Here is a 288,358-nt window from a genome sequence, read left to right on the forward strand (position 1 = left end):
GGAGTCTGGGGATATTTGAGACCTCTGAATTCGCTACACTGGTGTCAGAAGTGGGATGATGAATAAATGAGTAGCCTATGAATATATATGGACCGAGACATGAATGCATATGGGCCGAGAGAGAGAGTGGGGAAGAGAGAAATCACTTTAAGGTAGTTGTAACTAATTGGACATAATTCTGGCCCACAGTAAATGGGGAATGTTGACCCAGAGTAGGCCTAGTTTCTTTAAAAAGACGTTTAAAAAGAGTATCACAGTTATAACCTGACTGTCCCTATGTATGTTAGCCTTATTAATTGAATCCGTCTAAAAGACAGAGAGCATTGTGTGCTGCAATGTCATGTCTGTCATGGTTTGAGCACAATCAAAAGGCAAGCAAACTGTTCAACCTATTTTTCTTGTGGCAAAACTATTTTTATGGACAGCACAATATGTCGGGACTACTTTTTTCTCCACTCCACTAGGGCAAGAGGGGAAAAAAGGAAAGAAAGTGGTGTGAAAAAACAGTAGAACGTGTATCAACATTATATATAATTATTCAAAAACAGCTTGATCGGTTAGTTAATTGGTCAAATGTTAATAGCGGTAATATCCTAGCATTTCGGCTGCATCCTTTTTCAGCCATTGGTGTCGAATGAGCTCAGAAAACAATAGAGTTGGGCCAGGGCCAAAACTCTAATGCAGGGGTTCTCAAAGTGCGGTCCGAGGTACTGTTGAGGGTCTGAGGCCAGATAAATCATGTCTAAAAAATTAATACATAATATATTCATTTTTTTACATACGTTTTTTAACATACATTTTTACAAACAACAACAGATTCAACTAATTTTGGCCAAGGGATCCATGGAATAAGATTAGTCTGTAATACAATAAAATGTAATATTGTTCATCTACAATTTATGTACTTAACCCTGGGCAACATGGGCATAGGAGGCTCACAGGAATATTGGTATCCACAGTACTTCACCAATTATAAATGTTTCAACTCAATACTTCTTGCATTTTTTATATAAATGGCCTGTAATTTAAAATTTAAAACTGCAACTTTTTCTCTCTGACTCATAGAACAATGTGTTAGAATTGCAGGAAATTAGCTTGAAAACGGCTAAATATTCTCTCCGATGCCAAGAGGCAGGCCTTTAAAATATTACTTCCCAGGGCCCAAGACTTGGTTCACCCAGCAATGCATGCACAAATCATAGTAAAACTCCTTTTATGCTATTTTCTTCTCATTTGAGTTGTGAAATGATTATGAGGGGTCACTGCTGAATTTTCTATCACAAAAGGGGTCCTCGGCCACAAACATTTTGAGAACACCACTTCTAATGAACAAAAGTTTGGTGTGCGATGAAAATGATCAATTGAAGATCATCCCGTTGAACAAATAATCTGTCCCTACCAGGCTATTATGTTTTGTTTCCAACAGTAAGAAAAGTCAAGAGAAGAGACATATGACACTTATGGATAATAGAAAATATAGATGAATATTGAAAATATAAAATCTCTGTAGCCAGTGATCATCAATAGCATATGCATACTGGATGTAGATACTTAGAGGAATTAAAATGCTTTGGTATTATACGGTTGAACATATTTATCAAATTTAGTACATTTTGTAAATCTTTCTAAACTTACATTGTTTCCTGGTAGTATTTGCCTGGCTGCAGTCCGATAGACCTACATCACCAGGTATATCTATATAGTTATATATCTTATCTATATAATCACAGTGAAATCACGTTGGGAAAATTCATTTAAAAAAAGTATGGTTTGATAAGACACTGCATCTAGGTTTAAAAATACCCCAAAACAAGGCTAACACTGCTTGTTTGGATGTGGCTCACCTTGAGTAGAATACTGTAGGCCAAGCTTTAGCCTTGGTATTATGCTGTCCATTGTCCTCTACTGTATGTCCACGTATGACTTTTCTGAAATCCAGACTGCCACCTGTTGGACAAACTAACCATAGTCGACTATGTTACTCATCACCAATGAATGTATTGAATGCAGCTCTCATTAATGACATTTGTAGACCTATTTAATGGGCCTACGTGGCAACTGGCAATATGTGTGAAGATTTGATAAAAAATTACAGGAAACCCAAAGTTTATAACAGGCTAAAATGGATCATGTCAGAGTGTCGATGTTGCTAATCCATACCTTGTCATAGATCATATTCAGACGTTGAGATTTTTCACTTAGCAGTGTGTCAATGCAAACTTGCATGGAGTGCATCAATTCTTGTTTTATGTTAATTCAATTACAAATATGGGACCCAATCATGCTTGCCTCAGAACCAGAGAAACCTGGATTGGAGCCCCAGCTGGGTTACCACTGGATGTGCTACACTAGTGTGTGGCGGGCCTAATGAAAACATCCATGCATCACATTACCAGAAATTATTTGGTATTATGTAGAGAACACCCATTAACCCATTAAATGAGTGCTCTGATATTTGATTAGACATTAGTTTGGAAATATTTTGCAACTGTTCATACAATATACCACTTCGACACCCCCAACTGTTATGATATTTGAACATGCAGATTAATGTAGCCTAGCCCATTCAAACCACAGGTGGCCCATTTATATGGAAACAGTCAGTCACAAACTGTGAAATAAGTCAAGGGGTATGAATACTTTCTGAAGGCACTGTAAAGCATTCATACCCCTTGACTTATTCTACATTTTGTTGTGTTACAGCCTGAATTCAAAACAGATTAAATATATGTTTTTCTCTCACCCATATACACACAATACCCCATCATGACAAAATGAAAACATATTTTTAGAAATGTTTGCAAATTTTAGGAAAATTAAATACAGAAATATCTCATTTCCGTAAGTATTCACACCCCTTTGCTATGCCGCTCCAAATTGAGCTCATGAGCATCCAATTTCCTTTGATCGTCCTTGAGATGTCGTTACAACTTGATTGGAGTCCATCTGTGTCCAATTCACTTGTTTGGACATGATTTCAGAAAGAAACACATCTGTCTATATACTATGTATTTCATTTTCAATAAATGTTCTAACATTTCTAAAATTGTTTTCACTTTGTCATTGTGGGGTATTGTGTATAGATGGGTGAGAAAATATATTTTTGAATATAGGCTTTAACACAACAAAATGTGTTATAAGTCCAGGGGTATGAGTACTTTCTGAAGGCCCTGTGTATATAAAAATATAAACACAACATGCAACAATTTCAAAGATTTTACTGAGTTACAGTTAGTTATAGAAGGAAGAAGGTAATATAGAAGGAAATCAGTCAATTGAAATAAATTCATTAGGCCCTCATTTATGGATTTCACAAGACTGGGCATTGGAGCAGCCATGGGTGGGCCCCACTGGGGAGCCAGGCCCAGCCAATCAAAATGTGTTTTTCCTACAAAATGGCATTATTATATACAGAAATGCCTGTGATGCCAGAAGAACGCTATCTGCCCCAATACATAATACCAACTGTAAGGTTTGGTGGAGGAGGAATAATGATCTGGGGCTGTTTTTCATGGTTCAGTCTAGGCCCCTTAGTTCCAGTGAAGGGAAATCTTAACGCTACAGCATACAATGACATTCTAGACGATTCTGGGTTTCCAACTTTGTGGCAACAGTTTGGGATAGAGACTTTCCTGTTTCAATATGACAATCCCCCTGTGCACAAAGCGAGGTCCATACAGGAATGGTTTGTCGAGATCGTGTGTGGAAGAACTTGACTGGCCTGCACAGAGCCCTAACCTCAACCCCATCGAACACCTTTGGGATGAATTGGAACGCCAACTGCGAGCCAGGCCTGGTCGCCCAACATCAGTGACCGTCCTCACTAATCCTCTTGTGGCTGAATGGAAGCAAGTCCCGGCAGCAATGTTACAACATCTAGTGGAAAGAAGAAGAGTGGAGTTTGTTATAGCAGCAAGAGGGGACCAACTCCATAACAATGCCCATGATTTTGGAATGAGATGTTCGACGAGCAGGTGTCCACGTACTTTTGGTCATGTAGTATACTGTATATATACATCATATACAGTACCAGTCAAAAGTTTGGACACACCTACTCATTTATTTATTTATTATTTGACCTTTATTTAACCAGGTAGGCCAGTTAAGAACATGTTCTCATTTACAACTGGCCAACACAGAGTTACACATGGAATAAACAAACAAACAGTCAATAACACAATAGAAAAGTCTATATACAGTTTGTGCAAATGAAGGAAGATTAGGGAGGTAAGGCAATAAATAGGCCATAGTGGTGAAATAATTACAATTTAGCAATTAAACACTGGAGTGATCGATGTGCAGAAGATGAATGTGCAAGTAGAGATAATGGGGTGCAAAGAAAAAAAAAAAAAGATAATAAAGGTTGTTTGGTAGGCTATTTACAGATTGGCTATGTACAGGTGCAATGATCTGTAAGCTGCTCTGACAGCTAATGCTTAAAGTTAGTGTGGGAGATATGAGTCTCCAGCTTCAGTGATTTTTGCAGTTCGTTCCAGTCATTGGCAGCAGAGAGCTGGAAGGAAAGGTGACAAACGGATGGCACTGTGATAGACTGCATCTAATTTGCTGAGTATTGTGTTGGAGGCTATTTTGTTAATGACATCGCCGAAGTCAAGGATCAGTAGGATAGTCAGTTTTACGAGGGTCTGTTTGGCAGCATGAGTGAAGGATGCTTTGTTGCGAAATAGAAAGCCGATTCTAGATTTAATTTTGGATTGGAGATGCTTAATGTGAGTCTGGAAGGAGGGTTTTCAGTCTAACCAGACACCTAGGTATTTGTAGTTGTCCACATATTCTAAGTCAGAACCATCCAGAGTAGTGATGCTAGATGGCTAGGCAGGTGCATGCAGCGATCGGTTGAAGAGCATGCATTTAGTTTTCCTTGCATTTAAGAGCAGTTGGAGGCCACGGAAGGAGAGTTGTATGGCATTGAAGCTCATCTGGAGGTTAGTTAACACAGTGTCCAAAGAAGGGCCAGAAGTATACAAAATGTTGTCATCTGCGTTGAGGTGGATCAGAGAATCACCAGCAGCAAGAGCGACATCATTGATGTTTACAGAGAAAAGAGTTGGCCCGAGAATTGAACCCTGTGGCTCCCCTATAGAGACTACCAGAGGTCCGGACAACAGGAACCAAGGCTGTTGAGTCTGCCAATAAGAATGCGATGATTGACAGAGTCGAAAGCCTTGGCCAGGTCGATGAATACGGCGGCAATGTCTTTTATCGATGGTGGTTATGATGTTGTTTAGGACCTTGAGTGTGGCTGAGGTGCACCAATGACCAGCTTGGAAACCAGATTGTATAGCAGAGAAGGTACGGTGGGATTCTAAATGGTTGGTGATCTGTTTGTTAATTTGGCTTTCAAAGACCTTAGAAGGGCAGGGTAGGATAGATATAAGTCTGTAACAGTTTGGGTCTAGGGTGTCTCCCCCTTTGAAGAGGGGGATGACAGCTTTCCTATCTTTGGGGATCTCAGATGATACGAAAGAGAGGTTGAACAGTCTAATAATAGGGGTTGCAACAATTGCGGTGGATCATTTTAGAAAGGGAGGATCCAGATTGTCGAGCCCAGCTGATTTGTAGGGGTTCAGATTTTGCAGCTCTTTCAGAACATCAGTTATCTGGATTTGGGTGAAGGAGAAATGGGGGAGGCTTGGGCAAGTTGCTGTGGGGGGTTCAGAGCCAGGTGGAAAGCATGGCCAGCCATAGAAAAAGGCTTATTGAAATTCTCAATTATCGTGGATTTATCGGTGGTGACAGTGTTTCCTAGCCTCAGTGCAGTGGGCAGCGGAGACGGGGTGCTCTTATTCTCTATGGACTTTACAGTGTCCCAGAACTTTTTGGAGTTTGTACTACAGAATGCAAATTTCTGTTTGAAAAATCTAGCCTTTGCTTTCCTAACTGCCTGTGTATATTGGTTCCTAACTTCCCTGAAAAGTTGCATATCGCGGGGGCTGTTCGATGTTAATGCAGAACGCCACAGGATGTTTTTGTGCTGGTCAAGGGCAGTCAGGTCTGGAATGAACCAAGGGCTATATCTGTTCCTGGTTCTACATTTTTTGAATGGGGCCTGCTTATTTAAGATGGTGAGGAAAGCACTTTTAAAGAATAACCAGGCATCCTCTACTGACAGAATGAGGTCAATATCCTCCAGGATACCCGGGCCAGATCTATTAGAAAGGCCTGCTCGCTGAAGTGTTTTAGGGAGCGTTTGACAGTGATGAGGGGACCATTACGGACGCAGGCAATGAGGCAGTGGTCGCTGAGATCCTGGTTGAAGACAGCAGAGGTGTATTTAGAGGGCAGGTTGGTCATAATGATATCTATGAGGGTGCCCATGTTAACGGATTTGGTGTTTTACCTGGTAGGGTCCATGATAGTTTTGGTGAGATTGACGGCATCTACATTATATTGTAGGACTGGCCGGGGTGTTAAGCATATCCCAGGGTTTTTCTTTATTTTTACTATTTTCTACATTGTAGAATAATAGTGAATACATCAAAACTATGAAATAACACATATGGGAATCATGTAGTAATCAAAAAAGTGTTAACAAATCAAAATATATTTTAGATTCTTCAAAGTAGTCATCTTTTGCCTTGATGACAGCTTGCCTTGATGATAGCTTTGCTCAGCTTTGCATTTCAATTAACAGGTGTCACTTGTTAAAGTTAATTTGAGGAATTTCTTTCTTCTGAATGTGTTTAAGTCAATCACCTGTGTTGTGACAAGGTAGGGTGGTATACAGAAGATAGCTCTATTTGAGAAAAGATAAACCATTTCTAATACGATTTCATTTAAACTTCCTCTATCGGTTGTCTATGCGGTTGGTCCTTTTGTGTGTTGTAATTTGAGTAAAAACATCCACAGAAAAGTATCATTAAACAAACTTTTCCAAACTCTGGTACTACCATTGACATTTCTATTCCCTGGCACATGCGCAAAACTATATATGTAAACACTTGCAAGACTTTGGTTACTACGCATGCATTGTGTGCACGTTCTTCTGTCTTGTGCGCGTGCTTTAGGTGATGAGAAAGCAAACCATGATAGCTAACACAGAGACACAAGTTTTGAAGCTGGTTTAATAATACTTTCCTGAGAATATTTTGTCTTAAATTTCTACCCACAAAAGGACAAAATCAGTGGACAACAGGTAGAGTAAGTTCAAATGGAATTTAATTCAATATTTGTGACAGACAGGGGACCTATAGTTTGTATGTGACTGTTGTCAAAGGGACAGCATAGGAACGTCGGGACTAAGTGCTACAGTGCTTTCACAGGCTTTGTTAGGGAGTTGACGACCAAGTTCACAACTGACCAAAAACAAGTAGTGGAATAGTGGTGAGGTTTTAATGGGTGTAGAGTTAGTTGGTAGGCGGAAACACAGGGCTAGATAAGAGAAATAGATGGCCTCACACTCCAGTACAGTAGGTGGAGGTGTATGCACATTTCAGTTGGTTGTGATCCGCCAATACACATTTCAAGAAGAAGAATTAAGCTGATCTGCTTAAAACGTGGACAGACTTTGGGCGGTGTCTGTTTGCACACCGCCATTATACCATAGAAGAAGATTTTGGGCGGAGTAAACACTAATGCTTCGCCTCTTCCTATGTTTGTCAACAGTTGCCACTTCCACAAAGTCATAAACCCTGCCTATTTCTATAATTTATCTTCTTAAAATGTGATGTTAAACCAAACCACACTGTTAACTCTAACTAATTGTTGTTTTCATAGATGTTAACGATACAGCTAATTTTGAAGCAGTGGTAACCTTCCTTTCAGCAAACCCCACATTTCCCATCAGCCACCACAATATTCACAGGCGCTCCATTGAAGGTATTTCTCATTTTGTACTAAGGACTAACCACTCAGTTAAACGTTAGATTAAAAGGTAAGTGGACTCTGTACTTGGCCACTGGTATACGTACAATGTTGGTATTGTTGAATAGCATTTCTTAGTACTACTGCATCAGATAAAATGAAGTTGGAACAAAGAGATCGATGTTGTGTTGTCGCGCCAGACGCCATGATTGGTTGCCCACACTAGCTAATAATGGCTGGCTAGCAGAGTTAGCTAGCCACTGTAGTGAACTAAAATAGATGGCAACTGGACGTTTTGGTAGATAACGTTAGTTTATCTAGTTAACTATGTGGTGTTCTGCATTGTATTTCCAGCCTTTTGTGTAGCTAGCTATGGTTTTTCGACGGGAAATAAGCAAAATATCCATTAACTAACTAGTCTCGCGGGCGCACGGCTATGGGGAATAAACGTTTCCAATTTCCTAGCTTTTCCTACTAACGTTAGCTAGTTAGCCAGGTACGCAAAACATGTTAGCTAACGTTAGCCCACAGCTAGCTGAAGAAACCATGGCTAACTTCGTTTGACTAGCTAGCTAGTTAACTGTTTGTTTCTAGCGAACATTAACGTAACTCTCATCCATTTTTCAGCTTCGCAATGTCCGAGCTTTTTATGGAATGTGAGGAAGAGGAGCTGGAGCCATGGCAGAGACAGACACCCGAAGTTAATTTGTTGGGCGACGGTAAACATGATGACGACGACGATGAACCTATATTTGTTGGGGAGCTTAGTACTTCAAAGGGCACCATTATTAACACCAGACCAAGTATGTGTTCTTCTCTTGGTATGGCTCAGTTAATGTTAGGTCTCTCACACTGTCTGTTTTCTCTAGTTTGGATAGTTTGCATACACAATATCCTTCCATTGGATCCTTTCCCCTTAGTTGCTCTACAAAGTTGGTCAATATGATTATCAATATAGATTTTATTGCATTGATACATAAACAAGAGTGGTTAATTATCTGACCTGTCTTTGAAGCAAACAACCAAAGAAATGTGAAGACCACCCCAGTTCAAAGTGGTGGAGTTGGAAGACCAAGAGCCCCTAGGATGATAATGACACACAACTCCCCCCAAGCTCATCTCACTCGGGGTCCAGTTCCCCACAACATCATAATTCCTGGGAAAGGGTTGAACAATGCACCTCGACCCTTAACAGCAGTACCTCCACAGCCCATCATTATCAACAACCAGGTATATTGTGTTTTGCTTTAGATATCCCTTATTCCACTTTGCTATACATTACAAAGAACACACATTAAATTTGAGTCATTTAGCAGAGACTCTTACCCAGAGAAACGTACAATTACTGTATTAATCCTAAGATAGCTAGGTGAGACAAACACATCACAGTTGTAAGTACATGTTCCCTCAATAACGTAGTTATCAGCAAAGTCAGTGTCAGTAGGAAAATCCAAATGCAGGTTTTTTCACGATTGTGGTGCTGGGACAGAGAAGAGCTTTGACTGGGCACCTGTTTAGTTATAGAGATGTAACTTTTGGCTGTAGTGGTGTTGGTGCAATGTTTTAATAAAAACTGTTTGCCTTTTTTCTTAGGGTTACATTATGACCACACCACAGTTATCAGCCAACTCAGCTTTCCTTGCTTCCCTTGGGAAACAGTATCCCCCTGGGACATCTTTCACTGTGGTTCCAGGTAAAAATATAAATATTACATCTTAACTTGATTGCAGGCAGGCAAGCAACAAACCAAAACATAACACACATTTTTGTATTTCAGAGCAGACTAATAATTGGAAATTAATTTAGTGAATCTATGCTCAAGTAAACTTATATATTCCTTATACAGCCACAGCACACACATACTGCTTTTTGCAGTGTTTCATATTTGTAATGTGTGTGTTTTTTTCCAGCAGGCCAGCAGCACATTCTGCAGCAGATGACTCCAGCAGCAGGCCAGCAGCACATTCTGCAGCAGATGACTCCAGGGAAGCTTTTACCTGGGGTTATCCACAGGCCTCAAGTGCACATGATCCACAACAACGTAGTGACCTTGTCCAATGTGCAGGGCCCCGCTGCATTGTCTTCCCAGCCCAACCGCTCAAATTCTACCAACCTCCAGATTGTGTCCCCAGTTATTCAAGCCAAAGGCAACAGCTGGGGTAAGCCAAAATATCTTACTTGTTTGACCCAGAGATATTCCTGGCCAGGTCAAGTGGTCAGGAAAACTGTGTGTGACCTCATGATCTGAAGATTGCATGTGACTTGTGATAATAAGTATGAATCTATTTTCTTCCCTTAAACAGACTATGGCAAACGAGGTTTACCTCAAGACCAAAACAGCACAGCTAAAAAAGCAAAGCAGGGCATAGGTAGGGGTTTCCTTACATCAGTTGCATGCTCTGTTATTAGCTAGATTCACTAGCACTGTTACTTTTTTTTATTTTTACAACTGAAATTTTGTTTTTTGTTTTTGCAGGGTCTCCCCACGCCCAGGAGATATTAGAAAATGGAGCACGTTTTTGTAAAAAATGTCCAAAGTGTAAATTTGATTTCTACCAACAAGCTGCCATGAAAGACCACATGGTGGTGAGTTTACTTCAGTCATTCTAAAATGCATGCCTTTAGCTGTGTCAATTGTTTTACATAAATATTCTATAATGTTGCTATTCAGGGCTTGACATTAACTTTTTCAGCCACTTTTACTTCGGACAAGGACAGATCTTTTGTTTACTTGTTCCAAAAAAAAGGCTAACACCATTTTTACATCATATGATTCAAGGAACCACTTTTCAAAGTAAAATGAATAACTTTTTTTTTTTACCATTAAAAAAAATCTGATAAATGTTGCTGGGCTACAGTCTGCCTATTGGCATCTTTGCATATTCATTTGTGTCTCAAAATACAACCCTGCCCCTTTTAAAGCTCTCCTTGAGAATAGTTTGCCACCCTTGGTAGCCTATAAAATATTACAACATTACAATTACAACCAAATACTTTTTATGTCTTTATATATTAAAGGGCGCCCCTGGGACGATAAAACATGTATGCGGTTCAAAACGGACTCTGGGACAGTTCTGGGATGACATACTTTTTATTTTTTATAAAAGCAATGAGGCTGATGCATCAGACCAGACCGTTTTGCTTAAAATGTTGATTGTTGACTTTATAATAAGAAATGAAACTATGTGCACAAGCCCTTAGGCTACGCATAAATGTTCCAACATGCAATTAGTGGGAAAGCACCTTTCTCAAAAGCGCTCCACACATGTGCAAGCGGTTTCATATGACAGAGTTTAAAATATCTGTTAGCAATGAAGAGGGGAGATCTAAAGATGTATAAGCTGGCATGGTTTACTCATGACTAGTATTATGCCTTTGGCTGTTGGAAAATTAAATATTGTTGATTTGAAAACCAATAGAACATGAGAAATTCTGGTTTCAATATTTCTGTGGTCATATTTTGCCTAGTCTCGAGTACTTTGAAAAAAGTTAAGACCTGCTTAATTGTTTAAAACCTCGACATGAAACTTCCAGGTTTTAAACCATTTAAGTTTATTATGAAATTGTTTCAAAATGTTGGCTGCCTCTGCTCAGATTCAAGGTGGGTGATGTGCAGTGCGCATCATGTACTGTCTTTCACTCTCCGGTCTTGTGACCATTTGATCTGAACGATGTGCTTTGAGTATGTCGACAGAATCAAGCCTTCAGACGTTAATGTTAATTATCCTTCATTATTTGTCAAACATGGCTGCCGTTTAGCCTATATTTATGTAATTAAAATTCTCATTAAAGTGTGCCTACATTTTCTGCCGTCTCCCGCATGTCAGCATCGGTCTGGACATGAGGCTGGCTGTAGCTAATATGCATATCAATTACAATTTGATGTGCAGGCTTTTTTATTTATGTACATGAAAAATAGATTTGAATATTATTTCAGTGTTTGCTTCTCACATCCAATTCTGATCGTAGTAATTGCTTGATTTTTGTAAAAAAAAATGTACTTGTCCATTTGGAACAAATCTATGTTCTTGTCGAAATAATATTTATTTTTTACTTGTCCCGAACAAGAGGACAAGCGGTAATGTCGAGCCTTGCTATTAGTGCATGAACCAGAGACTTAGAGGCACTTTAAAAACTACAATATCAACTCTGCAGATTGTAATTTGTTCACCTATTTTACATTTACTTTTAATTTCAGAAATGTTGTCCTCACCTGTTGGAGTGTGTCTTCCCCTCAACCCCAAAGTCTACTTACCTTTTTGCAAGCAAGCGCATCATGCTTGTCACAGACTTCTACTATGGTAGATTTGAGGGAGACAAACCAAAATTGCAGCAGCAGAAGACCCCATTTACCTATAAGTGCCAGAGCTGTTTGAAAGTACTCAAGAACAACGTCAGGTAACTACTGCAGGCGTTGCTTGCTGTGCAGCTCTGCTTTTGTTTTCAATAAGCCACTGTATTCCTGAATAATATGATTAATTGTGACGAAAAAAGGGTGTCGTGTCTACTGCACAAAATGTGTTTGTGTAGACAGGTCATGTTCTAATCTAAAGAACTCCTCCATATCCTATTTGTCCAGTGGCATAATGAAAACAATACATTTGGCATTTCACATGTTTACATAATGCAAACACATTACACAATTACTGCCACCAATAAGCAGATCTGTGGATCTTCAGTGGATATCTTCTATATTTACATGAATGGCTCACTGTTATTGGTAATGAATGGATACATCAACTGGCCTTTCGTCAATACGTCACCCCAAGTGTCTACTGTGCTGTTTTGGTGCATGGAAATGGTGTTCATGAACAAGTGTTAAATGAGCCCTCTGCCCATGGAGAGTGATTAACTTCAATGTGAAGAGAGGAGATTCAATGTGTTTCAGCCCTCATCACAGTTTTCTCCCCCAGATGGATGACATATCAACTCATATTCCCACTTGGGGCCAGAGATGAATAATGGCTGCTAGTTTGGATGGTGTAAGAACTGCTCCTTTGATTAAATAACTTTGCTTCAGGAAGTTGCAAGAAAAGCCTCTGTAAGCTCCTTTTAATGGGCAGACGCATTTGTACTGAACCCAGTCTGGCAGCAGAGGTCATAGTTTGTCTGCATAAAAATCCCTATTAGGGGAGCTGAGGTAAGACTGCTGGCTGAAAAATGGGCCTTGCCTGCCTTGTCAGTGCAGCGGTTACATGTAGAGGTCGTGCGGCTCTGGGGCAGCCGTGGAACACCACATCATTAAGCAAAACAAAAAGCTGTGTGTAATTGGCAGTATTATAATGGCAATTATGCATCCTTAGGAAGTGAGGTGCACAGTGGTTGCTAATTTATTTTTTTAATCTGACGTGCAGGTTTGGTGTTGCACATAGGCCGCGATCTGTTGAAGTGTTATTGAATACGGCTTCGCTGTAATTTGGCTCAATACATTAAGTTAGTTTTTCGTTTTCTAAATGTGGGTTAAAGTTGAAATAGGGTAGTTAGTTATTTATGCATGTATGCATATATTTCATTAATTATTTAAAGAAACGTTCCACTAAAAAGCGAATTAGCTTTTTACCATATTTTCACAACATTTTTTAAATTTGCTCTGGTGGGTTGGATAGTTAAACATTTTTCTAGTTTTTAATAGCTTGTTTAAAAATGACCTTTTACAATGCAATTTTTAAAAGATAAACGGCAAAGCTGACACTTCGTTGCTTTGGCATTTGTGGTTTCTGACGCTACATTGCTACTGATGTCTTACCTTGAACTTTGGTGACTCTTGTAGGTTCATGAACCACATGAAGCACCATCTGGAGCTGGAGAAGCAGAACAGTGAGAGCTGGGAAAGCCACACTACCTGCCAACACTGCTACCGGCAGTACTCAACCCCATTCCAGCTGCAGTGCCACGTTGAGAGTGCCCACAGCATGGTCGAATCTTCAAGTAGGCATACCAGTCAATAGCAACCAACATGAAACGTCAATGAAACCATACATTTCACCTTAACGTATTGAACACTGTCTCAAGCAATCATACATTATTGTACATAGCTTTATTTATATAACTATAATCAACCTGTCTTTAACAAGTTGGGCCCATTTTAGTAATTCATTCTTGTTGTTTTTGTAGCCAATTGCAAGATATGTGAATTAGCCTTCGAGTCTGAGCAAGTGCTCCTGGAACACATGAAGGACAACCACAAGCCTGGCGAGATGCCCTATGTCTGCCAGGTACATTTTATCAATCATGTTTTTATAGTAGTTTGTTCACAAAGAAAAGTTATTAATAGTTGATAGTAGAGATGCCCTGGCACTACAATCAGGAATTGAAACATTTAATTAAAATTATTGAAGGGATTTGACTTGCAATCCTCCAGAACCATTTATTATTCACACTAATGCTTCAATTGTCTCCTTCCAGGTGTGCAACTACCGGTCTTCATTCTTTACCGATGTGGACACACACTTCCGTACGGTGCATGAAAACACAAAGGATCTCCTTTGTCCATTCTGCCTTAAAGTTCTTAAAAGTGGTCATGTCTACATGCAGCACTATATGAAGCATCAGGTAAGAGGCTTATATTGGGTACTTTTCTATTGATAAATATGTGCAACAATTCATGATCAATAAATATGTTGATTGGGTCATTTTTGATTGATGGGGCTCATGTTCTGACTGACCTGGCACACATCATTTCCTGTCAGTTTCCTGATGTTTCAGCCTCTTAATAAAGCAGTAAATGCTACAAGCAGTTTTCTCTCAGAGTTTGAGTTTTAAAGCTGGCTGGTTTAAAAAAAAGTTTTTTATTGAACACGCTTGTGAGTTGCCTTATTGGCTTTCATTCTGAGGTTGGATTGATTTGTTTGTCTGCTGAACACATTGATGTAATACATAACTGTCTTAGAGCAATGTCTGCTTCCTTTCACCTGCCTAATGGGCTCTCTCTGACCAAAAAAAACCCCAGATCAACTCCACAAATCACTGTCATAGAACAATAGAACAAAGCCATAGAACAAAGCCAACAGAAACATAGTCTAATACCAAGCCAGCCAATGCTGTAAGAATTAAAAAGGATTCAATGACCCTGTTAGCTGTGCCAACCAACAAAACACAGAAATGACACATTGTCCTGAAATCTTACCCTTTACAATAGATAGCTGAACCTATTATCTACAGTTGAAGTCGGATGTTTACACACACCTTAGCCAAATACATTTAAACTCAGGTTGTCAAGATTCCTGATATTTTAATCCTAGTAAAAATGTCCTGTCTTAGGTCAGTTAGGCTCACCACTTTTATTTTAAGAATGTGAAATGTCAGAATAATAGTAAAGAATTATTTATTTCGGCTTTTATTTCTTTCATCATATTCCCAGTGGGTCAGAAGTTTACATACACTCAATTCGTATTTGGTAGCATTGACTTTAATTTGTTTAATTTGGGTCAAACATTTCGGGTAGCTTTCCACAAGCTTCCCACAATAAGTTGGGTGAATTTTGGCCCTTTCCTCGTGACAGAGCTGGTGTAACTGAGTCAGGTTTGTAGGCCTCCTTGCTCGCACATTATTTTTCATTTCCGCCCACAAATTTTCTATGGGATTGAGGTCAGGGCTTTGTGATGGCCACTCCAATACCGTGCCTTTGTTGTCCTTACGCCATTTTGCCACAACTTTGGAAGTATGCTTGGGGTCATTGTCCATTGGGAAGATTTTTAATCTCATTTTTAATTTTAGCTTTATTTAATTAAGTCAGTTAAGAATAAATTCTTATTTTCAATGACTGCCTAGGAACAGTGGGTTAACTGCCTTGTTCAGGGGCAGAATTACAGATTTTTACCGTGTCAGCTCGGAGATTCGATCTTGCAACCTTTCGGTTACTAGTCCAACGCTCTAACCACTAGGCTACCTGCCGCCCATTTGCGACCAAGCTTTAACCTGACTGATGTCTTGAGATGTTGCTTCAATATATCCACATAATTTTCCTCCCTCATGAAGCCATCTATTTTGTGAAGTGCACCAGTCCCTCCTGCAGCAAACCACCCCCACAACATGATGCTGCCACCCCTGTGCTTTACGGTTGGGATGGTGTTCTTCGGCTTGCAAGCCTCTCCTTTTTTCCTCCAAACATAGAGATGGTCATTATGGCCAAACAGTTCAATTTTTCTTCCATCAGACCAGAGGACATTTCTCCAAAAAGTACCATCTTTGTCCCCATGTGCAGTTGCTAACTGTAGTCTGGCTTTATTATGGTGGTTTTGGAGCAGTGGCTTCTTCCTTGCTGAGCGGCCTTTCAGGTTATGTCGATATAGGACTCATTTTACTGTGGATAGAGATACTTTTGTACCAGTTTTCTCCAGCATCTTCACAAGGTCCTTTGCTGTTGTTCTGGGATTGATTTGAACTTTTCACACCAAGGTACGTTCATCTCTAGGAGACAGAACGTGTCTCCTTCCTGAGCGGTATGACGGCTGCTTGGTCCCATGGTGTTTATACTTGCGTAATATTGTTTGTACAGATGAACGTGGTTCCTTCAGGCGTTTGGAAATTGCTCCCAATGATGAACCAGACTTGTGGAGTTTTACAATTTTATTTCTGAGGTCTTGGCTGATTTCTTTTGATTTTCCCATGATGTCATGCAAAGAGGCACTGCGTTTGAAGGTAGACCTTGAAATACATCCACAGGTACACCTCCAATAGGCTAATTGACATCATTTGAGTCAATCAGAAGCTTCTAAAGCCATGACATTTTCTGGAATTTTCCAAGCTGTTTAAAGGCACAGTCAACTTAGTGTATGTAAACTTCTGACCCACTGGAATTGTGATACAGTGAAAAAATCTGTCTGTAAACAATTGTTGGAAAAATGACTTGTGTCATGCACAAAGTAGATGTCCTAACTGACTTGCCAAAATTCTAGTTTGTTAAGAAGAAATTTGTGGAGTGGTTGAAAAATGAGTTTTAATGACTCCTTAAGTGTATGTAAACTTCTGACTTCAACTGTACCTATATGCAGTCTCATGTTTTTCTATTGTACTTGTTTTGTCAATTTGCCAGAAAAAAGGAATTAATCGTTGCGGGAAATGCAGGCTGAATTTCCTCACCTACAAGGAGAGAGTGGATCACAAGACTCAGCACCATAAGACTTTCCAAAAACCCAAAGCTCTGGAGGGCCTTCCTCCTGGAACCAAGGTTTTGACTGTTCTTATTTAGCCTAGCAAAACATCTCAATACCTCTGTACCAATTATCTACAATATAGATAAAATCAATGGCAACCGCAATAAGCCCTCATTTAAAAGTAATTTCTATTACAAGCATTTAAGTCATGGCATGAATTCAGAGAATCTTAATTTGATCTGTTTTTTTTATACATATTTCAGGTGACTATCCGGGCCTCTCTGACCGGGCCATCTCCCAGTTCCACCCATGCTGCTGAAAAATCCAGTGTCAGTGTCATACCAGAGGTCTCAGGCATGAAGGTAGCCAAAGTAAAAGCTCAGAGTAGTACATCTACCACACAGGGCAGCAGTGGGGGTAAAGGCAAGGCCACAGTGAGCAAGAAGCTCCTTAAGCAGCAGAAGAACAACCATGTGTTGCAGAGTCTCAGGTCGGTCCATCACTCAGTCAACTTGTTTTTTTCCTCACAAACTACATATTTTCTGTTACAGGATCTAAACTATGGTCAGGGCTGATTCTTTTTATGGTTGGTTATGAACAGGGCTCTAAATTCAAATGTTTCATAGGTAGAACTGGTGCTCTCAAAAAAGTTAGGAGCTAATGAGGTTACATGACTGAACAACAGGTAAACAAATGCCTGCGAGTGGTTTTGGAGCAGCTTGTGTAGTGGTTTATAAATGTATAACCACTTCACAATAGAACATTGCTCAGGTAATATGGTTTATCTTTTTACCAATTTGTGCTAGAAACAATATGTTTTCACAGTAGTGGTGCTGCATTAGCTCCTAACCATGACAGTAACATCTGTGCTCGCTTTTATGTCTTGGTCACTCAAACAACGGTACAGCGACGCCTAATCATTACAACAATTCTACTCTGGGAGATTGTTTACATAGTCGCACGGTGCTCCCAAAATATTTCAGGTTGCACAGCAAAATATTTAAGAGCATTTGCGACCAAAATGGTCACTTCAGAGCCCTGGTTATCAATATATTACACCAATCAAGTAACTTGTATGTTTAATAATGCATCTCAGAATGTGTTACTGAAGGTAATAGTACTTTAAATATAAATGAATTAATGATGCCCAAATTAGTTTTCTTTCCTTTTTTAGTATTGGCGAAAGAAGACACACCTGCATTGAGTGCTACTCGGAGATTTATGATTTCTATAGTCACTATCCCATGGTTGCAATTTGTGGTGCATGCAAGTATCGGACAAGTTGCAAAACTTCATTTGGAAACCATATGATAAGGTAAAAGCTCCTTGAGTATCAGATTCATAACACATTTATACACTGAGTGTACAAAACTTTAGGAACACCCCTACAAGGTGTCAAACGTTCCACAGGGATGCTGGCCCATGTTGACTCCAATGCTTCCCACAGTTGTGTCAAGTTGGCTGGATGTCCTTTGGGTGGTGGACCATTCTTGATACACGGGAAACTGAGCGTGAAAAACCCGGCAGCGTGCAGTTCTTGACAAACTGGTGCGCCTGGCACATACTACCATACCCTGTTCAAAGGCACTTAAAATATTTTGTCTTGCCCATTCACCCTCTGAATGACACACATACACAATCCATGTCTCAGTTGTCTCAAAGCTTTAAAATCCCTTTTAAACCTATCTCCTCACTTTAATCTACAATGATTTGAAGTGGATTTAACAAGTGACATCAATAAGGGATCATAGCTTTTATCTAGTCAGTCTGTCATGGAAAGAGTAGGTGTTCTTAATGTTTTGTGAACAGTGTAATGCCCATTTTTACATTTGAGTCATTTAGCAGACGCTCTTATCCAGAGCGACTTACATGAGGAAGTAGGGTTAAGTGCAGATTTTTCACCTAGTCGGCTCAGGGAGGATGTTTTATTGTTCATATTAAATATATACAAATATATATTTGTCAGGTTCCATAGTGCAATCTCAAAAGAGAGATTCCGGAAAATGAGGAAAATCCCAGTTGTCCTAAGGTACGTGTCCCTAACTAAACAAATCTGGTCTCAAATCAATTCCCTAATGTTGCCATTGTTCTGCACTCTAGTTTTTGATAATGATGTATTTAATAAGTAATGTTGCATTTTCACCATACATTACCATAATTAAGCACCATGCAAGTTTATTCTATTCGGTTCATTATGAATCACATTTTACCTACTGTCTTGCAGGAATTTAACCCTTGTCTGTCTGAACTGTGACTTCCTGGCGGATGCGCATGGAACTGACCTCATGAGCAAGCATTTGATTGACAGACCACACCACGTCTGTAAGGTCATTCTAGAGAAAGGTATAACGTTTATCACATTCTTCACAACCAGATGCTTAGGCGTCACATTTTGTTCATATAATAATAATAACCTGTCTGCATGTCACGTTTTTCTTGTCTTGCAGGAGAAGGTGGTGCTGTAGATGACGGCATTAGAGGGTGAGTAGCTACTCTCCCAATGCAGCAGATAACGAGAACATCCTAAAATAAAAGTAACACCCCTCATAGTGTTGTAATGGGAATCTCAAAATTTGATCAAGTACTTGTGAGACTTCCAACTCCCTGACCTACGAGTTTGTTTGGAAGCATCCATTATTTTGAGAAATCTTTACCATATACTTTTTACGTTAAGCTAATTGGGATGCATATTAAGCAGATTTTTTTTTTTGACCTTCACAAATGCAAATGGGAGCTTTGGCCTTAATTAATACCAGAGAACATTGCTTAATTAATTGGTACCTAAAGTAAGGTAATTTTGTCATTGGGAAGTTGCTGAAATGAAAGGTCATTGTAAAATCTCTTTTGCAAGAATATCCTCGTCTTAATTTGTTGTATTCCTTTGAGGAGCCAAATGCACTAACAATACACATGAGATCAAGTTTAAATGTAATCATTTCATAAATATGTTGTTCCTCCTGAGAATTTAATATGCACAATTCAATGCTAATTGATATTTATGCTAAATTCCCGTTCTGTTTGAAGAATGATTGTCTGGACAAGGATGTTGGTCCTTTTGCTTCATGATTAAAATAGCTTTATTTGACAAAATAGCAACTATTTGGATACTAATTCTGTGCTGATAAGCCTGCCTTAATTATGCTCTGAAAATGAATTTTAAGTTTTCATTACCCTAGCATATGGAAAATGCTATCTCCAAAGTAGTTTTATAAATTGTTTTATTAAAAGGGCTCTACGTTTCATGGATATGTGTCGTGATTTTCTCTTTTGTTCTGTTTCAGAAATAAGCAAGGGATGTCTACTCTGATGTTCCCTGATATCCAGGTACTACTCTAGCTGGATTGTACCTGAGAAACACATATGTTTGATTTTGAACGGTTTCCTCAACCCAGCACCTGTTTGTTTTTTTGTTATATAGAATGCTGAAACTGCCACAGTGAGTGGCGCTTTTGAACAATTGCACAGGTAATTAAGGGATGGTCCACACAAAATAGAACCTACAAATATTTTTACCATCTTGGATGGAGTCAATTAGATTGATTTGGTACGTGTCGCCCCCCCCCCCCCTTTTTTCATTCACAGTATTCCTAGATTTGAGACCTCCAATGTCTTGATGATCACCCCAGCTGCTGAAAGAGGGGATGGGCCAGAGGTAATGCATGTTCAGACCCAAGAGTCAGGAAGAGGTGATGTTATTCTACTAGACAACGATGATGCAGCAGTTAACCAGCTAGTAGTGGCAGAAGTGCAAGGGCTTCCACAGATCTCTACAGTAGATCAGATCCAGGGAGTCACACAGGCTACAGAGCTAGAAACACCCATGGAAAGTTCAGTCGAGGAAGACCAGTCTTTGCAGTCAGGGCCCATAGTAAGTGAAACACTCATGGAAAGCTCAGTTGAGGAGGAGCTGAGGGAGGAGTGGGCTTTGCAGTCAGCTACCAGGTCCCCCTCTAGTTCTTTGGCCTGTGAGTTAGAGGGGGACGTGGCGTGTTTGCATGAGTCATTAAGCAAACCGGAATCTGTGAGCTTTGACGACAGTAAGACGGTCAGCGCTTCCCTGGAGACCATCCCCCTAAATGTAGACCAAGAGGTGAACAATATTGTGGAAGCAAAGGACAACTCCTCGTCCTCTCAAAGTCCAGCTGAAGTCAGGGCAGAGAACAAAGACATTCTCTCCAGTCCTGAAACACTGAAGGAATCAGCAGCCTCGGAGTAGAGAAAAGTGGACCGGATGTATTTTTAAGACTGCATACTATTGAAATGTATTTCTCTTCCCCATTTTCTTAGTTTACTGTCCTTAACCAGATGGAGATAAGCTGAGATGTGCTATGTGTTTATTAGATTTGACATTTGGAAAAACATGTATCATTTTTTTCTAACAGCAGTGCAAGATTTTACTTCTGTCAAACTTTAAATTTGGTTGTAAGCTTTCAATGAAAGTGAAAATGGTACACAATGTGAATAATTTGACTTTCTGTAGTGTGTCGAAAAATACAAAATCTGAATGTTTATGCTTTCCTTGATCTATGAACTTGTACTCAAGTGTGAAAAATCATGGAAATATCTTCTTGACTATCCTTCCACTAGTAGTTATAGGCCTTTTGTGTTTATTTTGGATACCTCTACTTCCATTGACTTTTCATTTAATGTATTTTTAATATACTAAACCCAGCAAATCACTGTCAACTGCGTTTATTTTCAGCAAACTTAACGTGTAAATATTTGTATGAGCATAAGATTCAACAAGTGAGACATAAACTGAACAAGTTCCACAGACATGTGACTAGCAGAAATTGAATGTGTCCCTGAACAAAGGGAGGGGGGTCAAAATCAAAAGTAAGTCAGTATCTGGTGTGGCCACCAGCTGCATTAAGTACTGCAGTGCATCTCCTCCTCATGGACTGCACCAGATTTGCCAGTTCTTGCTGTGAGCTGTTACTCCATTCTTCCACTGAGGCACCTGCAAGTTCCCAGACATTTCTTGGGGTAATGGCCCTAGCCAATTCCCCCAATGCAGAACACTGACATTCCTGACTTGCAGGAAATCAAACAGGGAACGAGCAGTATGGCTGGTGGCATTGTCATGCTGGAGGGTCATGTCAGGATGAGCCTGCAGGAAGGGTACCACATGTAACACACAGCATTGAGATTGCCTGCAATGACAAGCTCAGTCCGATATGCTGTGACACACCATGACAGACCCTCCACATCCAAATTGATCCCGCTCAAGAGTACAGGCCTCAGTGTAACGCTCATTCCTTCAACGATAAACGCGAATCCGACTATCACCCCTGGTGAGACAACTGCGACTCGTCAGTGAAGTGCACTTTTTGCCAGTCCTGTCTGGTCCGTCGGCGGTGGGTGTGTGCCCATAGGCGACGTTGTTGCCGGTGATGTCTGGTGAGGACCTGCCTTACAACAGGCCTATAAGCCCTCAGTCCAGCCTCTCTCAGCCTATTGCGGCCTGTCTGAGCACTGAGGGAGGGATTGTGCGCTCCTGGTGTAGCTCGGGCAGTTTCCATCCTGTACCTGTCCCGCAGGTGTGATGTTCGGTTGTACTGATCCAGGTGTTGTTACACGTGGTCTGCCACTGTGAGGACGGTCAGCTGTCCGTCCTGTCTCCCTGTCTTCGGCGTCTCACAGTACGGACATTGCAATTTATTTCCCTGGCCACAGCTGCAGTCTTCATGCCTCCTTGCAGCATGCCTAAGTCACGTTCACGCAGATGAGCAGGGACCCATGGCATCTTTTTTTGTGTGTTTTTCAGAGTCAGTAGAAGGGCCTCTTTAGTATCCTAAATTTTCATAACTGTGACCTTAATTGCCTACCTGTAAGCTGTTTCTTAACAACCGTTCCAAAGGTGCATGTTCATTAATTGTTTATGGTTCATTGAACAAGCATGGGAAACAGTGTTTAAACCCTTTACAATGAAGATCTGTGAAGTTATTTGGATTTTTACAAATTATCTTTGAAAGACAGGGTCCTGAAAAGGGGATGTTTCTTTTTTATGCTGAGTTTTATAATCCATCACTTTCCCTTTGTCTGTAGTTTGAGAGCAATCCAATGGATTTGAATCATTTGAGGGAGTTTGATTCAAATGAACTGTGGTACACCGGTCTATGGCCTGTCACAGGCAAAAGCAGTGAGGGGGGAGGAGCGCACTTCTCAAATCGAGCAGTAGTCCACGCCGCTCGGTCATGTTGTCAACTGGCAGCATGGTGCATCATCCAGAAACACTTCCATAAAAATGTTTGAATTTTCAAACTACTTTGCATTGGGAAGGCAGATAGTGTTTTGATCAAAAGCAGTCACCTTTTTCACTTGAAACCAGTATCCTATGCCATACTCCACGTGCTTAACCTACGTCATTTTTGTTTTGAGACAATTTTGCCATCAGCCAGAGCGGGGCACCTGGCTTGAAAAAGAATGCAATCACTTTTCACCAGTGCAAATTCCTCCCACTGTGGGCAACTGGGCCAGGTAATCTAATCCCCTCAGTGTTTCCATTGCAGTCGTGCTAACATGTAAATAAACTTTGGTAATACATTATGGAATCTACTACTGAGACTTGATTAAGAACTGACTGTCTATGTTCATTATGGTTGAGAGGTGATCAACTGTGTGTAGGCTCATCACTGCCCAGTTTACATGAAAAGTAATGAAATGCATTGATTCCCCAGTTACCTCACAATAGTTGTTATAAATTTCAAGCATCTTGATAGGTTTAACACTGACATAAGTGTTGACTTTGCACTGAAAAGTCTTTACCTATGCTATGAATGATCATTGTGCCAGCTAGTTAGTTTGGTGCATTTTCAGCTGATGGGGAGGTTGTGGATGCAAAAAGCTTGAGGGAGAAGGGTGACATAAATTGATGCGTAAACAAGCTAGAGATGGATTGAATTTATTTGACAGGTGACAGCAAAGGTGTCGCTTTTGGCCAGCATGTGCTGATAATACATACGGAATTTGCCCAAGCAGTGACGCTAGACTGTTTTTTTGCATACTTTTAAATAGACAAGAACAGGGAAGTAATAATGTCTATTATGTTTATATCCTGTGTGGAACATCAATTCAGAAGAATTGCCTGATTGTCTTGTAATCAATGGTTTGTACTGTACCAGTATTAAGAGGACATGACAGTGCAGAAAGGGTACACCACTACAGTAGTAGTAAACCAAAACCTAGATTTATCCTTTGTGGGATCTTTATCGCTTTCTTGAGAGAAATTTAAACAAATAAGAAATAAAACAATGAGATCAGAGACTAAATTCTGTCATATTATTTCAGCATCTCCTTTACTGGCGGGGCACAGTAGGCCTAAATACAATACTCAGTTGTCACCTCAAGCTAAGTCGTTTTGAAGATTTACAGATGAGGTCTCAGAGGGAGGCACACTTCTGTCAAATGTCAGGGACTTTGAGGAGCATTGCCATATTGTGAAGTGAGAACACCTCACGTATGCACAGCCCCCACCCCCCAGTCATTTCTATCTGTATTTGTTTGCAAGTGTTCCAAATGTCAGCTAATGATGCTCAATGGGAACACGCTTCATAGAATGGCTGTCAATGTCAACTATGGCTGACAGTGTTTGACAGTTTCAATGAGACTTTGAAAAGTGAAACTCAAAGATTGTTGCCCTTTTGACTACAATGCATATGCAAATCCTGTAAAACCTTCAAAGTCAAATCTGGATGTCGAAGCCAGTTCCACTGCATTTTTTTCATTGTTCTCCTCTAATCAGGGACTGATGCAATTCATTATCAGGTAGAACAGAAAATCAGCAGGCTCCGGACAGAGTAAGAGTTGAATAACCCTGCTGTAAAGGCAAGATAAAAAGAAAATGACATGCTTCTGAGAGTTTGTTTATTATGGTCCCTGCATCATTGTGAAAAAAAATTGCTTTTGGATCACCTGAAATTAAGTGATATCACGGCCCCATCATTTTTCAGGCTTCAAGGAGATATACCTTCAGAAAGTATACCCCTTGACGTATTCCTCATTTGTTTATTTTACACTCTGAATTCAAAATGGATTAAATAAAATAAAAATCTCACACAATACCCCATAATGACAAAGTGAAAACATGTTTTTAGATTTTTTTGTAATGTGTTAAATGAAATACAGAAATATCTATTCCACCCCCCTGAGTCAATACTTTGTAGAAGCACATTTGGCAGCCATTACAGCTGAGTCTCTAAGCTTTACCACACCTGGATTGTGCAACAGTTGCCCATTTTCATTTTCTAAATTCTTCCAGCTCTGTCAAATTGGTTGTTGATCAATGCTAGACAACCAATTTCAGGTCTTGCCATAGATTTTCAAGTAGATTTAAGTCAGAACTGTTAACTCAGCCACTCAGGAACATTCACTGTCTTGGTAAGCAACCCCAGTGTAAATTTGGCTTTGTGTTTAATATTATTGTCCTGCTGAAAGGTGAATTCATCTCCTAGTGTCTGGTGGAAAGCAGACTGAAGCAGGGTTTCCTCTAGGATTTTGCCTGTGCTTAGCTCCATTGTGTTTATTTTTTTTATCCTGAAAAGGACAAGGGAGTTTAACGATTACAAGCATACCCATAACATGGTGCAGCCACCACAATTCTTGAAAATATGGAGAGTGGTACTCAGTAATGTGTTATATTGGATTTGCCCCAAACATAACTTTCGTCCTGAATACAGTGTTAATTACTTTACCACATTTTTTGCAGTATTACTTTAGTGTCTTGTTGCAAACAGGATGCATGTTTATTTTCACACGGTCAGTTAGGTTAGTATTGTAGAGTAACTACAATGTTGCTGATCTATCCTCAGTTTTCTCAGGGACCTTACAGATAATTGTATGTGTGCGGGGTACAGAGATAAGGTAGTAATTAAAAAAGCATGTTTAAACATTATTATTGCACACAGAGTGAGTCCATGCAATTTATTATGTGACTTGTGAAGCATATTTTTACTCCTGAACTTAAGTCTTGCCATAACAAAGGGATTGAATACTTATTGACTTGAGACATTTCAGCTTTACATTTTTTATTAATTTGTAGAAATTTCGAAAAACATCATTCCACTTTGATATGTGTGTAGGCCAGTGACGACAAAATCGAAATGTAATCTATTTTACATTTAGGCTGCAACAACAATATTTGGAAAAATTAAAGGAATGTGAATACTTTAAGACATTGTAATATAATACTTTCAGACGGCTTTACTGACAATACATCTGTCCACAGCATCGATCAGAAGGGTAAATTATGTATTATATACTGAAGGGTAAATTCTAACTTTTTATATACCAGTAATCTGAAATCAAGCCATATCAGGCCCATCCTTAAGGACCTGCCAATTGAATACTTTTCTAAAATAATTTGTCCAGTTTTTAACAGGACCGGCGTAATCCTATTATGAATGTCCATCTTTTTTAAATTAAACTACAAAATACATAGATATCCATTTGACAAACTATATTGTATTTATTTTGGAGGGGACGTCAGCATGGGTGAGAATTGGGACTTGTGTGTGGGTGATATGTTGTCTGACGTTTGTGAACAATTGTGTCAATAATTTAACTGATTCTGCGCAGTACCTGTAACGTTACCTTAGGGAAGACGGGAGGACCAAACGGACTTTTTAACCAATTACATTCGAGTTTATTGCTAGGCACAAAAGGCGCGATGTTACCAAGACGACTGGAAGCAAAACAAATGGAGCAAAGTGGTAGATGAAGATTATTACATTTCTGCCTGGTAAAACATACAAATCAACGAGAGGCTTGCAACAGCTCCACGCAATGATGGTAAATTACTTGGCTGTAGATGGTTTTATTGTGTTTTCCATGAAAATGATCTAGCTATTCGATGGTTAACGTCGTTAGCTAACGTCAGCTAGCTGAGAACGAACCAACTTTAGTTCATTTACCTAGCTAGCTTAGACTCCTGAACTTCAAACTTGTTTGCGTCGGGGACCAATTTTGTGACATACCCATCAGAATACCAGAACACAACTTCTACTTACAGTGCGATTAAAAAAAGATAGGATGCAAGCAGTTGTACTATTACTGCAGTGCACGGCCGGACTAACCAAGTCTCGGTCACCGGGAAATAACATTTAAGGCTCTCTTGGCATCAGATAAACTGTTGCCGTTTGAGTACATTTCCTGCAATTCTACACATTTGCCTTGGGGCAGAGATAATATTTCACCGTTTTAAAGCTTAAATTACAGTGCATTATGTTCAAACAACATTTGAAGAATACAAAAAGAATCCAGTTGAACAAATTGATCATTGATGGAGCACTGTGGATACTATATCCCTGTGCCTCCCAGGTACATGTGCATCTGGAACCTCTTAAGGATTTGACCCTTTTTCCCCTTCAATTTTCGCCAAAAATGACATACCCAAATCTAACTGGATGTAGCTCAGGACCTGAAGCAAGGAGATGTATATTATTAATACCATTTGAAAGGAAATACTTTGAAGTTTGTGGAAATTTGAAATTAATGTAGAAGAATACAACACATTAGATCTGGTAAAAGATAATGCATGTTTTTTTTCTCTTTTTTTTCCCCATCATCTTTGATGGAATTTAGATTTTGGCCACCAGGTGGCAGCAGTTTCCGATTGATCCAGTGGAGCATTGCAATACTACACAGTATTTTGTATCAAGTCTGCCGAATTGGTCAATTGATACATTTTCAAGTACATAACTATAGAGAACATACATTTTGTATTACCATATAATCTTTGTAAGTTTACACACTCCCAGGAATGTCATACATGATGGATCATTAGCTTATACACTAACTTTCACACATCTAGATTGCAGGGTGGGTGTTGAGACCGCAAGGGTTTAAACTTCAAATTGTCAAACCAGTTCCTACATTTGAATATTAACATTGATTTTATCAAACAAAACTATGCTACATTTTATCTCTGGGACCCTTAGGATGACAAATCAGAGCAAGATTACTGAATGTAACTACATTATTTACCTTCAGAGGTGAATGTATCAAACCAGTTGCCGTGATAAAAGCTGTTGTTGTGCACTCCTCAAACAATAGCATGGTATTTTTTCACTGTAATATAGCTACTGTAAATTGGACAGTGCAGTTAAATTAACAAGAATTTAAGTGTTCTGCACATATAAGACATGTCTATGTCCTGGGAAGTTTGCTGTAACTTACACCGTCATGCTAAACACATTAGCACACGTTCGCTCAACAGTCCCGGTATAGGGACACCGATCCCGTAGAGGTTATTAAGAGCATCAATAGCGATTCATGATATTACATTGTATTGCACCCTCTAAACTTACACAGATTCCCTGTATAAAATTGGTTTGATTATGTTGGCGCTAGGATAAATTGTAATAATAATATTTTGATCTGGTCCACAGACCCCACTTTGAAACCCCCTGACCTAGCTGTTAGTGCTAAGTAAGCCAGGCTGGCTAGCTAGCTAGCTTGAGTGGTACTCAAGTTTAATGATCTTTTATTATAACCACTGGCGGCAGCACAGCCTAGTGGTTAGAGCGTTGGACTAGTAACCGAAAGGTTGCAAGTTTGAATCTCCAAACTGACAAAGTACAAATTTGTCGTTCTGCCCCTGAACAAGGCAGTTAACCCATTGTTCCTAGGCTGTCATTGAAAATAAGAATTTGTTCTTAACTGACTTGCCTAGTTAAATAAAGGTTTTAAAAAAATGTATTTGCTTGATACATTGACCAAAATGAACTAATGCTGTCTTTCCTCAAGGCTTCAATGAGCCAGTGGCGCAACATGAAGCACAGTCAGCAGCAGAGGGTGATCTCGGAATTTCGACGGCAGGAGGAGCAACGAGAAGACCAGACAAAACGCATCACTAAGGACAGACAAATGCAAGCCAATCTAATGAGTGAGGAGAGACTTGAAAAGAAGCGATACCTACGCAAGGTGCAAGACGAGCTGCACGAAAGCCAAATTGAGGATGCTCTCATCAAGGTATCGCTTTCACACAGCATTCATGAAAAGCACCTGCTTAAACGACAACGAGGCCTCATCTGTGTCAGGGAAACTGGTCCTAAAAGTAATTTCTTGCTTCATCTGACTCTTACAGGCAGAGGAGGAGAGAATATACAAGGAAAAGCAACTGCAACAAGAGGAGAGAATGGCACATGAACTGGCCCGCATCAGCTATGAAAAGCTTAGAGATGAAAAAATGAGGCAATATATAAAAGAGAACAGGTAAGTCCCAACATGAGGGGCTTGGCAGAGATTGACATTAAGGGTTGCCCTCCTATTGCCTGAGTCAAGTGAACTGAGGTTGCCCCATTGGGCAACTGCAACAAATTCCAGTAGCCTAAAGCTGAAAGACAATCAATTTATGGCAGTTGAGCAAGTTTAGCCTGCTCTGAGATTTATTTTTTTACTGATAACCGAAATACCACAAATGTCAGTATTGATCTTTCTGATTCCTCCTCTATGGGTAGAGGAAAGGCAGGCAATATATGGAACTGCTGCATGTAAAATAGCTAATTTACATTTTCAGGCAAGTGATCATAATCTTCGGTCAACCCAAAAATACTCTTGACTTGCCCGATGGGAAAGTGCCTTTCAGGCTTTAATAAAAATCCTAGGGTTAGTGTATCAACATTAATCTGTCCATAGTTGTTGCAGGATGGATGTTTTATGTTGCTGTTAATGTTTCCTTTTTAATTTTAGTGTTGAACTCCGTGAGTTGGAGGGGCAGCTCAAGTCTGCATACCTAAACCGGGAGAGGGCCGCACAGATTGCTGAAAAGGAGTCTATGAGATATGAGACAGTGGTAAGTTCATAAATGTCCTTTCCCAGGGTAGAAGAGATATTTGAGACTTGAACCAAAACACTTGTTGGTTGTGCTTTTTGTGAATCCATATTTTTCTCTTGACATTAGCGTCAGGAGGCTGATATTGCTCGTAAGATGAAGAGCGAGCATGAGCGGGCCTCTATGGAGCAGGAGAAGCAAGAACATAAGCGCTACGAGGAGGTGGTGCAGTACCAGCAGGAGCTGGAACAGCAGCTGGAGGAGAAAGAGCACAAGAGACAGGAGGCTTATGAGGAGTTCCTCAAGGAGAAACTCATGGTTGACGAAATCGTCAGGAAGATCTATGAGGAGGATCAAATGTGAGTGGGCAGTGGCAGTCTGTTTTCACAATTTGGTTAAGTTTCCTGCTTGATCAAGTAATCAGTATATAATGAAATCAAATGACCTTTCTTATTTGCAGGGAGAGGCAGTTAAGATTGGAAAAGATAACAGCCACTCAAAGGTACATAGAGGAGTTCAAGAGCCAGCAGACTGAGTGGAGACTGATGGAGCGGGAGAAGATGGAAGCTGAAAACAGACGCATCCTGGAATTTGCCAGTTACCAGCAGCATAAGGAGAAGAGCAGAATGGAGAAAGCCAGAGAACGAGAGCAGGCAAAAGAATATCTTCACCAGATGGTAAGAGGGAGAAAAGTCACATAATTTGCGAAACTTTTGGCTATATTCATAGTTAAGAATATGTTCTAGTCTTTTTTCTGTGGACAAAGTGAGAAATTATTAATACATTATTGATGGCTATTGAGGAATGTCTTTCTTCTAGCTCACTGAGAAGATTGAAATGGAGAGGCAGCAGCGTGACGAGATGGAGCGTGTTCGTGAAGAGCTTTGTCTGGAGGAGCAAGCCGAAGCTGCAAGGCAGAAACAAATGGTAAGCGAGCATTTCCACATTTTATAATTTCCTAAATTTCCAAACTGCCTTTAGAGGGTTCAACCCTTTTTAAATGGGTTAACAGGAAGATATGGAGAAGAGAATCAGACAGAGGCTGGAGTTGCAGCAGACCTGCCAAGAGCAAATAGCCTTCAAGGAAATGCGGAGGCAGGCTGAGAAGGTGGAGGAGGAGGCCTTCAGGCAGATGATGATGGCCAAGTTTGCTGAGGACGACCGCATAGAGCAGATGAATGCCCAGAAACGTCGCATGAAGCAGCTTGAACACAAGAGGGCTGTGGAGAAACTGCTGGAGGACAGGAGACAGCAGTACCTGGCTGACAAGGTACAGTATATTGCTCTTATCATGAACACTTATGCACTCTTTACCAACATCAAAGTGGTGTTATTGTAACTGAAGCTTTTCTGTTTAACACTGTTTTGTCTGCCTCAGAGGTAGTCTGTAGGTACCTTAAGGAACATTTGCTGAATGTAAGTTTGATCTCTCTTCCCAAGGAACGTGAGGCTGAAGAAAGAGCAATGGAACAGGAGAGGGAGACACTGCGTCGACAGATCATTGAGGAGGAAAGGCAAAGCCTTCTCAAACTCCATGCCACAAAACTTCTGGGCTATCTACCTAAGGTAAGGGAGAGGAGGTTGTCTTAGTTTTTAGTTCAACTGCAAGTGTTGCTCCAGGAAGATCCCACTTTTGAAACTGACTGTTATTTTCAAATGTTAAGGGCATATTCCGGGAAGATGACCTTGAACACTTTGATGAGGACTTCAGAAGCAATTTCCAAAAGCGACAGGCTGACATCTTTGATGAAGAGGGCTGGGGAGATGATGAATAACCACTTTCTATACTACACCACTAGATGGCATTATTGGGTAGATGCTGTCTAGTGTGTTTTTTGTGTGTATCAATGGTGGATTTCTTATGGCGATGGTGTACTCAAAAATGTATTAAGTTGCAAAGACTAATTTGTATCCCACTAGCTACATATCACCACACCTTAAATCCTATCATGGAGGTGCAGCAATTTTCAGTTGAAGTCATTTGGTAATAAACAAAAACTACACCATTTCCTTTATTAGGTGATAATGCAACTACAGTTTAAATTGATTTAACCCATTATTGTAATAAAATGCTAAACTTTTAAAATACAACTGCATTAAAAATATATTCTGTATAAAAGGACACATAATCAATGTTGTTGCTAACCATAAGAATACATTCAAGGCAAGCAGAATTGTATTACATACATTTTTCAGTATTGCTTTATGATTTCCCCCAGTCAAGAGCTTTCATGAATCCCTCTTCTGTAAATGACAACATCTTGGCAGCTTCTAAATGCATCTGCTCAAGCAAGAGGAAAAATATATCAGTTGTATGAGGAGAAATATCAATAATGATACTGCCTTGTAACAATTACTTGCAGTTAATATGAGGACTTACTTTTTGCCTTTTCAGTGTATCAATCAGTTCAGCTTCTTGTTTTTGGCTTTTAATGTTTCAAAAAATTTTATGCTCCTGGTCAGCTGTGTCCTTTTGGAAAGGATAGGCATATAACAAGTTTATTTAACCTGGGTTATACAACAAGTGACAGAAGCCAAACTTGAATACCAAAATCTAAACTATACTAATAGCATAGCACTATCTATCAATACAATTTAGTGTAAATGATTGATGTAATCACTAAATGCACTGATAGGTGGTTTAATTGATCTTGCTCATCTGCTTGAGCTTGGTCAGTTGTGTCTTGGACCTCTCAACTTCCTCCAAGCCTCTGTTCAGTCTTACCTCTATGGCACTGTGATTGGTTGCTGCCTGTTTTTGTGCTCTCTTCAAACCCCCAATTTCCTTTGTTAAACACGCACGGGGCAAGCTAAATCAGTAAAAGTATTTTGTGTAATGTTTTTATAGCGCACCAACACACATTTTCAAAAGCACTGTAATGATAATGGTAATATTTGGTTAGATAGCTACAAAAACTGACTCATCACATGTACTTATTAATGTTATATTTCAGAAATTAAATGTGAATAGTTATAAATTAAAACTATAATTGTTGTGACTAAGCAATAGGAAGCCATCAACCATTCATTCTTCTTTTCTTTGGGAGTGGACATACACTAAGTGTACAAAACATTAGGAACACCTGCTCTTTCCATGTCAAACTGACCAGGTTCCATGCTTTTGTTCAATCTTTACTAACGACATGTCACTGGCTTTGAGTAAGGCTCAACACAATACTCGTCAGCTACTAAAGTGATTGAAATGACTGCGACACTTAAAGAGCTGCAGTTAGTTTCAGAATGGGTAGCAAGGAATAAGATAGACCTAAATATTTGCTAAACTAAAAGCATTGTATTTGGGACAAATCATTCACTAAACCTCAACTACGTCTCGTAATGAGTAATGTGGAAATTGAGCAGATTGAGGTGACTAAACTGCTTGGAGTAACCCTGGATTGTAAACTGTCATGGTCAACATATTGATACAACAGTAGCTAAGATGGGGAGAAGTCTGTCCATAATAAAGCGTTGCTCTGCCTTCTTAACAACACTATCAACAAGGAAGGTCCAACAGGTCCTAGTTTCGTTGCACCTAGACTACTGTTCAGTAGTGTGGTGTCATGACATTGGCCTGTTGGGGGAGGTTTATGACCCCCATAAAACCTTTTCTCTCTACTGTATAGAGGTGACACTTGTAAAGAATTTGTAACATAGAGTCTGGTAACATTGAAAGGTGGGAAACGGAACCTAATTTCAGTAATCCAACCAGTTGAAAACATGCGTTGGTACTTTATGAATATGATCTCAGATCAGTTGTTGTCTGAGATATTACTACTAATGACAGTTTATGTCATCCTATCTTGGAAAGTCGATACATTCTAGTTATCAGATTCACATGGAATTGTTGTGCAATTTAAATGTTTAAATATGAAACTATTTGTGAAAAGATTAAATGTAATTTTAGCTTCTTAAATGAGAGAACGGTTTGTCATAGAGAAACTCTGCTCACTCACCCAAGTGAACAGACTTTGGTTGTAAACTATGAAACACGCCCTTCTTTCACCACTATATAAACCTGTTGACAAAAATTCAACTTGCTGTTCCGAGGACGTGAGGATGACGGTCTTATGTTAAAAGGGCTCAGATAATAACCTAACAAAATTAGCATTGTGTTCAATGTGAAGGTGACGATTGACACACCGAAAGGATGAATTTCAACTATACCAGCCAGAATATAGCACAAGCTTAAAAGTATGGCTTGGTATGAACTTTGAACTCTTATTCACTCCAGAAGTGATACCTCCTAGCCGTTGTGTTAGCAGCAGCCGCTGTAAACGTGGGCTAGGAAAGGACAAACGACGTATTCAATCTAACACACACAACGATACTACAACGTATCCAGCTTACCACCAGAGACATTCTTCAGAGGACAAGAGATCCCTGCTGGGCAACCCGGCCTTCCATCTACGACCAACCTATTGAAGCACAGCGCAGAGTAAATATTTATTACATTTTCCTTTTTCCAAATGGGCGGTTATTTAGAATGCATAAGATTCTGTATTTACGATAGCATAGCTTCTCCCTTTTGTTACTCAGTCTTCCCGCTCTTTCATTCAAAACCCAAACCCCTTTCTTTGTGTAACCAGCCGTCATATCTGTTCCGTCCACTAGGGACATTTTCTTTTATGACATAATTTGTAATCAATGTATGATCCATTCTGGGTAGATGTAATTCTGTGTGATTATTTAGGTATTTAGTAAATAAATAATTAAACCAAATGTTGTATTGCTGATTCAACTTGTTAGCCAGGGTTTGTGAAGATAACCAAGAATTTACAACTTTCAGATGAGACTGAATAAGGCGACAATTAAATATTGACTGCTATTGAGGTAAAAGATTACCAGGTCTTTAAGAGTTTATTCAGAAGATAACAGCTCTATAAACATTATTTTGTGGTGCCCCGACTTTCTATTTAATTACATTTACATGGTTATCTTAATCAGGTAATATTAATTACAGAGAAAAGATTTTATAAAATAGCATGTCATTTCACTTAATCCGGCATAGCCATAGACACGACAGTGGTCAGGTGCCACAAAGAGGGAGTTGGGGAAAATTGCAATTGGCTCAGAACAGGGCAACACAACTGTCCCTTAAAAGTACATGGAGAGCTAACATTAATGACATGCATCTCAATCTCATGGCTCAAAGTGGAATAGAGATTAACTTCATCATTACTTGTTTTTGTAAGAGGTATTGACAAGCTCAATATACAGAGCTGTCTGTTTAAAATACTAGCACACAGCTCGGACACTCATGCCATCAGAGGTCTCTTCACAGTCCCCAAGTCTAGAACAGACTATGGGAGGTGCACAGAATTACATAGAGCTATGACTACATGGAACTCTATTCCACATCAGGTAACTGATGCAAGCAGTAGAATATGATTTAAAAAGCAGGTAAAAATACACCTTATGGAACAACAGGGACTGTGAAGAGACACACAAAGGTACAGACACATTGTGATATTGAAAATTTTCTGTATATGTGGTGGTGTAGGGATTTTTTATTTACCTTTATTTTAACTAGGCAAGTCAGTTAAGAACAAATTCTTATTTTCAATGACGGACAAGGAACAGTGGGTTAACTGCCTTGTTCAGGGGCAGAACGACATTTTTACTTTGTCAGCTCGGGGATTCAATCGTGCAACCTTTCGGTGACTAGTCCAATACTCTAACCACTAGGCTACCTGCAGCCCCAATTTATATTTATATGTTGTACTGTTTCATCTTTAGCTCATTCAGTACAAACAAAGTTCACTGTTTAATATGTAATGTGTGGATTTCTCTGAATTCAAAAGATATCTTTCATATGAGCGCCGTACTATCGCCAGCTGCAGGAGAGGTTCACCTTACAGGCTGACCATGTTAATGAGGCCATGCCAGGCATTCCCCTGCTGAGAGGTTGATTTCATCCTTTATTAACAACCTTGTCTAAGCTGTATAATGTCCCCCTCCCCATTCAGCAATAAGACATTAACAGCTATCTCAACTGCTGTCTACACACGTCTAGGTTTCTCTCAGTCACTGTTCATGGACTTTCATGGTTACAATATGTGCTGTTTAATATTATCAAATGACTAACTAGAAAGATAATCAATGTAATAACTGTTTTATCCTCGACACCCACCTTCTGTAGAGCAGTTACTTGTTGCTGGAGCCCATCACCTTTTCTGTTTGACTCCTCCGCTAAAGCTCTGTGTTTCTCTATCTGGGTTTGCTGAAAGTTGTGGCCTTCTGTAGTCCTGCTCGAGCCTCCTCGACCTCCTTTATGTTGGTGCTTAAACTACTGTTTGCATAATCCTAGAATAAATACATGTTTTATTCTTGTTTCAATGTTACATTTTACTCAAAAATATAACTCATTTCCATCTCTCATATTTCTATCATTACCTTTATGTTGTACTCATATGATAGCCGGTTAAATTCTTCTTGCTTTACACAAAGTTTTGCTTTGAGAAAACGGATCTGTGCATCTGAAACACAGCACACCAAAAAAAGTATACTATAGTTACATAAAGAATTATATAATTTTTAGGATATGCGAGAAGCTCGATGAACTAAGGCTGAAACAATTGATATTCTGGAACTCTGATAAATAACTTATTTTTTTGTAATGAATGCTTTTGAAAAGATCCATTCTTGTGCTCCAGATGTGATATTGTAAATTTGTGAAAAAGCCACAGGAAGTGTAATAAATTAAATCAGAATTCACCTGATCCCATCTCATCACCAACACAGCGCATGATGTCTTCCATAAGATTGACATGAGTATCTCCATCTTCCAGCTTCCCCTCAATGTCTACATATTGTTTTAGCCAAGGAAAAATCCACACAATCTTTAAGAACCGCAACATCATCAACTGCAGATGTCTTTGTTGTTCTGAAATAAAGTAACAAATAAACAAAATACAACAAACAAAAAGTTGAAAAAGTCATAACAAACATAAGGAACTGAATATCAACAACGCTGGACACTCATTAAGCCATTACCTTTCACAACCTTCCAATATTTCCAATAGATATTTGTGCAAACATTTGTGACAAGGATAACATTCTTACTGTATTTTTCGCTGGTATCCAGGTCTGTTTTATGAATTGGATTTTGATGTGACCCTTTTCTTTGTCATTACCTGAGCAATGGAAATATGACTTAGGGAGAATTTCAATTGGTTTCCTTAATTCCTCGCCTCCTCAAAACCCATTGAATGAGAAAGTCAGAAGTCCCGCCCCTCTGACCTTCCCACCCAATGGGGTTTGAAATGGGGTTTGAAGAGGACGTGCGGAATCAAGGAAATACAATTGAAATTCTCCCCCAGTTTTACTAACTGATTACATTACCTTTGTGTCTCTGAGATGTTCCATTTTACGTATCAAACTGAATTGAATACTGCACCTTAGAAGTGGGCTTCATAACTGAAGATTCCAGCATGTTCACATTCCTAAAGACAAATACATTTGTATTATAGGCAGTTCTCATATATTCTTATCCAGTCTACTACACTGAAATGCTATACGTTTTGAGCAATGCAATATTTTATTACCTGAAATCCTCCTCCTCAATGTCAACATCAAGGTGGAAAGAGATTGACTTTGACAAGACTTCATTTTGGTCACTCTGAAAAAAATAAAGAAAAAACAATCAGGACAATAAGTTTAAATAAAACAAATATGTCTAAAAATGAATGTTTTATGTTGTTCTGAAGTGTGTCAATTGGCCAGGTAGCTATCTTAAACCACTTACCATAACCTGTTCTGCTTGCCTTACTAGTTCGGCTGTTTTTGCCTCCAGCTCTGCATTTATACATCTGGAATGGAAGAAATATGCATTTTTTTGTATTACTATCGCCATCTGGTTACAGCAACTCATATGATACAGTTTACATTGACTCAACAGATGTTTGGGCAAGGAACCTCACTTGTATTCCTCCTCTTTAGCAAGTAGGTCTATGGTGGATGGTTTCTTTGAGGGGACAGAGGCTGGACGTCTCACAGATCTTCCTCCTTGAGACATTTCTGCCTTGGATGACATGAGTCTTTTGGGCTAAATAAACAAATGTAGTAAGTTAGGTAGCTCATTAAAAATATAGTAGTTGTTGGTTCTTTTAGCCAACAGGCATATAACATTTCAAAGGAACAACGCTTTAATTGAAAGTCAGACAGCGTATAATAAATATAACGTTACAGTTTTAACTAGCATGCTAACTATCTAGCTAGCAGTTAACGTTAGCTAACTTAGATCTTAAACAGCGGTATAGCTAGGACACATAAAGGTGGCTATAGCTAGTTATTTCTTCTTGTATTTAACTTGTGAATGGGTATGTTAATGTTCTTTTTAGCAGTATAATACTGTAATTAGCTAGTTGTTTGAAACAATACATTGACTCACCGCATGCATTCTTCTTACAGACATTTTGTGGTGCTGAATCTGGCGGGTGGCGATGCGGTTGCATAGCAACAAGTCGTGGCCAAATGTTTTTCTCGGCTGTGCGACAAGGCGAAGGAACACGCACATTTGCTGTGCTCGCTGTTTTCCATAATGTTGAATTTGATACGTTTATGAAAAAAATGATGTTAGGGCCCATTGTGGACCAATGAACACATTCATTTGAGTTGTTTGCTAAACATGAAATGTGCAAATGTGTAGGGGGACAGCCCTTACTTAGGCTAACAGATTCGCTGCATGTCTACACATGGAGCATAATGCCATTATAGATATATTAATTTGTTCACCACTGATTGCAAATAATTGCATTTAAATTAAATAGACATTTCAAAATGTTATTTTACAAACTCATTGGATTATTGAAGACCACGTCCATAGTACTGATCATTCATGCATTTTTACTGTAGGCACACAGTACTTGGCTGGTCACTTTTTGGCTGCTCACCACCGTCATGTAAAAACAAAAAAGCACGTTATTCTTCATTCGTGCAGTCTGCGCCTGCGCCACCGATACCTGACAGCAGCAGCAGGAGCAGCATCACATTACCGTTCTCCCAGCAGTAGGATATTATGCTGGCAGAACGATCGTGCATTTCTTTCTTCAAAATAAGAGTTACCATACAGAGACATGCTGAACTGTGAATATAGATTTTTTTTAATGCATTTTGTATTTATACCATCATTTCTTTTGAACATTTACAAAATGTTATGTTGAAAGCTATTATGTAGGCTATATTTAAATGAATTGCACTTTTAATCAAATACAAATATTTGTTATTGGAATTATTCAATAGATAGTCTGCTAAACTTAAATGGGTCTCTTGTTTCAGAGTAATGGTGACTCCTTACTCCACCCAGTAATTTCACTGCAACTCAATACACGGGGATACTTATTGGCTTGTAGAGATAACTTTTATACCTGTCTCAGCTAAAGTGGGGTGGGAAATACTGAGAAGGGTGTAGTTTTGGAGGTGGACTGTGTCACATGGCCTGCTGCAGGCTTTTCACTCCTCCCCTACATAGGCCCCAATGCAATATACTGTAATGGACTGTACATGGGATACATATTGGCTTGTAGAGAACGAGAACAGGAAAAAAAACGTTTGTGGAAAAAATTTATAATAATCAAGGCTACGTTGTCCACTAATAAAGGACTAGTAATTAAATATTATTCAGATTTTTCAGTGCTGCAGCACCCCTACTTCCTGTGTATGTACAACACAGTCCCACTCCAAAACTAACCATATTTGGTTAGCAGAGACCCTACTGAGTATTTCCCACCCCACTTTAGCTGAGACAGTTAGAAAAGTTATCTCTCTACAAGCCAATATGTATACCATGTACAGCATATTACAGTATATTGCATTGGGAGCTATGGAAGGGACAGAGTGAAAAGCAAGCATTAGGCCGTGCTACACCGTCCACATCCAAACCTACACATATGTGGTTAGTAGAGACAAAAAAATGTTAAAAGTAAATATCTTTTGATTTAGTTATCCACATTGCAATATTTTGAAATGCGGGCTTTTATTTAGAAGGGTTCAATGTGACGTCATCGTTCGTCCTGCTGGCAGAATACTAGTCAGCATCACAAACACTTCCACCACTAGTGTTTGCAAACGCACGGGTCGCCACAAGGCTGCGACGGAATCCTGGGGAAATCCTGCATTTTGTATTCCTCTGTACTTGTGATTATTTCTTTGTTTTTTTAAACATGTCTGTGCATGGTGTTCGAAATTAACCGTCTAACAATGTTTTCCCGGCACCGTTTCTACCCTGGAACTGAGGCCACGTATATCGCAAATGAGAACGGGTGGGTCTGTAATGTACAGTAGGAAAATAACTGCTATCTCGAGGTCCAAGCTGAGGCCTGCATGTTAAAGATCCCTTTCCTCCCATCCTGAATCTCATCGTGATGACTGAGGATCAACAACAACATGATCAGCTCCCGAAGCTGGGCTCTGGAATAAGCACCTTACCATCCCTAGTTCCTGGACTGCAAGGGACTGAGGCCAATGCGTTGCAGCTCAAAATAAAGAATTCCATCTGGTAAGGACGACCATTAGCTAGCATTGTGCTACTTCGATTGCTAGCCAGATAGTTAGCTTAGTTAACTTACATTAGTTCAGCCAGCTCCACATGTTTTGCCATTACAGTGTGGCTACCTCTAGCTAGCTAGCCCAGATATTTAATTAGCCAGCTCATTACTAAACTAGCAGCAACTGAGTGTTGTCTCCTTCGCCCTCATTTTCATCAACGTAAACATACATGTCAACATTTGTGATTGGCGTTGACAATAATACTTTTTATACAGTTTTTCGTGAATTTCTTGGTACCAAGAGTTAATATTGTCTATAAGTTATTTTATATAAATTGTTTTTGTTATGGAATAGCGCGTGCGGCATGTCGGACACATTCATGCCATTAGCAGCAAGCTATCGCTGCCTTTTCGTGGTGGTGGACAGGTCTCGACTAAAGGGTCAAAATGGGTGAATATTAACAACCCGAGTGTTGCAAGAAACCTCGCGGTTAGTTAGCTGGACCCACTGAGGTGTGTATATATGGCCTGGACGTGTGCTTTGTGCATGGTTTCGGTATCCTCATTAGTGCACGCACTCTAGTCAATTTGCGTATTTTCGGGAAAACAGAATAGTATGTAGCTAGTACGCTTACGCGCGTTATAACGAGGTTAGTTTACGGGAGAAAGCCAGTGGTGCACGCCTGCACTAACTGGGTTGAAAACCACCATTTTTTTTTTTGCATGTCTCGACATGTATTTCAAATCCATGGCGGTATAAATGGCTATGGTAATAATAGCACAGCCTGCCCTGCACCTTACCATATCTTGATACATAATCAATGACCTGCATGTTGTGTCAGTACAAACCTGAAAAATATTATTTGGCTACGTTCAACATTAATCTCTTCACAGATCTGTAGATAAATATGGTTGCACTCATACCCCAGCCAATTTACATAATTACATGTTCAATTTGCACACTGAATAATATGTTGATTTTACTTTTATGCACGTTTCACCTGTTGCCTTATCCTTTGGTTTCATATAGATACTCCCTACATGAATTATGAAGTATCATAAGGATCCATAATATGCTAATAGAAGTGGTTTGGCATTTTGCGTTTGAACAGTTGTTGACAGATGTTTATCATAATCAGACTTAATGTTCATGGTATAACTTATACCACCGCATTATGTGGTGCACAATCATTCAGAACCGACTTGTGATTTGTCTTGGTTTCAATATTGTGTAAATAGTTTTAGATTATATACAGTGACATATCAGGAACTGAAGCACATGGACGGTTCTCTGTGGAATTGCAACATTGGGAAAGTCATGACTGGCACTTTTTTTATAAACTTTTTTTAATCTAATGGGCCCATATGAAAAATATAGAACCACTTAGGTAATATGTAACCTTAGCCTAGTCATAAATTGCAAAATGCCACCACCTAGGCGTATGTTAATAATATCAGAAAATACGCTACAGTATATTTGTTGATTCTCAGCACAGTAATCTGCTGTAAGGCCAGTGTCCCCCAGTGCTACCCCCAAACCAGTGTGAAGGAATGCGGCTCTGGATGACATGGATCCATATGTGGGATATCACTTCCCTGTTTTGATGGGCATAAGTTCCATCATCAATACATGACTTGGATGTTTTATGGTCAACATCAGACATTGTTATGGAATAGTGCAAATACATTTAAAACATGTAAATAATTGTTTTGCTTCGTACTTTTTTATTACAGGGGAACTGTTGGAACTCCCTTTACATGTGAAGTTTATAGGAGCACATCAAATGTGATGTCAAATGAAAATTCAGTCTATATATGTTTTTTAAAATTATTATTATTATTATTATTAATTATTTTCTATCTTAAATTTTGGAAAAAGCAAAGGCTTTGATTTCTGGTCAAACAAAGGGGTCTTAGAAGACATGTTTTATTTTTATTTAACCTTTTATTTAACTAGGCAAGTCAGTTAAGAACAAATTCTTATTCACATTGATGGCCTACCCCGGCCAAACCCTCTAACCTGGACATCTGCCAAAAAAAGTCTTAAAAGCTATTAGAATAACATTAAAACACAATATTGTTCAAGTTAACACCCTTGCCAACTAATAGCAACATTTTTATATTTAATATTGCTGAAGGAAAAAGAAAACCGCACACTGCTCTTGATAGTATCACTGATATTTAATAAGCTTACGTATCGGCCTCACGGCCTTCATCAAGGCTTTTGTGAAATTTTAAAATTTTTGACCCTTATGTAGACCTAGGCCCTCCCACATCCTTTCTAGACATCGAATGGGGTTGAAGGCAAAGGGAAAAACATAAGTGCTACCAAATATATCAATATGCATTTCATAAATATTACAAAAGTGTATAAATAAGACTTATGAAACACGTCTGTAAAATCACAATGAGAACATAGCAAGTTTACATTAGTCATTGGGTACATCATACGAAAAACAGAAATCTTAAATAGGCACATAATTCATGTTCAAATTCTCAACATAACATACATAGGCATTTCATCATTATGTCCTTTAGGAAATAATGTCTGGAGGGTGAAAATCCCAAAATATTCCCTTCTACTCAGAGTATTATTGATATCACCCGCCCTGTCTGATATCTTAGCTTTCTCTATGCCACAAAATCTAGAGGTAGGAATAGCATGCTTCAGGTCATTGAAATATTTAATATATAATATTATATATAATATTTAATATTGCTGAAATTATTTGCCTTCTGTAGGTTTAAGAAATATTGCCTAGTGACTTGTCTTTCTGTTTCAAAAACCCATACATGTTTAAAATGTGTCATTCTGTAACAAAATCTATAACATAATGACTGAAAAAGCATAACATAATGACTGAAAAAGCATAACGGAAGGACTGCAATTGCATTGGATAAAATGGGAAATGATACCACAGTTGGTTCACCTGCTACTATCCTTCCTTCCACTGGCATACTGTCATGTTCAGCTCATAATTGTGAAAAGTCTGGATGACCTCTCTCTCTCCAGTTAATGTCATCTCTCCCGGCTCTTACTGACACCTACCTATGAGCCCCCTCTGTTTCCATTTACTGTAACCAGCGTCCTCAACCACTGAGCACCAGACATGCATGGACGTTGAAAAGTAGTTGAATTTTAGACATCTGTTTCACAAGTTTAGACAGCACATTGCAGTACAGTAAAGAGAAGTTGAGTCTATATCAGCACTGTACAGTAGAGTAAAGCACACTAGAGTACAGTATAATGCACTGAACGCCACTCTGCTGTACTTTACTGGGCTCTACTATGATGTCCAAACTTGATTAGTTCAGATCGGGTCTTGTCCGTACTAGAGGTCGACCGATTCATCGGAATGGCCGATTTTAATTTGGGCCGATTTCAAGTTTTCATAACAATCGGTAATCTGTATTTTTGGACACGGATATATATATATATATTTTTTTTAATTATTACTATTTTTTAAACACCTTCATTTAACTAGATAAGTCAGTTAAGAACACATTCTTATTTTCAATGACGTCCTAGGAATGGTGGGTTAACTGCCTTGTTCAGGGGCAGAACGAAAGATTTTTACCTTGTCAGCTCGGGGATTTGTTTTTGCAACCTTCCGGTTACTAGTCCAATGCTCTAACCACCTGCCTTACATTGCACTCCACGAGGAGCCTGCGTGGCAGGCTGACTACCTGTTACGCCAGGGCAGCAAGAAGCCAAGGTAAGTTGCTTGCTAGCATTAAACTTATCTTATAAAAAACAATCAATCTTAACATAATCACTAGTTAACTACACATGGTTGATGATATTACTAGTTTATGTAGCGTGTCCTGCGTTGCATATAATCGATGTGGTGCCTGTTAATTTCTCATTGAATCACAGCCTACTTCGACAAACGGGTGATGATTTAACAAGCACTGTCGTTGCACCAATGTACCTAACCATAAACATCAATGCCTTTCTTTAAAATCAATACACAAGTATATATTTTTAAAATGCATATTTATTTCATATTGCCTGCTAACATGAATTTCTTATATCTAGGGAAATTGTTTCATTTCTCTTGCGTTCCGTGCAAGCAGCAGCAGCAGTTTGGGCCGCCTGGCTCATTGCGAACTGTGTGAAGTCCATTTATTCCTAACAAAGGCTGTAATTAATTTGCCAGACTTGTACATAATTATGACATAATATTGAAGGTTGTACAATGTAACAGCAATATTTAGACTTAGGGATGCCATCCGTTAGATAAAATACCAAACGGTTCCGTATTTCACTGAAAGAACAAACTTTTGTTTCCGAATTCGACCATTTTAATGACCAAAGGCTCGTATTTCTGTGTGTTATTATGTTATAATTAAGTCTTATGATTTGATAGAGCAGTCTGACAGAGCGATGGTAGGCACCAGCAGGCTCGTAAGCATTCATTCAAACAGCACTTTCTTGCGTTTTTCAAGCAGCTCTTCGCAATACTTCAAGCATTGAGCTGTTTATGACTTCAAGCCTATCAACTCTCGAGCTTAGGCTGGTGTAACCGATGTGAAATGGTTAGCGGGGTGCATGCTAATAGCGTTTCAAGTGTCACTCGCTCTGAGACTTGGAGTAGTTGTTCCCCTTGCTCTGCATAGGTAACGCTGCTTCGAGGGTGGCTGTTGTCGATGTGTTCCTGGTTCGAGCCCGGGTAGGGGCGAGGAAAGGGACGGAAGCTATACTGTTGCACTGGCAATACTAAAGTGCCTATAAGAACATCCAATAGTCAAAGGTATATGAAATACAAATCGTATAGAGAGAAATAGTCCAATAATAACTATAACCTAAAACTTCTTACCTGGGAATATTGAAGACTCATGTTAAAAGGAACCACTAGCTTTCATATTTTCTCATGTTCTGAGCGAGGAAATCGTTAGCTTTTTTACATGGCACATATTGCAATTTTACTTTCTTCTCCAACACTTTGTTTTTGCATTATTTAAACCAAATTGAACATGTTTTATTATTTATTTGAGGCTAAATTGATTTTATTGATGTATTATATTAAGTGTTCATTCAGTATTGTTTTAATTGTCATTATTACAACAAACAAAACAAAAAACAGGCCAATTTTAATCGGTATCGGCTTTTTTTTGGTCCTCCAATAATCGGTATCAGCGTTGAAAAATCATAATCGATCGACCTCTAGTCCGTACCAACCAAGTGTGGTCTTGTTTGAGGGGAGCATATTAGAATAATAGCCCATGTGTAAAATAATAACCAAACATGCAAAGGAGGATATTGCATTTTTATACCTTTTTTGTGTACCTATTCAGGATACATCACAATGAATACATCACATATCTATAATTATTAGGGATGTGCATCTTTCCCTTTCAAGACGAGTCGATACACTATGTATACAAAAGTATCTAGATACGTATGTGGACACCCCTTCAAATGAGTGGTTTCGGCTATTTCAGCTACACCCGTTGCTGACAGTTGTATAAAATCAAGCACACCGCCATGTAATCTCCATAGACAAACATTGGCAGTAGAATGGCCTTACCGAAGAGTTCAGTGACTTTCAATGTGGCACTGTCATAGGATGCCACCTTTCCATCAAGTCAAGTGTGTAAAATTTCTGCCCTGCTAAAGCTGCCCCAGTCAACTGTGAACTGCTGTTATTGTGAAGTGTAAATGTCTAGAAGCAACAACGGCTCAGCCGCCAAGTGGTAGGCCACACTGCTCACAGAACAGGTTCGGAAAAGCCCCCTTAGTTCCAGTGAAAGGAAATCTTAACGCTACTGCATACAATTACATTCTAGACGATTCTTTGCGTCCAAATTTGGGGCAGCAGTTTGGGGAAGGCCCTTTCCTGTTTCAGCATGACAATTTCCCTGTGCACAAGGCGAAGTCCATACAGAAATTATTTGTCAATCGCTGTGGAAGAATTTGACTGGCCTGCACAGAGCTCTGACCTCAACCCCATCAAACACCGTTGTGCTGAATTGGGCTTGCTCGCAGTTGCCATTCCTAATTGCCCAACATCAGTGCCCGACCTCACTAATGCTCTTGTGGCTGAATGGAAGCAAGTCCCCACAGCAATATTCCAACATCAAGTGGAAAGCCTTCCCAGAAGAGTGGAGGCTGGTAAGGCAGCATAGGGGGGACCAACTCCATATTCATGCCCATGATATTGGAATGAGATGTTTGACAAGCAGGTGTCCACATACTTTTGGTCTTGTAGTGTACATGGTCTCCAATATGATAAACGCATTAATTTTCCATTCTAAATTCAAATCTGCTCCTGATGGACCTCATGAGCTACATCTGTCTGAGCTGACTTCTTTCTCTCTCTTATTTGTGTGTGTCAATTATGCATGTCTATGGTGTATGTGTTATGTAGGCACCAGAGCTAAGCCATAAGGGAGACTAGGCATCTAACACTATCAGATTAGGTGGGGGGGGGGGCAATGTAGCTTATGTTTTTTTGTCTCCCCACTTTAAAATCACCATCGGCCACTACTTAACTTGTCATTCTTGCAGATTAAGTGTGAGCTAGTAATATAGCAATATTTATTAACAAATTTGCTATGACATACCCAATGAATATATAGCACACCTTGGGTGGAATCTAAATCTCAAAATTGAATGGTGTTTACTGCAGCTGCGGCCGCTAATTGGCTAAATACCCGGGGTGTGAGATGGTTCAAATACAAATGTTATTTGTCACATGTGCCGAATACAACAGGTGTAGTAGACCTTACAGTGAAATGCTTACTTACATGCCCTTAACCAACAATGCAGGTTTGAGAAAATACCTACAGTTGAATTCGGGAGTTTAAATACACATTAGCCTGACATATAATCCGAGTAACAATTCCCTGTCTTAGATCGGTTAGGATCATCAATTTATTTTAAGAATGTGAAATGTCAGAATAATAGTAGAGGGAATTACTTATTTCAGCTTTTATTTCTTTCATCACATTCCGAGTGGGTCAGAAGTTTACATTAGAGGTCGACCGATTCATCGGAATGGCCGATTAATTAGGGCCGATTTCAAGTTTTCATAACAATCGGAAATCGTTACTTTTGGGTGCTGATTTGCCGATATTAAAAAATATATTTATATTTTATACCTTTATTTAACTAGGCAAGTCAGTTAAGAACACATTCTTATTTTCAATGACGGCCTAGGAACGTTGGGTTTAACTGCCTTGTTCAGGGACAGAACGACTTTCACCTTGTCAGCTCGGGGGAACCAATCTTGCAACCTTAGTTAATGAGTCCAACGCAATAACGACCTGCCTCTCTCTCGTTGCACTCCACAAGGAGCGCCTGTTACGCGAATGCAGTAAGCCAAGGTAAGTTGATAGCTAGCATTAAACTTAACTTATAAAAAACAATCAATCATAATCACTAGTTAACTACACATGATTTGTGATATTACTAGATATTATCTAGCGTGACCTGCGTTGCATATAATCTTGACTGAGCATACAAGTATCTAAGTATCTGACTGAGCGGTGGTAGGCAGAAGCAGGCGCGTAAACATTAATTCAAACAGCACTTGCGTGCGTTTTACCAGCAGCTCTTCGTTGTGCGTCAAGCATTGCACTTTTTATGACTTCAAGCCTATCAACTCCCGAGATGAGGCTGGTGTAACCGAAGTGAAATGGCTAGCTAGTTAGCGCGCGCTAATAGCGTTTCAAATGTCACTCGCTCTGAGCCTTCTAGTAGTTGTTCTCCTTGCTCTGCATGGGTAACGCTGCTTCGATGGTGGCTGTTGTCGTTGTGTTGCTGGTTCGAGCCCAGGGAGGAGTGAGGAGAGGGACGGAAGCTATACTGTTACACTGGCAATACTGAAGTGCCTATAAGAACATCCAATAGTCAAAGGTTAATGAAATACAAATGGTATAGAGGGAAATAGTCCTATTCCTATAATAACTAAAACCTAAATCTTCTTACCTGGGAATATTGAAGACTCATGTTAAAAGGAACCACCAGCTTTCATATGTTCTGAGCAAGGAACTGAAACGTTAGCTTTCTTACATAGCACATATTGCACTTTTACTTTCTTCTCCAACACTTTGTTTTTGCATTATTTTAACCAAATTGAACATGTTTCATTATTTACTTGAGGCTAAATTGATTTTATTGATGTATTATATTAAGTTAAAATAAGTGTTCACTCAGTATTGTTGTAATTGTCATTATTACAAATAAAATGTAAAAAATCGTCCGATTTTAATCGGCATTGGCTTTTTTGGTCCTCCAATAATCGGTATCGGCGTTGAAACATCATAATCGGTCGACCTCTAGTTTACATACACTCAATTCGTATTTGGTAGCATTGCCTTTAAATTGTTTAACGTGGGTCAAATGTTTCGGGTAGCTTCCCACAATAAGTTGGGTGAATTTTGGCCCATTCCTCCTGACAGAGCTGGTGTTTGTAGGCCTCCTTGCTCGCACACTCTTCAGTTTTTCCCTCAATTTTGATATGGGATTGAGGTCAGGGCTTTGTGATGACCACTCCAATACCTAGACTTTGTTCTCCTTAAGCCATTTTGCCACAACTTTAGAAGTATGCTTGGGGTCATTGAAGCCATCTATCATGAAGCCATCTATTTTGTGAAGGTCACCAGTCCCTCCTGCAGCAAAGCACCCCACACAACATGATGCTGCCATCCCGTGCAAAATGGCTTAAGGACAACAAAGTCAAGATGTTGGAGTGGCCATCACAAAGCCCTGACCTCAATCCTATAGAAAATGTTTGGGCAGAACTGCGAAAGCGTGTGCGAGCAAGGAGGCCTACAATCCTGACTCAGTTACACCAGCTCTGTCAGGAGGAAAGTGCCAAAATTCACCCAACTTATTGTGGGAAGCTTGTGGAAGGCTACCTGAAACGTTTGACCCAAGTTAAACAATTAAGGCAATGCTACCAAATACTAACTGAGTGTATGTAAACTTCTGACCTACTGGGAATGTGATGAAAGAAATAAAAGCTGAATTATGTCATTCTCTCTACTATTATTCTGACATTTCACATTCTTAAAATAAATTGATGATCCTAACTGACCTAAGACAGGGAATGTTTACTAGGATTAAATGTCAGGAATAGTGAAGAACTGAGTTTAAATGTATTTGGCTAAGGTGTATGTAAACTTCCGACTTCAACTGTACGTATCTATACATGTCGGTGAATCGTTACATTCCTGATAATTATGCATTTCTCTATAGTACAAATCAGGGACCCAGATGTCATTCTGTTATTAGGTGTTAATCCACTTCACATCAAAGTTGAAACTTCATTATTTCTGCTGTCTTTTGAATTGTAAATCAGAGTAGATTAAGAGTTTTTGGAGAACTTGGTCACGAAAACTGAGAGATTTTTACTGTCATTCTGTTGTAAAGTTTTCTATCTGTACTGTTCTTCAAGTAAATGTGTTTTTGTAACATTGTCAGTGGACATTGTGGAACATAATAGTTCTTGTGCATAGATTTGTATGGTTTGTTTGTTTATTATTTGTTTATCAATGTTTGTTCTTTGGCATGCATATTAAGGTGAAAAATCTGTCTTGGCATCATTCGGTTACCATGGAATTGTCCTGATGTTACCTACAGGTTACTGTCCTGAATGGTGCATATTACACTTGACTGGGTGAGTACAGCTAAATGTTAGTACAGCCTGAGTGATAGATGATACCTATGATCTACATTTGGAGATCTGGCACAAAAGTAGGTGCTGCCTCCCATGGAAAAGATCTGTCCTTGGCTTGGTTCTGGTGGTGCTGGACTGCCCTTTGGAAAGTTACGATGAGAGCTTTGCATGTCTCTCAAGTCAGTGGGAGACTGAGGATTGATTTGGCAGTTGATGTCAACGTTGTAAACAGAATTTCCCATGGTGTTGGTGGGGTTATGATATGGGCAGGCGGTGCACAATTGGCCCAGCTTCGTCCGGGTTAGCGGAGGGTTTGGCCGCCAGGGATGTCCTTGTCTCATCGCGCACTAGCGATTCCTGTGGCGGGCCGGGCGTAATGCACGCTGACACTGTCACCAGGTGTACTGTGTTTCCTCCGACACATTAGTGATCTGGCTTCCGTGTTAAGTGGGCATTGTGTCAAGAAGCAGTGCGGCTTGGTTGGGTTGTGTTTCGGAGTACGCACTGCTCTCGAACTTCTCCTCCCCAGAGTCCATACGGGAGTGGAAGTGACGAGACAAGACTGTATCTACCAATTGGATACCATGAAATTGGAGAGAATAAGGGGTTAAAAAAGTGTTGTTCCTATGAAACAAAAGATCCCAGAAATGTTCAAGACTCACAAAAAGCTTGTTTCTCTGAAATGTTATTCACAAATGTATATCCCAGTTAGTGAGCATTTCTCCTTTGCCAAGATAATCCATCCACCTGACATTTGTGGCATATCAAGAAGTTGATTTAACAGCATGATCTCTACACTGGTGCACCTTGTGCTGGGGACAATAAAAGGCCACCTAAATGTGCAGTTTTGTCACACAACACAATGCCACAGATGTCTCAAGTTTTGAGGGAGTGTGCAATTGGCACGGTGACTTCAGGAATGTCCACCAGAGCTGTTTCCAGATCATTTAATTATAATTTCTCTACCATAAGCAGCCTCCAACATCGTTTTAGAGAATTTTGCACTACATCCAACTGGCCTCACAACCCAATGTGTGGGCAAGCGGTTTTCTGATGTCAACGTTGTAAACAGAAGACCCCATGGTGGAGTTATGGTATGGGCAGGCATAAGCTACGGACAACGAACACAATTGCATTTTATCGATGGCAATTTAAATGCATTGAGATACAGTGACGAGAGCTAGAGCTTCTTGCTTTTACATGACTCTTCTTCTTTTTGGCTAGAAATACAAAATCTTAGGAGAGAGTGAGATTTGAATATGCAAATGTTTCCTTATGAACCAGCAGAGTCTGAGTAACACGGAATCCAAATGCTCGTGCGCAAATGTATTTTTCCCCCCCACCCCAAACACGATCACGGGCACGCAGGTTAAAATATGAAAACAAACTCTGAACCAATTACATTAATTTGGGGACAGGTCAAAAGCATTAAACCTTTATGGCAATTTAGCTAGCTAGCTTGCACTTGCTAACTAATTTGTTCTATTTAGCTAGCTTGCTGTTGCGAGCTAATTTGTCCTGGGATATAAACATTGAGTTGTTGGAAGGAGGGGATGAAATCCAAACAATGAGGATAGTCTTCAAAGAGAATTAAAAATTAGGTTCACCACCGGCAAACATGAGGCGGTTTTCAGGAGTGCAGAATTTTATAGAAATTTTCACCGCTACTGTCGAAGGTAGAATTTCTTTGTCGTCTTGGAGGTCCTTAATTGCGTTTTGGTGCGGTTCTATATCTTGAGTGAAATTTCCTGTCTATTTTTGTAGGGGATGCAATCATAAGACGTTTTTCCATTTTTACACTAGTCAGCATTTTATTATCAGGTTTGTTTTTGCCAGATTACTGAATGACTGTCTTTGGATGGGCCCACAAACAATCCCCTGCATTTTGGTTAGCCCTTAATTTCAATTAAACTAACAAATAAAGGAGGAAATTTAGATATGTGGTGAGGACCCCTTAATGGATGAATTCCCACCAAGCATGATAAGATACTGTTTCTTTTCCCCCTCGTTCTCACCTTCCTCTCAAGGTACTTTTGGAATTCAGTTCAGAATTGGTTTGTGCTTGGAGCGAATCTGATACTAACCTGCGACGCGACAGAACAAGCATTTTTGCTTGATTTCTGTGAACACATCACATTATTTGAAGATAGGCCTGTAAATTCAAAGGCAACAGAAGAACATTTAACAAATGTCAGGAATGTCAATTGAAAATGTGTTATGGGTAATTTTTTGTTTCTGGCTCTGTGCTTGAAGGACATTTTATTCGTTTATTTTAAGTGCATGCACATTGAAGGGAGGTAGGCCTACTATCTAGAGAAGTTGTTTTTTCTTTCGTTTTATGTGTGTATGCCTTGTCCTGAGACACACATTCTACCCTTTCCTTGTTGTTGAACCTGTTAAAAAAATGAATGCAATCTTGTTAGGGCTGTCCCCGACTAAAAAAAATCTTCATCGGCCGAGAGTCGTCTGTTTTTTCGACCAGTCATTTCTGACTGAAAAGTTCTGTTACTGAAATCCCTCATTTGTTTAGGGAAACATTCCCTTTTCCCGTAACCCTTGCTATCTTTACATGATACGTGTATGCATCGCAATACATAGACCAATAAGGCCTGACATATAGCATATCATCACATCAATAAATTGGTTGTAGCAAACTCCGATCACCATAACACATATGGCAGCAAAATGGATGCAGAGGACATGACAAACTCTAAATGGGGGAATGTTTATTTACTGGTTGCTCAGGAGGTAAAGGGGAAATCAGATGTGTGGAATACATTTTGACTAGTTGTGGAAAATACTGGAGATCAAGAGACGCCACTAAATAAATTATAAGCGTATCTGAGAGTATGTTGTACATTTTTATTTTTTTGTAAAGCCTTTTATTACAGCAAAGACTAAAAACAGTCACATGCGTTTGTGAATGCAATTGCCGAAATTGAACGGCTTATTTTCAAGGGTTGCTTTGTTTTATAACTAAAATGCTTGATTGCATTTCAAATCATGAATGACTCGTATGCTGTGTGATGACATGAATGATTGATACAGTAGCCTATACACAGTGCATTCGGAATGTATTCAGACCCCTTGACTTCCACATTTATGTTACGTGACAGCCTTATTCTAAAATGGATTCAATTGAGGGGGGAAAAAAACAATCTATACACAATACCCCATAATGACAAAGTGAAAATACATTTTGCAAATGTATTAACACAAAACTGATCACAAGTATTCAGACCCTTTACTTTGTTGAAGCACCTTTGGCGGTGATAACAGCCTTGAGTCTTCTTAGGTATGCCGCTACAAGCTTGGCACACCTGTATTTGGGGAGTTTCTCCCATTCTTCTTGCAGATCCTCTCACGCTCTGTCAAGTTGGATGGGGAGCATCACTGCACAGCTATTTTCAGGTCTCTGCAGAGCTGTTCGATTTGATTCATTTCCGGGCTCTGAGTGGGCCACTCAAGGACATTCATAGATCTGTCCCAAATCCACCGCTGCGTTGTCTTGGCTGTGTGCTTAGGGCCGTTGTCCTGTTGGAAGGTGAACCTTTGCCCCAGTCTGAAGTCTTGAGTGCTCTGGAGCAGGTTATCATCAAGGATCTCTCTCTACTTTGCTCCGTTAATCTTTCCCTCAATCCTGACTAGTCTCCCAGTCCTTGCCGCTGAAAAAAGTAATAAGTATTATTATTTGTATTTATTTTTTATAAATATAACCTTTTATTTAACTGGGAAGAGTCTTGGTGGTTACAAACATCTTCCATTTAAGAATTGATGGAGTCAATGCTGCAGAAATGTTTTGGTACCCTTCCCAGATCTGTGCCTCGACACAATCCTGTCTTGGAGCTCTACGGACAATTCCTTCGACCTCATGGCTTGGTTTTTGCTCTGACATGCACTGTCAACTGTGTGACCTTTTCTATAGACAGGTGTGTGCCTTCTTCAAATCATGTCCAATCAATTGAATTTTCCAATCAAGTTGTAGAAACATCTCAAGGATGATCAATGGAAACAGGATTCACTTGAACTCAATTTAGTCTCGTATAGCAAAAGGTCTGAATACTTATGTAAATAAGGTAATACTTTTTTTTTAAATATAAATTAGCAACATTTTCTAAACCTGTTTGCTTTGTCATAATGGGGTGTTGTGTGTAGATTGATGAGGAAAACAATTGAATCCATTGCAGAATAAGGCTGTAACGTAGCAATTTTAACAGTTAGGCTATTGATTATAGACTTAATTAGGTTGGGGTTTATTAATGTTGCACCATTGTCTTTAACCATATACAATTTCAGTAGCACATGTTTTAGAGTGATGGACTGTTACGGCCTGCACAATGGATTAGTCCACTCAGACGCGCAAATCGGACAGTTGTCTTGTACACCATGGTTTTAGTGTTTGCTACTGCTCGACTAAAGACATTTTGGTCGACCAACAGCATGTCGACTAAATGAGGTCACCCCTAATTCTTCCTAATTAATGCAGTTGGGAGACTCACAACATTCCTATGCTTGGGGGTATTTGCACACTCAACCAAGGTGCCAGTTAAAAGCGAGGAAGGTGTGTAGAAGATTATGCTTTCAGCACCTGATGGCTTGTACTTTTTATATATATATATATATTTTAAAATAGAGCTGTACACTGACAATCAGTTAAGCCCGTACTCACTGAGTTTTCACCAGCCATGAGACTGTCTGTGTCCTGAAAAAAACCTCTGTGTGGGTAAATGGTGACTTTCAACATTTGACTGACTGGAGTGGAGCGAGGTCTCATGTCTTTGGTGGTAGCTATATTTAACAGTTGACCTACTGTCTTTAAATCTTTGAAAGTTATGTTACATCTGATTTATAGGCCAGTTGTTATGAACTTTAACTCCCAGTTGTGCTATTCAGTTGAAACTGAACTGTAGTGGGCTGTATCTGCTCCACACTCAATTTGGTGGCTGTTCTGATGGTATGTCAGGCTTCAGTTTAAAAGATTCACCATCACCACTCTAGTGGAAGAATATGAGATCCGAGAGGTTCAACAGGGTTGGATGTCTGCTCGCCTTTGGAGGGTTTACCCACGTTGATAATTCAGAATAGCACAGCTTTCGTACTCCAGCCTTCCCCAGTGTCAGGCCACTGTCTGCGGTTGCTGAGGTTTAGAGGTGAATGTCAGGCAATCCTCTTTCCCCCTGAAGCAGCCATATTGAGGCAGGGTGGTGGACAGTGAGCAGCCAGGGCTGCCCCTTCCTGGCGGCTCTGACTGTTGTTTACGTTCAGTAGGGGGAGTGCAAGAGGGGCCAGCTGGGGGGGGGGGGCGACAAACAGTCTGCTCTGCTGCCTTTGGTAATCAGGCTGCTTTTCAGGAAAAAAACGATACACACAGTCCCTATTAATGTAACATTTTAGGTTTAGTGTTTATTATTTCATATCATATTACCAGTTATCGTTTTTGAATGTTGATTTGTGTTTTGACTTAGACTCTTATCTCTCTCAATGTTTCAGAATGATTTATTAAAAGGCTGAAATAAGACCTGTTGTGTGGTAGATGTAGGCACATTAGTTGATGATCATTCAAGGGTTTCTGAACTGGGTAGCTAAGGGTAATTCAATACACGCAGCAGTTAGCTGCTTAGTGCAGAAAGGTTGTTGTGAGAGACAAAATCCTGCAAATATATACAATCAATCATGTAAATCTCAACCTGTGGTGGTTGGTGCATGCCACTAAAAGAATTAGATCAGACATGTTGAAGTTTACCTAGTGCAGCTTGGATATAGATTAATTAGGCCAACATGGGCAGGGTGAGTGGGTTCATTACTCAGAGCTGCGCTAGTCTACTGCCAGCCCAGGGTTCAACAGGATGTGTTTAGAAACCAGACTTCCTCAGTCTCAATGTACGTTTATTGCATAGCAATGGGTCCATGTTTCACATGAAAATCACCAAATTCAGAATTTAGGGACAGGAAGGGATGGCTGTTCTATAGGAACACAAACTCAGACTCCACTCTGACCCACAGGAATTTTTATTTTATTTATAATAATGTCAGAGGATCTGTGCCATTTTTATACTGCAGGTTGATTTACCCCTAAACCCCCTTTAATGCCAGTCATCAACATTATTGTGTACCCTGCCAAGTGAGGTTCTACTCCAGACTAAGTGACTCTAGGCAGAGCTTGTTAAGTCATGCTCAGTCAGGGGCTCTGTATGACCAGAATTTGGGGTATAATTGCTGCAGAACATTTAAAACTGGAGTAATGTGCAGTAAGGGGAGAATAGCAGGGATAATCTAAATCCTGTCTTCCCCTTTCCCAATCCCCTCCCAGCTCCCCACAGCAACAATGACTTAACGAGGCGCTCTCTCGGTACCTGCCTGGCCTTACCTAGAAACAGCTTAATGAGAGGAACCTGGCAGACCTGCTTATTATCAACACTGAGAAATCCTGGCATCACCTAGTAACAGTCCATTAAAGCTTACTTTCTCTGTCACCGCTAATAACAGTCTCCTGATTCTGCCCTGCCCTGAGTAACCTAGTAACAGCCCCTCAGTCTGACCTGGCCCCATATCACACAGCAACAACCTGACACCTTTACTTTTACTTCACAAGTAAGTAAGTCCTAGGTTCTGCCCCTTCATTGTAGTAGATGATCAAATAGGACCAGCCTCCCTCATTATGACCAGTTATTGCATTGATTCTTAGTAGTATGAGAGGCCATTGCATGAGAGCCAAGTTACCATCTCCTACTATGTTGTCCAGGTAAACTGACTTGAATGTGGGCTGAGCCACACAGAGAGCGATTTACCATGTGGTTCAATTTGAGCTCTTGAGCTGCAGAATGTGTAGTCATACACACACACACACACACACACACACACACACACACACACACACACACTGAGTGATAATTTTTACAATTCGGCATCTCTCAACCTTTTGAGTTGTGTTGTGGTTCACACCAATATCTTGGCCTTGCCTCAAAATGATATTTCTGAAGGCTATGGAGAGGAAATTGGGTCAATTCAGGCTATGGGAGTAGATGTGTGTTGTTTTTGAGTGGGCGGACTCAGCAAGGGGCCACGATAATCTCTGACTGTAAAGCATTAGCAGCCTCTCCGCTCACTTCACTGTGAGGAACTGTAGCAGGCTGTCTGAACGATTGTAACCAACAGTCAGTGAGTCCGTTTTCTCTTTGATTTTAACTGTCTGTCTGAGAGCTTGTCTGTCTCTTTATAGGTCCTTTGACTAATATGCTGTGGGATGAGTTAATGATAGGTTGACTTTCTTGTCTGTGTTTCTAGCAGTATGACATTGCCTTGAGGTCAAGTCAGATCTTACGGTACTTATTTATATGGATTAGGCCCGGGTACTGGATTGAAGTCCCCTCAATGACTGTCAAGGACTTTCTGAGGGAGGTGTTATTAATAGGCATTGAGTGCTATAGGACATTTATGTAGTGTCTGTATCCATTTTTACATAAGACAACATGTTCCTGGGATATATTGGTTATGACCAGGGAGAAGCGGGTGGGAGGGTTGTCTCATGCCTTAGGTTACAATGATTTATTAATAAATCCGGTTTATGCATGGCGCTCACGTTATACTTGTCATACTAATTTGTCCTATGTTTCTCTTTTTTTTCAGTAAATCTGTACAGTCAAAGGTGGACAATATTTTGGTGAGTTTTCCTTGTCATAAAGCCTTTAACCACAATGTATGCGCTGTTCACAATTCTTATACATTCCCCCCAATGTTTAAGGTTGGTTTTTGACTTAAGGTGAGCATAAGGGAAGGTCAATTTTAGGTGTCTGAAATGTAATCTCTGCTTATCTCACCTCCTCGCCAGTGTTGTAAGACTGTTAGAGGATGAAGAGAAGCAGCATTGCCATCTACTCTGAATGTAGTATTTAAACAGGTGGTCCTATGTTTGACTTATTTATACCACACTTGATGTCAGAGCTGAAAGTAGCCCTGTTATGAAACAGCTATTGCTGACAAAATACTGCTCAGTCCTGTTGAATGATCTCACTGAAACTCCACTAACCCATTTAATCTTGCTTCATGAGTCCTATAGTTATACTACACAGTATTTGGCTCGTAATGGTCTCCAGAAGATGGGATGAAATGATTTACATCTGTGTTTGGTGTTTTAACCAAACCAGTAGTCATGTCCCTTTGTCATCACCTCATCTTTTTAGCCCTTTGTGCTCATCGGTTCTGGCCTTCAACTGAAATTCTGTCAACCACGGTGTGATTGAACATACATTATCATCTAAAACCCACCTTGACATACCTGAACATAACTCAGTCAAACTTTCACACAAATCTCCTATTGACATCTGCAGCACATGGCTTACCGGAAAGTTCAATATGTTTACGTGTGTTCACGTGAGGATTTAGCCTATGTACTGTAATGGACCAAGTATAGAAATATTTTGCCTGTCAATAGAGATGGGTGCTATACAACACTAAGGTAAGATCCAGTGCATTGCCGGCAGGAGTCTGAGCAGAGGTCAAGGCTACACTCTAGTTACTCTGGGAAACCTGTCAATACTGCAGGATGGGCTTCAGCTTGTCAGAGGTGTATCTTACCAACAGGTATGTTGAGGATAGACAGCTAAACCTGTCAAAGCAATCAAATCACCCACCACCACTGCCACATTGTAGCCTGCGTTTTGCACTCAGGCTACACATACAGTGGGGCAACAAAGTATTTAGTCAGCCACCAAAAGTTCTCCCACTTAAAAAGATGAGAGGCCTGTAATTTTCATCATAGGTACACTTCAACTATGACAGACAAAATGAGAGAGAAAAAAATACAGAAAATCACATTGTAGGAATTTTAATGAATTTATTTGCAAATTATGGTGATTGCAAATTATGGTTATTTTTTTAAAATTTACAATTGGGTAACTTGGTGATCCAAGCTGATTGTTATTAAAGCATCACTTAATGCTTCAATACACTTCCTGAGCTAAGTCTGATGTGCTAAGTGTGTGAGTGTGCGTTTCTGCGCACTTGTGTGTGTGTGTGTGGCATTTGAATGAAGGGAGATCTCAGCTGAACTGGGCCCAAGGGTGTTGGAAGTAGTATTATGTTTCAGAGCCATGCAAATGCCACCTTGGTCTGTATATTCTGAATGTGACAGGATTAGCAATAAGACCCATGACATGCCTCCCTGTGGATGCCTTGTTCGCCTCTATCTGAATGTCTGTTAAGATGGGGAATCACTGAGGACATTTATCCCCAAGCCACCTCACCCTATCCTATGATTTCACTGAGCTGTGTAAAGACAAAATAGTTTAAGTGTACCTATGATGAAAATTACAGTCCTCTCATCTTTTTAAGTGGGAGAACTTGCACAATTGGTGGCTGACTAAATACTTTTTTGCCCCACTGTATAAGGAGGTCAACGGGTGTTTGTCCTCATTGACCTGCCTTGCCTCTCTCTCCTCAGTGAAAGGGGACCCCAATCCCAGTGGTTGAAGTCCTGTCTTGTGTAATGTTAAGTGCAGAATCCCTGGAGCCCTAAAGTGTCACAAGTCTCCATGTTCATGGCAGGTGCCAGAGTCGGCAATACACGCATGAGCTCCAGTCAGCTCCAGTCAGCTCCAGTCAGCTCCAGTCTGCTCCCGTTCTCCCGTGCTCCAGTCTGCTCCAGTCTGCTCCAGTCTGCTCCAGTCTGCTCCAGTCTGCTCCAGTCAGCTCCAGTCAGCTCCAGTCTGCTCCCGTTCTCCCGTGCTCCAGTCTGCTCCAGTCTGCTCCAGTCTGCTCCAGTCTGCTCCAGTCTGCTCCAGTCAGCTCCCGTGCTCCAGTCAGCTCCAGTCTGCACCCATGCACCAGTCAGCTCCAGTCAGCTCCAGTCAGCTCCAGTCTGCTCCCGTGCACCAGTCAGCTCCAGTCTGCTCCCGTGCTCCAGTCAGCTCCAGTCTGCTCCCGTGCTCCAGTCAGCTTTACGGCACTAAATGTTGCGATCTCACATGCCACCTTGCATCAGTTGCGCTCATTAAAGGTTAATGCCTTCAGTTGTATTCCACATGGGTCTTGTGTTTTTCAATTCCGACAGACTTTGTTTTCTTTGCCTCTTAAGGATTTCTAGAGGACATGGGAAAGCACTAGCGTCTAATATTAACCGCTCTCTCTCCCTCTGTTTTCGTTTACAGACTTTGAATGTGTCAGCGGTGGTGATAGGTAGAACACACATCAATAATGAAACTTGTGTTGATACACTGTGGTTGTTTCCTGCCTCAGACTGTGTCTTATGGAGATGTGAGAGTGGTCTCTCGGGAGAGGTGGCCGTTTTTAGTCTTTCAGTGGAGTAACCCATCTCTGTGTGTGTTGAATCACTAATGCCCAGCCCACGCTCCACTATTAAGGTCTTAGTAATATATATAGTCTTCTACCATCAGGGTCTGCATGATGCATCTCTTTCTGGTGTCTGGCCTCATATCGAACTGGTTCTGTTCAGATGTCCTCAGTTATAGCTGCCCTTTGTGTGAATATTCATTCGCTGTAGAGCTTTGTGTTTAGTTGGAAAACTCTGAGGTTAATGGTTCTTGTGATGTGAGAGAGAGGTCATCTGCCAGGTGGTTGAGACAAAGTAGATCATGTACAGTAGCAAGCCAATGTAACCAGAGGCTTAACCCGTTAATTACCATTTTATCTCCCTGTGTGTTATCGTTTCCTCTAATAGCTTTCTGTTTCTCTGAGCCTCAACACAACCAATCAGGGTTCCTCTCACGTCTAGCTCATTCTCCTAGATGGTATCAGACTCGGTAGTAAAGTTGTCGGGTTGACGCCATAGCTCAGTTTTGCCGACACATAGCATAGCTAGTTGTGTAACTGCCATTTATGAACTTGTCTTTCACCCAACAAAAAGCTATACTGTTGTTGTTGGCGTGAGAATACAACCAGGCTATAATTGTTCTGTTGATGTTGTTGGTACCGAGGGGACTGATATATGATTACGGATGGTGGTGGATGGGTATTTAACCTTGGCCTTGTGAAGGTGCAGGGGAGTGTAGACTGTCTGCTGACACTGACTCATTTAGGATTGTCATCCAGGTGTGGACCCTTGCCCTGCGAAGGGTGCTGTTTACTGTAGTTTGTTGGGTCTTCCCACCCAGGCCAATTTAGAAAAGAGCAGACCCTACTAAAACGAGAGTCTCAATGAACATGATTGTGGAAAATGTATGCTCAGTTTCTGTCGTGCGAGACATTGCGGTACCACCTACTGCTAGCAGCATTTTAGTCACATACTGTTATGTGCTAGCTGTCTAGTCTGGGTTTAAAAAATGTTCAATGAGCATGAAAATACACATTTCTATAAGGAACTGGCAACTCGTTCTCATTCTGAGTGATAAGCATCTTATCCAGGTAGGCCACTTGATTTTAACATCTAAACAAAGTGAACAGGCTATGTCGTTCAAACAGTTGGAGACGGACCGGAGGGTGTATTCATAACAGTTCAACTGTTTTACCTTGTTAGCAAGCAAATAGATCCAAGTACTCTAGACTTTAAATATAAAGATTAGCTGGCTATAATCTCAAGCACGTAGGCTTGTGCTTGAGATTGTTTATGAGACGTGTTAATTTTCTATAATGCCTGCTATCAGAATTTGGTCATTTTGAGTGGATCTGCATGGTTCTGGTTACATTTGTAACAAAATTGGCATTTTCATAGACTTGAAATCCAGATCAGTGATTGTTGCAAAACAAGGTACAACTATTTTAATCAAATAATTCAATTATTAGTGGATCTTATGGTTGCGGAAGGCTTAGATTTAGCCTAGATGTAATTTTACAAGCCCAGAATTCATTAGATTATTCCTGACTGTTTGAAATGCAAGGTATTTTATCTTTTTAATTGTACATCAAAGGTTTAGATTTAACAAATAAATAGAGACATATATATTGTGAATCGCCCATAATCCAGAAGATTTTTAGGCCATATCGGCCAGCCCAATACAGAAGACACAGGTCCTCTTCCCAAAGCCTGCCTAGCTACGATGTAATTATTTCAATCACTATCACTTGCGTGATTGGATAAAACTTGATACTGAACTAATTACCAGCGGTAATGAAAGTAAACCATTGCCAACAGTGAGGGATCTTGTACTTCCAAGCAGTGATGACTACTGGTATCCATATTTCATTTTTTAAATGTACCTTTATTTAACTAGGCAAGTCAACCTGACAAATATGTTGGTTCCCAATTGGCGGACCAGCCCCCCCACCGTCAGCTGGAACGGTGGCGCACGGAATGCAAAAATATTCTTAGAAATATTTAACCTCCACACATTAACAAGTCCAATAGCTCAAATGAAAGATAAACAACTTGTTTATCTAGCCAGCAAGTCAGATTTCTAAAATGTTTTACGGCGAAAACATAGCACATATTTATGTCAAACCACCACCGAATACACACCGAAGACACAGCTAATTTCCATAGCCAAATTGAACAAAATATGCAATCACCAAACGCAGGATTACAAGAAAAATAATTTCACTAACCTTTTGAAATCTTCATCAGATGACAGTAATATAACATGTTACACAGTACATTTATGTTTTTTTCAGTAATATGCTATAAATATCCATAAATCTCTGTTTACAATGACGCATTGTTAAAAAAATGCTACTCAAATGTCCGGAGAAATGACGATGGCTTCTGCACACGCCGTCAGCTAACATGGAATACACAACATAAACTTTGACTAAATATGCATGTTCTACATATATATAGAAAGATACACTTCTTCTAAATGCAATCGCTGTGTTACATTTATTTTTAACTTTACAGATTTCGTTCACTAGGCTATAATGTGAGTCGGCGCTCAGGAATTAGCATTTTGGCTCCTCTCTCGGAGTCCACAGAAACCCAAATTTAACACATAAATGTTCCCTTACCTTTGCTGTTCTTCCATCAGAAGACCTGGAAGGGTTTATACTTAGCAAAAACAGCTTTAGTTTTGAAGTCTGTGTCTTTCGGTTATCAAACACGACATATTTCGGTTGAAATGCAGCCAAAAAGTAAAGTTGGTGCGCACCAAAACGTCGAAATTACATATTATATGTCGACTAAACTTGTCAAACTTGGTTCAGAACACAGCGTTAGCATGCTATATAGCTTCACAGCAATTCTCAGGACGAAGAGAAACACAGGCATCGTTTAATCAATCTTGGAAGAAAGACACCACAGGAGCAGAACGCACATGAGAGTAACCTGTTTTCTCGCGCGACCGAAAGGTTTCGGCCCGTCATTACTCTCGTGAGCGCGCGATGCACACAATGAGAAGCCCCATTGAAAGCGGACACCGCGCTGAAGGCATAGGAACTGTTCCCAGGACTGTAGGTGCTTGGGAAGGGTGGGGGCGATGACGTCAAAGTTGGGCCAACTTTTTGGATGACGAGAGAGTTTGGGAGAATGAGTGCCCTTAGAGTTCTGCTTTACTTACAGACATAATTTAAACGGTTTTAGAAGCTTTAGAGTGTTTTCTATTCAATAATAATTTTTTATTGCATATATTAGCAATTTTTGACAGATTTTTTTTTCTGTTTACCATGGGCACGCAATCACCCCAAAGGGGGCAGCAATCAGCCCTATCCCCAACAGGTTTAAGATCAAATTCTTATTTCCAATGACAGCCTAGGAACAGTGGGTTAACTGCCTTGCAACCTGCCTTGCAACTGATCTTGCAACCTTTCGGTTACTAGTCCAACGCTCTAACCACTCTAACCAGGCTACCTGCCGCCCCAAAGAGTTGGGTAAGTTACTTTCTAAATGTAATCTGTTAGTTACTAGTTACCTGTCCAAAATTGTAATTAGTAACGTAACTTTTGGATTACCCAAACTCAGTAATATAATCTGATTCCATTCCGTTTAAGATTACTTTCCCCTTAAGAGGCATTAGAAGAAGACAAAATGTATGTTACCAATTGAACGAAATCTATTGCAGGATAAATCAATGTTAAAATGTACATAGCTGGCCACATACGGATGTAAAGTTTTTTACTTTATGGATTGGTTATGAAGGCTTCTTCAAACCCATCGCTTTCTACTACATATAATATGATCAAATTATATCTTTACATTAAAAACCAAAGTCTATCAGAATTCCAGTCATTCCAATAAATGTTATACCCCTTGATCTTCAGAAAGGACTTGGAAGTATAAATTAGCCAAATTGTTTTACCTGAGCATGACCCCAAAACTAAGGAGTTATTAGCCAGCCCTACTCTGTCATGGAGGACTGATGGAGGAAGAAGTGCTGCGTCATGGAATGGCATGCTTTTGAGCACTACCGAAGAGAAAAAAAGCCGGCTTGTATTCCACAGGCTTGGATCCGCACTGTGCAGCTATTTTTACTCTGTCCACTGGTTTCAAAAACAATGATTGATAATCAGCTTAAACTTCTTGAATTCAACCATTATTGGGTTCAAATACATATTTTTATATTTGAGCAGCCATCCACAACAACCACAATCCATAAGGCACAAATGGCTAAATGCGAGAGTAGCAGTGTAATTCACATCAATACGCTATGTAGATATCAATATCCGTATCACCGTAGACTAAACCACTGCTGTCATCCTTACCTCCAAGCGTTTATTCAAGTTGGATAATCTTTGGATGCCGACAGCAGTCGCACCATTGGAAGACATGGCTTGGACTGTAGCCCGCAAAAGCCTGTTCCTGCTACTTTTCCGCGAATCATCACACATTTGTTGTGTCACCAGGTGGTCCTAGGCTTGTCAGACTCGCTCAGGTGGAACGAACATAAACTTGCACCTTTTTCAATACTGATTTGAATGTCATTGAGAAAACAAGTGGGGTTTTTTCCGGTTTTTTTTTCTCACAAACATCCTTTCTGAATTTAAAAGTAATCCTCTAAGTAATCATCTAGTTTTTTAAAAAGTATCTGTAATCTGATTACAATATTTTTACTGGCAATTTAACGGACTACAGTTAGATGTAAGGGATTACAAAAAACTAACTGATTACATGTAATCCGTTACTCCCCAACCCTGTCCATATAAACATAGTTGAGTTTGTATTGGTCTTCCATTGTAGTCTGGTTTGAGTATTTGAAAAACATGGACTTGCCCTTACTTCCACTTTGGAAGTGTGCTGTGTGAAGTAGTGGGGCTTGTCTGGCAGCAGCAGGGTGTGATGTCCTGTGCTCCGCCAGTGAAGGACCAATAGTAGTCATGGCTCCTTTGTCTGACAGAGGGTGTGTAACGTAGAGCAGCGTGTCTGTTTACACTCTTCCACTCCATGAGACTCTCTTTCTAAAAAGGAGAGTCCAGTTGGCTCCACGACGTCTGTCTGTGAGCCATTTTTATTTCTCCCCCCCCCCATTGCTTACGCTGCTCAGTGGCTGATAACTTTAGCCATTGGTGAGCTCCCGTTCCCCTAGCAACAAAGAGGCGAATAGAAAAGACAGAGGGGCGAATGTGTCTATTCTTAGAAACCAATTGAACAGGGTGGGGAGCAGTGTGTGTATGTACGCTATGTTTGATGGGGGCTGCTGACCACTCCGCTAGCAGAGGCCAGTCCTGGGGAAAGGGTTAACGACAAGGGGATTTCAGTTTATCTCAGTCTGCCGGCGCTGTGCACAACCCCCCCCCCCCCCAGATCCGAGTATGGCTGTCTGGCTCTGTGCACTCATGCCGTCAAGACATGTTTGTCAACATCTCTGTGTTGTGTGTGAATGTTTGTCCCCTCCTTGCTATGGCACCCAGATCTTCTCTTTGTGGTCATGTGTTTAACTCTTTTCCATAATGTTGGTGTCAGAGATGCTGCTCTGGACATTCAGGCTGTTTTGGCTGTCCACTGCAGTCCGCACCACAATGTAAAGCACTGGTCTGGTGGTCTGATGTTCCCTAGCATTGGTGTCCTACAGCAGACACCATTTAAACAAAAGCTTGTTTACGTGAGCTTAACTGCCCGCTTTGCTTTGCTAGCCCCCGGATTAGGTATTCCTCGGATTATTGCTACCTCCGATTACTTCCTCTATGGGGGGTTGGTTGGGTCATTGAAATGCCATGGGACTGTCTGTATCCCTTCTGCTTTTAGATGCTGTCGTCGTGGTCCATCAATCGGTCTTGAATTAATAGTGCATTGCACTCACAGCTTCATGTTAAATAAACGTTATTCATTTCAGCGTTTGCCTCTGAATTGTTTTTGTAAAAAAAGAGAATAATTAGGTGCTAGAAAAAACAATCGTACCACATGTTGGTTACTGTTTTAAAACAGTGAATAAATATTGTGTAGTAGACAGAGGCACCATGGCCCCTTCAGATGAGGATGTTTTTTATTTTGGTGCAAAATAGCTCTACTACGGTGCAGCTCATCAAGAATCCAGAACATGATGTGTGAGCCTGCTCCTCCCCCTGCAGGGCCCTCCCGCTCTGTGTTGGAGAGTTGTGCCTGGAGCCAAAGTCTCTCGTCTGCCGCCTTCTACTCCAGCAGAATTTAAATCACCCCTGCCCCGCCCTATCATCTTCCCTATTCCCTTTGAAGCAGCGTGTTGGAGAGGGCTGTTTCCTGTTTGTAGCTCTGGGCCCAGCCATCCTCCAAACACTGAACTGGGTTGGGTTCAACTGGCATTATCCATCGTAGTACTGGGGTAGAGAGAGGGTGAGATACAGATTGTGCTTTGTTTATTTTTTGCGTCTGTGTATTGTGTTTCACAGCTGAGCTTAGGTGTGTGTGTTTTATATTTATTATGGATCCAAAGCTTTTTACTATCTTTCTTTGTCATTGTTTTATAGTGTAGTTTCTTGTTCTTTTTATTCAGTTTAGTCACATGATTTCTCAATTTGCAATACATTTGCCAATCGGTTGTGCAGACTTATTTGCCATTCCTTTTGCCTCCTCCCTCAACCATAAAATGTTTAAATTCCCCATCAATCCACGGGGACTTAAGTGTGTGTGTGCGCCAGCACGTTTCAAAGCTTGTGTCTGTGTGATTGAGAGGGAGGTTTAAGCGAGAAACCGACAGTGAGTAAGAGTGCAAGCGTGATCCAGTGCTTGCTTGTTTGTTTACTGTTGTAAGTTGTACTTATGTGTGGCCACTTGCTGTTGTAGTGCTGCTAGTGCAATGCCCGGCGGGGAGTGGAGGTGGTCACTGAGCAGTGGAGATCAGATCATGGCGTGACACAGCCCCAAAGCCCCCCTGTCACGACATCTGTGTGACCCAGTGCTGCACGTGCCAGACCCTCTGCCCCACCCCAAAACCCTGAAAATACAAATACCAGATTTAGGCTACCTCCTCTGTTTTGGTGGGGAATTTTTGGCATGCCTTCCAAAGTCACTCAGTGAAATAGCTTCCAAATACTGAAACGATTTTCTCAGTTAATGTATGTTGATGTGTTGTAAAACATGTCATAGGGCTGTAGCCCAGCTACCCAAGTCGAAGGCGTCTGTGTGACACCCAAATCATCTGAATTCACATGGAAAAGTCTGCCTCGAGCATTGTTTGACTAACCGCAAATAACTGTCTAAAAATAAATAGAAAGTAATGAACTTTAAAATGCATTTTTTCCACCCCCAAAGACTGTCTGTTTGTTAGGTTAGCAGGTATCAGTGTTTGTTAGTTATAACACTGTCCCATGGTAGCTGCAACAACCCCCTCTGGATATTGCAGGGCTCCATCACCTCATATTTATCCTTATGTTCCTTCAAGGTCTTCTGTTAAGGGGTTTTCACATATAGTCCTCTTTAAAATAACGGATATCATATGTCTCATGATGTCTTCTCACACTATTCAAACCACACAATCGAGTTATGAAGCTCTCTTAGCTTATAGATCACATTTCAAACAAATCTGAACTAAAAACTCCACACACATTTTGGTATTTCTGTGCATCCTTGACAAGCGCTAAAATCAATATCAAAACGGTGTCCAATATCCAAAAATGGCACACATATATTTTCTGCGAACCTGCACATCACCATCTTCTCTTTGTGGCACCAATGTGAGGATTTATGGCTGGGGAAACAGTGTTGCAGTAGTCAAGTGTGTGGTGCGGGAATAATGACAAGGGAACCTGGGAAGTTTAGTGTTCACATTGCCCTAAAAAAGGGAACTGGACAGTCAGAATTCTAGCGAACCGAACTCAGACCACACACTAACCCTGTCCCCTCGTTGGAAACATTTGTTTGATCTCATTAAGAGATTTCCTCATGGCTTTTGTCATTGTGGCAGGGATGAGGACCCCCTGTGTTGATCTCTAACACCCTGTGGTATTTACTGCACACACACGTTTTTAGAAACATTCAGAATCCAAGAGGCTGAAGGTTTTTGTGTAATTTTGTTTATCCTGACACTCGTCCACATTGATCTTAGCTCGAGCACTGTTTATCAGGATGCATCCAGGATCCTTCTGAACGAGACCTCATCAAGATCAGTGGTTCTCTCTGTGGCTTTCCCTCTCTTCCTGTATTTTGTAATCTCTCCTTTACATCCCTAATCTCATTTGCAGGATCATCCATGTTTTTGTTTTCTTCTGTGTGGGGGGGTATTTGTTCCTGAACATTGTGTGTTGTGTTTTTCATACACAGTTTTGAACTATAGTTCGAATAAGTTTGATTATTTGTTAATGTATTTGGTCCAGTTGGTTTCACATTGCCAAATGTCAAATTAACGAAAACCCGTGTCCATGCAAGTAATTTGTTTATTTGTTTTGTACGCTCCCGGGTGCTGATAATGTTCAAACTAGTCCAACCGAACTAAAGGGGCTGTTTGAAATGGTTGTTTTAGGTTTCACTGGAACTGAAGTCTTTGTCTTACATTTCATAACTGTTTAATTAACATTTTTACACTGATGGTGCTTCAAAATGTCCTACATTGTACAACGAAACTCTTAGCTTTCTTTGTTACTACATCAGAAACAATGAAAGCACCTGACTTCACTCAATGGAGAATAGACTAAGAATGGATCATTTCAACAGGAAACGTTTCTGTATTATTCATGCTCTTCAAGCTGGAGTGGAAGGCAACCTGTCAGCCTTTGTGGAATGTATCTTGGTGGATTATTGTAGTAGTGAGAATGAAAAGAAGCATTTCTTTTCTCATGTTTGGTCTGAGGGAGATATCAGTAGAGCACGTTAAGTCAGTGGAGTCGAGTGATAAAGACACTACCATGAACACTACTACTCACAGGGATGACAGAACATAATATTTTTTTTCAAGTGCAAAAAACAAAGTTAACACGTTTTGTTATTAAATCCCTCTTCTTCCCTGTGCGCCGCTTTTACAGAAAGATGTGGAGACGTTTACAGACATCGAGAAACTCTACCTCTACCTTAAGTTGCCTTCTGGTCCCAGCAACAGTGAAAAAAGGTCATTGATCATTTTTTTATTTCATTGAACAACATTTTGTGTGTCTGCATGTAGTTTCACGCCATTTGCACATGACTTAGACTGTTGTTCATCTTCCCCATTATCCATCTTCCCCATTTATCCATTAGCCTAGTAGCATAATATAGATGTTCTGCACCCTACCCCATCCCCACATCTACTACAATGCTTGTCAGCATTAGATTGAACTGTTATGTTAAACTCTGCTCGTTATGCTAAACTCTCTCTCTTAGAGCCTCGTTATGCTAAACTCTCTCCCTTAGAGCGCAAATAAGCTTTGGCTGTTTTTTTTATTTTTATCATTGCATTGATTGATTTGATATTGAATTCCCACTTAGGACTACCAGTTAGATGTGTGTTCAAATATTATCTTTTTAATAGAAAATTATCTTTGGCATTTAAAAAAAAAAACCACATTGATTTGATATTGACTTCCCACTTGACTACCACCTGTGTGTGTGTGTTCTCATTGAAAGTCCTTACTTAATAACTTATTAATAACATCTTTCCTCAACCATTCATGTTTTACATTTTAGCAAAATATGTAGATTTGTCTTCTCTCTCTGATGTATATTTGATCTGTTGTGTTTGTGTGTGTATATAAATTCCAAATCGACCCTACCCCTACTCCCTAGGAATGTGTGTCGATCTGAGATGATTGGATATGTATTAGGCCTAAGGAATACTATAATAGCTTTATTTCTAATGGGCTAAGAGGAATTTCCCCATATTGTTTGAACTTATCCAATCCTCTCACATCTCCCCAAGTGTCCAGGGGCAGTGGCTTGAAGTTAGTTTAGGATCAGGTGACACAAACACACACACGCTGCTCATTGATGTTGTCAATATCATACAATGATCAATTCCTACTTGTTCTCCACATCTAATCCTCATCACCTCCACCCCAACACTCCACACGATGCCCATCAGGACTGAGAGAGGGTCTGCCAGTCCTGGAGAACTGTCATGGTACATAAAACCTCTCTCACTTACAACACAGAGACATGGGGGTGATGTGTGTTGGTTGGGTTTGAAAAATGGGGCGGGAAAGGTACATCCGACAGTCAGGTTATTTACAATACAATCACAAAAAAAAACCATTTTCTCCTGCTTTCTCTAGCAGTGATCAGAGCTCCATGTCATCAAGCCGCACTCAGCAGATGCACGCGTTCAACTGGATCCGCAATCACCTAGAGGAACACCCAGAAACCTCTCTGCCCAAACAGGAGGTCTATGACGAGTACAAGTGGGTATCTGACTGAGAAAGGGGACATAGGGAAGTGTGAATCTAAGAGGACTTTGCCCAGCTCGGGACATTTTCAAAACAATAACACTGTTCAATACAAACAAAAATCTGTCCTGTTTTGATGTTCTGGAAAGGGACACCACACCAATTTAGAAACATATTGATAGCACTGTGTACAAGTATTTTAGGGAGGTTGGAATACCTGATAGGTTCAATTCCATTCCAGGTGGAAATAAATGGATTTACTTTTGATTTCCATGAGTACTTTACTTCTAAGAGGTTTCACAGGAACAAGATACACATTTGTATGGCCGTTTTATTTTATGACATGAGATACATGTTATGAAAGTACATAACATTTGGCTGTTACTAAATAAATAAACCTTTACCATACACTGCCAGCTATAAAGGATCTACATACTGCCAGCCAAGCACCAATATAAATAGATGCAGAACGCATGGGAAAAGATGTGCACCATGTGTTGGTAACACTAGAACGGAAAGTCTGAAATGGTATGTGACTGTTACGTAACACACAGTTTGACTTACTCATTCACTGCAATTGAAAGTACTAATAATGGTTCAGATTTCTTTGGGAACGTCTTCACCCAGATGTCACTGTTTTGATATGATTGTCTTTATTTGATATTTAACAGTTTATTTGGTTTTTACTGAGATTTCCAATGCCTTGTCTGTCTGTCTCTCTCCGTCTGTCTCTCTCCGTCTGTCTCTGTCTGTCTGCCTCTGTCTGGTTTTTTTGTTTGTTTGTTTGTTTCAGGAGCTATTGTGACAATCTCTGCTACCACCCATTGAGTGCGGCGGACTTTGGAAAGATCATGAAAAATGTATTTCCAAACATGAAGGCACGTCGACTTGGCATGAGAGGCAAATCAAAATATCCTTCACTGGAATCGTTTGTAGCGAACAATCTGGCCTCTCTGGACTCTGGTCGCAGAACATCTGTTGTGTCAGTTCATGGAGCCTCTAAATATAGAACTGAAATTAAATTAAATAAAGCGGCCTCTGCCTGGAGAGTAGTATAGTAGGACAGAGACACTTAGGGGAATCACTGTGTTCTTGACCTTCAGGAAACAATTTGTGAAATGTCTTTTCCATGAGATCACGACTCTAGACTTGGCAAAGATACAGTCTCCAATGAGATTAGCGTCCGTTAAATTAGTAAAGTGACAAGTGACTTCGTCCTTATTTTGTTGAGGTGGAAAATAGAATAGTATAAAATACGTGCATATGCATGCAGTTTTTATTTTCAATGCAGAGTCTTTCTGAAATAGACCTTGTTTTTATATGGTGGTTGCAATAGCAACTGAAACTCAAAAGTAAAATCAGATCATCTTGAGCTGTGGCTTGCTTAGTAATCTATATCTCCCTTTTTTAAATGAACTATTTTCTTTTTCCAAATGTAATACACACTCTACAAAGGTACAAGTTAATTCAAGGTCACAGTCTTGGACCTGTTTGTCTATTTTATTATTTGTCATTCATAACTGTGCTATAACTCTGAGTAGCTCTTTGCCTGGTTGTGTGAGACACCTAAGTGTATGCAAGTGTTCAGCAGGGAGCACCTGCTGTCACACTCTCACACACCAGAATCTGATAAAAGTCTAGCTCTCACCACAAATCCACAGTGCCTTATTTTGGCAGTGGAGTTGGTCACAGCTCCGAAGGTTGGAGGGGGAAGAGAAGGTTCAGTGGGAGTGTGAGGGGGCTGAGGGATTAGTAGTGGAGTGACTAGTGACTGATGCTGACTGGGAGATAGCTGTCTCAGCTTCGGGTGACAAGGCTCTTCCTCAGATCTGTCTGAGTGACCGCTGCCCTTCTGCCCTGAGGTATGTTTCTTACCCTATCCTGTGGGGAAATCCCAGTCTCTTATGTCTAAAATGGCCCCTGAAACCCTGCTCTTTACAGACAAACAAGCAACACATTTTAGCAAATCCATAAATTAACTCTTAAATGTTTGACAGTTCAGTGTTTTTGACCTTAACCTCTGCTCACATACTGCTATAGTGGACTGAGGAAGAAAGCCTTTGTCCACATGCCATCTCTACCCAACCTGGAGTTACATAAAACAGGGGACGGGGTAAGTTCCTCTCAAGGTCTTTACCGTACTTATTTATTTTCTCAAATCTATTTAAATAAGAAATGTTTGCCTAACTGTAGTCTAACCATAACATAACTTTATTTAATGTAGCGTGTTAAAAAAGGACCACATTTTGAGGCTTCATATTGAACTAAAAGTAATACAGGGATATATACGACTTTAATTCTTAACACCTGTACATGTGCCCATGTTCTGCTTCAGTGTGAGGTGCTGGAGGCCTCAGGTCAGCTGTGCAGTGCGGAGGAAGAGGTGCGCTCTGCGGCCTGTGGCCTGGTGTGTGAGTGGGCCCAGAAGGTGCTGAGCCGCCAGTTTGATGCTGTGGAGGACCTGGCTCGCTTCCTCCTCAACAGCCACTACATCGGCACCAAATCTGTGGCAGCCCTCACGGTCATGACTGGTACACCAACAGGTGACAATACAGTGCATTCGTAAAGTATTCAGAACCCTTGACTTTTTATATATTTTGTTGTTACGGCCTTATTTTTAAAATGACTAAGCAAAAAAACGGTTTTTAGGTATTTTTGCAAATGTATTACAAAATTAAACTGATTTGCATACGTATTCAGACCCTTTACTTAGTTCTTTGTTGAAGCACCTTTTGGCAGCTATTAGAGCCTAGAGTCTTCTTGGGTGTGACGTTACAAGATGGCACACCTGTATTTGGGGAGTTTCTCCCCTTCTTCTCTGCAGATCCTCTCAAGCTCTGTCAGGTTGGATGGGGAGCGTCGCTGCAAAGCTATTTTCAGGTCTCCAGAGATGTTCAATTGGGTTCAAGTCCGGGCTCTGGCTAGGCCACTCAAGGACATTCAGAGACTTGTCCCAAAGCCAGTCCCGTGTTGTCTTTTCTGTGTGCTTAGGGTCGTTGTCCTGTTGGAAGGTGAACCTTCGGCCCAGTCTGAGGTCCTGAGCGCTCTGGAGCAGGTTTTCATCAAGGATCTCTCTCTGTACTTTGCTCCGTTCAATTTTCCCTCAATCCTGACTTGTCTCCCAGTCCCTGCCGCTGAAAAACATCCCCACAGCATGATGCTGTCACCACCATGCTTCACTGTAGGGATGGTGCCAAGTTTCTTCCAGGCGTGATGCTTGGCATTCAGGCCAAAGAATTCTGGTTTCATCAGACCAGAGAATTGTCTTTCTCATGGTCTGCGAGTCTTTAGGTGCCTTTTAGGCAAACTCCAGGCGGGATGTCATGTTCATTTTACTGAGGAGTGGCTTCCGTCTGGCCACTCTATCATAAAGGCCTGATTGTTGGAGTGCTGCAGAGATTTCTCTCCTCCTTGGAAGGTTCTCCCTTGTCTACAGAGGAACTCTGGAGCTCTGTCAGAGTGACCATCGGGTTCTTGGTCACCTCCCTGACCAAGGCCCTTCTCCACCGATTGCTCAGTTTGGCCTGGCGGCCAGCTCCATAATGAGTCTTGGTGATTCTAAACTGCTTCCATTTAAGAATGAGGGAGGCCACTGTGTTCTTGGGGACCTTCAATGCTGCAGACATGTTTCAGTACCCCAGATCTGCGCCTCGACACAATTCTGTCTCAGAGCTCTACGGACAATTCCTTGGATCTCATGGCTTGGTTTTTGCTATGACATGCACTGTCAACTGTGGGACCTTATATAGACAGGGGTCTGAATACTTATGTAAATAAGGCATCTGTTTTGTTATTTTTAATACATTTTCAAAAATGTATAGAAACCTGTCTTTGCTTTGCCATTTTAGAATAAGGCTGTAACGTAAAAAAGTCAAGGGATCTGAATACTGTCCGTATGCACTGTATGTGTTGATAGTCAAACTTCACTTTTCCTTTCACTGCCTCATGTATGGTGAACAGTGAAAGGTTTCCATCTAGTGGCAGATTCTTCTCATTGACCTGCTATAGTGCATTTACATACCACCTCCTGTCAGTCCCTAAAAGCCATCCCATGAATTACAGATGTCAATTCAATGTCTATTCCATATTGGTTTAATTTCATTGAAATGATGTGGAAACAACATTGATTCAACCAGTGTGTGCCCAGTCTGATAATTATGCTTCCTGCAAAATAGAAGCTGCTTTGCCTAGGAGGACCGTGACAATTTGTTTACCCAAAATATGTGTTAACCTGTTTGTCTTCTTCTGTCTCCTCCCTTTAGGAGTTAAAACACCACTGCCATCCTCAGCATTTGCACCCACAGCTGAAGCCCACTCCTTCCAGTCCCAAGTGAAGACCCTGCCCTCTCCCTCCATCGATGCCAAGCAGCAGCTCCAGCGGAAGATCCAGAAGAAGCAGCAGGAGCAGATGCTGCACTCCCCCCTCCCCGGAGAGGCTCAGGCCAGGCGGGCTGACGGGGGCACGCCTGGGGTCGGCTCCATTACCTGTAGAAGCCCAGCCCTGCTCTCCCCACATCCCACCATTGGCATTATGGTAGCTGCAGTCCCCAGCCCCATCACGGTAAGCCAAGCTTGTATTCTACTTCTGTTTGTCTAAGCTTACTCAATATATCCCACTGTCTTTGCAGTGTTCCTGTTACACATCTATACAAGCGACAACTTTGTGTTGCCTACATCACATGCAACAGAAGCTATTCATAACTGCAGTTATGAAGGTGTTGCATATGTTTACATCTTATTCATACTTTTGTGTCATGTTTTGCTTTGCTGTAAATCCAGGTACAAAGGAGCAGGCAGCTGATGTCCCCCAGTCCTGTGGGAACTTCGGAGGGCAAGATTCTGCCTGTCAACTTCCAAGTGGTGACCCAGTCAATGCAGCCTGTCAAGTGTCCCAAGACCCCTCAGAATATCCCAGCCAGCCCTGTGGGGGACCGCTCTGCCCGGCACCGGTATGCCCAAATCCTGCCTAAACCCTCAGCCACCAGCGCCATCACCCTGCGCTCGCCCCCCACTCTGCTCATCACCAACAGCCCCATCAAGACCGTGATGCAGCCCACACCCCACATCAGCTCTGTCAACGTGGTCAAGATGACTACCATATCCCTGGCTCCCAACTGCAGTACTACAACCACCCTAACCAACACCACCTTAAGGCCTGCCTCTGCTGGCATGGGCAGCACTGTAGCCCTGGAGGAGAGCAGACCCAGCCCACGGGCCAGGAGTGGCTCTGCGGCCCCCATCCTGTCCCCCTTAGCCAGGTCAGGCCGGGCCACCACCACCCCTACCATCGACATCAAGATGATGGAGGGTGAAGCCATAAGTGAGGGCAGTCCGGCCCTGGGTGCTAGCAGGCTTACTATGGCTCAGGAAGCTGCAGGGGGGCAGAGGGCTGGAGGAGCTGTACCAAGGGCTGCCAGTGTGCCCACGCCTCACACTAAAGGCTCCCTGGGACTGGAGGCAATGGCTGGAACCAAATGCAACGTAAAGTCCTCTTTGTGCAACAACCCTGTGGCAGCTACAGCTGGTAGCAATAATAACACCAATAACGAAAGCACTTTGTATTTGACGGTCTCCAATCAGAATACCAGCACCACTCTGTCACCCAATGGCGGCACTGTTGCCACATCACTCATCGCCTCCAAGAGCCCCAGGAAGCGCCCAGGCATCGGCCCAGAGTTTTATCCCACGCCTGTCAAAAGGGTCTTCATCTCCCAGCAGCCTCTTGGGGGTTCCGATGGTTACAGACATGGGATTGGTGCAGGAGTGAAGAAACTCCCCAGGGCAGGAACCCCGGTCAGACCTGAAAGTGCACCAGCCATCGGTAAAGTTACTGTGAAACTGAACTCCACTGTCCCAACTCGAATCCTGTCACTCTCTGATTCCCCCATCGGAACCAGAGGCTTCCAGACTGTTGTCAAGCCACAGAACTCCGTGCAGAGAAGAGACACTCCGACCACCATGGACACTAGCAGCATCGGCAACGTTAGTGCCCCGGCTGGTCATGCACGAATTCAGCACATGACGGGTAACATCCAATCCATGCCCAACAGTTCTGCCCTACTGGAGCAGTCTGCTGTGAGTGACCTAAGGAACACGATGTGGCTCGGGCGCCGGCTGGAGGGAGGTAAACAACAGCAGCAGCAGGCCTACGCCCAGCAGATCACAGACCACAAGCAGGCATCCACACCGATCATGGAGCCCCTGGCCATGATGGGCCAGGCCCCAGCCTCTAGCCAGCTCTCCATGCAGACAGACATGGACTACTTCCATTTCAATGATGACGATATGACCCAGGACAGCATTGTGGAGGAGCTGGTGCAGATGGAGGAGCAGATGAAGCTCAACAGCAGTCTGCAGGCCTTCGGAGCTGATGTGACGGTGCAAGGCCATCAGTCTGTAATACAGGGCAACATGATGTCCTCCAACCAGACAGTGACCCCTTACTACCAATCAGTACACAGCAGCACCACCCCTGTCCACACCCCCACCCCAACTCCCACACCCACCTCTGAGATGATGGGAGGAGGCCAGGGCTTGACCAGGGAGAGTCCCTGCTCCCGTATGGCCCCTACCACCCCGGTGGACAGTGCCCTGGGGAGCAGCCGACACACCCCCATCGGCACTCCACACTCCAACTGCAGCGGCAGCGTGCCCCCCAGCCCTGTGGAGTGCAGGAACCCCTTTGCCTTCACTCCCATTAACTCCAGCATTACAGGCTACCACGACGGCAGCATTGTCTCCAGTAGCCCTGTCAAGCCCATGCAGAGGCCCATGGCTACTCATCCAGACAAGGCCAAACTGGAGTGGATGAACAATGGTTACAACAACAGCGGGGGGAACTCCATCAACGGCATCAGTATCCTCCCCAGCTATCAGGACCTGGTTGACGACCACTTCCGAAAGCCCCATGCCTTCGCCATCCCTGGCCAGTCCTATCAGTCTCAGACGAGGCACTACGGCCGCCTGACACCCATCTCTCCGGTGCAGCAGCAGGCAGCCAGTATGGCCAACCTGAACAAGCAGGAGGGCTTCGCTGTGCCCGCCCCTCTGGACAACAAGGCCACCAGCACATCCTCAGCAGGCGGGACCTTCCGCTGTCGTAGTGTGAGCCCTGCCGTGCGACAGCGAAACCTGAGTGGCAACCAGGGCCTGCAGAACATCCCCCGAACAGTGGTGTCCCCCTTCACCTCCCCCGTGATCCCCGAGATGATCAACATCTTCGCCAACAGCCATGGGGACGTCAGCGTCAGCAGCATGGCACAGAGGAGCCAGTCTGTGCCTGTCAATGTGATGATGCAGACAGAGGTGCTGCCCATGCAGGGCCAGACCAACAGCAAAAAGATCACCAACGTGCTCCTGAGCAAGATGGACGGGGACAGTGACGACGCGGTGCGGGGCCTGGGCATCAACAACCTGCCGTCCAACTACACAGCCCGCATGAACCTCACCCAGATCTTAGAGACCACGCCCAGCTTCCCCAGCAGTGTCAACCACCAGACTCTGACTTCCAACGCTCCGAATGCGTACGAGTTTCAGAAGCCAGGTTACCTCATGAAGAACTCTAGGAACGAACAGATGAGTCTCTCAGCAGGTGACAGCCAAGCACAATCAGCTACTGGAGAAGAGCAGCATCAGCAGAGCCAGCCTATGCTGCTGGCCCAGAAACTTCAACAGCAGCAGCTAGATTTCAGCACCACCGTTAAAGACCTCTTAGCGGACGGCAGCCTTACTCCTGGCAATCGGCTCGTGCGACAGGTGTCAGAACTCAACGCTGTGGGGTCTGATTTTCGACTGACCTCTGATCTTTCCAGTAGCATCAATGACCTGAACAATTTGGACACAAACCTTCTGTTTGACCCCAATCAGCAGCAGGGACAATATGAAGACTCTACACTGGAGGAACTGAAGAATGATCCGCTGTTCCAGCAGATTTGCAGCGAGACTGCGAATTCTAATGGATTTGATTGGCTGGAAAGTAAAGACCAGCCCACAGTCGGGTTAATGGGTTAATATGGGCTCTGCTTTTATTTCATGAGGGTGAAATAGTTTTTTTTATTTTTTTTATCATCTTTGTAATTATTCACATTGACATTGTATAGCACACTGCAACACTCTGGAAACAATGACTTTTGTCCAGTCTAAGTGCCAGGCTGAACATAAATGATCACTCTTACAAATATGCTGGTTTTCGCTCACAGCTCATTGCTGGTGCTGACTCATCCATTTCTCCCTCTTTAGACATCAAGTCATTCAAGAGCATTTAAATCAAGACCGTAGTAGAACAAGTATTTTTACATTTTCAGGAGGACACAGAAGATATGAAGAGATCTCTTAAAGATTACAAACATCTATCATTTTGGTTAATATTTTTGTTCAGGAGCTCTTGGCTAAAACAAGAGGTTTGGCAAATAATTGGTAACTTTTCCTCCCTCTGTAAATTGTTTTCCTTCCATTGAGATAAAGTATATTCAGATCTATCAGACAAATCATTTGGAACTGCTTTAGAAGCATACTGTTGTGCAAGAATGTTAAATGGGGTGTATGTTCACCTAATATGCCCCTGTCCATCTCAATGAAGAGTTGAGATACCGAGACTATTGTATGTACAGTACATGACCTTGAGTGGGCATTTGCAGTAGCATGCAGTGGTACTAATGTTTCTCATTGTTTCAAGTCTTCTTAAGGATTGCAGGTGCTTCCAGGTGCAAGACAAATCAATAGTTTAAAAAAATCCCCCATAATCTGTAAATAAAAATTATCATTGGTCTACTTAGACCCATGTTTTATATATTTCCACACTGAGGTTGGAATAATACTGTGAAAATTAAATATTGTCCTTTTAAATATTGCCCTTTTAGTGTAGGAGCTGTTTGAAAAGACCGCCTGGAACTTCAGCCTGTTTTAGTGAGATTTTTGGCCTGCATGGTGACATCACCAGGCAGTAAATTTAGTTAATAGACCAATAAGAGTTCCAAACCTTCTGCCAATAACAGCTAGTTTTTAGGTTTCCCCTCCCCACTCAGCCCTAGCAAAATTCTTGCTTGAGAATTTGTTCTTTGCCAAGAAGCTATTTTTGTTACTTTTTGACCATTGTTTTCAATTAAATCACAGTAAGGTACTTAAAGAAAGGATTTGATATTGAGATAAAAACAGCTGCGTTGGACCTTTTAACGCACATTGTTTGCAATGATCTTGAGGCAAACTAGTTCCATTCTCTCAGAATTGGTATTTTTACAAGTAGGAAAACGGCAGCTGTTTGAAAAAGAATCTCTGTGACTACAGAATATTATTCAAACTATAGATTTAAAGGTCAAGATATACTGTCTGTATACTAAAGTTGTCAGAAGATGTCTGATTGTCCGTTTTGCTGACACGTTATGCAAACTTGACAAATAAGATATTGACCACTCAAATTCCAGTGTGCATGGTACAAAAAATATAGCCTAGGAAATCGAAATTTGAATTTGATTGATGTATGGCTTTTCACCTTTTCAAATTTCCTCATGTCCCAGTAGTTAATGCACTTTGAGTACAGCGAAACTGAGAGCAGATACCTGAAGAACAACAAATGTTATCTGTTAATGTTGTCATTTTTTAGGCTTGCTTCACACACATTTTGCCCTGCTGACGTTCTTACTGTAGTTGAGCTCCCCAGTGTCAAAAGGACAGGATTGCTTTGTTTGGAATAGTATGGGTTTATGAGACTTAAAACAATCATAATAGAGACCTGTAATGGGGACAGCTTGCACTTTAGTGGCTGCAGAACTAAAGGGGATGGACTTTAAGATGGAGCTCAAAAGACAGTTAAATCTTGTATTTAAAACATATAATGCAGAAGATGACCTTTTTCACCTATATCGAGTTTAAGACTTGTGTAGGGCACTGGTGTTTTATTTACCTTCTTTGTGACTATTTAGCAAGTATCATCTTAATTAACAGAAATATATTGATTTAAGGAAGTGGAGGAATAAATTAATAGGAATTTAACCTTATGACACCCCTATACCAAAGTATATTGACTGGAGATGACCCTGCCCTGTTTCAGTCATGTATCTATTTGGGGAAAAATGACTTTCCTGGTTCTGATTTATTTTAAAACTATGCATTTTTTACTTATCAAAGCGGCTGCTACTGTCAAAGTAGGTTACTGCAGGTTTATGTAAATGTATGTCATTTTCCCCTTCTCTTTTTATTTGTTTCATATGTGTTACATACATTCAGTAAAACATGTGATGGATATGAAGTAATTTAGATTCAATTAAATTAGTTTTCTTTCTATGGTAAATTCAAACATATTATGCCATTGGATATTCAAAGTCCTTCCTATAAAAAGGCACTAAAGTGCATAATTTACTGTCATACATTGAAAGCTATTCCTCTTACATTAGTCTAGATCCAGTAGAAAATACAATATTATGGAATACTGTAATACAGAATTACATAAACATTTGTATAACTTGTCCTTTTCTTCCCCTTGAATAATGTTCTTGAGTTCATTAATGCACTGCATTCATTTTATTCTAACAGTGAAGGGACGTGTTTCACCTGGAGACAAAAGGCATTTAGTGGTAAAGTACGGGTCATCTATTACAGGTCTAAATAGCTTATAGTATAGTGAAGAACAGTTTGTGAATAAGGCATGCAACTCATAAAGGGAATAGCTAATTGGTCAGATCCTGTGGTTTTTATGAGCTTTTAATCTTCTGAGCCTTATATCCATACCAAAGAAAAACTAATTAGTGAGAGAAAAAAAGCATTAAATAGGATTTTTTTTTAAATTAGAAGAACCCACAAAATTCCCAGCATTTGCCTGTTTGCCTGACATCTGTCAAATACCTTTTTATATGGCCATTTTGAATTGTCCTTATTTCAGGTAGGATGGTTGAAAATAAATAATTTGAGGAAATTTTGAAACTGGCAACTGATCTGTAGCACTGGAAAACATGCTGAAAACCACACTACTGTTCTGGTTTATAAAAACCAATGTAGCAGGACAATATTGGGGTTAATTCAGTTGACTGTTGTAAGTGTTCCTCTCATTTTGAACCCCACAGTTTGTACATATGAAAGCTCTGACACTGTATTGTTATAACTTAAACTGGTTCTGTGCTCCTGCACCCTCTGAAATGCTATATTGGTGATTTAGGATCAGGAGCCAGCTAAACTGTGCTTGTGTGTTTGGCTGCTGGCGCCCTTTCTTGTACAGATAATGCTGTTTTTTTTCTAAACTTGTTTTTTTTGTTTGCTTCCTGAGATTTATATTGGTTGGCTTTTTACAGAAGATGTCTGCTTCGAGTGAGAAAATAGCATGGGTATTTTAAAAAAGTATTATATATTACCAGGTTGCATAGCTATCTTTCTCTGACAGATTTTGTGCCCAGAACATTGCAATGGACATCGGAATGTCATGGTTAAAATTTCAACCAGCTTTGAAGGTTCATGTTATTGCACTAAACATTTAATGAACCCAGGCTTTGGCACCTATTTTAGGACAAATGCATCAATTGAAGCTCCCCAAATATTTTTTTAAAGAGCTTAACTACGTGAAAAATTTATATACAGAAGTGTCAATTTAAAAAAAAATGAACGCTAATTGTCTTGTGTAGCAATGTACATTAATCTCAATGAGACTTTTTTTTTTTTTTATTATTTTTTTTTTAACTTCATTCTCATACATGAGAATATGAAACTCAATTTAAAGAAACATTTTAACAAATATTCTCAAATAAATCTTTCACATTGTTAAATGATGTGTGCATGTTTGTAGAATTCTATTGTACAAAGTATTTGTAACCACTTTGCTGTAATTCAGGATTGGTCCTGTCAATCTGAACAGAAAGGTATAGCGACTCACAAGTTACTTGCATTGTTTGATGTTTACTAATTCAGATTAATATTTGTTCTGTATGTTCAGGTTTTGAATCTGTTCTTTTCATTTAGATGTTTTTACTTTTTTTATGTAACTCTGTGAAATAGTTTTTTCTTTCAGAAACCATTGAAAATAAGCACTGATGTTTGTACTTAAACGAAGACTAATCCTGTCTGTTCTTCTTTAAGTGCACAGGGGCAGCTGAGTCCTGTGCTGTACCTTTCACAGACCTGGTATAAAGTCCCTTTAACCCTCTTCTTCATCTAGATCTGTAGAAATACCCTATGCCGTCTTGTTGTTGTCTAGTGTACAGCAGACCGTACAGTAATTTGATAAAGTTGCTATAGCATTTCAGCAAAGTTTCCTTCTTTTTTAATTGAAAGTGCTCACTGATGTTGAGATTTTTTTTAAAGGGTTTTAAAAACCAATAAACTTTTTTTAAAGTACTTGGATATCTTGGTTTCAATTGTTGTTTTTCCACCCTACATGCATTGACATTCCCTACAATCAGCTAGAGTCTTCTGGTATGGTCCCACAAAGGTTTTATCCCCAGAGCTGACTAAAGTGAATATTCAAATAAATATGTATTTACATTACTGTTAAACCCACTTTTGGTATTCAGTGGCCTTTTCCTCACCATAGCTTATTATGTTATTCAATATGAAGCTAAAAAGATATGGCGTGCCAAATGCCACATTCCATAGATCCTATATCTATTCTATTCGATTAAGTCACATGAGTTGAAGACTGGTTGGAACTGATCTTGAATTCTGTTCCATAGGGGTTATAGAAAATGTTACAGATACACAACGTGAACAGAACCCCCACTTGTGGGAAGTGTATTCCCAATTATGTTTTTTGTCTATTTTAGCATTTTAGATGTAAATGTGGTGGTGATGTTCCAGAGAGTGGCTAATCTGTAAACAGCCTGATGCAGCTCATAAGAAAACAATGCACATTTGGCATCACGAGCACCATCTGTCTTATAGATTTCAAGCCTCTGCTGATAAGAGTTGGCTTGTAGAAGAGCTGGAAAAAATGTCTGCTTCTAGTTTTTGTGAACTGTTTATCGCCCCTATGCTAATTCATACACACTGTGTACACAAAACATGACAGACTGACCTGGTGAATCCAGGTTTAAGCTAGGATCCCTTATTGATGTCACTTGTAAATAAAGGTTAAATTAAAAATAGTTATATCCACTTCAATCAGTGTAGAGGCAGGGGAGGAAACATGTTGAAGGATTTTTAAGCCTTGAGACAATTGAGACATGGACTGTGTGCCATTCAGAGGGTGAATGGGCAAAACAAAATATTGAAGTGCCTTTGAACAGGGTATGGTAGTAGGTGCCATGCGCACCAGTTTGAGTGTGTCAAGAACTGCAATGCTGCTGGGTTTTTTCCACACTCAACAGTTTACCACGTCTATCAAGAATGGTCCACCACCCAAAGGACATCCAGCCAACTTGACACAACTGTGGGAAGCATTGGAGTCAACATGGGCCAGCATCCCTGTAGAACGCTTTTGACGCCTTGTAGATTCCATGCCCTGGCGTTTTGAGGCTGTCCTGAGGGCAAAGGGGGTGCAACTCTATTAGGAAAGTTGTTCCTAATGTTTTGTACACTCCGTGTAGTTCTATTGTAAAAATGGCAAGAGGAGAGATTGCCATTTGGCTAAAAGAGCTTGTCTAGAAAAAACACTCCCAATTAGAATGTTCTGCTGGTGAGAATGTTCCATTACGTAATGAACCAACTTGAACAGACTACTGTGCAACAACAAACTGTGTAATTGGTCTAGTAAATACAATGTCTCACTCCATTGTCTGTTTTTGGAGTTGTTAGCTTGCTGATACTAAACTGAGAATCATCTAAAATTCCCAATGATGTGGTAGTTCATTGATTTTTGTAAATGTATGGTAATTGAGTGAGAACAGCTGAATCAAGGCTTGAACCCAGGGCAAGTAAACTACCTCCCAAAAAGGTCAAGATTTTTTGGTAGAGGACATATCCTCCCAATTATTATACAGTGCACTCATCATAATCCTTTATAAACAGAAACTGGCTTAAGTTGAGAGCTAATGTTACATTTTACAATGCTGTTGCCATGATTTGATTAAGATGATCCTTGTAGAACACTATTGCTGAATTTAAAAAGTATAGTCCAAGTCCATCAATCATATTTCTATATTTTTTTACATTTCTTGACTTTTTATACAGGTTCCAGCGAGGGACCGCATGAACGAAAATACTTATAAGCAAGGTCAGTTGGATCAAGTATCTATGAATGTGAACAACAGGTTGAAGGTCGTACAATGCCCGCCTAGGGATCCTTTCTCCCATCTCACGGGATGGGGGTTACCCTGTGTGTCATTCAACTGGTTTCCTAAATTATGATAACTAAGTAATGCTTGTCTCAAGGTAACACATTCATAGACGCTAACTACTTTTAGCTCCTATTGACAATAGTATCTTCTGGCCTGGGGAGTTTTGTTAAAAGCCCAGACGCTCGTTCTGAACGCTAAAATGCATCACTTGCGGTACAGTTTTTGAAACATAAAGAACGTATCTTTCATATCAGCAAGAAATAATTATACTTTTTTTTAAAGGCCGTATCTGCATTTTACAGAGCTTGTTTACTAAAAAAATCACATTTTATTTGTCACATGCGCAGGTGTAGACTACCATGAAATGCTTACTTACGTGCCCTTTCCCAACAATACAAAGTTAAAAACTACGATTTGTTTTCTAAATAAAATATAGTAACGCAATAAAATGACAATAATGAGGCTATATACAAGGAGTACCGGTACCGAGTCAATGTGCAGTGGTATGAGGAAGTTGAGGTAATATGTAGAGTGTGTGTGTGTATAGAGTACGTATGTATACAGTACCAGTCAAAAGTTTGGACACACCTACTCATTCCAGGGCTTTCTTTATTTTTACTATTTTCTACATTGTAGAATAATAGTGAAGACATCAAAACTATGAAATAACACATGGAATCATGTAACCAAAAAAGTGTTAAACAAATCAAAATATGTTTTAGATTTTAGATTCTTCAAAGTAGCCACCCTTTGCCTTGATGACAGCTTTGCACACTTTTGGCATTCTCTCAACCAGCTTCACCTGGAATGCTTTTCCAATAATCTTGAAGGAGTTCCCACATATGCTGAGCACCTGTTGGCTGCTTTTCCTTGACTCTGCGGTCCAACTCATCCCAGACCAGGGTTGAGGTCGGGAGATTGTGGATGCCAGGTCATCTGATGCAGCACTCCATCCCTCTCCTTGGTTAAATAGCCCTTACACAGCATGGAGGTGTGTTGGGTCATTGTCCTGTTGAAAAACAAATGATAGTCCCACTAAGCGCAAACCAGATGGGATGGCGTATCGCTGCAGAATGCTGTGGTAGTAGCCATGCTGGGTAAGTGTGCCTTGAATTCGAAATATATCCCAGATGGTGTCACCAGCAAAGCACCATCACACCCCCTCCTCCATGCTTCATGGTGGGAACTACACATCCGGAGATCATCCATTCACCTACTCTGTGTCTCACAAAGACACGCCGGTTGGAACCAAAAATCTGAAATTTGGACTCATCACACTAAAGGACAGATTTACAACAGTCTAATTGCTCATGTTTCTTGGCCCAAGCAAGTCTCTTCTTATTGGTGTCCGTTAGGACTGGTTTCTTTGCAGCAATTCGACTATGAAGGCCTGATTCACACAGTCTCTGAACAGTTGATGTTGAGGATGTGTCTGTTACTTGAACTCTGAAGCATTTATTTGGGCTGCAATTTCTGAAGCTGGTAACTCTAATGAACTTATCTGTGTCTTACTTTTCTGTGGTGGTCCTAATGAGAGCCAGTTTTATCATAGCGCTTGATGGTTTTTGCAACTGCACTTGAAGAAACTTTAAAAGTTATTGAAGTTTTCCAGATTGACAGACCTTCATGTCTTCATGTCTTATAGTAGAGTGTCGTTTCTCTTTGTTTATTTGAGCTGTTATTGCCATAATATGCACTTGGTCTTTTTCCAAATAGTGCTATCTTCTGTATACCACCCCTACCTTGTCACAACACAATTTATTGGTTCAAATGCATTTTAAGAAGGAAAGAAATTCCACAAATTAACTTTTAACAAGGTAAACCTGTTAATTGAAATGCATTCCAGGTGACTACCTCATGAAGCTGTTTGAGAGAGCGCCAAGTGTGTGTAAAGCTGTCATCAAGGTGGCTACTTTGAAGAATCTCTCATTTAAAATGTATTTTGATTGGTTTAACCATTTTTTTGTTATTACATGACTCCATATGTGTTATTTCATAGTTGTGATATCTTCACTATTATTCTACAATGTAGAAAATAAAGAAAAACCCTTGAATGAGTAGGTGTGTCCAAACTTTTGACTGGTATTGTACATGTAGGTAGGGGAAAATGTGACTAGGCAATCAGGATAGATAATAAACAGTAGCAGAAGCGTGTGTGAATGTGTGTCCATGTGAGCTCATATGTGGTATCAATAATATGCATGTGTGTGAGCGTTTGCAATGTTGGCGTGTCCATGTAGTATGTGTAAGTGTGTGGGTAGAGTCCAGTGTGTGTGCATAGAGGAAGTGCAAGAGAGTAAGTGCAACAAAAAAGGGGGATGCAAATAGTCCGGGTAGCCATTTGAGTAACTGTTCAGCAGTCTTGTGGCTGGGGGTAGAAGCTGTTCAGGAGCCTTTTGGTCCCAGACTTGGTGCTGCAGTTCCGCTTGCCGTGCGGTAGCAGATGGAACAGTCTTTGACACTTGGGGGGGCTGTAGTCTTCAACCATTTTTAGGGCCTTCCTCTGACACCGCCTGGTATAGAGGTCCTAGATGGCAGGGAGCCCTGCCCCAGTGATGTACTCGGTCGTACGCACTACCTTCTGTAGCACCTTGCGGTCGGATGCCAAGCAGTTGCCATACTCAAGCAGTGATGCAGCCAGTCAAGAATTCAATCCTTTTTGTTTCAATATGAACCCTTTTCTTTTACAGGTTAATGTGTTTAGGCCTGGTCCCAGATCTGATCAGATCAGTGGTGTAGCTTTAGAATTTTTTAGGATCTGAGGGCCCATGCCAAATCTTTTCAGCCTTCTGAGGGGGGATAGGTGTTGTGCCCTCTTCATGAATGTGCAGTGGTTGAAAAAGTATCCAATTGTCATTAACAGTTTTTTAATCAAAAGTCAATGTAATTACTTAAATACTAAGTATCAAAAGTCTAATTAAAAATCATAAAAAATACCTTATATTAAGCAAACTAGACTGCACTTTGTTTTTTTTACAGATAGCCAGGGATACACCAACAATCATTTCCAAATGAAGCATGTGTGTTTAGTGAGTCCACCAGATCAGCGGCAGTAGGGATGATCAGGGATGTTCTCTTGATAAGTGCATGAATTGGACCATTTTCTGTTCCTGCTAAGCATTCAAATGTAACAAGTGGAAGTCAGGGAAAATGTATGGAGTACATTTAGAAATGTAGTGAAGTAAAAATAGTCAAACATATACAGTGCCTTGCGAAAGTATTCGGCCCCCTTGAACTTTGCGACCTTTTGCCACATTTCAGGCTTCAAACATAAAGATATAAAACTGTATTTTTTTGTGAAGAATCAACAAGTGGGACACAATCATGAAGTGGAACGACATTTATTGGATATTTCAAACTGTTTTAACAAATCAAAAACTGAAAAATTGGCCGTGCAAAATTATTCAGCCCCTTTACTTTCAGTGCAGCAAACTCTCTCCAGAAGTTCAGTGAGGATCTCTGAATGATCCAATGTTGACCTAAATGACTAATGATGATAAATACAATCCACCTGTGTGTAATCAAGTCTCCGTATAAATGCACCTGCACTGTGATAGTCTCAGAGGTCCATTAAAAGCGCAGAGAGCATCATGAAGAACAAGGAACACACCAGGCAGGTCCGAGCTACTTTTGTGAAGAAGTTTAATGCCGGATTTGGATACAAAAAGATTTCCCAAGCTTTAAACATCCCAAGGAGCACTGTGCAAGCGATAATATTGAAATGGAAGGAGTATCAGACCACTGCAAATCTACCAAGACCTGGCCGTCCCTCTAAACTTTCAGCTCATACAAGGAGAAGACTGATCAGAGATGCAGCCAAGAGGCCCATGATCACTCTGGATGAACTGCAGAGATCTACAGCTGAGGTGGGAGACTCTGTCCATAGGACAACAATCAGTCGTATATTGCACAAATCTGGCCTTTATGGAAGAGTGGCAAGAAGAAAGCCATTTCTTAAAGATATCAATAAAAAGTGTAGTTTAAAGTTTGCCACAAGCCACCTGGGAGACACACCAAACATGTGGAAGAAGGTGCTCTGGTCAGATGAAACCAAAATGGAACTTTTTGGCAACAATGCAAAACGTTATGTTTGGCGTAAAAGCAACACAGCTCATCACCCTGAACACACCATACCCACTGTCAAACATGGTGGTGGCAGCATCATGGTTTGGGCCTGCTTTTCTTCAGCAGGGACAGGGAAGATGGTTAAAATTGATGGGAAGATGGATGGAGCCAAATACAGGACCATTCTGGAAGAAAACCTGATGGAGTCTGCAAAAGACCTGAGACTGGGACGGAGATTTGTCTTCCAACAAGACAATGATCCAAAACATAAAGCAAAATCTACAATGGAATGGTTCAAAAATAAACATATCCAGGTGTTAGAATGGCCAAGTCAAAGTCCAGACCTGAATCCAATCCAGAATCTGTGGAAAGAACTGAAAACTGCTGTTCACAAATGCTCTCCATCCAACCTCACTGAGCTCGAGCTGTTTTGCAAGGAGGAATGGGAAACAATTTCAGTCTCTCGATGTGCAAAACTGATAGAGACATACCCCAAGCGACTTACAGCTGTAATCGCAGCAAAAGGTGGCGCTACAAAGTATTAACTTAAGGGGGCTGAATAATTTTGCACGCCCAATTTTTCAGTTTTTGATTTGTTAAAAAAGTTTGAAATATCCAATAAATGTCGTTCCACTTCATGATTGTGTCCCACTTGTTGTTGATTCTTCACAAAAAAAGACAGTTTTATATCTTTATGTTTGAAGCCTGAAATGTGGCAAAAGGTCGCAAAGTTCAAGGGGGCCGAATACTTTCGCAAGGCACTGTAAATAGTAAAGTACAGATGCCCCCCAAAAACGATATAAGTAGTAATTCAAAGTATTTTTGCTTAAGTACTTTATACCACTGCGTTTGTGTGTTTGGACCATGATAGGTTGCACCCCTGAAGAGCACCCATGTTGGGGATGTGGCGGATTGCCTACCCTACCCTGTTGCCTACCCTCACCACCTGGGGGCGTCCCATCAGGATGTCCAGGATCCAGTTGCAGAGGTTGGTGTTCAGTCACAGGGTCCTTAGCTTAGTGATGAGGGCACTATGACATTCAATGCTGAGCTGTAGTCAATGAACAGCGTTCTCACGTAGGTATTCCTTTTGTCCAGGTGGGAAAGGGCAGTGTGAGGTGCAATAGAGATTGCGTCATCTGTGGATATGTTGGGGAAATTGGGAGTGGATGTTTGGGGTGATGGTGTTGACGTGAGCAATGACCAGCCTTTCAAAACATTTCTTGGCTACAGATGTGAGTGCTATTTTTATTTTACCTTTATTTAACCAGGTAGGCCAGTTGACAACAAGTTCTCATCTACAACTGCGAAACGGCCAAGATAAAGCAAAGCAGTGCGACAAAAACAACAGAGTTACACATGGGACAAACAAACGTACAGTCAGTAATACAATAGAAATAATCTATATACAGTGTGTGCAAATGTAGTAAGATTAGGGAGGTAAGGCAATAAATAGGCCATAGTGGTGAAATAGTTAGCATTAACACTGGAGTGATAGATGTGCAGATGATGATGTGCAAGTAAAGATACTGGGGTGCAAAAGAGCAAAAATAAATAACAATATGGGGATGAGGTAGTCAGGTGGGCTATTTACAGATGGGCTGTGTACAGGTGCAATGATCGGTAAGCTGCTATGACAGCTGATGCTTACAGTTAGAGAGGGAGATATGACTCCAGCTTCAGTGATTTTTGCAATTCGTTCCAGTCATTGGCAGCAGAGAACTGGAAGGAAAGGCGGCCAAAGGAGGAGTTAGCTTTGGGGATGACCAGTGAAATATACCTGATGGAGCGCGTCCTACTGGTGGGTGTTGCTATGGTGACCAGTGAGCTGAGAAGGCAGGGCTTTACTCAGCAAAGACTTATAGATGGCCTGGAGCCAGTGGGTTTTTGCGACGAATATGAAGCGAGGGCCAGCCAGCGAGAGCATATAGGACGCATTGGTGAGTAGTATATGGGGCTTTGGTGACAAAACGAATGGCACTGTGATAGACTACATCCAATTTGCTGTGTAGAGTGTTGGAGGCCATTTTGTAAATTACATCGCCGAAGTCAAGGATCAGTAGGATAGTCAGTTTTACGAGGGTATGTTTAGTGGCATAAGTGAAGGAGGCTTTGTTGTGAAATAGGAAGCCGATTCTAGATAACATTTTGGATTGGAGATCAGAACCGTCCAGAGTAGTGATGCTAGTTGGGCGGGCGGGTACGGGCAGCGATCGGTTGAAGAGCATGCATTTAAGAGCAGTTGGAAGCCACGGAAGGAGTGTTGTATGGCATTAAAGCTTGTCTAGAGGTTTGTTAACAGTGTCCAAAGAAGAGCCAGAAGTATACAGAAAGGTGTCGTCTGCGGCACCCCCATAGAGACTGCCAGAGGTCCGGACAACAGGCCCTCCGATTTGACACACTGAACTCTATCTGAGAAGTACTTGGTGAACCAGGCAAGGCAACTATTGGGCGATAGTCATTTAGACTGGTTACCTTGGCATTCTTGGGCACAGGGACTATGGTGGTCTGCTTGAAACATGTAGGTATTACAGACTGGGTCAAGGAGAGGTTGAAAATATCAGGGAAGACACTTGCCAGCTGGTCAGAGCATGCTCTCCATACGCATCCTGGTAATCCGTCTGGCCCTGCGGCCTTGTGAATGTTAACCTGTTTAAAGGTCTTACTCACATTGGCTATGGTGTGTCTGATCACACGGTCATCCAGAACAGCATGGTTCAGTCTAGCCCTTGATCATGACTCTCAGCTCCATTACACAGTCATTGGACGAAGGAGTCTTCTGTAGGGGGGAGTTTTGTTAAGGGCCACTGCACCCATCTCTTGCGGTACGGTTTCGGAAGCATAAGGACCTCATGTTTCATATCGGCGAGAAATCATTTTTAAAAATGAAAAAAGGTTCAATTGATACACACCTTCATAGGGTTAGTGTTCCCACACTGCTATGTTTCCATGTTACAGTGCTTGTTTACAGAAAACTGACGGAAGTGGACAACCCGTGATAAGTATCTACAGTATCTGCATCTCCAAACACCTGTGCGTAAACGGAAGACAGATGCCACAAACGTGTTGTCACTGAAAAATACTGTTGGCTGCAACGGTGTTAAAACAGTGTACAGTAAGTGTGTATTTTGATTTGTCAAATTATTTTAATTTGATTTGAAAGTAAAGGGATTTATGTTTCTAGAACTGTTCGCCAATTGAGAATCGATACACGTTTAGATGGAGTATTTAGCTGTTTTGGATTCCAGAGCCAATACGAGTAACGTTAGGCTCCTTTAGTCCAATATTGGGCTAGGTTCAGTGTTGCTTGCCTCGAAGCGAGCATAGAAGGCATTTAGCTCGTCTGGCTCACGTCCCTGGACATCTTGCCGCTGTGTTTCACCTTGTAATGATAGTTTGCAATCCCTGCCACTCTGACAGGCATCAGAGCTGGTGTAGTAGGATTCGATCTTAGTCCTGTATTGACGCGTTGCCTGTTTGGTGGTTCGTTGGAGGGTGTAGCGGGAATTCTTAAAAGCATCCGGAATAGTGTCCTGCTCCTTGAAAGCGGCAGCATTAGCTTAGTGCAGATGTTGCCTGGAATCCATGGCTTCTGGTTGGGATATGTACGTACGGTCATTGTGGGGACGTCGTCGTTGATGCACTTTAATGAAGCTAGGGACTGATGTGGTAAACTCCTCAATGCCATCGGCTGAGTCCCAGAACATATTCCAGTCTGTGCTAGAAAAACAGCCCTGTAGTTTAGGACCACTTGCGTATTGAGTGTGTCACTGCTTCTTACTGTTTTTTGGGGGGGAGGGGGGCTTGAAAGCAGGAATTAGGAGGATATTAGGAGTTATGGTCAGATTTGCCAAATGGAAGGCGAGGGAGAGCTTTGTATGGAGTAAAGGTGATCTAAAGTTGTTATCGCCTTAAGTTGCACAGGTGACATGCTGGTAGAAATTAGGTAAAATTGATTTGAGTTTTCCTGCATTAAAATCACCGGCCACTAGGAGCACCACCTCTGGTTGAGCATTTTCTTGTTGGCTTATGGCCCTATACAGCTCTTTGATGGCAGTCTTAGTGCCAGCTTCTTCAGATCACCTTGATAGGATAGTCTCAAACGGAGCTCGTCCAGTTTATTCTCCAGTGATTGCATGTTCGCCAAAAGAATGGAGGGTAGAGGTGGTTTATACACTCGCTGATGTAGTCTCATCGTATCCCACAAGACGGCCTCTATAACGCCGCCTCTTCATTTTTCGAGTGTTAGGGATTTGGGCCTGGTCCGGATGAGCATTATGTCCTTGGCTGCCAACTCTTTGAAGTAGAAATCCTCATCCAAATCAAGGTTAGTGATCGCTGTTCTGAAAGCTGAAAGTCCGAAAGCTTTTTATGGTCATAGGAAATTATGGCGGAAACATTACATACAAAAAAAGTTAAAATCAGCTCAAAAAAGACCAATTGTTCCGGAGCCCTGTAAAACGGCTGCCATTCCCTCCAGCGCCATTCTAAAAAGACAAAATATACTATGCTAATACTATGCTAAATACCTATCTGTGTTTTAGAACACCTGTGTGTCAACGGAAGATGGATGCTACAAAGGCGTTGTCACAAAAAAATACTGTTGGCTGTAAGTGTTAAAACGGTGTACAGTAAGTGTATATTTTGGATTTGTGAAATTATTTTGATGTGATATGAAAGAGAGCTTTATGTTTATTGAACCGTACCTCAATTGACAATCAACTCACGTTTAGATGGATTATTTGGATGTTTTGTAACATGTAAGGTCCTTGGACAATAAGGAGTAAGGTTAGGCTCCTTTTGTCCATTATCGGGCTAGTCTCAGTGGTTTGTAAAATTATGCAAAATTACAATATTTGAAATGGGTACATTATTTGTCCTGATCTGTAATGGAAGTGAAGATTCACAACTATTCGTTACAACCATATGCACCAACTACCGATGTTATGTTGATAGCTACTTGTACTTCATGTTCTCGTGAAATTACTACGTAGGGGGTGAGGCGTGGTAGCAGAGGGAGGAGAGGAGTCAGGATCCTGTTAGTTGAGAACGACGCACGACACATTTGAACATTTAACTAGCTATTGTGTCTGGTACAGTTCATTAGTTAGTGAAAGGTGAATTGGTGCTAGAGCACCTACAGCGTTATCATTCGGTACATTTTACTTGAATCGACCTACATAGGCTACGGCGCTGAGGATATGAGTATGGCGGCACTTCCCGAGGTCCGTGGACTTCAGACTGATGAGGTAAATATTTAGCTAACTAGCTAGCCAATTAACTAACTGGCTAACTGGGCAGACAAATTCCGTTATATCCAAGTGTTTTAGCTAAAGTTTCATTACATTTCTTTGGGTATTGTCAACCAAGCTGTCAGTTGGACAGTCAAGTCCCACCATACCTATATCCATTTTATCGAAGCAACGTTAGCCAGCTAGCTAGCTAGCTAGTTAGCATGTGTAACAGTTGATGGTCACGGAGTACGTCATCAGCTATCTGGCAGCTGTCATCTTTGTATAGGCCTACTGTTGATTAATTAGCTATCTAACGCACACTTTTGACAACCAATAGATAATAATCCTTCAATTCATGTATTGTTTTAACTAACCATGTCATTTGGCTATAAACTCAAGAGCATTGCCCAAAGGAGTCATGTGAGTTATCAAGTCATTATTAATGTGGCCTAAATTGATCTTGAATTTTTGAGATCAAATGAGTATCCACGTGGAAAAACACACTTTTTGATAAATGACTCACATTTCCCGTGAGTCATTTACAGTAAGTGACATTCATGTAGCTAACATCATTAACTTGATATTTACTGTTTTGCATTTGGAAAGTATTCAGACCCCATGACTTTTCCCACATTTTGTTATGCCATATTCTAAAATGGATTAAATAAATACTCAGCAATCTACACACAGTACCCCATAATGACAAAGCCAGATCAGGTTTAAAATAAAAAAAACAGAAACCTTATTTACATAAGTATTCAAACCTTTTGAGCTCAAAATCAAGCTCAGGTGCATCCTGTTTCCATTGATCATCCTTGATCTTTCTACAACTTGATTGGAGTCCACCTGTGGCAAATTCAATTGATTAGACATGATTTGGGAAGGCACATACTTGTCTATATAAGGTCCCAGTGCATGTCAGAGGAAACACCAAGCCATGAGGTCGAAGGAATTGTCCATAGAGCGCTGAGACAGGGTTGTGTTGAGGCATAGATCTGGGCAATGTTACCAAAAAATGTCTGCGGCATTTTAGGTCTCCAAGAACACAGTGGCCTCCATCATTCTTAAAAGGAAGAAGTTTGGAACCATCAAGACTTGTCCTAGAGCTGGCCCCCTGCCAAACAGCAATCGGGGGAGAAGGGCCTTGTTCAGGGAGGTGACCAAGAACCCGATGGTCACTCTGAAAGAGCTCCAGAGTTCCTCTGTGGAGATGGTTGTCCATCTGAAAGGTTCTCCCATCTCTGCAGCACTCCACCAATCAGGTCTTTATGGTAGAGTGGCCAGACGGAAGCCACTCCTCAGTAAAATGCATATGACAGCTCCCTTGAAATTTGCCAGAAACAAGATTCTCTGGTCTGAAACCAAGATTGAACTGTTTGGCCTAAATGCCAAGCATCACGTCTGGAGAACCTGGCACCATCCCTACGGTGAAGCTTGGTGGTGAAATCATTCTGTGGGGATGTTTTTCTGCGGCAGGGACTGGGAGACTAGTCTGGTTCGAGGGAAAGATGAACGGAGCAAAATACAGTGGTTTCCTTGATGAAATCCTCCTCAGGACCTCAGATTGGGGTGAAGGTTCACCTTCCAACAGGACAACGACCCTAAGCACACAGCCAAGACATCGCAGGAGTGGCTTCGGGACAATTCTCTGAGTGGCCCGGACTTGAACCCCATCAAACATCTCTGGAGAGACCTGAAAATAGCTGCGCAGCGACACTCCCCATCCAACCTGACAGAGTTTGAGAGGATCTGCAGAGAAGAAGGGGAGAAACTCTCCAAATACAGGTGTGCCAAGCATGCAGCGTCATACCCAAGAAGACTCAAGTCTGTAATTGCTGTCAATGGTGCTTCAACAAAGTCCTGAGTAAAGGGTCTGAATACTTAAGTAAATGTGATAATTCCGTTTATTTTTTTATACATTTGCAAAAATGTCTAAACCTGCTTTTGCTTTGACATTATGGGGTATTGTGTGTAGATTGATGAGGGGGGAAAAACGATGTAATCAATTTTAGAGTAAGACTAACGTAACAATGTGGAAAAAATCAAGGGGTCTGAATACTTTCCGAATGCACTGTAAGCAGCTAATAATGGGATTTATGTCCTTTTTGTGTTTTTTTTTCCAGAATGAGGCTAGAATTCTGAGAGTGAAAGTCATAGCTGGAATTGGTTTGGCCAAGAAAGATATCCTTGGAGCCAGGTCAGTCTTGATTTTGAGGAAAATATGTCTTCAAATGGATAATCCAATCTATCAGTATCACTTAAACAAATTCAGGAGATTATTTTCTTATGGTATTAAAGCGAACGTTGGGACAGAGAAGGGACTCTCATATTAGCAAGGATCGCTTCACTGCCCCCTCCGAACGCAAAATCACATCCCCGTGCTTTGACCACTCACACGTCTGGCCTTTCAGTCGGATGCAATCCCAATTCTGACACCAATTTAACGAACAGCGGTACAGGGAAGCGAACCCAGGTCATTGGTGTCAAATACAAAAACCCTATGCATCGCACCCATAGGGTTAACCCACTTGGTTGGAATTGTAACCAGGCTCATGTTAGCGAGCTTTGCTTCAGTATCTTTGTATAATTCTGGTGTCATGTTACCAAAATACAGTGTACTATCTTTGGTATACTCCCTTTTTAGGAAACATGCTTTTGGCCATGTTATACCATAAAATACTAAATTCTAATTCTACATGATCCTTAGTGTGGACTGTGGACCCTTCTAACTTATTGGACTCCTAAATCATCTATTACAGTTCTGTGTGCTGTTTTTCCCAAAACACATCTAGAGTTCATAAGCAGGTTTATTGCCCCAATCATTTTACACATCTACCCACTTCATTATAAACAGCAAACTGATTGTCAGTTTATACTGTAAACACTTGGTAATGAGCCCATGTGTGTGTGGAACTTTTTATTTGTTTAGTCAACATTGTGGACCTAGTGGTGTGCATGCATACTATACTATATGGTTGTTGAAGGCCCTGTGCATTTAGAAATACAAACTTATTTATTAAACTTGAGCGCAAAAACCTGAGACTTGCAAAATCATCTTCAAAATGTGCTGTTCCACTGACAGAAAATAGTTGCTGTGGTCCTGTTTTGCATTGTTGAATGGAAGGTTCAGCACCATAGCAGTGGGTTGAAAGACAGCCTTGTGTTGTCCTGCTTTGAAGATATGATATTCTTATTTATATTAAGTAGACTTGCGTCATCTTCCATGCGTTCCTTAAATTGTCCACTCGCCGTAGACCGTACTGTAACTGTCCTGTTCAACCTTAAGATGGCGCTATAATCAGGAGTTCTGTGCCCTTGTATACAGTAGATGCTTCAGAATCTCCAGGCTCTTTCCGATAAATAGCCCACCATCATTTCCCCTCATGTCAGCAGTGCCGAATAAACACTATTTTTCGACACGTCCATTTTATTGGGGCGGGAGGTAGCCTAGTGGTTAGTATTGGACGGTTGCAAGATCGAATCCCTGAGCTGACAAGGTAAAAATCTGTCGTTCTGCCCCTGAACAAGGGAGTTAACCCACTGTTCCTCGCCATCATTGAAAATAAGAATTTGTTCTTAACCGACTTGCCTAGTTAAATAAAGGTAAATAAAAAATTGTAAAAGATCCGTGTTTTTTCAGTGCAACTATTTATAGTTCTGATGACATCATTGGTTTGTGCTCCATATGGCCTGTGGGATAAAACTGTTTCATGCTGAGATGTTCCCTCGTTTGATCTTTGTCCACACCAAGGGTCAGAGACATCAAATTGAGCCTTGTATTTTCATTTTCTACCACAGTGATCCATATACAAGAGTGTCCCTTTATGACCCTGTCAATGGAGAACTAACAAGTCTTCAGACTAAAACAATTAAAAAGGTGAGTAACTGCGACAGCAGAATAAGTACAGAGCATTTATTTGTTTGTTTTGTAAGTATCCTATTTACATTTAAATACATTGTCTTTTCCAGACATTAGACCCGAAGTGGAATGAGGAATTATTTTTCAGGGTAAGTCAAATGTATGATAAAAAGAGCATTGTTTGTGTGTGTGTATGTGTAGTTGCTGTTTTACCCAGGGCTCTGAGGACCGTTAAGACTCAACCTTTCTATTTCTTTATTTCTCTCTTGATCTCATCTCTTTTTGCTGCATGCCTCCATGTCATATGGACAATTAACTAGATCCGTATTTCCTAGCCCTAATGGCCCAGTAATATGTTCTCTATTAGTGTTTGAAGCTGCACCAGATTCTCACTGGGAGGTTAACATTTCACAAACAGCAAGTTAAAAGTCAGAACGCAAAACTTTTTATTTTCATGTCTGCAGACGTGTCGTTATTATTTTTTACAATGTTTACCGGTGTCTGTACATAATCAGCACCAACAGGAAGTTCTCCACTGTGTTGGGCGTTGTGATTGGTCAGTAAGTCCCACCCAGCATCCTGTGAGTATTGTTGTCCCTGGCTCCTTTCTTGGGCATGTAAACACAGCTTGATTAAATGTTGAACTGAGGGTGTGAAACGTGAGTCCTTGCTCTGATGTTTTTGTGTGGAAAGCTGCGTATGCCAAGGTCCTTCTGTCCTGATTGTTTTTCATTAGGTTGATCCTCTATGTTGGAGGAGCAGACATAAATATTCACAACCCTTCTTTAGTAGCTATGGGAGCACAGATATTAATTTGAATTGTTAGTGTACCTTGAGACCTGAAGTTCAAGGGCACAAAGCTGGAACTTTTGCTGATGGAGGTTGAATTCGTTATTTCAACAAACATACTTTGAAAAATAGTAGTTTGTTAGGGTGGTGGTTTCCTAAGCTTATTGTGGTTTTTAAAATGTAATCTTGATGGAGAACCACAGTTTCTGCATGTGGAGGAAAAGCATAGAGCAGGGTAACTTCTACCTGCATCTGGTTGTACCACATAGCAGGATACTTGGCCCATCTCGCCAGGAGACCGAGGGAGATATTTGAAATGTTTTCATTCCTCTGACCATGGATATTGATCAGGAAGCTTTTGTGTGTGTGTGTGTGTGTGTATATAGTTGCACACATTCAGTCAAATATCCACTATGTTTAAGCCTTAGAAACGTATTAGCCATATCTAGAAATGATTGCAGTGTTGCACAATGTCTCATTGCCCTGGACAGTGATTCAACACTCTCCCAGTCATATGAAAAAAAGAAGAAAAAAAACATGTCACCATGCCAGTTGAGATTTCTCCATCTCCTACAGTCTATTCAGGGCTTTTCTCTATCATGGTGTCTTGGTACTGTAAATCAGTACTCAGTGGATTCTCCTTAGACGGATTCAGCTGTTGTAACACTAACAGCTCCCTGCACTTTATTTTACTTGTCCCTATTGTGAATATTGTTATGTTTATGCCTGCCATGGAAATCTTTAGAACCTTTTTGATAAAAGAACATACGCACCAATATTAAAATATATTTTAAAACACCTGACTCCCTAGCCTGTCTCTTATCTGTATCTTTTGATTGTTCTTTTGAAGTTAATCATATATTATAAAGTAAACAAGTTATATTTGCCGACCGCACTCTCCCATATATTCTACAGGAGTTGCGGCCTATTTGGCCCACCTTACCAACGTGGCAGTGTCAATAATGGCTTCACTTAGCAAGCGGGCCCATTTTGAACAGAAACACATTTAATTTCCCAGTAGTCATGACATGACCTGGGGGCTGTGGCTTTACCACCCTGTCAGGGGAATCGTTACTATCTTTCACACGCCCCTTCCCAGCTCTCAGGTTGTTTTCTCATGTATTTTAGTTATAGATCATTCTCACTCTGTTTTAAGCATTGAGAGGAAATACACCTATATTTGAAAATATTAAAGATAAATATTTATGTAAAATAAAAAAGGTGTATTCTGTGTCAAATGGGATGGGTTTTGTAATTAAAGCTGGGTGTCAGCAGATGGAGGATCCAGTTAGCTTTCATTAGCCCAGTTAGCGATGGATTTAAATAATAGCCATGTTTGGTGTGAAACCTACTAGTTTTCAAGGACCTCTTTTACAGTAGGAAGTGCTTGGGATGTTTTCGCTAGTACAAATATATTTTCTGGTCCTCCTTTTCCCATTTTAAAATGAATGAATACAAAGAAGCTCCATATGCAGTCTGTTCCACTGAGCCTTTCCCTTTGTCCTATTGTACCTTCATTTTGTCTAGACCAGGTATTCCCCAACTGGGGTACGCCTCATAATATTTTTTCAGAACAGTCCATTTATATTTTCCAAAGAGGCTATACATTTGGATGAGTTTTTTTTTTCTCGCCTGAGTAGCCTCGTTTCACTGCCAAAAATCAAATGAAACCATCTAGTGTTCAACGAAATAACAACACAATGTCAAATACAGGTAGCCTAGCCAAATAATTAACATCCAGTCACATTAACCATTACTCTCTTGCGGGAATTCCACTAACTGTCCATATGTAGCCAAACGTAGCTGCTGCTCATTCTGGTTTCGAGAAAATGGTTTCGAGAAACTGGCCCGCGTCCATAGAAACACAACAGCTCTACTGATAGTACTGCTACTGCCAGCACTACTGCACCTGTCGACGACACAAGTTGTTCTGCTTCCACAAGCACATCCAGTGCTAGCATCAGTAATTCTACATTTGTTGTTAGCCCAGCTAGCATGAACACTGACAGTTGTGAATCTGATGCAGCTGAAGAGCTACTGCCCCCTTACCTGGGAAAGCACAGACAAAGAAGTGCAACTACATTGATTTGGGGTACACTTATATTGGGAGTAGTGCCTGTTATTTGTGCAGAAGTACTATCTCACAACTTGGTGAAACCTTCACTCTTGCGCAGACATTTAGAAACAAAACATGCCAATTTGAAAAATAAGCCACAGGAGTTTTTTGAGTAAAAATTAAGATGACTTTCGAGTAGTAAGACATGTATAAAAGCAACAGATACCATTTAATAAGAAGGGGCTAGACGCGTCTTATATGGTGAGCTACCGAGTGGCTAGGACAGGCAAGCCCCATACTATTGTAGAGGATTTAATTCTTCCTGCTGCCACGGATATAGCTGGGACAATGCTGGGGAAAAGGTAAAAAAAAAGCTATATACAGACAATGGCTTCATCAAACAACAGTTTCACGAAGCATCAGTGACATGGCAGGAGATGTTTTGAAACAATTACTGCTTCGCATACAAGCCACTGAATTATATGCATTACAGCTGGATGAGTCAACAGACGTGGTGGCCTGGCACAGCTCCTGGTATATGTCCGTTAAGTTTATGGGGGGTCAATTAAGGAAGACATCCTCTTCTGGACAACAGGAGAGGATATTTTTAAAGTGCTGGACAGCTTTGTGACATCAAATGGACTTCGGTGGTCAAGAAGTGTTGGTATCTGTACTGATGGTGCAAAAGCCATGACAGGGAGACACCCGACACCGCATGGGTACACTGCAGCATCCACTGAGAGGCTCTTGCTGCCAAAGGAATGCCTGACAGCTTGAAAGACGTTTTGGACACTACAGTGAAAATGGTTAACTTTGTTAAAGCAAGGCCCCTGAACTCTTGTGTATTTTCTGCACTATGCAATGATATGGGCAGCGACCATGTAGCGCATTTACAACATACAGAAGTGTGCTGGTTATCAAGGGTCAAAGTATTGACACTTTTTGGGGGGAATTGATAGACGAGCTTAAAGATTTCCCTACTGAACATAATTTTCACAATGACGTTTCTCACACGACTGGCCTATCTGGGTGATGTTTTTTCTCACCTGAATGATCTGAATCTAGGATTACAGGGACTCTCTCCTCAGCTATATTCAAAGTGTGGGACAAAATTGAGGCTCTGATTTAAGAAGTTTGAGCTTCACTCTGTCTGCATTACAAGGACAACACACAGGTCTTTCCATCATTGTATGATTTTTTTTGTGTGCAAATGAACTCAAGCTTACGGACAATGTCAAATGTGATATAGTGAAGCACCTGAGTGAGTTGGGTGTGCAATTACGTAGGTACTTAACCGAAATGGATGACAAACAACTGGATTCGTTATCCCTTTCATGCCCTGCCTCTAGTCCGCTTACCGATATCTGAACGAGAGAGCCTCATCGAAATTGCAACAAGCGGTTCTGCGAAAATGTTATTTATTCCGAAGCCACTGCCAGATTTCTGGATTAGGCTGTGCTCAGACTATACCTCCTTGGCAAATTGTGCTGTTTAGACACTGATACCCTTTGCTACCACGTACCTATGTGAGAGTGGATTCTCGGCCCTAACTAGCATGAAAACTAAATACAGGCACAGACTGTGTGTGGAAAATGATTTAAGAATGAGACTCCAATACATCCCAACGTTGCGGCACCCTTCTTGTTAACCTGTGGTGAGTTAGTCACAATTTTTTATGAACAAATAAGGTTTTATATTTAAGATGGTTAAATAAAGAGCAAAATGATTGATTATTATTTGTGCCCTGGTCCTATAAGAGCTCTGTCACTTCCCACAAGCCAGGTTGTGACACAAACTCGCTCATTCTTATGTTTAATAACTGTATCGTGTGTGTGTGGCAGGCTTACAATGATGGCAAAAAACATTTGACATTGCGCTGACCCTGGTGCTAGAGGGGGTACTCAGATGGCGGTTGAATATTTGAAGGGGTACGGGACTATAGAAAGTTTGGGAACCACTGGTGTAGACAATGCCGCTCGTGTTGATGTTCTTATTTCTATGTGGATTTTCTTTTGACTTTAATCAGTTTGCTTTGAATGTCATCTTCACCTAGTTGTGAGACCTCTTAGGAAATTGCTCAGGGGAAGTTTCCACTACCTCTCTGTGGGTGTTTGCGACAGATCTTGCTTTGCTGTGTAGCCTAACTGTTTTCATGGTATGTGAGTTCTGAGCAACATGAGGTCAAATGTTATGTTTCCACATACCAACGCTTTGTGTGGCCATGAAAGAGATGTTTAGAAGGTTCACCCAATTCTAAAGAAACATTCAATTTGAACTTAGAAACAAATAGTAAACTGGTTGACTTCTATACCTAATGACGGTTAAGGATTTGTTGTGATTGACAGATACTGGGGGCTGATAGATACTTGATCTTCGGACTAAAACATTTTGGGGAGATTAATGACAGGTCGTTGTTGATTCAATTTGTTGATGTTTTTGGACCCATTTTTTGAAGTCGAACTTTTCTCTTTCAGGTTCATCCCAGGAAACATCGGCTGTTGCTGGAGGTGTTTGATGAGAATCGTCTGGTAAGTCATTACGATATTCCTTCAGTATGTTCAGGCTTTGACACTGCCACCACTGCTGCTGACTCACTTTACTAAAAGTGTAAATGACCTTGAAGGCACAGACATAGTGATAGTTATTATAATCCTATACATATGTTTTACCAGTTAGCACTTTATGTATCTAGTCCCCACATTTTGGAGGTTCATAAGTATTTGAACAAATTCACTTGTGTATTAAACTAGTCCGAAGTTAAGTATTTGAATATTAATATGCATGACCATGTTAGCAATTGAAAGAACACTGGATATTATGGGGAAATTATCAAGCCAAAGGTGAGGACACAACAGTTCACCTGACACAAGACTGAATCCAAACATTACACTTTTCAATAACAAATCTGAAAATACTCTGGATACATTCAGTAACATAAGAATATTCATTGGTATTTTGGAATAGGTGCAAGATATTAAAAAACGATTCCATTGGTTGGAGTGAGAGGTCATACTGGTGTTTCCAAGTGGCCACACACCTCTCCAAACTGTGCACAGTTCCTAAGCAATTTCAATGCACTTTTATGATATAGTTGAAGGAAAGAGCCCTCAACTATAAGTTCCTTTTTTGAGCTCATGGCTTTGCCATTGAGGAACTGAAGTAAGCCCACTTGTAGTTTTTTGTTTGGAACACAGCCCTGTGTCCCAACCATCACACATTACTGTTATATACGCAATCCCAAGATGTTCCATTTATAAATCGCAATCTGGGTCAGAGGGGCATCATTTGAAAGCTGATTCTGTTGCCGACATGGCTAGCTTCTTCACAATACGACATACCGGCTCATTGTGTCCAGGACAACCCAGGGTATAACACATGTCATCCTTGTAACTGTGGATCAAACATAGTGATCATAAATGTTGATAATGTAAATGACATGAGTTTTCAAATATGTGAAGTGCACATTTGAACTGTTGAGTGTGTGGTTTGCTGGTATAACTTAAAATGCGATATTTATTATATTTCCTAACAGTTCAACTTTCAGAACACAAACTCCTCCTGATTTACAGCATTATCCTCACTCTGACAACAAATGTGCAAAAGTTGCCCAATTACCGGGAGGGACGGGGGTGGTGCTCAAGTTTATAATGTCTGTCAGTCATACATAGTCATACATAACCATACAGCCCTGTGAACTGGAAAACCTGAGCTCTGATGTCACGTGTAGCATGTTACTGTACAGGCGCTGGTTTCCAATTTCGGCGCTTATCAATGACAAAATCTGCAATTTTCAACGAGTGGTAAGGGTTAATGTGGAGGAATGATGAGTGAAGGCATAAATATAATGTCCCCCCCCCAAGTATGTCTTGGGGGTATGATGTTTGCATCTAACGTTCTCACTATTTATGATTCATTCATAATTATCCATAATCATGGTAGCATCCACGTTAATGTTGACGTGTTTGGAAACATATTCTATTCTTATTTACAATGACAGTGACTCCAGAAGGACACAATATATTATTTACCATTAATTTATATTGGGAACAACACAATCTGAAACACAACCAAAACAAATTACAAATGCATCCAACAAGTTTTTGAATAGTCACAAGTGTGATGTAGTCGTTGCGTGCTAGGAATATGAGACCAAATACTACACTTTTCACTACTTTAATACAGAAGTGAATTTCTCAGCACTTGACATCTTCAAATGTGGGGACTAGATACATAGTACTTTAATTTCTAAACGGTAAAACGGATATGTATGAAGATACCCTCAAATGAAAGGTGACATTTTGTACTGTTGCCTCAAATTAAACATTTGATCTCAAATCCAAAATGCTGGAGTATAGAGCCAAATTTAAAAGTTTTAGCTTCACTGTCCAAATAAGTACGTAGGGGAGTGTAAATGTGGTGTGTTATCACTTGATTCATTCTGACAATGGTCAGAATAACTTTTACTCCATGAATAGGCCTAGTTTATATTCAAGTATGCCAACACTACCTGAGTAGGCCTACCTGTTTGTATTGCTACCTTCCAGGTGTGTTTGGCTTTCATTTTAGAGGTCGACCAATTATGATTTTTCGATAGCGACCAAAAAAAGCAGATGCCAATTTGTGTGTGTATGTATATATACATATATATATATTTATAATAATGACAATTACAACAATACTGAATGAACAATGAACACTTTTATTTTAACTTAATATAATACATCAATAAAATTAATTTAGTCTCAAATAAATAATGAAACATGTTCAATTTGGTTTGTTTCTTTCTATACCATTTGTATTTCAAATACCTTTGACTGTTGGATGTTCTAATAGGTACTTTAGTATTGCCAGCCTAATCTCGGAAGTTGATAGGCTTGAAGTCAAAACAGCGCAATGCTTGAAGCATTGCGAAGAGCTGCTGGCAAATGCAGTAAAGTGCTATTTGAATGAATGCTTACGAGCCTGCTGCTGCCTACCACCGCTCAGTCAGCCTGCTCTATCAAATCATAGACTTAATTATAATATAATAACACACAGAAATACGAGCCTTAGTTTCTGGATTTGACCATATTAATGACCTATCATATTGTTTTTTTGTAAGATACATTTAATGCTAGCTAGTACCTTACCTTGGCTCCTTGCTGCACTCGCATAACAGGTAGTCAGCCTGCCACGCAGTCTCCTCGTGAAGTGCAATGTAATCGGCCATGATCGGTGTCCAAAAATGCTGATTACCGATTGTTATGAAAACTTGAAATCGGCCCTAATTAATCGGCCATTCAAATTAATCGGTCGACCTCTATTTCATTTGTTTATTTCTGGTCTCTGTAATTGTCACATCCACATATTTTGAATGACCCAGTTACCTCTACTTTGAGGTCTACTGACCAGTATCAAGCAGAGAATGCCAGTTGCATGTATGACCTACAATACATAAAGGAAGGTATGTTTGTGTGTATGTCACTGCCTCAGTAACATTTAGCCTAGACCTAGGTTGTTAACACTGGTGTTTTGTCCAAAAGTACAGACCTATGTTTTAACTTGTGATGAATACTAGTATACCTTTTTTATGGCAATTTGTCTCCATTAAATCCAGGTATTGGAAATAGAATATCCCCTTGGGTCTTATTAAGAGTGAAAGGTAGGCTATTTGGTTCTGAACACATTAAACTAACTCAAGTATGACCAAGCAATGATTGTTTTAGTAGCGTTATTGTTTTGCCAACGGCCACATAGCTGAATACTTATGTGGGGGTAACTAGCCATGGCTCTGGCCTAGCTGCTTTTGATAGCATGGAGTGACAGGAGTACTGCTGACTGATACCCAGGATAGTCTCACATCTAAGTGTGTAAAGTTGTGCAAACATGAAGCCTCATCAAAATTTAAGACACACAATTGACAATTGACTTTCATGTAAATTATAATTAATTGATATCAATAGATTTGCGCAGATCTTAACCTACTGTACATGTACACAATATATCAGTGTTGATACTTTAGTGGCTCCTGAGATTTCCTGATACCCCCATGCCCATCACGGGTTGTTGTGGGAATAGTCACTATGTGGCACGTGGTGTGACGTGGGCGATCTGACTGCGTCAGTCTCAACTGGTGAGTCATTGTCACATCCAGCCTGTGCCACTTTCATAGCATTACAGTATGGAACTGACCTGCAGGCCAGGCTGACAGTAATGCCCCAGAATAGCCCCAGCCTCATACAATAGCTTTTGGTTGATATGGAGTGGAATGTCAATGACAGCATAGCGGGAATTAAACCAACTACTGGCTGTTATATGAGGTGTCGAATGACAGGTGATGCCGCATATATCCCTTTGATTTTCAGAGCTGCTTTATACATGAAAATAAGCTCTCTATTGTTGCCTACTTATGTGCCGAGCTACTGTAGGAGTGAAGTTTTTTTGTAGTAGGTGTGAATGTTTAAATGTGAAAATGAAGCTAGGTCTAACCGATAAACAATTATTTTTGTTGTTTAGTTTGAGTTTTCTGACTTTTGCCGTTTGTAATAACTACCAGTATCTTCCCTACATATTTCCCCGGACACGGTGGTTTCCCAGTATGGATGCTATTTGTTTTTCTGCAACTTACATGTGGAACAATTTCCAAAACACTGTGAAAATGGGGGAATTGGTGCCTCTAGGGCTTTCAGGGCTGCTGTTAGAGGACCCTTGAACTTGTTTGTTTTTTATGATTGCATTGTGTGTATGATTTGTGTGGATACGTTTTTAATGATGAATGTGTATATTGTGCTTTTTTGTATAGATATGTATATTTCTGTATCTACAGGGCTCAACTGTCAAAATAGTAATACAAAAAAGTGTGTGTGTATTAGGACACCCATTCCTCAGTTTCATATAGAATTTTGCTGAAACTCATTCCTCTTGATTTCCTGTAATTCAATACCAGTGGGTAAAAATATCTGTGGTGGCACAGCACAGGAGAAACATTAGAAGCATAGCTGCTGCTGGGAGCCAGTAGCGCCAGCGTCTTGAGTGAGTGGCCTGAAACAGAAATGAACAGTTCTCCATGCTGAAGAGACTCCTGTGTTGTTTCTAGTGAGGTGACCAGGAGTGGGGCTTTTGGATGAGGCAGGGGGGTGTCGGACACGGTCTGTCTATATTTCAGAAGGCACAGTTGCGACAAGGCTGAGGTTTGGCTGGAATGGGACTTCTGCCCTTTAAAGCCTTGGTGCAGCTCTGTGACTGGGTTGAGTTCAGCTCCTTAAAGAGGCGGACCACTGGGGTTACTTCAGTCTGAGGGGCTTGTGCGTTTGGGTCGTGGCTCCACAGAAGAGCACCTGACCTCCCCTGACTGCTAGCCTTAAAGAACAGCCCTGAGAGGAATGTTGGTTGTCACCAGAGCTATTTTGGCTATGTGCAGCCGCTAATGATTGTAATCACAGAGCAGAACGGGACTCGGAGAAGTTGCCTTGCCGCTGTTAGTTTTTTCTCCCCAGCAGGTCTCTTGCCTTGCCATGCTCACTACTGGCTACCAGGGATTAGAGCGTTAGACGAATGGCACGCCGGCTCCGCTTGCACTTTGCGTTGAGGAGAAGCAACACGGATCCTCTGTCAGAGAGCCTGAGCAGCCATGGTGAGGAGAGCGGTCTCTGTGTGTCAACCCGCAGCCCCGCAGAGAGCCTAGCACACAGCTCTGTCCACATGAAGGTGATTCCAGGGCAGCTAGCCTTGGCTTTGCCTCCCCTGTCACCAGAGTACGGTAATTTACAGCGCTACTCATCCGTATTTATACCCAAGGTGAACACCGGCAGCGGCAGCAAGAAGAGTACTCTGCAGATCTCCCTGCAGCCCCGTGGCAAGCTGAATGGAGAGCTGGAGAACAGCACTGAGGGCGGGGAGCCAGGGGTCTGCGAGGTGGGAGCGGGCAGTGGCTCAGATGGGGGCTCCTGTAGAAACAGCACGGCCAGTGACGCAGGCTACTGCAGCAGCAGCAGCATCTTTGAGCCAGAGCTCCCAGATCAGCGTAGGGCAGCCCAGGAGAGGAGTCTGCCCCGTAGGAAAGCCAGGGTCCCCCTGAGACGCTGCTCCTCCCTGGTTATATTTCCACGGAGCCCCTGTAATACACCACCAGCCTCCCCGGTCAGCCCTGTGGCTCTTCCCGCCCTGCCTCCAGTGAGGGGCTCCTACCAGACTTCTCACCAGCTCCAGTTGTCCCCCAGTGAGCCCCTGCAGGAGGACGAGACGGGTACCTCGAAAGCGTCCATCGCCACGGTGATGAACGGCCTGCGACTCTCTAAGAGCAGCTTTCCGTCAGTGGAGTTCCGAGACGCCAGGCCCATGGTGCATTTTAACGTTCCACTTCCGGATAAACCTAAAGACAAAATGGAGGAGTGTGAGAAGACTGACCGCTCTGAAAATTTAGACCGACACTCCAGTGTGCTACTGCACTTTGCCCACCAGCGACTAATGTCTGGGAAGGCATCTACAAACAGAACAACATTCAATGTTGAATGTCCTGAATCTCTAACCCAGGCCCCTCAGTTGGAGGGTGAATGTGGCCCTCGCCACATTAAGCTGTATCGCAGCACCTCGGCTTGCTTGCTCCCCTCAGCTAAACTTTCAGAGAGGAGCCAAAGTGCCCGTCGCGCAGACAATGGAAATGGACAGGAAATGCCTAAGGAAAACCATTGTCATCACACCTTACAAAGGAGCTTTTCTCTGGAAGTCCCCTACCATAATACTGGTATTACATGTCACCTTTCCAACCAAAAACTAGCTAACTCTCCACATGTGCACATCCATGTGTCCCACGGCTCTGGGGCAAGGGTCTCTAGCCCTGTCATTGACGTAAACACTATCCACAAAAGGGATCACATACAAAAGAGCCCTGCAAGAAAGACCACGGTGAGTTTTTTTCCTTCACTGGGTGGGGTAGGATAGGAGCTTAGCAAGGCTGAGAATAGAGAGAAATTAGGCCTATGCTTTGGAAAAATGTAGTAGAACGGGTGGTCCATTTATTGGACCACCCGTTCTAATAAGGAATAATTCCAATAAGGAATTGATATTTTCAGCTGTGTAGTGTCATAGTGTATTGGCTCATTCTGGTTGGTCTATTTGTACCGTTCACTTCTAACCTCAATAAATAGAGATAGTGAACACCACAAAGTGGGGTATTTATGTTGTACTTGTTATGTCCATCACCCATAAGATGGCTTATCTGAAATGCTCCGTTTCCATTTTAAATATATTGTTCTGTTTAGTAAAGCACTAAACCTACTCTCTAAGAGAGATGGCTGAGAGTTTGTGTGTAACTTTCAGTGATGTCCATTTGATAATGCTACCTCTCTTAATTTCTGATGCCATATCTAGTCTGTACCCTACATGTTGCTCTGTTTACTCAACATTTGGGCTCCCTGCGAGCAAGCAGAAGCTACGTTCAGTAACTGAGAAGACAGCGTCAGCTAAGTCATGCGGTTAACAAGCCCAATGTGGACAAAAATTCAAAGGTATTCAGTTGTATAACAGTAAACCATTAACATACTTGAACCCAGCATAATGCTAAAGGAGAAAGAAAAGAAAGCCTCCCTCATGCAATACTTGTCTGCGGCGGCCTTGTGAGCATTTGTGTACACACGTGCTTTGGTTAAGAGGGGTTTTCCGTTTTTATTATTCTATTAACGCTTTGAGTAATCAGTTTAAGTATTTACCCCTGGCTAAATTTAGTTGTGAGAAAATCAGCCCCCCCCTCGCTATAAATAAAGCTCCTCTGAAATATTCCCTGACTCCAGATAGTCTGTCCCGCTGTTGCACTGGCCAGCCCTATGAATTCAAATTGAACAACGTGATACTAGAGAAGCGCTCAGTTATGCCAGCCATCCGCAGGCCTGGGGATCATGTTATGTAGGTAGTGGGTGTTTGGCGACGGAGCCTTTTACAGTAAAAGGATGGTGTGTTCCCTTCCTCGCGGGTCCTCCTGCTAGACCGTGTTTGTAAAGCATCATGTGTCAGTCCTCCCCCTCTTTATCACTCATGCTCCATCTCCCTCTTTGCATTTAGCAGCTTGTCAAGTAAGACCTGCACCAGCAATTAACCAGAGCTGTAACCTTTTATAACAGCTGAACTCTTATATAATCTCATTTAGGACATGAGATCCCCTCCTCTCCATACCTCTTGCTTAAGCCCAGCAGGTCATAAGCATCGGTGCTCCTGTTTTTATGATTTATTTTAGTCCAGTGATAGCCTCTTAGAGAAGCTCCTCTGGAAACATAATCTGAATAACAGTTGCAAAACATGTTTATTTCATTTATTCCACAGGACACTTTTGTTGAAATTTTTGACTGGTATATTAACTTTAATTAGCTCCAATCAGTGCTGTTGCCTGGCAATAGCTTGTGCCATTTAAAGAGGACTGACTGATGCCATATGTTCCTGTATTTTGACTCTGTCTCAAAGTAGGAGTTATCTCTGATGTAGGGGAAACTAGATACTCAAAATGCTGGTGTATGTGGAGCGTGAAGAGAAGGAAGACAAAAGCGTGCTGCCAGAATTGTGCCAGTGTGGTTTAGCCACGCGGCGAGAGCTTTGTTGTTGGAATCCGAGGCGAGCCCTCATGGCCTCCACTGTGGCTACATCTCCTCCCCCCTTCCCCCCCCCCCCGTTATTTTACCAGGTAAGTTGACTGAGAACATGTTCTCATTTGCAGCAATGACCTGGGGAATAGTTACAGGGGAAAGGAGGGGGATGAATGAGCCAATTGTAAACTGGGGATTATTAGGTGACCGTGATGGTTTGAGGGCCAGATTGGGAAGTTAGCCAGGACACCGGGGTTAACACCCCTACTCTTATGATAAGTGCCATGGGATCTTTAATGACCTCAGAGTCAGGACACCCGTTTAACATCCCATCTGAAAGACGGCACCCTACACAGGGCAGTGTCCCCAATCACTGCCCTAGGGCATTGGGATATATTTTTTAGACCAGAGGAAAGAGTGCCTCTTACTGACCCTCCAACACCACTTCCAGCAGCATCTGGTCTCCCATCCAGGGACTGACCAGTACCAACCCTGTTTAGCTTCAGAAGCAAGCCAGCAGTGGTATGCAGGGTGGTATGCTGGGTGGTATTACTTTGTCTCTCTCGTTCTGTCTTTCCCACTCTTCTTCCCTCTGCCTCTGTCCCTTGCCCATCTCTCGTGAGCTGACCATATGCCTTTTGGACATTGACAAGTCTAAGCACCATCTTGATCTTAGCCCTGATACCTCACTGAGCCTGATAAGTGACCATTTCTTCTGGTCAGTCGATACACCTTAATCACTATTTGGCGGTTTAAAGAGTAGCAGCCCCAGAATCACAAATCAGAATCAGCTCAGTGTTGTGGCCAAACAGAGGATAAACAAGACACCAAGCACAAGAATGAAGGAAAGGAGAATGAGATGAATGACAGTCTCATAATGTAAACATTGAATCTCCCTAATCATGACGATCAGTCCCCAGGCAGTGAATTTCAACAGAGTTCAAAGTTCATGCTCGTTATATCCATCCCATCTGAGTGTTGTCCTGGATGATGTAAGAATGACCTGCTTTTCCTTTCAAGGTCATGTGTACAGATACTGTACAGTAGCATAGCTGTTGGCAAACAACACTGTTTTCCAGGACCAAGCTGGTTAGCTACAGTAATTGGACTCTACCGAAAATGAATAGCAGGTGACCGCATGCGTTGTTCCCTCTAATTTTTGCGGCACTGAGCAAATTTCAGGTCCGATTAGCACAAACTTCAACGTTATGAAAATTCTCTGCAACCTCCGTTTTTAAAACTGAGGTTGAACCCCCTTTAATTGACTGTTTTAACAGTGACCAGATAGGCTACTGTGACTATTTGATCATAATCTAGGCCTACCATGAAAAAAACTATGGAGAAAATGCATCAGAGAACCGCTGTTTCCATATTCAAATGTTATATCATTCAGCCTACAGAAGGCCTACATTCCATGAGACTTTTGAAAAAAACATGCAGGGCTTGACATTAACCTGTTTATCCACTTGTCCTTCAGATTAGGTGGTGATTGAACATTTTTGTTTGATGCAAGAAACCACTTTACAAAATAAAATGTATTATTATTCCCATACCATTATTACAGAGAATCAGACACATTATGCTACACTCTGCCTATTGGTTACTTCGCTTATTCAAGCCAAGGTCTACTGCAGCTCTGATTGGTTAGTCTGTGTAGAGTGCAGGCCTGAGTCGTGCCTGTCAATGCAATAGAAATCCTATGTGCTCTGCCAACAAAATCTCTTGCATAGTTAGTTTTGCATACTAATTATTTTTGTTTCGTTATGTTGCATTGAAAATGGCTATTGCATTGATTCAATCACAATTCCCACAGTAAAGGGAAATGTTGATATTGTTAAATAATGGGAAGAACTCTAGAAAGTTGAGTAAAGTTCAATATCGCACTTCTCTGCGCAGGCTGATATTTCTTCTGCTTGGCAGTTCTGACCGCATGTACGTTTTTGTGTTCTTTTTTTGATGCATCAGAGCACCAGAACAGATTTTTTTTCTAAATTGCCTTCGTAAACCTTGTGACCTTGATAGTGATCTATCAAAATGGTGTAATTTGTTCCCCTGAACTCTTACCTTTTTTTTATCTGGCCTGTGATCTTATTGAGATCTGAGGCAAATGTGTATAAGACCTCTTGTCTTGATGGATTTAGCTTCAGTAGAGCGAATAAATACAAAGTGAGTAGAGCGTATGGAAACAGTTTTTAAGATGAGAAAGGATTATGTGATTCGTCTTGTTTTCCATGTTGAGAGGCTCACTTAATGTCCATGGATACGTGTATGGACGTTTGAGCAGTACAGTATGCCTGGCTGACCCAGTTTTTCTGCAAGCTGTGGTTTTGGAAGCTGCTACAGGAAGGGGCTTTGTTTTGTGGCAGAGTGGCTGCAGAGCAGGTGCATCCAGACCAGAGGACCCCACATGTAGACCCAGCTTTGTCCCTCTCTGAGGTGGTTTGTTGGCAGGCAGACTCTCTCCATGGAGCAGAAAATTGTCCTCTTCTCCTGCACAGACCATTAACTAACTCCTTGCAGTTGAAACACTTGGCCAAGGCTGTCCTTTCCCTTACATTACCACCACAACTGAGGCTTAAAAACAGAGGCTAATTGCAAAGCATTCTTCGACTTATAATTATTTTTTATACATACCGGTAAGTGGATGTTTTATCTGATAAACCTCATCAAAATAAATCACTCTGGCCTTTCTCTACCCTATAATGGGAAAGGTCTGTTCAGTATGAGCTGCACTTATTCAGAATTCTACACAGCTTTTTCATTGTTTTCTATTTTCATTATTGAACTTATCTTTTTTTAAATGACATTCTTTATGACAACATAATATATCCACCACACCGGGGCTCCAGAGACCGAGAGAGAGAATTCCTCTACTTTGTGGTTTGACCTTAATTTTCAACATATGAGGTGTTTTCCTGAGAGAACCAGGGCATGGAAGAAGAGGAAGATTATGAGTAATATAGTCTAGTACTTTCACATTTTGGATGGACTGTTTACTGCTCTGTTTGTGTAGAGGCCTTCCATACATTTGGTTTTGAAAACCAGTTCAGACATTGAGTCAGACAAGAAATATACATTTAGAAACACTATACCTTTTTGAAGTGGACTAAATCATTGTTTATTCATTCGATCATTTAAAAAAACAAGCACACACAACTTGAAAAAGCCATACACAGTATGAAATAATAAAACAAAAACAGAAAAGAACATCTATCATCATTCCAGTTACATCATAAATGTTATTCATATAGGCACAGAAGACATCAAACATATTTTTACTTTATTTTTAAAGCTGCCCAGAGAGGATGTTGTTTTTATGGGCAGAGGCAACTCATTCCATTCTGAGACTCCAGTATACAAGAAAGTACCTTTCCCAGCATTACTCCTGAACCTGTATAAGCACATATCAGCAATACCTGATCTGGTGCTGTGATTGTGTACATACCTAACACGAGGAAAGTCATCACTTAGATATCTGGGCGCATGACCATAAATACTCCTGTAAACCAAACCTAGTCTAATCTGGGACACCCTAGCCTCAACAGGCAACCAATTTAGTTCCTGAAAGCAGCTCCTGCCTATGTGAGTACGTGGACTCACCTTCAATACTACCCTGATCAGCTTATTCTGGGCTATCTGGAGCTTCCCCTTCATAAGTTTAGATAAGCCCCCAAACCAGGAAGTACTAGCAGTCAAAATGGCATTGAATAAGGGCAGTAGCTAGCACTTTCATGGAGTCCTTATCAAGCAGCTTGGACTTTCTAGCCAAAAACATAGTCCTGGCATTAACCTTCCCTAGCACTTTATTGGCCATGCTCACACCTCCCAAGCTTCCATCAAGGATACATCCCAAGTAGCTAACAGAGGTTTTAGTAGTCAGCACCTCACCCCCTAACTCAACTCTGATTTCAGATGACCTACACAATTTAGGTCTGGATCCAAAAATAATTGCTTCAGTTTTCCCCAAGTGCAGAGAGAGCTTATTACCTCCAAGCCGTTTGTTAATGTTAGAAAGCTCTGTGCTAAGTATGCTCTCCAACACAGTTTTACTTTTGTGAGACACAAGAAGTGTAGAGTCATCCGCATAAAGAAAAAGACTGCAAAAACAAGCATGCTTCATATCATTAATATACAATAAAAACCGCAGAGGCCCAAGCACGCTCCCCTGCGGAACGCCACAAATCATTGGTTTTGCCTGAGACAGTGAACCATTAACCTCTACTACTTGCTCCCTTCCTGATAAATAGGACTTTACCCAGCCTAGAGGAATACTGCTTAACCCCAGTACCTCCAGTTTGGAGATTAGGAGACAGTAGTTAACTGTATCAAAGGCCTTCTCTAGGTCAAGCAGTACCATTCCACACAGATTTCCCTCATCAATCTCTTTCCTGATGAAGTCAGTCAAGTAAAGTAGACATGAATCAGTGGAGTATGTTTTTCTAAAACCTGACTGAAAATCATACATTAGACCCTGTTTGTTAACATATTCATACATTTGCTCATGTACAACTCTCCATGATCTTTGATGTTACGGGAGATAGATACAGGCCTATAATTCCCAGGGTCAGATTTGATCCCCTTCTTATACAGAGGTATAACTTTAGCTTGTTTCATGTCCTTGGAAAAGGTACCTTGTTCATGAGAGAGATTAACGATATGCGTAGTACAAGGGCCAATTTGCTCAGCAGAATCTATAAGAAACCGTGCAGGAATATTATCCAGGTCTGTGGCTTTGGAGTATTTAAGCTCTTCCAGCATACTGACTTTTGGCTGTTTCTACCTTTGCAAAATAAAGAGTTTGGCTGAACCCCTAACTCTACATAATACTTCTTGACTTGGTTGCTTCCATACAAGCCAGAACTGGTGGGCAGCTTTCTAACCAGCTTGCTGCCAACAGAAGTAAAACATCAAAGTTGAATTCATTGTCAACCTCTGCTTTTTCATATACCATCTCCCACTTGATGTTCAGTCCAATACAGTTTTAGTTTGTTTTTGGTAGTACTACTACAGTATAGTTACTTAAATGATTTTCAAAGCTTTTTAGGGTAATTTGTGTTCTCAATTATTTTCTCAGCAAAGTAACCCCTCTTAGCTTTATCCATCCTGCTCTGTGCTTCATTTCTGTGATGTTTATATAGGACAAAATCATGCTGCTCTTGAGTTCTTACATTTTTTAAAGTCCTTATTCCTTGCTAGGATAGATTCTAGAATTTCATGATTAAACCAAGGGCTAGATCTCTGCTTTACCCTGACCCGTCTAATGGGAACCATCACATTCACCACATCAAGGAATCTACATTTAAAGACTTCCCAGGCACTGTCTACCCCTACACTATCTTGCACAGGTGACCAGTCAATTTTACCCACTTCCTCCCTAAACTTTTCAACACAGTATTTTTTGAGTCCTCTGATTCTAACGGTGTTGTGACACTTAAATAATATATCTTTAAAAAGCCTCCTTGTGCAAAATGTAATAAAATGATCACTGATTCCATATCCTATTACTCTACTCTGCAATATTTTAGATTTATCAGACACCAATATTAAGTCAATCATACTTTGCACTGTTTCACATATCCCGGTGGGATCTTTTATCATTTGGGTCAGAGCAAGTAATCAACAAAAATGCATAAATACATTGTGGGTTGGGCTATATAAATAATTACAATTTAGCATGAATACTGGAGTGAAAGATGTGCAGATGATTATGTGCAAGCAGAGATACTGGGGTGCAAAAGAGCAAGAGGATAAATAATATGGGGTTGAGGTAGTTGGGTGTGCTATTTACAGATTGGTGTGTACAGGTACAGTGATCGGTAAGCTGCACTGACAGCTGATGTTTAAAGTTAGAGAGGGGATTCCAGTCATTGGCAGCAGAGACCTGGAAGGCAGCCAAAGGAAGTGTTGGCTTTGGGGATGACCAGTGGAATATTCCTGCTGGAGTGCGTGCTACGGGTGGGTGTTGCTATGGTGACCACTGAGCTGAGAAGGCGGGGCTTACCCTAGCAAAGACTTATAGATGACCTGGAGCCAGTGGGTTTGGCGACGAATATGTAGTGAGGACAAGCCAATGAGAGCATACAGGTCGCAGTGGTGGGTAGTATATGGGGCTTTGGTGACAAAACAGATGGCACTGTGATAGACTATATCCAGTTTGCTGAGTAGTTTTGGAGGCTGTTTTGTAAATGACATCGCCGAAGTCAAGGATCAGTAGGATAGTCAGTTTTACAAGGGTATGTTTGGCAGCATGAGTGAAGGAGGCTTTGTTTGTTGTTGTCCACATATTCTAAGTCAGAACCGTCCAGAGTAGTGATGCTTGTCAGACTGGCGGGTGCAGGCAACAATTGCCTGCACCCGCAACAATTGCCTGGTTGAAGAGCGTGAATTTAGTTTTACTAGCATTTAAAAGCAGTTGGAGGCCATTGATGGAGTGTTTTATGGCATTGAAGCTCGTTTGGAGGTTTGTTAAAACCTCTTGAAGCTAGGGGGCACTATTTTTATTTTTGGAAAAATAACGTTCCCAAAGTAAACGGCCTATTTCTCAGGACCAGATGCTAGAATATGCATATAATTGACAGCTTAGGATAGAAAAGTTTCCAAAACTGTCAAAATATTGTCTGTGAGTATAACAGAACTGATATTTCAGGCGAAAGCCTAAGAAAAATCCAATCAGGAAGTGACTCATATTTTGAAACTGTTGTGTTCCAATGCATCCCTATTGGCCATTGAAAGGGTTATCAACCAGATTCCTTTTTCTACGTATTCCCTAAGGTGTCTACAGCCTTTAGACGTAGTTTCACGCCTTTATGTTGAAGAATGAGCGTAACGGACCACATTGCGTAAGTGGCCAGCTGAGTGCTCTGAGTGATTCTTGCACTAAAAGAAAGAGGTAGCCATTTTTCCTCTCGGTCCTACTAAAAAGCCAATTGTCCCGGTTGATATATTATCGAATAGATATTGGAAAAACACCTTGAGGGTTGATTATAAAAAACTTTGCCATGTTTCTGTCGATATTATGGATATAATTTGAGTTATTTTCGGCGTTGTCGTGACCGCTATTTCCGGTGGATTTCTCAACATAACGTGACAAACAAACGGAGGTATTTTGGGTATAAAAATAATCTTTATGGAACAAAAGGAACATTTGCTGTCTAACCGGGAGTCTCGTCAGTGAAAACATCCGAAGATCATCAAAGGTAAATGGTTCATTTGATTGCTTTTCTGATTTTCGTGACCAAGCTTCCTGCTGCTAGCTGGACATAATGCTATGCTAGGCTATCGATAAACTTACACAAACGCTTGTCTTGCTTTGGCTGTAAAGCATAATTTCAAAATCTGAGATACGACAGGGTGATTAACAAAAGGCTAAGCTGTGTTTCGCTATATTTCACTTGTGATTTCATGAATATGAATATTTTCTAGTAATATTATTTGGCCTTGTAGGTTCCATAATAATTTGTGTGAGATTGAGGGCATCTAGCTTAGATTGTAAGACAGCTGGGGTGTTAAGCATATCCCGGTTTAGGTCACCTAACAGTATGAACTCTGAAGATCGATGGGGGCAATCAATTCATATATGGTCTCCAAGGCACAGCTGGGGGCTGAATGGGGTCTATAACAAGCAGCAACGGTGAGAGACTTGTTTCTGGAACGGTGGATTTTTAAAAGTAGAACCTTGAATTGTTTGGGCACAGACCTAGATTGTATGACAGAACTCTGCAGGCTCTGACCTCCTCCCTATAGGCTGTCTCGTTGTTGTTGTTGGTGATCAGGCCTACCAATGTGTCGTCGGCAAACTTAATGATGGTGTTGGATTCGTGCCTGGCCGTGCAGTCATGAGTGAACAGTGAGTACAGGAGGGGACTGGGCACTCACCCCTGAGGGGCCCCTGTGTTGAGGATCAGTGTGGCAAATGTGTTTTTACCTACCATTACCACCTGGGGGCGGCCCGTCAGGAAATCCATGATCCAGTTGCAAATTAGGTATGGTAAAATTGGGTCTAGGGTTTCTGGGATAATGGTGTTGATGTGTGCCATGACCAGCCTTTCAAAGCACTTTATGACTTCAGACATGAGTGCTACGCATCGGTAGTCATTTAGGCAGGTTACCTTAGTGTTCTTGGGCACGGGCACTATGGTGGTCTTCTTAAAGCATGTTGGTCTTACAGCCTTCTGGAACAGCTGGTGCTTTCATGTGTCAATGTTATTTGCCTCGAAGCGAGCGTAGAAGTAGTTTAGCTCATCTGGTAGGCTTGTCACTGTGTAGATTTCAACTGTGCTTCCCTTTTGTAGTCTGTAATGGTTTGCCAGCCCTGCCACATCCGATGAGCGCCAGAGCCAGTGTAGTATGATTCGATCTTAGTCCTGTATTGACGCTTTGTCTGTTTGATGGTTCGTCGGTGGGCATAGCAGGATTTCTTATAAGCTTCCAGGTTAGAGTCCCGCTCCTTGAAAGTGGCAGCTCTAGCCTTTAGCTCAGTGTGGATGTTGCCTGTAATCCATGGCTTCTGGTTGGGGTATGTACGTACGGTCACTGTGGGGACAACGTCATCGATGCACTTACTGATGAAGCCAGTGACTGATGTGGAATACCATCAGAGGAATCCCGGAACATATTCCAGTCTGTGCTAGCAAAACAGTCCTGTAGCTTAGCATTTGCTTCATCTGACCACTTTTTTTATTGATCTAGTCACTGGTGCTTCCTGCTTTAATTTTGGCTTGTAAGCAGGAATCAGGAGGATAGAATTATGGATTTGCCAAATGGATGGCGAGTAAGAGCTTTGTATGCATCTGTGTGTTTAGTAAAGGTGGTCCAGTTTTTTTAATTTATAAAAACAAACAAAAAAACGTTTTTTTTTTCCTCTGGTTGCACATTTAACATGCTGAAATAAATTTTGTAAAACTGATTCCAGTTTCCCTGCATTCAAGTCATCGATTTTATTCTCCAAAGATTGCACATTTGCTAGCAGAATGGAAGGAAGTGGGGGTTTATTCGATCGCCTACGAATTCTCAGAAGGCAGCCTGCCCTCTGGCCCCTTTTTCTCTGCCTCATCTTCACACAAATCACAGGGATCTGGGCCTGTTCCCGAGAAAGCAGTATGTAGTCCCCGTCGGGCTCGTCAGACTCGTTAAAGGGGGAAAAACGATTCTCCCAGTCTGTGGTGAGTAATCGCAGTCCTGATGTTCAGAAGTTATTTTCGGTCATAAGAGACGGTAGCAGCAACATTATGTACAAAATAAGTTACAAGCAACACAAATAAAAAAACACAATCTGTTGGGGACACGTAAAACATCTGCCTTCTTCTCTGGGACCATTTTACTCAGTTAATGCCCATAATTTTGGAATGAGATGTTCCACGAGCAGGTGTCCACATACGTTTGGTCTGTAGTGCAGTTAAAGCCTTTTTGGGATTGGGTTGATAGATAGATTTACATGGAAATTAAGTTTATTTCCACCAGAAACCATTCTTGCTCCCATACACCTCTGACTTGATCAATCACACACTCCACTCTTGGTAATTTTGATATGGCTGGTTTGACAGTTCTTTGAGTGATGTTAGTAAGCATGTGATTAATCCCTTAATGAGTCCCCTCTGTGATGTTCCTGAGAGAATGTCACGAGATCAGAGTAGCAAATTCTCAGGCTGTACATTGTGTCCCTCAACCTGGACTCTCCAAAGCCTGCTTGTCTTGGCTTCACTGCCACGGAAAGGCATGGGGAAGGAATGAGAGGAGGAGGGGAACAGTCTATATCCATTCAATTGAACCGTCTCCATACTATTGCTGGGCAGTTTGATGTGCCGAGGGTGTTTATTTGGTCAGGAAGCCGACCCGCACAACACTGTGTTTTCAGGTGTTGTTGATGTTGGAAGGTGGGTGATGTATGTTGCATAGGAACATGTTACAGTAACTGCGTTATAGCAGTGGTCACATTGGAGCCTGTCTCTAGAGACGTCACTCAGTCAGAATCACCTTTTCTAGAAAGGACACTGCTCCACAACTACATATTAAGACGTCTAATTCTCTAGCTATACTGTGGGCTGATAACCCCTGAATTATTCAATCCACATGTCTAATACAGTGGTTTCAAACCTTGGGGTGGGCTCCCCTGAAATTGAAATGGGGTCCCCTGAGAAAATGGGTGTAAAATGCAACCTTTTAGTGTCAGCCACTTACAATAACCTTTAACACTATTAGAATGCAATTTCATGTAATTATGTGTTTGGACAGCTTGCGGGATGTAAAATTGAGTGAATATGAATACACACCATTAAAGGGATACTTTGTGATTTTGGCAATGAAGCCCTTTACCTTTATTTTTTTAATTGAACCTTTATTTAGCTAGGCAAGTCAGTTAAGAACAAATTCTTATTTACAATGACAGCCTAGGAACAGTGGATTAACTGCCTTGTTCAGGGGCAGAACATCCTTGTCAGCTCGGGGATTCGATCTAGCAGCCAACCAACTCGGTTACTGGCCCAATGCTCCAACCACTAGGCTACCTGCTGCCCCTTTTGTCTCTGTATCCAGTATAAAGGAAGTTAGAGGTAGTTTTGTGAGCCAATGCCAACTAGCGTTAGCGCAATGACTGGAAGTCTTATGGTATATGCTAGCACTGCAGTTACATAGACTTCCAGTCATTGTGCAAACACTAGTTAGCAATTGCACTAACGTTAGTCAGCAACTTCCTTCAAACTGCACGCAGAGACATACAAATGCTATCCATGAATTCATCTGACTCTGAGGAAGCAGATAAAGGGCTTCATTGTCAGAATCCTGATGTTTCGCTTTAACTAGATATAATTTTCTGCATTTTCTAATATCAATAATATTATTAATATTCTGCATTTTCTAATATGTGTGTGTGTGTGTGACTCATACCTTTTGCGCTTGAGCTGTGTGTGTGTGTGTGTGCGAGTCCGCAAACATGCCCGATACATTGTAACCACTCCCTTTTTTGATGGACTCTCATGAATGACTACTGTACATGACTCCCCATTACAATCTCTTATATCCTTCCACAGACACGTGATGACTTTCTGGGGCAGGTGGATGTACCATTACACCAGATACCGGTGAGCCTAGTGCAAGGAAATAGTTTATTTAGCACTTTCATAATGTATGTGGAAACCAATTCTCCTAAATCAACATGTTTCCAATCCCACGTCTAAAGGAGTAGGATAGTCTCTGCTGTTTTGTGTTCCATGTTCTCCTTTAGATATAATTTGTCGGAGATCTGTACACTTTACATAGTTACTTATCTTCACCAATGAACTGTCATAGGTGCTCTCATGTAAACATAAACACCCTCATGTCAGAGTCCTTTCCACAACTTTGTCCATAGTTATGGAATTACAGTCCTCCATGTTTGTTACCTTTGCCTTCCTTTTCATAGCATTTACAGCAGACCTACCTTATGGTTCAACTGTCTATACAGGACTTGTTTACTGATGATATACAGTTACTGCATGCATAGATGTTATACAGCAAATATCTTTATAGAGCATTTCAACTGTTTAAATACTTTTTATTTATTTTTTATTTCAGACAGAAAATCCTAACATTGAAAGGCCATACACATTCAAGGATTTTCTACTTCACCCGAGAAGGTTGGCATTATTTCATGATTATTCAAGCCGCCTATCCTTCCTGGTTTAACATGGATTTACTTTGTGACATTTTCCTTGACATTTTTATCACATTCAGTCTTGGCATTGCATAAATTAATTTGAATTATATCTTGTTTCGTTCCAGTGAGTTTGCCTTTCTTTCCTGAGGTGTATAAATTAAGCTCAAATAGCTACATAAAGTACATATTGATTTTGCCTCGGAGAAAGCTCAATTTCATATTTGAGTCAGTCACAATGATAGATTGTTGGAATGACATTTATTGTGTGTCTGATATTTGATACACCTAAGAGGCTCACATTACTGTTATTTAGAAGGTGCACTGTTTTCCATGTATTTTTTGTTAAGTGTTTAGTTTTTGTTTTGTTGCAGTCACAAATCCAGGGTCAAAGGTCATCTCCGTCTGAAGATGACCTACCTACCCAAAAACAACTCAGAGGATGCTGCAGAACAGACTGAAGACATGGATGTAAGACCGCCACCCACCCAACCAACCTGCCCCCTGTCCTCCTGCCCTCTTTGCCCCCTGACCCCCTGAAATTGAATATTCCCACGCCATCACCCCCCTCCTTTGATTATACAGTGTCTAATCTACGTGCCTTGGCTGTTGCTCAGCCGGTGTGCTTCAGTATATACATGTAACAGCATATTAGTGCTCAGAGCCAGGAGAAAAGACACCAGGCTCGTTTTACCAGTGTCAAGCCAAGATGGCTGATTGCCTGCCATCTCCATCCTGATAGTTATTGATAAAACCAGCCAGTCATCATTCTTGAACATGCTTAATGTAAGCAGTGGCTAGGAACACCATGTCCAAAAGGCCAATCTATATTTGTCTCACCATGGGTCCAGGGCCTTTGAATATGCTGACATCTTCCTTAGAATGATTTGAAGCCAAACTTCAGTAAAGTATGAGTCCCTATGCTTGCCACTGAATTTTCTGAGTAGTGGCCAAGACATTGTTTGACTTGAACAAACATGTAGAGGATTTGGGCAATGTTGACATCTGCATGTGCCATGTTGTGTAACAGTTGTTTTTGTTGTGCAGCCTAGTTGGGAGTTTTTAGAGGGCCAGGACATGTCCGGTCCCAGGCACAACCACCTGCTGCCTGCAATGCCCCCTGGCTGGGAGGAGAGGCAGGACAACCTGGGCAGGACCTACTATGTCAACCACGAAACCAGGACCACACAGTGGCACAGGCCCATAGTACAGTAAGTCTGGGGTTCTCCTGTCATGTCTTTATTCTGACAGCTTGAACTTAATCTAGCGCTATTTTAACACTTTGGTATTATTGGAATACAGTAACACCTGGTTGGTCAAGAGATGAGAAGTTGACTGTGAGTGTGTGTGTTTCCCTATGTAGAGACAGCCGGGTAGAGGCAGAGCAGAGGCAGAACATCCACATGGAGGCGCAGCACGCCTTCACCGCCCGCAGGCAGATCTCCGACCAAGAGGACTCCAACGACAGACAACAAGAGTCAACTGAGGTTATTTTCAAGTCGAAATTCAATCAAAGTATTGAAAAATTCACATTTAAAGTTAAATGTCACTTTAAATTCAAATGTAATTACAGTTATTCTCCTGAATTTGATATTGAATTGGAGATGAGATTCTGTTATATCTTTTTGTGGTCTCTGGTACGATTGTGAAACAACTGTACGTGGTGTGCTGTCCAACTATACGACCTACCTAAGGCCCAGACCTATAAGGACCATATCTTACGACCATGTTTTCTGGTCCTAGCCCCTCTCTATGGAGGCTGTTAACTGAGCAAATTACTAAAAGTCAGGATAGTTCAGAGTGACCCTTAACAAGATCAAGTTCACGATCAGGGTGTTCCTCGAAGACCCCCCCGCCCCCCCCAAAAAAAGATTGCCCTACTGAAATCATATCACATGTCAGTTTTATGTAATAACGTCACTCCGTGGCAGAACAAGCAGGTCAGAACTGTTTTCTTAGTTCACAACCAGATGAGGAGACAATGACTTAACACTATCAATACATCCTTCAGAACAGATGGTAAACTCTTCATGTGTCTTGTTTCTTCTGCTCCAGAGTTGGGAAATCATAACAGAGGATGAGTCCACCTTGTACAACAGCCAGCGCTCCCCCCCTCCACCCCACTCCCCCCTGGAGTTTCACTCCTTCTGTGACGAGCTCAGTCGCCTCCAGGCCTTGGGTGCCACATCCGGCAACCGACGTACCTCCCTCCAGGTGAATAATTTACTGGCCAGCGCTGACCGGGCTCCCGTTACCAATCGGCCGACACCCAAAGCCAGACTGGGGATATGCTTCCTGAACAGGGTCCTTCCACAGCTCTAAGAAGGGACTGAAAACACACTGTGTTATAACAACACAGCTGTAATCAGTCTCTCCAGTATTTCGCTGGGATTTTTTGTGATATTCAAAAAATTATAGATTTTAACATTTTACATTTGAATATGCAATGTTTTTATCTGTGTGGATTGATTGAACCATATTTTGCAGTAAATGGGCACTGCTGATTGGTTGAAATTGCAAGGCCTTGCATAATATTAAAGAAATTTTATGCAATTGCGGTATCCTTGAGGGACTTTAATATTTTAGTATTAGACAGGTATTAGTGCCTGTTTAGAGCTGGAGAATATGTGCCTATTAACACGTGTATGGGTAATGACTGTAGTTTCTGTCGTCTTGCTCTCTTCAGCTGCAGGGCCCTTCCAGTCATTCAAGTCACTCCAGTCGCAGAGGCAGTGCCCAGACTCTGACAGTAGAGGAGCACCCTGTTCATCCTGTGGTCAGTCATTCAAGTCACTCCAGTCGCAGAGGCAGTGCCCAGACTCTGACAGTAGAGGAGCACCCTGTTCATCCTGTGGTGTGTGTTACGTTCCCTGAATCCCCTGTGCCCACACACACACACACACACACCGCAGCACAGGGAAGCACAACACTCCTGTATTACAGCAATATTTGTGGGATAGGGTCATCTGAGCTCAACTTCAGCATGTAAGTGTGGCTTCCATAGTTTTCCCAGATGATGTAAGGACAGTGAGAATGCAGTCATCAGGTTTGAGCATGTAGCTCAGTGATTCAGAGGAAGTTATTGTTCTATTCACTTGAGGTATTGTTGTATGGATTGTTTGATGCCTCTCTCTCTATGTTGTTCAATAGTTGTTAGCAACCTCAGCTGGGCTGCCTCCAGGCTGGGAGGAGAAGCAGGATAGTAAGAGCAGACCCTACTACGTCAATCACAACAGCAGGATAACCACTTGGACACGGCCACTCATCCAGGTAGGCTGCATAACCTCCTTTTGCTCTCACTTTCTCTCAAACCACAGTGCACTAAAGAAGTTTTCAAAGTCATGTGAAAAGACAATCAGGACCCACTTAACTTGTCTAGATACAGTGCCATTGGAAAGTATTCAAACCCCTTGACTTTTTCCACATTTTGTTACGTTACAGTCTTATTCTAAAAATGATTAAATAGTTTTTTTCCCTCATCAATCGACACACAATACCCCATAATGATGAAGTGAAAACAAAGGTATTTTTGTTTTCACTTCATCATTATGGGGTATTGTGTGTCGATTGATGAGGATAATTTTGTATTTAATCAATTTTAGAATACGGCTGTAACGTAACAAAATGTGGAAAAAGTCAAGGGGTCTGAATACTTTCCGAAAGCACTGTAGATAATGTTGATGTAGAATCCAGTTCACCCTCCTATTGAGTATATCAATAGTGTTAATCTTCGTCTCTCCTTCCATGGTTCAGATAACCTCAGACGCAGCAGCCCAGGCTGTTCTGTCTCAGAACGCCACTGTGTACCAGCCCCCCATGCTCTCTCCTGAGGGCTCCCCCCAGCACTCCCCCGGCTCACAGAGGGAGTGTGGCTTCATGCCTGCAGGCTGGGAGGTCCGCAATGCCCCCAACGGAAAACCCTTCTTCATCGACCACAACACTAAGACCACTTCCTGGGTGAGAAAGCAAGCACCTGCATACCACCACTCTTAAAAGGACATGCAGTACCAGGGTTTTTCTTTATTTGTACTATTTTCTACATTGTAGAATAATAATGAAGATGTCAAAACTATGAAATATCACACATGGAATCATGTAGTAACCAAAAAAGTGTTAAACCAATAAAAATATATTTTATATTAGAGATTCTTCAAAGTAGCCACCCTTTGCCTTGATGAGGCACACTCTTAGCATTCTCTCAACCAGCTTCATGAGGAATGCTTTTCCAACAGTCTTGAAGGAGTTAGCGCATATGCTGAGCACTTGTTGACTACTTTTCCTTGACTCTGCGGTCCAACTCATCCCAAACCATCTCAATTGGGTTGAGGTCGGGTGATTGTGGATGCCAGGTCATCTGATGCAGCACTTCATCACTCTCCTTTGTTAAATAACCCTTACACAGTCTGGGGGTGTGTTTTGGGTCATTATCCTGTTGAAAAACAAATGATAATCCCACTAAGCGCAAACCAGATGGGATGGCAAATTGCTGCAGAATGCTGTGGTGGCCATGGTAACCTTGAGTTCTAAATAAATCACTGACAGTGTCACCAGCAAAGCACCATCACACCTCCTCCATGCTTCACGATGGGAACCACACATGCGGAGATCATCCGTTCACCTATTCTGTGTCTCACAAAGACACGGAGGTTGGAAGCAAAAATCGCACATTTGGACTCATCAGACTAAAGGACAGATTTCCACCGGTCTAATGTCCATTGCACGTGTTTCTTGGCCCAAGCAAGTCTCTTCTTCTTATTGGTGTCCTTGAGGAGTGGTTTCTTTGCAGCAATTCAACCATGAAGATCTGATTCACGTAGTCTCCTCTGAACAGTTGATGTTGAGGATGTGTCTGTTACTTGGACTCATTTATTAGCCCATTTATTTGGGCTGTAATTTGAGTGTGTTAACTCTAAGGTAACTCTGGTTCTTCCTTTCCTGTGGCAGTCCTCATGAGAGCCAGTTTTATCATAGCGCTTGATGGTTTTTGTGATTGCACTTGAATTAGCTTTCAAAGTTCTTGACATTTTCTGGATTGACTGACCTTCATGTCTTAAAGTAATGATGGCATGTCTATTCTCTTTGTTTATTTGAGCTGTTCTTGCCATAATATGGGCTTGGAATTTACCAAATAGGATTATCTTCTGTAACCACCCCTACTTTGTCACAACACAACTAATTGTCTCAGACACATTTAAGAAGTTCCACAAATTAACTTTTACCAAGGCACACCTGTTAATTGAAATGCATTCCAGGTGACTACATCATGGAGCTGGTTGAGAGAATGCCAAGAGTGTGCAAATCTGTCATCAAGGCAAAGGGTGGCTACTTTGAAGAATCTCAAATATATATATATATATATATATATATATTTTTTTTTTAAATTATTTGTTTTACACTTTTTTGGTTACTACATGATTCCATATGTGTTATTTCATAGTTGTGATGTCTTCACTATTATTCTACAATGTAGAAAATAGTACAAATAAGGAAAAACCCTTGAATGAGTAGGTGTGTCCAAACTTTTGACTGGTGTCGTTTTTCTTCGTCAGGTCACATGATCAATAAATACCCCCAGGCCCTACCTATAGGGTCTAGTCACGCATCATCATGGCCAGAATGACCAGTTATCCACTGGACAATACTGCCATTCTCACTGCTCCTTCCTGTTTGTGTGACTTATTTCCTTTTTATCTGGCTGTGAACAGGAAGACCCCAGGTTGAAGATTCCTGTGCACATGAGGAGGAGACCTTCGCTAGACCCAACTGACCTCGGGCCAATGCCGGTAAGCTTTACAATGATATCATATCCAATAGCATTCTAAGAAGGCAATTAGCAGCCCAGTGTCATGAGCCTCTTAAAGTTGAAAGTTGCTGAGTGAATGGTTGATTTTAAGGGAAAAATTATGTGAGTAATGTTTGTGCTACCCTTATCTTAGCCTGGCTGGGAGGAGAGGGTCCACAGTGATGGGAGGATATTCTACATAGATCACAGTATGTATGACATGTACTACAATTTGTCAAAATGTGTGAAAAATGCATATGCCGACTACCAATGCTGAATAAATCTGATGTATTTTCAGACACGAAGAACACACAATGGGATGACCCCAGACTGCAGAATTCAGCCATAACTGGACCAGTAAGTATAGATTTTTTTTCTTCATTTTTTATAATAATAATTTAAAGCTATAGTTAGAGATTTTTATTTATTAGATTCCGGTAGAGTAATTTTAGGAATGCAATATGGCCCATTCTCTTTTTGGAGTCAGGTTCTCCAGGTTGGCCATAAAACCGAAATAATTCATCATTTTCTGTTCTATCGTGTGCCTATAATTGATTTCCGGTCATTGGATCTCCTATCCTTGTCTATTCTAGGCTGTGCCTTACTCCAGAGACTATAAACAGAAGTATGAATACTTCCGGAAGAAGCTGAAGAAACCGGTGAGCAATGTTTTTCCCAAGACAGGACAGGGAATCATTGTAATTACTGAAGGCCCTATGCTCTTAATGTTCTGTTATTACAGCTAAACCTCACAAATAGGTCAGATATACAGCATATTCACACTGTAAAAGCCTATGTTGTCTTTCTCTCAATCATCCTCACAATATCTTCTATGACATTTAGTCCAGCTACATCCCCTGACCTGATGTCCACTCACTCAGCATGCTCTATCTCCAATTCCAGGCTGACATCCCCAACCGCTTTGAGATGAAGCTCAGGCGGAACACCGTGCTAGAGGACTCCTACAGACGAATCCTGTCAATCAAGAGGGCCGACTTCCTGAAGGCGCGGCTGTGGGTGGAGTTTGAGGGAGAGAAGGGCTTGGATTACGGGGGCGTGGCCAGGGAGTGGTTCTTCCTAATCTCCAAGGAGATGTTCAACCCCTATTATGGGCTGTTTGAGTATTCTGCCACGTGAGTCTCTATTTGAATGTGTTAGAATTCCATTTTCAGGCAAGGAAAAATGGAACAGGCCCTTAATGGAGCTGTTAGTGAATAACATCTCTGATAGCATTATGAATCATTTTAATGTTGGGATATGTTCTGGAATGGATCAGAGAAGGATTTGGATGACTTTAGAGCTGTGTTAAGTTTCTCCTCTGCATGTTCTGGGGCAGGGACAACTACACTCTGCAGATCAACCCCAACTCAGGCCTCTGCAATGAGGACCACCTGTCCTACTTCAAGTTCATTGGCCGTGTGGCAGGCATGGCTGTCTACCATGGAAAGCTGCTGGACGGTGAGTCTCACTGCTGGTGATTTCACTCATGAACTTTGTGTCTGTTAAAAGTTCATTAATTTGTATAATAGTAGTGTGACACGAGTGTGTGTGTGTAGAGAAACTAAGAGCTGAGGACTGCTCTATGCTAAGGCCACAAGGATTAGGTGTGTTGCACAGATCCTGACATGTTTTTTTCTAGCCTTCTTCATCAGGCCTTTCTACAAGATGATGTTGCAGAAGCCCATTACTCTACAGGACATGGAGTCTGTGGTAGGTACCTAATACTATCTAGATTACTCTCACATCTTCCCATCACCTAATCAGATAGTAGAGACATGATAAATCAGACATCTATAACAGCAGTGTTTCACCATTAGTGGTAATGGTGTTTGTGTGTTGTTATTTCAGGACAGTGAGTACTTCAACTCCCTGAAGTGGATATTGGAGAATGACCCGATAGACCTGGATCTGAGGTTCACCATAGACGAAGAGCTCTTTGGACAGGTGGGACCTGCTTCCTATTTGTTGTTTGGCCCAAGTATTTTCTGTTCTATCGTGTGCCTATTGACTGAAGGGGTTTTAAAATCGATGCTAAGTGGTACTCTGGTATCAGTCATGCTGACATCACATTTCCTCCTATTTAGACACACCAGCATGAGCTGAAGCCAGGAGGATCTGAAATAGTAGTCACCGATGACAACAAGAAGGAATACATCCAGTAAGCACCAGAGCCCTCTGCTGGTAGAAAGAGGAAACACGCCTCATACTCACTGCCATGTAGTGCTGGTTACCTGTAGGTGACCCACAAGTCACATATTTGACGGGTTTGCAAATGGACAATGAAACCACCACCCACTACATGTCTGCATCATTAGATAAATGAGAAATTATTAGGGCTTTTGAATGCTTCCATTTCAAAATAAACAATTTTTTTCAGTCTTGTCATGCAGTGGAGGTTCGTGAACAGGATACTGAAGCAGATGACCGCATTCAAGGAGGTAAACACTAGGTTTTATTGAGATGTTTTGATTGAGTTGTGATAAGATTGAAAGAAACGGTTGACTTATTGCGTGTTCCTCTCTCTTGTCTTAGGGATTCTATGAGTTGATACCCCAGGATCTCATCAAGATCTTTGACGAGAATGAGCTGGAGGTGGGTCTCATTCCGAGATGTATGCATGACTGAGAGCCTGTCTTTCCAGATCGTTGAGTGATGTTCTGTCTGTTTTTTTTTCTTCTCTAGCTCCTGATGTGTGGCCTGGGAGACGTGGATGTGAACGACTGGAGGGAGAACACCAAGTACAAGAATGGCTACTGTCCCAACCAGCCTGTCATCCTGTGGTTCTGGAAGGTAAGAGGATACTCCACCACTAGAGCAGAAGCCTCTGGATTCTAGAGTGTTTTTGTTAGGGATGCACGGTTTATTGGTCACCATATCGGTATCGGACGATAATTGGTTAAAATATTATGTCGACATCTGTCTGATGTGGAGACAAAGGACAATGATTGGGACTGAAATGTATCCGCTATTAGTGGCGGAGACAAACTGAGCGGTCTGTGGCATTTTTTTTAAGGTGGTCGGCGCAACTTGAAGAAAAACTCATCCTATGAATTTGGCTTTAGCGTCCAAATGGTTTGAGCTATTAGCTATTATTAGCACATTCCTGAAAGTGAAAACTCCCAGGAACACATTGGATATCGGTAAATATCTGATATCGGCCCAGAATTTCCACATCGGTGCATCCTTAGTTTTTGGGTGAATTCTCAATATTCATTACAGCTATTTGAATGATATTTTGTCATTCTCAGACTGTTCTGCTGATGGATGCAGAGAAGCGTATCCGCCTGTTGCAGTTTGTGACGGGCACCTCCCGGGTCCCAATGAATGGCTTTGCAGAGCTCTATGGTGAGTCCTCTTCTCTACTTCTCTGTATTAAGACTCATTTGTATAATACAGGGTACATTCTAGGTATGTTTTTAACCATTTTGTCATTACATAGATTGATATGAACTTTGAAACATGGATTCTGAGTCTTAACCAGAGGTGTTTGTATATGATTCTCTCCTCCTAATCTTGTTTTATGTTATGAAATCACAGGGTCTAACGGACCACAGCTGTTTACCATTGAGCAGTGGGGAACACGAGACAAACTACCCAGAGCCCACACATGGTGAGTAACTAACAATACAGCAGTTCGGCTAATAGTCCTACCTGGTTACTGCAACATGTGCATTTGAATTTGTTTTTGTTTTACCGTCTTCAGCTTCAACCGGCTGGATCTGCCTCCCTATGAGTCGTTTGAGGAGCTGAGGGAGAAGCTACACATCGCCATAGAGAATGCACAAGGCTTCGATGGAGTGGATTAGGGGAGTGTGTGGCCTATGGCGCAGATGTTAAAATGGCAGTTACTGCCAGTGAACTGAGGGCTAGCACCAAGTTTTGTGCTGTAGTTCTGTTTAATGCTGATAAAACACACAATATTCAGGTCCAGACCTGACCTGCCAACCGCCTGAAAAGATGGAGAACAATCACAGACAGCAAAGTCTTTGGTGCTCCTCTCTCCTGCACAGTGGAAGGGATGGATGATGAGTGAAAATCACTTCTTAAATCACTCTTGGTCTGTGAAGTTTACAAATAGTTTTTTTGTGTCTCGTAAATATGTATGTATACTTAAACCAGATCTATATACAATTTATCAAATGCATTATATCATACAGATATTACTGTTCATCTATGATAAATATTCTATCATGAGGAGATTGACATTGGACTTCGATATACATTACCGTATATACACTGGTGTCAAAAGCGTTCCACAGGGATGCTGGCCCATGACTCCAATGCTTCCCACAGTTGTGTCAAGTTGGCTGAATGTCTTTTGAGTGGTGGACCACGGGAAACTTGAGTGTGAAAAACCAAGCAGTTTTGCAGTTCTTGACACAAACCGGTGCGCCTGGCACCTACAACAATACCACGTTCAAAGGCACATAAATCTTTTGTTTTGCCCATTCACCTTATGAATAGCACACAGACACAATCCATGTATCAAGGCTTAAAAATCCTTCTTTAACCTGTCTCCTCCTCTTCATCTACACTGATTTGAAGTGGATTTAACAAGTGACATCAATAAGGGATAATAGCTTTCAGCTGGATTCACCTGGTCAGTCTATGTCATGGAAAGAGCAGGTGTTCCTAATGTTTTTTGGTTTTTTACAATCACAAAGTATGTGTCTGAGCAATGGACAGTGAATGCACCTTTTGTATAGCTTACTGGGGATATCACAGAACTGACGACTCCACATGAGACTTGCGCTCTCATTCTTGCACACACACTTGCAAAATGTTTCCTCTGCTGATTTTTTTTATTTTATTCAGTGATGGATGTATTATTTTTTTTATTCTGCTATTCCAGGGCTCTCAACCCTGTTCCTGGAGCACTACCCTTCTGTAGGTTTTCACCTCCAACCCCAGGAGCGCTGGATTAGGGTTGGACTGAACCTACAGGACAATAGGTCTCCAGAAACAGGGTTGGAGAGCCCTGCTCTATTCATGGGTGTTGTAGAGCAGTATAATACTCTATTTTTAGTACATGTATTTTTTTCAAATTGCTCTATGTAATAACTCTATTGAATTAATATCAAGAAATTGATAGTATCAATTCTCAAAGATTTCTGCGAATGTCTTTTTTAGCCTTTGATTATCTTGAGGGAATTGACTGTACATATGCAGTGGTGTGCTCTATCAAAGAATGTATTGTATGAATGGTACAAAACATGTTTACACTATCTGGTATGTTTACAGATTGTTGAAGGAAAATATGTTCTTTTTAATTTATCTTAAATCAAAATGTTATAGTTGTGCTTTTTATAAGGTAAAGCACTTTGTTAAAATAGTTATAAAAGTCTTAGTGTCTTGATCTTTGCCAAACTATCAATTTCAGAATGCATACGTTGAGTATGATTTCATGCTAAAATCCTCTGCTTTTAAATGCACATTTGACTTGAGTACATTTTACTTGCCATGGAAGAAAAAAAGCACATTTCATTTCACTGGTAATTAAGACTTACATTACAAATGAAGGCATTGTAATTTATCATAGAATTTGATCATCTCAATCTTTGACATGCTCTTATCCTTTAGTTGGATGGATCTATTGTTAACATCCGATACTCTATCATTCATTATTTTAAGAGATAATTTATATATTGTGTCAAATGTAATTCTGACAACTAAGTGGATTTTCTATCAATGCTTTAATGAAATAAAACTTCTGTATCTTGTTGAAAACAATATGTTTTGATTGCATGCCAAAGTAAATGCAACATATTTAGAAAATCGAATCAATTGCAAATGCCACCTAATCTTCTTTCATATTATTCTGAACAAAACTATAAACAAAACATCCCAGAAATGAGCCAGATGCACAAAAAGCATATTTCTCTCAAATATTGGACACAAATATGTTTACATCCCTGTCAATGAGCATTTCTCCTTTGCCAAGATAATCCATCCACCTGACAGGTGTGGCATATCAAGAAGACGATTAAACCGCTTAATCATTACACAGGTGCACCTTGTGCTGGGGACAATAAAAGGCCACTCTAAAATGTGCAGTTTTGTCACAACACATTGCCACCGATGTCTCAAGTTTTGAGGGACCGTGCGATTTGCATGCTGACTGTAGGAATGTCCACCAGAGTTGTTACCAGAGAATGTAATGTTAATTTCTCTACTGCCTCCAACGCCATTTTAGAGAATTTGGCAGTAGGTTCAACCGGCCTCACCACGTGTAACCCATGCCAGCCCAGGACTTCCACATCCGGCTTCTCACCTGCGGGATCATCTGAGACTAGTCACCTGGACAGTTGATGGAACTGAGGAGTATGTATGTCTAATAAAGCCCTTTGGTGGGGAAAAACATTCTGATTGGCTGCGCCCCTGCCCAGTTGTGAAATCCATTGATTAGGGCCTAATGAATTTATTTCAATTGACAGATTTCCTTATATGAACTGTAACTCAGTAAAATTGTTGCATGGTGCGTTTATATTTTTGTTCAGTATAGTATAGTTCGATATCTACAAGCCAGAGGATTACTTTTATTCTGCACTTTTTGATGACAGAATTAGTCTGTTTTAAGACTAGTTCATTTCTCAAGACATGCAGCTCTTTACTATTCAGTATGTCATATGCTCTTTAAGTCAACCGCAAGAAATTCGGCTTGTCACCAAAAGCACTCACAAACTTCTACAGATGCACAATCGAGAGCATCCTGGCGGGCTGTATCACCGCCTGGTATGGCAACTGCACCGCCCTCAACCGTAAGGCTCTCCAGAGGGTAGTGAGGTCTGCACAACGCATCACCGGGGGCAAACTACCTGCCCTCCAGGACACCTACACCACCCGATGCTACAGGAAGGCCATAAAGATCATCAAGGACATCAACCACCCGAGCCACTGCCTGTTCACCCCGCTGTCATCCAGAAGGCGAGGTCAGTACAGGTGCATCAAAGCTGGGACCGAGAGACTGAAAAACAGCTTCTATCTCAAGGCCATCAGACTGTTAAACAGCCACCACTAACATTGAGTGGCTACTGCCAACACACTGTCAATGCCACTGACTCTACTCCAGCCACTTTAATCATGGGAATTGATGGGAAATGATGTAAATATATCACTAGCCACTTTAAACAATGCTACCTTATATAATGTTACTTACCCTACATTATTCATCTCATATGCATACGTAGATACTGTACTCTATATCATCGACTGCATCCTTATGTAATACATGTATCACTAGCCACTTTAACTATGCCACTTGGTTTACATACTCATCTCATATGTATATACTGTACTCGATATCATCTACTGTATCTTGCCTATGCTGCTCTGTACCATCACTCATTCATATATCCTTATGTACATATTCTTTATCCCCTTACATTGTGTATAAGACAGTAGTTTTTTTTGGAATTGTTAGTTAGATTACTTGTTGGTTATTACTGCATTGTCGGAACTAGAAGCACAAGCATTTCGCTACACTCGCATTAACATCTGCTAACCATGTGTATGTGACAAATAAATTTGATTTGATTTGATTTTGAATAAGCACTTTTTTTGTTATATACCTTTAAAAAATAGCTTTTTCCCATCCTCACCGGGATACAGAGGTTTTGTTTGACCACAATTAACACTGCCTACATATTGGCTGTGTTCGAGCGCATCAAATCAGTGATGTAGTGTTAGTCAATTTGGACTGATTCTAACCCTAACTTCATGCACACATCCCAGGTCAACCACAAACCTAACTCTAACCCTAGCTTCATGTCCACCATCCAGATCAACCAAAACCCTAACTCTAACCCTAGCTTCATATCCACATCCCAGTTCAACCCTCAACCAAAACCCTAACAGTAGCTTCATGTCCACCATCCAGATCAACCCTCAAACAAAACCCTAACTTCATGCACACATCCCAGTTCAACTCTCAACCAAAACCCTAACACTAACCCTAGCTTCATGTCCACCATCCAGATCAACCCTCAATCAAAACCCTAGCTTCATGTCCACATCCCAGTTCAACCCTCAACCAAAACCCTAACCGTAGCTTCATGTCCACAATCCAGATCAACCCTCAACCAAAACCCTAACTCTAACCCTGGCTTCATGTCCACATCCCCAAATAAGTGAATGGAAGTCTTCCCCTCTAAAGCAGGCAGGGCTCATTTATACGATTCAGCTTAACCACAACTGTCCTGTTTTCCCCAAAGTGCTGGCTAAAGACCAACACCCCCAGGCTGAAGGGTCAGGTGGTAGGTCACACACAATTCAGGCCAGCCTTTTGGATGCTGCTGGGGTCAGTGAGGATGGGTCTGTATGGAAGCAGGATGACACTGGGCTTGTCCAATAGCAGAAGGCCTTGGATGTGCCGGATACCCCCCTTTTAACCTATTGATCTGGCCCCAGAGCTCGACCTCCATCCATGTGCAGTTCTATCTTCACTCCACCCCCTAACAGTGTCGTGTTGGCAGGTGCCCAAAACCAATTCCTAATCGAACATCCTCAAGAGACCCCCCCCCCCTTCCCATGTGAGGGGTCACCATAAATGAGGCTGCATATTCACTTTCACATTTTATGTAAGTGCAGGTTAGCCTGGGTCAAACAAACATCTTTCTAATACAATGATTTGTTAGGACAGTACTGTAGTATATCTCTACGCAGCCTACTGGGTGTTATCATGATGGTTCACATGGTTGTAGTAATATTACATAAGAGGATCGTAGTGTGTCCGCAATGATTGTTCAGACCAACAAACAATATTAGGCTAAGTGATTTTAGAGTTATTACAGTCATAAGGCACTATACATTGTAAATCAATGTGAGTTCAAAATTAGCAGATCTTAAATTAGATTTTTTTTTCCAATGAAGAATCATAAGTCCTTGTACTTGCATTTTAACTTGAAATATTTCACGAGTTCAGTTATATTTCCTAAAATAGTTTTGTATCACCACTTTTACACCTTAGCTTTCATCCATTTTCTCTTTGTTGAAGTGTACACCTTGATCCTTGACTGTGAGAATCAGCTTTTGGTTTGGTTATATTTTGGGCTGGGGACACTCAAGGACACAACAGCTGGGCCTCGGGCCCTGCTGCTGAATGAGAGTCCAGAGCAGGGAGGAAGGTCAAACTCACTCCATAATACAACATGGACACCGGATCAATATCTGCATTTAAGCAGCAGCTGTCCTGCTCCTACCAATGCTTCCTGGTAATTGCTGAGCCTAGTTCTCAGTGGTGGAGAGAGTGCCTCATTTCCATAAACAGTTTTTTCTCCTCCAGAGTGACCATTTGAAGTGCAGTTGTCCTGTTTGACATGGAGTGACTTTTACCGGCCCATGTTGAAACAAACACAAATGTATCTATCTTTACCCATATGTCTTAATAAAGGTCTATGTGACCGAAACATTTTCATTTGTCAATTATGTTTAATTACGCAAGTATACACAATTAGTTATTCTACCAGTTCTCTATATCCATGTCGTCACTTTCAAAGTGGGAACATTGGTCAACCAAATTTTTCAACACCTTCTTTCCGTTGGTCAAGTGTCCCTAAGTTGTCTTAAAACGCATCATACTGGTGTTGGAATACAGCCGTGTCCTTGAGAGCCATTAAAAATAAATGCATGGTGTAAATAGTATATGGCATTGGCAACTGATAGTGTGTAAGGCCAATATGCCAAGAGCTTTTAAAAGTTTTAAGATGTCTGTAAGTGTCTGAGCATTATGAAATGGAGGTTGCTATTTTAATGACACTTCAGAGTTATGTTGGGGGATATCTCACAAAGAAAGTTACCGAATTATTGAGACTAACTGGGAAGTGTTATGATGCTCTGTCAACCTAAACACTTATGATAGGTAAAAAGCACTTGTGTTTAGTGAGTCCATCAGATGAGGCAGTAGGATAACCAGGTAGGGTCTCTTGATAAGTGTGTGAATTGGACCATGTTCCTGTCCTGCTAAGCATTCAAAATGTAACCAGTACTTTTTGAGTGTCAGGGAAAATGTATGGAGTAAAAAGTACATCAATGTAGTGAAGTAAAAGTTGTCAAAAATATAAATAGTGAAGTAAAGTACAGATACCCCAAAAACAACTTAAGTAGTACTTTACAGTACTGATCATAACTCACCTTGTCAGGTGTAAAATATGTTATATGCTTTGTTGGACCAATATCCTTTTGGCTATACAGTATCTGAAATGAAATGCAATACCTTGGTTAGAGTGGGAATTTGATCTACAGTCTAGCTAGCTGGTAGAGGATGGTTCTGAGTAAATCTGAATGGACTTTTGAACAGAAAATTGTTGGGACAGCCTTGGGATAACCTAATATGAATAAACACAAGCACGCACACATAAACGTTAGGCACAGAATATAACACGTTGCCCTGGTTCTTTTTACAGACAGTATGATAAATTATGTATTGCATATCCAAACTATCCACATGAACTACAACTTCAAAGCCATTTCCACACAAACACACTTTTCCTAAGGAACTGATGCTTACCAGGAATTACATTCTTAGTAAGCAATAGACCATAGTCACACCTTGCACATTAACAACTGTGAGTTTCATGGTGGGTTTACTCTAGTCATCATCATTCAGCACTGCACTCAAGGCAGGATAGCTGTGCCTAATGCTCCCCAGATCTATGAGGGCATGTGGATCATATTCTCTCAATGATACTCAATCATGTTCCATGGTTGAAACTCTATAGCCTTGTTTATTTAGGTATGTCTATGTCCAGGTGAATTATCATTCTAATTCCCAAGCCTCTTAGTTATCATTGAATTATCATTGATCCTGATGAGTCATCAAAGTAAAGGTCTGCTCCATGTTTTCAAAAGGCATAAGGGAAATTATCAAACCATATGCATTAATCGCACAGATGTGTTGTATGCATTAACTTTCGTGTATTAACTTTACAGTAACACCTGACCAAAGTATACCTGCTATGGCACTCGTAAAAAAATAGAAGTGATCAAGATGTTGGCCTGTGTATTGATTCGCCGACTGATGGTGGCAAAGGAACTCTCCTATACATCTCCCCCATGAATTACTCAACCGTAGAACACAGCACTGGGTGGAGGATGTCCATCTGCTCGAAGGAAAAAGTAATCCCTGCTGCGATCAGGAGCGCAGTCACTTTCCTCTTGGATTAGCACGTAGTTCGACTGGAGGTAGTGGCTGAGAGAGTTAGTATGCGAGAACAATTTGAATAAATGGAGTCTTTTAAAAGGAAATTATATCAGCGCTTCCTGTTTTTTGCGTTTTTCCTTCCAATCTCAGGTAAGACAGTTAATATTGTGTTTGAGTTTATGTCAAATTGAAATCATAGTGACTGATTTAGTGGTGGGAAAATTCCGAACTGGACATTGAACGTGTGTCCATACTCATAACGTTACTCCTATCCTAATAGGGGTTGCTATTTAAACTGATAAACATGAAGTTAGTTGAAGTGTTCTGTACTAACGAATATTCCACATTGAAGAGTTTAGTCTTAGTTGCGATTTCTATAGATGAATGGACGCACTGCCACTGCCCGGAGTTTAGGGGGCAATGAAATGGCCACGCTGACAACTGACTGCTTCGACTATTGCCCTATGTAGGCTATACATTTAGATAAACACAGAACCTATACATGTTTATGCTTGGTTTTTGCTTGTGCCGCGAGTTACATGATAACCCGGGTTTCTAAATAAAATGGAATACGGGACAATACGGGACACAACACAGCAATCAGATACACGTGGATTGTGCAATATTACCAGCCCTGGTTTGAGATATTGATAAACGCAAAAAAACATATAGGTTAGCAATTCCTAACTCATGTTATGTTCATTCAGTACATACAAATGAATTATTATATCAATAGAAAAACTGGCTACTGATTTTCTCTCCATAAATAATCCACTTTGACGTTTGATGCAGTCAATTAAAATAGGCAATTAACAATTAATATAATGTTGTGTAAATTGCTGTGGGAAGTAGTTGCTCTGAACATGGTGATTAGCTCAATGTTTAAAATATATACATATATATTGAAATTGATTTCCAACAATTGAATTAGTGAATGGTGTTGGATTTTTTCTTCAAGTAAGTAGCCTACATCAAACCTTTTTGACAGCTTGTATTTTCCCCCTTCAGCAAATGTGTAAGTCAATTTGATTATCAAAGTGCATGTGGTATTTCTGAAATATTTATAGTAGGCTATACTGGCCTATCATTTAAATAGGACATGCTTTCATCTATTCATTTACCTAATCTCCGGTGTTGTACCATAGAGACATGGGACGGGGTCCCCCAGCTCAGATGGAACTTGACCAGATCAAGTATAGTGTTTGTTTATTGGAGAATATGTGTTATAGAAAGTATTTAAGTGTTATAAAGTGTTACGTGAAGTCTTATACTGGTGAACATGCATCAAAACATGTTGCCTGGGTTTATTTAGCACTAGTGAATTCTGATAAACCAAAGGTAGGCTACAAGGTTTGCAGTCTAAAGTGTTAAATTAAATGGTTATAAACTGTGAATCCCATAGTGAATCCCATAGTTATCTCAGAATGGTTCACAATAAATTAGGAATTGTTTAACATGAAACTATTAGTAGCCAACAGAGCAATTAAACATTTCCATTAGGACAGTAGATGATTGAAGCCATCACATTTGGCTTCCTGCCTGGATTGTTACTTTATTACAGCTGGCAGTCTTATCATTCAATAAAACATGTGTGACTGAATGGAGCCATGAAATCAGTGACTTCACAGCTTTGTGAGACATGAGTAATAGGATTCAATTGGAGCAGAAATAAATAAAATAGGAGTGCTGTACCTCAGTACACCGAGACCTGCTTGCTGTTGGATGGGCTCCAAGCCCTTGCCTATAGTCACTATGATGTTAACATGCTTTCAAGTGTAGATCCTACCGAAGCAATATGCCTGTGGACAAAGTAGAATAGTTGTAGTTCCTGGCCTAGAATTGTCGCTAATTTCATCACATTGCGTCTTCTCCCACTCCAGCCAGGCACTGACTCTGTTCTCTTCTATTCCCCACAGGTGTTTTGTGTTTTAGTGAGTTATTTTTTATCAAAGAGCCCCACGATGTTACTGTCATGCGGAAGGATGCCGTTATATTGGACTGTCAGGCGCACGGAGAGTCGCCTATTGCCATCAGGTGGCTTAAAAATGAAGTAAAAGTTGCAGAGAATGACCGCGTCTACATTCTCTCCAACGGCTCACTTTCTATTTCGGAGGTGGAGAGCAGGAGAGGAGACAAATCAGATGAAGGGTTTTACCAGTGCCTCGCTCAGAACAAGTATGGAGCCATCCTGAGCCAGAAAGTCTGTCTTACAATTGCAAGTAAGTATCATACTGGAGTTGTGTATAAGCATCACATGGAATAATGGAGAGGTTATGCAGGGCCTCCAACCTTTGGGCCACAGAAGATGTACATCATTGGTCATGTTGGTGCCTGGTCATGGGGAACTTCATAAACACAGTAGAAAAGTAGACAACAATTTACATTGGATGTACATTGTACACTTACTTACTTATGATAAGTAACATAAACCATCCACATTCTCTTTCGAATCTCTTAGTTACTGTGTAAATACATATAATTACCATTTCATGTAACTGCACAGGATCTGTGTGACTTATTTGAATGTGTTTAATACTTTGAAAGGTTAACCAAGCCTTAGTCTGAGGATGCTATGTCATAGCATGTCATAATAACAGTTACTTGATGAACAAAGGAAGATGAGTCACCATTGTGTTTTCATCTTGAAAGCATGGTAATGATATCCACTTTAGAGGTGAGCTTAGTACAAGCCCTGCACTATCAACACAAGTTCTTAACTTCTTAGCAGGTATACAACTGAACAAAAGGTTTCATGTACACTCTTAGAAAAAAGGGTTCCAAAAGTGTTCTTCTGCTGTGCCCATAGGAGAACCCTTTTGGGTTCGGGTAGAACCCTTTTGGGTTCCATGTAGAACCCTCTGTGGAAAGAGTTATACATGGAATCCAAAAGGATCTACCTGGAAACAAAAAAAGATTCTTCAAAGGGTTCTCCTATGTGGACAGCCGAATAACCCTTTTAGGTTCTAGAGAGCACCTTATTTTCTAAGAGTGTAGAGCAACAATCCTCTGTGTTGAAATGATGATTTAACAGTGAGAGATCTTGCTTGTAGTTATCTGCTAAAATGTTTGCTGACATAGTCATTGCGGAGGCATAAAATAGGCATTTCCCAGCTCTGAAACCGAGGAAAAGGGGGTCTTTCTCTCATCACCAGCAGGGTGCTATCATTTTCTATGTTGTCTGGTGCATCTAATCTCCTTTCTTTCTTCGCCAGTGTAATGCCCAATGTTGCGTTTTGGGCATTCCGGTTATCTAATCCACCTAATAGCTGAGGAAAGGAAGGCATTGGAGGCTTCAGTAGTGTCATTGGGGGGAAGGGGGTTTACAGCCTTCAAAGTTTGGGGCCTTAAGCCAAAAAGATACTCTGAGTAGAGGAGAATATGTCCATTGGTGTGCAAATGAGGGAGCTGCAGGTTTGAAAGGTTAGGAGCTGTCCAGGATGCCGGTTACATCAGTGCTAAAGAGCAGATGACCCCTATTCACTGGACTGGGCTTTCATGTCGTTGCTCCATGATCACTGGGAATTGTTCTTTTGGAATGCTTTTTTTCTCTCCCAGTAGCACGTATATGAGCCTGCTGCCTATTTTTTTAAACGGCCAGTGGAGCAGCTTTAGCCAGAGCTGCACTTTAGGGACCCTGTTCCCTGGTGTCACCACCCCCCAGGCCATGTTTCTTGCTGTGCTTCTTTTGCACAAAAGAATTGGTCTTTTTTTCCCTCCCTTGCATTCCCTTTCACAGGGAAACCTGAGATTTTACGTGGCACTTAAGACATGCACCCATCCAAGAATATTGTGATGGTTACTATTTCTAATTGTCTATGGAAAAGTTAAGTCCTGATCCATGTAGAATTGGGCAGGATTGTTGTGAAATTATTTAGTTGTTAAAATAGTTAAAATGATTTACCGCTGTGAGGTCATGGTTCCTGAAGAGCCCACTGGTTGGAATACCATTCTTTAGGAGCACATCTCCTGTCTGATATGATCCTGACAATCCACTGACAAGTAGATGTTGAGAGACAAGAATGTGTCAGTCCTGGTTCAGTTCCCTAAGCTGACCTATAAACCTATAAAACAAACAGACACCATTGAGAAAATGTTTGCTTTCCAGATAGGCCTAGATTTATATGTAAGAGAGAAAAAGTTACTATTTTTGTATATTTTTGTTACTATTTTTGCCTTTACAAGCACTTTTGAAATTTACTCTCAGGGTAATCGCTCATGGACAGATCTACGTAAACATAACCGGTACCATCGCATCTGTTGGGAAGTAATGGGAATTGTTGGATAATGAGCAGCAGTAGTTACAGTGTTTGGGTTTTTCGCCACTGCTTATTTGGACAAATCACGATTTTGCAAGTGTAAGCATCTTTCGTATTCCGGAAGGGGAGGGGACATTTGGCCCGTAACTTGCGAAGAGAGAGGGTGAACCTCCTCGTTCTACCATCTCTTGATCCCTTCTCTTAACATGTATGGACCCAAAACTTAATCGAGCACCTGACCAATTACGCAAGACTTTTGTTCTGGGTTAATCGAGATTACTATCAGGACAATTGAGTGCAATACAACCTCAATATTTTTTTGTTTTGGAAGATGCCACACAGACTTGTAGATGCTATACCAATAAAATACAGAGTTAATGAGTCTTGATTTGCATGAGATACATGAAAACAGTGACTGCCTTAAAGCCACTAAAACGACTTTGACCCTCTCACATGCTATACAGCTAGTTTCAGTCCGCTATTACAGTGGCCTGTGTCCTTACTGTGATTTTTACAGGACGCTATGTGTTTGTAGTTTTATTAATTGAGAGGGTTTGTGCTTTTATATTATGAACTTAAGAGGTGATAAAGGCTGCCAGTGGAGTTTATAGGCTTGTTTTAAAGGGACACTTAGACCTGCTTGATGGTCTATCTGGAAGCTCATAAAATTTGCACGTACCTGAGAAATGCTCAGTGGTAGAAAACAAAGGTGGCAGTGGGGGTTGTCGAGAGTCACACACACACACACACACACACACACACACACACACACACACACACACACACACACACACACACACACACACATACAATTTTGAATTTGCCGTTCCCTCATACCACAGCCTTTCCTTGAGTGTCTAAATGGCCAAACTTTATTGCATGGCCAGCCAGTGAGACAGAGGCTAGTGGTCTCCTCACTATGGTTTTCTGCTCTGCTACTCTGAAGAATTAATGAAAAGCTTTTCACTCTGGCCTTCTTTGTCCACCTTGCCCCCAACTGCCCCCTGACTAAAATGAGTTATTAGGGGGCATTTGTTTGTCCAGAGATCAATGGTTAGGACAGCTGGGCCTATTCACTGCTGAAAGGGTAATTATGACAATGGCACTGCAGAGTTTGATTAAACTTTTAAAATTTAGATTTTGTTTTTTAAAATCAAATGTGATTATACTAACTTCAATTATGCTTTTTCAATCAACTCTTTTTAAGTTTGAGAAAGTGACTTTTTGTAAATGATATGACTTTCCGACATGGCCTATTTGTTTTGTATCCTTAGGTCTTAGGTCAAGATGCTTTTTATTGATGCTACTGTGCCCTAGGTGTCATTTATGACGCCCCTGGTTGCATTGAATGCTGAATGCTGTGAAAAGATTTCAGAGTGAGCGTTACTGTGGCTCTGAGCTTTTCATGTGTTGCATCCTTCACCAGGAAGATTGTTTGTGCAACATGTGGGGGACCTTTTGTACCTTCTGCCCAGAGGCTCTTCTCACCTCTGGCCTTAATAGATATCCCTCCCTATCAGTCATGCTGCCAAATCCTTTTTGACTCTGGCCTTTAGAAAGACTGTGGCATTATTTAACAAAAAATAACACCAAATTCGGTTCATTGTTTTTTATTTGATTTATTTCACCTTTATTTAACCAGGTAGGCCAGTTGAGAACAAGTTCTCATTTACAACTGTGACCTGGTCAAGATAAAGCAAGAGGGTAAGTAATAATATGGGGATGAGGTAGTCAGGTGTGCTATTTACAGATTGGTTATGTACAGGTACAGTGATCGGTAAGCTGCTCTGACAGCTGATGCTTAAAGTTAGAGAGGGAGATATAAGACCCTAGCTTCAGAGATTTTTGCAATTCGTTCCAGTCATTGGCAGCAGAGAATGGGAAGGAAAGGCGGCCAAAGGAAGTGTTGGCTTTGGGGATGACCAGTGCAATATACCTGCTGGAGTGCGTGCTACAGGTGGGTGTTGCTTTGGTGACCAGTGAGCTGAGATAAGGCGGGGCTTTACCTAGCAAAGACTTAAAGATGACCTGGAGCCAGTGGGTTTGGTGACGGATATGTAGTGAGGGCCAGCCAACCAGAGCATATAGGTCACAATGGTGGGTAGTATATGGGGCTTTGGTGATAAAACTAATGACACTGTGATAGACTACATCCAGTTTGCTGAGTAGAGTGTTGGGGGCTATTTTGTAAATTACATCGCCAAAGTCAAGGATCGGTAGGATAGTCAATTTTACGAGGGTATGTTGGCGGCATGAGTGAAGGAGGCTTTGTTGCGAAATAGGAAGCCAATTCTACATTTAATTTTGGATTGGAGATGCTTAATGTGAGTCTGGAAGGAGAGTTTACAGTCTAACCAGACACCTAGGTTTTTGTAGTTGTCCACATATTCTAGGTCAGAACCGTCCAGAATAGTGATGCTAGTCGGGCGGGAGGGTGCGGGCAGCAATCGGTTGAAGAGCCTGAACTTAGTTTTGCTAGCATTTAAGAGCAGTTGGAGGCCACAGAAGAAGTGTTGTATGGCGTTAAAGCTCGCTTGGAGGTTTGTTAACACAGTGTCCAAAGAAGGGCCAGATGTATACAGAATGGTGTCGTCTGCATAGAGGTGGATCAGAGAATCACCAGCAGCAAGAGCGACATCATTGATATATACAGAGAAAAGAGTCGGCCCGAGAATTTAACCCTGTGGCTCCCCCATAGAGACTGTCAGAGGTCCGTTTAACAGGCCCTCCAATTTGACACACTGAACTCTATCTGAGAAGTAGTTGGTGAACCAGGCGAGGCAGTCATTTGAGAAGCCAAGGCTATTGAGTCTGCCGATAAGAATGCAGTTATTGACAGAGTCTATAGCCTTGGCTTCGTCGATGAAGACTGTCTTTTATTGATGGTGGTTATGATATCGTTTAGGACCTTGAGCGTGGCTGAGGTGCACCCATGACCAGCTCGGAAACCGGAAACTAGATTGCATATGGGAGAAGGTACGGTGGGATTCGAAATGGTCGGTGGTCTGTTTATTAACTTTTTTAGATTTTAGAAAGGCTTTTACGTTATAAAGATTTTAGAAGATGTTTTTCCGAAGATTTTAAAAAGGTTTTATGTTATAAATGTGGGAAGACCATCCCTAACACCATTTTAGGCTAGTTCTGTTTTCAGATCTGGTTTCTACTGAAAATCCCTTTGTCCTCGGAGCAGATGCTCCCACTTTGAAGCCGGGCCTCCTTTTTTACCTGGTATTTTTCTGAAAAAGTAAATGTTAGTGTTGAGTCAGAGATAATGATTTAAGTCGACCATTACAGGCAGGAAATGGATGGTTTGAGAAACGTTAAATGTCAGTTACCCTGAGGAAAACGATGAGAGGGGATTGTGTCTTGATGAACGGCCATGTGACTTAGTAGCTAACCACGTGAGTGCTGTCAGTAGGCCACCTCAGATTGATGGGGTTCTCTGTAGAGATGAGTATGATCCCTCCAGGCATCCTAAACCATGTTTCCAGAGGTTCACAGGGCATCACGCAATACACAGACATTGTAAAACCATATCCATATCCATGTCTTTATCCATATCCTTATCCATCGGTTCCGATGCAAGGTCTTACTGTGAGTGTACTGGGATGTTTTTAGTTGATTCAAAAATTAGCTCCCAGTTGTGTTTTTTCGAGGTTACAAAACCAGTGTAGAAAATATATCTCGCTCATTGATTTCATAAGAGAGAATAGATAGGAGGCATAAAATATAGAACGAATCACACACACATCCCTGATGAAAACAAATAGCGTAGACCAGCATAGGTTGGTTCAGAACAGGTGCTTGTTTTGTTGTGTTTTCATGGTGTATTCGCTGTATTTTTGTGGTGACCAGCTTTACCTGTATTTTTGCTGGTGACCTGCATAAGCTGGTCACCAGCAGAACCAGCATCAAGTCACATCATGCTGGCTTGCAAAGTGATGTTTCATTCCTAATGGAATCCAGCCAGAGTGTGGATATCCAACAATTGGATGTTTTTTCCCCCATAATACACATTCAGAATGACTGGCAAGGTTAAGAAAAAGAAGAAGAAATGAGACTACCCAAATAATAAACTGGAACAACCATTTCAGTAATGGGTGCAATAAATCCAACTAACAGATTGGATTAGTTTTGAAAAATGTATGTTATTTATCTTTGTGTAGCATAAGATTAATTAATCAATCAATGTACATGCAAAAAACACAACAAACAATTCAAAAAATTAACTGTAATGGAGCATGCTGGGAAATATGATAATGACGGGCGTGGTCAGACCAGCTTGACCAGCTAAAACCAGCTTGATCACCAATATACTACACCAACATAAGCTGGTATAAGTCCAAAACACAGTGAAGGCTGGTCACCAGTGTCCAAAATACCTCGAAGGCTGATCACCAGCAAAACTTGCTAGACCATGGGTGTCAAACTCTGGCCCGTGGGCCAAATTTGGCCCGCGGGGTAATTATATTTGGCCCGCGAGACAATACCAAATTACTACTAGAGCTGGCCCGCCGGTATTATACAGCGCATTCACCACTAATACTACGGATCCCATAATGCTCTGCTGTTTTCGCGCGTCAATCAGGACAGGACCCAGAAACGCTCTCTCCTCTGTGACAGTAGTCATAGCAACATAGACGCTACAACTGTCAGCGAGCTAACCCTTCCCAAAAATGGCGAAAAGAAAGGCAGAAAACAGGAGCTTTCTGGACAAGTGGGAGGCAGAATATCTGTTTACATATGTAAAAGACAAACCTGTTTGTCTTGTTTGTGGAGTCAACGTGGCTGTAAGTAAGGAGTACAACATTAGACGACACTATGAAACGAAACACCATGACAAATACAAGGACCTGGACATGACTCAAAGGAGCCAGAAAGTAGAGGAGATGAAAAGAAGTTTGGTTTCACAACAGAATATGTTTAAAAAAGCCACATCACAAAGCGAGGCTGCTGTAAAGGCTAGTTATATAGTGGCAGCAGAGATCGCAAAATCAGCCCGGCCCTTTAATGAGGGAGAGTTCATGAAAAAGTGCATGATGAAGGTTTGTGACCTCGTATGCCCAGAGAAAAAACAAGCATTTTCAAACGTGAGCCTGAGCAGGAACACAGTAGCTGATCGCACATGTGATCTTGCCACCAATCTGTATGACCAGCTGATGGAAAAGGGAAAAGATTTTGTTGCGTTCTCCCTCGCTGTGGATGAGAGCTGCGACGCATCCGATACTGCTCAGCTGTCAGTCTTCATCCGTGGAGTGGACTCAAATCTGTGTGTTACGGAGGAGCTATTAGGATTCAAATCAATGCATGGCACAACCACAGGAAAGGAAATCTTTGAGGAGGTTTCCAAATGTGTAACTGAAATAAAGCTGCCGTGGGATAAACTCGTTGGATTAACGACAGATGGTGCGCCAGCGATGTGCGGTAAAAAGAGTGGACTGGTGGGCATGGTTCGGGAGAAGATGCGGGAAGAGAACTGTGCAGGTGAGCTAACGGTTTACCACTGCATCATACATCAGGAAGCACTGTGTGCCAAAGCCCTAAAGATAGAACATGTTATGACCACAGTAACACAGGTAGTTAACTTTATAAGAGCCAAAGGTCTAAATCACCGCCAGTTTAAATCTTTTCTGGAGGAGTGTGGTTCGGAATACGCAGACGTGGCTAAGCAGAGGAAAAGTACTGAACAGATGTTTCGAGCTGCGTGAGGAAATATGTCAATTCCTGGAAACCAAAGGGAAGGATACAGCAGAGCTCCGGGAGCAAAAGTTCCTGTGTGAGCTGGCCTTTCTCTGTGACATCTCGAGCCATCTCGATGCGCTGAACCTGCAGCTTCAGGGGCGGGGGCGCATCATCACAGACATGTACGCTGCAGTGAGGGCCTTCCAAACTAAACTGTGCCTGTGGGAGAATCAGATGCTGCAAGGAAACCCTTGCCATTTTCCCTGCTGCCAATCCATAAAAGCGCAGATCTCTACCGCCGTGTTCCCATGCGCACAGTTTGCTGAAAAACTCAGTGTTCTCGCCGCTGAGTTTAGCCGGCGATTTGCCAACTTCGATGCCCAGAAATGCAAGTTTGAACTGCTTAGTAGTCCCTTCGCAGTTGATGTGGAAAATGCACCAACCAACATCCAAATGGAACTGATTGAACTCCAGTGCAACGACACGCTGAAGTCAAAGTATGATGCTGTGGGCGCCGCACAGTTTCCACGGTTCATCCCTGACACAATGCCTCAGCTCAGCCTCAGCTCCGCACCCAAGCTGCTCAGATGCTCTCCATGTTCGGCAGCACTTATCTATGCGAGCAACTTTTCTCCTCGATGAAGATGACCAAAACTCACAGGAGACGTCTGACTGATGAACATCTTCGCTCGATACTGAGGATTTCTTCAGCTCAGAGCTTGAGCCCAGACATTGATGAACTAGCATCCAAGAAGAGATGCCAGGTATCTGGCTTGGGCACATCAGATTAGACCAGTGTGCAATAATTAACGTTTTCTTTATGCACTTTTTCTTGCTACAAGGCATGGGCTTGAATGGTTGATTGATTTATTATCATTTTATTTGTAAAATTATTAGCCAGTGGAAAAAGTTTATTTTGGTATTTAAATCAGAAGGCTGCAAATAGAAAAGAGGCATACAATTTTTATTTACATTTTATTTATTTAATAAATGAATGCCATTGATGTGTTTTTTCATTTGAAATTCGATTTTGCATGTCTCCACTATTAAATTATATATTGTATGGTAATAAGCGATGCTTGTTCCATATTCAATGTTAAAGCAAAACTTGTTTGGGTCCATATTAAAAGGTTAATTTGTTCAATGTTGGCCCGTGACTTTGTTCAGGTTTTACATTTTGGCCCACTGGGTATTTGAGTTTGACACCCCTGTGCTAGACCATGCTGGCCAACCAGCATAGCCAGCTGGACCATGCTGGCCAACCAGCATAACCAGCTATAACATGCTGGTCAAACCAGCTTGACCAACGTCTGTCCAGCATAGACCAACATGGACTAGCAAATACCAGCATGGACCAGCTTGAAATGTATGCTGGTCGATGCTGTTTTTTTTCAGCAGGGATTTGGGACCATTTTTGACTACCCCGATAAATGACAAGCATGTATGGAAAGACACTTGGCCTCTGGAGTAAGCATACAGAATACTGGTTGTAAAAAACTGAGTACATGGTTGTAAGGATTCCTAATGCTGAACAGTTTAGTAACTTCATATTGTGGTCCACAATAAAGCACCCAAATGACTATTCCACAGCAGACTTTGTGACTCCAACAAAATGGTTGTTTGACCCCACCAGCTCTTTCCGTGTGTGACCACAGCCCCAGTGTTTATTTTGGTTGCTAAGGAATGTATTAGACCTGCAAAGGCTCTGCAGCATTAGGACCACAATAAAGGAAAAGCAAACCTAAAGGCACAGTAATGGATTGAAGTGAATGTTTGAAATAATTATTTAAGAGAAATAAGTCTCTGAGCCTGGCTTCTTTTCTCCCTCATGAGCATCTGGAATGGTTTCCATGGTTTCCTTGGACTGAAGTTCCAGAGGTCCAAGGTTTCTTTAGATTGCCCAAAGATGTTAGGTACTTAGAGTACTCACGATTTAAATCCTCCCTGCAATAATGCTAGACATTCCTTCTCATTTATCAATTACTTCAACAGTCCCCTATCAGTGCCCACTCAATCTACAGGTATGTCTACCCGAAACATGTGTTATGTTTTCAAAATGTATTCCATTGGCATCATCTCCTATTGGATTTTGAGCACAAAGCCTTATTTTGTGGTGACTTGTTTTCATTGTAGAGAAACAAAGCATGACACAATAATTGATTCAGAGGGATTGGGTTAAATGCGGAAGACACATTTTAGTTGAATGCATTCGGTTGTACAACTGACTAGGTATCCCCTTTTCCCTTTCCCCTTAATTAAGTAGAAGACTGTACTGATTTGAAAATTAACTGTTTAAAACCAGCACTCTGATGAAGAGATTAGACGCAATGAAAGCACTGTCTCTGGTGGGTGAAGGGCTGATGTTGAATGATTGGAGAACTTTGACACCAGATAAGAGATGGGAGGAGGGGGCAAGTGTCCCTGTCTTAACCCCACTCCCCCACTGGCCAGGGGACAGAGAGGTCACAGTGCTCATGGGATATGTGCTTTGTTTGCCCTGGGCCAATGACCATTGGGCTGTTCTGCAGGCTCTATGGAGCTTCCTCCAGTAGCCTGCTTCCTGGCCCAGCCCAGCTCGCCCGGCCAATGATTAATTTGTGGGGCTGTTCAGCATTGCATTCTTCCCCTCAGTTGCCAGGCTGAGCATTCTTTTTCAGGAACCCTTATTATTTATTAAAGGGGGAAAGACAAACGTGGTGTGGGGTCTTGGCACATTATGAGGGAACTCATCACTCAAGAGTTTCTTGGGTTCTGTTCCATTGGAGGCATTCAATTTGAAACTCATTAAATAGCCTCATTTAAAGCAACACAAGGAAACAAAGCAAAGGATCGATTTGACAACAGGCTCCTTTTGTTTCCACTCAGAGTTAAGGTTAGGAGGGAGAGAGACTAGCCTGAGCTATTCTTGTTACATAGTGTGGAATACCTAGAACTCATTCCGATGTGTGACGCATTCCAATGTACAGAAAAAGACCAAAGCACTACGCGACTCAGTCCCTCTTGACAGAAAGAGAGAGACCTGGGTGTAGATAGTTGCTGGTATTTTCTGGGATTCTCAGTTCTTTGCCACCTTTTGACCTTTCATAAAATGTGAGCAGCAAGCCAAGGCAGTGTCCATTTACATGAAACCTCAACAGTTTAATATTTACTGCTTGCTTGCTAAACTGTTTCCTCTCAATCCAAGCATTAGGCCATTCATGTATCATTTGCATATGAAGTCAGGAAAGGAGAGTTCCTCCCCACCCACTCACCCTCCCGTATTGAACCCTTCCCTGCCCAGCTCTGTCCACAGCCCACAACACAGATCTGCTGTCCCTCATTTGAATGAATGGCACAAATCAATATCACCATGTCAAACATTTGTCAGATCATAGTAATTATCACTGAAATTGTTTTTTTTCTAGAAATTGGTTGAAATCAAAACCAAATGCTTAACAGCTTTAGTTGTGTTGTCTCTCTCTGACAGGTCTGATGACGTTGAATGCTAAAGTGGTTAAATGTTCTATTGGGTTCGGTACAGAACTGTCAATATTTGGACCTTGATGCCAAGGATTTTTGTTGTAGTCATAAATAGCTGTTCGCTTCTTCCTCTCTCTTGTAATGCTGTCCAAAGAAATCATCCTTCAGTCCTACTGTTTAACACTTACAGTAATGTTATTTGTCCTGTCACTTATGACTCATAAGGGTGGGAGGAATCAATACTCCTCTATACTTTCACTGATTACGAGTAGGGCCCAGACGGTTTCCTGACAACATGACCTGACCAGGACCAACTCCAGTCTCTACCTAGTCATGCATAGTGAAGCTGCAGGCCTGGCCCAGGTCATCTGCAGGAGTAGGGCCAGTGTTTCCACTCAATCGCTCTGCAGATCTCTTTTGACAAGCTGCCAGAGCAGATCCCCGACCAGCCACTCTGGATCTGGCCTCAGTGCTCATCCACCTTGTTCCAATCAGGAGCGAGGAGAAGCCACACATGTAGCCAGGGCCTTGAAGTAGATAGAAAGCTCCAGTTCTGTCCCCTGCTTGACCACTCACTGTGTTTGTCTACTGCTAGGAACCGAGAGGCCTGGAGGAAATTAGTGCTGCAGAGGAGACCTCAGAGCAGAGCTCTGAGCTGAGCTCAGCAGCAGCCATTGACCTGTCGACAGACGCCCTGGCTAAACTCTGAGCTCCTCTGCCCCTCCAAAAAAAAAAAAAAAACGTAGGAATGTTTCTGAGTTACAGCTTAGAGAACAACAAAGTAAACCCCTGACCACAAAGGGATGTATCTGAATGCACACGTATACTGACTCTGCACACTATAAACATTTGCTTTATGGTTTGCTTTACTGTGAAGATATTCTTTGCTTTTTATTATTAGTGGATTATTCATGCTCATTGGGCAACCTCAGTGGCTGTGTTGAACATGTCCATAACAAAACCTCTCCATACAGCTCGTATAAAACACATTCTTTCCACCTCATTACAAGTATCTTTTTTACCTACATAGTAGTGAGGTAGAATTTGTGCCTGCAGTGTGATCCTTCAAGCTATAGTATTTAGAAGAGAGCATATAACTGCTCTGAATATTGGATTCCCGTTTGTTAAAGAGCATGTCCTCGGGTGGGGTGGGATGGGGAGATTTGGGTTGATAGAGCACCCCTGTACTGTGGAGGAACCAGGGGGAAGGGGGACAGAGCTGGCCCCTGAAGTTTCTAAGGGAACCTTTGTCCGGGCTTGACCTGTCCACTGAACTGCTGTTTACTGAGCCTCTGGCTTCAGCAGGCCTCTTGAAAACAAAGAGATCGGCCAGCTGGGAGGCAGGGCACGGAATAATTATATAGTTTAGTTCGGACATTGGTGAATGTGTTTTCAGTGGTCACTCACAGATTCTTTTGTTTCTGTCAAACTTGTTTCTGTTTCTTAGGATAAGGGTCCAAAGTCTGCATGCCGCAGAACCTTAGAGGAGGATTTAAATGGTCATTACTAATAATGGAATACCCATCATTATGTTTTGTGTTAGAGATTTGATTTATTGTGAATCCCCACCTTGTTCATGATCAATAGCAACAGATTTTTTTTGCAACTCAGCACCATCATCTTCACAGTAAAGCAACCCAACATCTCCCATCTGCACAGTGACTAAATGAAGAAAAGCATTATGCAAAGCATTGTTTTACTGTGCCAGAATGGAATGGCAGTGGATAGGCTTTAAGACAAAGAGCATGTTAGCGGGGCCTTTCATATCTGTAGGAAGGAAGAGTACCCTCCCAGTTTTAGGAGGCTCTGAGTGATTGATTGGCAGTTTGCAGAGAGCCAGCAGGGGAACGTTAGGCCACCCCAGCAGTGCTGGACAGGATTTGTAGAGGTTGGAGGTCAGAGGTGGGGTCACTGCAAGGGGCAGATGGCCAGATCCTCTTTTTGTGTTTCTTGGCGCAGTCATTCACCCTATCATTAGAAACAAACTGGACAAAACATCCGGGTAAACAATAAATGATTTAACAATTTAGCTAGGTGGATTTGGTAGTTATATATTCTCCACGTGGTTGAATGAAATCATTAAGTAACATAAACACATTGTGAAAGGTGGAGAATAGTCAAGTCACCTTTTCATTTATGGAGGCCTTTCTCAATAACCCAAAGCTCCAGGGGGAGGTGCATATGATGAGCATTTGCTGGCAATGCAGAGCACGTATTTTATTCTTGATGTGTTTCAAAAGTCATCTGTAAGGTGACTGGAAGAAGTAAATGGTAAATGGGCACACAGAGATAGTTGAAGGTATAATCTAGTCATTGTAGTGTGAGCCTCAGCTCATCTGCTTTAATATTTCATTTAGGAGCATTAGGTGCCGCCTCTGGCTACCATCATCACTCAAAGGAGATGGTCAATCACATATTTTGGGCAGCCATGGCAGTGACCACAGCTCGACAAACCCTAGCAGAATAGATTTTAGACTGAGGCTTAGTAGTTAATCAATAATCAATAAGGATCTCTCTGTTTGTCAATCCAGCATTTTTTGTATCTGGGAAGCTCATCCTCTCATGCCCCTAGGCCCCGGGCTACTGGGATGGAGGCCTCCATGTTGCATTGCTGCTGTTGTGCAACACTTAGGAATGTATTTGATGTTGATTAGAGGTTCCACATTTTATTCCTCCATGGGAGCGTGTTGCTGAGGGATGGGCCCCTGTATCCGTTCAATGATGGTCCCAATCAAATGCCTGCCTGCACTTATCTCCACAGCAAATATTCCTCTGCAGAGGGCCTGATACACAAGAGGCCTTAAAGCTCAGAACTAATTTCATTAAAAATGCCCAAAGCAAAGTGGCCAGGGGCTCAGTGAAAGGATCAGTCTCCTTGTCTTCAAAAGAACTTTACACAAAGAAATGGGCCTTTACAGCAACTGGTGGGACACAACCCATTAGATAAGTTAGCATTCCATTTGAAAGTCAAATACTAGAAGTAAAGCGCTCTGCAAATTAAAGTTCAAGGCAAAGTGGCGCAGCTCTCTAAAACTGGTCAGGGGAGACAATGTAGGTTGTGGATCCCAAAATGAATTGGGTTCATTCTGGCTTTGCTCATGAACACTCTGCCCGTGGCCAGTGAAAAAAACAAGGAGGTCTTTACCTTGAAATGTCAGAGGGTCAGCTGCGTTTAGGAGGGACAGAATTCCCCTTGCCGCCTTCCTCAAGACGACACGGAGTAGATGTCAGAGTGCAGTGCGCTGATCAGGATTCACAGAGAACCCAGTCTGGGCCAGTTAGGGCTTTCCCGCTATTCAGCACCACGACACATGGAAACCCAGGTTACGTCCAGCTATCCATATCGGCCATTATAGAGGCCAGGACACAATCCAGTGTGTTTATGATGGGGTGGAGTTTACCTTTAGGCAAGGTTTCTCGAGAGCAGTGCTTGAGATTTACATTGCTTTTAAGTAGTACTCTAAGAAAGGTTTGTTAGGGATACAGCTAGAAGTGCACCACTTGTGCTGTGTGCTGATTGTCAGTGAAATTTGATGAGTGGTAATAGTTCAATTATTCAGACTTAAGGTGCAAAGAAGATGTTGATTGGGTTCCTCTCTGATGTCAGTGGCAACAGCTGTTCAATCAGAAACGATGAACCTTGCACCTAGTGAGGATTTGCCTCGCTTTAAATCTGAGCTCCTTGTAATCTTTACACGGCTCCTCGTATGTTTTCTTCATCTGTTGGCTCTTCCCCCCCTCTCTTTTCTCCCCTAGCATGCCTGCTGTGTTTGATGTGCGTTCAGGGTTTTTTGTGTGCAGAATTTAGAGAAGAGGGGTAATTTCTGTGATAAAGTTAGTGGGGGAGCCTCCGAAGGCAAACACTGGGTAGAGTATCTCATTGTTACACTGGGCTAGCGAGATAACTGAGCCTAGGGAGGGGGGAGAGAGTTGGATGGAGAGAGAGAGAACCCAGGAGAGGTACTCTGATGCCCCTCTCCCCTCCCCTCCCCTCAGACTGCCTCTTCATCTGTGAGTGCTGATGGCTGCTCGCCCCTGCAGCACAAACAGCATCGGATGTGTGCAGAGGTCAAAGAGCACTGCAGTCTTTTGTTAATCCATTACTTAAGTGGTGCGCATTGCATTCTGAAAACATGCAGCTGTTTTGAATATGAAGACACATGTCACGTGTATCTTTGAATTATCTGATTCCTTTTTCTCGGAATAGTAAATGGGTGAAGAGGATTTTGTTTTGTGGTACTTGTTTTGGGTATTTCTGATGTAGGCTTCTTATATAGTCCTTCACTGATGTAGCCTAGTATGTTGGTTGCACTGGGTCGCAGTTGTTCCAGGAGTGGTTTTATTTGTTTATGATGATTAAGTTGATGTTATCCAGCCCTGGGGCTTTTTGGTAAATATTTTATATATTTATTTATTCCAAAAATGTGATTTAAATTGAGGTCTGTATCAAGAGCAGCACACCGTCATTTATTTTAAAGTAACTGTCCAGTGTTACTAATTACAATATGAGTGAAATCGTTTTCTTTCCAAAAAAATGTAATTAAGTCTGTTACAATACAGCTTTTCTGTGTTGGAATGGTGTGGGCATGTGACACACTCTAGTCAAGCCACTTCGATATAAAGTGATTTTCGTAGCAGATTTGGAGAGCATTTTCACTGACCCTAACCTTAACCCTTTTCCTAACCGTAACCTCAGTCTCCTAATCGTCTATGTTAAGTCTCCTAACCTGCTATGAAAAAGTTATTTCGGTATCAAAGTGGCATGAAAAGAGTGTTTCCAGTGTTGGTGTTCACCAACAACAGAGTAGAGTTGACTGGTCATATCATCCTCCATGAGGTAATAGCAAGCATTTTTGAAACAGTCTGTTTGAGATACAAATTTTATGTAGGGTTTTTTAAGTGTTTTTTTCTCCAATTTATGCTTTGGCCACAAATACGAGTATACGTACGAGTTATTACACTTAATTATATTATTAAAAGTAATATTTTCACTGGACAGTAACTTTAACAAACTACTGACCTGAGGCGTCTTTAGTTGAAAAGGGGGATGGGAGTGGATGACCTTAATGTTTTTTTTTTTTTTTACTGCTTAGTGAGTGAAAAAAGGGGCGGGGGGGTCATAATGTTCTAGATGATTTTGTATAACCTTTTTGAAACGATGAACAATTTATTCTAGACATTGAACTACTTGCAACATCATTCTTAACGGTGGATAAGGTTTAGGTGAAATCAGTAATGGGACACACGCTGTGTACATGAGGGTTCTCATGGAGTTTAGTTTCCATACAGTTTAGGTGGTGTCTGAACTGTATGGAATCGAAGCAGGATGTTGCCAGACCTCTCTACCAATCATCACCGTCCGGCTGCACTAATCTCAGGGGGATTAAAGTATAAAATCAGTGGCAAATAATATGATGGTAACAGTTATAATTATGTATTAATTTCTATAAGCATATGAGACCTAATATATCTGTTGTCTCTCTAGGAATAGACCTAGAGGTAGGCCTAATTAGGAATTAGATGCTGTGTGTCTGTGAGGACTGTGTGTCTGTGAGGGTTGGTTACATGTGATGTTGTCCTTTAATGCTACTGTTAGCATAGAGCAGTCCTTTTAGGTTCCCACTGGCTGGCCATTCATTTGGCCTGTCAAAGGCCTCACTTTCAGTATCATCTTTCACTGACTGATCTTCCCAAACTCTGCTGCTCCATGAGGGGGAAATTAATCAATGATCTCAAGCAAAATGGATCAAGCTTCCCCTCCTCTTCCACATGGCCTCATAACCAGCTGTGGGCTTAATGACTCTGTGTTCAAATATAAAGAGTTTTACAGCAAGCGTATGAGGAATTTTATTTCAGTCAAAGTATTAGCAGTAGTCATTAGGTGGGCCACTAAAAGTTTGTGTGCATGGCACACATTTGACTGATTGACCTCTGCTCATGTGCGTAGATGTGCATAGTAGAGGAGCTAATTAATAAGATGGGCCTAGCAGAGATTTCCTCTGCTCTCTGATCTCCTCAGAGTTTAATGTGCTCCAGCCAGGATGAGCTGACAGGTACATGTAACATGCTGGTTTGTTTAGGTTAGTTAGGGCCTTGGGAACCCCGTCTGATATCCGATGTCTGGTGCTAGTATAACACCTAATTTGGGGGAGAACTGGAGCTTATGCATTTTCAAAGAGAAAGTGAGAGACGGGGCATGGAAAAAAAACAACAGCTGATTTCAATAGTGGACTAACCTACATCTCAGGGCAAAGGGTCTTCCTGTGACTGTCTTGATTAGACGGCAATGCATCAACACATGAACTCTGTCTAGGCTGTAAGGAGAGGAGGTCAGGGAGAGAATGTGTCTTGGAAGGGTAAGGTTGGATGGATTGTGGGGCTCTTCAGATCTTGCTGTCAACAGCCCATATGAGTATTCTTGGCAAATGTGCTAATGTACAGAATTTAGTTGATTTGAATAGGATAGAGCTTTCTCGTTGGGGCATGGCAGCTCCTTGGCAAGTAGTTTCATGGACAATTATATGAATAAAGAATAAAGAAAGGCAGTAGTGATCATTTCGGTATAATTGTGCACATAGATTTTCCTATTTTATATATATTTTTAAAGCTCTCTCTTCTTCTCCACAATTTCATGGTATCCAATTGGTAGTAGTTACAGTCTTGTCTCATCGCTGCAACTCCCGTACGGACTCGGGAGAGGCGAAGGTTGAGAGCCATGCGTCCTCCGAAACACAACCCAACCCAACCTAGCCGCACTGCTTCTTGACACAACGCACATCCAGCCCGGAAGCCATCCGCACCACTGTGTCGGAGGAAACACCGTACACCTGGCGACCTGGTCAGCGTGCACTGTGCCCAGCCTGCCACAGGAGTCACTATTGCGCGATGAGACAAGGATATCCCTGCCGGCCAAACTCTCCCTAACCCGGATGGCGCTGGGCCAATTGTACGTCGCCCCATGGACTTCCCGGTTGGGCCGGCTGCGGCAGAGCCTGGGCTCGAACCCAGAATCCCTGATGATCCCTGACAGACCACTGCGCCACCTTGGAGGCCGCAATTTTCCTATTTTCAATGAAAATTCTAAGAATGAGGTTCAGCTTCACAGCACAACAGTCTCACTATCAGGCGGATACTGAAGTGTGTTGGCCTTTGCTGGGTATGGCTTTAGTGAGATAGTAACCTGAAAGTGAAGTAATGTATATTTGTAAGATATACCTGGCAGCTCAATATATTCCCTTATTTCCATATATGTCATTGATTTCCATTTGAACTGAACAGTCCTAAGATACAGAGGCTTAGTTTGACTGATAGAAAGGCATGTAACCTTATCCACTAAGATGAGCTGCCGGAGCAAAGAGACGATATTGGGCCATTAACATACATTTTTGCGATGATTGGTATTATAGATCCAAATGGGAGAAAATGCAAAACTAGAAAAACATAATTTCATAGTTCTTGCTTTCTAAAAGTTGCATGGTTTGCTAACTATCTGTCTGATAGAACTTAGTGCACTCAATTTGATGTGCTTATGTCTGTTAAATTGTCTGTCTTTAATGGTGTGCCCCAAGGCTCTGTACTTGGTCATCTCTTATTCACAAACATGTCCAAAATGTTCAACTTCCCCACGGGGTGAGATCTTGCATGGAGCCCCAGATCGAGGGAGATTATCAGTGGTCTTGTATGTCTTCCATTTCCTAATAATTGCTCCCACAGTTGATTTCCTCAAACCAAGCTGCCTACCTATTTCAGATTCAGTCTTCCCAGCCTGGAGCAGGTCTACAATTTTGTTTCTGGTGTCCTTTGACAGCTCTTTAGTCTTGGCCATAGTGGAGTTTGGAGTGTGACTGTTTGAGGTTGTGGACAGGTGTCTTTTATACTGATAACAAGTTCAAACAGGTGCCATTAATGCAGGTAACGAGTGGAGGACAGAGGAGCCTCTTAAAGAAGAAGTTACAGGTCTGTGAGAGCCAGAAATCTTGCTTGTTTGTAGGTGACCAAATACTTATTTTCCACCATAATTTGCAAATAAATTAATAAAAAATCCTACAATGTGATTTTATGGATTTTTTTTCTCTCATTTTGTCTGTCATAGTTGAAGTGTACCTATGATGAAAATTACAGGCCTCTCTCATCTTTTTAAGTGGGAGAACTTGCACAATTGGTGGCTGACTAAATACTTTTTTGCCCCACTGTATCTTGGCCAGGATGCTCTTGAAAAATAGATTTTAAATCTCAATGAGCCCTTCCTGGTTAAATAAAGGTTAAATAAATAAAATAATGGCTGCATTACTAGTAATCATCTCTTCGCAAACATGTACTGTACATTAGAGAATGTGTCTACTCTTGTAGTACACAGTGTCTCACCATTCCTTGTTCTGTAGGTATCTCCCCCTTTACAAATCAGCCAACATCTATAGTGGTGACAGAAGGATCAGTCGCCCGTTTCACCTGCAAAGTCACTGCAAGCCCTCCTCCCATCATCACCTGGGAGTTCAATCGGGTCATGTTACCCCTGGCAACTAAAAGGTATGCATTCTCATTATTTCATTATCATGCCATGTCATGTCATTAACTTTATCTGTAGATGGCATTTGAGAGTATTGTAAAGTCTATTACGGTGGATGAGCTGTGTGCTCATCCACCATTATATATGCTGTCAGTTGCATTGATTGTCTTTGTGTTCTTGTCTGTCCCAGAATCACAGTCTTGCCCAGTGGCGTTTTGCAGATCCACGGGGTGGAAAAGGGGGATGCTGGGAACTATCGTTGTGTGGCGACCAACATCGCCAACCGTCGCCGGAGTACAGAGGCAACCCTCACTGTCACTCCAGGTGGGAGATAGTGGAGAATTAGCACTTTTTTCTGATTTAAACATAATATATTTACAAGCATTGCATCAAACATTATAAGCCCAATAAAAGCCAAGTTATATTTATGTTGAGTAGTGAAGTGGGCACCCTGGTCAAATCCTGTCTCCCCTCCACAGCTCCAAGCCCCAAACTGCCTCAGAGGCCTCGTATCATCGCCGGGCCCCAGAATGCCACTGTGTCCCTGCACCAAAGTGCCATCCTGGAATGCATGGCTACAGGGAACCCCCGACCCCTCATCTCCTGGAGCCGAGCCGACAGCAAGTCCATCGATGTTTTCAACACCAAGGTGCTGGGCAATGGCAACCTCATCATCTCTGACGTCAAACCCCAACACGGAGGAGTGTACATGTGCAGAGCCACTACCCCTGGCACGCGCAACTATACCATCGCCACAGCCAACATCACTGTGCTAGGTAAACACATGTTAGTCGTCTGTGTAGAGTGTCAGTTGTTATTACAGACATGATTGTTGGTGTTTGTTACATCTATGATGTTTCCTTTATTCAGCGCCTCCGTCCTTGGTGGAGTGGCCGGAGAGCCTGACCCGTCCGCGTGCGGGCACGGCCCGCTTTGTGTGCCAGGCTGAGGGGGTTCCCCTGCCCCACATCACTTGGCTGAAGAACGGAGAGAAGGTCCACTCCAACGGACGCATCAAGATGTACAACAGGTCTGAGCTCTAACACCAGATCGAAATATAGCTAATAACTCTCTGCTCCTGTTTGTCTCCCTCTCAATTGTTTATTTATATGATCATCCCATTGTTTTATAAATCCCTGCCTCCTAAACACAAACCATATTGTATGTTCTGCTGTATGGTAATTGAAACAGAATCCCTAATTCCTTTACCCCACAGGTAAGTTGTCTTTGTTGATTGGAAACTCAGTCCCAATTAAAAATTAATCAGCCCTTCCCTACAGAAGAAAGGAAGCTGAATAATTTACAAACGTGCTAATGGCATTTCAGTGGATTTCCCACTAATTTGCATCCTCTGCTAATACCACTGCCTTGGCTTGTTCACGGTTTCTGATTTGAAAGAGAATGATAGAGCTGTTAAGCGACTGGTTAAGTATTGGTAGGTGAAACTGAAGGAAGGACAGAAGTCTAATATGGCCATGTGTGTTTTGTCCCACAGTAAACTGGTGATCAACCAGATCATCCCTGAGGATGATGCCATCTACCAGTGCCAGGTAGAGAATGAGCAGGGCTCTGTGCTGTCCATGGCCCGGCTCATAGTGGTGATGTCAGAGGACCGGCCCAGCGCGCCCAGGAACATCCGGGCTGACACTGTATCCAGCTCCGCCATCTTGCTGGCCTGGGAGAGACCACTGTACAACTCAGACAAAGTGATCGCCTACTCTGTGCACTACATGAAGGCTGAAGGTGAGATATGATGGCCAATTCAGGGGAGCCTCTTCTATGTCTTGTGCCTTTTCAAGCAGAAACTCTTCTTGATGTTGGCAGGAAATAGTTAATGTTGTATGTATTAGGGCATTCCATATTAATGGCCTTGGTAGCCCCAGGAGTTAACAGTTAACACTGTTTAAAGTCCTGAATGCTCTGCTTCCTCCTTGCCCCCAGAACGGAATGTGGGAGATTGACCATCTGTTGTTAATAGTTGGTTGCTAGGCAGAGGTCAAGGAAAAGTATGACTACTGCACCTAAGAAAGAACAGCAGCTTGCTCTGTACAAACAGGGCTGGCCTTCCATAGGCGATCTCAAGCCCTGTGCATGGGGTTTAAAGGTGCAGGAACACCCTACACTAGATGAGATGCTGGATAGACAGGAACCGATCACGAGAATACAAGGGCTGTACTGTAGTCATTAAACCTCAGTCATTGACTGCTGGACCTTTAGCTTTCCTGGGAACCTGTATTGTTGATGAAGAGGCACCAAGAGTCACATTCAAACAATGTAACAGTTCAGCACAAATGTTATCCAGTTCATTCAGGCACGGTTGTTCATCGCCGGCTATGGAATACCATTGTATAGGCCAAATGTACGAATTCCATGCAGCAAAAGAAACACCTGCTAGGCTATGTAAGGATAAGGACTTTAACGGAAGTAAGTTAGAAAATCTGCCTCTTTCTCCTTAAATAACTGGCATCTGTAAAGGATTTGGTGCACTTGATTAAGATTACGTGAAACATTCTGTCCGGTCTCAGAGAATGGCTGGCCGTTGAGATTGACAGGAGTAGTAGCACCAATGCATTCTGCACCTGAGGTCTCAGACACAGAGCCTTGGCACTAAATGGAGGTTCTAATGAAAGGAGGAACTAATTAGTCTGTGTGTTGGAGTGTGCTAATCCAACAGAGGAGATTCTGTCAAGGCACTGGGACAGCATGAGCTGGACTGGGAGGGAGGCTTTGTGTGTCTTTTCAGGGAGGTTTCCTGGGCCTTTCAGGCCCCTGGACAAGGCCTGTTCTGTTTACTCTCAAGGATCTTGTTTACCAGGTCAGAAATCAGGCTGGACGATTCAATACGTCCTGGCTACAAGTGAGTCTTTTGTGGGACCTTCCTAATCTGTGCTAATTAAACTGCGATTAGGCTCAGCCAGTAATGTGGGAAAATTGAATGCTGGAATTTGGCTTGAGCAATGTTGATGAAATTGTCTATAAAAGGGGAAGGAACCAGTTTGATTGAGTTGACACTTTTTGTATATTGTCCATACTGAATGGACCAGAAGCCCACCGTTAGAGGCAGATGTACAGCGTAACTTTGTAAGAATCAGGCAGCTCAGACAAGGAGGTTCCTAAAGCCAAAGTGATTATGTTCTAATTGCTCTGTATACTGAGAGAAATCATTGAATGATGATTATGGAAAGTTATCAAAAGTTGTCTTTGTACTCAGAATGTATGCAAATCTTCATAGACCCTTTTATGATTAGGTCCCCCTTTAGTGCCCTAAAGAGTTTGCATTGAAGGATCAGATCCCCTCTGAACTCCTTGCCTGTACATGCAGCTTACAGCTCTGTGGGTGGTAATTGATTAATTGATTAAATGTGTGTCCTTTTCTTCCCTAAAACCAGGCTTGAACAACGAGGAATATCAGGTTGTCATTGGCAACGACACAACCCGGTACATTATTGATGACCTGGAGTCAGTGCGGAACTACACCTTCTACATCGTGGCCTACATGCCCATGGGAGCCAGCCGCATGTCAGACCATGTGTTCCAGCACACCCTGGAGGATGGTGAGGCCTCGTCGTTAGCTCCCACATGCACAAACATACAGTCCACCCTGGCCTTTATCGGGCTGTAACCCAGGGAAACAGAGGTAATGTGCAGCCATAACTGTCACCCCAGGATGAATAAAAACACCCCCAGATGAATAGTAATGAGAATGCTTCATATTGATCCTGTAGTCATTGTGTAAGGTCTTCTATCACTCTAATGGAGGACTCAGAAGATGTTTTCCAGTTTGTTTAAACTGTAATGAATAGGCTGTAGAGAGTGTGCAGTACTGTAGGTCCTGTAATGAATCTAGTGGGGCTAACCCCTGGCTGCCTAATTGAGGTCGTCTCAAAGAGGTGCGCCAGAGGAATAGCGGAGTCTAATAAGGAACGATTAGATGGTGGACCACTCGGCTAGTTAAACATTAGTCAGGCGGATATTTAGAGACCAGGAATGACCCGCTCTACTATAATCTAACTCCCCACAAGGGCCCTTCACAGTTCACACCACCCCATTAAATGTTTCTGCACTGTGCAACCGTGACCACCACTTATGATCAAGGATAATTACACTTCTTTCATATTCCACAGAAAATAACTGGCCTATTGTCCTTGACTAAGGGAATATCTGTCACATGATTGCATACCAGTCTAAATCAGGTCCCATCTATTTATTGTGTACACTTGCAGATTTACTGAATTGATTTTCCAGTATGACTGAGTGTGACGCACAGTGAGCTGATTTGTATCTCTGGGTTTGTTCATTATAGTCTCAGTAGCTAGCTGTTACTTTAGCAATCACAGCTCTTCCTTTGGTTCCCACCAAAACACGATACAAAACGACCATAAATATAGACAGAAACACAGTAATGAACAAGTTGGTGACTGTATAAGCCTCAACATGACCACTCTGTCTCCCTCTCCACAGTGCCCCTGCGTGCCCCAGAGCTCAGCCTCACCAGCCGCAGCCCCACAGACATCCAGGTGTCCTGGCAGCCCCTTGCAGCCAAGATAAGCCGCGGCCGGGTGTCGGCCTACCGCTTGTCCTATCGTACCAGCGCTGACCAGGCCGTCACCCAGCTGGAGCTTCCTGGGGAGAAGACCCAGTATCTCCTGGAGGGCCTGCAGCCCGACACCATCTACCTCCTCCGCATTGCTGCAGCCACTAGCGTGGGCTGGGGGGAACAGTCAGCCTGGACCTCCCACCGCACCCCTAAGGCATCCAGCGCCAAAGGTACTTACACATGCTCCTCAGTAGTAGCGATGAGTTATTGGCTGCTCCCTGATGGTCCGATGCTCCAGGCATTCAGGCATGCACATTATATATATTTTTTAAGTTAAACATGTGCTCTGTGTGTCCCAGTCTTATGACTAGGTTGCCGCGTGCACACATGATGCTTGTACAGATGATTACAACTGTATGACCTCTAATCAATTAAAGTCAAAAGACAAACGTAAGCCATAACATGAACCAGAATTTCAACCTTAGATTTGTAAAGCTACCACATCACAGAAATAAACATGTAAGGCCTTACTTCCTGCCTTACTTCCTGCACGGACTTATCATGCACACTAAAACCATCATGCCTTGCAGGCGCACAGTGAGAGCACACTTCCCTCTACACATAGTCAATATAGGAGCAAAGAGGCTGGATTATCTCTGAACCTTTCTTCTTCCCAGTCCTCTGCTGAATGTGTGAGAGAGAGCCATGAGAAGAGCTTGCTCTAATAATCTTGTTAAGGCATTGCGTTTGTTACTTCATGACCTTTGGCCCTCTCTGTCAGTAACATCGGAATGGCTTCAGTCATGGGTCATAAAAGAGAGGCCTCTGGGTGGGAGGAAGAATAGTTCTGTTTAGAGCTCCATCTGAGCCTCAGGGGTGGGGGAGGGGACTGCTGCCCTCTCTCGCTCTGTCCTTTTGGAAACAAACAGGATCTTTTCTAGAATTCTGCCAGGATCATGTCGGCTGAATAGGCATTCTGTCAGTAGAACTAAGGACCTGGCTCATCTCTGCTATTGTGTGTTTGTGTATCTGTGTGTCAGGCTGGGGCATGGTATGGATGTACCTCTGGTTGGGGGCTGCAGGCTGGGAGCCGGCTATTTCCATCAGGTAAAGCCAGTGAGCAGCTGGGTGGAGATCATTCCTGTTTTCAAGGAACAAGACAAGCTACAGAGTCAACTTGCTCCCAGCCTACCACCCTGCATCTCTAACAATTCAATACGTTTTGGTGACTTTGCCCCTATTTATCCAGCAAATTATTTCTGGGAAATCTAAATAAGCATGTTTCTGCCATATTAAATGGTTTACTCTTAATCATTTGGGTATCCCAAACAAACGTGTGCCTGAACAAGTCCTTAATTTGTTAAGGACTAGCTAACCTTTCATAATAAATAGTTATGGACTGTCAATAGTAGCAAGGCTCTGAATGGTATCTGAATATGAAGCAAATTGACCTTTATGAACACATTGGTGTGGCCTGGCCATTGGGCTTAAGGTAAAGAAGGCCTGATCGGGAAGCAGGGGTTAGGTGGGTTTCATATTCTCCCTTGACTTGGTACTATTTCAGATGAGCTGGTTAAAATAAAGACATTTGAATAAAAATGAATAGTCATGCAGGTTGAACTCTGTATATTATTAGTACACATGACATTTAAAAAGAGAGATTCTGTTTGAACCTTACATCCTCAGAACTGTCTTCAATAAATCAAATTGTATGGGTCACACACATATTTAGCTGATGTTATTGCAGATGTAGCGAAATGCTTGTGATAAGAAATAACACACACACAAAAAAATACTGCAAAGTTGCTTAGTAGCTAGAAGCAGAGCTGCCATCTCTTCACAAAACAATTACATTAAATAAATACTCAGATGTGTACTGTGACTCTAACCACAGGTCTCTCTTTGTGTCTCCCCAAAGGGACTCTAATCACAGATCTATCTCTCTTCGTGTCTGCCCACAGTGATTCTAACCACAGATCTCTCTCTCTTCGTGTCTCCTCAAAGTGACTCTAACCACAGGTCTATCTCTCTTCGTGTCTCCCCACAGTGACTATAACCAAAGATCTATCTCTCTTTGTGTCTCCTCACAGTGCCTCTGGCCCCTGAGCTACAGTTGGAGCCTCTGAACTGCACCACCATCATAGTGCGCTGGCAGCTGGCACCAGGAAACTCTGTCAGCATCCAGGGCTACAGGCTGTTCTACCACGAGGAGAGCCAGGCTGAGAGTTCCCCCATCCAGCTGCGTGTCCAGGAAAACAGGCACACCATTGGAGGCCTGGGTGAGTAGACTCCACATAGTACACCCGCCCTATGATCTCACATTGTTGCTGATGACATTTGTCTTGATTTTGGATTTCAATTGCAAGATTAAGAATATGTTCTAGTCAATAGCATGGTTACACAATGAAAGTCCTCCTTAAATTGGATTTGGATCAAGGATGCTCTTAAAAAACATTTTCTGTATCCTCACCAGGCATGTTTAAGGTCTTTTTAGGATCAGAAAAGCCCATTAGTTTGGCAAGAACAAAGTATTTTCATGTGAGTTGTGGGGGCTCATGTCCAGAGGTCCAGAAAGAAGCCATACATACATTGGAAACCAGGCCAGGGCCGTAAGGTCATGGGGGATGACCTTACGGCCCTGGCCTGGTTTCCAATGTATGTCCCCCCAACAGATTTAGAAATAGCTGCTAGCTGGGACTGAGGAAGGGGTGTTGGGGACATATGCTGGTTCTCTGGCCTCTGGGTCAAATTCATTTTGCCAAGTTGGAGAGTGTGGAAGGAAAGGGAGTCCCACACTACTGTGCAGTGGACAACTGACCATCTGTGGCCAGAGGAGGTCGGCCAGGTGGCCAGCAGCTGAATTTTGAATCAGGAAGCTCTGGCACTAGACCAGGATTAGAACGCATAAAGGGGGGGGCGGGTGTAAATACAGTATGTGTCCCCTTTTACCTTTTTGTTTTCTTGCTACATACAGTATGTGTTTTGTTTTGTCATGGAGGGGTCTTACTGTGAAGGGGGCCATAAATGACTGCTGAAACTTCCCCCATTTTGGCACCAGCTGTTGTTTAGAATGACACAAGTAGGTTTTAAATAGGTTTTAAATAGAGTATTTTTATGAAGCTTGATGTAAAACCTATTGGAGAAATAGAACACATGAAGTCTGGCTTTTTGTGTATATTCTCCTTTTCCTCATGAACCACATTTTCCTCCTGGAATAATGAACATAGTGGACAAACAAGTTGTAGTAATGTGACATAGATAGATATCACCAAAACACACTTACTATGCCTTGGTTTTTCATTAGTTTCTCATTGAAACAGTTTAAATGTGCTTGTTTGATAGAATAGCTGGCAGAGGTGTATTCCAGGGCTGTCTTTAGAGGAGAGGGAAGCTGTTATTGTGGAGCAGATTTATGGTGTGTTTTATGACTGCTGTGAGCAGAGCATTTGGAGGAGAATTCACATCAAAGGCTTTCATTGTGTTAGGCTTTAAGGGCCACAAAAGAGACTTAATTGACCGAGAGTCAACCAAATTCAGCCCCTCACCACTGGTAGCTGAGCTTTTCTGTAAATACATATCCATGGAATGTGACTTGTAGTATGACATGTTGAAGAGAAGTATGCATCTCATTTATCTTCCCAAATGTTTCCCACCTCAAGGAAGAGACTTCCTGTTGGAGAGGAGACACAGCAGTTTAATTTGTCACGTATTACTGTCAGTGTCAGTTAGGTTTTAGGTACGATTTCAGTGCCTGCCCATGGCACCACATTTTTACAACGTTGATTTCAGTAAGTGGTGTGTTAAACAGAGAGACAGATTCAGATAAAAATACTGACTTGACTCAGCTTTCCCTTCGGATATATGCTTTGGTCAGTTTGGTGTGACATTGATAATAAACCAATACGAGAAGACCCACATCTCCAAACAGGGTATTTGAATTAAAGCGGGGTGTTCTTATCAATTTGGGTCTGCTTTAATGCCCATGTTTGCCCATAATTGAGTAGTCCCTGTCTCCATTTGATCTTCCAAGGACAGAACAGCAGTGGAAAGGGCATTTCCCTATTGATTTTCTTCAATGTTGTTTGAGTGACAAACCATGACTTATGTCCTTTAATAAACTATACATATTGTGCCCAGTAGGACATTGTTTTCTTACTGACTTTTAATCAGTCTACTTACTATTGAATTGATTAAGTGTTTTTCCATTAGAAAACACTCTGGATTCGTCTAATAACAAGATTATTTACCCTCCATGGCATGTCTGAAGTAGAGAGCAAAATGGAGCTTCAATTAAAATGTTAATTGGATTTTATCCAGGATAAAGGATTACGCTGTAATGTCTCTGATAGTAATGCAATTAACAGAGGATTTAGCTTTAACTCTTTACTTCACCCAAGGACACTTGTGAGACAGTGTGACAGTCACACGGGTTTGGAAACCACAACCACACACAGACTAGAGAATGTGTTCGATCAGTCAGGGATTATGAACAACACCAATCTCACTGAGTGACTTGATAAGTATTTCAGATCCCTGGGACCTAAATTCACTTAGCTTTGATGTGGTAAAGACAACAAGCCAACCGTTACTGTATTATTGAGTCAATGTTGCTCTAAAGTGCACAAATAACATACCTCTCTAACAGAAAAAAAGACATGAACATGGTTGAGTTCTAAATGTGTAGTAGAAACAGACCAGCTCTGCTCTGGCTACTAAATGATCTCTTAAGACCATTCCACATGACTGAAAGGGCTCTCTAAGTTAGGAATGTGAGAGGTTGTAGCTCAGTGTATAAAAGACATGGTGTTGAAATACTGAGGTCCCAATCATGTTTATTCTTCCTGTGGCATAGGCACGGTTGAAATACCTCTCACACCTGTTGGCACCAGGACTGGGTGTACGGTAGTAGATTTATCTCATAGCTTGGGGCCACCTTGCCCAACGTGGAGTGATCTTTTCTCTGGGAAAACATTAGTTATTGCATGCCTGGTGTCAGATAAAAGATAGATGGGTATTAGTGAGCCCACTACATCAATAAACTGTGTTTGCCTGTGTGTGTGTGTGTCAGAGGGAGATATACGCTCCCCCTATGGTATATGCTGCTTTGTGGATCAGTGTGGGAGTTGACATTTATAGCCCTGGCTCAGACCCTTCTTGCTGTGGCATGGGGGGCCATTCTCAGGGCAGAACAAAGCCTTAGGGGCCTGCAGGATCTGCAAAACGGCTGTAAAAAAAAAAATCGGGTGACCACAAACAGCTCAAGAATTTCCCCACAAATACAAACTGGCATCATAATTTATGGGGAAAGAAAAGCCTTGCAAGATTAACCCAACAGGCATGACGGAAAATGAACCAGCTTCACTTTGGTGCATCTTTACGCAATGACAGTAAGGGTTAGGCAGATTGTTTATTATTCTGAGGAAATTAGTTATGAACTTTTCTCAAGCAAAGTGAGTAAGGCACCACAAGTTTGAGTGGTTAGTTTTTGTGATACCTAACAAGAAACATTTGGCCTTGAATCCACACACAGGGTGATTATTGCCCATTTTATATGTGGCAACTGAAGCTTATCTTATCTTTGTGAGGGATTTGGTGTTGTTGAATGAACCAGGGCTAACACACATTTCCTTTTGACCAGGGTTTATTGTGAGTGGCGGTTAGTGCAAGCATGGTTGACTCCATACAGAGGGGGAGGTTTGTGTGGACACCTCTTATCTTCAACCATGGAGATCCCTGATAACCTTACCCAAACCATGCGTATTACTCACTGATTTTAAAATGAACACTTCAATACATTTCCATTAAGTAAAATTCCATATTTTCTCCTAAATTGCTTACAGTTCTGAATTTGTTCAGTTTTCTGAATTTATACAGAAAACAAAGTATAAACTTACGTCAATCCTATGTTTCAAAGAGCAGTTAAGCTGAACAATTGAGCTTGCCATATCTAATCATACTTTCATTATATCGGCTATGAAATTGCCCATTGAAGAGTTCTGCTCTCTCGCTTTACCATTTCCTCCTATTGACACTATTCACCGTCACCTATTTAGTGACTTTTTATTTTTGTCTCTTGGTGTTTTTCCCCCCCTTTTCTGCACAGTTCCCCTGCTTGACCCTCCCCCCTAAGAGCAGTGTCCATAACCCTTCCTTTGGCAGGATTTAGCTTGCCCAGATTCCATGTCAAAGGTCATGGCCCAGATGTCAAAGCCCGCTCTCGCAGCCCCTCTCTTGCATAATTACTGCAGGCCCATTGTGCTGTGGGGCTGGGCAGGGTTGGGACTGTGAGACCCTGACTGCTCCTCTTCAGAGATTGGGGCCGAACAAAAGCCCCTGGGACTGTCCAAAGCCCGGCCAGCCTGTCTGTGGACACCAGAGTGGACATGGGACCGGAGGGACAGAAGAGAGCTATGCTAGTGTATACTAATTCATTGTCTTTTCCTAGAGAAAGTAAAGATATATGAACCTCACAAATATGTGCAATTATTTTCCGATCTTTGTTTTTTTTAAAGAACTAATTAGCATAACTAAATGTTTTCTGTAGCAAATGACTACAGTAGCCTAGTCATTGACCTATCTATAATGTAGAAATATAAAGAGAGAAGCCTCATATTTTTATGCAATCATATTATCAGTAACATTTCCTTTGATCCTATTCTAAGTTGTTGTATCTAATCTTTAGAGGATACCACATAGATTTTAAGACACTTTGAAGTATTTTTTCTCCCCTCCTGCACTTCACTTCTTTATCTTTCCCAATTAAGGCTTAGGGACCAGAGAAAGGGCACAGATTCTGAGGGAGAAAAAAAAGAGGCTCAACTCGTAGTCTACACCCATGACCTCAGATTCCTATCTAGGCCTGACCTGCTGGCTCCATTGAAGCTCCGCAGGGCTAAGGGTCTTAGTGGCTCAAACCACACCCCTCGGACTCTCCTCTTGCCCATCCCCCTGCCTCCCATAGCCCTGACTCCACCCCCTGGACCATCCCATAGCCTCAAGGCTCTCAGACCGATCCTAGAAAAAACACAGTTGTTTTAGAGCATAGTAAACATGATGAGATGGTTGTTCAACAAAGTGGTTGGATTTTTCACAGTGACTAATTGCTTTTTGATATGTTCAACTCTTTTGAAGATATAGAGCCTGCTCATCATTACAACATATATTTTCACACACATGCAGTGAATATGATTCTCTAGCAGTTTGTCAGATGATCAACATGGGTTACCCTTGGGTTTAGATAATCTAATTTAAGGTTTCCAAAACTCGGTCCTGGGGCCCCTCCTGGGTGCACGTTTTGGTTTTGCCCTAGCACTACACAGCTGATTCAAATAATCAAAGCTTGATGTTAAGTTGGAATCAGCTGTGTTTAAATTGTTTTTATTTAACCTGTATTTAACCAGGTAGGCCAGTTGAGAACAAGTTCTCATTTACAACTGTGTAGTGCTAGAGCAAAAAACTAAACGGGGGGCAGGTCCAAGTTTGGGAAACTCTGATCTAACTGACTACCTTTTATTTGTCTCTGAGACATGATCACAGAAACTGTTAGTAACGTAGAACTCATAAATGACTGCTTCTGTGACTGGAACTGAGGATAGGCATGACTTCAGTTTGTATCCACACTCCTGTGCTCCTCTCAACGTATGCGTCCTGGAGCACAACCTAGTGGTCATGTTCTACACTGCATTACTGTTCCATGGCAAAGGGGAAGGGGGATACCTAGTCAGTTGTACAACTGAATGCATTCAACTGAAATGTGTCTTCCGCATTTAACCCAACCCCTCTGAATCAGAGAGGTGTGGATGGCTGCCTTAATCGACATCCACGTCTTTGGCGCCTGGGTAACAGTGGGTTAACTGCCTTGCTCAGGGACAGAACGACAGATTTGTACCTTGTCAGCTTTGTGATTCGATCCAGCAAACTTTTGGTTACTGGTGCTCACTATTCCACTGATACTACTTATGTTATTAGTACCTGTACAACTTCTCATGAAGTACTGCGATCTAGCTGTATAATTCTGTAAAGCATAGATGATGTTCTTCTATACAGCCTACTACACTTACCCCCCCTCTTCGGTTGGATAATGATGTGTCATCCCACAGCCTCTTACGTAGGCAGGCCTATGATGTGCTGTAAGATCTCATGTAAGGCCGTGCAGCACTTCAGTTTCCTCTAGACTAGACTGTATTTCAGTGCTGTTCCGACAACTGATGACTGGAATGCAAATCAATATGTCCCAGTGTTTTCAAAATAAACGTATTGAATTAACACTCACAGATTGAAGCTAATTTGCTTAGATTCCTCTGCTTACTCTGTGTGTAATGATGGGGGACATACTTTGAAATATTGAAGAACCTTGGAATTCCTAGGAGGCAGTAAGTCATTAGTTTGATAGATCCTCAGCTATTTCAGCAAGGTCCTCATGGTTGCAGCAGGAGCTTCCTGTAATTGCCTGTGTAATGATATTTTAATACACTGCAGCCGGTTCACCCAATACAGCTATACTCTAGTTCAACCAATTTTTCTGGAATGAGTTATACTATTGTTACGCACAAGACAGGGTAATAACACATTAATATGATGAAGTATTACCTTTCCAACCCTATCCTCCTTATCTGAATATGTCATGCACAGTAACCTGGTTATTCCAGGATGACAAGAGATCGTAGTCTAGGAGACAAATTAACCAATCAATGCTGATATGAAGTGAAACATTTGGATAGTGTTTGGCCTGAACATTTTATCAGTGGCCTGTTGGGTACAGAGAGCACATTTAACTTAGCAGCGTTTGTTCTACCTGGGGTCTGTTATGCCACTGACTCTGGCCATGTGATTGACCGCTCTGTCTTTTCTAGGGAGGGCATTGTCCTGTGGTTTAACCCCCCCCCCCCCTGGAGCTGAATAGGACTGCCCACTGGTCAGCGGCCCTGGGTAGGGCATGACATATTCTCTCCTACTCTCCCTGAAAAGGCAGAGTGATGGATAGAGGAGGCCCTCTATTGTGTGCCTCAGTGCCCTGAGCAGGGCAGGAACTGACCTAGGGACTGGCCTCCCAGCACTCAGCATCTGTCGCAGAGCTCCACAGCCAAACCACACTGACCTCTCAGCCATGCTCTTTCTGATCCAGCACCCTCACAGCCCACTTGTTGGAGAAATCACACAGCCTCTGGTTCAGTGTAATGCCCCCCAGTGGACAGATACGCTCACTTCCACTGTAAGGTCACATTGGTCAATTTGAGGTGAAAGTCTATATGATGTATGCAAAAAAAGTATATTACACCCATAGGCCTACAGTGAAAGATATGTACATGCTGTTATTTTTAGACCCAAGAAAGAAGTACCATGTGAAGCTCCTGGCGTTCAGTTTCATAGGCGATGGCTACCAGGCAGACCAGACTATCAGCACCCCTGGATGTGTCTGTAAGTTATTCACATAAAGCAAGCAACCATTGTCTATTGAGATAGATGATAGTTATCAATCCTTCGACGCATGAGTACCTCTAACATAAAAAAATGTCTGTGTGCATCAGCGGTTCGTGATCGTATGGTGCCCCCTCCGCCACCCCCTCACCACGTGTATGCCAAGGCCAACAGCTCGTCTGCCGTATTCCTCCACTGGGGGCGTCCAGCCTTCACCTCCAGCCAGATCGTCAACTACACCATCCGCTGTAACCCTGTGGGCCTTCAGAACGCCTCCCTGGTACTCTACCTGCAGACGTGAGTGTCCTATATAATACCTTCCTCTTCATACCCCATAGCACATAGTCATTTAACTGGATAGAGGGCACTTAGTATGGTCATAAAACTCAGGGTAGCACTTAGTACGGATTTAAGAATTCGCAGGTCAATTGCCAAAGTATTGGATCTGATTAATAATCTCCATATACAGTATATGTTCTAAATCCATTTTTATCATTGTGGTTCTCCTCTACAGTGCTGAGAAGAACATCCTGGTCCCGGACTTAGAGCCCAACACCAGGTATGAGTTTGCTGTCCGCCTGCACCTTGACCAACTGTCCAGCCCCTGGAGCCCTGTGGTCTACCAGAGCACTCTGCCTGAAGGTGAGCACCGACATGGCTTCATACAGCAGCACATTAATAGAATATTCTCTCACCCTTTTTGGGCTCCGATGGTATTTCCTAGCCTACTGAAATAGAATACTTACTGGAATTATTTGCCTGTCTTAAAAATCTCCCCAGTACTCTCGCAGTCACGTATCCATAAGGCTCTGCATTCTGCAAACAAATCACACATAGAGCGCAACCACTTGACAGAGCCTTGCCAATGAGCTCTCATTTCCCCTCTAATGGGGTTTTGCTCTTGAAAGGATTAGAAGGAGACACACAGGAGCAAATTCATTGAACTGCACAGTAGTCTATATGCTCACTCTCACTGCATTATTACACATATCTACACATCTCTAGGGAAAGGGATCATAAGCAAGGGCCATAGCTTGTGAGATGTAGTTATCCTTTTGAATGACATCAAAGAACCTTCTCTGATTAAAATTTAGCGCTTTGGTCTAGGCCCTGGTTCAGACATACATTTTCAGTATTCCTCAAAACTCATTACCAGTTACGAAGAGTATTCTTTTTTTTTTATGGCAGATGTACATCTTCATCAGCGATTTAGCCTCAGGGTTAAAACTGGCATTTCTTCTTCCCCAGCACCTACTCTGCCACCGTCAGGTGTGAAAGTGACTCTGATAGAGAACGACACAGCGCTGGTGTCATGGAAACTTCCAGATGAGCCCAACTTGGCGGTGACACGTTATACCATCTTCTATGCTTCCAGGAAGGCCTGGGTAGCTGGAGAGTGGAAGGTGCTGCAGAGGGAAGGTGAGCCAAAGAGAGCCAAAGAGAGCGAGAGAGAGGCTGCAGGCTAAACTGGGCTGCAAAGACAGAGCCCTGCCCCAGCTCCACACCATACAGGCCATTGGAAATCAACAAATGTCATCCTCTGATCCATTTCTGTATTTGTCACTAGTCCTTGTGATCTCAGGTTGTTCTTAGATAACCCCCTCCTGTTGTCTTACCAATCAAAGGATGGATTCTATACTTGGAGCTTTGATTTAGCACTGGGGGGGTATGATCTGTCTTTTTGGCTTTAGGTCCAATATTCTCATTCTCCTCTTTTAAGTGAGTGAAGGAAGGACTTCAATCACTCAAGATTGTAATCATTCAAATCAAATCAAATGTATTTATATAGCCCTTCGTACATCAGCTGATATCTCAAAGTGCTGTACAGAAACCCAGCCTAAAATCCCAAACGGCAAGCAATGCAGGACTAGAAGCACGGTGGCTAGGAAAAACTCCCTAGAAAGGCCAAAACCTAGGAAGAAACCTAGAGAGGAACCAGGCTATGTGGGGTGGCCAGTCCTCTTCTGGCTGTGCCGGAGAGAAATATGTGGCCTGACATTCAACCTGAAACACACTGGTCAAGAGTGCTGTAGTTACTATGTACTACTACCATATAGTTAATGTGTCCATAGCAGCACACACATATGTTTTGTGTACTGCCTGACGTGTGGCAGTAAGTATTACTGGAGTGTCCAGCTCCTCGGTAAAAACACAGATTCTGGGTAGCATAGGCGTAATTGAGAGCAGATGACTCCAGGAAATGTGAGGCATCTGATCTTTCCTTTCTAAGCCACAGGTGAGGGGGTCAAAAGTGAGGCTGTTCACAAAGCCATCCTGCCTTGCCCCAGCCCCCCACCACTGGATATCAACCCTGTCGCCCCAACTGTTACTGCAGGGGAGCTGGGTGGTATTGGGTGGGGGGGGGGGGAGCTGGGGCAAGGCTGATCCCTGACCCTCTGTCCTTTGCCTGACAATCTGGTCACAAATATCCCCTCATATGCCTCAGGTTTTTTTCCACTGAGTTGTAAACCCCTGTTCTTCATGGGTCAGTTGAAAATGGGAGAGAGGAGCAAACAAAATCAGGCCTGACATATTTCCTCCAGTTCATTTATTTAGAGATGAATTTGAACAGCTATATTTATTACCACGTGGTGAATGACAACACTGCAGCGTGTTGAAACAATATTCACATTTCCATGTCCTTTTATTGCTGAGGCTCAAATGGGTTGACATAGGTCAGTAATCACATATTTCTCGGTGATAGGGAGCATTACCATGGCTCTACTGGAGAACCTACAGCCGGGGAACATCTACCTGGTCAAGGTGTCTGCGTCCAACGATATGGGAGACGGGCCGTTTTCACACACCGTGGAACTGGCCGTGCAGAGCGATGGCTCCACCTCCGGTCACAACCCAAGGCGCTCCCATGGCTCAGCTACAGGTTAGTGACTAATGTGGTGCATACTTGGTCTTTCTTTCATTGACTTTCATGACAGGATTCCTCTTGTTGTCGTCACTTGACCTACTAGATGTAATTCAAATTCAATAGCTTGGCCTGCAGCCTTGGTCTCCTGCTAAATTATTTACACTGTAATACATCTCTGTGAATGTCAGGGGAGGTGATTGCCAGCTGTATTGATTTTGATACACAGTGTGGAGATGTAGTACCCACACTGACTCTAGATAGGAGTGTATATCTCCTGTGGCTGTCTCATCACTTGTGACAACTGTCTTGCAGTGTTCTCTAGTGGTTTCTACCACCTGGACCAGAAGTCAATGACAGGGATCATCGTGGGGGTTTGCATTGCACTGATCTGCATCATCATCTGTGCCTTCATCCTTGTCTGCAGAGGCAAAAACAGGTAACCATTTTAACAGATTTAGTGTGCTGTTGTAACTTGATATGAGATTACTTTTCTGACTGCCCCATTGGTTTGGATAGAACCTCTGCTGTTATTTCTATATTAATATTGTAGGATTGTTTGACAGGAAATCGTCAGCTACTAAAGCCATCAGGCAGGAGGCTGGTCAGGTCCCCTCTGCTTCGGTCCACCTGGGCTCTGAGGACCAGGCTGAGAATGCTGATGTTATGGTGCCAATGATGAGAGCAGACCACTTCATTGATGCCAAGGTAAGGGGATATGGCTCTGTTACACCCTTCCTTTCCTCTAACATTTCCTCTTGCATTATGTCTCCAAAGTACATGGAAAATAACCAATGTAGACAGATTCAGAGCATTGCAAATTTTATTTGATTTCCAGGGGGGAACAAATCTGATCATCAATAGCCTCGGACCAGTTTATCCAATCACTGAGAAGAGAAATAAGTGGTTTTCCTTCAGTAATCAGAAAAAAATGAATGCTAAGAAAAGCCAGGTAAGAAAGATAAAACAAAAGTGTACAAGTAAAATAACATGACTTAAATATAACATAATCGGAGGTGAGACCAGCTAGATATTCCTCCCTTTATCCATTTTAATTCCCTTCTTTGTTCTCCCTTTCTTACTTACTCAGATCCAGAGGAAGAGCCATGGAATCTGCTCGTACCAGCCAGGAGCAACAGTGCTGTGCTACAAGGATGAGTCTCTGTCGTCACCCAATCAGCCCACCTCCCTGCAGGTCCTGTTTGGTCCACCTTTTGACACAGAGGGCTCCTCCAACAGCGAGGGCAGCCACGAGACAGGCGACTCAGGCCGTTACTCTCACGACGAGACAGAGATGACCAACCTGTCCTCTGGTCCCAGCAGCCGCCCTGCGTCTCTGAGAGAGGAGAGCGGGGGGTCATTCTGCAGTCCTGCCCAGGAGAGTGAGGGGGAGCTGGAGGAGCAGTCTCACCTCGACCTGGAGATTGGAGACTCCATGGAGAAACCGTGCAACCATCACCACTATCAGGCCCCAGACAATTCCCAGCCTGCACTTTCTCTCTAGCAGTCTGTGTGACCTCTCATCAATCTCTCAACCCTAAACTCACTCCACTGTTTTAAAAGACAATGAGCAGAAATCCAAAAATCCAGGTCTTTGGAAGAACTGGGCTCTGGTTTGGGTTCTGGTGATTTCTATCAAAGAATCTTCTTCTAGTGAATGTGTACTCATTTTATTTTTATTCAATGTTTGTGTGTATGTGTTTGAAAGAAAAATCTCACCCACCATGAATGTTTCAAGAGATCGTCAAAAATGTGAAATGTGACTTACATTTTTGACATTATTTAAGAGTTTATCACTGGAGCAAAGTGTAGAGTGAGCCCTTCTTTTGCTGATTATCTACCTCAGTTTACCTCTCGGTAAACTCCAACTATATATTTAATAATAACGACTTATACCTGAACTATGTAAGGGGTCTCTTCCTTTATGGAACAACTGATACTTCCTGATGGCAATAATTAGTTTTTGCTAGGTAAAATTCGTCCCGTATTCATTTTCCTCCTTGTTTATAATGAAGTACGGGATTGTAAGGGTACTGCAGATCTCAATTAAAGCGATGTTATTTTCTTCTTTATCACAGGTTATTTAGACTATTTCTCAGGTTACTTTACCATAAGCTTTGAGTGTTTGGCTATGGTAGATTAAGGGCCAGTACAATTTACGACATAAGTTGCTGAAATTCAATAATAAGCCAGTATGACACAATGTACTTTTCAGGTTATCCATAGTAATAATGGTTAAGACATTTTTTCTTTGTCAATGTGCAGTTGCCCTTGCAATTCCTGTTTTATACTACCTCTTTTTAAGCATTATTTTGTTGTGTTACTATTTTCCTAAACTCAGGGAACAAGGTTTAGTACATTTGAAAAGCCATGTGTAATGTTCCATGGTTGACTGACAGGGTATCTTCTTAGTCCTGAACTGGTCATTGTAGATGGTAGTTGCCATAGATCTGTATTGAATGTATCTCTAGAACATTGTCAGTTACGGTTCAGAGCCTTGTGATGCCCCACTCACAGGTGGAAAAACTTCAGTTTGAATTCAGTTGGAATAATGTGTCTGTGGTATGGCAGGCTATCTTTTTGGTTATTTTGGGAAAGAACATACCAAAAATGCTTGTGTCGATGTGTTTCAATACAGCAGACCTTAAAAGCTTTATAAATGGCCTTAAATGGGGAAAGAGACCCTCAGATGTCGGAGACAAGCAGAAAGGATCATATACCAAAGTCCGATCCATCTGAGGTCCAACTCTTTGACACATGGGGATGGGAGAAGTGTGAAGAATGATTGTTGAAAACCAAAAGCGTTAAAATCAGTGCGATGGAAGTGAATGGAATGAACACCAAAAAAACATTTTCTCTAAAGATATCTATATTTTTGTTGACGTTTATGTACTACTGAGTACAGATTTTTAGTTACTTTTGTTCTTTAAGTAGTTTATACTTTACCATAGAGTAGAAAAATAAGTTTAGCACTTGTCAGATTAGTTTGATTTGTTGATCACAGCCAATGTGCAGCGGTGACTGATGCTATCATACAAAGTCATTGTTTGCTCCCTCTGATTGTTTTTGATCTCTCAGCGGGTCCCTGGGAAAATTACAATGAGGTTTTTCTCATGTATTAGACCAAAAATCTAACGCAGATCAGTTGAGATGCTGCTTCTAAGACAAAGCTTTGCACATGTGTGCCCCTGTTCTGTGACAAACTGAGTTGAGATGCGGGTTCTCTCAGAAAGTGCCCCCAGGATTTTGGGCCCTTGATAATGGTTAAAATGACAATAATCAATGTCATGCACACTAACCAAATCACCCTATTATTGGTTTTCTTTAGAGCTTTACTGTTGCAACTAGATGTGTACATTGTAGGGGGAAATTATATTCCGGAGCTATATACAGAATATTATATTGATTCTCATCCTACATTGCAACAGTATTTTCAATCAACGGATTTCTAACTAATAGGATGACAGTTTGCATGAAGTGTGACACAATCAGTTTTACTTTCTTTTGAATGGCAAACAATATATACCAAAGAATTCAGTTCACTGTTGCGCATTGGCAAGAGATCCATTTAGACATATATCTCTGCATGATATTTTCTCATTTTATTTGGTTCCAAAAGCTTTATCCCCATTTAGGGTTTGATTACTACTTAATAAATGGGTGTCTTATTAGACCACAAACCAAGATGAAAGTGGTAAACAGTTAGTGCTTTTAAACATGCATTGTTATTTGTCATTGAAGCAAAACAAACACATTTTTCTACATTCTTTTTTACTTTTTCTCACTGGAGGAGAAATATATATTATTGTTTTTTCAATGGGATTTCATATACCCCAGTTTTGAGAAAGTACCAACTGAATTTTTTCCTAGATGCCTAAAATGTATTAATCTTTGATACGAATGTGAATACTTCTTTAAACTGTTGTAGATGATCATTAGTCTGAAAAGCTGTGTTAAAATGTCAAGTTCATATTGTATATGGAATATTTGAGTTGTTTTTGCTTTTTATTTACATGTGTAATCCTCTGCATTGTTATAATGCCCGGTGACTGCAATCCAGCTCTCTGATAACAACTAAAAGCTGGAATAGACAAGTTATTATTGAGCAGTTGCAGTAACAGTATTGTTTTTGTCTTTTCAATTGTGATAAAGAGTAACCATAGGGTTCTCATTCTTATATATGTTTTCAGAATGTTTGAGAGGGTTCTGCATTCTCGTATTGGTTGTGGAATGTCCAATAAGTGATATACCGTCTTCTACCTCAGGTTCCTCTTCCAGCTTTTGATAGAGATGTGATGGATGCTATAGTCAGAGGGAGCCAAGAGATGAAAGAACGAGTGATGCAGATCCAGTCCTGTGTCTCTTAAATTTCAAGAGTTGTGCTCTCTTTTTTTTCCTGAACATGTGAATATAAAGGGATGAAGTGGAGGACTTGGTGTGAATCATAATTATCTGGTGCTCTGAGTCCCCTTTTCTTCTGCAGTCACGTTTTTCTGTAAAGGCTGTGCTGCTGGCTTTAGCTACAGTGGTGGAGTGCTGTGGGTCATTTACAGTTAAACTCAGGGGAACCCACAGCTGCTCCACAGTTGTAGCGAGAGTAGCTTTGGGACACAACATTGGGAGTCTATGTAACCAATACACACTCTCGTTGTTGTGTTTTGTCATTATTTTGTGTTAATGTTTGCTCTTTGATCACAACACCAACAGCTTTTCTTCAAGGTATTCAAGCAAGCCTTGGTCCTTACAACTTTCTTCATGACAAAAATGTTATAGCCTACTTGTCCAATTAAACTTAAAAATAATTTAAACAATAAATAATTCTGAGAATGACTGATTGAGTTTCAATAAAAATAAACAATGTGAACTTTCTTGCACGTATTGGTATGTCTGTCCTCACCAATATTAGAGTATTATTACAAAACTATTAGAGACTGTATTAGAGTAGCTAGTATATTTAGTACACACACACACACGGGTGTACACACACACACACATCAGCACTGACTATAGGTTAATTTGATATTGTTGTAGGTGTATGCAATAGCTAAGTTAGCTATGCAAAGTGCCAGATAGGTAACCATTTACAGTAACTGCTGTTAATTTTTCCTCAGTCAATAAACACCATCAGTCGACAAAAGATATAGATAATCTGACCTTTCTGCAGCAGGTAGCTCTGCCAAGGCAGCTTTATCTTGTAGCAGGTTTAGGGACTAACTTACTTACACTAACTACTACTAGCTAGTATGACTATAGCATAGCCAGTAACCAGGTACGGCTAGCTAGCCAACAAGATAGTGAGAGCTAGCTAGCCTACTAGCCAACTTTGTTTAGTTGTTGTTGAGTTTTTTCTATTGGCATGCAAACTTTATAATAAGTGCTGCATCTTAGCTAACATTAGTAATTTTATCTTCTGGTCACACTCACACAATCAAATCCTCTCTTTGTGCTACCGACCTAGACTGTAAACACCCCCCTAAACAATGAATATTTTATGAAGGGGTGTGTACATCTGGGTATGAACAAAACAAGAAACGAAAATCCCAAAATGTAATGATATTTTGTTGTTATTTGTTTTCCATTATTCCATGTCCAACTTTGACACAATAAATGAGAAAATACATTGGCTTTCTGTTTTTCCACTCGGAAATCAAAATAACGAAATGTACACGGACCCTGGAGTGCACTTGTAAAGTCATGTCCTTTGGTCCATGTTGTGACAATGGTTGTCTTCCTCACCGAACTTTGGGTCCAAAGACTGAAAGCTTCCTCTCGTAGTCAGTTAATGGCACCTCTGGCATTATCTTCAGTTATTACAGTCCATCCAATCATTGGTCTTCCCTTATCTGAAAAAGCAGCAGTTAATTACTGTTAATGGATGAGAAACGTCAATACATAGATTGTTTAACCCCATGTGTATGGCAGTAGTGCCTCTGGAGAGATCTGTAACCTACAAAAAAATGGTGTGGTGTCAACAGATGGCTGTGAATAAGAAACAAAAACATCTATAGTGTAGCCTATACAACAACTTCATTATTTTAGTTTAGTAAAATATTTAAGCTTTTTGTAAATCCTGTAGCATATTCCTACAGTAAAAACAACTTTTGAAGTGTGTAGAGTAGTAGTTAGGCCTATTAGGCTGCAACTCCTTATCATGACTAAGCAGATATCACTTCAGAAAATGAATAGTGAAAAACTCAACCAAAGAGAGTGGTAAGTATGTAGTAAACCTCAAATAAACCGTTCTTAGACAGATATTGCCTCTAAATATCCAGACTGGATTTATTAGCTTCCGCCCCAGTCGCATCATTACAGTACACCCACACTTCTGACGGAGCGACAGTGTAGACACATTCAACATGCCAATGTGGAGGGGGTTCTGTGCTGTCACACAAAGGTTCCGTTTGTCAAAATCTAATATTAACCGTGCTTTACAAGTGCCAAACATGTGCCACGTGGAGAAATATGTGACAATGATACAATGTTAACAATAATTCCCTGCGTGACACAGGATATCATGAAGTTGAATTTGTCTGCTCCTCCCAAACTTTGCAAACGATTGCAGCTTTCCTCGTCACACAGATAGTTGTGATTGCTGCTGGGGGAAGAGAGCGGTTGGGTACTGTTACCTTCTCAGCAAAATTATGCACGTTTAAGTCATGTAAGAAGCTCTGTAATGTCAAAAGAACAGGATAAAGATACCTTCTCGCTCAAAAGAAACCGAGGTAATGCGCGTTTTTGATATTTTTCCTTTCCTGCGCGTGGTATGTTGCTGTCTGTGGGGGCACGATACGCTGCACACAAGTCTCGACCATAAATACGACGTTGAAGGAGCTTATCGGCCTACCTCAAGGCCTTTGAAGTATTGAATGAAACTCAAAATAAATAGACAGCGCTGGAATTTTCAATTGAAAAAAAATATCGTAAACTATTCAAATCTAATTGACCTTGCTGACGTGAAAAGTTCGTCAAAACTTTCACTGTCGGAATGTGTTCGCAAATTTGGAGCTGCCACGAACTTCTTTTTTTTGTAATATTTTTTTTTTATGTAGCCAGCTGACTTTCTCTTATTGCCGTGAACGATATAGGAAGTGCATTTAAGTGACATCTCAGTTGTCAAAATCTGACGAGTCTTTTAATTTAGTTATCCGACTGTCTGAGACTTTGAGTTTTACCTCTGTGGGACAAATTATGTTGCATAAACTGTAGGCCCTATTTATTTATAACAAGATATAGGCTACAGAAATTGAAATCATTGATGTGATCATTAATCACATGCGCCAGTAGACGACTGTAGGCTATCATACAAGAGCTAGCCTACTGTTTTGCGAAAAACATTTTTTTAATAACAATTACACAAACTAGCCCACCAATGGAGATGTGGGTGGTTTTAATAGCATTGCACAACTGTTACATGTTTGACATATTTACAGAGCTGTGTGTATAGGCTAATAGATACCAGGCCAGTATGACCCCCCCAGACCCAGTAGATAATATATACCAGGCCAGTATGACCCCACTCCCCCATACCCAGTAGATAATAGATACCAGGCCAGTATGACCCAGTAGATAATAAATACCGGACCAGTATGACGCCCCAGACCCAGTAGATAATACATACCAGGCCAGTATGACCCCACTCCCCCATACCCAGTAGATAATAGATACCAGGCCAGTATGACCCAGTAGATAATAGATACCAGGCCAGTATGACCCCACTCCCCCAGACCCAGTAGATAATAGATACCAGGCCAGTATGACCCCCCACCCCAGAAGATCATAGATACCAGGCCAGTATGACCTCCCATACTCAGTAGATAATAGATACCAGGCCAGTATGACCCCACTCCCCCAGACCCAGTAGATAATAGATACCAGGCCAGTATGACCCCACTCCCCCAGACCCAGTAGATAATAGATACCAGGCCAGTATGATCCCACTCCCCCAGACTCAGTAGATAATAGATACCAGGCCAGTATGACCCCCCTGACCCAGTAGATAATAGATACCAGGTGAGTATGACTCCCATTCATATTCAGTAGATAATAGATACCAGGCCAGTATGACCCCCTAAGACCCAGTAGATAATAGATACCAAGCCAGTATGACCCCCCCAGATCCAGTAGATAATTGTAGTGGCATAACAATCCAACACGTCTTTGTGATTGAGCCTTTAATGTACCTTTGCATCCTTGAGGAGCCTTTAGGAGGATGTTGGTTATCGACCGTGTATGAAGACTGGGAGGCTGTCAGGAACTCCAGGCAGGTGTTGAGTCTATAGACCAGGCTTAGGCCACAAATGGCATCCTATTGCCTATTTAGTGCACTTCTTTAAAAGGGTTAGGTCCAGAGTTCCACTGTATTGATCTATTGTGGTAATATACCCTGGAGAGGAGAGGAGGGGAGGCTACAGCTGAGTACTGGTAATTTGATTCTGTTTACCAAGTATACTGACTATACCATACTTAGGTTACATGAATTTACAGCTGAGTACTGGTCATTTGATTCTGTTTACCAAGTATACTGACTATACCATACTTAGGTTACATGAATTTACAGCTTGCCCCATATCATATGGGCAACTTGGATAACGTGATAGGGGCAGCAAGCTGCCAAACATTTTAGATTCTTCTCAATGGAGAAGATTGGACCATTGAAATTGGGTTAAACTACAAGAAAACAGTGTGCAGACAGCCTTTCTTATAATTTAGTCCTGACACTGCTTGCACATGGACTTCACAAAGGTGTAGGCAATAAGCAATTCATGAGAAAATTAAATAAATTCTGTGTTGTTCAACATATTGGCATGCCACAAGTAAGTTTTCTATACAATGTCTGTCAGAGTGAAAAGTGTGCCTTGTAGTTTAAGGGGAAACCTGCATTTTATGTGGCTGTATAACATTTTGTGTGGTTTTCTTTCTCAGGTAGAGATGGTGGGCTTGATGATCTAGGAGGGCCGGGTGTTCTGCTGGATAGCTCAGACAAGAAAAAGTGCAAGTTGAACGCACAGGTAAAATACCAGCACAATAGTCTAACTCTGAGATTCCCTTTCTTTGTTATAGGTTGAAAATCTTGTGGTTTCCGATATTAACCAACCTCATTCAGTCAAACAATGTTATATCAAGACAAAACAAATATGCTGGTCACTTATTCATCAAACTTTTGAGAAGTTCTCTGAATGGCTGTTTGATAGTCAAGTGTTTGACGCTGCTTGTATAATTCTGTATCAACTACCTTTATCATTGCCTTTTCATGTGTGTCCCCAGGCTCATTTCTTCGCTCCCCTATCTGAGTATGCTCCACCACCAAACCGAAGTGCTGACCACCTAGTGGCTACCAATCCTTTTGATGACAACTACAACACACCATCTTTCAAGCCTCTGTCCTCTGGGAACCCATATTTTGGCCACCCTGGCTGCAGTGGCTATGGCCTGCCCAGGATGGACCACCTCATGCCCAATAGGATGCCCTCTTCTTACAGGGGTCCCTACCAGATACGAAACCAGCTCCACCCTTTTGCCCAGACTCAAATGGGCATGGGGTTCAATCGACCCCCTGACTTTAACTATGGTTACCATGAAAATCCCAATTATGGTAACCATCCACCATTAAGCAACAACAGTAACATGCCACTTCCACCCAATCAGCCTTTAAGACCAGGGCCCCATGACAACTTGAATCAGGTGCATCTGCATAATGTGACCCAAAGCACTTCTCCTGACATGGGCCTGAGCTTTAGATCAGCAGTCAATCCAATTGGGAATCCACCTCCCCAACCCGGCATGGACCCTAGTCCTGGTTTTACTCGGCAACAGCAAAACAACAGCTTTACCCAGTCCAATACACCGACACCTAAACAGGACATGAGTGAGGTGGTGTCAAGCAAAAGTACATCCCAGAACACATCTCCACAGAAACAAAGCCATGGCTCAGAGGAGATCATGGGTCAGAAAAACTCTGTCGACCTGAAATCAAAGAATAGAGGCACCCTGGTCTGTCAGGGTGCAGGTCAGCCTAACACCACAGAGAAAATCAACGGCATCATCCACCCCAATAATGATTCCCTGAAGAAGTCCCCACAGTCAGGCAGGCACATGGAGGCAGCCCCCCTGGAGCGGAGTAGAAGCAATGGAGGTGGTGGTGTGGCCATCAATAAGACATTGATGCATCCCAACAGGCCTAGCCACTCCTCCACAGAGCCTGTGTTTCCATGTGGAGTATGCCTGAATGAAGTGAATGATGACCAGGAAGCTATCCTGTGTGAGGCCTCATGTCAAAAATGGTTCCACAGGGTTTGTACTGGAATGACTGAGACAGCTTATAACCTGTTGACAGCAGAGGTGTCGGCAGTGTGGGGCTGTGACATCTGCATGGAGGAGAAAGGGGCACGGCTCCATAGAACAAAGGAGGTAACAGGGCAGCCAGCAGGGCAGCAGCCAACAGTTAACAGCGAGTGATATGGTCATGAATATGGGCCGTCAGTAACATTATTCTATCTTACACTGGTAATTTTCTTTGGTATGCTACCTTTGTAGGTGATTTTTCCTTACGTTTTTACAAAGGGTTACATTTTTACCATTTTGTTGTTTTATTTGACATTTGGTATAATTTGGATAGCAGTTTCTGTCCCGTGCTTAGACCGATGCAAAAGCTAGACTGAAGTTCTGTTTAATGTCATATGTATTCCCTATTATTGGGCAGGTACCATTGGCCACGTTGACCACAATAATGCCATTCTCTTAACGAGGTCCTTACTGTTCCTCTCAACTTTCCTGGCCTATAGTTTATTTAAGCTATTACAACATCAGTATGAGTAAGCTATCCAGAAAGGTTAACTGATTGACGGATGCAAACGTATTCAACGTTTTAATCCGATATGTTTTGCAACTGCTGTTATAGTTTGACAGATTTTGAGCAGTATGATTGTTTCCCAAAAACTTGGTAGTCACAGCTGGAGTGGTGTTCCAAAGCCATACACCTGTACTGTATGCTATACAACCAGATTTAGATCTGATAAAATTTTTAGAAATGATTCGATACATGTGGGTCGTTCCACAAATTTGATGCCTTTTGAGATGTATAAAAAAAATGTTTGACAGTAACAGGGTTGAAGATGTCATCTTAAAATCAGCCATAAATTCCCTCGTGACAGGGGAAATTGATGTTGTGTGTGCAACTGTGAGGGGCAATTGAATGCAAGCTTTAAAAAAACGTATAAATGTTAAAACATTTTTAGCCTGTCTAATCTATCTATGGGTAAACAGGGTTGACGTGTTGTGCTCGACCCACTCGGTTTCCCACCACAAAACACCAGACAATGGCCAAAAAGAGTAGAACCAGCTCACCTGCTTTTACACAAGGATTTGGCTATTAGATGTTCAATATATTTTTTTTTAAGGAATCGTTTCACAATATTAAAACAAAAGTTCAGTTCACGTAACAGGGTTGACCTTAAAATGAAGGTCAGGGTTTTTTTTTACCTTAAAAATAATCACCAATCACATTAAATAAATAATCTTCAGAAATTACTTTGTCAAAGCAACAAAATAACTAGGGGTTTACAACTTGGATAAATCTTAAGGTTTAGTGGGTTAATATCTCCCTGGAAGTCAGAGAGTGCATGGAGGAACATGTCTAAATTGTGGCACTTTAGCAAGTCTTTATTCATATTAAAAATCTGATTTGTTGAATTCTCCATGTGGTTTATATTAAAGGGCACTTTGAATATAACAGGCTTTTAAAATTCAATATTGGTGCACAATTTCTAATTAAAATATCAAAAGGATGCAAAAGGCACTAATTTTGTGGAACAATCCATGTGTGTTTTTCAAACTGTTGATATTGAATGTATTTAGAGCCTTAATGAATTTAGTTTGTAAAACATTATGCAGAATCAAATCAAATGTATTTATATAGCCCTTTGTACATCAGCTGATATCTCAAAGTGCTGTACAGAAACCCAGCCTAAAACCCCAAACAGCAAGCAATGCAGGTGTAGAAGCATGGTGGCTAGGAAAAACTCCCTAGAAAGGCCAAAACCCAGGAAGAAACATAGAGAGGAACCAGGCTATGAGGGGTGGCCAGTCCTCTTCTGGCTATGCCGGGTGGAGATTATAACAGAACATGGCCAAGATGTTCAAATGTTCATAAATGACCAGCATGGTCAAATAATAATAATCACAGTAGTTGTCGAGGGTGCAGCAAGTCAGCACCTCAGGTGCTGAACAGTTGAAACTGGAGCAGCAGCACGGATTAAGCTCATTTAAATTAACCTATTATATAAAAGACATGTTATACTCTAAAAATATGTTTTTAGCATGTGTGCACTTTGCTTTGCTCTAATTGTATTATTTTTGCGCCAACATGATGCATTTAAATCAACATTTCTTTATATTTTGTTTTCATTTTAGGAAAGGTCAAATAATATTATAATTAGTAATAAGAGACATGCTTACTGCATAAAGGGAAAATAACCTTGGTTCAAAATAAAACTTATTTGTCAAATTATAGTTTCAAGCATGGCTTCCATTTTTGCTACTAGGGAAGGCAGTTTTAGAAGTAGTTTAAAGTAAACTAAATATATTTTCAAATGGTTTGCTTTTCTCATGTAGATTTGTCTTACTGTTTGGAGAACTTTTCATTAAGTTCGATATTGCAATATTTTGGTGATTCAACTATTTTCTAAATTTCCCGCCTACTTTCTATGGGAGGACATTGCTCAAGTTAGGCTTCGGCCCATCAGACATAAATATTGGTAGTTGATATTGATCAGAAATTTGTTTTCATATTGTCAGTCATTTAAAAAAAAAATCTAAATCTTCTATAAAACAAATCAAAACTACTGATCATAACTACTCAACAACTTTTTAAACTACCCAATGTGGCATTGTGAATGTATACAGTACTGTGCTCAATTTTGTATAATGTAATTGTATCAATTTTTGCTTCCTTTTTGAACTGGTATGAACGAGCAGTTAATATTTACTGTTGATTCAGTTCTAACATCAGGATCAACAGCCATACAAGTGTTTTGATACACCATCACTTCCAGATATTTTACTTAATATATCAAGTGAAAAAACTGCATTTGTATGTTGTTGACTGTTAATTTATTAGCCATTTGTGATGTAGCTGAATATTGTGTGATCAAAATATTGATAATGTTTATAGGAATAATATATTATTTTCCCATTCCTAATGAATTGATAATGGTTTTGAATCCAGTTTTATTCGATTTAACACAAAAATGGTCATGTACCAACATTTTATTTTCATTTCAGAAGTACATTCCTTACAGAATAACTACTCCACATACATATCTCGTTGTTTGCAAAGTGCAGTTAGCTTGATTTTCAAGTTCATTTTTAAATACTAGATGATTGACAGCAGATGCCTTATTTTCTTGACAGTTTAAAATGTTGTTTATTAGTAAATGTAATGTATGAATAACCTGTATGCTCACTGTACATGCACATGAACTGTTTGTACTTTTCCTACATCGATTGGCCACCAAAAAGGATATCATTTTCAGATGAGCACCTTATTATATTACCTTTAGAATATTGAATGTACCGGTACATGATATCAAATGTTAATTTCACTCATAATTACAACAATGTTATTGTGGTTTTATGAAAATTATGCAGAGGTATATAAAAAAAAAGGCAAACGACTCAATTGTGAGGTCTGGTAGTAGATTAGATATGAGCCTCTGTAGCATGAACAATATGGTTTAATTTCTTCAATGACCCAAAGCTTAATTTGTTTTGTATTCTGTTCCTTATAATGAATGTATGCAGTAATAGTACAGATTCCAAACTTTTTTCTAAATTGACAAACATTTTATTGTATAACTTATTTTAATAAAAACAACTTTGAAATAGTGTCTTTGCTTTTGTGTTGAAAATGTTGGGCTATCAGATTTACACCTTCAAAACAGACCTTAAAAAATAGCCCCTTAGAGCACTAGGAACACGACATTAGAACATTTAGAACTATCAGATATTCTTTGCTTCAACCCTTCAAGTCCAGCTGGGCTCTAGGATCTGAATGTAGGCTGGCCTGGCAGTGGCCCTTTAACTGGCGCTAAACTTTGAGACAGGAAGTACACCAATCGTTCGTGGAAACAACTTTATTTCTTCCTTGGCAACCACCAATAATGTTGTAGCTACTACCGCCACACAACAATTTAGCAAATCAAAGTTAACTATACAATTGGTTTGAAATGCCTTTGACTGTCAAAGATTACACATGGACACAGACAGAAACGATTGTTTACATAAATGTACCATTAAAAGGAGTAAGTTAAAGGTTGGGAAAGTAGACATATTTTCCACAGACGAATATCTGAAGGGAAACGTTTTGGGGAAACACCCTAAAGCTAGCTAGCTAACTTTAGCTAGCTACCTATCTAAATGTTGTCAACAGTAGTAAATGGTAAATTGCTTTGGTTTGTCTCCTTAATTTTAGGTACATTTCCCCCCATTTTTATTTGGTTTGCCTCCTTAATTTAGGTACATTTCACCCGTTTTTATTTGAAGCCTTCCTGTTTGAGCCGATAGATGATGACAAAAGCACAGCAAAAATTGGAAATGGAGTTGCAGTTTTCACATTGCAGAAAAAGGAGACTGTGGGAGAACCTTGTGATTACTAACAGTAAGTCATTAGCTAACAGAAATATAGATATTAGTCTAATTAGCTATGTAAGCGATAATCGACGAGGGGCTATGTATTTGAAAAGAATAAATGACATAGAAGACGCTTTAGCGGAGTGGAATAAACCTTCCATGGAGTTGCAATATTTTCCAGAGAACGCATTGAGAGCCCCGAGTTGATATCGCTTTTATATAATGGCTATACTTTTGCTGGAAATGTGTACAACATCCACTGAAGTAGCTAGCAAGTTTACTAGATAGGCTAGCTACAGTAGTTGCCTTGGTAATGTGAGGATTCTGTGTTATGCACTATAGCCCGTTACCATATATGTGATTGAATATTATCTGCTGTTGGCTTGTGTGGATGTATGTGTTATGCAACATAGCTGACTTGAGACATTGTTAACAGTTTCAGGGCCATGGCCCTTTCTCATGATGGAAAAATACAGAATAACATGAAGACAGGAACTGTGCATGAGTTGTGGGGGCACATTCAGAATGTAGTGTTGCGAGAACAAACAGTCTTTTGTTAGATAACAGGAGCCAGGTGCCTGATAACTGTATATTCTACACAACTACGATGACTGACCGCTGAAGCGCAAAGGGGGCTGGGACCAGCTCGGGCGCCAACAATCAACGATAGGCTGGGTGAGTTTAAACCACGCCCAGTCTCTACTCTGACAGGCCAGCTCGGAAGCAGGAACTATCTCTGTCAGAGTACATTATAATAATTTTGTCAGGAACAAGTCAGTTCTATGCTTGCCCTGTGTGGTGATACAGTGAAGTGAACCTGTATATACGAAAATTGCATTTGCCATTTATTTATTGAATTTAATTAAAGACAGATTCTGACTTTTATACTTCCTGATACCGGATTCGAAAGATGCAACCGCTTACAGTAACCAAACAAACAGACTTACTAGTTTAGCTAACCAAACCATCAGTCCTAGCATGCAATTATTGAAATCGAATTCAGCAATGCCAATAATGTTTTCAATTCGACTTTTACTTTCAAAAGCAGCTCCAACATAGAACATGTAAGAATGAACTAAAGCCATTGAATTCTAATGCATGCTCTAGAACATGGGTGTCAAACTCTGGCCCGTGGGCCCTTATTCTTGCTACAAGGCATGGGCTTGAATGGTTGATTGATTTATTATCATTTTATTTGTAAAATTATTAGCCAGTGGAAAAAGTTTATTTTGGTATTTAAATCAGAAGGCTGCAAATAGAAAAGAGGCATACAATTTTTATTTCAATTTTATTTATTTAATAAATGAATGCCATTGATGTGTTTTTTCATTTGAAATTCGATTTTGCATGTCTCCACTATTAAATTATATATTGTATGGTAATAAACGATGCTTGTTCCATATTCAATGTTAAAGGAAAACTTGTTTGGGTCCATATTAAAAGGTTAATTTGTTCAATGTTGGCCCGTGACTTTGTTCAGGTTTTACATTTTGGCCCACTGGGTATTTGAGTTTGACACCCCTGCTCTAGAATGACCTTAAAGCCAAAATGAAACAACTATTCAACAACGCCATGGACATGGGTATAAAGTAGCTGCAATACATTATGCAAAGTAGTCACACAGTATTTTACAACTTAATTGTATGTATTACATTTGACCGGAAAAGATTACATGTACCCAGAACATCAAACCGATGCAAAGTCAAGCATGGTAAATAAAACTCTGGTACAATCAACTTGTACATTCTGCAATCATAAGTTTGTTGATTGGTTGAGTATTCCATAATGAATATCATTTGCTTGTTTCTTACATAGATCAGAAAAACAGTGTTCAATCAATCAGCAAAAAAAAAACAGGTGGATTTGCCAGCTCCAAGATCCACAGGCAACATTCAAATCAAGTACACACCACTAGTGTTTCCCATGGCCCTACGAGAATCAAGAGTACCAGAGGAGGAAGAGGTGTAAACTTATCTTTTCCCTTTCCACTTTCAAGTATTAACCAGGTTTTCTCATCAGTGAATCTTTGGAACTGTGGTTTATTAAAGGGCAATTCTGCCACTTTTCAACCTCATATCCATTATCAGCACCATACCAGTGTCTACATACTGTAACGACCCTGGGTTTATACGCGTGGAAATTGACCCTGCTGCACGCTTCTGCGGAACAGTAGATAGCGCGCCGGACCTCGGGCTCGAAGGTCGAGGGTTCGAGACCTGTTCCCTGCTGTTTCATTACACTGGTGTCTGAAGTGATCGGACCTCGCATCCACGACAGTGCATGTGCTTGGCCGGTGAGAGTTCCTGTAAGACGTAGAGTCGCAAACTAGCGCGAGGACGCGCTCTTTGAAGGAGGGAAAGTAGTGTAACGACCCTGGGTTTATAAGCGCGGAAATCAACCCTGCCGCACGAGCATGCTTTTGCGCCGGAACTCGGGCTAGAAGGTCGAGGGTTCGAGGCCTGTTTCATTACAATACTATATGCTAAAACAGCAAGTTTTAAAAAGATAATAAGAACGGTCCTAAAAAATGCTTATCTGTGACATCACAGGGTAGGATTAAAAGTCAGAAAAACTGGTTTTCAAAACCTGCAACGAGTTTCTGGCCAGAGGGAATGTATATTCTTGCTCCCCACATCACTGAAACGCAGTGTTTGAAAATCACTGTTTTTAAAATGTTTTAACTTTTGATTATGTCGTCGGGTAGAACATTTTCACTTAGAAACGTAGAAATGCGCCAATTTCACATATGTAAACACTGTCACAACAGACACCCTGGTTGGAATCCAGGCTGTATCACAACCACCTGTGATTGGGAGTCCCATAGGGTGGCGCACAATTGGCCCCGCATCATCTGGGTTTGGCTGGTGTAGGTCATCATTGTAAATAAGAATATGTTCTTAACTGACTTGCCTGGTTAAACAATTTATTTTTAGATTATATTTCGTTTCTTCTGCCCTGCCTACTGTCGCCTTGTGACTGAAATAATGCAGCTGTGGATATCCTAGGCTAGGAAGTAGGGACAGCTGGTTTAGCAGACTATCCCTAACATGGCCTGTGCTGTCACCTAAACTTTTTTTATTCCTTGGAAATATTGTCATAGGTCTTCAAGATTACCAGGCTGCTTTGAAGATTGATCCTCAAAATGAAACTCTGCAAGCTGACACAAAATCAGACAAATCGTCCTGAATGAATAAATAAATGTTAAATACATTTGGAAAACCCTGTTTTACAAAACACTACAAGGTTCAGACAAACTTTGTAAACTCCTAAAGTAAGACTTACCTTGATAGTTGGTTGGTGAGGACATACCTGTCATGGATTCAGGATGTTTGGTTACCGTAGCTACCCTCCTTTGCAACGGTTTTGACGCGCCAGTTGAAGTAGATGTACTAGATCGGAAGGATCAACCTCCTTGGTTAATTTCTCTTCATTCTAAGCCTTGTGTGTATTATTATACAAACCTTACATAAAGTTGGGCGTATTGAATAAAGCTAACCCATTGACATATATTCATTGCAGTAGACTAACATCATGAGTTTAGTATGTTTGTTTAAATCTTCGCATATATTTCTCAGCTGGTCAATCACGTGATCCAGAAACCATTTCATATTGGGAGGTGTAGTTTCCAACTTTGGCAAACGACATGTGCTCACTTCATGCAAACTCAAAATTAAATCTACAATTCCCCCTCGTCATGTTATACACGTTGTTCAGCCTCGCAAAGATCTGTGTTGTTGTTAGCGTCATGACAGCAGCATTAGCGTCTCGGCGGCAACATTAAGACTTCCGGTTCGACATTTTTTCTCCAAAGCAAAAGTCTGGGGTAAAACTATCTGTATGATTTTTTTGCAGCTTTGCATAGCCATAGTGCATAATGTAAATTGTTGTATTATAACTACATCAGAACATCTGAACTAAAGATAATTACTACTCTATATAAGATAAATAATGTTATGTTTTTAATATGTCATTATATATTATGTATAGGACTGGTGCTATGCTTACAAGTTTGTCTTGCTTCTTACAGATCCTATCACGGTTTCAATTTATTTCCAGTTTGTTTGAGTTGTATTCCTGGATGATTATAAGGCCTTGTGACTTATAGCTTCATGTGTCTTGTCCTAGTAGCACCCTCTAGTGGCGTAAAGTCTCGTCTTATCCTAGTTCTGTGAAACCATAACGCTATGTGATGTACCCAGCAGTTGTCTTATTATCGTTTGCTAATAAATACGAATTATTAGGTAATTTAGAGTTTGTGACTCTTTACCAATGCAACAGAACATAGCCAGCAATGCAGTTCACTGTATATGGAATACATATTTAACTGTATCACTGTAGAGGAAAACGTTTACTGTCTCAGCTAAAATGAGGTGCAAAAGACTCAGTAGGTTCTTTACTAACCAAATACTGTACCTACCATTTCTCTCCAAATGGACCCTCTTCCACTCTTCAGGAGTCAATGTAAACACACCATTATTTGGAGTGGTATGCCTGAACCATCCAAAGTTGGGCTAATTTGACAAAATTATTTTTTAAATGATCAGTTTCAGTGTATCCCTGCGTATTTAGACATCAACCTACCTCTCCAGGTACATGCTGCTCATCTGTATCAGTTGTCATAGAGCTTATGATTTCCTCATCTGTATGACCATTTGTACCACAACTTTCTATCTTTAAGTGGTAGTATTAATTCCCAATATCTTGGGTGTCTGAGATTTGATTGAGCAGCACCACTAACACTTCATCATATGAATTATTTGCTACATCGGGATGAAACTCAGAAGCAGATCCTTTATCCTCAAAAATGTGTACATTTAGCATATTAAGTTGGCAGTCTGAGGGTCTTCTCTGAGCAGTTGACATTATATCATTTAAACTCTCCACAGGCAATAGGTTTTGAACCTGAGCCTAATTTTACATTCTCTGTTACTACCATTTAGTTTAATTTCACCTTGTTGTCACTAGCAATAGAATGTATAAATGTGTCACAGTCCACTTTTAGACTAAATCCATTTTTGCAATGGCTGTACATAAATAAACTCGACATGATTCTGAGTTGCATAGAAAATAAGCAAATTCTACATCCTTTTGACTATCTGGAGATAGGCTAACACAATCAAATTGATACCAATTTGCACAGATATCACATGCTAGCATTGCTCATTTACTGTTATTTGGTCATTTACAGAAACAAAATAGTGTTTTGGGTTTCTTTTAATGTGTGACACATTCCTCACCATGTTTACGTTTCACTGCATTTCTCCTTCTCATTCTTGTGTTTGCTGTTTTTTTTTATAAATTTGTGTACTGTCTTTGACTGTTGCACTGACTTAAGTTTGTGCTGTCATGCTTATCTCCTATGTCATTACATATGTGTCACAGCCTCAAAGGGTTTTGTCGACTCAACCTCTTACTCAATCTCATTAACAAGACTGAATTTTATTTCTATTCTTGTTCCACATATTCCTAAGAATTTTGATACTACGATTAATGACAATGGTTGTTCCAGATGGCCATTGCAAAGTTTTGGCAACTTCCTCCCAAAATTGGAACTCAAATGTGTCATTATGCTGCATGACAGCATGTACTGCCATTGAACTAGCATAATAATCTAAACACATATTGTATTTTTTCCCCCTTTCTTTGGTAAGTCTTAACTTTCTGGTACTCCCCAACATCACGACCACCCCCATACAATTTATGTGTCAAATGTGGGTGTTCAACAGTATTTATAATATGTTGTGTCAAATTATTCTGATCTATGCTTTTATCAGTACGGTCAACTCCATAGTTAACTTTCTCACTACAGACAACAGCGTCACTATCAGTACAGTCAACTCCTACTATAGCACTAGGTCCACCCTTTACTACTCCTTCCCGTGACTCAATTAATTCAAGCACCTGATTAACACCAGTGTCCGGCACAGACTCCACCACTTTACTATCCTTACCTATGCCTTCCCTTAGCTGCATAACACAAGCACATAGGCCTATATCAAACTTCTCATCTTTCCATTTAAGCCGCCCGACACAAATCTTTTCTGTATTTTTTTGTAGTAGTTGGCCATTGCAGAATTGCAGAACTTCCATAAAAAAATGCATTATCAATCTTTTCACTGTGCTGCATAACATAATTAATTGCAATTAAAATAGCATAATAATCCAGAGGTCTTTGTGTCCTCTCTTTCAGTGTCTGAGCATGCCCTGAATTTACCCTGCTGCCTGTCCCCTTCTCACCCTTGATCTTACCCTGCTGCCTGTCCCCTTCTCACCCTTGATCTTACCCTGCTGCCTGCCCCCTTCTCCCCAGTGACCTTACCCTGCTGCCTGCCCCCTTCTCCCCTGACCTTACCCTGCTGCCTGCCCCCTTCTCCCCCTGACCACTCACTGACCTTACCCTGCTGCCTGCCCCCTTCTCCCCCGTGACCTTACCCTGTTGCCTGCCCCCTTCTCCCCCTGAACCTTACCTTGCTGCCTGCCCCCTTCTCCCCCTTGACCTTACCCTGTTGCCTGCCCCCTTCTCCCTGAACCTTACCCTGTTGCCTGCCCTCTTCTCCCCCTGAACCTTACCCTGCTACCTACCCCCTTCTCCCCCATGACCTTACCCTGCTGCCTGCCCCTTCATTGTTAATGTTTAAACAGTTATTGTTCATATATCATGAATAAATACAGGTTATTGACACTTTTCTACAATTACGGGTAAGACTTTTATTTAGAACATCTTCAAAGTTCCGTGATCCGGAAGTACTATTTTTAGTGTTGCTGACGAGACGCTGATTGTGTTGTTGTTGAATTGAAATCGATGAAGCTGTGAGAGCGCAATTGTGACTCAAGAATCGTTTGCAGAAATTCTTACTTTCTACGTTGGAAACTTACTGGGTAATGATATTACTGTCTGATGTTTTGTCGGTTAGAGTGGTTTGTAAGTCATACTTCTTGACGTTACAGAGTAGGATAAGTTAGCCACTAACGTTAGTACACCTTAGTTTATCTAACTGTGCGAGTGGCTAGCTATTACTGTTAGGTAGCTAGCAATAAACTGTTTAAATTTCAGTCTATCCAGCAGCTGTTTGCATAAAACACCCCTCCGTTCGCATTTTCCCCAGATTGTGTAATTTCTTATGATAATTGTTAGTTATGTGCATATAATAACGCTACATATGTAACGTTAGTTAGCTATATATCCAGGCATCAATGTATTGAATAATCGATTGCGGATTGGACTCGTGCTAATTGTAACGTAGTTGGCTAACTAGCTGGCGACATCACAGGGGCCGACGGCACAGCGTTGCAATCTTGCACAGTGTTACGAAGGCCCCCATGCATTGAACCATTCACACCAAACTCGGTTTGTTTAAATAATATCAACAATACTCACTAGGCTTCGTTTTCGTTCACTAGTAAACTAGTTAGCTGGTAAAGTAACAGTATTCCAAAATGTTTTTGTTGTTGTGGTGGGATTGACATTTCCCCCCACGACCCACATTCTAGACAACCATTACTGTTATCAACTTTTTATCATGTTCTGCTGCAGAAAGATTATGCCTATACAGAGAAACATACGAACAGTTTTCGATCTCCCCAAAAGTGGGGCATTGGTGCAATCATTCACGGTCAAATGGGGTCCGCATGACATCCCCTACCCTTCATAGACGCAAACTACTTTAGCGCCTATTGATGATAGTATCTTCTGACCGGGGGAGTTGTGTTAAGTGCCCGGACGCTTACTCTAAACATTAACACGCTTCGCTTGCGGTACTGTTTTGGAAATATAAGTAACGTGTCTTTCATATCAGTTAAACATATTTTTTTGCTATAAAAACAGAAGGTAAATTACTACACACCTTTTATAGGGTTAGTGTTCCCACACAGCCATATCTCCACGTTAGAGTGCTTGTTAGGTATCTAGTGTGTTCAGAACACCCGTGTGTAAACATTCTGCCCAACTCGGCAGAAAATCTGTCTCCCTCCTTTAGGTGGTGTATTTTCACATTGAGCAAGGAGTTTTTGTATGGATGTCAATGAATTGTAGTTTACATGGAGCCAAATGTGGTCGAATGTAATGGCTGAAAAAGCTCCATATGGAGAATAATGTTTTTTGAGAGCTAGACATTCCCCTGTCAACAAGGCATGCATTCTGCTGCAATGTCTGTGTACTGTTGTTGTGAACTCTCCTATCGCAATGTAATATCAGTGAACCGTGGTTTTATGCAGAATAATACATTTTGCATTTGGGTATTCAAATGTTCCTCTTGTGCAAAAAAAGTAATTCCCAATGAATTTTTTTACAGTGTGCTCCATTGTTTTTACCAGCTGGCGGAGCCATGTCAGAGAGCTCAAGTGACACAGAGTCCTCCTGTGGGTGGACTATCATAAGTAATGAAGTAAGTCAAGTCTTCCTGACCCTACCTGGGTCCTTATTTGATTCCCCATCAGCCTGAGCACCTGACTCCCTCTCAGCTAACCCTTGTAGGACCAATAGTCCAGTACTAGAAACCAGAGCCCTTGAAATTCCTCAGTGCACTCTAATGGGACTGGCCTATTTAATTTTTTATTTCACCTTTATTTAACCAGGTAGGCTAGTTGAGAACAAGTTCTCATTTGCAACTGCGACCTGGCCAAGATAAAGCATAGCAGTGTGAACAGACAACACAGAGTTACACATGGAGTAAACAATTAACAAGTCAATAACACAGTAGGAAAAAAAAGAGTGTATATACATTGTGTGCAAAAGGCATGAGGAGGTAGGTGAATAATTACAATTTTGCAGATTAACACTGGAGTGATAAATGATCAGATGGTCATGTACAGGTAGAGATATTGGTGTGCAAAAAGCAGAAAAGTAAATAAATATAAACAGTATGGGGATGAAGTAGGTAAAATTGGGTGGGCTATTTACCGATAGACTATGTACAGCTACAGCGATCGGTTAGCTGCTCAGATAGCAGATGTTTGAAGTTGGTGAGGGAGATAAAAGTCTCCAACTTCAGCGATTTTTGCAATTCGTTCCAGTCACAGGCAGCAGAGAACTGGAACAAAAGGCGGCCAAATGAGGTGTTGGCTTTAGGGATGATCAGTGAGATACACCTGCTGGAGCATGTGCTACGGGTGGGTGTTGCCATCGTGACCAGTGAACTGAGATATGACCGTTACAGTGACGGACTAATTCAAAGTTTCATGTCATCTAGTTACTTCTTGAGCGCCTTTATGCCAGTCATTGTCATTATGCCGACTGTCTAGATTAATTTGAAAGTCTGATGGTTAATGTAGTGAACTGGAGATCATAGTATGCCTTCATGTAGGGTTGTCTGAAATGTGGTAGGCTAATATAATAGGCTTGTTTCTAAGGGTTCAGATATTGAGTCCCAGGGGCCAGACAACGGCCTGGAATGTGGGTCTGATCTCCCAGAGAGCGCAGTGCTGGAGCCAGAGCTGCTGCAGGACCAACCCACCGCTCTCTCTGGTAGGAGGAGTTACCATATGCCTTGTGACAAATTAAAGCACTTTGAAATATCTAGGCCTGTTACAAAAAAACTATTGATGACTGGGTTAAAACTGTTACAACATTGTAATATACATGTATCAGAAAAACACTACATAATTTGGTTTAACCATCTGTAATGAAACACATTTATAGCGGTATTGAGATGTTATTTGCTCACAGTAGATGGTGTGTACGCAACCTGTCTTCAAATTTGAAATGTACTCTAAATGTGTTTTAGCTGAGTGCACTGAGGAGAGGGGTGAGTCATCTCTTGATGCCACTCTAAAAGAAGAAACCTTAGATGAGATATTGTCTGCTTCTGAGGTGAGGGATAAAAACAAAACATTCTTCGGCTGTATATTTGTATGATTCCCATGTCGCTATGTTTCCAGTCCCTATGCCAACCATGTGGAATATCCTCTGCAGGCTGGAGGTGAGGTGGCCGGGGACGAGCATGTGACTCTGTGCTCCTCCAGCGACCACTCTGACATTGTGACTCTGGGCGACACGAGGGAGACTGAGCTTGGGCCTTGGGATGAGCAGACAGTGGAGGAGGGAGCAGTCAGTGAGGAGCTCTACCTGGGCACCTCCTCCAGCAGCCAGTACACCTTCAGCGCAGAGACTGGTAGGGCAAACCAACACACCCTTTAGGGGATGTTTCAATGAATTCCAGTATGAGGTCAATTGGAGAATTTAGATAGATACAAATATATCTTCGCTGTTCAAAGTTAGAGATGTTTCCATGCAAGGTTTGATGGTCTGGTGATGATCAAGCAGAGGAAGTGGATTAGAAAACAGATAGGGCATGACGACAAACAGAAGAAACCAACAAAGCACTCCTTCCTATCCCTTTCCCCTTCCCCTTGTCCTAAAGCCAGGCTGATGATGGGCCACTGGAAGCTTCCACAGAGTCTGTGGGACTTGGGCTGTCATCTGAAAGGGCAGATGTCTGGCAGCCGTTCTCTCTCAGGTGGTATAAACTGGACTGGTGTGAATATGATAGTGTGCTGCTTGTCTTGCTCAACACAGTGTAGCAGGCCTAAACCTGGTAAGCTGTTGTCAGGGCAAATGCTGCCCGATGATGTAAACAAGTTCTGCTTGTTTTTGAAAGGTGTTGCAACCGCCACTAAATGTGTGAAACAAAACACTTGCGTGGTATTTCGGCATGATGTGTGTTTGTTTAACCTTAACAACTGGAAGTTGCCCCAGTGATGATTTGGCTAAATCTAATTGGTTTGACAGATATACCTGGTGTATAATTAGCCTAGCCTATATACAATTATTTTGACATAAAATGTATTATCAGAATATTTGATTAGTTGTTAGTCTGGATCTCCTGTATTTCTCATTTCATTTTAGGCTAGTGGTCACCTCTGTGATCATGTAACCTAGATTAAACTTGATACTGAGGCATGTTGTTTACATGTTGCTCCTATTACCCGAGGGATGTCTTAATCAGATTTTGCAATCAATGGTTATTGTCAAGCAAAACATAAGCACATTTTTCACAGCAGTGTGTGCCAGGTTTACAGGTTTGGCATTTCCTGTGGAAGACTAAAGCATTATTTTTGTTTTCCCAGTTTAATGTGCACCAATGTCATGAAGCCTAGCTTTACAACAGGGGTCTCCAACCCTGTTTCTGGAGAACTACCATCCTGTATGTTTTTGCGGAAATCTCAGTTGTAACTCACCTGGTTTGGCTTTTCAACCAGCCTATTATTAGAATCAGGTGTGATAAACTAGGGTTGGAGTGAACCTACAGGACGGTAGCTCTCCAGGAACAGGGTTGGAGAGCCCTGCTTTACAAAAAATGATGTATAGGCTTTAAAGGGGGCCTGAGCTTCCTGGTTTGGCTTAGTTTTTTGGCTTGATCATTGAGAAATGCAGCAGCCAGAAGCCAAATAAGAGTTTTCTTGGGGGGGTGGTTTAATGTGTGTGTGTGTGTTCGCACGTGACAAGCGTTTGTACATTCACTCTGCCAAAACAGTACACAATCACTCACCCTTCTAGATAACTTGAAAGGCTAACCAGGTCTTGTCTTGATGTTGCCTAGGCTAGTTACTGCTAGCCAACTTATTTAGCCAATTAGCCTCAGCCGCTGGTGTGCCACTGTGGCAAAGTTGGTTTGACATTGAATAGCCTGTCTTTAGGGCTAGTTATGGGCCGTCAATAAATGACTGTGTAAATGTGCAACATGAAAATATTGGCCCATCTTTTAGTTGTCTCATTCAATGCTTTCAATATTTGAATTTACACAATATATAGCTGGTTTGAGGTTAAGTAAGTCAATTCTGAGCTATTGACATGTTTTAATATTGTCCCATGTACATTGTGTAATATATTGATGGTCCCTAAATAGCTCCATAGGGATATCAAATGTCAAACCAAACTGACCATGGGCATTACGATGGGGTCGCCTGCAGCTGAGCGCTGAATTGATGATTACTTGGGTGCTGCCGACTGTGGGCAGGATTGAAATAAACCCAACCCAAGGAAAACTGTTACGGTACCCATACATTTTTTCCCTCTATCTCACAAATCTTCATTTTGGACGAGACTGACTTTATGACCAAAATTATCCCATTTACACTTTGTAGTCAATTTTGACAGTAGATTAACTGTTTGACTCATATCGATGCCACATAGGCCGTTTTCAAAATGAGAAGTATCTTTTTAGGGGCTCGCTCTTTAATTAGAATTGAATGGAGACGTGAAATATTACCATGGACCGCACTTTGCTACTAGATCAATGAGGGCAATTAAAACAATATTTCAAGCAGCAATGTGCTGTTAATTATTTTAGCAACATAAGCATGGTTTACAAGCATGTCAACCTACATGTCTACCTTGTAATTATGATTCTTTGTGTTGGTGTGTGTATGTTGCAGTTTTCCCTGCGGAGCAGCCTGTGGTTGCAGACTCTAGCAGCAGTGAGGATGAGGGAGGAGAGCAGGTCACCCCAGTAGTGCGGAGGCGCAGGGTGAGGAAGAGCACCATTAGCTCTGTGGCTGAGCATGGAGAGGAGGTGCAGGAGTCTGGCCCCAGTGACCGAGAGGAGACTCTAGAGGAGGAGCAGAAGGAGGTACAGGAGGAGGAGGTGCAGCAGGAACCTCGCGTTGCTCCCCCACCTCAAGGCCATGTCAGCAGCACCCTTAACAAATGTATCCTACTAGCCCTCATCATCGCCATCAGCATGGGCTTTGGTCACTTCTACGGTAAGCATCATGGGAAAGAATTGGGAAATATGTGATGAAGAATTTCAATGTTTCTAATTATGAGTATGGAATCATTGGTAAAAAGGAATTCACAAGGAGGGCTGTTTTAGCAGTTTTAACATGTTGGTTTTGTGTTCTAGGGAAATTTGAAGGTACAGTATGGAGTGGATGGTTTGAGGGTAATTGTCAAACTCAACTTGCTTAGGAGCATAAGTCATTATAATGTCATGTGAATGTCATGTGTCATCACTGCATCGTAGTTTTGAATAGCACAAACTAAACCTGTGTGTTTAGTGGGATTATGCAAAGCATGTCAAGTGCCTACATGATCATATTGATAGGATACACATCCTATTAAGATAGTGAAAAGAGAATTAGTGCTTCTGTTGACCTCTTGAATTCATCCTCATCAGAATGTTTATGTGTAGAAACAAACAATTTAGTCACAGGGCGGCAGGTAGCCTAGCAGTTAAGAGGGTCGATGTGCCCTTGAGCAAGGCACTTAACCCTGATTGCTCCTGTAAATCACTCTGGATGAGAGTGTGCTAAATTATAAAAATGTAATACGGTATCTGGGTTGTGGTCAATAAGCAATCAATTTTCCAATGTTATTGGCTCAGAGCTGGCTGAAAGGTGACATGCTGAATATGACTGATCAACTTAATCATAGAGGGGTGCCACATTTTGTGAGTTGACTACAAACCAGATGCTCATGATGGGTCACTTGTTGAATTTAAGTCAATTTCTTTTTTGTTTTTGTGTGGTAGTATATCACTTTCTTGTTCTGTCATCTTTGGTAAGGTGAGGTAACAGTGGGTTCCCAATTCCCCAAGGGTCAGGGAATTCAACACCTACATCCCACACATGGAATGTCAGGGGTTTTCTAATTTGCCAGCGAGTGTGGTCATAAGTCAATAACAATACACACAATAACAAATTGCTGTTATTGAGTTCATTTTGCCACTGCTGACCAATGTCACCAAATAGTTTTGGTTAAGTCTTGACATTTTTGTTTGTCCAAGAATGGGACCCATTTTTATTGCACCTAGTGGGATTATGCATGGACATTTCCCAACTTTTTCTGCTTCTGTGTTACTATTCTTGAATGTGTGTCATCATCTGGTGAATCATGTCTATGCTTATGGAAAATGAAGGGAATGCCTAATATTTAATTTTAACACAGGCACAGTACAGGTTCAGGAGAGACAGAAGATTGTGGAGAAGATCTGTGGAGTGAACGACCTTGGTAATTCGAGAGATCTGCAGCCTCAGTGTCATAAAGGACCAAATGTCATCAACAAGGTCTGTAAAGAGTTCTTGATACATACAGTTAGATATCATAAGCCACCTCCCTCTATTATCCTTCTCAAATAAACTAGCATAATAAAACAAAATACATGTTATTTTTGTCTTAAACTGTTTCCTAACTTTTCTGTTTCTTTTTGTTTTTATTTATATCTTTGGTGAACTTTGTTTCAGCTATAGAATTCTCTCTTTTTTGACTGAACACATGCAGATTTTAGGCATTAAAGTGCCAGTAGTCCTAATGTCACATTTGGAACTATCAGTATCATATTTTAGGAAGAACTTGTAAGTGTTTCAATATTAAATTGATCTATCCACTTTTACAGCAATGCTCAGTGAGCACTCATTTCACTATTATTTTTCAAGAAAATCTAACTTTTATGGTAAGTATAATTATGCCTCAACTAAAGCTCCTTCCAGAGAGCAAAATAATGTATCTTTACCACCAACCACATGGAAGGATTTAAAAATATATATTATTATTACGAAGTATGTCTCAAAGGAAGTGGTCAAACAAACACTATCTATCTTTGTTACATTTTCCACTGATCTCAAATAGTTTTTCATATGACACACAGTAGCAAAATGTTTTTGGGCAATGAGGTCCTATCCTTGTTTTTGTGGTTTATATTTCGGGGTTCACAGCAACGTTGTTAAATCAATTGTTACGCATCATTTTTTTTCTTGACCTAGTCAAATAATTTAAGCATTGATTGATTGGTAGCATTTTTTGTAATTTGGCACACAGAATCTAGAGGACATGATTAACTAAGACGAAAATAATTGCACCGATTGGCCTAAAGGTGGCAGTGTTATAAGCAATCTCACTTAAACCCTCATATCCGCTGCCATGTTTAACCTAGATACTTGAAACGTTGTATGTGGGTGTCTTTTTTTATGCTGAACAAATTTGCCTCAAGGACCCATAAAGTCTGTCAGGATATATTTTTGGACCAAATTCATCATGGTACATTTCTTAACTTTGTTTGAGAAAAGCTAAGGGATTGGTTACAAGATGGCTGAATCAGATTTTACGTGTCCATTTAAATCCTTTGTAAATCCACTTCACAATCGCCCATCAACTTAACTTTTAGGGTCATCAAAGACAGCTTGGCATTGATATCTTTAAAAATAAGAACTTAACAATTAACTTCTGACTATGTAAAGCTAATTGCTTAAAATAATAATAAAAAATCTCATGGACTAAAAGTCAGATTCACTCCAAATGTGGTCTTTGGACTCAAAATAGTCCCTAAAGGGTAAATAACATTGATGAATTTAAAGATGGCCACACTATACCAGTAGATGCGTATATGCTATAATAGGTTTAAAATACTTCAAAAATCTTCTTCTCATGAAGCATAGGACCAAATGACACCAAATTTGGAAAGTAAGCCCATGGTACATGTCTTAAATTAGTTTGAGAAAGATGAGGGGATTGGTCAAAATCAGATTTTACGTGTCCATTTAAACCAGTGTAAATATACTCCATATATTGGCCTAGCAACTTGAAATTTGTCATCGCTATCATGGACATCCCTAAGATGAACCACATTGAATTTGGTTTTGATATCTCAAAAACAAGGAAACTGTTAACAAGTCATGTCATGCTAATGCTCAAAATCATCTGCAGGCATATTCTCCTCATGAACCGTACACTCCGGATTGTGTGTTTAGACTCATTACAAAGGGCTTTTAATTGTTTTTTTCTCTGCATTAAAATATGACCACACTGTACCTATAGATGCACATATGCAAAAACTACTTTTATAATCATCTTCAATGCTTTAACTGATTGCACATAAAGGAAGATTGATCCTACATGATAAAGTGCTTGCTTTGTTATACAACTGATATTTTCTCCTTTGTCCTGTTCATATTGCTGTTCGCAGCTATATTTCTGTGATTTCACATTTTAAACTATTCATCTTCAATATTTTTTATATTCAAGGATTCTCTACGATTTATTTTTGATGGCTTTTTGCCCCCTTGAGAAATATTTAACACTCCACTTAACTGTAGCGTGAGATGAGGCTTAAGAGTGTATTCTCATTTTATAGCAATGCATTTGCTCACTTTGGTGATGCTGTTTCCACACGTTTAGGACGTGGTTAAGAGTCTGAGAGAAGACCTAAAGGACAAGAGTGACATGATGCTGTCTCTCACAGGGATTATCGACAAGCTTACTAAAGAGAACCAGGATCTCAGATCCAAACAGGCCCAGCTACAGGTAACATGCAAGAACAGGTTAAGGTTCAAATTGAACACTAGTGGTGGGTCTTTCCATATAAATTGAAGGTGGACTAATATCTAAATAAAGATTCAAATACTGCAACAAAATTCACCATTAATTGATTTGTCGTTTATTCGTGAGACTGAAGAAATGTTATGTCATGTTTCACTTTTAACCATCTTCATTATTAATTTAAGCCTAACTGTTCCCCTTGTTGTTCATATGTTAAGCATTTTGCTAATACTCCTTTGTGGATGCATAACAAATTATGTATTTTTGTTTTGAAACAAGGCCCAGAAAGAAGACTTGGTCGTGAAACTGAAGCAGACTGGTGAAGAGAGGGTTAAGATTGAGTCTCGGCAGAATCACCTGATGGTGGAGAACCAGCTGCTGAAGAGTTCCCTGGAGCGTGAGGAGGAGTCCCTGTCCACCCTTCAGGAGGAGCTGAGGAACCTGCGCTCCCAGATCCGAGACCTGGAGGAGACTGGGGCCGGGGCCGACTCCATACTGTCTGAGAACCAGAGGCTGAAGGACCACCTGGAGGAGGAGACGCAGCGCCTCCGCAGCTTCCTGAGCCAGAGGGAGGCCCTGATGGCTGAGGCCCAAATGCTGAGGAGGGAGCTGGATAATGAGCGAAGCGTGACTGACCAGCTAAGGGAGCAGCTGAGCAGCCGCAACACCAGGGCCGGAGGAGAGGCCGACCTGGAGACAAAGGAGCTGCAGTCACGGCTCATGGAGTTGCAGAAGAAGCTGAGCTTTGAGCAGCAGCGCTCCGACCTTTGGGAGAGGCTCTATGTGGAAACCAAAGAGGAGAGGGCCAAGGGAGACAAGAAGGCCAAAGTCAAGAAGTCCAAGGACGGCGTGATAGGGAATGTCAAAGATACTTTTGATGCGGTGAAGAACTCCACCAAGGAGTTTGTGCACCATCACAAAGAGCAGATAACGAAAGCCAAAGAGGCTGTGAAGGAGAATCTGAGGAAGTTCTCAGATTCTGTGAAATCCACCTTCCGCCACTTCAAGGACTCTGCTTCGCGCATGATGGACAAGACTTACCGGCCTCACAATCGGAGGTTTCACGAGAGGAAGGATGCCAAGACTGAGCAGCAGGATCATCATAGAGACCATGGAAACAAGCACTCAGAGGAGGAACCATGGCAGCCCAGAACCCACAAGCCCCTGCATCGTCACCCTCGTAAATCCACTGACGACTCTTTCCAGGCACACTGTAACACCCGGAAGTCAGGGAGTAAAGTTGAGGAGGACCCAGACGCTGAGCAACAGCAAAGAGGAGTGCTCAAAGGTTGCTCTGGGGTTTTCGACTGTGCCTACCAAGAATCCTTGAGCCTCTTCAACAAAGCCATGGACCCCATAAGAGCAGATGAGTTCAACCAGCTACTTCACAGCTACCTCCAGCAGGAGGTTGACCACTTCCACCACTGGACTGAGCTGGAGAGCTTTATTAAAAACTTCTTTCACAACGGTGTCTTCATCCACGATCAGATGCTGTTCACGGACTTTGTTAGTGGTGTGGAAGACTACCTGGAAGACATGGATGAGTACCATGGCCACAAGGATGACGTCTTTGAAGATCTTGACGAGTATGTCTACAGGCACTTCTTTGGAGATACCTACTCAAAACGTTACGGGTCAAGGTAAGTTTATATTTTTCATAACTGTTTTTTCAATAGGATGTTGTGTATTACCATATTTTGACATTTCTGTTCGCCAACTCACAGTAGACCCTTTGAGGGGCCAGATACGGATACTAAAGAAGAAAGGCTAGCAAAGCAGCAGCATCAGAGTGCCCGGCCCCGGCCACAAAGAGAGAGGAAGTGGAGCAGAGCAGGACGGAACACAGACAGACACATGGCTGATGTAAAAATAGAGTTGGGTCCTATGCCCTTTGATCCCAAATATTGAGAATAATCTTACCTAAGGAATCCGTTTTTATGATGGCTGATATTGTAGTTGCAAAGTCTATTTAGGATGTGTTTGATGGAAATCCTTCTTATTCTTCTGTTTTTGTGATTTTGCACAATGTTCTTTTAATGCTGCCGAATGTCCCCTTGCTTCCTGTGTTGTGTAAGCAATCCTTAGGTTAGTAGCAATGGTGGTGTATCTGACTGCATCTAATCTCATGCGCACAAAGAAAACTATTGCTGCAATGATTTAGCCATGAATTGTCTTAATATGACCAACTAGAGCAATTAAACATGGGAATACAGTAAGTAAATCTGACAGTAGCTTACTCTGTAGTACACATTCATTGTCATCAGGTCATTTGTTACATGTTCTTTTTAAGTGTAATTTGCACAACATTTCCTCTCTTTGGGCCTTTTTTAAAGTTTTACCATTTTAATTGTCTACATTTAGGCCTATTGTGAATGAATGATTCATTGGATGGATCCAACAATGGAAATAAATAGTATTTTTGTCAGTGGCATTGAAGAGCAGTAAAACTAAGTAGCAAAACCACTGAGATACTTTTTTTCACATAGTATTGAATAATGCAAGAAGCCGATTCCACAGTTGATTTCTATACTTTGCTGCTACATTACATATTTGTTTAAAATGGTGAAATAAAGTACAACTGTGTTCAGTAACATTCCAACTATGGCTTGTTTTACTAAGGCTGGTTATTTCCTTTCATTTACAGATGTGCTATTAAAAATGAATTGCAGCTTCCCAATAAAATAAAAGTGAATATTGACTGCTTCTTTTCCCCCCTAATATAGTAAACTGTCTGGCTAAGTGTTGCATTATTTTCAGTGTTTAAAAGATCAATCTGTTCAGTTTTAATTATAATTTATTCCTTTACAATACAGATCCATTTTGATTAACTTCCCAATGGCTCGTACCAATGGTCAAGATGGTTCTGTTCAGTGCATTTTGTAAACTAGGATCCTTCTTCAAACTCGGATCCTTCTTCAAACTTGTCCTTGAGATACATGAGTATGGGGAAAATATTTGCTTCTTAAAAATGTATTCTCATTCTCTTCAGTGCCTTTGATAAACTAGGACGCTTTTTCCAACTCGGCCTTCAGGAACGTGAGTGTGGAATATTTCTCTACTTCTCATAAATCTATTCCTGTCCAAGAATGCAGAGAGCTCCTGAGAACAGAAAAAGATAATACAAATTATTGTAACAGTGAAGGAGCCATTAATCATTATTAGTCTTGAATTACAAAATGCAGAGTATCTAACCATCTCCAAAACATCAAAGAACACGAGGTGGGTTGGCAGCATTGACTCATAAGGAAATGAGGTCCTCAACCAATGATGAGGATCAGCGAAGAATCTCTCAGCTTCATCAACATAGCGCTTGTCTCCTGTGAGATCTGGTGGACATTCTAGGAAACGCATCTTCATTGGACAGTGGATGTGACTACAAAAATAATGTATATTGATTATTTACTGCACTGCCTCAGCTATAAGCTTGTCACAGTTCTTACTCATGCAAAAGGACCCTTAGGAAATAAGCCAAAAAAACCTACCTGTAGAAAGGTGTAGAGTGACAGGGCATTAGAAAGAGGACTTCAGGCAGTGGAGGTGTTGAAGGATCTCTGTCGTCACACAGGGTCTGGAGGTGACCCATAACATCCAGTGTGCCTCGCTGGTGAACCAGACCTGTGTACAGGGCTGGGACTAGGTTGGAGACCAATAAGGCACATGCGGCAGGCCGTCTCCAGGTTCTCAGATTCACCAAAGCTATCCCTGCAATAAACGAAGACCCCGTATAGGGTATGACTACATTGCTTGTTACTTGCAGTCATTGGAATCTTTCAGGAAATGTTAGCACTCACCACAAAATACCATGCAGAAAGGCAAAACAGGGTAGATGAATCTGAACTCCTTGTGCGCAAGACAACTGCATTGAGAAGAAAAAACGTGCAAATTCTGAAATTCCCTATGATTTGAATGGTCTAACAAAGATCTTATTGGCCCATAAATTACAGTAAGTGCATTTTACACAACACAGAAAGACAAAAGAAAAAGGCCATACCTGTAAACCATTACTGTCCAGACTATTGTTATTAACATGATTCTGTATCTTTTTGAAGCCAGTGTGCATCCATACAGGAAGAAAGGAAGATGAGGGCCAATGACGACCACAAAACCCTGAGTAAAGTACCAGTGCCATGGATGAGAGCCATAGAACTCAGCCACGTTGTGAAAAACATTAAACTTAAGGAAGTTGTACTGCACCAGGGTCCACTGCAAGAGGAAATGGTTTAAGGAACTTGTGTTAATTAACACAGACATTACAGCTTGTGATTTATAATTACCTTTACTTTATAATTTTTTAAACAATGCTTTTCCTACCTTTCCATAGAAAATGCAGTCAATCAGTGTCGAAATCCCAAGAGTTAAAGCCCTATATGAAGGAGAGGCTCATTCAATAATTGAAGAATACATTATGTATGGCATGAAAACCTCACTCTGCAGCTGAGGCACAATGGTCTTTCTCAAATCAAAGCACTCACCCAATGGGAAGGCAAAGGTGAGTTATGAGTTTCAGCTTGTTATCTTCCTGCCAGAAGTGGTAAACCAACAGAGGAAGCCACACAATCAAGGCTGTTGGACGAACAATGACTGCCAAGGCAACCAGGATCAAATATTTTGTACTGCGAAAGAAAACAAGCAAAATCTGTTTTAAACAGAATGTTATTAATGGAGCGTCATTAAAAGGTATCATTTTTGTAAAGGTATTTTGTAACTTGCCGTGTAGTGTGAAATACTTATAGATGCACAGGAAGTGAAATGGTTTTATGTTTGAGTTGTGTAGAGGTGTAGGTCCAACCTGCTGTGTGTTTTAGAGCCAGGCAGAGGATAGTAATAGAGAGCCAGAGTTGTGAGTGTGGTCTCCATGGTGTTGGTCAGGGTCCTGGTGCAGCAGTACCATGTGAACCAAGAACAGAGCTGGCAGAGGTACTAGTAACAAAAAAAGAGAAAGAGGCTTTGTCACATGGTTTCAGCCCACATTACCCAGGATTGGAATAAGTGAAAAGGTTATGAGAAACAAAGTAGTCCATGTTGTTTTTACCGTCCATTTGGCAACGTCAGAATGCTCCAGTGATTGGATAAGACAGTAGAGTTTAATATCAGCCAGTGCAGAAAGCAGTGCCTGCACAACTCGAGGTAGCCATACCTGCAAAATCCACAATATATACTGTACAGATTTTGACAATGGGGTCACATGCAATGCATTTCACATCAGCACTATAAATTGCTACAAAAGATGAAGATGTACTCAATATGACTTACCAAGAGTTGAACTGCGTCATAGGTGAAGAAGTGCAAAATCTTATATATAGCTGCAAAGAAGAGAGGGTAGGAGAACCCTCTTATACCTGCTGTCCACTCCCACGTCAAATAGCCATAGGTGAAGTTATTAAGGATTTAGCAGAATACACAGACTTGTCCACAAAAAGGTTATTAGAAGGGTACTGCTTAAAGTTTTATGATTTTTTTGTTGAAAGGATATTCAAAAACCATAAGATGAGCGATTTCGAGGGACTGCCAGTATTCATCTGGGACAAAGCTGGTCTGGACTAGGAAGCAGTTGATGAGACGAAATGCCACAGTGAAGACAGTGACCCCCAATACACCTGAGGAGAAGAATAAAAAACAAAAACCCGTCATATCTCTCCACCAGTTAGGCTGCCTGTGTTAGATGTGCATTGGTAATTACATCCATTATCAACTAGTCATTTGAAAGACTCAAGCATTCTGAATCTGCAAGTACCATTGCATGCTCCTGGATCACATGTTGCCTACTTCAATTTAATTTGTATATATTTAACTAGGCAAGTCAGTTAAGAACACATTATTATTTATGTTGATGTAGCTAGCTAAACTAGCTTTTCTCTTTCAAAATAAGTAATGTAAACTTTACTTCCATTCTTACTTTTATCATCAACAGCAGTTTGACATTTGCTCAGTCTGCTGCTAGAATATGATAGCTGCTATACCAAACAGGGCACATACCGTACCATTATCAAGGGGACATGTTTCTTCTTTACTATATAGTTGGGATTTTCGTTTCCTCAGTTTAACAGGCTCTGCTTTGCTTCCGATATTTAAGCGTGCACGAATCTTTTCCATTACTTAGATAAACTATAACTAACTAACTACATATAATGTAGCTAATTCGAGCAGCACCAAAATCCACGTTAGTTCCGTGTTTGTGCTCGTAGGTAGATGACGTCAGACGTTTCCTAGGAAAGTAAATGCGATTGTCAAGATATCATTATTGTGTTACATATCGGTGATGTAAAGTTATCTGTACCACTTATAGAACATATAATTGATTTAATAAGTTATTATATGCATTTTATGGTGATGAATCGTACAAGTTCCAAATCGCATTTTAAGTTTATTGTTGTCGTTTATCATGTCCCCTTTCAAACGCCGTAGATGTTTAACCTTTGTACTCAAACCAAATGTTGCTTTCTTTTCAACGTTAGTTGTTTAATTGTTGGAATTGCTAGACGTTTTGGTCTACACACACTTCATAAAATATCGTGGTGAGTTATGTTAAAGCAAGAAAAATTATGAAATCAATATAAGATTTGTTTGTCCTTTGTCTCTCACTAGCTAGCTATGGCTAGAAAGTGAAAGTTGACTTTTTGTGGCAGGTTTGAATTTACACAGCAGGTTGGGATAACCAATTAGCAGGTTGTTGTATGTGTCGAACTGCTTTGCTTTATCTTGGCCAGGTCGCAATTGTAAATGAGAATTTGTTCTCAACTTGCCTACCTGGTTAAATAAAGGTTATTTTTTATTTAATTCGTGTAATTGTAGTAGCGCAGGATCTGGTTGAGTATGAGTGGAGAGTTCTGCAATGTTACAAATAATCTGACACCACAGGGACATAGAACAATGCATGTCATTATTATTCATATGCTGTATCTAGCTGAGGTTCGCGTTTACATCACTAATGCTGTATCATGCACACAATGTTTTACAAATGCTTACATTTCCTTCTCTGTATATGTAGCAGCTTGGTAATGTCACATGTGATTTAAAAAAATCTACAGCACAATTGAGCCCCATGAAGAAAGCTTTGCGTGCTTCCTGTAAAAACTTCATGTACAACATCAGTTTGACAAAACAAGGCAACGTTTTTGGGTAATATCTTCTATTCTTCCAGGATCAACGATGCAAGTGTAGGTGGGACAAGTGAAGGTGGGACAGTCAGCGGCCTAAGCAGAAGTGGCCATCAAGGAAGCATTTCAGTTGATTTGTGGTTTGGTGTGTAAATTAGACATGTGAATTAAGTGTCAAATAAAATCCCTTCGGCTACTGAAAGATCTCACAATTTCAGTAATGTCAGCAGGGTTGGGTAAATTACTTTCTACATGTAATCCGTTACTAGTTAACTGTCCAATTGTAATCAGTAACGTAACTTTTAGATTACCCAAACTCAGTAATATAATCTGATTCCAATCTGTTTAAGATTACTTTCCCCTTAAGAGGCATTAGAAGAAGGCAAAAATGTATGTTACCAATTGAACGACATCTATTGCAGGATAAATCAATGTTAAAGTTTACATAGCTGGCCATATATGGATGTTACATTTTACTCTATGGGTTGGTTATGTAGGCTTCTTCTAACCCATCGCTTTCTACTACATATAATAATACGATTAAATTAGATCTTTACATTAAAAACCAAAGTCTATCAGAATTCCAGTCATTCCAATAAATGTTATACCCCTTGATCTTCAAGAATAGGACTTGGAAGTATAAATTAACCAAATTGGGCTCATTGATTCGAGTTGAAAAAGAAAATCTGCGCTCCTAGAAGGGCATGCTTTGAGCACTACTGAAAAGTGCTATTTTCGTGGGGAAAATGAATGCCATATGCTGCAGTTGCAATAGGCCTATTGTTTACCTTTTTGTTGGTGACACTATCTTGATAATATGCAGCAGTTTAAAGGGCAAATCGACAGATGAAACAATAACAAAACAGTCGCCCTGCTTCTTTTTTGGTAAAAAGCTGAGGGATGGATCTGGAGAAATGTAACCACTCTCAGATTAATAGACAGAGCTATGGATGCACGGACTGACCATAAATAAAAATGATAGTTTTAACCATGTTATGTTATGAGGCTATACAGTGTTTGTTTACATTTGCAATGTTTACAAACATTGGAGTAAAACAAGCTTATATTTTGGGTTCTCATTGAGTGTGACAGTTAAACTAAGCTCATGGGGCATTTATAAATGATATTCTTCAAGAATTAATGGAGATATGTGTGCAGGGTAGCCTAGTGGTTAGAGCGTTGGGCTTGTAACCGGAAGGTTACAAGTTCAAATCCTCGAGCTGACAAGGTACAAATCTGTCGTTCTGCCCCTGAACAGGCAGTTAACCCACCGTCATTGAAAATAAGAATTTGTTCTTAACTGACTTGCCTAGTTAAATAAAGGTAAAATTAAAAAAAGATTTGTTTACAACTATCCACAACAACCACAATATGTATGGCGCAAATAGCTAAATGAGAGAGCAGCAGTGTGATTCACATCAATGTGCTATGTAGATATCAATAAGTGATCGCCGTAGACTACACCACTGCTTGTCATCCTTACCTCCAAGTGTTTATTCAAATTGGATCATGTTTGAATGCCGACAGCAGTCGCACCTTTGGAAGACATAGTTTGGACTTTAGCCTACAAAAGCCTATTCCTGCTCTTTTCCCGCGATACATGAAACACATTTGGTGTGTCATCATAATGGCCTCTGACTTGTGGTCAGATTCGCTCAGGTGGAACAAACTTAAATTTGTAACGGATTACTTGTCACTTGTTAGGCTTCGGTCACACAGACAGCTTCATTGCATTTTGGTACACCAGAATTACATCATTACTTTCAAATGAAACGGTGCGTTTGCCTTGCAGCACTGCGTTGCAGAGGCAGTTGCAGTACGTTCGGTGTGGTGCATAAATTGGATTTATCAACATATGCGTCAAAATGTATGTGTAAACGGCTTGACAGAAATGGTAGCAGAAGGTGAATGTTGAATTTTTGTTGCATACATATCCATATGATGCTGCAAACTACTTTGGCAATGACCTGTTGATGTGTTCGAAGTGACGCACAGGGTTGGGGAGTAATGCTTAGAACACACCGACAGTGTTTTGCGCAAAATAGTATGCAGCATCATCAGGATATGTATGCAACAACAGTTCAACATTCACCTTCTGCTACAATTTCTGTCAAGCCTTTAACGTATACGTTAGATAAATCCAATGTATGCACTGCAACTGTCTCTGCAACGCAATGCTGCAAGGCAAACGCAGCGTTTCATTGGAAAATAATGTAATTCTGGTGTACCAAAATGCAATGACCCTGTGGGTGTGATCGAAGCGTAGTTCCAAAAGAATACTCCTGCGCGGGAAGGGTCGTTTTCCGTTCGGAACTCCCACTGATGTCTATTACCGTTTGGCGAAAGAGGGAGGGGCTGGCTCACTGCAACTGGACGGGAAGTGATGTTACATTGATTGTGAAGAGGGTTAATGCAACAAATGGATCGAAAGGATTTTGTAAACCCAATTTAGTGAGTTTTTTGTTGTTGTTGTTAATCAACCAATTGTCATCGCTTTTGAGAGGGCGCTTCTACACGAAACATCAATAAGAAAGTGACGCACATACACTGGTAAGTTGAATTTCTCGAAATAAAGTTAGTGTAATAAATGTCTCGGCATATGGAGCTGTTTAGCGGACTTGTTTCTATCGACCGCTATAAGTGCAACATGTTACATTTTTTTCAGGACGGGGTTACTTTATCGTATAACGGCCACCTGCATTTCCACAAAGCTGAGGCTGCAGTGAAACGAAGTTATTTCCTGCTCACTTTTACTAGGCCTACTTGAAGCCAGTGCTATTGAAAGTACAATTACATTTTGTTGTGTTTTTACACAATGCGATGTGTCCGCTTTTATAGTTGTCTTGAAGTGAACTCTTAAATTGGATACACCTACGTTGTAACACAGCATAGGCTACGTGTAGCCTGTACTTAAGTACAGGGATCGCAGCCATAACAGGTTTTTAATAGGGTAGGAATGCTACACTTTCATTGGGAATCGAAGTAACATTTTCCTGTCAAATTTTCCTGATCACATTAGTTTGAACCTTATACTGCAGTGGGCTAAATCAGGGTCACAGTGTTTCTTGGTAGTCAAACAAATCTACTTTAAAACAAATTAGTACACCTCACACACATGTTTATGGGCTTTCAAAAATAAGAGACTTGTACCATGTCAGATAACGTTATAGAGTTCATATGTTGAGTTTGCTTCCCAATGTTATACTTTCTATACATCACAGAAGACTGATATATAAAGACTGATAACAAAACCGTCTGACATAGAAACCATAGGATTTCGGTGTTAATTGTTTAAAATGTTTATTCATTATGAAAAATATTAATAACATTCCACCCATGAGGCAACTTGACTGTAGGAAAGGTTTATAAGCAAAGCATTCTGGCATCAGTGAGAAAGGTAAGACTTATCTCCTGGTGGTACACGTGGCTTTCTCTACGGTGTCTTGTGTATCAATTTAATTATTTATTTGATCACTGTTTGAGAGCGCAATACCATTTGGTATAGTAGGCTTATATAACCTACACAGGTCTATGCCAATTTGAACTAGCAAATCGTTTTTCTCATAATAATATATAAAAACAAGGTGACGTGATCAGAGTTGAACGTAGCACACCTTACAGTATTTAATCGTTTTCCCTGAGTCTTTGTTCCAGTGGAAGGAGTAATGTAGAGGGAAACTGTTCAAGTGTAATGAGACCTCATAATTACAACCCTTGTATTGGCTACATTTATCTAGGTTTATCTATCCATAAACCTGCATCCATTTGGCTGGTGAAACATCACAAGGTGTCTACCTCACTAACTTGGTATGGTATCTTAGGGATACCAGTCTGGCATTTTGTCTGGAGACATGCCATGCATTAAAAACATCAGCTCAGACCAAACTAAAAATGGAAACGTTTTTAATTAGGTGTATGTCTTTGTGTTAATACATTTTTATTTTCTCAAGGTTTAAACACATTCTGGACATGATAAACCAATTTATTCTAAATGAACTTTTAGATGGTCTTTAGTTAACTTTACATCTGTCAGCTATTCAGAGATAGACTGACTCTGTCTAATCTGAGATTTGAGCAATTGAGCTTGTGAACAAACTGGGAGATGTGGTAGTAAACAGGGTCATTGATGGAGTAAAACATGACCAGTCACGACAACCACATGATGATCAACTGAGTTGGGGGTTATTAGATGTTGTTTTATGTTTCATGTAGGGTTTGTGTCAGCTAATCAATTGTTTTCTTCTTCTGTGTGTCTGCGCCTGCATGTGTGTTGTCTGAAATGTTTCTAATGATGACCGCAAACATAATCAAATAATATTTTTGGTCCTATTTCACACATGTACAGGTGTGTTTTTAAATATCCCAACTCCACCTGAGACACCCTTGGAGAGTGGGGTCACGGCCAGGGTCACCATTGTCCAACGCCCCTGGAACAATAAGGCTTAAATGTCTTCAAACTATCAACCTTTCAGTTACTGGACCAACGCTCTAAACCACTAGGATACCCGCTGCCCATAATAATCTGTTAACCATTTCTCATCATCATCAGAATAATGTCTCTTCACTTACAGATATATAAAACATATTCATACTCAGAATGTTACAAAATAGTGCTTCCAGCCCTGAACATGATGAAACCTGATGATATTTCAGATGCATATTGGCAAGTCATTCTGTCAAGACATATCTGAGATGAGTGCTGTAGTATTGTGGTGCTGCAACACCCTTCATCTTGTGTAGTTTAAGTTCATGTCATCTGCATATCCGCCTCCTTCTTCGAGGAGTTCGCCATTATAGTTGGCCAACTGCCCAGGGTGGGTACTTCAGCTCTACTGCTCTGAGAATGTCTGAAAGGCTTTGTTCTACTTGCTGGCACAATCTGAGTTTCCCTTCCTCCAACTAGTGTGAAATTCACACCACCAGAGAACAGAGCTTTGCCTAAAGCCTCCTCTTTCAATCACTTTCATTTGAAGTTTAGGTTTGAAAGTAAACATACAAAAACACCTTTTGGGAAGAGGACTTTAGCTGATCCTTGTTTGTGTACGAGCTCAGTTTGGATCTTCTGTTTTAGAAATGGGCAGGGGCAGCGATGTGAGTCAAATCATTTGTGATGCATGAATAAATTCATGAACAAATGTGTAGGGATTCTGAATGAATGTTTACCTGATATCAGTGACAGGCAGTGAGGTAGAACTAGCCAGTCAGTGCATAGCTGTGATTTCACTCAACAATAAGTGCAGGAAGCCTACTCAAGATGCTCTGTCTAACTTGCAAGGTTGTATTTCACACCTTAAAATATTTCATACTGCAGTCACTATAGTGGGCTTCCTCAAACAACCTTATTTTGCAGCTCATCTGCAACACATGTAATCATTGTAGAAGCTGTGATAAGATTAGTCTCATGACATTTCTTTTTTAAACCACTTTCTTTGTCCTATGCTACCTATTTTACCAAGCCTACTACTTGTTATCCCACTATTCAATTTATTTATTTTTTCAGTAAAAAATGAATTTAGCATAATTAGATACATATGTAATTTAGGCTGTTCTTGTTCATTCTCTACAGGCTGTAGCTTAGGGAAGGATAGGCAGTTCAATGATACAGTGCCTTGTGAAAGTCTACACACCCCTTGCACAGCCTTAAAATTAAAGGAATTAAATTAGATTTTTTTCCTCCTACTGATCTACACAATCTTTTCCACGTTTTTAAAGTAAATACAAATGATTAGACATTTTCCTAATTGTAAAAAAATATGTATTGATTGTGTATGTCTTCACACACCAGAGTTAATGCTTGGCTGAAGTCCCTTTGGCAGCCGTTACAGCTGTGAATAAGATTCTACCAACTTTACCCAACTCTTATGGCAACATACAGGTAACTGCCAAAATAATGAAAACACTTGCGTAAATAAGGGATACAAACTATTGAAAGCAGGTGATTCCACACAGGTGTGGTTCCTGAGATAATTAAGCAATTAACATCCCATCATGCTTAGGATCATGTATAAAAATGCTGGGCAGGCCATTTTCTTGGCTACCATGATCATGTCCCCATGTTTTTTATTGAGTTGGTACAGTTATAATTCTTCTTTCACTTTGAGAATGTGGAGTAGGTTCTATAGACCGGTAAGATGTTTTAAACATTTGTTATTCCTTCTTAGAATTTTTTTTTTAAGACAGCTAATTTTGAAGACAGTGCAAGGTGCCTGTAGACTTTCACTAGGGACTTTAAGTCTTTGGCCTACATGATTAGCAGCCTGCTTTCACATGAACCTTTACAGTTAATCTGATTACCATTGGGGGCGACTGGTACCGCCTCAGTGAGCCTAACCTATGAAAGAGCAGGGCTGCCCACAAGCCTGGGGGCCTGTTTCTCTGGAGAAAGCCTCTGTAAATGTGTCCCTGCTGGTCAGATGGTGTACACTTATACCAGCATGAACTGCCTGGCGACCAAGAGATTTGAGACATATAATTTACTTGTACAATAACACAGTTGACTGTGTCTTTTGCTTGATGAGGTCAATTGATTAGTGTGTGCAGGTAGTACTGTGCAGTTGTGCGGTGAACCTAATAAGTCGGTTCATATACAAGCCTTTAGAATGTAAGCCTGCCTATTCCATTTCCCACTGGGGAACAGCTCAGAGAGGCTGAAAATGGGGTGCCGCTAGTCCAGTCACAGTGTGTTCATCACAGAACTTGATTTTGCTCAGGATGAGAGTTTTAGTGCTGGACAGAGTGAAATAATTCCTTTTCATACCATGGTCATATGATGGACTGCTTTCAGTGGGAATCACATCGAGCTTGTTCTCTTGAATATCATTTGATGGATATCTGTGTTCAGTTCATTTTGTGTCCACCACATTCTTTCTCATTCACAGGCCTCAACTTTCTAGCTATGATATAATAACTCTGTAGTAATGAATGGCACTATAGCTTTGTGTAATACATATTTTGTATCTATAAAAAACACATGGATTAATTCTGATTTATTTACATAAAATATTTATGGACCAGGACCAGACAACGCTCAATACAATTTGAACAACATTTTGTCAGCTCTATGGAAGAACTTGTTTTTCTTGTGAATTTTTACAGGCCGTTGATCAATTGCGTAATTCTTAGTCTTATTTGCCTAATTAACCCCAATTAATCCTCTCGTGTAGAGTTTCAATCTGTAACAGTTGCCCCAAATAGGAGATTATCCACTTTTACCAAGCAAACAGGTAAAAGTTCACTGCAGATGGGGTTATAGCAGGATCTAGTTTGAGTATTTCCTTACTGAACATGCGTGGAGGCAAATGTAGTTTAATTTTGCATAAAACATTTGTGTTTCATGTTAATATGTCAGCATACTTACATGACCATGAGAGCTATAGACTAGACTCTCAAGACAGAGAGGTGTGTCTGTCTCCAACATAGCTCTAAAACTTTTGTCCTCAGGTCAACTAATTCGCAGGCACTCAACCATGGTAGCGTAAGGCACTGGGAACCAAAATCATGGGCATTAATATGGAGTTGACCCCCCCCCCCCCCCTTTGCTGTTATAACAGCCTCCACTCTTCTGGGAAGGCTTTCCACTAGATGTTGGAACATTGCTACAGGGACTTGCTTCCATTCAGCCAGCAGAGCATTAGTGAGGTCAGGCACTGATGTTGGGCGATTAGGCCTGGCTCAGTCGGCGTTCCAATTAATCCCAAAGGTGTTCGATGGGGTTTAGGTCATGGGTCTGTACAGGCCAGTCAAGTTCTTCCACACACGATCTTGACAAACCATTTCTGTATGGACCTCACTTTATACACGAGGGCATTGTCATACTCAAACAGGAAGAGCCTTACCCAAACAGTTGCCACAAAGTTGGAACCACAGAATCGTCTAGAATGTCATCGTAAACTGTAGCGTTAAGATTTCCCCTCACTGGAACTAAGGGACATAGCCCAAACCATGAAAAACAACCCCAGACCATTATTCCTCCGCCACCAAACGTTTACAATTGGACCTATGCCCATGAAAAACAACCCCAGACCATTATTCCTCCGCCACCAAACGTTTACAATTGGACCTATGCATTGGGGCAGGTAGCGTTCTCCTGGCATCCGCCAAACCCGTATTCGCCCGACGGACTGCCAGATGGTGACGCTTGATTCATCACTCCAGAGAATGTGTTTCTACTGCTCCAGAGTCCAATGGCGATGAGCTGTACACCACTCCAGCTGAAGCTTGGCATTGCGCATGGTGATCTTAGGCTTGTGTGCGGCTGCTTGGCCATGGAAAACCATTTCATGAAGCTCCCGACGTTGCTTCCAGAGACAGTTTGGAACTCTGTAATGAGTGTTGCAAGGACAGACTATTTTTACGGTCCCGTTCTTTGAGCTTGTGTGGCCTACCACTTCGCGGCTGAGTCATTGTTGCTCCTAGGTGTTTCCACTTCACAATTACAGCACTTACAGTTGACCGGGCAGCTCTAACAGGGCAGAAATTTGACGAACTGACTTGTTGGAAAGGTGGCATCCTATGACGGGTTCATGTTGAAAGTCACTGAGCTCTTCAGTAAGGCCATTCTACTGCCAATGCTTGTTTATGGAGATTGCATGGCTGTGTGCTCGATTTTATACACCTGTCAACAAAGGGTGTGGGTGAAATGGCTGTATCCACATATTTGAAGGGGTGTCCACATACTTTTGTAAGTATGTAGTGTAGTTTACAAATTATTATCTACAGTCTCGGTTGTGCACAGTTCTTACATTGCTTTCTTCAATGTTTGGTGTTGTCTGGTTTTCAGGTCTGAAATAAGCACTCAATATGTCTGATGGGGACTATGATTACCTCATCAAATTCCTAGCCCTTGGTGATTCTGGAGTGGGGAAAACCAGCTTTCTGTACCAGTACACAGACAAAAAGTTTAACTCCAAATTCATCACTACAGTGGGCATTGATTTCAGAGAAAAACGAGTGGTAAGTTGATTGCCCTAGTCACACAATTTGTCACTCGTGTGTGAGAGAACCATTAATTTTATTATTCACATACAGGTACTCCCCTACCACCCGTAATGACTAATTAGTATGCTGCTTTGTTGAAAGAGTTAACATTTGAAATAGCCAATTATTCCATTCCATGTGAACGTTTTTGTAGTGCAGGTTTACTGTTGACCATGAAAAGTAAGTAGTAACTTTAAAAGCATTACTCCTCATAGTGCAAAAGAGAGAGCCGTAGAACTTTGTTATTTTTTTAGGAATCTGAGGAACTCCCAGACCAGGAAAAGATGCCATATCACTTGAGTTCAGCAGCACCCTCCTAGAAAATAAACACTTCATAATCAAACACCAGGTTAATTTAAGCATAATCACTCATGCTGTGTATATTGTAGAGATTATCAGGGCAAACATTTTCCATCTAAATATTTAGGTTCACTTTGGGTTAGATAGTATATGTAGGATGACCAATAGGAATGTATAATTTTAGGGCCTCATAGCCAGAGTGACCTCACACTGCTTTATATGGGTATAATAACTCTCTCTCTGTCTGACAGGTATACAAATCAAATGGTCCAGAAGGGGCAGCAGGCAGAGGACAGAGGATTCATGTTCAGCTGTGGGACACTGCAGGGCAGGAGAGGTAAGCCAATCAAACTCATCTCTCACTGACACTCTTGCTCAAGCCCTCACTGGCTCTCGGGTAGTTGTTGGCAGCTTTCAAATGCTTACTTTCTCCAAGCTGAATTAAACTCTGTACAATGTGTTTTTTCTTGTGTTGTGTCAGGTTTCGGAGTTTGACAACAGCTTTCTTCCGAGATGCGATGGGCTTCCTCCTCCTCTTTGACCTCACCAATGAGCAGAGTTTCCTTAATGTCAGAAATTGGATGAGTAAGTCTTCTGTGGTTGTCAGAATCTACATGTACAATCTCATGTTGACTTCCAAAGAAATGTGCAGAGTCTTAACCAATATCTTTCAATCACGACTAGTGGGCTGATGACGGGCTTATTCTCTTTTTCAGGTCAATTACAGATGCATGCTTACTGTGAGAATCCAGATGTTGTTCTCTGTGGCAACAAGTGTGACCTGCAGGAGCAGAGGGCAGTCCGTGAAGATGAGGCCCGTGAGTTGGCAGAGAAGTATGGGTATGTGTCCCTTACCTATGACTAACCCTCCCTGAAACATTTGCCAAGAAGGCAGTGGCTGATGTGTGTTTACTCAAGGCTGTGCAGGGGAATCTTGAACGATACTAAACGTTAGGCTAGGTTGGTCCTTCTGGAAAGGCAAATATTTACACACATATATAAAGTATCCTGCTTGTGGCCTGAAATTACACATTTAAACAAGTAGGTGGGAAGAGGACTTGACCACTCACTGGCCAATCAATGTTGCATGTGTTTGTCGCAAGTTCTGTAGGTTATTGAAGGTCTTTGCATTGTCATCAACTCCAATTTGGCTGGGAGCATGGAATATTCTGTCCTAGACTATTGTAGATTGATAATAGAGTTTATTCAATAGCATAGGCTACAGTAACAAGTGATAACAACGGGGGGGAAAAACATCCAGTGTTTGCTCTGTCTGGAGTGTTGACAGTCAACATTGTTATAATTGGCTTCAATCAGTATAGGCCTTTTAGATATCACACTTAAAAAATAGTCTGCCTTAAATTGTATTGTTTGTGTGAGGCACATTCTCAATAAGAAAAATACAGCCTAGGCCTACCATTGATACTGCATAATAGGACTGAATCGTTTAAATACATTTGGAGGGGTGTCTTTTTTTTGAGAGTAACAGCAAATCAATACAAAAAGTATATGGGGAACACTAAAAAAGCACATATCTCTTGTTCCATGTGCATATGGGCGTCACTGATGGATAGGCTGCGCTTCCGGTGTCAAAATCCATGCCGTATCCAACCGGGGTGGCAGGGTAGTCGTAGTGGTTAGAACGTTGGACTAGTAACCGAAAGGTTGCAAGGTCAAATCCTCGAGCTGACAAGGTACAACTCTGTCGTTCTGCCCCTGAACAGGCAGTTAACCCACTGTTCCTAGGCTGTCATTGAAAATAAGAATTTGTTCTTGACTGACTTGCCTAGTTAAATAAAGGTAAATAAAGTGAGCTACGGTCAGCTTTTGGTTGGTCTTAAATATCTCCACCAGTGCATACTGAAATTGCCACTTTGGCGCACGTTTTTAAGGACACAACTTGGATATTGCCACCCCTCCCACCTCATCGCAAGCGTGCTCATACGACAGGTAAATTACCAATCCTGGCACTAGGGTTTGAAAATAGAACAGCACCGGCTTTAACAGGTCTAAATTGCAAACGAGCGTGCGTTTTGACAATTGCACGAGCTTAAGGCCAGCCGAAAATAGAGCCCCCAGTGCTTAGAGTTATGATCATGTTATGTTCAAAAGCTGTTATGGTGAGCTGAATGACCATCTTGTGGGCCATCTTGTGCGTGGAAAATATCTAAGTGACAACAAATTTAATGTTTTAGGATGGGTAATCAGATTTAGATAGCCCATTAATAATGTTATTGCTGAATATTATACAGATGGCCATCTGAATCTCCTAACTCAACAGAAGAGTCTGAAGTCTCTCTTCCAGACGCACATCATATTGAGTTGTCGTGGTAGTTAGTGTTCATATTTTTTTACGTTATGTGAACGATGGATCCACCAGTCTGAAATCCAATGTGGTTTTTAGAGAGCCATGATCCTCTACTATTTCAAAGATGCATCTTCCACTGCTATAGCACAAGTGCATGTTTCATGACGAAAAACAAAGGACACCCAAACAATAAAAAAATGTCAACCTTGATTTCTTTTCAACTGCTGAGAACTATATTCTGTCTTAGTGTAAAGCTTTCAGTTAGATCCAAACTTATTCAGGTTGTAGGTAGATAGTTTGCCTCATTCAGAGACGTATCAGTCAATGTTGATCTTATGTGTTGCTCTCCTTTCTGTGCAGAATCCCTTACTTTGAGACAAGTGCAGCTAACGGGCAGTTTGTTAGCCAGGCTGTGGATGTCCTGCTGGACCTCATCATGAAGAGGATGGAGCGCTGTGTGGACAAGTCCTGGATCCCTGATGGAACCGTGCGATCCAACGGACACAGTGGTCACACAGACATCACAGAGCCCAAGACCCAGGAGAAGGGCAAATGTGCTTGTTAGGGTCCACATACACATAGTGGTTACACCTTCAGTTCCCTTCAGTGATGTTTTGGTAGGACTGGGCTGTATGGCATGTGATGAAAGGCATGTAACATTTGTAAATCAATGGTGTCATAGGAAGTTTTGTCAAGATGGGGGGGGGGGGGGGGTGCGCAAAGCTGAAAGTAACCACTAACCCCTGCCAAATGTACAAGAGCATTATGTTTTGTTAATTTGATTATGCCATTTGGAGTGGTGCCTCTCCATTCACGTGTCAATTAAGTGCCTTTTATGTTTTCATTTCAGATAATATTATATGCATTTTACATTGTGAAACATAAAAGTGTATTGTAACTACTTTCTAAGATCCAGTAGAATTGTGAGAAGCCACTGAAAGTTGTATTAGTTGAGAACACTTCCCTGTGTATTAAAGGGAACCCACCCTTATTACATTTAACTTTTTGACACAGGATATTTTCGTGACAATGCACTTCCATTTATTCTTGTACAATGTAAAAGTCCTGAGCACATGCAATCTGTAGTGAATAGAGTGATTTATTGTATAGGTCTGCTCTGTAGTATCTGAGTAGCAGAGTCATTTGGGGTCTTTCTTTTTATCACGATGTCGGGATCTTGGGTCTATCAGAAATGTTTGAGGTTACACGTAAATCAATGCTGATTTTGTTACACAATGTGCATTAAATCTGCTGTATTCTGTCAAACACTTTTGTCAAATATGTTAACCATATCCTTTATTCCAGAAAATAAATATATTTTATTATTTATTAAAGCTCTGTCTCAGTTGTCACCTTGGCTACCTCAAACTTTATTTAGTGTCAATCTTGTTCAAGTCAATATGTAACAATGAAAATATTTTTACAAACCAAATCTACATTTTCCAAGCTATAAATAAAGGTTTAGAAACTTCTCTAATTACACGCTAGGGGGCAGTTTATAACGATAAAATAACGAAAATATTAATTTACCGGAAATAGTATATCGTAACTTCCTTTTAAAATCATGCCACTCGCATTCCACCAGGGATAACACATGGGTATTAAATAATACAGAAATCTAACGATGCGAATTGAAAAATGTTACTTTTGTTCGGGACCCGTGTATCCCGGGCACGGTACGATGTTTGTGCGGAACGATTGCAAGGTATGTTTATTTTTTTTGTGTCCTACTTTCTGGATTGATGGCTTCCATGCTAATATGTTAGCTGTTTTGCTAACTTCCTACTGTAGCTAGTTTTGTCAGTTGGGAATTTTTTTTTCTTCTTCCAAATGTCTGTAGTTATGTAACATCAGACAGTATAAGCCCAGGTGCCCTACTATGCCATAGATAACCTATTTGTTTTTCACCTCTTAACTGTCTTTCAACGTTTGAGTGCAGTTTCATAGCCAGCCAGGCCTGTTATTGTTGCCAAGTGAAGTCTGTCTCACTCGGCAGTGAAGGAGATATTGGCTTTGCTAAAGCTGTAGTAGTGTTTCCTGTACATTGAGGGGGTCTCTCCATGACCAGACATAGACCAGTTTGTGTTCTGCTACCATGTGTATAAATTAAGTAATGACTAAAATGTATTCTCAGACGTTCAGGTTTTGTAAATCAAAATGCCTCAAAAACTTCAAGAAGAAGCGTAACCCAAGAAAGACCAGATGGACCAAGGCTTTCAGGAAAGCATCTGGCAAGGAATTGACAGTGGTGAGTTCCCACATTCACCCATGCAAGTTGTAGAATGTGATATGATTGATTAACCATCATAAACGTTTTGCCCTTGAGTCTCTTACTGAATTTTTTATTTTACCTTTATTTAACCAGGCAAGTCAGTTAAGAACAAATTCTTATTTTCAATGACTGCCTAGGAACAGTGGGTTAACTGCCTGTTCAAGGGCAGAACGACAGATTTTGTACCTTGTCAGCTCGGGGATTTGAACTTGCAACCTTTCGGTTACTAGTCCAATGCTCTAACCACTAGGCTACACTGCCGCCCCAACACAGGATAACTGCTTGGAGTTCGAGAAGCGCAGAAATGTGGCCGTCAAGTACCAGAGGGAATTGTGGAGCAAGACAGGTACTTGTTATGGCTAAAGTCCAGGGGTGTATTTATTAGTGCAAACCGTAGTGAAATGAAAATGTGTGTTTCTTATTGGACAAGTAAGCGCTGTATTCAGTACTTCTTGCCATGGAAACGGTTTACCGTTTTAAGAACCAAACAAAAATAATGAAACCGGGATGGACCTACCTGAATTTGTCCAATATAAATTCTAGTTTTAGTTGCAAATCGTATTCCGCTTGGAGTAAACAGTTTCTGATAGACTTAATTAACATTTTGCAACAGAATCGGGTGTAATGAATACACCCCTGATAGGTGCCTCTGCTTTGGCCCATTTGGTTCTTACTTATTACATCCCTGCCCTCACTTTCATCTTTCAATTGTTTTCATACTCCATTCAAGTCAATTCTCACATGACAGATTGAGATCATGCCCTCCACACATTTACATGACAAACGTTACTGTATGTTCCATGATGGTGTATGTTACTACTACAGCATAACATCAAGACAACTGTAGCTAACTTCTACGTTTTTGTTAATAACCTTGTTGATCTGTTAAATCCAACTAATTTTGTCATTTTCAGTGGAGGCAATGAGGAAGGTGGAAGGAATAAAACGGAAACGACAGGCACAGTTCATCTTCAACAGGTGAGCCCTAGCTTTCCTCCCACAGATAAGAGCCTGGTTCAATTTGAAATTCTTGGCCACACTAGGAAGGCATGGGACTTCCAACTTTATAATGGTAATATTACTATTACGTAGAGTGAGTTAAACTTTAAGTACACATTACTATGAGTTAGAGGAAAATAACTAGACCAGTTAAGGCCAGTTTCGCCAAGTATTGGAGTCTGATATGCCTTTAAGCACTGTTTTCAAATTGATTTTGCCATATTTCCCCTCTCCCTTTCTTGAACAGACTGAAGAAGGGCAAGCAGTTGGAAAAGGAGGAAGCCATCAGCGAAGTGAAGAAGAACATTCACCTCATCAAAGCCCCACATGCAGGTGAGTTCACCGATTTCCATTGTTGCTGTTAGTATTTTACATTGTGTGTATGTATGTATATTTATATAATTTGAGAAATTAGGTGATGGCATTCATTCCACTTTGAGTTTGCATAATGAAATATAGAATTTTGCTAATCAATTTTCCCCCCATATGCAGGCAAAGCCAAGGTTATGGAGGAGAAGATGGTGCAGAAGTTACAAGATGTGGAAATGGTTGACGATTAGCAAGTCCTTATTGGGGCTCTGCTGAAATAGAGACCTACAAAGCAACCACAGGCTCTATTCATAACATCCATAGAATTTCCTTTACCATACTCTGGACAACATTCTGTGAAGAAACAACCATATATAGCACTACAACCCAGTGTAGTTCTGGGGTGCTAACACCATATTAAACACTTTGAAAATAATTTTGTGGAGTGTTGTCAAATGATGGATTGAATAAAGTATTGTGTCCTGACATATTTGTTTTGTTATTCATCCACATTAACTTTGAAATGGCACATTGTCGAATATGTTTGAAGTTAATTACTGTTATTTGGAGTTTTGGTGAAGACATGCTGAATTCCAGTACTTCAAGTACAGACATGGCACATAGGGAATTGAATGGCAATATATTTATTTAGAATGAATGCATACAAAAATCGTCAACAAACAAAAATTCCAATTGCTAAATCCTGCTAAAATAGCGACGCTTAACGGCTATAGGAAATGTGCCCGTGCACTTACTGCGCGAGCGAACGCGGAAGTGACACGTTTTCTGTTTATGTGAGAAAAAGATGGCAGAGAGCAGCCCCATAGCAGTGAAGCGATGCGATTCTGCATGTGTATATGCCGTGAGCATGGAGGCTATCTCAGCACTGACGGAGCTGGATGATCTGGAGCGGGTCTACCAGCAGCTCTGCACCGAGGAGGTGAGAATTCTTCCAGCGGGCAGCTGTAGGGATGCAAAGATGTTCCCATAGACTGTGTTAGCATAGCTAGCTAAACCAGAAGCATTTTTCTTTTGGCATTATACTCTATCTGCCTTATAAGCTGGGTGGTTCAAGCCCTGAATGCTGATTGGCCGTATACAAATGGGTATGATAAAAAAAATGCTTGTTTACTGTTCGAATTACGTTGGTAACCAGTTTATAATAGCAGTAAAGGACCTCGGGGTTCATATACCACGGCTAAGGGCACTCTGCGTTCTTAAGAACAGCCCTTAGCCGTGGTATGTTGGTTATATACCACACCTCCTCGGGTCTTATTCCTTAATTATCCATTGCCTTTATCTATTGAAGATGAATGACACATTAAAGCTTTGTGTGTTCATCTACCACAGAAAAAGGTGGAGACTGAGCTGGAGAAGTTGGTTGGGCAGCAGGGGAACATTGACACCAAGATGCTCGCTCTTCAAAGGATGGGGTAAGTGTGTGTACTTTAGAGAGGGAGAGAAGTTTCACTGTCTGAGTACATCACAATAATCTAGAAGTTTCCATTCCTTATCTCCTTTTCTTCATTTGCACTGGTGTGGAAGAGATGGACTCTGGGGAAAGCAATATCTGGTAGATATTCACCACTGTGATTTCAACCATTTCAGATCATTATAGATGAAGGAAAGGAGATTAGTTGTGAAAGCTATGGTAGACTATTGAGATAAATACCATGTCTAATCCAATATCAATTCTCCTGTCACATTGTCCCCCAGGCCCAACCTGCAGCTGATAGGAGGAGATGCCAGTCAGCTGTCTGGCATGATTACCTTCACCTGCAGCCTGGCAGAGAATGTCAGCAGCAAAGTCCGCCAGCTAGACCTGGCGAAGGTACTATCTACAGACATGCTATTTACACCCATATAGACTCACTCACGGAAAGCACTTTTCCGTCCATAGTTTTTATACGAGTTTTTTAAATATTTTTATTTCACCTTTATTTAACCAGGTAGGCAAGTTGAGAACAAGTTCTCATTTGCAACTGCGACCTGGCCAAGATAAAGCATAGCAGTGTGAACAGACAACACAGAGTTACACATGGAGTCAATAACACAGTAGAAAAAAAAGGGGAGTCTATATACATTGTGTGCAAAAGGCATGAGGAGGTAGGCGAATAATTACAATTTAAAAAATTGCGACAGCTGTGATGGAAACAGGAAGTTTCAGTACAATTTAAAAAAATGCAAACGGATAATTTGTTCATTTGACATGGTGGATTTTTTGTGTCTATAAAAAAAAGAATGTGAGAAATGGCGGGGGAAATGCCTTTATGTGCAAATATTGAAAATTTTATTTGTATTTATTATGGATCCCCATTGGCTGCTGCTGTGGCCTGTGTGCCCTCAGGCCACTTCTCTACTACCACATCTACAACACAAAATCCATGTGTACGTGTGTGTATAGTGCGTATGTTATCATGTGTGTGCATGCATGTGTCTGTCTCTTCATAGTCCCGCTGTTCCATAAGGTGTGTTTTTATTTGTTTTTTAAATCAAATTTTACTGCTTGCATGAGTTACTTGATGTGGAATAGAGTTCCATGTAGTCATGGCTCTATGTAGTACTGTGCACCTCCCATAGTCTGTTTTTGACTTCGGGACTGTGAAGAGACCTCTGGTGCCATGTCTTGTGGGTGTATGCAAGGGTGTCCGAGCTGTGTGCCAGTAGTTCAAACAGACGCATTCAACATGTCAATATCTCTCACAAATACAAATAGTGATGAAGTCAATATCTCCTCCACTTTGAGCCAGGAGAGATTGACATGCATATTGTTAATGTTAGCTCTCTGTGTACATCCAAGGGCCAGCCGTGCTACCCTGTTCTGACCCAATTGCAATTGCAAGTCCCTCTTTGTGCACATGACTGAACAGTAGTCCAGGTGTGACAAAACTAGGTCCTGTGGGACTTGCCTTATTGATAGTGCTGTTAAGAAGGCAAAGAGCTTTATTATGGATAGACTTCTCCCCATCGTAGCTACTGTTGTATCAAATATGTTTTGACCATGACAGTTTAGAATCCAGGGTTACTGCAAGCAGTTTAGTCACCTCAACCTGTTCAATTTCCACATTATTCATTACAAAATTTAGTTGAGGTTTAGTGAATGATTTGTCCCAAATACAGTGCTTTTAGTTTTTGAAATATTTAGCACTAACTTATTTCTTGCCACCCATTCTGAAACTAACTGCACCTCTTTAAGTGTTGCAGTCATTTCAGTTGCTGTAGTAGCTGACATGTATAGTGTTGAGTCATCCGCATACATAGACACACTGGCTTTACTCAAAGCCACTGGCATGTCTTTAGTAAAGTTTGAAAAAATTAAGGGGCCTAGACAGCTGCCCTGATTCCTGATTCTACCTGGATTATGTTGGAGAGGCTTCCATTAAAGATCACCCTCTGTGTTCTGTTAGACCGGTAACTCCTTATCCACAGTATAGCGGGGTGTAAAACCATAACGCATACGTTTTTCCAGCAGACTATAGTGTCAAAAGCCGCACTGAAGTATAACAAAACAGCCCCCCACAATATTTTTATTATCAATTTCTCTCAGCCAATCATCAGTCATTTGTGTAAGTGCTGTGCTTGTTGAATGTCCTTCCCTATAAGCGTGCTGAACGTCTGTTGTCAATTTGTTTACTGGAACATAGTATTGTATCTGGTCAAACACCATTTTTTTCCCAAAAAATTTACTGGGGGTTGGTAACAGTCTGATTGGTCAGCTATTTGAGCATCCTCATCGTCTATTCCCAGGGACCTATAGGCCCCTCTGTCTTTAGCCAATATGTGCCATTTCATCTCTGGTCACTACTGCCTTCAAATTCTGCACATTTAGTGACAACTGAGTAAAACACTGTACTATGAAATTAGTAAGGGCCTGCATGGAGTATGTCAAATTGTTAATCCCCTTACCCTTTACTACAACTCCTGCACCCGGAAAGATTACTAGGGCTGAGACGGCAGATGTCCATAAGCTTCATTATTTTGAGCCACTGCTCTTTTAGCTCTGCCATTTGATCTGAAACTAATTTGCAAAGAACTGTTCAGCAACTCAGAAGCAAGTAATGTTGCTACTGTCAGTTCAGTTTTCCCCAAATAACACCCTTTCCATCCCCTGGGGAGGAAAATGTAGCCATCACCCCCACAGATCCAGAGATGATCCGGAGGTGTCTCCATGCCTTTGCCTATGTTTGACACATTTACCCTAGTTATCAATTGTTGTCCATCCAGTACATCAATACTACTGGTATCTGTTTTTAGGCCTGTGTAAGACAGGCAATTAGTTGTGTTTCCTACATCCGCATTCCCTGAGTTGCAGATACAAACAGGGGGAGTTTTTGGCCATTTAGTCTCAATTGGCTCACCTTTCTTAAATTCTTTAGCTGCATCTGAACTATTACCATTTGTCTTATTGCATAATCCACCTTCCCATGCTGCTTCCTTCCCCTTAGTGACCAACATCAGAGTAGTATAATAGCTGTTTCTTTGTCAAACCCTAGTATTGTTCCTTTGCATAAAATGGAGTAATTCACATCCAAAATCATTCTTTCCAATTGGTTCCCCACAGTAAGGCTGTGGAGGTGGGTTTCTGGAAAATCATTACCCGTGTGCCAGATGTGTTCCCCTTCCCCTGTAATCCTATGTCTGTCACTGCTTCCACCCATTTATTATTCTCCACATCCCTGTCCACAAAGGGAACAAGTAGGATTTGGAAAGCAATAATTACCCTGTATGTGTGTTTCCATGGTTGCGATTTTCTTGTTTCACAACCATAGTGTGTGTGTGTGTGTGTGTGTATGATGGTGTCCTCGACATCTGATGACTCTTCAGGTTCTGTGAACCCTTTGTTGGTTCTTCTGGCTTTTGGTCTCGGCCCTCTGCTTCTGTCCTTTTACGTGCTGATTCAAATTTTGGCAAAACCATTGTGCCGAAATCTTCACCTCCTACTAAATATCCCCCTTTGACGAATGGCTCTCTCCATGAGCCAATCGGCAAATATCAAAGATCATGGTTGATGGTAAACAGGGCATCCCAGAAAAAAAGATGTAACAATAAGCTAGACCTAGGACAGGGAGCACACCCTCTCTCCCTCCACAATTGGTGATTTGAGAATATCAGCCTGCTGCTGTTTCTCAAGATTCGTAGTTTCAGATGACACAAACGACTAAAAATAGAATGCATGTGTGTGACAACGGGAAACAGCCAATTTGGCCGCCTCATCAGCTATGCTGTGACCAATTCTAGGATATTCACACAAACCCGTGTGTGCATCAACCTTAACAATAGCCAATGTGTTAGATTTTCACATAGCTTCAATCAACTGTTCAACATAAGGTCTGTTATTAATAGGCGTGCCTGTGGTATTAGTAAACTCTCTTGCTCTCCAAATCCCACACCATGACAAACAAACCTCAATAACATATGCTGAGTCTGAGTAGACAGTAAAGGCCTTACCTTCCCCCAATTCACAAGCTGTGGTCAGAGCTAATAAATCTCCCTGTTGCGCTGATAAATGGTCTGGTAGGGGCCGAATAACCTCAATATCACCTTCCACATCTACTACAGTAAATCCTACATGTTTCTTCCCTGTGCTTTGATCTACAGTTGAAGTCGGAAGTTTACATACACCTTAGCCAAGTAGATTTAAACTCAGTATTTATTTATTTTATTATTTTTTTATTTATACAGCTTTTTCTCATTGAGATGATATCTCTTTTCCAAGAGAGACCTGGTCCAATAGCAGCAGGGGGAACGTTTCAGACAAAACAAAACTATAAACACACGTACAGTACAACAATTACATATTACATTAAAAACACAAACATCTTGACTAAAAACAGCTGCCCTAAAACAAATGACACTTTTCTATGATATATACATCGATCAAGTGTTTAAACTCCACCAACGAAACTAGATCATCACATTTTAAAATGTTCAGGAGAGAATTCCAGGACCACGGTGCTAAGTAACTAAAACTATTTCTACCATGACCTGTTCTAATTTTTAGTACTGTTAGAAGCAAATCAGAATGGGACCCTAATTGATATTTATTTACTGACCTGACCAAAAAAGAACTGATACTGACCTGACTAAAAAAAGAACAGAGCATTTTACCCAATATGGCCTTATAAATCAGTGTATACCAGTGTTTAAGCCTATGCAAGGTCAATGACGACCAGCCAACAGCGCTGTAGAGATCACAATGATGTGTTAGACGTTTTTGATTTGTAATGAACCTGAGGGCTGCATGATATACTGAATCAAGTGCTCTCAGGGTAGTGGCTGAGGCCTGCATATATACACTGCTCAAAAAAATAAAGGGAACACTTAAACAACACAATGTAACTCTAAGTCAAGCACACTTCTGTGAAATCAAACTGTCCACTTAGGAAGCAACACTGATTGACAATACATTTCACATGCTGTTGTGCAAATTGAATAGACAACAGGTGGAAATTATAGGCAATTAGTAAGACACCTCCAATAAAGGAGTGGTTCTGCAGGTGGTGACCACAGACCACTTCTCAGTTCCTATGCTTCCTGGCTGATGTTTTGGTCACTTTTGAATGCTGGCGGTGCTTTCACTCTAGTGGTAGGATGAGACGGAGTCTACAACCCACACAAGTGCCTCAGGTAGTGCAGCTCATCCAGGATGGCACATCAATGCGAGCTGTGGCAAGAAGGTTTGCTGTGTCTGTCAGCGTAGTGTCCAGAGCATGGAGGCGCTACCAGGAGACAGGCCAGTACATCAGGAGACGTGGAGGAGGGCAACAACCCAGCAGCAGGACCGCTACCTCCGCCTTTGTGCAAGGAGGAGCAGGAGGAGCACTGCCAGAGCCCTGCAAAATGACCTCTAGGTGGCCACAAATGTGCATGTGTCTGCTCAAACTGTCAGAAACAGATTCCATGAGGGTGGTATGAGGGCCCGATGTCCACAGGTGGGGGTTGTGCTTACAGCCCAACACCTTGCAGGACGTTTGGCATTTGCCAGAGAATACCAAGATGGGCAAATTTGCCACTGGCGCCCTGTGCTCTTCACAGATGAAAGCAGGTTCACACTGAGCACGTGACCGACGTGACAGAGTCTGGAGACGCCGTGGATTGATCGTGCCCACCGGTCGCTGCGCCCAAAGCCCCAGGATGGTGAGAGGCCCCGTGACATAATTCTTAGAGTGCACTTGTTCCATGAGAAGATGGAGATTCTCAGACGAGCCCGCAACACCACTCTGAGCTTTCAAGGACAGAGCTTCTCCATCTACCAGGACTACTCCCCCACTGTTTCCAGGCAGCACGCAGCTTTCGGACAGGCCAAACGACTACTATGGGACCATCCAGGTGTGAAGTATGGACTGCGATTCCCGGCCAGTTTATGGCAAAGACTGATGGTAAAGACTACACATTTGATTCTCCGGATGAGGCTATGGCTCACATTCAACATCACATCAAGAAGTCTTGAACTTGCTCATAGTTCAGCAACTGTTGCTTGTGAACTGTGGATGGTAAGTAGCCCACCTGTGGTACAATTATGTTTAGTTATAACATGCTAGTCTTGTATAGTTGGGGAGTTGGCGAGCCCATTCAGGCTTATTTGATGTGATCTAATGTTTTGATCATCTAGAGTGCTTGCCTTACAAGCATTCAGTCATTTTAATTTAATTGTATTAAGGTTTTACTCAACACCTGTGTTTCTACGCTGTCTCGTTCACCTTTTCAGTTTGTTTACATAGTGTCTCAGTGACTCAAAATATTTTTGGTTATTTGTTTACTGCATCTGTTTGCATTGACACAGTAAATGTTTCCTAAGGCTACACGTTTTTGGGGGACTTCACTTCAATTTTAAAAGTTTTGAGCGTCATTTATGCCCATTTACGTTGCGCACACGTAGTTTTTTGGTCTTGATTGTAAGTTGTCTCAGCGTCAACTAGACAATTATTATATATATATATATATATATATATATACACACACACACACACAGTGGGGCAAAAAAGTATTTAGTCAGCCACCAATTGTGCAAGTTCTTCCACTTATCAAGATGAGAGAGGCTTGTCATTTTCATCATAGGTACACTTCAACTATGACAGACAAAATGAGAAGAAAAAAAATCTAGAAAATCATATTGTAGGATTTTTAATGAATTTATTTGCAAATTATGGTGGAAAATAAGTATTTGGTCAATAACAAAAGTTTATCTCAATACTTTATTATATACCCTTTGTTGGCAATGACAGAGGTCAAATGTTTTCTGTAAGTCTTCACAAGGTTTTCACACACTGTTGCTGGTATTTTGGCCCATTCCTCCTCGCAGATCTCCTCTAGAGCAGTGATGTTTTGGGGCTGTTGCTGGGCAACACGGACTTTCAACTCCCTCCAAAGATTTTCTATGGGGTTGAGATCTGGAGACTGGCTAGGCCACTCCAGGACCTTGAAATGCTTCTTACGAAGCCACTCCTTCGTTGCCCGGGCGGTGTGTTTGGGATCATTGTCATGCTGAAAGATCCAGCCACGTTTCATCTTCAATGCCCTTGCTGATGGAAGGAGGTTTTCACTCAAAATATCACGATACATGGCCCCATTCATTCTTTCCTTTACACGGATCAGTCGTCCTGGTCCCTTTGCAGAAAAACAGCCCCAAAGCATGATGTTTCCACCCCCATGCTTCACAGTAGGTATGGTGTTCTTTGGATGCAACTCAGCATTCTTTGTCCTCCAAACACGACGAGTTGAGTTTTTACTGAAAAGTTATATTTTGGTTTCATCTGACCATATGACATTCTCCCAATCTTCTTCTGGATCATCCAAATGCTCTCTAGCAAACTTCAGACTGGCCTGGACATGTACTGGCTTAAGCAGGGGGACACGTCTGGTACAGCATGATTTGAGTCCCTGGCGGCGTAGTGTGTTACTGATGGTAGGCTTTGTTACTTTGGTCCCAGCTCTCTGCAGGTCATTCACTAGGTCTGGGATTTTTGCTCACTGTTCTTGTGATCATTTTGACCCCACGGGGTGAGATCTTGCGTGGAGCCCCAGATCGAGGAAGATTATCAGTGGTCTTGTATGTCTTCCATTTCCTAATAATTGCTCCCACAGTTGATTTCTTCAAACCAAGCTGCTTACCTATTGCAGATTGGTGGTGCAGGTCTCCAATTTTGTTTCTGGTGTCCTTTGACAGCTCTTTGGTCTTGGCCATAGTGGAGTTTGGAATGTGACTGTTTGAGGTTGTGGACAGGTGTCTTTTATACTGATAACAAGTTCCAACAGGTGCCATTAATACAGGTAACAAGTGGAGGACAGAGGAGCATCTTAAAGAAGAAGTTACAGGTCTGTGAGAGCCAAAAATCTTGCTTGTTTGTAGGTGACCAAATACTTATTTTCCACCATAATTTGCAAATAAATTCATTAAAAATCCTACAATGTGATTTTCTGGATTTTCTTTTTCTTCTCATTTTGTCTGTCATAGTTGAAGTGTACCTATGATGAAAATTACAGGCCTCTCTCATCTTTTTAAGTAGGAGAACTTGCACAATTGGTGGCTGACTAAATACTTTTTATATATATATATATTGTTTTATTGTCTTACTACGATTTCCTTACTTCAAATTAGGTTTTTGGTGAGAGCCTTTATATATATATTTTTTTTTCTCTCTCAATGCCTGTTATAAGACTGTGAATATAATTATATACATCTACAAGTGGTGCTTTTGTAATTTATTTTGCACAAGGGATTCACTTAATTTTTTTCTCTTTTTGCTGCTTGATCCACTAACAAAACGTGACTTTAAAGAGCGGGACTGTGGGTTTAGGTTTAAGACCGCACTCTCACAGACATACTGTGCGAAGAGAACATGTTCTATTTAAGCTTGTACCTCGTTCGGGGAGGTACTATGGGGGGTGGGGGGGCAGGTTGAATTGTTCAGTTCTAATGTTGTCATTCTGTCTTTTTAGTTTTTTGTTCTGTACTTTTTCCAAACATCTTGCACCGTACATTATTACACTGAGCCAAGTTATTCTGGGTTTTTTGGGCGCTCATTGCTTTTCCACTCTATGTTCTAATGACAGGATTGTATAACGGGAATGCCCAGGGGGGCCGAAATAATGCGATCAAGTACATTTCGTGGAACATCAAAGGGGTTAACAACCCTGTGAAGCGTAAGAGGGTGTTGACACACTTCAAAAGGGTTTGAATGCAAATGTTGCATTTCTACAAGAGACTCACTTGAGGACTGGTGAGCATTTTAGGATGCGTAGGGACTGGGTTGGTCAAGTGTTCCACTCTAACTTTCATAGTAAATCAAGAGGTGCTGCCATTTTGGTTGATAAATCTACTCCCTTTGTAGCTTCTGAGGTTATTGCTGATCCTAAGGGACGATATGTCACAGTAACCGGTAAACTGTTTTCTACCCCTCTTGTTTTGGCTAGTGTTTATGCTCCCAATTGGGATGACACAAGTTTAATTTATTCCTTTTTATCTGCTATACCCAATTTAGATTCTCATTTGTTGATTTTAAGGGGGATTTCAACTGTAAAATGTCCCCAGTTCTTGACAAGTCCTCACGAAGAACTACAGGCCCGTCTAAATGTGCCCTACTTATTCAATCTTTTCTTCAGAAATATGCTATATTTGAGGCCTGGCGTTTCCTACATCCTACAGATAGACAGTATTCCTTTTTATTCTCATGTTCATCAAACATACTCCCGGATTGATTACTTCTTTTTGGACAAAAAAACTTCTGCCTAGTCTTCGGCGGTGTACTTACGAGAGTATTGTTATTTCTGACCATTCACCATAAGTGCTTGAACTAGAGTTTCCCCAGCGACCTCTTATGTATTATCAATGGCGTCTTAACCCCATTTTACTCTCAGATAAGGCGTTTGTCAATTTCATTTTCTTCTGAAATCACCTTATTCCTAGAAATGAATTCAACACCAGGTATGTCTTGATCTACCATATGGGAGTCTCTCAAAGCATACCTACGTGGCCAAATTATTTCATATACAGCCAACCAAAACAGAGTTCGCTCTCAGCAACTTCGGGACCTGAGCGAATCCATAGCCACATTGGATGAGAAGTATGCTACGGATCCTTCCTCTGATCTGCATAAAGAGCGCCAACTACTCAAATCTGAATTTGATGAGCTTTCTACCAGGCAAGCTGAACAGTTACTCTTGTGAGGGTAGCCTCAGACAGCCTCGTCAAGCCACCTCTCCAAAATAAAATAACTAGTAATGGGTAATTGTCGCTGAATTACTTCTAACAAATAAAATAAAAATCATCAATCATTCATTTCACGTATGCACATATGTTTCCGAGTAAGTTCTGCAAAATAGAAAAGGGTCCGAGTTGTTTTATTATTCCTACAGTCATATATCTTAGTGATGTCACTGCCTACGTCATTACCTTCTACTCATGAGACCAAAACCATGCCTACACAGCTATATAAACAAGAGTTTTAGTGTTATCTAAAATAGCAGTAAATGTCCACTCCCCAAGTTGATTTATAGTGGAATGTCTGACTAGTCTCTTATCTCTTACACTCCCCTGCAGAGTTTTGTCTGTCACACATTTCTCAGACAGTTTCTTTATAAGAGGCAGAGATTTAGAAAAGGCTGGAACAATATTAAACCTTTATAATGAATATATATTAGTTCATCTGTAGTCTAGGACCCCATAAATATTAATACAACATAAGCATAATCAATTATTATAATACATCAAACATTTGATACAGCCCCTATCATGACCCCAAGGTGAACCCCTGACAATTTCATTAACCTTGTTTCTTAACATATGTAGCTTAACATTTTTAGCACTTTTCTGGGATGCTTGATTGTTTGCATTGCTTTACTGGTGAGCTTAGCAGAAGTATACATGCTTATGTTATTTATGTTAGTGCAGGGTGAGCTGCACACAGTGGATTTCCTACACTGGCTCAGTAGGTAACAGTAGAAATCTGGTTCATAGGCACATGATTACTGCATACAATAGTTTTGGGATCAGCAGAAGCAGTAAGAGGGAAATACAATGTAGGTAACTGAATTTGTCTTCCAACATCCCTGAGATAATGTTAATTTGCTGAAGAATTTTGACAACTCATTGACACAATGGTAGGGATTAACTGAGCTGGGCTTTGGTTCATTGATAAGTCATTATCTTGGTAATGCTTTGGGTCATTGTAATGCTGTGAAAGGATCCAGGAACCCAAACTATTTGGCTGGGACCCATCCTCCTTATAAAAAGAGCTTTGTTTCCAGAAGGTATAAATATTGTCAATAAATGTTACACCCACAGATCTGCATTAGTCTCATAGCCAGTTATTGAGGGCTAAAAGTCTGCTGAACCGTTCAATGCCACGATTTAGGGAGGGCAGAAGGCCAGATATTATGGGGTGTTGGTAGTGGTGACCATCCATAATGCGGTAAACTTGGAGTCATGCAATGATATGGTGTGTGGAAATAAGTTATGATGAATTTCACAGTGTGATGAAAGTGCATGGAGATGAGCTTGATACTCCTTTACAATAAATATTGAGGTTCTTATTCTGGTCACATGATGATCAATGCTTAACTGCTATTTGACAAATAAAAATATTCTAGCTCTTATCCAAAATAATCTCATGTAGACTAGCCTAGATGTATCTGCAAACTGTTGGCTAGAGCGCACGTGCCAAGACCAGAGCAGGCACATTTGCTATTTAACGCAACAGTTTTTATGACAAAACTAGTTGGAAATGCAATGGAAACACATTGAACTTTCACTTTTTTAAAAATTCAGTACATGACAACTTAAGCAAAAATTTACATTTTGTGTGCACTACATCATCACGCACAGATTTTTATCCGCAATAAGTCAGTTTCCCACTGGTGTGAAAATGCATATATCTTCTTAATGCAGATTTTTGAACATTCGCATCGAAACCAAGCTAATCACACACTTACTGTATGTGTGTAGACATAGTTAAGAGAGGGATTAGGATATAAAATTATGTTCCGATCAGCTCCAATGAGTGATGTAATCACGCACTGTTTGTATGTGTGTTCACAGACCAGGCTTTATAAGGTTATCCAGCGGGCTGATGACATCCTGGACCTGAAGTTCTGTACAGACGGCGTTCAGACGGCGCTACACAATGAGGACTATGAACAGGCTGCTGCCCACATCCACCGCTACCTTTCTCTCGACCAATCAGTCATTGAGCTAAGTCGCCAAGGAGAAGAGAGTAAGGGAAATTTGATAACTCACTAGGGTTGTAAAATTCCGGGAATTTTTTATAATTTCCATAGTTTTCCAGGAAACCTGGTTGGAATGAGCTGAAAATCCAGAATCCTCCAAACAGGATTTCTGGAAATCCAGGAAATGTATTGAAAGTTCCTATAATTTTGCAACCCTACTCACATTACACTTCACACATCATTTTGAGTCGAGGGCCGCATTGGGATTTCTAAATTCAACCGAGGGCCGCAGTTTTTTTGGGGATCGATTTTTGTTTTGTCAAAATAAATGATTATTAGTTATTTAAAAATAGGAAAGTCCATTATCATTTCTACATACTTTCTATCTTGTTTTAGACGTTAATATTTTGTAGGGATGCACTGATGTGGGATAATAAGAAAATATGTCAAATGACTTTAATATGGGAAAGGTGTAAAACATTTTTGAATTTGGATCAAAGTTACTGAAATGCATTGGAAAGTTCAGGAAATCAGGGAAGCACATCAGGTAATGTGCAGAAAGTAAGATCTGCATTGCTTTCAGTTTTTGTCACAGTCCCTTCTAACGTGTTCTGTGCGGTCTTTGATACTATTTTCTGCTCAGGCAGTGCTGTGGACGCTAGCCTGGCCATGCTTCAAGAGGCAGAGCAGCGATTGAAAGTCCTGGTTGCGGACAGACTGGATGAGGCTGTTACCAGGGGTGATCTGGCGCAGGTGGAAAGATTCTTTAAAATCTTCCCTCTGCTTGGCCTCCACGAGCAAGGCCTGGCTCGCTTTGGCCAGTACCTCTGCAGCCAGGTGAGTGGGGTTGTCCATGCAATAGTGTGTGTGTGAGCGTTAATGCTTGTGCATTTGTTTCTTCACGGTTGTCTTTTTTCTCTTTCTCAGCTGGCCTCTAAAGCAGATGAGAACCTGCTCTTGGCTGTGGGAGGAGAGCTGGGAGAGAGGAGAGCTGCCCTGGTCTTTGCTGACACCCTGACTCTGCTGCTGGAGGGTGAGGAACTGACCATAATGATGATGTCTTTTTAGACATGTCTGTAAACGTGTTGGTTTGTGTGTATGTATAGGAAAATAGAATTGGTGGAAAATATTTAGTGTGTGTTTCAGGCATAGCTCGTGTTGTGGAGACCCACCAGCCCATCGTAGAGACGTACTACGGTCCAGGCTACCTGTATACTCTCATCACTCACCTGCAGCAGGAGTGTGACCGACAGGCCCAGAAAGTAGTTGACAAGTTCATCCAACAGAGAGACTACCACAACAAGGTCTGTGTCGATTGCATTCAATTCATTAGATCTTTATATTACAGACTATGCTAAGAAAGTGTTATTAAATTGAATGTTTCTGCTTGCAGTTTCAGATCGTCCAGAGCAGCATGATGAAGAGTGTGCCCACTGAGAGGATTGAACCCAGGTCAGTGTGACAGTTCAGCCTACTTTATTTCAACAGCATTACTCAATGTCATCTTTTGGTGTGGAGGGCAATGAATGTGTACTATGCGTATTTATGATGCGTTTCACCTGTGTTTCACCTGTGTGTGTGTAGGGAGCTGGATCCTGTATTACTGGAAGTCACTCTGATGAATGCCAGGTCGGAGCTTTACTTAAGATTCCTGCGCCGTCGCATGATGGCCGACTTCGAGGTCGGGGATGCTACGGCAACACCTGGCATCGTCCAAGGTAAGACACCCAACACACACACTTATAAAACCCTGTACACATGTTGTAGTAAGTAAGTTAGTAAGTTTGGTTGTCTTTGTTTCTTGCTACAGAGCACAAGCATAATGTGGAGAAACTGCTGAAACACTGCATGCTGGGCCAGCTCATGCAGGAGCTGATTGGCTACTACATTCCAATGGAGGAGTACTACATGAGGGAGACCGTCAGCAAGGTTAGCCACCACTTCTAACTATATAGCAGGGGCTTTCATTTTATCCCTGAATCAGCCCCTCCATTAGAAGGAAAATAATGAAAACCAGCAATGCTGTCGTAGTCCTCAAACCCAGATTTGAATACCCTTGATACACAGTATACATATGTAACCACATAATAGTAATAATGATTATATTAATTCCCTTTGCCCCTCTCTTCTAAGGCTGTAGCTATGGATACATATGAGAAGGGTCAGCTGACATCCAGCATGGTGGATGACTGTTTCTACATTGTGAAGAAGTGCATCAGCAGAGCTCTGTCCAGCTCCAGCATTGACTGTCTGTGTGCCATGATCAACCACTCAACCTCAGTGCTAGAGTCTGACTTCAGGTAGACAGCAGTTAGACACACACTCAATCAATAATTTGAACACTCACTTGAATCTCATTCCAGCTCACATCCTCCTTTTTCTCTCTGTCTTCCACCAACTCATGCTTCTCTTTCGCTCTGTCTTTCTCCCCCCTTTCTATCTGTCTCTCTCAGGGAGGTGTTGTATAATAAGCTGAGGCAGGGCTTCCCTGCGACCACGCTGCAGGACATCCAGCGTGGGGTGAGCAGTGCAGTGAGTCTGATGCAGAGCAGCCTGCAGCAGGGCAAGTTCAACAACCTGGGCATTGACAGCGCAGAGGTCGCCAAGGCTGCCTTCCTGGTGAGGGACTTGTGTACACACACAAACACTGACCGACACACACAAACACTTACCTCCAAACTGAACATTGAATGCACGGAAAATGCCAAGGCATCGTTCCTGGTAAGAAACACACACAGTCTAAAACACAACTGGTCACAGAGAGCACACTAAGGCAGCATTCTTGATGATTAACAGGCAACAGACACATACATTCACTCACACCCGTCTTTCTTTCTATCCCAGGTGACTCTGAATAACGTGGAGGTGTGTAGTGAGAACATCACCACTCTGAAGAGGAACCTGGAGGTGAGTTAGCTTACTGCTTATATCATCTCTTTAGTCTTCTAAAGAGTAACATTTCAATAAGACACACTATGTGTAGTATACCACAGATGATGACGTTTTCCCCTCTCTCTCTTTCTCAGAGTGATTGCTCCAAGTTGTTCACTCAGGGGGCGGGATCAGGAGAGCAAGCTAAGATTGACAGCTGTCTGTCAGACCTCGTCAACACGTCCAGCAAGTTCAAGGATCTCTTGCAGGTTGGAGGACACAGAAATGTACTCAGATCAGAGTGACATATGATCTGTCTCTGTGCAGTTGTGTTAAGGGGGTCTTTGACTTCATTGTGCAATAAATACTAGTAACAGTAGTAGTACTAGCAGCAACATTTATTTGTAAGTCACAGTGATAAACTGAATTGTGTACCAATTTACATGCATAGACAATATACAACTACATAACGTCACCAGTGTGTCTAATCTGTATGGAGTAGAACTAACTCAGTTGTGACCCTCAGGAGGGCCTGACGGAGCTGAACACCACAGCCATCAAGCCTCAGGTCAAACCGTGGATCAGCAGCTTCCTGTCCATCTCACACAGCATAGAGGAGGTACGAACACACACACACACACACTGGGCCACACCCTTTCCCCCCAGTGTGTGACTGTAATGTTTTTTTTTGTGCAGGAGGAGTTTAATGAGTACGAGGCCAATGACCCCTGGGTCCAGCAGCTCATCGTCAACCTCGAGCAGCTCATGGCAGAGTTCAAGGTAACCATACTTTTGCTTAGCCTCAGGAATACATCTCCCACATTATCATTTTACAAACTCTTTCTCTTCTCCCCTTTCTATAATCTCTCTCTCTCTTGTTCACTCAGACGGGGCTCTCTTCAGTTATTTACGACACACTGACCAGCCTCATGACCAGTTTGGTCTCCATGGAGATGGAGAAGACCGTCCTGAAGTGCACCTTCAGCAGGGTGAGATCCCAGGCCTGGCCACAGGGTGGCATCACACCTACCGCATGCACATCTGTGACGTAATGATAAGAGGCCCTCTTTTAATGTTTTATTTATGATTCCAGAAGGATGGTAGATGAAGCTTCTTTCCCCTTGGCATCTGCCTCTTTAGACGGTGTGTGTGTGTGTGCTATAATTTAGTGCAAGGATACTAAAGCACTTTATTGCAGGCCACGTATCCCCTCTTTCTTTTTCTGGGATGTTCTCTGTTTGATCCTTTTTGATGTGGTCTTTGTTTAAATATTTAATTGCTGGTCTGGATACCTTTTTTTCTGTTTCATGCTCTTGATTTTAACCCCTTATTGCACCTGTCCCTTAGCTGGGAGGGCTTCAGTTTGATAAGGAGCTGCGTTCTCTGGTGGCCTACCTCACTACTGTCACCACCTGGACTATTAGGGACAAGTTTGCTCGGCTCACTCAGATGGCCACCATCCTCAACCTGGAGCGGGTAATCTGCAGTATACACACACACACATTTCTCAACCCACAGACAATCACATAGCTGGGGTCACATACAGTGTATTCGGGAAGTATTCAGACTCCTTGACTTTTTACACATTTTGTTACATTATAGCCTTATTCTAAAATTGATTAAATAATTTTCCTTATTAATCTACACACGATACCCCATAATGACGAAGCGAAAACAGTTTTTTTTTTTTAAATGTTTGCAAATGTATTAAGAATAAAAAACAGCTTATTTTCAGACCCTTTGCTATGAGACTCGAAATTGAGCTCAGGTGCATCCTGTTTCCATTGATCATCCTTGATGTTTCTACAACTTGATTGGAGTCCACCTGTGGTAAATTCAATTGATTGGACATGATTTGGAAAGGCACGCACCTGTCTATATAAGGTCCCACAGTTGACAGTGCATGTCAGAGCAAAAACCAAGCCATGAGGTTGAAGGAATTGTCCGTTCAGCTCTGAGACATGATTGTGTCGAGGGACAGATCTGGGGAAGGGTACCAAAACATTTCTGCAGCATTGAAGGTCCCCAAAAACACAGTGGCCTCCATCATTCTTAATTGGAAGAAGTTTGGAACCACCAAGTCTCTTCCTAGAGCTGGCCGAACTGTGCAATCGGTGGATAAGGGCCTTGGTCATGGAGGTGACCAAGAATCCGATGGTCACTCTGACAGAGCTCCAGAGTTCCTCTGTGGAGATGGGAGAACTTTCCAGAAGGAAAACCATCTCTGCAGGACTTCAACAATCAGGACTTTATGGTAGAGTGGCGAGACGGAAGCCATTCCTCAGTAAAAGGCATGTGACAGCCCGCTTGGAGTTTGCCAAAGGGCACCTAAAGGACTATCAAGGCCATGAGAAACAAGATTCTCTGGTCTGATGAAACCAAGATTGAAATCTTTGGCCTGAATGCCAAGCGTCACGTCTGGAGGAAACCTTGCACCATCCCTACGGTGAAGCATGGTGGTGGCGGAATCATGCTGTGGGAATGTTTTTCAGCGGCAGGGACTGGGAAACTAGTCAGGATCGAGGGAAAGATGAACGAAGCAAAGTACAGAGAGATCCTTGATAAAAAACCTGCTCCAGAGCTCTCAGGATGTCCTTGAGTGGCCCAGCCAGAGTCCGGACTTAAACTCAATCGAACAGCTCTGGAGAGACTTGAAAATTGCAGTGCAGCGACGCTCCCCATCCAACCTGATAGAGCTTGAGAGGATCTGCAGACAAGAATGGGAGAAACTCCCCAAATACAGGGGTGCCAAGCTTGTAGCGTCATACCTAATAAGACTCGAGGCTGTAAGCCTGCCAAAGGTGCTTCAAAAAGTACTAAGGTCTGAATACTTATGTAAATGTAATATTTCTGTTTTTCATTTTTTTATACATTTGAAAAAAAATCTATACCTGTTTTTGCTTTGTCATTATGGGGTATTGTGTGTAGTTTGATTAGGGGAAGAAAAAAAACATTTAATCAATTTTAGATTAAGGCTGTATCGTAACAAAAGGTGGAAAAGGTTGAGGGGTCTGAATACTTTTCGAATGCACTATCTATTTACCACTGACCCTCTCACTTTGTAGACTTTCATGTCTCTGTATACACAGGCCTGTTCTCAGAACTGTGTGTATGTTGTTGTGTTTCTAGGTAACAGAGATCCTGGATTACTGGGGCCCGAACTCTGGTCCTCTAACTTGGCGTCTCACTCCAGTGGAGGTCCGGCAGGTTCTGGCACTTCGCATCGATTTCCGCAGTGAGGACATCAAGAGGCTCCGCCTCTAACCCTGCTACCCAGAGAATGTGCTGGTGCACATGTTACATGGGACTAGACTCATGCTGATTGGTCTTTGAGGAAAAAGAGGAGTGTGCAGGTGGATCCCCTGAGAGGAAGTCCCTGTTGGTCCTAACCTCTGCTGGCCTCATAGGAGGTGGGGGAAGAGGTTGCCCCTAACTACAAATACAGTGATAGATATTTGTTTTACCCCCAAATGGTTACAGTTAGGTTTGAGGTAGGGTGATCTGATCCTAGATCTGTAGTTAATGCTACTTCTACCTCATACAGCCAATCAGAGCCAGGAGTAACAGCAGTAATGGAACTATGGGATTGTGGAACAGTGGGATTATGGATTTGAGCCTTTTGGCTTGGATTAATGAATATTATGTAACATATTAAATGTAAAATATTAAAGTGTTCTCTCGAAGATGTCTTTTTTTGTCATTAATTTATATTGAAAGCCCTTTAACGGAATCCATCATATTGAAACTGGGCACGCAGGGACAGACGAGCTATACTCTCTGGTGGAGAGTGGTGTGCCTATGTTTTCTGACACTGAAATGACCCAGTAATTAACATAGAATCCATCAAACTAACAGAACCAGGTCAGACGGCTGATCTAGACTCATCATTCAATATATAAATAACACATTTTAACTGATGACAAAGTCTAATCTAGAAGATAGACCATGATCTTAGAAAATGGAATTCTGTTGATAGCTGCTACTTTCCAATATTTCCTGACATGATGTTCCATACATATGGAGATGGCAAAGTCTTAGGGCTAGATTCAATCCAATCTGCCATTTTTGGCCATGCACCAGGCAATGTTCTTGTGGAGATTGCATTCACTGTAAACGCTGTATATGCCGGCTCAATCGGAAATTATCTTTAAATGTCAATGGCGCTATAACGCAGATCAGATTGAATCTTGGCCTTATGCTCTCATGAGGCATAGAAGACCTGTTTTCAGTCTGAAATATACCCCTGGACACTTCTGGTAGATCTGAGATGATTAGACATGTAGGCAGTATGGAGGAAAGTCCACCGATCCAACCATAAGAGTCAATGGAGCTATTACCATATTGCACCCATCCGATCATTTCAGATCAATGAGAATATGAGAAGAGCTTTGGGTTGATTTCAAACTAAGCACTGGGAGAAAGACAGGTGAAAAAGATACAATATGGCTGCGGGAATAGTTAGGAAAAGTGGCTTTAATGTAAACACAACATTCGATTGGCTCAGCACAAACATTCCACATGAGAGAGCAACCAATAAACTACGGAGAAGGAAGGGGTGCAGAACAAAAGCATTCACAGTAAAAAAAAAAAGAAATCTGGTATAATCATATATATACAGTACGGTGTATAAGGTGAAAATGGAAAGGGGGATTGAGAGAAATGAGGAACGACATGTGATAGAGGGAGTATAGAGGGATAGGATGTATCTTCAGGTGCACAGGTGAATGAGTGGAGAGCAGTACTATTCCTCTGTGAAAAGAGAGAACGTGACAGCCGGGGTTTGACTGTGGCCTGCTCAGGGTTAAGAGGTCAGATGGGTAGGGGTTAGGGTTAACCCAAACTCCCCACTGAGAGACTGCTGCTGAATTCCAACTCTACCCCAGCCCCTGCTGCTTGGGCACGCCTGTAGATCTAAAACAATTGTGTGTGTATATATATATATATAAAGCAATTTGTCAAAAATACCACCCACTCAATCAGAAGAGAAGGTGACACAATTACCATATTGTCTAACCCATTCACCTCCATGTACTATATTTAGTACAATATCAAAATGTGCCACTGAACAAATTCTATTTGGTGTATATGCATTACATTTAGTGATAACATAGTTAGTACAAGTGTCTAGACAGGCCACATTGACGTTTTAAGATTGTCATTTTCTATCATACCTCCAAAATTGGGGTTTTGTGACAATAATCATTAAAATGACTTCAGCATATGTATTTTGAAATACATTTCAGAATGATATAGTTTAAAAGCATAAAGTATTGTTCTTTGACCCGTTTAAGCCCAAATATGCCAAATAGATGATTCAACTGGTTTGGGAACTACAGACGTTTCTGTGTCATATATTTAGTCTTTGGACACATGAGGTTACTGTATTTTACACATTACACGAATCATGTCATGTGAATACATGTTCAAATTATCAGATCTTAATCATTTTTGGTATATAGATTGTCCAGACCAATATAAATATGAAAACAATATCGAAATAAATCCACTCACTGTCTCACACACACAACCCTAGAGTACATGCAGTATTTGCAAATCCAATGGAGACTGCAGAGAGAAACATTTTACAACATGTTCTCTCTTTCTCAGCTCTTAAACATGTTCAGATCATAATGTTTGCTATATAGATTATTTAGACCAATATATGAATATAAAAACAATATTTAAATACATCCACGCCCTCTCACACAGACAACCCTAGAGTACATACAGTATAAGCAAATTCAATGGAGTAATTTTATCACACACACATACCACAGACATACACACACACACAAACACAGGTGTGCATTGATGTCTGTGGTGTGTATACACAGGCGTGTGCTTGTGAGAGAGGGAGAGAAAGAGGGAGAATGCTGTAGCAGGACTCACTCACCATTGACTTACATTGGATTTGCTTATGCTGTATAATATACTATAGGAGTGTGTGTGGATTTCTTTAGATATTGTTTTTATATTTATATATTGGTCCAGACAATCTATATAGCAAAAATTATTAAGATGTGAACATGTTTAAGATCTGAGAAAGAGGGACAATGCTGTAAAATCACTCACTCTTCAGTCTCTATTGACTTGCGTTTGATGCATGCACTCTAGGGGTGTGTGTGTGTGTGGATTTCCTTAGGTATTGTTTTCATATATATATATATATATTGGTCCGGACAATCTATATGTCAAAAATGTAAAAGATCTGATAATTTGAACATGTATTTATAGGACTTGATTCATGAAATGTGTAAAAACCAGTAACCCCATGTGTCCAAAGACTAAATATAGTACAATATCAAAAACTCACATTGTTGTAGACAAACTCTGTGGCCGATGTAAATAAAATCTTCAGATTTGTCCATCAATAAACTCAGAGAACATGTGTACTAAAGGATATTACACATTTCCGTTATGGACATGAAAAGGTTAAACCAATCAAATCCTTTCAAATCTACAGGAATTCCTAGAGGGGGTAGTATGGATGGATTTGGAATTCAGCATGCTTGCTCACAAGGGTTATCCTGAGCTAAGCACTGTGTGGCTTATCTAATCTACAAATTACCTCAACTTCCAAATAACTGAGCATTCACATATTGTTTTATTACATAAAGAGCACCCAGGAAGACCCTTTTGAACAAGCAGAGAGACTGGTCAGTGGTCTGTGGCTGTCCTCTCCTAAAACTACAAATCTGTAAGGACTAGTGAGTGAAAACAACACAGTGGAAACCTATCCAGTCCTTTCATCTCAGTGATAAGTGATAAGTGAAAGGAGACCAGGAGACAACCATATGATACATCACTGACCAGTGGACTTGAGCGTGCAAGTCTAAAATGCTAACCTATTCCCCATATGATGTACTACCTTTGAAGAAATAGTACACTACATGGGAGGTGACATTTGAGACGGTCCATCCGAGCAGCTCTAGACCCTCTGAGACTGAGACAGGAAGTGGTGTTCCACCGGTCTGACAGGACAGGAAATAAATATGTGGCACGGGATTCTAGGAGGTAGGAGGAAGCATGGAGGGCATGAGGTTGAAATAAAATGCATAAATAATTTGATGATAATAAAGCGTTTGTGTCCCTTCAATTACATTATATTGTAAAGATAGTGTGAAAGTGATCAATGATCTCTAAATCTATTCCCCTATCTGTCATGCTCAGAAGGTTGGCACTGATATCACACTTTCCCGACACAGATATATCATTGGCTGACAGGCATTTCATCACACTGCAGGAGACCAATGGCAGAGCCTGCCACACAAACAGAACGGCCCCCCCTTCTGGATGTTTGAAAGAGAGAGGAATAAAACAGAGCAGAAGGAGCTCATGTAGAGCAGCCCTGTGTGAGTCCAACAGAGAGGGGGGTTCTATCCAACGCTGGACAGAACCCCCACTACGAGCCCCAGCCACCAGTACCTCCCCTATTACATCATCACCTAGAGCACAACATCACCTCTGCAAACGGAGCACCAAGGGGTACATTCATTTTGGCTCAATGTTCTGGATGTTGCAGATAGAGATGTAATGTATAGAACTGACACAAATCTCTATCACAAGGAAAAGAGGACCTTCTCCGCTCTATGCATAACATTTCTATCTAATTTTTTGCGAAACATGGCACGAAAACAGAATATACCCCTTGGACTGTCCCTTTTCTGATTCACATCTTACAGTTGTTCATACAATCAACAACAAAACATGAAAGACATTCAGTAGGAAACACATGTTGATAACAAATAAACAAAAGAGGGGTGGTGGAATTCTGAAATGAAAAAAAGGAATAGAGGAACAGAACATGGCAAAGAATCCGTCGTGGTGTCTGGCGGCAGCTCTTTGGGTCCCTTTGGACGTGTAGATTTACATAATTATGCCTTTTAATATCATCAAAATTATTATTATTATTAACCACCTCACGCCCTCTAATGCAACCTCTGTGCAGGGCTAGGCCTCAGTATAAGCCACACCCCCTCAGGTTGTTGGCGATGATGATGTCAGTGACTGCGTCAAACACTACCTGGATGTTTCCTGTGTCAGTGGCACAGGTCAGGTGACAGTAGATCTCCTTGTTGGGCGAACGGCTCTTACTCTCAAATTGCACCTGAATGTATGCGGTAGCATCATCATAAGTGTTAGCACCTATGGGGGGATTGGGAGGAAAGGTGGGTGAGGGCGAGAGAGAGGAGAGAGAAGAGTGGGAGAGGAAGAGAGATACAGCGCCAGAGAGTGAGAGAGACTTACGACCATCTGTTTTGCATGTGTGTCTAAGTTTGTGTATATGCAGACTGTAGGGAAGTCTTACCTGTATATTCAGGGAAACAGATACTCAGTGGTGACTTCTTAATCTTCTCCTCGAACAGATCCTTCTTGTTGAGGAAGAGGATGATGGAGGTGTCGATGAAGAACTTGTTGTTACAGATAGAGTCGAAGAGCATGAGGGACTCGTGCATGCGATTCTGCAGAAAATACCAAATCAGACAGATGAGATGCATGTCTGAGAATATGTGTGGTGTGTTTGTGAGTAGTATGAAGTGTGTGTGAAGTACTTACAGTGGTTTCATCCTCATGCAGAACCTGATCATAGCCACTTAGCGCCACACAGAAGATAATGGCCGTCACATCCTCAAAGCAGTGAATCCACTTCTTTCTCTCTGACCTCTGACCTCCAACATCAAACAGCCTGAAAGAAACATAAGAGTTATAAACGTACCATAACATACACTACAAATATGCTACAAACAAATAAACTGGACTGGTTGTGTACTGTATGTGTAAATCTATGCTTGTGTGGTGGGTCTAACCTAAAGTGTAGGTTTTTGAAGGTGAAATGGGTCTCCACGATGCCAGTGGTCTTGACTCGAGTTCTCAGGATATCCTGCTCGGTGGGCTGGTAGTCAGCAGCACCAATACGGTCTAAACTGTCCAGGTAGCTAATGAGAGAAAGAAGGAAGGAGAGGGGGAAATGGGGGAAAAGGTACCATCTAGAATCTAAAAGGGTTCTTCGGCTGTCCTCGTAGGAAAACCCTTTGAAGAACCCTTTTTGGTTGCAGGTAAAACCCTTTTGGTTCCAAGTAGAACCCTTTCCACAGATGGCTCGACATGGAACCCAAAAGTGTTCTACCTGAAACCAAAAAGGGTTTTCCTATGGGGACAGCCGAAGAACCCTTTTGGAAACCTTTTTTCTAAGAGTGTAGAGCTTCAAAAATACAGTGCGAAGACTAACCTTTGCACTGTAAAGACTAACCACTTCAAAGACTAACCTTTGCACTGTGTTACTGTTCAAGAACAGGTAGCTAATTCCAATTTTCAGTTTATGTATGTTATGTAAGTGGAACTTTCTCACAAATCTCTCATTGACGTCAAAGCATGAATTGTGCTTAATTTCAAGTTACATGCATTCTGATATGTTTGTCCCTTAGTGTGGACTCACTAGGCAGCGGAGTCATTGAGCTGGTACTCCCTGGCCCTGTTGAAACACTCCTGGGTCCCGGCATCGGCCCACAGACGCTTCATAGCTGTCAGCAGCTCTGCTGAGTAGGGCTCTGTGTCCTCCATACGAGTGACCACATCACACACCAGCTTAGCATCCGCCTGGACACACACATACATAAGATATGATGTACAAAGATATGTGTAAGCACATACGTACACAAGCACACATACACAAACAAAAACATATGCATAGATGCAAATCAATTCATTAAAAATCCTACAATGTGATTTTCTGGATTTCTTTTCTCATTTTGTCTGTCATAGTTGAAGTGTACCTATGATGAAAATTACAGGCCTCTATCATCTTTTTAAGTGGGAGAACTTGCACAATTGTTGGCTGACTAAATACTTTTTTGCCCCACTGTATAGCTGAATTCCTGAATGTGTACCACCATACCCCACTGGAATCCTCATTGAGGAGAACAGGGTCCTCATTGAGGATTCCAGTGCAGTGCACTTTGAAGTAAGGTTTTGAAAGGGCCATTGGTTGTACACTATGATGAACCCTGCCCTGTGCAGGGAGCATGTACCCACCTTTCTGTCCTTGTCTGCGTACTCGATGCCCAGAGAGTCCATAGCTCGGAGGACGGCAGCCAAACTCTGGATGGTGTTGCTGTAGACCACAGGCTTATACTGCTTCACATCATCCCCAGAAAAGCCATCCTCATGGATAATCCTGCATACACACACACACATCAGAACACATACAAAATAACACCCACACACGTACTGTACGTAGGCTAAGTGTGCATGCATGAGCGCACACACACAAACATTCACACTTCAGTGAACCCACATTTCAGCAGACGCTTTAGTGTATGCGCATGTGTACGCGTGTGCATGTGACCAAGAACAGGGTTGTCTCTGAGCTCTGAGTATCAAGCAGTGCCTGCTCCTTAGCACACACCCAAATACACGCAGCACATCACTGGCTGCCACCCCTCTTCTCTTTTCTTCTCTCTTTCACACACAAACACTCACACCTCGGCAGCATCAGCAGCAGCCAATATAGCCACTTTAGGTTTCAGATTTGTAATGACAAAGGTGGTCTGTACATTTAAACCACTCTTAACAACATTGACGTGAAATGCTCTGACATTGAGGATCGGATTATAAATCCATTACACCAGCCTAGACTGTAATAAACTTCAGAGGTATACCATTGACTTCAAAAGGTACATAATCCATAGGTATGAAGATCTTATTCTTACAAAGTAAGGTGGTTCACACATTATGTAACATATTTTTCAATGACCCTTTCTTATATATATTTGTATTTTCACAGATGTTCAAGCTGTATAGCCTTCCTCAGTATGTGCCTTTCTTAAATGTGTGTGTACCACTTTGCCAGTCTGTACTAGTACACTATGATCAAGTTCTATTAAAACATTATTGTTTTTGAATAATTAAGGTGTTGGTTTTAAATAATACAGATTGCTGTATACCATTATCAATGTACCTTGCTACATACAAACACACACACACACACACACTTTTTTCCAATTTGGCACACAGAAAAATGAGTCCATGATTAACTTGGTCAAAGAAAATAGTGTAACCGGTGTGAAATGGCTAGCTAGTTAGCGGGGTGTACGCTAATAGCATTTCAATCGGTGACGTCACTCGCTCTGCAAGGGCCACGTCACTTGCTCTGCAAGGGCCACGCCTTTTGTGGAGCGATGGGTAACGATGCTTCGTCGTAGGCAGTTGTTAATGTGTGCAGAGGGTCCCTGGTTCGAGCCCAGGTAGGGACGAGGAGAGGAACGGAAGCTACACTGTTACATTGGTGCCGTGACCCGGATCACTGGTTGCTGCGGAAAAGGAGGAGGTCAAAGGGGGGTGAGTGTAACCAGTGTGACATAGTTAGCGGGGTGAGCACTAATAGCATTTCAATCAGTGACGTCACTCGCTCTGAGACGTTAAAGTAGTTGTTCCCCTTGCTCTGCAAGGGCTGCGAATTTTGTGGAGCGATGGGTAACGATGCTTTGTGTGAGGCAGTTGTTGATGTGTGCAGAGGGTCCCTGGTTCGGGGCGAGGAGAGGGACAGAAGCTACACTGTTACAATGGCACCGATTGGCCTGTAGGTGATGCTGTTATAAGCAGTCTCTCTTAAACCCTCAAATCCGCCACCTGTTTGACATCAACACTTGAATCTTTGCATGTAGGTGTCTTTCCGCAAGCTGAACAAATTTGCCACAAGGACCCATAAGGTCCTTTGGGATAGGTTTTCCTCCATCGTGGAAATTTGTGAAAACCTTTTAAAAAAGTACTCTTGCGTTTCCTTAGTTTGAGAAAACCTAAGGGATTGGTTAAGCGATAGCTGAGTTATCAATAAATCCACTTCACAATGACCTATCTGTTTGAAACTTTTATAGTCAGCAAAGACATTAATAAGATGAACCATGTTAACTTTGGCATTGAGATCTTTAAAAAAAGAAGGAAACTATTAACAATTAACTTTTTTGACTATGTAATGCTAATGCTTAAAATAATCACAAAAAAAATATTCTCATGGACTAAAAGTCAAATTCACTCCAAATGTGGTTTTTGGACTCATCACAATAGTCCCTAACGAGTATGAGAAAATAACACTGATGAATTCAAAGATGGCTACCTGTAGATTCATATTAGCACATACACTAAAATGCTAAAATATGCTAAAAATACTTCAAATATCTTCTATTTATGAACCATAGGACCAAATGACACTAAATGTGAAATGTAGGCCCATAGTACTTGCTTTAACTAAGATCAAAAGATGGCAGAGTTATTGACAAATCAAAAATCTGTTTTTATTTGTGTATTTAAATCACTGTAAATCTGATCAATGATCTTGTGTCCTTTCTGTCATCCTGAGAACCCAGTTCATTTCTGCTCGCAGCTACACCAAATGGCCAAAAGTAAGTGGACATCCCTTGAAATTAGTGGATTCAGCTATTTCAGCCACATCCATTGCTGACAGGTGTATAAAATCGAACACACTGCCATGCAATCTCCATAGACAAACATTGGCAATAGATTGGCCCATACTGAAGAGCTCAGTGACTTTCAACATGGCACTGTTGTAGGATGCCACCTTTCCAACAAGTCAGTTTCCTCAAATTTCCTCTGCCCTGGTCAACTGTAAGTGCTGTTATTGTGAAGTGGAAACGTCTAGGAGCAACAACGGCTCAGCCGCGAAGTGGTAGGCCTCACAACCTCACAAAATGGGACCGACCGAGTGCTGAAGCGCGTAACACGTAAAAATCATCTTTCCTTGGTTGCAACATTCACTACTGAGTTCCAAACTGCCTCTGGAAGCAACGTCAGCAATGACAAGCATTGGCTGAAGTAATGTAAAGCTCACCAACATTGGACTCTGGAGCAGTGGAAATGCGTTCTCTGGAGAGATAAATCACTCTTCACCATTTGGCAGAACGCTACCTGCCCCAATGCATAGTGCCAACTGTAAAGTTTGGTGGAGGAGGAATAATGGTTTGGGGCTGTTTTTCATGGTTTGGGCTAGGCCCCTTAGTACCAGTGAAGGAAAATCTTAACGCTACAGCATACAATAACATTCTAGATAATTCTGTGGTTCCAACTTTGTGGCAATAGTTTGGGGAAGGTATTTTCCTGTTTCAGCATGACAATGCCCCAATGCACAAAGTTAGGTCCATACATAAATGGTTTGTTCAGATCAGTGTGGAAGAACTTGAATGGCCTGCACAGAGCCCTGACCTCAACCCCACGGAACACCTTTGGGATGAATTGGAATGCCGACTGCGAGCCCGGCCTAATCACCCAACCTCACTAATACTCGTGGCTGAATGGAAGCAAGTCCCTGCAGCAATGCTCCAACATAGTGGAAAGCCTTGCCAGAAGAGTGGAGGCTGTTATAGCAGCAAAGGGGGGGACCAACTCCATATTAATGCTGATTTTTGAATGAGATATTTATTAGTATTATTATACTCCTTTGTAAAACACGATAGGGTATCTCAAGGGTTTTATCGTGTCAATAAAATTCTAACAAATAAACATATGGATGTAAGCACGTCCACACACATACCATTATCAATATACATACATGCAAAAGTACACAAATGCACACACTTGTGTACACACACAAGGAGACAATGCTAGCTCAGCTCCAGGATCAGTTTTCCCTTTCCCGATCCTGGCATTATGTAATATAACCAATGTAACATATGTAGTTCACAACAGAAGCCGCTCCTGAGCGATGCTTTTGGGTAACTGTCTGTAGCGCTTGGGAGAACCCCCAGGATAATTAAATATGGAGAGAGTGCTAGAATGGAAGGAAACAGAGTGGAGTAGAGGGAGGAGTGTGTGTGTGTGATGGAAAAAGCAGGGTGTGTGTGGGGCAGATGAGTATGTGCTGAGGTACAGTGAAGCCACTGAACCCAACATTTTTTAAATTGTGGATTTTTGAGAGGATGTCTGCATAGCAACAGTCATGTTTTATTATGTGCATGAAAATATTATATAATGTGCTTTTCCGGTTGGGCCCTGGATACAGAGGTCTTCTTTAAAGAAGAAATCTAGTAATAGGGTTTAGAAAAAGAACATTGATTTAGATGAGAGAGTGGTTTAGACGAGAAAGGGAAAGGTTTAGATGAGGTTTTAGATGCCATATTTTCTGAGTAAATCCGCTTTATAGGCAAAGTACTCTCAGCGATATCAGGCACTTAAAGCCATTAAGATTAAAGCAGAGATATTTGCTAATGGAGATGTAGTGTAGTGACCACACTAATACACACATACACACACATTGGCTGCACACAAACACACACACACACACACACACACACACACACACACACTCACAGTCACAAACACCCATGTATTCGCCCTCCCTCTTTTTCGATAGACACATGAAAAACCTCTGGGTACATTTCAGCACCATATCAGTGGACAGCACCCCTGCGGCCTGCTACTGACCGTGAGCACCGCCTCCGATTTACCATCTACAGGAGGTGCTCGAATCACTGGCAGAGGTACGGTCTCTGAGGAAACATGGCGGAGCTAGCGGCTCAGCCTCACTATGGGCAGGGGAGGCGCAATCTCAGGCCTCGTCAAAGACGCCTATGTCAGAAAAAAACAGCACTTACTTCATCTGTTTGACGATGGTGCTTTTGCCCGATTCTCCTCCCCCTAAAGGGAATAGAGAGCAGTGTGAGAATCGGTTGTCTTTAGGGTGACATGACATCAGGACCACGGAGAGCGCTTGCCGCCCCGGCCCAACTCTCTGCAATCTACATCAACATCAACCGAACTGTGCAGAACGGGCAGCCCCGTTATAAACGGTGTCTTACCAAGCAGTAGCAGTTTCACCTCCTTTGCGGCAGTGACTCCATCATCCTTCAGATTTTTCTCGATGGCTTTGCTCCTGTCCAGAGCAGCGCGCTCCTCAGCGCTGAGTGTACATCCCATGTCTAGAGCCGAATGAACAATCCCTTCTTCTCCTCTATTCCGCCCTGTCCCTCGCCGACTCAATCTGTATGTTTGTCTCTCTCTCTCGCTCGTTCAGTCTGCTACAGCATGAGGCCCGGATTGAGGGCAAATGAAGCCGGGTCCGAACAGGGTTTTTTCTCCGTGCCTCTATGGATTGCGCTCCGTCCCTCTTGGAGCGGGGGGTGAGGTCGTTGTATTCGAGCCTCGGGGCTGAGGGGTCTCTATAGGGCGGCACTGATGAGAGCGAGCGCGAGCGATCTCATCGTTCAATCTCTTCACAATAACCGACAGAGAGAGGAGGGGAATGGAAGGCAGTGTGCGCGAGACTCACCTAGCGCAGACAATCTCGTTGACGTCAGAGCCAAGGCAAGCGCTAATCGTCCGATGCGACCACATTCAAAGGGGGATTTTATAGACACATTTTGCTTTCGTGGAATAATTTCGCTGAATATACAATGTATAATATGCCTTTTTATTATACAAGGGGCGTGGTCTTGCACGATACTGGAAGTGGGCCATTCTTGTCTTCCGTGTCCTTATAAATAGACTGTGTATAATCCACTAGGAGTGGGTAAACATTAGGCTATAACGTTAGCCTTTTTATATTTGACATTTCAGTAATTTAGCAGACACTCTTATCCAGAGCGATTTACAGGAGCAATTAGGGTTAAGGGCCTTGCTCATGTAATGTCAACAGCAACAATAGGCTACACAAGGTAGTACAACACAATATCATTACATTTAAATTGTATTAATTATTAATCTAGCAATTGCATTTATCCTGTGTGTGTGTGTGTGTTATGGTGCTTGCATGTATGTATTATGAGTGTGTGTGCATGTGTTTATGTCTGCAGTGCAGTATGTGTAAAAGTGAATGTGTGTGTATCTGTGTGTGTCTCTGTGTCTGTTTCTCTCTGTGCATGTGTGTGTAACTCTATGTGTGTATGTGTGTGCACATTAAAAGCTTCTAATCCACTTGCGGAAAAAGTGGAGTGGTAAGGTGTGAGGGTTTTTACAATGGACTATACTGACACCAAAAACCTGAATTACCATTTAAACCTACAGCCTTACGAGTAAATTCTGCAAAAACCTTCACCAGGTCAATCCTATAGCCTTCATAAACTACGCCCCAAGCTCTTACCATAATACAACAGGACATACAGTGAGCTCCAGAAGTATTGAGACAGTGTCACATGTTTTGTTGTTTTGGCTCTGTACAGTACTCCAGCACTTTGGAATTATACAATGACTATGAGGTTAAGGTGCAGACTGTCAGCTTTAATTTGAGGGTATTCTCATCCATATTGGGTGAACGGTTTGGGTGAGAAATAATCCCATATTCCTAGCACGCAATGATTACATTAAGTTTGTGACTCTAGAAAACTTGTTGGATGCATTTGCTGTTTGTTTTGGTTGTGTTTCAGATTATTTTGTGCCCAATAGAAATTAATGGTAAATAATGTATTGTGTAATTTTGGAGTCACTTTTATTGTAAATAAGAATAGAATATGTTTCTAAACATTTCTACATTAATGTGGATGCTACCATGATTACGGATTGTCCTGAATAAATCGTAAATAATGATGACTGAGAAAGTTGCAGACGAACAAATGTCACCCCCCCCCCCCCAAAAAAAAAATGCTAGCCTCCCCTGTTATTGAAATGCTGAGAGGTTGGCATGTCTTGGGGGTATGATATTTGTGCCTCTGTAACTTTCTCAGTCATCATTATTCACAATTTATTACACACTAAGTGTGTATGCAAACACATACACACATAGTTGCACACACACTCATAGAGACACAGACACAGTGACATACACAGATGAACTTTTACAAATACTGCACTGCAGACATAAACACACACACACACACACACACACACACACACAAACACGCACGCTCACCAATGCATACATGTAAGCAACATAAGACACACAAATGCCTCCAACAAGTTTGTGGTCACAAGCTTGATGTAGTCATTGTGTGCTAGGAATATGGGACCTATACAAAACTTTTGACTACTTTAATACACATAAGTGAATTTGTCCCAATCATTTTGGTCCCCTAAAATTGGGGGACTACAGTATGTACAAAAAGTGCTGAAATTTCTAAACGGCTAACCTGATATGATCCTCAAATTACAGTTTTTTCCAATTGCTAACACACTAAAATGACATGCACAGCACAATTATTTAAACTGACACACCGAGAGCAAAACCTCTTCTCAAGTCTCCAAAAGTCTATACACATTTTCTGCTTTACACACATTTTGCAATTCAAAATGGCACCTTTTAAATGCACTGCACACGGTTCTCTGCATAAGACACAACAATCTGACATAAAGTCACATGTTTGCCATTTCAAAACACTGCCATTCAAAATGACACTACATGAGCTAATTGGCCAATACATGTGCCACCTGGCCAAACACCTCAATGGTTAATTGTTACCACTTCAATCAGGAAGTAAGCACTATGAAAAGACCACAGGTGAGCACCTTTTGTTTTACAATAACAATGGAAGCCGTTGCAGAGAGAGGAAGAGGAAGAGGGAGGGTGAGAATGAGAGGGGGGGGGGGAAGAGTGAGAGGTATGGGTAGAGCTGGTAGAGGAGTTCATGGCCAAAGAAGACAACTTTCAAATGAAATCAGAGCAACCTTAGTTGATCATGTCATCAACCATGGGCTGACAATGTGAGAGGCTGGACAGAGAGTGCAGCCCAACTTGAGCCGTTTTACTGTCGCCTGTGTCATCTGGACATTTAGACTGGAGTACAGGTATGTAACCAACATTTCTTTCAAACTATGTAGTACACCCCATGTCATAGTGTATCAGTTGGGTGACACCTGTTTACTTCATGAATGGCTGATGTCATACACTAACTGCACAAATTTCCTGTAGAATTTACTCTACTGTGGGGGAAATATATTTAGGCTGCATTGTCCAAGCCCTATATTTTAGTTTTTTTGTTTTTCTAAAGGACTGAGAGACGCAACCATGGTAGAGGAAGGGGCCAAATGTTCACCGGGGTACAGGAAGCTGCCATTGTAAACTTGGTTTTGTAAAATAATGAAATCAGATTACAAGAAATTCAAAGCCACATCATCCAAGACAACACCTTATTCAACAACATTCAACGAGTCAGTCTGTCCACATTGGCTCGCATTCTCAAGTGAAACCAAATCCGAATGAAACAACTTTATAAGGTGCCGCTTGAGAGAAACTCTCAAAGAAACAAAGAGGTCAGACGAGCATATGTGGATGTAAGTACAATATTGACTGCAGTACACTACACGCAACATTGTTTCCCAATGTACTGGATAATACCATATTGACTGCAGTACACTACACGCAACATTGTTTCCCAGTGTACTGGATAACACCATATTGACTGCAGTACACTACACGCAACATTGTTTCCCAGTGTACTGGATAACACCATATTGACTGCAGTACACTACACGCAACATTGTTTCCCAGTGTACTGGATAACACCATATTGACTGCAGTACACTACACGCAACATTGTTTCCCAGTGTACTGGATAACACCATATTGACTGCTTTTGTTATTTGTTTTCAGGGAGTACTGGAAATGGATGCTCATGCAATCCCACATGAGTTCATCTTTATAGATGAGGCTGGGTTCAACCTAGCAAAGACCAGAAGAAGGGGGAGAAACGTCATTGGCCACAGAGCCATTATAGATGTTCCTGGCCAACGTGGTGGGAACATCACAATGTGCGCTGCCATCTCTAATACGCATGGTGTCCTCCACCATCATGCCAACCTTGGACCATACAACACAGCTCATATTCTCACATTTCTGGACAGACTCCACAACATTCTCATACCACCAGAGCGTATGAATGATGCAGATCATCAAAGAACCCTGTATGTTGTAGTATGGGACAACATGAGCTTTCATCGTGCAGCCCCAGTCCAAAACTGGTTTGCTAACCACCCACCATTTCTCGTGCAATACCTCCCACCATACTCACCATTTCTGAACCCCATAGAAGAGTTATTTTCGGCATGGCGGTGGAAGGTATACGACCGGCAGCCCTTTGTGCGCAGGCCTCTTGTGCAGGCTATGGAAGAGGCATGTGATGAGATTGATGTGGGTGCGATTCAGGGATGGATAAGGCACTCAAGGCACTTCTTCCCTCGATGTCTGGCAAGGGAAGATTTTGCCTGTGATGTGGACGAGGCGTTGTGGCCAGACCCAGCTGTGCGGCAAGATGCTGCCTAATTATTTTTCTTGCCTCTTTTTTTCTATATATTTTTTCTGCAATTTTCTTTTTCAGTTTACTGTTTTTTTGTGAGCATATTTTTGTTCAATCCAATGTAAATATATCTGCTGTGCATATGTTGCACTGACTTGTTTGGTGAAAAAAAAAAAAAAACTGTTTCAACAGCATGTGTGTGTATCTGCAAATATTTCTGTGCATCTGAAGATTTTCTACAATTTGAACTATTTTAGAATTATGGCAAAGCATACTAAAGATGAGAGTGCTTTTCATTATGTCCAACAGTGTGTAGTTGGTTAGACAAACATCTGGTAATATGAATGAAGTGTGGGCCATTTCGTGCAAACGTTTGATTTTGATAATGCTATATGTAGTTTTGGTTGCAGGGCTTCATGTTGCAGGATATATGAGGTATTTTGCAGTTTGGGGGTGTGGTTTTGTGAATTGTGTTAAGTATTTTGATAAAACCAGCCTAGTTTGCAAAATTGTGTTTTAGCAATTGGGAAAAACTGTAAAGCTGACGGTTTGCGCCTTAACCTCATAGGTTTAACCTACATCCAAAGTGCTGGAGAACAGAGCCAAAACAACACAAAATGTGTCACAGTGTGTGTGTGGGCTCGTATTACTATCCTTATGGCTACCCGAAAATCCCAAAAGTCCCCACAAGGACAGCAAAACAAGTAAAATTCTCCCTTGTGGGAATATCTCCCAGGTTCCCATGAGGACAAAGGCTGTTTTAAACGTAGGGGTTAGGTTTAAGGTTACAATTAGGATTAGAATTTAGGTTTAGGGAAAATAGGATTTTGAATGGAAATACATTTTAGGTCTCCACAAGGATCGTAAAACATTTACAATGTGTGTGTGTACATGGATTAGACACTGCCCATTTCCCAAAGTTGACATCTTTTTTTACCTGGGTGGTATTTCCATAGACTGTAGGGTATTTCAGAAAGCAGGATCAAAGGGTTTCCTAAAGATTCTACGTAATCCATAGTTAAAAGTTTTATCAGGATATTGGATTGTGGAAGTGAAATACAACTCTCAACGTGAATGAAAGCAATGGGCAATTCGTTTTTATAAATCCAACACTTTATTTGGAATTCGAAACAAATATTCCACAATCCCATTGCAAATTGTTCAATATTAATCTAGGTTATTGGTAGAATGATCAAATGCATCAATGGTCCAGTCTGTGGTGGAGAAAGGGGGTTGGGTTTAAAGCAGAAGAAGAAAAGGCCCGCAGTGATTTTAGTTTGCTCTCCAACCAGAGACAACAATGACGTGACATAGCAATTATGAGAACTATTGGTTTTGTAACACAAGACATTTTTACTCAAATAAAAAAACATACAATCAAGCTCACAGACACGAAGCTCACACAGAACTGACACATGGTAGCACCTAGGTAAGTTAGTGCACACACGTTTGCGCTCACACAAACAATGCCACCCACACGTTACCACTCTTTCACACAGACACAGATGCACACACACAGACCAACACACACCCTCAGACAGTGTGACAGACAGTGTCAATCCCGGGGCTGGATGTCCAAAATGTTCTCAGCCAGGCTAGTGAGTTTGCTGTCTTCCAGTGCTCTGACCAGCCGGCCCAGTCGTGCCGCCCTCCCCTCCGCTTGGATGAAGCGGCTCAGCAGCTGATAGGCCTGCTCATACAGCCCCTCCCTCTCATACTCGTAGGCCAGGTTGTCTATGGCCGGCCCCTTCAGCGCACGGCAGTTCTTGCCCAAGGCCCGCCCCACTTTCCTCCAGTCCCGCCCAACGCCGTTGGAGAACCGCTGCAGGTCCCCCGCCGCCAGCATGCGGTCCTCTGATAGGTCAGGAGACAGAGTGGGAGGGGGTGTTAGAGACATGTATCCAGAGTCTACATATGTTTCTGCATGTAAGACGTGGTGTAAGTAAGTAAAATACAACAGCAACTTTCCAGCTACTGGCCCTCCTCTCTTACCTCTAGGCTACCCTGCCGTCCCGGGTTTAGTAGATGACCCATAATGAGTGTCCTCTATACCAGAGATTGGGCAAGCTATAATGGTCCTCTTCCTCAAAGGACCACTTAGATTAAAACCAGCACTTGAGCCGACTAAAAGTGTCATCAAACTATTTGAGGCACAGGTCAATAACCTTCCATAGACCAGTGCTGGTCTACTGACCGAGAGGTGAGAAACACTGTTCTATGCCAGTGTATGAATGTAGAGGACCCAGGGGACAGCTCCCTGCTGAACCCCCACTGACGATAAGAAGCAGCCAACTCACCAAACACCCTCTTCTGGAACAGGAAACAGTTGCTGGGCACGGGGGGCTCTTCCTGTGTGAGGGTGGGTGGCTGGGGAATGTGACCCAAGGCCTGGCTCTGCAGCTGCTGGTCCAGCTCAGCAATCTCATCATCCCGTAGGCGCTCCGGCTGTCAGGAAGTGACACCAACATTTAGAACACCCCATAGTGAGTCATTAGGCACAGCAGAGCACCTGTCAGGTATAGATTGGTGAAGTATTGCTTGTGATCTGTTTATCATATATTACCAGTAACAACACCACTATATATGTATTATAACCGGTATATAGTATATTACCTGTGACTGGTGGATGTGCTGAAGACAGAGCTCCAGGTCGTCCAGACAAAAGTCCAAAGTGTGCGTCCCGGCTTTGAGCTGGGTTTCCAAGGCAAGCTCCTGTTGTGGGATGTGGAGGAGGCGGCAGGTGTGCTGGGAGAGGGACTGTTGTACGGCACCGGAGCCATAGCTCTGCAGGAACCTGCGGCACGCCGCCACATCCACAAACTTCACCTCCACACCCAGCAGAGGATCTGCATCGTGCAGCTTTAGGATCTCGTACCCCTCCAGCCCCCCAACTGAGTCTGGGACACAGGCCAGGTAAGGTCAAAGGTTAGAGGTAACCATAGCGAATCACTGGCACAATTGTAATATTTTTCACTGCGACCATAAAATAAATATAACCTGACTGTGTCTCCCTCCACTACTCTGGTCCAGGCAGAGCTCTGAGCTCAACCGTGTTATGACTTCCTAAAAGATCTACTAGCGTTTATCTGACAGCAGTTTTTCATAAGCTTTTAACTATATTCATCCCCTCAGTAGATAAGCAGGTCACACTGCAACACCAGCCCTTTTTCACTCCCCATGACCACCAAGCTAAGCCTTTCTTTCTATCAATAATACATCTGCCTCACCCAATGCTCAGCATGCTCCCTACGCTAGCTGGAGACCGGATGGCCTGATGTGGCTCACCTGTGAGTGTCAGCTTGAGGACTTTGAAGACGCTGAACTTGCCCTGCTGGTCTTTGTAGAGAGAGAGCAGGTTCACTGCGGGACAGGAGCGCAGGAAGAGAACCGCACATCCTGTCCACGGGCCAACCTCCACACTCAGTGCCACCATTTTCTAAAATATCATATGGTACAACATCCCATACAAGAATAAAGTTCATAATGTCTCTGCTCTGTATGCTACTATTCAAACATTATGCTGAATTTTGTACAGCACAGGAGCTTGTACTTACAGCTACATTCTTACATACACAGTACACACACACTCCCCACTTGACATTATCACACGCATGCGCACTAACAGAAACAGACATGCACGTTGTCCTATAAATAGTTAATGGGAACTGTCTCTATCCCTGCCTCGTTCCCCTTTTCCCTCTCATACATATCACACCTCCTCTCTCCTGCCTCTCTCAACTAAACATAGAGTACCTTTTCATCCATTATGTCCATTGTTTGAGCATTCCCGTCATCTGACCTCAGCTGTCACAAGCTTCTTTTGTGTTCCCTTCAAGCGTCTTCCTTCCTGCAGAGATAGAACAGATATATTACTCAGGTAATCAACAGACTGAGTTCAAAGGCCAAGACACATCAATCAAATCCATTCTGGTATTAAAAAGAGTCAGGACCAAGATGCAGTCACAATACAATGGAACCCCTCACTTTATATTATCTCACTCCACGATTCTTACGTATCTTACCCTATCTTATCCCTTATATGTCATTACATTAATTTACTATTTAATGTCCCTTTACTACCCTGGGGCGTTTCTAGGATTTGAAGACTTTGGGGGCATAGCCCAAAGCCACTAGGGGGGTCCAGGGGCATTATCCCCCAGGAAAAATCTAAGGAATATCAACAGTTAAATGCATTAATTTGGTGCACTTTGAGATTAATATTGAGAGAATATATATTTTTCAGGTAACGTGCACCTTCCCACCTGCCACAGGGTCTCTCTTCTCTGGAACACATACATCTACACTGTATTGCCAAAAACCACTAAGACAAAATTGACTAAAGTCCCACAGTACCTAAACACCCTTTCTATCTCTCTCTCTCTCTCTCTCTCTCTCACACACAGACACACACAGACACAGACACACACAGACACACAGCAGTAATTAGAAAGCTTTAAGTGATAGTCTACTGTGTGCTCACCCCTCCTCTAGCACTCTCCATCACTTTCTATGTGTCGTCTGTTGCTGTCTCTTAGTATTCTATGTTGCTGTCTTTTGTCTACCCTCCTGTCTCATCCTGTCATGGTTCTAAAAAGTTTTAAAGTAAACAATTATTTTAATAGTAATTTCACAGGACTTTTTTCACCTTACCTGCACATTCTTTGTAAGCCATGTTTTATTTGTTCACTGTCTGTATTTCACTTCTTATAATTTGTGCAAATAAATAAAACAAATTAGATTCTTTAGAGCAGCTTGAAGTGATACAGTTTACTGTGTGCTCAATCCACCTGCCCTCTTCTGTTACTTTCTATGTCTCTTGTCTGTTGCTCTCTCTGTGTCTCGTTTGGTGTGTTTCTTAAGTTTTGCAATCCAAAACGGTCAAGGGGATACTGGGGTAGCTTAACTTGTTTTGGGTCTGTGACCAGGTCACCTAAATCATGCTCTTCCCTACCATTTGCCACTGGCTGCTTCTGTTCTAATTGCTCCACTGGCCTGCTGTTCTCATCTGTCCTCCTCTTCCTATCTGAAAGGTAGAAAGGTGCAGCATGTCATTATTTCGTTTTGAAGGGCGACTGCACTTCCTGATTTGGCCTTGTTTTAGATTTGGTTCAATAAGAAATGCTAGCGGGCATGACTGAATTCAAATGTGAGTTGCTTTTGGGGTGTGGTTTGATGTGGGTGTATCGTGTGTATGTTCACAGGTGGAAAGAATTAACCAACTTATATTGCCAATTAGCTTCAGCCGACTGGTGTGTGACCTGACTTTGGATAGCCTATCTCCGGGGCTAGTTGTGGACAGTAAATAAATTACACAATGTAAATGAGAGAATATTTTCATGCCTAAAATCTAAATGGAATTAGATTCTCATGGAATGCTTTTAACATTTGTATTTCTACAATTCATAGTTGGTTTGAGCTTTTTAAGTCATTGAAATTTGGAGCTATTGGAATTTTAACATATTGTCCCATGTACATTGTGTAATTTACAGAGCCCCATAGGGATATCCAAAATCAAACTGAATTTACCACAGGCATTATGATCGGGTCACATGCAGCTGCTGTCACGATCGTTTGAAGCATACTCGGACCAACGTGCAGCGTGATCTGGGTTCCACATCTTTATTTAGTGAAACACACAAAACAATAAAGCAAGAACGAAACAAACAACGAAACGTAACTAAGAGGTGTAACATACACAAACTCAAAACAATATCCCATAAAACACAGGTGGAAAAAATGCTACTTAAATATGATCCCCAATTAGAGACAACGATAGCCAGCGGCCTCTAATTGGGAATCATACCAAACACCAACATAGAAAAACTAAACTAGAACCCCACATAGAAAATAATAACTAGAAAACCCCCAGTCATGCCCTGACCTACTCTACCATAGAAAATAAGGGCTCTCTATGGTCAGGACGTGACAGCTGCACTCCAAATGTATTTTTACTTGTGTCCTGCCAACTGTGGGCTGGATTGAAACAAACCCAACCTTCATTTACGTTGTGACGCAGTCACATTTCAGTCTGGCTAAGGCCCCGGAAGCCCAGACCTAATCACGCCACTGGTACTACCCCGACCCACTCACTCACACACAGTCCACCGTCTCTTAACGCCTGACCTCAACCTAACCCCTATCTCTGGTTAGACTTCTTTCAATGTGACTTGGTTCTGGTTTAGGGTCAAGTAAATGCTTGATGTGCTAGACCTGGGAGAGAGATATATAAAGGGAAAAGAGTATCTGAGCTGGATTATGCCCATATCCTCATATTATACTATTAATTTCTTATTTTATTGAACCTTTATTTAACTAGGTAAGTCATTAAAGAAACACATTCTTATTTACAATGACGGCATACCCCGGCCAAGCTCTAACCCGGACGATGCTGGGCCAATTGTGTGCCACCCTATGGGACTCCCAATCACAGCCGGTTGTGATACAGCCTGGAACCGAACCAGGGTCTGTAGTGACGCCTCTAGCACTGAGATGCAGTGCCTTAGACCTCTGTGCCACTCGGGAGCCCAAAATAATACATATAAAAAATTTGGCTTGCAGGTGATTTTATTTGACCCAAGTTTTCTGAGCAAAGACAAATATTTATATATTTTTAAATTGCAGCCTATTGGGGAAGATAAAAGTCTATAAAATCACCAGGAAATCATCTCAAATTGATTTTCATTTAGGAAATCTGTTCCCAAGTATTCTCACGCATCAATAGAGGCACATACAGTGCCTTCAGAAAGTATTTCACATTTTGTTTCGTTACAGCCTGAATTCAAAAATGATTTTAAAAATGTTTTCTTACCCATCTACACACAATACCCCATAATGACAAGGTGAAAACATATTTTAAGACATTTTAGTATATTTATTGAAAATGAAATACAGAAATATCATATTTACATAAGTATTCACACCCTTGAGTCAATACATTAGAATCACCTTTGGCAGCAATTACAGCTGTGAGTCTTTCTGGGTAAGTCTCTAAGAGTTATTATTTTTGTTATTCTTCAAGGTCTGTCAAGTTGGTTGTTGATCATTGCTAGACAGGCATTTTCAAGTCTTGCCATATATTTTCAAGCCGATTTAAGTCAAAACTGTAACTAGGCCACTCAGGAACATTCAATGTCATCTTGGTAAGCAACTCCAGTGTATATTTGGCCTTGTGTTTTAGGTTATTGTCCTGCTGAAAGGTACATTCGTCTCCCAGTGTCTGTTGGAAAGCAGACTGAACCAGGTTTCCTCTAGGATTTTGTCTTTGCTTAGCTCCATTCTGTTTCTTTTTATCCTAAAAAACTCCCTAGTCCTTGCCGGTGACAACTATACCCATAATATGATGCAGCCACCACCATGCTTGAAAATATGAAGAGTTGTATGCATGTTTTGGAATATTTTTTATTCTGTACAGGCTTCCTTCTTTTCACTCTGTCATTTAGGCTTATATTGTGGAGTAACTATAATGTTGTTGATCCATCCTCAGTTTTCTCCTATCACAGCCATTAAACTCTTTAATGGCTGTGATAGGAGAAACTCTTTGAAAGTCACCATTGTGGCCTCATGGTGAAATCCCTGAATGGTTTCCTTCTTCTACGGTAACTGAGTTAGGAAGGACGCCTGTATCTTTGTTGTGACTGGGTGTATTGATACACAATCAAAAGTGTAATTAATAACTTCACCTTGTTCAAAGGGATATTCAATGTCTGCGTTTTTTCTTTTTACCTATCTATCATCCAATAGGTGCCCTTCTTTGCGAGGCATTGGAAAACCTCCTGCCTTTGTGGTTGAATTAGTGTTTGAAATTCTGAGAGACCTTACAGATAATTGTACAGTGCCTTCTGAAAGTATTCAGACCCATTGACTTTTTCCAAATTGTTACGTTACAACCTTATTCTAAAAAATTATTGTCCCGAAGCCACTCCTGCGTTGTCTTGGCTGTGTGCTTAGGGTCATTGTCCTGTTGGAAGGTAAAACCTTCGCCCACAGTCTGAGGTCCTGAGCTCTCTGGAGCAGGTTTTCATCAAGGATCTCTCTATACTTTGCTCCATTCATCTTTGCCTCGATCTTGACTAGTCTCCCAGTACCTGCCGCTGAAAAACATCCCCACAGCATGCTGCCACAACCATGCTTCACCGTAGGGATGGTGCCAGGTTTCCTCCAGACGTGACGCTTGTCATTCAGGCAAAATAGTTCAATCTTGGTTTCATCAAACCAGAGAATCTTCTTTCTCATGGTCTGAGAGTTTTTAGGTGCCTCTTGGCAAACTCCAAGCGGGCTGTCATGTGCTTTTAACTGAGGAATGGCTTCTGTCTGGCCACTCTACCATAAGGGCCTGATTGGTGGAGTGCTCCAGAGGTGGTTGTTCTTCTGGAAGGTTCTCCCATCTCCATAGAGGAACTCTGGAGCTCTGTCAGAGTGACAATTGGGTTCTTGGTCACCTCCCAGACCAAGGCCCTTCTCCCCCGATTGCTCAGTTTAAGAACTTGTCACGTCCTGACCATAGACCTTATTTTCTATGGTGGAGTAGGTCAGGGCGAGACTGGGGGTTTAGTCTAGTTTATTATTTCTATGTGGGGTTCTAGTTTTGTTTTTCGATGTTGGTGATTTTGTATGATTCCCAATTAGAGGCAGCTGGTATCGTTGTCTCTAATTGCGAATCATATTTAAGTAGCATTGTTTCCACCTGTGTTTTGTGGGATATTGTTTATGTGTAGTTGCATGTCAGCACTCCATTGTCGTCACGTTTCGTTTAGTCTTTATTGTTTGTTGTGTGGTTCACTTATTTCTAATAAAAGATGTGGAACCCAGATTCTTGCTGTCAATTAGCAGTGTACAATTGATTTATAACTACGTTCCAGCCCCCCGACCATCCGCTCAAGGAAAAATCGGTCCACGGCTGAATGTAATTGTGGACCCCTGGCCTACATGTAATCATTAGCCATCATTACATTCATAGACCGGTAGTGTCATACAATACTAAAACTGAAAGTGTGCTGGATTAATTCACCAGATGTAGCCTAGAATACCATAGAGTGTATGAGGATTATGTCATCATCAAGAGTTTATTAATGCAACATTTAACATCCACCACTGCAGCGTCAAAGACTAAAATCATCCTGCCAAGTGCAAACCAAAGGATTCCTGGACATTGGTTCAATTCAGCGAATGCCATTCTTTTGATTAGGATGAAAACGAGAGTCTACAAGGTACAGACTGCCAAACAAGTCGAATTGGTCGGTTTCATTTTTTGTAGTGAATACTTATATGGTAGTCTATAGAGAGCAATAGTAATGATTCAATGGGCAAAGTTTACGAGATTTTTTTTTTTTTTAGATAAATGCAGAAAATAAGACCTGTGGTAAACACAGGTTTAGAAGATTTTATACGTTTCATTCTATGAGATAATCTCACTTTTTGTGAATTTTGAATCATGTACATTATAAACAAATACATTCATAAAGGTCATGTTAACTGACAAATAAATCAAATCAAATGTTATTGGTCACATACACATGGTTAGCAGATGTTAATGCAAGTGTAGCAAAATGCTTGTGCTTGTAGTTCCAACGGTGCAGTAATATCTAACAAGTAATCTAACAATTCTCAACAACTACCTAATACACACAAATCTAACAAGTAATCTAACAATTCCCAACAACTACCTAATACACACAAATCTAAAGGGGTGAATGAGAATATGTACATATAAGTATATAGAACAAAATATATAAGATCTCTTAAGCCTGTGTTACCTCAGACCTTATTTTTGTTGTTTATTATTACAAACTGGTGAGCTCTATGACTAATGAAAAACAGGGGCGCTGTTTTGAAGATACAAATATTTTGGAATATTGTATAACACATTTATTTGTTTTTGCCACGTTAACTCTATTACAGACACCTTAATGCATAGTTTTGAATCATATTATGTGAGCTAAGCATACAAATAAAAAATGAAAATATATAAAAACATTTTCCTTAAAGTATAATTTTATGTGTCTAATATGTCACTGTCCCCACTGCTACAAAATACTTAAATACATGTAATTTTGTCCTTGAAAGATTTAAATGAAATACTGAAGAATTCTATTCATAACTATGGAACTACTGCTTTTCTGAAGAGTGCCAATATGGCTTCAAAGTCTTTCATTGACCAATAGATAGCATCAGCAATCCAGGGTTTATATAAATCATTGGTTTAGACTACTGAGCCGACAAGACAGGTAGCACTGTGTGGTATGCAGTTCTGTGAAAACGCGAGTCCCGTGAGTCACATGTACAAGATGACAGGAATTTCACTACATTCTCTCCTGCTATGAGGCAAGAATATGACACAGCAGACTAGTCTCATAGACTAGACGTAACATAGTAAATTTAAATCTGGGTCACTCAAATCAATATGATATGTTACGTTTGGTATAGTGAAAGAGATGGAGACCCGCACACTGTCGAAAAAAGGAATAAATCCAAAACGGAGACTTGAATGCAAAATAAAGACGTTTATTAGAACATCATGGTTCCCAAATAAATTCAATGTAGATTTACATTGAGAATGGCCAAAGGCCGAAACTTTTGTGTTTTGTTTTCCCTTTTCATTTATGCACTTTCTTGGACTATGAATAACCTCAACCAGAAAAAAACTAAAGGAGGGTGGTTGGTCAGGAATATAATGTGAATGTGTTCGAATCTCATCACGGACAACTTTAGCATTTTAGCTAATTAGTAACTTCCTCTAACCTTAACACTTTTAGCAAACCCTTCCCCTAACATAACTCTTCCCTAACCCTTTAACCTAACTTTCAACTTTAACCCCTAGAGCTAGCTAATGTTAAAAATTTAATTTATTGTGTAACATATATGTTTTGGAAATTCAGAACATATTGTATGAATCACAATTTGTAACATATTGCAATGACCCTGGGTTAATAAGCGCGGATATCGACTCTGCCGCTTGCTGCTTTTGTGCCACAGTCAATAGTGCGCTGGATTTCGGACTCGAAGGACGTGGGTTCGAGACCTGTTTCATTACATTGGTGTCAGAAGTGGTCGGACCTTGCATCCACGACAGTGCGTGTGCTTGGCCGGTGAGAGTTCCTGTAAGACGTAGAGTCGCAAGCTAGTGCAAGGATGCGCTCTTTGAAAGGAGGGAATAGTGTAACGACCCTGGGTTTATAAGCGGGGATATCGACTCTGCCGCTTAAGCATACTTTTGTGGCACAGTCAATAGCGAGCTGGACTTCGGGTTAGAAGGTCGAGGGTTCGAGACCTGCGCCCTGCCTGTTTCATTACAATATGGTACAAATTTCAATTTGTAATATGTCATATTAATAGTAATTTGTAGCATATCATACGAAATGGATGATGGACATCCACAAATTAATACTTCCCATACGAAAGGTAACATGTCTTGCATTTACGTACAGAATAATACGGAATGCTCTGAGACCACGTTGGACACAGTGCGGTTCAGACTTTTAGGAAATTAGAAAAGTAGACCTACTTTATAGTAAATTAAGCTGCACCAAACACCGCCTATTGACCTTCAATAATAAAAAAAACTATTGGTGAAGTTTTAATCATACATTGAAGTTGTTACAAAACAGTAGCCTAATCAACGATAGAAAGGAATCATTGCAACTTGAATACATTTTCTTTCATGATTGACGTACTGTTATGCATTTGTTTACTGTCATTTGTGGCATTAACTGTTGTATAGACTATACTTTCGTTTTGGGTTTAAAGTAAAATCATAATTGTATTGTTAACTTACCTTCAAATAAAAAAAAATGTGTAAAGACGGCAACACGACCTGACCACAGGAAAACAAAGATACAGTAATAATTTCCCGACAGGCAATTGGTTACAGGGAAACCTGAGGCACCGTGATTGGTGAGAAAGAACATGCCGCTTCCCTATTGGTTAGAATCACGTATCTTTACAGGAAGGAAGTATTTTACTGTTTTGGTTGCTTGATTGGAAGGAAATATTTGTTGGAACTGATCCTTTACTGCTTTAGCTATTTGCTTGCAACTGTGTAGCTAATGACAATGTTGAAATTATATAATTGCATGTACCCACTGAACATGACACTAAAGGCAAAATGAATCGACTGAGAAGCAACATACAAAATAAGTAACAGGTTATTTGTTTAGGCCTATATAGATAGTTACTGTTATTTGATGTTTTTGGAAGCAGGGCCATGGGTGACGTTATTCATTTGCCCGGTTTAAATGTTGTTAACATGTATATTCCTTCCTCGAAGTAATCACTGCGCCATTTGAATGTATGGGGGGTTCCTTACGTGCACATCCACATTGTCAGACAAGAGATTATTTCAGAGAAGGTAGGCCACATTTATTAACAAGGAAATACATGTTCCCTTTCAAAGGAAATACCTATGTTACAGACTGAAACTATGGCAACTGCTTGGGGACAAAAACAGGCCAGATGGAGCCTATAAACAGAATAGAAAGGATTTTCACATAAAAAAACTAAAATGATGTGAGCAAGGCCCACATAAGGTCTGACAGTAAACTGTCGGTCTTATCTAGGCATGACAGGAAATGGCCTCACTATTAATCAGAGAGCCCCTTCCAAGAAAATTCGGACAGGTGAAGTCAAGACAGACTTGAGCCCTCTCTTCCGCTCTCAGAATCTGATATGCCAGCGCATCAGTGTGCAAAGCTAAAATATCCCAATCGATTAATAAACCCTGGTGCTGAAATATAACTGTAGTGCTGTGTTACTGTCAAACACCCACACACATTAAACATGTTAGACTACTGTTCATCCCTAAGTATCCTCTTTGATCACAGCAGCAAGATTGTAATCATCACAAACACATTATCTATATTTTACTGCTGGGGGGTTCCATTAACAATTGTGATTACCTTTGTGCAAAGGAAGATATGATATAGAATTGTTTTACTTTGTGGTTGTGGATTCTACTGAAAACCGTTTATCGTCCACGCGGGCTTGAAAATAACCGCACCAGTTCAAGCACCGCCTTCGCTACAATCTTGATTCGTCCAAATAATCAACGATTAAAACCCCAAACCAGAAACTACCGCTGCTAGTAATAACACAATTCTATGTGAGCCTTGACAGTTTCTCGCCGTTTCATCTGCCCAAGAGAGATTATGCCGCTTTCACATGCTAATTGGAATTAGGAAAAACTCATACATTTCCGATTTGCCAAATCGTAGAAAATATCCCAGTTTCCCTAGTTGTCATGATGACACACCTATCTCGATCGATGGGAGAATATTTGAAATAGACAAGACGGCGACGTGTACATCGTTAGATTACTTAATGTAGCAAAACATGTATTTTAATAATGGAGCATTTTCGCACCACTTGCAATTGGACACAGACATTTTAAAAGATACGTTTGTCCGAATCGAGAACGAAGATAGTGTCGCCAAGTTAAAGTTGCTCGACAATTCTCTGTGTTACACCAAACAGTACCCAACATGTAACTCCCAGTAATGGATACCAAAAGCCTCTGGTTAAATCACAATATCTGGTGTAACAATCTATAGTTACAGTATGTATCTACATCCTTTGTCGAAATGTAACAGTCAGCAACCATTGTTTCAATATTTTCACTGCGGTGACTAAAAACTAAATAATGTATACCGATGTTTAGGTACTATGCAATGTATTTAAATAACTATATTTTGCTATGTAACTACTGTGTAAAAAAAAAAGTGCCATGTATATAAAATATGAGTCATACGTAAATATAACAACAAATGCTGTAAGAAGAGGGGATGGGCCAATAAAAATACATTTTAAAAGATGAGTAAAATCATAGGTGTGCCAAACATCTAGCTGTTTTTACTCATTTGTTATTCAGTTTGATATCCAAGTGAAGAATTTAACATCGGAGTGGTGGTTGTGCGAGTGTGTGTGGATTTGGTTCTCTAATGTTCAATCACTGCTCTGTAGTTTACTTTCCTTGCAGACAGATTCGTTTTTACAGTGACAGCATGAATACTGTAAGATAGTTTGAACACATACTACAGACACACAAATAAACTAGCAATATATAATAATAATATTATTATTATTTCCATTTAGCAGATGCTTTTATCCAACGCGATTTGCAATCACGTGTGCATATATTTCACGCCTGGGTAGCTCCGGGAAACAAACCCACAACTCTGGCGTTGCTAATGCCATGACCTACCAACTCAGCCATACAGGGCCACAACAACGGCACGATAATGAACACAAAATACTACCAAGTGCTGTCACTGTAGACATAAAAAAAAAAAAAAACAGTGTTACTCTGTGGCTGCCGACCAAAACCAGGTAACCATGGTAACAGGGTATCCCAGTCTGTTCACTTTAATGAAGAACACATGACATCATGAGGCTTTAGAGTAGACCGACCACCCCTCACAGTGATGTTATATTACAAACACATACACTTCAACACATACAGACAAAAACTCATTCATAACACACAAAGGAGAAGTCATAAACTGCTCTCCTACAAGAATCACCAATAGGTAGGGTGGAGCTTCTGTGAATTATATGTTTGACAAATTTGAGAGTCTCTTTGTCCCTGTAGACAAGAGCCAGGGAGTTGACCTCTGGATACACCATCAGGAGCTGCGGACAGGAGGACACCGATGAGAAATGACAACCATGACAATCACAGGAATCTAGTTGATCAGTTGCCATTTGAACAGTGACATCACTCACCTCCTCATCCTCTTCATTAGCAATATAAGAGGTGAAGCCCCCAAACTCAGTCTGCCAGCCTGAAAAATAAAAAGACAGTTATCACACTTTGGATTTGATATTGTGCATGTTAACATTCACACTTACAATTTAAAAAATATTTCCCAAACTATGATTCTAACCTACATTGTGTGTCTGTGTGATTAGGCATGAGTGTCTGATTAAGCGTGTGAGTGTGATTAAGCGTGTGTGTGACTGACCAGGACAGCTCAGGGGCAGCAGTAGGTCAAGGGCGTACTCCGCTCTCGATGCGTCTCCATCGTGCAGTAGTGTGTAGTCCCCGTGAGCCCAGCGACGCAGTTCTCCAACACACACCGGAGTGCTCGGCTCTTGAGAATACACACAGAGGGGTCAATACATACTTAGAAAGGCATATTCAGTCCTGAGGAGGTACAGAAAGGTCAAGGCTCACAAACACACATATCTGAGGATACACACAGGGGTCAACACACACACACACACACAAACCCACACATACACTACCTATCAAAAGTTTTAGAACACCTACTCATTCAAGGGTTTTTCTTTATTTTTACTATTTTCTACATTGTAGAATAGTGAAGACATCAAAACTATGAAATAACACATATGGAATCATGTGGTAACCAAAAAAGTGTTAAACAAATCTAAATTTATTTTATATTTGAGATTCTTCAAATAGCCGCCATTTTCCTTGATGACAGCTTTGACCACTCTTGGTATTCTCTCAACCAGCTTCATGGGATAATCACCTAGAATTTCAATTAACAGATTTGCCTTCTTAAAAGTTACTTTGTGGAATTTCTTTCCTTCTTAATATGTTCGAGCCAATAAGTTGTGTTGTGACAAGGTATATACAGAAGATAACCCTACTTGGTAAAATACCAAGTTCATATTATGACAAGAACAGCTCAAATAAGCAAAGAGAAATTACAGTCCATCATTACTTTAAGACATGAAGGTCAGTCCATACGGAAAATTTCAAGAACTTCGAACGTTTCTTCAAGTGCAGTCGCAAAAACAATCAAGCGCTATGATGAAACTGGCTCTCATGAGGACTGCCACAGGAATGGAAGGCCCAGAGTTACCTCTGCTGCAGAGGACAAGATCATTAGAGTTACCAGCCTCAGAAATTGCAGCTCAAATAAATGCTTCACAGAGTTCAAGTAACAGACACATCTCAACATCAACTGTTCAGAGGAGACTGTGTGAATCAGGCCTCCATGGTCGAATTGCTGCAAAGAAACCACTATTAAAGGACACCAATAATAAGAAGAGACTTGCTTGGGCCAAGAAACACGAGCAATGGACATTAGCCCGGTGGAAATTTGTCCATTGATCTGGAGTCCAAATTTGAGATTTTTGGTTCCAACTGCCGTGTTTTTGTGAGACGCAGAGTAGGTGAACGTATGATCTCCGCATGTGTGGTTCCCACCGTGAAGCATGGAGGAGGAGGTGTTTTGGTGTGGGGGTGCTTTGCTGGTGACACTGTCTGTGATTTATTTAGAATTCAAGGCACACTTAACCAGCATGGCTACCACAGCATTCTGCAGAGATACACCATCCCATCTGGTTTGCACTTAGTGGGACTATCATTTGTTTTTCAACAGGACAATGACCTAACACCTCCAGGCTGTGTAAGGGCTATTTTACCAAGAAGGAGTGATGGAGTGCTGCATCAGATGACCTGGCCTCCCCAATCCCCCGACTTCAACCCAATTGAGATGGTTTGGGATGAGTTGGGCCGCAGAGTGAAGGAAAAGCCGCCAACAAGTGCTCAGCCTATGTGGGAACTCCTTCAAGACTGTTGGAAAAGCATTTCAGGTGAAGCTGGTTGGCAGAATGCCAAGAGTGTGCAAAGCTGTCATCAAGGCAAAGGGTGGCTATTTGAAGAATCTCAAATATAAAATATGTTTAGATTTGTTTAACACTTTTTTGGTTACTACATGATTCCATATGTGTTATTTCATAGTATTGACGTCTTCACTACTATTCTACAATGTAGAAAATAGTAAAAATAAAGAAAAACCAGTGAAAGCTTTTGACCGGTAGTGTACATACACAAACAAGCAACACACCTTTGGTATTCTTATTAGCTGATGGTTTGTACCCAGATGACCCTGTGGCTTCTCTCTCTTGTTCATCTTCTTGGTCCTTCTCTTCCTCCTTGTCTTCGTCACTAGGGCTGAGATAGTGCAGTCTCAGGCCAGTGAAGTTGGACAGAAGCAGTAAGAACGCCTCCGATAACAACAGCGCCCAGCATGCACTCACACACTGGGGGAAGGACTCTAACGAAGTCACTTCATAACATCTGCACAACGGACATACACAAAAATATTTACACACATCATATACGTTTACAGCCATCATAACACGTTCGGGATCTCTCTCTCACTCACACAAACAAATTACTTGACAGGCTCAACTCCTATTGGGAGGACCTTGCTTGGTCCACTGGACGTCAGTCGATCGCAGTGCTTCACTCACCTCCTTAAACTTCTCCTCCTGTAGAGACAGACACTGTCAACCAGGAGAGAGGCAGCAGGAGAGAGATGGAAAAATTAAGAGGTAGAGTAATGGTGTTACTTTGAGGAAATTCTTGAGCTGGATCTCAGCTGTCCTCTAACTCTTGCTGAACCTGTGACTGGTAGTCAACATCCAGATGCAGTGGATTCAGCCACTCTAGCAGCACTGTGAACAGACACACAAAATACACACTCAGGTAAAATGCACACACACACATCCTTGTGACCACATCCTTGCAATATGGCTGTGAGTTCACTGTTTCAGAACACACACACACTTACATCTTTGAGAAGGTGGGGGCTCCTTGGGAAGGGGGGCTCTGTGTGACGAGGGGGTCGCTCCAAAGACGGCCCGTGAAACCTGGACAAACACACAGAGAGACATCCATCCGTAGATTGCACTACAGCTACCTGGACAGGTGAGAGGTGTGAAGTGTGTGGTTGTTATCCGGTGGTATAGGAAGAACTACCTGGTGGAAGGAGATGGGTGAAACCTCAAAGAGAACCAGAGTGTTCCAGCTGGGCACCAGAGACTTCACCACACTATGGGGCTGGAAGTGATCTATGCACAAAGTAGATAAGTTAAAACACACATTTTTTCACTCACGCCAATACACACACAGCCACACACCAATACTTACCATCTGCGCTGAAGAGATCCAGGGTTCCTCCATCGCTGCTCTCCCATGGAGGGACAAAGTAGAGGATGAAGGCAACACGCCTCCCCTCCAACTCATCATCATGACACAACAGAACATCTACCGACAGAGAGATCGAGAGGGCATTGATAAAGACAATGTATATTTCATAATTAATTCCAGAAATATGCATGTCCATATAGACTAACTATGCAGTGGGTAGAACAGGATATCTTGGGGGGATAGCTCAGTGCTTCTGCTCTTTTCTAGGAAGAGCATGCTAATATTAAGGCTTGCTCATTGTTTTTTGAAGAGTAGAGGTAAAAACATGTGACTCACCAGTGTATTGGTACTTGGAACAGGAAATGTCCACTGTGGGCTTCAGTTCTACCCCCAACACTTCCCCCAGCCAGGATCGAAACCGCCCAAATAGTCCTGCCCTGAAAACACACACCAAGCTCAAAAACAGCCAAACTGAGAGCATGCACATGTAAAGAACATCACGCTGCTTGCGTAGTGAGTACCGCTTTCCCCTGATTCAGCGCATACCGAGGCTTGAACTCAGGACCTCTCCCTCACAAACACGTGACCGCCATCCTGAAGCGTCTTACTCAGTCGTCCAAATGGAGACACTTGTGGAAGCACGCGCAAGTGGAGACACTTCAGGCTGAGGAATGAGTTACACAGATCCCCGTCTGCTACACACACACAAAGCAAACATGTTCTCTCTACCTCCCTAAATTGGTCTCACACACACATACAAATGATCTCAAGCCTGTGATGTGAGGCTCTTTTCTCTTTTTCAGGTCGTCTGACTGTAAGAGAAATTGTCAATGAGTATCACAACTCCCAATGTCATAACTCCAAAAGGCAGAGTAAAGAAACATTATGAACAAGAAGCAACCCGTTTCCAAACTGTATTTCTATCAGTTTTCCTTTTTCACCTGATTAAATTTGTACAGGTCGTTGGACTTCTCATGGAAGTTGAGGTCCAGAAGCTCCCTCTGTAGGTTCTCTGTAAAGCTGTCACTCTGGATTAAGTTCCTGATGATGCAGTGAGGGAAATGGTGGCAGTCCAGCTCCAGGCCCCCTTAAGAGGAACACTCAACGACTGGTCTACCAATATAAAAAAAAGTTTTAACACTAATTATGTGAATAAATGTAACATTAACTAATGTATGTCTTAGAGTCAGTTGTTACCTCTGGAACATTTTCATTTAAGGTTCTAACCCATTCTAACAGCACATAGGAAGGTGGTAAACCTCAATACTCCAAAAACATACTTTTTTGTGACACCATTTTCTTACTTCTCTTTGGGTGCCATATATGAGAGCCTGCACCACAGCATTCAATGTCAGCAGAACGAAACCGATGAATCGGTGGTGCGCAACACGTACAAGGCAAGCAGGTAGGCGCTCCGCAAATGGATTAGGGACGCAAAAAGACAATACAGACTCAAACTTGAAATGATGTTTGACATTTCAGACTCACGTCGCATGTTGCAAGGACTACTGACTACCACAGACTACAAAGGCAAATCCAGCTGTGCGGTGCCCACCAAAGCCTCACTCCCAGATGATTTTAACACATTGAATGCTTGCTTCAAGGCAGACAAAGAGCCATCCAGGAAGACTCTCGCTGCTCCGGACGACCAGATGCTTTCGCTTTTCAAGGCTGACTCAAAAAAGTGAATACTCACAAAGCCGCAGGCCCAGATGGCCTCCCTGGCCGCGTTCTCAGAGGGTGTGCTGACCAGCTGGCATCTCAGACATCTTCAACCTGACCCAGGCTGTAGTCCCCACCTGCTTTAAGGAGACCACCATCGTCCCAATGGCCCAAATGACAATCACCCCGTCGCACTCTCATCGGTCATCATGAAGTGCTTTGAGAGGCTGGTCATGGCCCACACCAAGGCCAGCATGCCAGGCAGACTGGACCCACTCCAATTTGCCTACCGCTACAACAGATCCAGATCCATTTCCATCCCTATGCACACGGCCGTAACACATCTGGACAAGAGGAACACCTACGTGAGAATGCTGTTCATTGATTACAGTTCAGCATTCAACACTATTGTTCCCTCCAAGCTCGACACCAAACTCAGAGCAACTGGATCCTGGACCTCCTGATGGGCAGACCACAGGCTGTGAGGATTGGCAACAACACCTCTTCCACACTGACCCTTAACACAGGGGCCCCACAGGGGTGTGCCCTCAGTCCTCTGCTGCAATTCCTGTTCACCCAGGACTGCGTGGCATTACACGACACCAACTCCATCAGGTTGCTAACGACAACACGGTTGCAGGCCTGATAACAATGACGAGTCAGCCTATAGGGAGGAGGTATGTGAATTGGCATTGGGATGTCATGACAACAACCTCTCCCGCAATGTCAGCAAAACAAAGGAGTTTATTATTTTTTTATTTAACCTTTGATACTGCCTGGATTTGAACCAGATACTATAGTGACGCCACTTGCACTGATGCGGTGCCTTAGACCGCTGTGCCACTCAGGAGCCCAAAATGATTAACTTCAGGAAGCAGAGGAGGGAACATGCCCCGATCCACATCAACGGGACTGCAGTGGAGAGAGTCACTAGTTTTAAGTTCCTCAGCATTCACATCACAGAGGACGTGTCATGGACCAACAACACCACCACTCTTGTCAAGAGGTTGCAACAGCGTCTCTATTTCCTTAGGCGGCTGAAGAAATCCGGCATGCCGCCCCGGGTCCTCTCCAAATACTACCGCTGCACCATCAAGAACGTCCTGACCAGTTGCATCACGGCCTAGTATGAGAATTGCTCCGTGCACGAATGCAAGACCCTCCAGCGGGTGGTGAAGATGGACCAGTACATCACTGGGACCGTGCTTCCACCCATCCAGGACATATACCCAAAAGGGTGTCTGAGGAAGGCACGCAGCATCATAAAGGACCCCACACACCCCAGCTACAAGGAGAAGGTATAAGCGAATGAGGTCTGATAGAAACTGTCACTGAGCTTGTTTGTATCTACAAGCCATCTGACTGCTGAACACTTGAACTGTTCTTATTCTCCGCATCGTAGCACACATGAGCTCACTCATGCACAGACCCACACAGACATACACATATACAGTATTCAGAACCCTTGACGTTTTCCACATTTGGTTACGTTACAGCCTTATTCTAAAATTGATTTTTTTTTAAAGCGAAAACAGGTTTTTAGAAACGTTTGCTAATTTATTAAAAATAAACAGAAATGCCTTATTTACATAAGTATTCAGACCCTTTACTATGAGACTCGAAATTAAGTTAAAGTGCATCTTGTTTCCAATGATCATCCTTGAGATGTTTCTACAACTTGGAGTCCACCTGTGATAAATTCAATTGATTGGACATGATTTGGAAAGGCACACCAGTCTATATAAGGTCCCACAGTTGACATTACATGTCAAAGCAAAAACCAAGTCATGAGGTCGAAGGAATTGTCCATAGAGCTCTGATACAGGATTGTGTCAAGGTACAGATCTGAGGAAGGGTACCAAAAACAATCTGCTGCATTGAAGGTCCCCAAGAACACAGTTACCTCCACCATTCTAAAATGGAAGAAGTTTGGATCCACCAAGGCTCTTCCTAAAGCTGGCCACCCAGCCAAACTGAGCAATCGGGAGAGGGAGGTGACCAAGAACCTGATGGTTACTCTGACAGAGCTCCAGAGTTCCTCTGTACCTAAAGGACTCTCAGACAATG

General features: G+C 41.4%; 13 protein-coding genes, 1 long non-coding RNA gene and 2 pseudogenes across 44 annotated transcripts; 10 read left to right on the plus strand and 6 right to left on the minus strand.

Annotated features, from left to right (window-relative positions):
• Positions 1-7,579: 7,579 nt before the first annotated feature.
• LOC109887941 (zinc finger protein 280C) lies at positions 7,580-23,477 on the plus strand. 5 transcript variants are annotated; one of them, XM_020479207.2, is made up of 20 exons: positions 7,580-7,894; positions 8,452-8,627; positions 8,840-9,054; positions 9,418-9,517; positions 9,738-9,983; positions 10,128-10,193; positions 10,301-10,410; positions 12,023-12,222; positions 13,595-13,752; positions 13,939-14,039; positions 14,230-14,376; positions 16,859-16,993; positions 17,183-17,409; positions 18,094-18,234; positions 18,886-18,948; positions 19,144-19,262; positions 19,367-19,400; positions 20,201-20,243; positions 20,338-20,384; positions 20,502-23,477. In XM_020479207.2, the coding sequence occupies exons 2-20, from the start codon at positions 8,459-8,461 to the stop codon at positions 21,133-21,135; spliced, it is 2,955 nt and encodes a 984-aa protein (XP_020334796.1). In that variant the 5' UTR covers positions 7,580-7,894; positions 8,452-8,458; the 3' UTR covers positions 21,136-23,477. The 5 variants fall into 5 exon arrangements, with proteins under 5 accessions (XP_020334796.1, XP_031667348.1, XP_020334786.1 ...); XM_031811488.1 differs by having other exon boundaries at positions 9,774-9,983; XM_020479197.2 differs by having other exon boundaries at positions 7,581-7,894; positions 9,735-9,983.
• A 3,043-nt stretch (positions 23,478-26,520) lies between these two features.
• mns1 (meiosis-specific nuclear structural 1) lies at positions 26,521-31,813 on the plus strand. The gene is made up of 10 exons (XM_020479219.2): positions 26,521-26,708; positions 28,665-28,889; positions 29,005-29,132; positions 29,610-29,712; positions 29,821-30,050; positions 30,152-30,368; positions 30,511-30,618; positions 30,704-30,961; positions 31,132-31,257; positions 31,356-31,813. Exons 1-10 carry the CDS (start codon positions 26,634-26,636, stop codon positions 31,464-31,466), a joined length of 1,581 nt encoding a protein of 526 aa, XP_020334808.1. The 5' UTR covers positions 26,521-26,633; the 3' UTR covers positions 31,467-31,813.
• Positions 31,814-31,861: 48 nt separating this feature from the next.
• On the minus strand, positions 31,862-38,283 carry LOC109887981 (testis-expressed protein 9-like; annotated as a pseudogene).
• A 1,435-nt stretch (positions 38,284-39,718) lies between these two features.
• Positions 39,719-82,702, plus strand: LOC116358974 (DNA-binding protein RFX7). Of its 5 annotated transcripts, none has more exons than XM_031811526.1 (10): positions 39,719-40,186; positions 57,428-57,461; positions 69,050-69,132; positions 70,081-70,119; positions 70,271-70,396; positions 71,175-71,291; positions 72,410-72,494; positions 72,717-72,912; positions 74,644-74,942; positions 75,161-82,702. In XM_031811526.1, exons 1-10 carry the CDS (start codon positions 40,053-40,055, stop codon positions 78,389-78,391), a joined length of 4,344 nt encoding a protein of 1,447 aa, XP_031667386.1. In that variant the 5' UTR covers positions 39,719-40,052; the 3' UTR covers positions 78,392-82,702. The 5 variants fall into 5 exon arrangements, with proteins under 5 accessions (XP_031667386.1, XP_031667379.1, XP_031667396.1 ...); XM_031811519.1 differs by having other exon boundaries at positions 70,274-70,396; positions 72,717-72,924; XM_031811510.1 differs by having other exon boundaries at positions 39,720-40,186; positions 72,717-72,924.
• Positions 82,703-93,631: 10,929 nt separating this feature from the next.
• LOC109887992 (E3 ubiquitin-protein ligase NEDD4) lies at positions 93,632-134,264 on the plus strand. 5 transcript variants are annotated; one of them, XM_020479251.2, is made up of 29 exons: positions 93,632-93,887; positions 95,996-96,069; positions 97,671-97,749; positions 97,842-97,880; positions 103,051-103,104; positions 122,151-122,201; positions 122,674-122,735; positions 123,127-123,223; positions 123,800-123,963; positions 124,116-124,239; positions 124,808-124,966; positions 125,439-125,606; positions 125,903-126,022; positions 126,506-126,709; positions 128,458-128,535; positions 128,689-128,743; positions 128,833-128,891; positions 129,128-129,193; positions 129,438-129,667; positions 129,871-129,992; positions 130,174-130,244; positions 130,383-130,478; positions 130,619-130,692; positions 130,912-130,972; positions 131,067-131,126; positions 131,217-131,324; positions 131,783-131,879; positions 132,072-132,144; positions 132,238-134,264. In XM_020479251.2, the coding sequence occupies exons 1-29, from the start codon at positions 93,840-93,842 to the stop codon at positions 132,338-132,340; spliced, it is 2,796 nt and encodes a 931-aa protein (XP_020334840.1). In that variant the 5' UTR covers positions 93,632-93,839; the 3' UTR covers positions 132,341-134,264. The 5 variants fall into 5 exon arrangements, with proteins under 5 accessions (XP_020334840.1, XP_031667442.1, XP_031667434.1 ...); XM_031811582.1 differs by lacking the exons at positions 93,632-93,887; positions 95,996-96,069; positions 97,671-97,749; positions 97,842-97,880 and adding an exon at positions 102,782-102,817 and having other exon boundaries at positions 125,439-125,528; XM_031811574.1 differs by lacking the exons at positions 93,632-93,887; positions 95,996-96,069; positions 97,671-97,749; positions 97,842-97,880 and adding an exon at positions 102,800-102,817.
• Positions 134,265-139,602: 5,338 nt separating this feature from the next.
• LOC109874646 (protogenin A) lies at positions 139,603-184,119 on the plus strand. Its single transcript, XM_031811600.1, has 19 exons — positions 139,603-139,821; positions 141,588-141,890; positions 161,450-161,594; positions 161,765-161,898; positions 162,054-162,350; positions 162,445-162,604; positions 163,070-163,317; positions 164,964-165,128; positions 166,036-166,341; positions 168,202-168,390; positions 175,433-175,528; positions 175,639-175,825; positions 176,043-176,170; positions 176,777-176,947; positions 178,233-178,409; positions 178,707-178,830; positions 178,958-179,099; positions 179,230-179,343; positions 179,482-184,119. Exons 1-19 carry the CDS (start codon positions 139,755-139,757, stop codon positions 179,893-179,895), a joined length of 3,567 nt encoding a protein of 1,188 aa, XP_031667460.1. The 5' UTR covers positions 139,603-139,754; the 3' UTR covers positions 179,896-184,119.
• LOC116359006 (uncharacterized) lies at positions 183,938-185,893 on the minus strand. The gene is made up of 2 exons (XR_004206584.1): positions 185,091-185,893; positions 183,938-184,234 (listed from the first exon to the last, which is right to left on the minus strand). It is a non-coding gene; the product is annotated as an uncharacterized LOC116359006 (long non-coding RNA).
• On the plus strand, positions 184,957-192,272 carry LOC109888016 (pygopus homolog 1-like). Its single transcript, XM_020479256.2, has 3 exons — positions 184,957-185,113; positions 187,314-187,399; positions 187,656-192,272. The coding sequence occupies exons 1-3, from the start codon at positions 185,065-185,067 to the stop codon at positions 188,844-188,846; spliced, it is 1,326 nt and encodes a 441-aa protein (XP_020334845.1). The 5' UTR covers positions 184,957-185,064; the 3' UTR covers positions 188,847-192,272.
• A 7,492-nt stretch (positions 192,273-199,764) lies between these two features.
• Positions 199,765-211,957, plus strand: LOC109888028 (cell cycle progression protein 1). Of its 11 annotated transcripts, none has more exons than XM_031811619.1 (12): positions 199,765-199,895; positions 201,308-201,400; positions 202,365-202,479; positions 202,739-202,824; positions 202,927-203,125; positions 203,375-203,470; positions 205,389-205,715; positions 205,856-205,894; positions 206,899-207,017; positions 209,125-209,250; positions 209,545-210,905; positions 210,990-211,957. In XM_031811619.1, exons 2-12 carry the CDS (start codon positions 201,341-201,343, stop codon positions 211,171-211,173), a joined length of 2,712 nt encoding a protein of 903 aa, XP_031667479.1. In that variant the 5' UTR covers positions 199,765-199,895; positions 201,308-201,340; the 3' UTR covers positions 211,174-211,957. The 11 variants fall into 11 exon arrangements, with proteins under 11 accessions (XP_031667479.1, XP_031667496.1, XP_031667515.1 ...); XM_031811636.1 differs by having other exon boundaries at positions 205,856-205,867; XM_031811628.1 differs by having other exon boundaries at positions 199,768-199,895; positions 201,330-201,400.
• pigb (phosphatidylinositol glycan anchor biosynthesis, class B) lies at positions 211,421-215,462 on the minus strand. Of its 4 annotated transcripts, none has more exons than XM_020479281.2 (12): positions 215,247-215,461; positions 214,739-214,862; positions 214,519-214,636; positions 214,298-214,402; positions 214,055-214,185; positions 213,738-213,878; positions 213,577-213,628; positions 213,257-213,468; positions 213,057-213,121; positions 212,748-212,967; positions 212,458-212,638; positions 211,421-212,364 (listed from the first exon to the last, which is right to left on the minus strand). In XM_020479281.2, the coding sequence occupies exons 1-12, from the start codon at positions 215,356-215,358 to the stop codon at positions 212,251-212,253; spliced, it is 1,575 nt and encodes a 524-aa protein (XP_020334870.1). In that variant the 5' UTR covers positions 215,359-215,461; the 3' UTR covers positions 211,421-212,250. The 4 variants fall into 4 exon arrangements, 3 of the variants coding, with proteins under 3 accessions (XP_020334870.1, XP_020334877.1, XP_020334883.1); XR_004206611.1 differs by having other exon boundaries at positions 212,042-212,364; positions 212,458-212,603; positions 215,247-215,462; XM_020479288.2 differs by having other exon boundaries at positions 212,231-212,364; positions 215,242-215,356.
• Positions 215,463-215,663: 201 nt separating this feature from the next.
• On the plus strand, positions 215,664-229,280 carry LOC109888084 (ras-related protein Rab-27A). Of its 4 annotated transcripts, XM_020479309.2 has the most exons (7): positions 215,664-215,780; positions 216,407-216,507; positions 225,142-225,314; positions 225,890-225,975; positions 226,120-226,223; positions 226,355-226,478; positions 228,307-229,280. In XM_020479309.2, the coding sequence occupies exons 3-7, from the start codon at positions 225,162-225,164 to the stop codon at positions 228,509-228,511; spliced, it is 672 nt and encodes a 223-aa protein (XP_020334898.1). In that variant the 5' UTR covers positions 215,664-215,780; positions 216,407-216,507; positions 225,142-225,161; the 3' UTR covers positions 228,512-229,280. The 4 variants fall into 4 exon arrangements, with proteins under 4 accessions (XP_020334898.1, XP_020334899.1, XP_020334895.1 ...); XM_020479310.2 differs by lacking the exon at positions 216,407-216,507; XM_020479306.2 differs by lacking the exons at positions 215,664-215,780; positions 216,407-216,507 and adding an exon at positions 218,686-218,912.
• A 197-nt stretch (positions 229,281-229,477) lies between these two features.
• LOC109886878 (probable ribosome biogenesis protein RLP24) lies at positions 229,478-232,012 on the plus strand. Its single transcript, XM_031811697.1, has 6 exons — positions 229,478-229,651; positions 230,081-230,194; positions 230,492-230,564; positions 231,133-231,196; positions 231,465-231,550; positions 231,710-232,012. The coding sequence occupies exons 1-6, from the start codon at positions 229,571-229,573 to the stop codon at positions 231,775-231,777; spliced, it is 486 nt and encodes a 161-aa protein (XP_031667557.1). The 5' UTR covers positions 229,478-229,570; the 3' UTR covers positions 231,778-232,012.
• Positions 232,013-232,263: 251 nt separating this feature from the next.
• Positions 232,264-251,234, plus strand: LOC116352737 (conserved oligomeric Golgi complex subunit 4). The gene is made up of 19 exons (XM_031811699.1): positions 232,264-232,466; positions 232,877-232,959; positions 233,243-233,357; positions 244,563-244,737; positions 245,334-245,527; positions 245,618-245,723; positions 245,837-245,994; positions 246,084-246,142; positions 246,275-246,408; positions 246,501-246,619; positions 246,824-246,990; positions 247,144-247,309; positions 247,535-247,597; positions 247,717-247,830; positions 248,088-248,180; positions 248,258-248,341; positions 248,449-248,550; positions 248,909-249,037; positions 250,691-251,234. Exons 1-19 carry the CDS (start codon positions 232,332-232,334, stop codon positions 250,823-250,825), a joined length of 2,331 nt encoding a protein of 776 aa, XP_031667559.1. The 5' UTR covers positions 232,264-232,331; the 3' UTR covers positions 250,826-251,234.
• Positions 251,235-252,016: 782 nt separating this feature from the next.
• On the minus strand, positions 252,017-262,840 carry LOC109888151 (guanine nucleotide-binding protein G(o) subunit alpha). The gene is made up of 8 exons (XM_020479347.2): positions 262,369-262,840; positions 262,165-262,207; positions 257,594-257,735; positions 256,998-257,158; positions 256,369-256,497; positions 256,118-256,247; positions 255,870-256,023; positions 252,017-255,706 (listed from the first exon to the last, which is right to left on the minus strand). Exons 1-8 carry the CDS (start codon positions 262,484-262,486, stop codon positions 255,519-255,521), a joined length of 1,065 nt encoding a protein of 354 aa, XP_020334936.2. The 5' UTR covers positions 262,487-262,840; the 3' UTR covers positions 252,017-255,518.
• Positions 262,841-267,824: 4,984 nt separating this feature from the next.
• Positions 267,825-278,608, minus strand: LOC109888162 (tumor necrosis factor receptor type 1-associated DEATH domain protein). Of its 3 annotated transcripts, XM_020479363.1 has the most exons (7): positions 278,504-278,581; positions 271,685-271,756; positions 270,487-270,580; positions 270,019-270,169; positions 269,347-269,630; positions 269,031-269,178; positions 267,825-268,587 (listed from the first exon to the last, which is right to left on the minus strand). In XM_020479363.1, exons 3-7 carry the CDS (start codon positions 270,505-270,507, stop codon positions 268,289-268,291), a joined length of 903 nt encoding a protein of 300 aa, XP_020334952.1. In that variant the 5' UTR covers positions 270,508-270,580; positions 271,685-271,756; positions 278,504-278,581; the 3' UTR covers positions 267,825-268,288. The 3 variants fall into 3 exon arrangements, with proteins under 3 accessions (XP_020334952.1, XP_020334945.1, XP_031667561.1); XM_020479356.2 differs by lacking the exon at positions 271,685-271,756 and having other exon boundaries at positions 278,504-278,608; XM_031811701.1 differs by lacking the exon at positions 278,504-278,581 and adding an exon at positions 272,260-272,345 and having other exon boundaries at positions 270,019-270,580.
• A 2,461-nt stretch (positions 278,609-281,069) lies between these two features.
• On the minus strand, positions 281,070-286,449 carry LOC109873012 (prolyl 3-hydroxylase OGFOD1-like; annotated as a pseudogene).
• Between the last annotated feature and the right edge of the window lie 1,909 nt (positions 286,450-288,358).

The sequence above is a fragment of the Oncorhynchus kisutch genome, linkage group LG3 (assembly GCF_002021735.2).
Source record: "Oncorhynchus kisutch isolate 150728-3 linkage group LG3, Okis_V2, whole genome shotgun sequence".
In the NCBI taxonomy this organism is placed as follows: domain Eukaryota; kingdom Metazoa; phylum Chordata; class Actinopteri; order Salmoniformes; family Salmonidae; genus Oncorhynchus; species Oncorhynchus kisutch.

Coding starts and splice junctions, on each gene's coding strand:
- LOC109887941 (XM_020479197.2), top strand. CDS start 8,459: ATGTCCGAGCTTTTTATGGAATGTGAGGAAGAGGAGCTGGAGCCATGG. Junction 14,377..16,858: donor AGCACTATATGAAGCATCAG/GTAAGAGGCTTA, acceptor TCAATTTGCCAG/AAAAAAGGAATTAATCGTTG. Junction 18,949..19,143: donor AAAATCCCAGTTGTCCTAAG/GTACGTGTCCCT, acceptor ACTGTCTTGCAG/GAATTTAACCCTTGTCTGTC.
- mns1 (XM_020479219.2), top strand. CDS start 26,634: ATGAAGATTATTACATTTCTGCCTGGTAAAACATACAAATCAACGAGA. Junction 29,133..29,609: donor CAATATATAAAAGAGAACAG/GTAAGTCCCAAC, acceptor TTTTAATTTTAG/TGTTGAACTCCGTGAGTTGG. Junction 31,258..31,355: donor TTCTGGGCTATCTACCTAAG/GTAAGGGAGAGG, acceptor TCAAATGTTAAG/GGCATATTCCGGGAAGATGA.
- LOC116358974 (XM_031811510.1), top strand. CDS start 40,053: ATGACTGAGGATCAACAACAACATGATCAGCTCCCGAAGCTGGGCTCT. Junction 70,120..70,270: donor AGTCCTGGAGAACTGTCATG/GTACATAAAACC, acceptor TGCTTTCTCTAG/CAGTGATCAGAGCTCCATGT. Junction 72,925..74,643: donor CATGACTGGTACACCAACAG/GTGACAATACAG, acceptor TCCTCCCTTTAG/GAGTTAAAACACCACTGCCA.
- LOC109887992 (XM_020479240.2), top strand. CDS start 108,110: ATGGCACGCCGGCTCCGCTTGCACTTTGCGTTGAGGAGAAGCAACACG. Junction 125,607..125,902: donor AGCACCCTGTTCATCCTGTG/GTGTGTGTTACG, acceptor GTTGTTCAATAG/TTGTTAGCAACCTCAGCTGG. Junction 129,668..129,870: donor CTGTTTGAGTATTCTGCCAC/GTGAGTCTCTAT, acceptor GTTCTGGGGCAG/GGACAACTACACTCTGCAGA.
- LOC109874646 (XM_031811600.1), top strand. CDS start 139,755: ATGGAGTCTTTTAAAAGGAAATTATATCAGCGCTTCCTGTTTTTTGCG. Junction 175,529..175,638: donor CAGCACCCCTGGATGTGTCT/GTAAGTTATTCA, acceptor TGTGTGCATCAG/CGGTTCGTGATCGTATGGTG. Junction 176,171..176,776: donor CCAGAGCACTCTGCCTGAAG/GTGAGCACCGAC, acceptor CTTCTTCCCCAG/CACCTACTCTGCCACCGTCA.
- LOC109888016 (XM_020479256.2), top strand. CDS start 185,065: ATGTCAAAAGAACAGGATAAAGATACCTTCTCGCTCAAAAGAAACCGA. Junction 185,114..187,313: donor CTCGCTCAAAAGAAACCGAG/GTAATGCGCGTT, acceptor TTTCTTTCTCAG/GTAGAGATGGTGGGCTTGAT. Junction 187,400..187,655: donor AGTGCAAGTTGAACGCACAG/GTAAAATACCAG, acceptor GTGTGTCCCCAG/GCTCATTTCTTCGCTCCCCT.
- LOC109888028 (XM_031811619.1), top strand. CDS start 201,341: ATGTCAGAGAGCTCAAGTGACACAGAGTCCTCCTGTGGGTGGACTATC. Junction 202,480..202,738: donor CCAACCCACCGCTCTCTCTG/GTAGGAGGAGTT, acceptor AATGTGTTTTAG/CTGAGTGCACTGAGGAGAGG. Junction 203,471..205,388: donor TGGCAGCCGTTCTCTCTCAG/GTGGTATAAACT, acceptor TGTATGTTGCAG/TTTTCCCTGCGGAGCAGCCT.
- pigb (XM_020479281.2), bottom strand. CDS start 215,358: ATGGAAAAGATTCGTGCACGCTTAAATATCGGAAGCAAAGCAGAGCCT. Junction 213,122..213,256: donor TGGACAGTAATGGTTTACAG/GTATGGCCTTTT, acceptor TTCTCAATGCAG/TTGTCTTGCGCACAAGGAGT. Junction 212,639..212,747: donor CACTCTACACCTTTCTACAG/GTAGGTTTTTTT, acceptor TTATTTTTGTAG/TCACATCCACTGTCCAATGA.
- LOC109888084 (XM_020479309.2), top strand. CDS start 225,162: ATGTCTGATGGGGACTATGATTACCTCATCAAATTCCTAGCCCTTGGT. Junction 226,224..226,354: donor TAATGTCAGAAATTGGATGA/GTAAGTCTTCTG, acceptor TCTCTTTTTCAG/GTCAATTACAGATGCATGCT. Junction 226,479..228,306: donor GAGTTGGCAGAGAAGTATGG/GTATGTGTCCCT, acceptor CTTTCTGTGCAG/AATCCCTTACTTTGAGACAA.
- LOC109886878 (XM_031811697.1), top strand. CDS start 229,571: ATGCGAATTGAAAAATGTTACTTTTGTTCGGGACCCGTGTATCCCGGG. Junction 230,195..230,491: donor CTGGCAAGGAATTGACAGTG/GTGAGTTCCCAC, acceptor GCCCCAACACAG/GATAACTGCTTGGAGTTCGA. Junction 230,565..231,132: donor GGAATTGTGGAGCAAGACAG/GTACTTGTTATG, acceptor TGTCATTTTCAG/TGGAGGCAATGAGGAAGGTG.
- LOC116352737 (XM_031811699.1), top strand. CDS start 232,332: ATGGCAGAGAGCAGCCCCATAGCAGTGAAGCGATGCGATTCTGCATGT. Junction 245,724..245,836: donor CCTGACTCTGCTGCTGGAGG/GTGAGGAACTGA, acceptor TGTGTGTTTCAG/GCATAGCTCGTGTTGTGGAG. Junction 247,831..248,087: donor AGTTCAAGGATCTCTTGCAG/GTTGGAGGACAC, acceptor TGTGACCCTCAG/GAGGGCCTGACGGAGCTGAA.
- LOC109888151 (XM_020479347.2), bottom strand. CDS start 262,486: ATGGGATGTACACTCAGCGCTGAGGAGCGCGCTGCTCTGGACAGGAGC. Junction 257,159..257,593: donor ACGCAGACAAGGACAGAAAG/GTGGGTACATGC, acceptor GTGTGTGTCCAG/GCGGATGCTAAGCTGGTGTG. Junction 256,024..256,117: donor TGCATGAGGATGAAACCACT/GTAAGTACTTCA, acceptor TATTTTCTGCAG/AATCGCATGCACGAGTCCCT.
- LOC109888162 (XM_020479356.2), bottom strand. CDS start 270,507: ATGGACATAATGGATGAAAAG. Junction 270,170..270,486: donor TGGACATAATGGATGAAAAG/GTACTCTATGTT, acceptor ATGATATTTTAG/AAAATGGTGGCACTGAGTGT. Junction 269,179..269,346: donor AGCACATCCACCAGTCACAG/GTAATATACTAT, acceptor ACTTCCTGACAG/CCGGAGCGCCTACGGGATGA.